This window comes from Calonectris borealis, chromosome 18 (genome assembly GCF_964195595.1).
Source record: "Calonectris borealis chromosome 18, bCalBor7.hap1.2, whole genome shotgun sequence".
Classification (NCBI taxonomy): Eukaryota; Metazoa; Chordata; class Aves; order Procellariiformes; family Procellariidae; genus Calonectris; species Calonectris borealis.
This window is the reverse complement of record NC_134329.1, coordinates 15,354,688-15,629,080: the sequence shown is the minus strand read 5'-3', so window position 1 is coordinate 15,629,080 and position 274,393 is coordinate 15,354,688. Positions and strand designations below refer to the sequence as shown.

General features: G+C 38.3%; 3 protein-coding genes across 10 annotated transcripts; 2 read left to right on the top strand and 1 right to left on the bottom strand.

The window, feature by feature from the left end:
• Window positions 1–59,012: 59,012 nt before the first annotated feature.
• Window positions 59,013–77,980, bottom strand: STX2 (syntaxin 2). 5 transcript variants are annotated; one of them, XM_075168121.1, is made up of 11 exons: window positions 77,765–77,980; window positions 71,202–71,273; window positions 70,603–70,702; window positions 69,015–69,089; window positions 67,939–68,012; window positions 67,627–67,735; window positions 65,833–65,906; window positions 65,584–65,721; window positions 64,054–64,164; window positions 62,629–62,677; window positions 59,013–61,113 (listed from the first exon to the last, which is right to left on the bottom strand). In XM_075168121.1, exons 1-11 carry the CDS (start codon window positions 77,792–77,794, stop codon window positions 60,980–60,982), a joined length of 966 nt encoding a protein of 321 aa, XP_075024222.1. In that variant the 5' UTR covers window positions 77,795–77,980; the 3' UTR covers window positions 59,013–60,979. The 5 variants fall into 5 exon arrangements, with proteins under 5 accessions (XP_075024222.1, XP_075024218.1, XP_075024219.1 ...); XM_075168117.1 differs by having other exon boundaries at window positions 62,550–62,677; window positions 77,759–77,979; XM_075168118.1 differs by having other exon boundaries at window positions 62,550–62,677; window positions 77,765–77,978.
• A 136-nt stretch (window positions 77,981–78,116) lies between these two features.
• Window positions 78,117–87,437, top strand: RAN (RAN, member RAS oncogene family). 4 transcript variants are annotated; one of them, XM_075168130.1, is made up of 9 exons: window positions 78,117–78,843; window positions 79,436–79,536; window positions 81,298–81,816; window positions 82,778–82,820; window positions 83,736–83,820; window positions 83,914–84,039; window positions 85,072–85,259; window positions 85,844–86,014; window positions 86,123–87,437. In XM_075168130.1, the coding sequence occupies exons 4-9, from the start codon at window positions 82,785–82,787 to the stop codon at window positions 86,165–86,167; spliced, it is 651 nt and encodes a 216-aa protein (XP_075024231.1). In that variant the 5' UTR covers window positions 78,117–78,843; window positions 79,436–79,536; window positions 81,298–81,816; window positions 82,778–82,784; the 3' UTR covers window positions 86,168–87,437. The 4 variants fall into 4 exon arrangements, with proteins under 4 accessions (XP_075024231.1, XP_075024234.1, XP_075024235.1 ...); XM_075168133.1 differs by having other exon boundaries at window positions 78,128–78,278; XM_075168134.1 differs by having other exon boundaries at window positions 78,150–78,278; window positions 81,294–81,816.
• Window positions 87,438–101,744: 14,307 nt separating this feature from the next.
• ADGRD1 (adhesion G protein-coupled receptor D1) lies at window positions 101,745–262,033 on the top strand. The gene is made up of 27 exons (XM_075168135.1): window positions 101,745–102,995; window positions 103,780–104,504; window positions 104,601–104,637; window positions 108,253–108,336; window positions 111,692–111,787; window positions 114,679–114,801; window positions 119,444–119,623; window positions 120,820–121,074; window positions 124,576–124,640; window positions 125,425–125,580; window positions 128,429–128,488; window positions 129,030–129,147; window positions 130,067–130,177; window positions 131,917–131,992; window positions 135,485–135,626; window positions 188,294–188,367; window positions 190,305–190,428; window positions 205,873–205,976; window positions 208,757–208,868; window positions 215,347–215,500; window positions 222,560–222,626; window positions 223,645–223,711; window positions 231,511–231,602; window positions 253,436–253,562; window positions 254,874–254,915; window positions 257,650–257,742; window positions 258,435–262,033. Exons 2-27 carry the CDS (start codon window positions 104,436–104,438, stop codon window positions 258,528–258,530), a joined length of 2,724 nt encoding a protein of 907 aa, XP_075024236.1. The 5' UTR covers window positions 101,745–102,995; window positions 103,780–104,435; the 3' UTR covers window positions 258,531–262,033.
• The last annotated feature ends 12,360 nt before the right edge of the window (window positions 262,034–274,393 follow it).

The window sequence follows — 274,393 nt, the reverse complement described above, 5'->3', positions numbered from 1 at the left end:
AGTAATGAATAGGTGGCTGTTTCCATCACATAAGGATCAGATGTAGGTCTGTCAAAAAAACCTATGATTTTTAAGACTTCATTTACAAGGCTATAGTACAAGTTATAGAATGAATTGACTGGACGGACAGATGCAAATATGTGCAAGAAAGAAAATTCTACTGGCATGGTTAAATTCCCTCTAAAACTCCAATTCAAAACTTCTGAAGGATGCACAACGTCAAGCATTTGAGCAGTGCGTAGGGCCAGTAGATTTATATGCCTATTCTTAAGCCATCCCTTGAATTAAAACATGTACAGCGCATTACTCATCACATACATATATTGGAAAGGCTGAGTATTCAACAGTATTAGGTGCATTGATTAAAAGAATAGAAGAAATACAAAATAAAGATTTTTTTTTTCCCCAGAATTGCTCACTTTTAAGACTAAATACAAAAGATAAAGTATACTGAGGTGCTCAGTTGCTCATCTGCGCTTTTCTATTGTATCTTGTCAGTAAGCCAGAATTCTAATCTGTTCAGTGAGTACCTGATTTTTGAATGAGATTTCTAGGCAGGACTATAGCACAAAAAACTTGAATAAATAAATAAATAATTTGTATAGCTACACACACCCGTAAGTATTTAATAATACAGAGTATTCTGTTTATGATTATTCCTTTTCTCACATAAACATTACTCTCAACAGAAAACTTTCTAACTTCCTCTGAAAGGAGTCATGTATTTAAATCATGTGTTTCATGGAGATCATTTTCTCTAATACGTTAGATTTTTTTCTGTCCACAAATGAAAAGATCTACCAATCTGAGGTCCTCAACACCTTTGCTGACGTTTCCATAACTATCTTTTTAATAAATTTTACCATGGCACATCGGATAGGAAGTAATTTAATCTTTCTCTAGTATTTTTCTAGTTGGAAGACTCCATAAGCTGAAACCAGTATCTGACATACTCCTGCAGAAAACAGAGGGTGTTCTGCAGTTAATTTCTGTAAGAACTTTCGCTGCATCCTCGCTTTTGCACAAAGTCTTCACAACTCTGAACCACATGCTCTATCTTCACATCCCTCTTTTTGCAATATTCAGGTCAAAATAGCTGTGTGCAAAGATGCTGGCGCTCTTGAAAGAACAGTTTTAGAAATAAATGGTGTTGCAACCACAGCTGTGAAGCAATAAGGCACCTTTCCATAATATTTGATTTGGGTTGCATTTCAAAAAGTAGAAAATAAAAAAAATTGAGTAGAAAGATTTGCTGATTAAGTTCAGCAAATTAAATTCAGATGAGCCCCCATCTTTGCAGAGATGGCTTCGCTTCAGCTATACTGCGAGAGGGTAAGAAAGAATTTCAGAAACGCTCAGGATCCGGCACACTACGCTGTGCAGTCAGCAGGGGAAACATGACAATAGCTTCCTTCTAACAGCACTTAGATCTCGTCCTGTCTACATCCTGTTAAAAACTATCAAGGTATCAGTTCCCACCTCTGTTCAGCCAGTTCCACCTTTCATCCCTCAATAGCTGCATTTTCACGTAAGTATCTCTGTGCTTCTTCCTTATGCCCAAGAAAAGCTTCCCTATGAGCGTTTGTCAAAGGTATCCAACTGTCCTCCTTAAAATTATCAGTTGCTTCAGTAACTATGAAAACTAAGTAATACTCAGCCAGGTGACACACCAAGGTTACTCTCAACCCCACCAGTGTTGTTCCATGACTTCCTCCCACTCCCTTTTTATGTCTTATTAATCTTATAACACCTGCTAAACTGTGAACTTCTCAGAGAAATCACTCTTGTTGTAATATGTATGTAGCACAACACTCCCTTGAGTCTGAATTTGTGCTAAAAACCATAATGTAACAACAGAGAAGAGCTGACGTATTTATTGGCCTCAGTGGATGATAAACATGAATAAGTTCTTCCAAAGACTTTAAAACTCACATTTTTCACCTAAACGGAATTCTAAAAATAACTTTAGATAGTGCCCCTCCATACACAAAATGGCAAGGCATATGAATTGCATCCTATATGCACAAGCTAAGTATCAGAGGTTATTGTCTAACAGATTGTTCAGAGTTAATGATAGATACTTCCACTCATACCCCCACATTTCCATCTATTTTTAAATGTCTTTACTTACATAATGTTTGATGTCTTCATCAGCACCAATCTAATTCTGATGGCAATATCAAGGCTGTACTTGTAGGACATGGGAAATCACACTGAAAAGCATGCATCCTTACATTTCTGTTAGGCTTGGGCCTGGAAGCACAGGATCTTTTATTTATTCATGAGTTTCCTGAGAAGAACTAGTGGTTGCTTTGTGTCAGCTGAATAGGATCGTAATTCAATCTTCACTGGAACCTGTTTATCTGAATGACTCATTAAGGTGCAAGCCGAGTGCTAAAGAACTCTGTTTCATAATAACCAAACCTTTTGTTAGGGGCAGGTATGTTTTGAGAAGTTACTTTATGCAGTATGAGTTTATCAAAGTTCGTTTTGAGAGATAGCATTATTTCTTAAAAACATAAACAAATTAAGTGAAGCACATTCACACCTGTACCAGTAACATTTTGCTGCAAGGATTGCGTCAATGGGCAGTAGGATGTTTTATGGGCACAGGCCTTGAAAATGCAAGCTCACAGCTGCAGGAACACTGGAACGGGATAGTTTCTGAAGTGCTCAAGGCTTGGTATTCAAGCACAGGATTTGCAATCAGCTTTTCAAACAGAGCTTTTAGCATTCCTCTGAAATTCTAGTCTTTCCAAGGGGCTATCTGAATATAAACGACAAAGAGTCAACTCGAATTTCACAAGTCTACAGCTCTAGTATCTACAGTATTACTATAAATGCAGGTAAGAAATGACCTCTTAGAGCATATGCTTATGATAATACTCATTATAGAGTTTTCGCTCAGGAAAGTTTCAGGTAACAGAAACAGCAAGCATAGTTGACCCTTTACAAACAGATCTTTTCCAGAGATCACTGCTATAACATACACATGATACGAAAGTCAGCTCAAGAACTGAAAGAGTCGCTCTAGGAAAATCACCTAGGAGGCAGAGCACATGAGGTCAGGTGATAGTTTACAATAGTTTACAAAGGAAGCAGAATACAGAGGGGTTAGGCTCATAATGGCAAATAAGTCTGGTTTTACACTCTTTCACATCACCTCCATTATAAATAAGGAACAAATATCAAAAAATAGGTGCTGGGTTGGGTTGTGTGCATTCCCCCAAGGTTTTTTGAACCCTGGAGAATGGCTGCTTTTAAGTTTCATCCTCTGATTTGGGGCTTTGATATTTTGGTATCTTCATTCTCATTTAAAACTAAGACTTATCTCTGTCATATGAAGGAGGAGAAAAGACATCCTCTGTCCCACCCGCGTGAAGCCCTGCACTTTATAACATGATCCTCAACTGGATATGCAGTTTTCTATTTTACTGTTCTGTTTACACTTGACAGCAGTTTGAAACAGGAATTATTTCACAAATAATGATTCCAGTTTCCCTCTAGGCCCACGGGAGGTATCAATTTTTGAGTGATAGGCATCATTTCAGTTCACAAGAAAAGTGTGCTAGGCATGGTCTGGCACACTATATTACAGCTACAACACCAGGAAATTCCCATTAAATGAACAGGGAACTTCTGAAGACCATTGGAACGGACAATATGAAAACAGATGGTTATAAAAGATGAGTGAGGAGATGAAAATACATTTACTCTACTTAAATAAACCTAAATAGACTCTCTCCCTGTGTTCAGCTGACTGGCCATGGACATTTTCCTGACAAACATTTTCTTAGGGATTTTGCCTTCCAACATTTCCTGTCCTTTATTATATTTATTTAAAAATCTTTCTTGGTGTTGCTTTTATAGCTGATCTTTCTGCAAGTATTCCAGCGATCTTAACTGATTTTATCTTCTTCCTCACCCCATCCCTATGCAAAACCTTTTGCTTTTACTTGTTCATGATATAATCTAAAAGGGATTAAATACATGTGGTTCATTATTAACTAAAAGCAGATGTTATCATAAGCAACGTTCTGAAGCCATAATATTTTAGGGTGACTAACCTCCAGAAAAAAGTAAGAGGCAAAAGCAATGTGCGCGTCCCAAAAACTGCATTGGGATATCTTAAACTTTAACATTACTTAGTTATTATGCTATTTCATAATACAGTGATACAAAGTATCAATACATAAAGGTGCAGCATAATGAGACTTTTTATCATGGTCCATTGGAGATGTAAGTCTTTATCAGTCTACGTATTTCTTTTCAAGCTGAAATCAGCAAGATGCAAATGTCAGCAAAAGGTAGAGGTCTAAATCTGAATACTGACATTCTAAGGAGCATCTATAAAATCACACCTTCATTAAAGTTTCCTTAAAACTTTAAGTCATATTGGAGTCTAAAACAGTATTTCATGCAGATTACAACATTCTTCTGATTGGTGAGGTATAAATACTTTACCAACTTCGAAGATAAAACAATACAGCCTCAAAACCAAATTACATTACTATTCCTTACTTGACAGGGTTGTGAAACAGTGTTTTGGAAATTAATTTGAAAGATGCTGTCATCGTGTCATATATTTTACAATCTCTAACTATACATTAAAAATAATTTGACTTTGATCTTACATTGCAAATGGCAAATGCATTGTGATTGAAGAATCAGTGGCCAAGTTACATGAAAGACAACAGCATTCAACACGGAAGGCAAAATGTCAACAATTATAAAGTTATCAGTCTGCTGCAGCAGTTCTTAAATGTTGTGTTTGTAATGTAAGACACTTCAATAAATCCTTCACAAAACACATTTCAATCTTTCCTTTTGAATTGAAAGGATTACCCTTACCTGCCTCTGCTTTCAATACATGCGCTGCTTCTTCTACCTCTATCAGACAAATATTCAGTATTAGTGAAATCATCTGTAGTATTAGAATGCATAATAATTAGGCAGCTCTACACTCTGTGTGGGTGTGTGCATGTGTGCAGAGAAAGATGTATTTAATACACGTTAAGCAAGACAATATATTTTATTTACTGTCTATAATTAATTTATTACAATTTATTACTGTCCTATTAAGTCTAAGTAGGTAACAATAAGGCAAACCCTGGACTAACAGCACTGTGGAAATGCCTCTTAGTTTTTTAAATTAAAAATACCACAGAGAACAAATTCATTATCTGTATTGTATCAATACAATATTGCAGAGTGTCAGTCAAGGGACATCGCACACTGTACTACCCATAGCACAGAAAAATATTGCATGCCTCAACAAGCTTACAATCTTTATTCTTCCTTAGCAGTTCACATATGGGATCTTTTTTAAAAAATGAAAAATTATTAAATTTTACATCTGCCTGCATATTTTTACCAATAAGAAAAACTGAAACCATTGGGACATTGAAATAGCACTACATTACGTGCAAAAACTAATGTGATATTTATGACCATAAAAAAAAAAAGACGTGGTACTGCATCTTACCTAAAAGACAGCATCATCACTACTTCCAGAACCCCCCCTCAGTTCCTCCTAAACCTAGAACAAAGAACTGATCCAAAGATCAAACCCCAAGGAAACATAAAATGCTGTATTTTTTTTCAGCACAACTGCCTGCAGCTTTCAGGGATGATTCCTTAGTTTCCTACCATGTCACTGGCCAATGCCTGACCTTGTGCAGTTTACAACATCTGACAGGGTCACAGTGCAGTGATTTGGCTGCAGGCAACCACCTTTACAAATGATACACATAAACACACACTTTACTCTTCATACAGCCTTGCCAATAGAAAGACCACTTCATATGCTTTGCAATATTACTTCATGTATTACTTTTTCACTGGGAAAAAAAAAAAATTATTACAATTCTGCATTGCCACCAAATCTTATCCGAATCAGCTGATCTACACAGCCACTGACACAGCAACATGGCTGAGGTTAACTGTAAATTACATATACAGGAACAGGGGAGAGATTGGAGAAGCAGTAACAAGCTTTCTACAACACCAAAAAGCTTTTAAAATAGCAGTACCTCCTAAGAAGCAAGCCTTGAGGAATTACGAAAATTACTGCTTGAGGAAGAAAAAACCTTTTAATCACTTGCAAAATTATTACTACCCTACACTTGCTGTTAATAGGAGGACTCAATAAATAAAACAATATGGCATTGAATGATTCTTAAACTATCATTTCTGAACTCGTTAACCACAACACTGCAGACCTAATTACTCTGAATGTATTTTGCCCTTTCCCCTGATCTTGCACTCTAAGACCCGAATTTGACTGCAAGAAAAGAGGGGATATTTTCTGTCATATTAGAATATAGGGGGGGAAACATGACACAGGTGCTCCAATAGTTGTTGCGAAGGTGAGAAGCGTCAGTATAAAGTTCACTGAAAACGTGGAGCTGTCTTGGAGAAATCTGAGAAGGGGGAAAGAAATATGAAGTGTCTTGCCTGAGAAAGCAATGACTTAAAGTAAGAGAACCTCTGCATCACTGTGATAGTAACAACTGATGTTTCTTTAAGAAGGAATGAAAATAATTTTATTTCCTCACTCTTGCATTTCTTTCTTTTTTTTTTTTTTTTTTTTTTTAGGTCAAAGGTAATGCTCAACTAACAGGCAAGGGCTTAATTAATATGAAAATACGTTTTGAAAGGTGCTACACTAATGTTCTTAGAAATGGTCCCCACACCAGGTTTGGTGCCAGTAATGGTTAGTATAAAGTCCTCACAAAACATCTCAAATGCCATCTGGAGAATCCATCTCCTGATATCTCTCCATCAGTAAGGCTAAACCATGCAATATATGTTTGTTTAAATTTTCTAGTATTAAGTCAAATATTATCCTCCACCCTTATTACAACTGAGAATATGGAAATACTTTGATGATATTTGTCCTATGATTTGAGAGTTTTCTGGTGTATTAAACAATCCCCAGTTTTGTACTATTACTTCATATTTCAAAGGCACAAAACAAATTAATTAGCAAGATCGTGCCACCTCGTCCTTAATCTTATTAGAAAAGACTAATGGCTACAGAATCAATTATTTCATAGAGATTACTGCCTTAACACCATTAGCCTTTACATCACATAGGCTCATTTTGAATTTTCAATTCCATTGTCATTTCCTCCACTAGTTTAATTACAAGCCTTAATTAAGTCCCTTCTTTAATCAACTTTATAGCTATGGCCATTCATTTATGGCTGCATATAAAATAAGAAACAAAGAGCAACTTGCAAAACTATAAGGCCAGCACAAGAGCTTTCACACTATTTCGCTGGCCTTAACCTAAACCAAGGAATTGCAAGCATTCCTTCCTTTTAAATATCCATAATAAACTCATAACAAATACACCAAAGAAAACCAACATTTTAGCTAGATTTTACAAAACCATGACTGATTAATTTTTGATTTTGCAGTTCCTGAAAATCCAGCGAACTAGGGATCGTACTTACATGCTTCATTGTTTGGTTTTCTGTCAATTTTAATAATCTGTAGCTTGGTCACAGTTTTCTAGTTACTCTAAAAGCTAAGTTTACATGGCAGGTCTTTTATCTATACACTGTGAGGATACACTGGAATTTTTACATCACACTTTTATTATACACTTAGACATCCTGCCCTGACACGGAAAACACGGATCAATATTGAGACAAGGAGTGTCAATTGCAGAATAGATAATGTATTATAGGAAGCTTAGCTGCTTAATGTAAACTGATCAGAGAGGTGCAGCTAGGTTGGCAAAACTATTTTCAGGATGTCTCCAAGTTCAAATTCACTCATATAAATCTACCACACCTGTAGGGGTGTAGTAGGGGCTGTTGTAAACGGTTCAGATATATTAAGTCTCCCTTTACTGCTATATAAAAAAGATTTACATAAGCCTCTCTGTTTCTCACTGAAAGAGCTGTATCTATATACACGAGTACCTGTGTGAATTTTCACCGATTTGTTTCAATGGGTGCAGAAAGTCCATCCTGTACTTCTGCACACATTTTCTATTTTATAATTGAAACATTAACTTTTCAGGGTATGCATGTGCTATGTTTTTCAGAATAGATAATTTCATTTCCAAAGCAATAATGGAGTTTTCCAACTTCATGCTTTACTATTATCAGAAATAGTTTGTGGTTCTTCCAGAGCAAAGTGCTTTGCAATTTATGGCACATTAGCCATAAAATTAAAATGCAGCTTTCTTTGAAAGCTGCCCTTTTTAACCATTCTGTACTGGGAAGATGTAGAAGTTGTTCAGATTCATTCACCCCACTTATTAACATATTCTATACAGATACACGTACATATTTGTATTGGCAATTTTTTTTTCTGTTAATATTATTAAATCATTAAAGTGCTGATATATATCTCTCTCTAAGTGCTTTTCATTAATGAATGAAAAGATGTACTTTCCCTTTACACAGTTTGCAGTAAAATCCAATTCCATTTTTTACAAGAAGTTAATGTTTGAGCCACTGACTGATCCCGTCAGGTTGAAAAGATCCCAACATATATCTTACATGAACTTCTGTTGAAGTTCAGACTGATTTGGCATTGTATATGCCTTTGTCTGCATCAGGTGTGAAGACGTAAACACCTAAAGTTTCCAGAAAACATATTGGCTTAAAGAATATTTGCTTTCCTAATGTTTTTGGCATTTCAAACTTATTACAGATGCACTCTGTATGATGCTGCTGCATATAAATCCTGACCTCAATCCTCTGACCAGGAAAGCCCAAATTTAATCTCATTTTTTGCAGACCCTCATATCTCTACATCTACACAAGGAGATGTATTCGTTTTTAACAAATTTCTGTTTCAAATAAAAAGGACAGTATTCTGATTCAGACAAAACCATTGTTCATACTTCTCAAATCGGATATAATTTTTTTAAAAACAGCTCTCTGCTAATGCTTGCAAACTCACTTCCCTTGAAGGTACATATGCAGCAAATATCAGCCTTCTTTTCAAGAAAAAGTATTATCTCTGAATGAGTATCAGTGGAGCTGCTAGCTAAATATTCACTCCATAAATATACTAACACATAAGCATTCTTATGGTGAGAAATACTTATTGGATCTAAAGAAAAGCGTGTTAATACAGAATTGCTCAATTTCAACATCTAATACCATAATTAACAATCACAGAATATTATTTTTTACTGTTTGGTATTTTAATAGAAAAGATTAATAATCCTTCTGCAACAATAGTACTATTTCAAGAAAAAATTAAAATATTCTCCATTTACCTGCAGAATCTTTCTTACTTGGTGGGCATATGATCAGACACATGACTGACTCTGTCTCCTAAGAAGTTTCTAAGATGAACTTTTAAGTATTTGACACACTTAAACTGGGCATAAGGGAAAGGTGCTGGTCTTCAGTGACCTTCAGTGAAAGAGGAGATTGGAATGATTAGGAATAGCTTCTGCCCCTCCGTTATCTTTAGCTCTACTGAAAGAAGAGAGCTAAAAGCTAATTTATGTTCCTTCCTTATTGCAGTGTTGCAGATACCACAGCCATATCCTCCCGATCATTAGATCCTACAACTTGGGAGCTATTTTTGCCATTTCTTTCTACTTTACATCAGACACACTGAGTCATTTTTTTAACCTGCCTCCTGTCCCGCCAAATCTCTGTGATTACCAGAACTTCTTGTCAGGCTCTCATCAGACTGTTTCTTGATAAGGGCAAAATCCTTGCCATCCCAAACACACTATTTGCCCTTTTCCATCTGCGAAGTAAGCACCTATGGTTACTGTACTCGTGGCTTGTAAATTACTTTTGAGTTTTCTGATGGGCTAAGCAGGAGTTGATCTCTCAGGAAGGGCTATGAAACACCAAATAGCACTATGCAAAGAGCTATGAACACCAAATAAATTGGAATAGCAAATTTTCCTATTGGTCTAGACGCATGTCCACTTTTCCTTTGGTTGCGGAAATTTTTTTCCATCATGGTATAAACAGAAATGTCTTGTCATTTCTTGATAAAGAATCTAAATATTATTTTACTTAAATTCTATCTTTCATATTCTCATGCATAACGGATAAAACTTTCTGTGATCTAGAAGCTTTTTTCTTTAAGATCTAATAGAATAAGTGTACCAAAAGTAAATTAGCCACAAAAATGAGAAATGCCAACACCTGCTCTGCATGCAATTTTCTTCTCTTAAATACAAAAAATTAGACCAAGGGAATTCTATTACACTGAGCAAATTAACAAAAGGTCAGAAAGCTTGACCTTTGTCACTGGTGTGCTCTGTCTGAAAGCCGAACTGCCATTTAAATATTTATAAGGGAGAGCTGTAATTGCAGGTTGAGAGCTGTGAGACAGCTCTGCATGTACAATACAGGAAACTCTGAAAATATTCATGACATGGGAGATATTCCACCAGAGGAAAATTTGGGTGAAGAAAAGGAGTACTAACATGGCATTTTAAACATTTCTGAATCAGGATACATAAGGTGACCTGAAAACTGTTACTTTTGGGATCTGTAATGGGACACAGACACAAAAGAGAAGTTCAGACTCTTAGCCACTGAAAACCGGTGAAAAAAATAGTTTCAAATGATCACAGCATAACCAGCAATAGATGGAACCATGTTTCATTTTTGAGAATATTTTTAAATGAAATAAAGAAAAAAAAAAAAGGGAAGGAGAAACAGCTGCATACACGACAAAGTTGAGAGAGCAAACAAAAATGTTGCAGGCCCTGCTACATCTATTAGCTGGGCTTGCTACTAGCAACAGAGCTATCTCCCAGCAGATTAAGGGTTCTTGCGAGATAACCTCCCTTCCTGCTTGATTTTAGTCCTTTAATTAAACTAAATTTATACTTGTCTCTCTAGTTTGAAATACAGTTTATTGAAAATTCTTTTCAAGCAATTTATTCTATTTGGCACCATAAGAAAAACAAGAAAGCTCAGAGAATTCTTCCTACACAAAAACACAGATAATATCAATCAAGGTGACCAGCCTACAACATACCAACAAGATGCACTATGCCTGTGGTCCACTCTGCCATCTTTTATCTGTTGCTCCCTTCCCTTTCAAAACCCAAATATGGTCTAAACACACGATCAAGAATATTTTCATTTTGATCATTTAGTAAATTACCTTCCAGTCACATGAAGCTCAGCCCCAGAATTACTCCAAAAAGAGGCTCTGCAGACCACAGCAACCAAAAGACAATCAAATGCTTATACAGGTGAGATCCTATTCTGAGATAAAGATGCTTAAAGAACTATCTTGCAATAAACTGGATGTTTGAAATGGATGTAATTGCAAGATAAAGTATATATAAACTGTTTCTATCAAAAATATGTACAGTGAGCTTGATAGGATTACTTCTCAAACACCTGAAGAGAATGAGTATTTAGCTTAGACCTAAAAAATGAAGAGTCTCATGAGCTCCAGGCTGAGATCAAATGTTTTCTGTTGTTGGTCCTGCTCATTCCACCACGTTTTAGAAAGGATCACTACCTGCATAGTCTCTAACTAATTATCTCCATGATATTGGAAATTTTGAAACCAAGCTGTCTTTGAAAGTCATATAATGGATTTCAAAAGAAAGAATCACAGCTTCTTCTTAAATAACTTTTTTGGAGCATATGTTCATTGGTTCAACAAGCCAACATCCCAAAATATTCCACTGATGACACCTGGTGGAGTTGCACAGTGATTTCTATGAGCTTTCTGAAAACATTTCAGACTACAGGCAATCAGGGTATCAATCTTTAAGACAACAGGTCATGTGAGGACCCACATTACACGTTGAATTCAGTATGAAATCTTGAATTCCATTTTGCATTCATGGCCTTTCAAAGGAAAATGTTTGTGTGCCATAGGATTCAGACATGCAAATGTCACTTCTTGGTATAGTGGCTAAAAAGAATAAATTAAATTATAGAACGTGGTTAGGAAGATCACTACCAAGCAAAGTCCTTGATCCAGAGTAAATAATCTTAAACATCTGATTCATGAGCAAGTTCATCAAAAAGTGTTAAGATCTCACACTTCACTAATATTTGGAGTGTCAGCCAGGACGAAAATTGAGGTAAATATTTATAGCAGCCCAATTAATGAGTTCATATCTGTTTATATAAGCAATTTTTTTTTGTGAAGAGACTGCTGAAGAAAAAGATTGCTGGGCAAAGTTACTTAGCACATGCTATGTGAAATATCAGTGCCTGAAGGGCTATTATGGACACCACCTCTTGTTTAGAAAGTCTCCTCAGCAGCAAATTGTTGGAGATTGGAAGAATATGCACACAAAATGTAACTATGCATTTGCCTTGCTCTTACTTTTGCCCAAGCAGACTGTTGATCACAGCTGAAGAAAGTATACTGAACTAAGTGGACCTTTGCTCTGAAGTAATTTTATGTTCCTAGAATTACGTTATATCGTGTTCCTTATATTCCTACACCTGTCATTACCACTCATACCATTTGTTAGCTTTAAAACCCATGATTACTTGAACATTCATTGTTCTATTCAGTGTTTCTGTTTCCAGCCTGGGGTTTGTGAAGCATGGGAGTATTTCAAGATTGCCATTTCAGTGTTCCTAGCTGGAACATCCATTCAAAGCATATTAATGTAAAGACATATAAAACCTTCCTTTTATACCAGCATTTCTTTCAATAAAACATTGATCTATGTCATTAGTCATTCAAAGCAAACAAAAAGGAGTTTGGTATATTACTGAAGTAAAGCACTGATTATCTAAATTAATTTTTGTGAATAATATTTTTGCAGTGACAATGGGATAATAATGAGATTGAAGGAAAAAAGCAGTATTTTACCTAGGCATAATTAGACGATATCAATAGTGAACTCTTTTTCTACTCGGCCAGATGCTAGTGCCAGAGAAGTTTTAATGTCAGGTTCCATAGAGTAGGATCTGCATTTCATATAAATTACTGGGCTCCTGATTGGCTCAGATTTTGGTGGCAATACACCTACTCCACCTCCTATCAATACACTTTAACTCAGTTATAAAATCCATCTCAGTACTCGATATTTTAGACAGGTCTTCTACAAGGTCTACCATCTTGAAGGAAACCCTCATGCACTTTTTGTAAGAGTAATATGAAATGACTGGTGTATTGCCACTGCCCTCTTCTGGATGAGATAAGAACGGGACAGATATCTGTAGTCCCTACTGTTCTGGGTTATCAGGAAACTGGCAACTACTCTACAGCTCTTGATTTTTATTTTCAAGGTAGTGTTCTTGAATTTTATTTTTATGCTTGCCGTGCAATAAAGATGTGCAGAACAGTAACAACCACAAAATGGCAGAGTGACAACAAACTGGTGGCAATAAGGTAACCTGAATTTTTCAAGAAGTTGACAACATGAAGACCCTGTTGATTTCAGCTAAAAACCCGCACACTTCTTGCTTTTGAAAATGAGGCCTGGTGACCTGCAAAAAATCTAGCTTGAAATGCGATCACAGACTCATTTTCTGGCCTACCTGTGACAAGGTTCTGACCTTTAATAATATTGCTTCCTCCTTTGCTAGTTTGGGCTGCTAATGAAAAGTACTTTGGTGACTCTCTATCACCTCTTTCATAGGATCAAGAATAAATCAGTAAGAAATGTTTGTCATCAGAGCACAAGAATGGGATTCAGTGGATGCTGATCTACTACCTGGCTCCAAAGACTCAGCCTCTGACCTTGGATAATTCATTCAGCCTCTTTGTAAAGAGGAAAAAAATTGTTCAAGCCAAGCAGTTTGGGAATAAACTGTATTATTGACATGGAACTAAAGAAGGACCATAGCGATGATGCTAGAAGTATCTCGGTAGGTAAAAGAACCCTAGCATGATACATAAATTGGAAAAGTGATTCCTAATTGTCCATATCAGTAAAACCACTCCCTGATGGTACTTGATTCCTTATATCTCTGTTAAAGTATCATTCCAATCTTAGCCAGATTGAACAATTTCCATATGGCAGGAAATAGGAAACACTTCTGAAAATGCTAAGTTTAGCTTGAGGGTAATTATACAGATCTAGTTTTGGATGAATGGGGATCTTGATTGTGAATGGGAAGATTGTTGTTTAGAGTTCTTAATAAATAAATTTAAAAATTAGAGCTCACTTGTCACTTGCAACTCAAAGTAAGAAAGAACAATAGGCTGTACTGGAGGCTATCCAGGCATGCAATCACAGCACAGGAACAGAAACAACCCATAGTCTACATCATCAGAATGATAAAATAAAAACAGACAGTTGACACAAGAAAAAGACTTGATAAGCAATAGAATGCACACCCAACCAACGGGAAAAATTGTAGAAAAAAATTATTATTTATTTTGATTTGATAACTGAACTACCTGGCAAAGTGAACTAGTTCCTTCCAAACGAACATAACAAAAATTAGCTAAAGCTTCGGCTTTTTTTTTTTTAAATAAGAATAAGAATAATAAATATTAAAAAACCACAACCCTACAGCTACCACACAACTTTAACAGAGAGGTAGTATAGTTTAGGACACCAAGTATGGCATTAGAGGAGCCCTAGGATCTATTCCTACCTTACTTACCCTTCCTATAACACGGGTAAGTGACATCTCTTTTCTATTCAACTGTTTCAAAAAGTTGAATCCCAGCCCCAAAGCTGTATTTTTACAGTCAATAAACATAGGATCTATAACAATGGGGTTACTCTTGTCCCATTTATCTGGTACATGGTGGTCAAGTAACAGTAATCTACATAATCACACATCGGTCGTGTTTGTGACAAACCTAGCTTGACTGTCCTCTCCTAAATAGGACATTTGGCAGCTAAGACAGTATGTATGCTTTCCAGCACACACAGCTGTTATAACAAAAGGTGTGTGGGAGATACAATGATACGGAATTGGTCTGCATTTCCACCCAGTTAGTTCACCTCCCACTTAGAGCCCTGACAGTGCATTCAGCGTATAACATTATCCTCACTGAAGGGTTCCAGCTTTGTATTACTCTGGGGAAAATACTAGCATCTTACAGTCTCAGCCAACAAGCAACGACTAAAAAGGTTGGACCAGATGATCTTTCGAGGTTCCCTCCAATTGGGGCTGTTCTACGATTCTATGACTTGCATTTGATTGGGATGATTATATGTACTTGTAAGGGCTGAAATATTCCCCCTGTGTAACATTCCCTTCCAGAGTGTAACTCCGCAATTATTTGTGGCCCTATTTTCTAAAAGCCCAGTACACTGAAGTCATGATACCTGCTCAGTGCTTTTGAAAAAAATCTAGCTTTCATTTATGTTCCTGAACAGGAAAGCAATGCCAAACTGTAGATATTTAGCCACTTGAAACACATATCATTCAAGACCTTTGAAGATCTGAGTTTGCGTGTTCCCTGAAAAACTCCTCCTAGAACATGGTGCATCCCAACTTTCAGAACCAGGATCATTGGATGCAAAAAGTCTTTGCACACTTCCACTTTGACCAGGACTATTTCCTGGTCCACTGCGCATCTCAAGTCCAACAACATGCAGGCTGCCTTTCCAATAGTTTATATTGCAATGACCATTTTAAACAAGCCAACTGTTTCCCTAAGAAGTTGACAAATTACATGAAGTCACTGCTCCATGAGCAAAGTCTTCAATAACTATATTAATGCAATTTCCAGACCACTCTTCCATGCTTTTTTCTATCAGTGATCACCATCACTTTGTTCTCCCTCTTCACTTTTTGAAGCAGATATTCTGTAACCTTCTTAGAACACAAACACTTCCTCCATCAAACTGATAACTCTTCACAAAAACCAGCACTGGTGGGAGATGCACTGAGCAAACTCGTATTTACAAAAGCCTCTTATCACTTCTCATATCCTTGCCTTAATTTTACTCTTCTTTATGCATTCAATATTACATTGGTTTGCCCTTTCAGCTTAAAACATTCTCAATCACTCTAATTTTCTTAATAGCTCTTGCTTTAGCTGACATCAGTTCTCCAAAGCACTGCAGTCTTGAGGGTTCTGCAGTGCTACTGTGCCAAATTGCTCCGAATTTAATTAGTTAAACATCTAGCTGCAGAAATCTATCCTAAATTCAGTGTGAGAGTCTGCTGTCAAAGTATTTATGACAAATTCAAAGCATTTTACTTTGGTCCCTTCTGGACACAAGGTCATGACGCAAAAATTCGTGTGTTAGTGTCTGTCTTCTATCTAAAACGCACTCCTAACTGCATATCTCAAAAACCAGAGTATCACAGAACATGTCAGTAAATACTGTGGCAAGAGTAAGAAATGTGATTCTTGGGAAAAATACCAATCTGGCTATCTAGATGAAATTTTTGCTGGTTTTTTTTTTTTAACACTCTGAGATAAAAAATACAAGTATAAACTAAGATAAAGACGCAAGTGACATCTCTATACTCCCAAGTATTTCTTTAATGCAGTACGAATATCAAATAATTTACATAATTTACAAATTAGAAAAAGCTTATTGAGCATAAGGCTGGATGATTTCTCCATTTTATTCATGCTGCAAATGTGTATTGGAAAACTGGTATAAGAAATCACTCTTGTGATAAATGTGCCCATAACTATTTTTCACAGACTATAAGGAAGCTCTGCATTAGCTATCAACTCAAACCTGTGTATCTCCTGACTAACTAAGAAGGAAAAAAAAAGTCTTTATGAAAACTGGATATCCATCAATGTTAAATCTTCTAAAATATTTGTTTTGATATGAAAATTCACAACATCACGTATTAATACATACTTCACGTTCAGGTTTTACAAAAGTACAAAGGGTTCCATGGTCCACACGTCAAGAGATGAACAACAGAACAGAGCTGTCACAGCTATATCCCCATTCAGCAAAGCATTTAAACCTCAATTTTTAGCAACATGTATGAACAAGCTACTGTATCATTCTGCAGAAACCACACACTAGCAAAATTAATACCTATCTTTTCCATGGGGGCTGTTGGTTTTTATTTAAATCAGTTATGTATCAGCCAGACCAATTTTTCTTTTATTTGCACACATGTAACTAATATCTTTCTTACTGGCATTATCCCTGGGTGATACTACCAGAAGTCTAAGGAGAATCAGGCCTTTAAGCCCTAAGTATTATCAACATAAAATGTAAATCCTTTAAAAAGGATTTGAGGTGGCTTTTTATGAGAAAATGACAGTCAGGAAAACGTCTAACTCCCTTTGACACAAACAACAGGACAAGAACTAAAGATTCATCTCTGTAAAGAATTCTGAAACCCAAAAAAAAGCCAGAAGGCATCTGATAACAGCTGGTATCTTTCAATAGCCAAACCATTTGACATCCCTATTTTGGCAATAGCAAATGTATCATTTTGGCAAAACCAGAAAGTCCCATCACTAGACAAACAGCGTCTTGAACCTGTATTGTAAAGTCCACGATTCTTCTATTCCCTCCTATGTAGTACTTTCAACGACTTATGTGGTAAACAGCACTACCACTGTTAATTCTCTGATCACCTGGTATCAGGGCTCTGTTGATAATTATAAATGATTTCATGACCAAGTTTAAATGTATCTGCCAAACCAGAAATTGAACCTGCAGAGAAAAAGCATTTTTTTTCCAATGCAAGTCTTTGACATAAGCCTTGCTGGATCTGTGCCTACATATGCAGCCAAAAACATTAGCAAACAGACCAGCCCTACAGCACAGCCACCTGAGCACTGCGGGCTTCCCCCTGCGTTCCAAAAACACTGCAGTCCACAGCTTTAGCTCTACAGGTGAATAATCTGTCATTCTGGCCATGCACTAATGGGCTAATCAAAAGAGATTTTCAGCCTGTGGAGTATGAAATGGGACTGCTTCACTCTAAAATCAGAGAGAGATGCGTCAACATCAGACTCAAGCCTTCAAGTCCTAGCCACCACTTAGTAGAAGAAACACAACTGTTTTTTCAGATAGTAAGAATTTTGGATCGTCTACATGGAAATTATAAATCATGCATCAACATTTATCAGAACTAAACATTTTTCAAAATTCATTCCAATTATAGAGACTAAAGGTGTTTAATATTAAAAACTAATCATATTTTTATACAAAATTGAACATGTAAATCTCCATGGGATTATTTTATTTCTCATTAGAGGTATATAAACACCTACACTTGATCTAGTTGCCTGGGCCCTCTTACAGTCAATGGAAAAATGGGCACTTCTAAGATGTAATTTATCTCCACTCTAAGACAGATACTAAAAATAGAAAGCTTTCTTTCTCCATCTAATTTTAATAACTTATTACTAAAGTACTGCCCGAGCACTAGTGATTCATCATGGTCTTCCTGTGATGTGCTATAACTGGTCCTTTCTCTGCCTAGACTTACAGCAAATTTACCCTGACCTCCCACTTGCTTTTCTTAGGAGTCATTTAACAGATCGCCTGAACCCCCATATACTCCGAGCTTACACCTTCATTTCACATGAAACTGTGTCTATAATAGCTGCTGACACTTGCCCTTTTTCAGGGGAGCTCTTTGAATAAAGGCAAGTCAAATAACTAAATTATCACAGGTCCAGAATTAAGCCCAGGAAGTGAGAATCAATTTACTTTGACTTTCCTATTAAGTTATATGAAGATTAGTTAAAGGACTTTCTTTTTCTCCAGCCTCCATCTGCATCCTGTAAAAATGAAAGGACAGAATTGATGATATGCAGGTCACATCTATCTTCCTCTTTGATCCGGTTAATGAAATTGAGATTCATTGCAATTTTCTGCTTTCCATCGTTTAAGGAATGCAGTTACTTTGAAGATTCCTTGAAGCTTACAATATTTTTCCTTATAACCAGATTCTATTTCTCCTGGATATCTTATTTCTTTATCACTGCCAGTATAAGTTGTTAATATAAATCTTCTGTCCAAAGCAATCTAGACTGACTGAGCTCCACAAACTTAAATTCCATCTTGAATTTATACAGAAACTTCTCTGGAAAAATTTTTTTGCTTTCTCTCTCTCTTACATAAGCATCTTGTATTTCTAACTACTGGTGCAAGTACTGGGGTACCAATTAAACTATGACCTCACACATGCTAAAATGGCTGAACAGGAGTCTTCATCAAGTTAATGGTTCAGCTGGTAGGTCAGTACTGAAGCAGTTCAGGACACTACCCTTCCTCTACCAGAATATGGAATCCACCATCATGTTGTGACTGTACACATGTACTTCTTCTCTCAAGACTTAGTGACAAAAGCAAGATAACCAGGCCACATAACAGGAAAGGCCAAAGTCCAAGGCTTCTGCTGGCTGATGTACAATCTGTGCAATTCCTCTGAAAAAGGCCTTCCTAGGTAGCACATTCCCAGTTGTCTTTTTGCCCATGGACCCTCCTCTGGTTCATAAGTGTCTTATGAATGCAGGAAGTAAGAAGCAGGTCAGGCTGACAAGATGCACTTAGCATATGACATCAATGAAACACACCATGTCATGCTGTAAGCAACAGAGAAACAGCTATAGGCGACAGAAAAGAATGAGGTTGGGTTAGCTTGTGAAAGTCTCACTTCCATTGTGACAGGTTTGAGAGGTCTGTAAATAGGTTGTGAAGCCCTTGTTTGGACAGAGTTCTGGTATGTTAAAGGGAGCACCACACTATCTCTAAGTGATTTGCTGCTGAGCCTTGTACTGCCATTTCCTTCCTGGAGTAAGAGAACAATACAACCAGAGGAATCAGAATACAATCTTCACACGGACCTTCCACCTCTTTACTTTCCGCAAAGCAGATTAGTGCACATTCTATTTTAATACTGCATGAAAGCCATTAGTGCAAAGATTGGAATACATTAATAAAAATAAACAAACAAAAAACCCACACCACGTCTCCTTTAAGTCTTTACCTTGCATGTTCCGTTGGCAAGCTTAGATAAGCACACTAGAGGGAAACTAAGAATACTCCAGACAGTAAAGGTTAATATTGCTGTGGTATGGCTTGGTTTTGCAGAGTGATTAGGCTCGCTGCCAGCCTGATTCCTTCAATGTTTTAACTATCTGCAGCTTGAGTGATTACATTAATAAACTTCCAGTGCAGACAGCATACTAAACTCTAGCCACTGTTCATGTAGGAAGAGAATGGAAGTCTTTAAATACACTTTCTCCTCTAAATTCTAAATAAAAAGGCAAACGTTGGCCTGATTTTCTCAGGAAGAACCATTCCTTTGCAACCTCCAGCAATCTCTTGATTCTCAGCAGGATTTTTAGGACCAGGAGAATTCCCCATCAGCCAAAGAAGTAAATTTTTCTTTATTTTTAAGGTTGTAGCAGCAGATCTAACATTCCTATCCATCACAGATCTGCATAATTCAGATCCCAGTCATAGTATCCCTACAAATTACAGTTTGAAGACTTTAAGGCCAAAAGCATACACCCGTACTATTCAAGCTAAGAAAATAAGTCATTAGCAATGGTTTATAATCAGAGATGAATTTAGCTCATCATCGGTCAGTCCAGAAATCTTCAGGTCAACTCCAAAATAAACAGAACCCTAAGTGATTAAATTGAGTTGCACACAACCCCAAGTATATCTTACAAACTAGTACACTGCCAAATAAAGATGGGGAGCAATTGAATCCTGTTATGTAACAAACAAATAAGAATATCTTCACGTTTGGATAACAGACAAAAATGTTTGCTAGCAACACAAAGGGAGAATTTCAAGCAATGTATTACAAGCCACATTGCTTCACCAATCTCTCTGAACCAACAACAATGAATACCTCTTTCAGCAACTGTAATAAATGCAGTTTACTTTTCTGCAACAGGAACAACTCCCTGCTAGCCCTAAGACTTCTGTCTCTATTGTATCCAGAAAGGAGAGAAAAGAATATTTGCAGAGCGAGTCAGACATAGTTATTATCTTCCTGTAGGGAACTACAAGCACCTCTTAAGCAGTCAATAAAGGTATCTGTGTCTTTTTCACAAAATGTTGTTTCATCACTTCACCCTCCACGACTACTAGCTGTATACAGCAGTATACAACTGCAGTATTTTTTTGGTTGGTTGGTTGGTTTGTTTTGTTTTAATTTCTGCATCAGGAAATGACTGAAAACTGAAAAAGCTTCATATATATTGTACAGAAATCTACACATTTACTGGTAAGTTTACTCAGTGGAGCAGGACTACAGTGTGGGAGGAACATCCAAGGTTTCATTCTCAGCTCTGCCACCGACTCATTGCAGAAACTTGGAGAAATCATGTGCCCTTCTGAACAAAATGGGGATAATAACCATTCTTACCAAACAGATGTGCAGTAAGACTTTGTTAATTAATGTCTGTAAGGACTTTGGAATCCCAAGATGAAAGACAAAGCTCATCATATGAATCCATAAAACATACAACAATGTATCTGTGAAATAATGCATTTAACACTTCCTAACCATTAACCCTGTGCTTGTAAAAGGCAAACTACTGCCATCCCTTTCTAAACAGACTTGCATACACAGAGCCAGAAGCCAGTAAAAGCTAGGGACTCTGTGCCTCCCAACCTTCTTTCACCACACTGAGGTGGCATTATTTAAACACTACCAGTATCAAAATGGCCTGGAGACAAACATGCAGGTTACAAAAACAACCCTACAACTAAGAAAACAAATAAGCCTGTTTTCTGTATGCTTAATCATTTGCGACCTGGTCTTCAGGTTGGGCTCCAGGAGAACTGCTCTGCAATCCTTCTGAAGACAGAAAAGATGGAAAAGACAGCAATAATCCATGATGACCAGTCCAGTTAACAAACATAAATCTAAAAGAATACAAAGTAATCGCAAAAAGTAGACCACCTTTAACACGGAAAGCTTACGATAAAGTAGCCATTTATGAGCATGACCTTATGTTCCATCTTTATGGAGAAAAATTGAGTATCTATTAATAACTCATTCCACTTGAAGCAGATGCATGAGAGGTTGTCATTCTAAATTGTCTTCAACTTTGTGCCTGCTCTCCCTCCTCCCTTCATGTGACTATGGCATGTTTATTTTGAGAGACATGTTATTTGTTCGTTATTTTAACTAAGTTTTGCTGCTAAGTTTAGAGATGTAACTTCAATTTTCTCTTCATAGTTGAATCAAAGAAAGTTGGCATGACATGCTACTCAGTTTAAAGAGCATTTTGTGCTGGAGGTTTCTTCAATCCCTTTTTTCCAGAATCAGGCCCAGATCCCTTCTAAAAAGGAGAATTCACATGTATCAACTGACTCAAAGAAGGTCCCTTAACTCTTCCTTACTTGAATCAAAGGATCAAAACCACTATTGCCATTAACATCCAGCTAACCACCTCTCCAGCTGATCACTTTCCTGAAAGCATCCTTGGAATATCCTGAAGTTTTTTCAAGGAAGTGGAAATCAAGCCACATGTTATTACGAGAAGCTGGCAAGTATGTATGCACGCAGGGGTTTTCTCTTTTGGAACGCATGCACTGAGTGCTGGCAGCAGGGCTGCAGGGGCCTCTGTGAGGAGAGGCTGGGACTGCCCCATGCTGGACACAACCCAGCATAATGATGAACAAGCAAAGGCAAAAAAACTTCATGCACCAACTCATCAAGAATTCTGCTTATGTGGGCCTCCAGGAACTGGCCTGAATTTAAGACGCAGCCTACGGGTAAGCCATACAGGTCAGAGCACAACCTCTGCTACCCTTGGTGCTAGCCTTCCAGAAAAAGCAACTGTGTGAGCTTAAGGTATGTGGAGAGATGCACTAATCAGTTTTTCATTGCCTTTTGTGCAAAGACTGCTGATACCTTGCATTTGACTGGCATGAAGACACATCATGTTTTAAATTACCCTTACATGGCTATTAGTGAGTTTTATCAACTGTTATGTTCTTTAAATCACTTCCCCATCTCTTCAATTTAGTAACAGATGTTCCCCTCTGGGTTTGCTATTAAGGTGTTAAATTTCCCTGGATACTTTCCCCTCCCCATCTTCATGATTGGCTTTCATTTGGCATAAACCCTGAGCAGGTGTTCTTGAGACAGTATCAATAATAACCCAATATATCTGACCCCACAGAAATAACAATTTGAAATAAGAATTGCTTTTCTCAGGAACACCTTTGGGAAAACCCTAAAAATGAACAGCAGAACCATTCACAGTACAGCAAATATTATGGCAGCGAGAGATTAGGAGGAACCTAGGGCTTCCAGAGCAGAGATATCTTTTAGTTAGGAACTTTGCATTTTAAAATATTCAGTCACTTACACTGAGAAAAATACCACAGGCACCATGTGAAGATTGCAAAAGTAAAAGGGTTTTTCTTATATAAATAGCATTCATGTAGCACTTAGAAGAAAGGGTTCATTGAGAATTACTAAAGAATTACTAAATTCAGACAGCGAACAAGTCCATGAAGCACTTAGATAAGGTAAAAACAGAAGCTGTTAAACCTTAGACAGACAGATGCTACTTGACAAATTACACTAAAAAAGAACAGCTTTATAACATTTTTGAACACTTCTATCATCTTGACAATCTTTCAGCGTTGAATTGGAGCAATAAGCACTTAACTTTATGCTTAACTTTAAAAATTGTAAGAGGCAGAATTAGTGATGAAATCAGACTATTACCTAGTTGTTTTGTCACTATTAGACTACAAAGAATAAGCTCTTTTAATGTTCTTTCATAACATAAGCTGTCCAAATTCCTGGTTTATTCACATGGCCCTTTCTTTTTGCTTGTTCCAGTTCCAGTTCATCTTTCTCGAACATAAACCCTGCACTGACACAAAAAGATAGAGCTTTAAAATGTATTTTAAGTATTTCACAGTATACGTAAATTGTTTCAATTATTCATGATGGAAATAATATGGCTCGTTTCTTACATTTCTCTCCTTCCCTTTTAAATGTGTATGGTAATTTTAAGAGACATGCAACACAGAGTAGGATGTTGTGGTAATTCCCCTGAAGTATTTACTTGATGTTTGTATTATTTATGTAATAGTAGCCTATTATCAATCCAATAATGATGGATAGTGATAGTTAAATGTTCCTGCGGGACTTCACGTGCCTTCTTCCATAAAGTAGGTTTGATGGGACTATAAAAATCCAATGTATTTCTTACCATGCACACTTGTACTGGATTACAACAGTGGGATTCATGTGCATGAGAAAAGATTTACCACTTATCTGTAAAAGATATACTGCACCAACACATAATGAAAGAAAACCTTTTCAACCCTGAAGTTATTCCTATCAATTAAGAAATTCTGATAATAGGAACAACATGGACCTTTAAAAGCACTGCAGCTCATGGGCATGCATTATTCTTCCTAGTTAATGCCAGCAATTATACTTTTAACGAATGTTGCAGATAACAGAAACAAATTACATAGTGCTACATGCCTCAAATCTGTATTTTTCTAAGAGTCATGATTGCTATGAAAATTCTGTCCTCTTGGCAATTATTACACACCACAAACAAAGATCATTTTTATCCTCAAGGTAGATTTGATGTCAAGGACAGTCCCATTTTGCTTACTTGTGAATTTTAGTTTTGAAGGGGCAGTAGTCCACAAATGATAAGTTTACAAAAAGCTAAATTGTAGTGTATTACTGAGGACAAAGACAGGACCAATGACAAGAAATACATTCATTCATTCATCAGTATTTAATAAAGAGCATTTCTGAACTCAGTCTTAAATTGACCAAGCTATCACATATATGAAACGATTGTAATATGCAAGTCTGGACAGACACCAGGAGAATCTCTTCATACAAACGGAAAATAAATGGATGTTACCTTTTAATTCTGTAGGTTTATCATCAAGATTTCTTATTTACCTTACTTCCTTCATTTTCCACTCTACCTTCTCTCTGTGTTTTTTTGTTTTGTGGTTTTTTTGTTGTTTTGGTTTTGTTTTTAAAGCCTCTCCACTTCCTCCTTCCTCATTCAATTGCCTGGGAAATCCTACAGCATCTGATCTAACTTCTACAAAGAACTAGTACACACAGGTACAAAGCAGGCAAACAAAGCTGGTTCAAACCCAAAAAGAACACCAGTGCAAGTGAATGCTTTGCTCCAGACACCCTTCCTTGTGTACAAAAGACCTCTCTCCTTTGCACAATAAAATGCATATAATATTAGTAATTTTTTCTAAGGGGTTGAATGACATTTTATCTTTCAAACAGTAATTTCTTGTAGGTGAGGAGACTAAAAACTAACCATGGCATTATAACCTCTCCAGAAAATCCATTACCTCCAGCTCCTGAAAGAAAGTAAATTGAAAAATTAATCTCTGATTTTGGTTTTCCCTTATTGTGGCTAAATAATTTCTCCCATTTTTAAAAAAAATCCACAAACTCTGTTCAAACAGTAATGTACATCCAGATTCTTTTCTAAAAGTCATTCTTTGGGATTGTAAGGAAAAGGCATAGACACAGCCATACTAGATCAGATTCCAGACCATGCAGTCCAGGCAAAATTCGATATCAGATGCTTCAGAATAAGGCACAAGAAAACCACAGTAAATTCCTGCAGTATAATCTCTAGTCTCCTACAGGGCCTGGAATAATATATGATAAATACTAACAAAACGCCAAAGCACACAGGGCTTAACATCCCCTCCAATTCAACTACAGTCCAGTTCCATCCACTGAGTATATAACTCAGTCATGTTAGGGAAAATTTCCTGTTACTTAGTTACAGGAAATCATAGCTGAGAAAATATCCTTCTCAATACCAGCACAGTCTCTTAAATGCTAATAAATAAAACGATATTAAAGATCAACAACATTGTTTGTCTAAATGTGCTGGTAACTTTCTACCTAACAGACTAAATCTTAGTTACACAAACCAGAATATGGGGAGAGAGGGGAAAGAAGACACATCAGAAAGCGGCTAAAAAGTGGGGTAAGGGGAAGGAGAAGGAGGCTTCTCCTTTGTGCTCCCTCAAATGCTGCATCACACTGGTGTGTCCAACTGTATATTTGGACTGACAGTTCTTTGAGAAGTGTTCACTGCCTCATTCAATGAGGCTGATACTCAGGACCTGGCCGGCAGCTCTTCCTGCAGATCAGAAGCAGGAAATGCTTCAGTTGTTCAGTGTCACTTTTAGTGTCACACATTTGTTGCATCAACGTTGACAGTTATGTTTAATGAAACGTAGGTATTTGTTTATTTACAGTACACAAATATTGTGTTTACAGTACTGTTTACTGCTCTGTGCTCAGAGCAGCTTTTCACAAAGAATCAATAAAACCACTTGAGCCCTGTAGACACTGCTGTTACACCATTGGTGTCAGCAGTACAATGACCTCATTCACTATTTGATTCTTTTAGCTCTTATCATCATAGGCAGCTTCTCTTCCTGTCCTGTTCTGTTTTCTAAATTGTTCTGTCTTATTTTAAGACAATTTCCATGATCCACGTATCAAGAAAAAATGATGTATTTACAAAACTTCTATCATTAGATCATAGAAATATCAGCAACTTGGAGCTCTTTATACTTCCTTTTAACAGTATTTACTGAAATTAAGTAGAAATTTTCCAAAAGGAAAGTTAGAAAGGTTGCAAGCTAAGCATATAGTTTACGGTTCATGATAATCAGTACCTATTAATATCAAAATGGCAAAACTCTCATTTGCATCTAACAGCTGGGATCAATATCTACAAAGAAGTCAATGAGCAGGGTTGCTTTACTCTGGCTGCATGAGATAATTCACCTCCTGGAACTATAAAAAAAAAAGGCATGAGCTACCATCATTGTAGGAAATTAGCTTAAATCCATTTGAGCCATCACAGCTATGACAGTTGGTATGACATGAAGCATCTAAACCTCCTTCCAAATCCCCTCTCCCTCATCAACAGTGTTTATACAGGACGTTACTCTGAAGTTTATAAAATCCATGCTTGTATTTCCTCCCTGGTAGGAATCCTCAAGAAAAGACTGTCACAGCAGCTGCTCCCTAGCACTCATCACTGGCAAGGTACCACAGAGCACAGACAGTTCAGATAAGACAGACATTGGATTATTGCTGACAGTGCAAGAAAAAATCTTTTTCTGTTATAAGTCTTCATGTTTCACACCTTCATTTGTTCAGGTCAGCCACTTGTTGCATCCTGAAACAATTCAGGATGGAGCTTGCCAGGGTGACAGCTCTCTTCTCATTCTATGACTGTAAAGCATATTAACTGGAAAAGGTCCAGACCTGAAGAGCTCATCTATGCATGATATTAAGAGAAACAAATACCTTAATGACAAGTTTCCTTTAAAACACAAAAGCATTAGCTGCACCCATCTGCCCTACCACACAACACAAAACTGCTTTACAGTTGCTTCTCTGTTCTCATCCTAATTCATACAGCAGCCAACAACCATGATAACCCAGCAGTGTTAACTGTACCCACTTAATCTTAAAATAAGCCAAAGCTACCGAATCACAGGGAATGTATGGTACATACATTTGTATAGATGATTTAAGACTGTTGAGCAACAGAGACCCCTTCCAGCAATGAAACATTTGTAGTTTCAGTACACCCAGTAGGTAAGCAGGCAGCCATTAGGAGAACAGACAAACTGACTACAGCCACCATGATTTATGACAGTAGTAATTTTTTAAAAAAATTAATACACTCACAAACTCTTCACTGTGAGTAGCACATAGGCAAACAGTCAATTAATTTAAAGTGAAACAAAAGAAAGCCTGTTTTTAGAAGATCAATACTTCCCCCTCCTCTCTTCTAAAACATTTAATTAGGAGAAGCAATACAATGGATAACATGTTGGACAGGACTCTGCAAACAATATCCATAGATTTGCATTGACCCTGCTGAATGATCTTGGGCAAATAAACCTGAAGCACGTCGAAAATTTCTCCTCTACAAAATGGACAGAATGATATCAACCATCATTCTTAAGCACTTTGTAAAGAGCTTTTCCTGAAAATTGCTATTACAAACTAAGAGCTACTCTAGAACAAAATGCAGGTTCACACAATCACAGATTTCAATAAGAAATTATAAACTTGAAAATCTGACTTCATTTAAAAAAAAAAAAAAAACAAAACCCAACAAACGCCCAAAATTTCATCTAGTTGTTCCTAGTTTCTAACTGCAACTATTGTTGCAAGGCTACAGCAGCTCATTGCTGCTGAGCCTTCCCAGCCGATAAAGAAACTGAGGCAGAAAGATCTCCTGTGATTTCCTTGAGAACACACAGCATGTCAAATGTCGGAGCCAAACAAGACCCAGCCTCCAAGGCCCATATTCTAGCCAGGAAACCAAAATGAAACTGACTTTCTCAGGGCACAGAGCTGGTCCATCAACAATGGAGTGCTTAAGCTGCATTGGATAGCATATAAATATGTTTTAGGCAACAAAAATGTGAAACTGTATGTGAAGGAGGACAAAAAGATGGTGCTGGTTCAGAAAAAGCGAGAGGAGCTATTGTTCCATGAGTGGATACATTGCTGTCACTTATAAAAGTGCTCCTTCTGCAAAACAGCAACCTAATGAATTACCATGCATTAAAAATTGATCATCCCTACCTAGCATTTTTTAAAACTTCTGTATTGATTTATGTTTTCGTTTTGCATAACGCACCAGAGCCCAATTATGATTCGTAGGAGGTGAAGGGGTGGGGGGACAGACTGAGAAGTTTTCTACATTTGTTCTGTACTCTGGTCACTTGAAAACTCAAATGAACAAACCTATTAGGAAAACAGAGGGGATCCTAGCATACTGCATTTAATATTAATTTGATCATTACCTGGCATGTCAGACTGTTTAAATCTAACCCCTCCCCTCTTCCAGCCTGCATGAAAGGCAGACAGTGCAGACTGCAAAGCATTTCAGGGAAGTAAGACAACTGGCCTGACAACTGAGGGCACAAATCTTGTGCCAGAACAAACCATCCACAAGATTTCTACAGTCATTGTACATAAAAAACTGATCAGACTGTTGGCTTCAGACAGAGCCTTATGTCAGGCCCAGTATGACACAAGCACATTTTCCCAAACTACTTAAAGGTTATGTAATAGAGATCTGCAGAGCATTAGCAGTCACATGACACGTCCCACTAAGATTTCAAACTGCCACCTACAAAATTTAATTAGCAAGCAGTAAACAAGAGAGAAAGGAAGACATACACTCCTGGAATTGACAGAGAATATTCTTAATGTTCTAAACTGTATGCAGAACTGGGGGCAGGGAAGTGGGGAGAACAGAAATGAGGATTTAACAAATAGGTAAAACTGTGACTATCACAGAAGAGGGAAAATGTAGTAAACGGGACAGATTCAACCTTGTGTTGCTTGTTACAGTGACAACTGTGAGCTTCATCCAGCTGAATTCTAAGCACCATCAGCTCTATCCATCTTCAGTAAGAGTTTAGCCCATTAGCACACTCCCTCCGAGAGATACTGTGCTGAGCTATCCCTCCTGGTGTAAACTAGCACAGATCTATGAAAGTCCCTGCTGACTAACATCAGAGAATATTTTTAAGTGAGTTGGACAATGTACTTACTAAAGATGCACTTTACATGTCGGTGAAAAGGCACCATGATATTCCATATAGAAGTAACAAATAATATTTTTCAACTGTATAAAAAGGAGGTACAGAAATATTCAGCAGGACCTGAAATGGTGAAGCCACAAAATAAATTCCTGATTCTGGAGGAATTTAGTCTCTTTTCTAAGGATTTTTCTAAGCCAAACCTAAACAAATTAACCTGGCTCAAAAAGGGCTTATCTTCCTTCCAAAATTGGCAAGAGGGGATATTATTGTCATTTTTTTCCCCACACATGCAGTGTAAAACTTAATTGAAGTGGTCTATAAAAATAACTTATGCTCCTCAGGGGCGGGGGGAAAAAAAAAAGTCAGTCTAGTCCCAGTGGAGGTGGAGCGTGGAAGGAAAGGGGTGCATATGCTGACTGCCCATCAGCCCACTGTGCTCAGATCAGGCCTGAAGGAAGGTATCACACTGAAGAGCTTGCTACAGGATGATCTTTAACGAAAAAATGGAGGATAGTTTTTAATTGTCATTAGATGAGAACAGAGAAGGGAGACTGTGCCATACTACTACATTTGCCATGCCTCCCCCTTGATTCTTCACGGTAATATCGTGCACCGCTGCTGCTTGCTAATCAACATAGCATAGTAATACTTATTGCCTTATAAACCAAGCATTATACTGTTTGTAACACAGAAAATATAAAACTTTATGACAATTTAAAAAAAAAAAAATTGGATCTACAGTTCCACTTCCTCTGTCCTGACTTTCGCACTGTAAATATTTCTACCAAACCAGTGCCACCATCAGGGAAACCAGGCTCTCCACTCCAAACTGAACATACCCATGAGCACAACAGAAAGTTTAGCAAATCAAATGTTATTCCAAAAAGCTCGGAATCAATTCAGATTCTTCTGACACTTGGAAATATTTTTCTATAGTTCAACAACATACAATGCAGACTGTCAAGTGATTTATAAGCAGCATCTAGAACCCTCCATTGGGATTTAGCATCCTGATGGAGAAAACAGTCTTTGGTCTGAAGATCTCATTTTCTAAGGAGATAAAATAAGTAGAATGTAGTGGAAATGGTTCATTATTATTCCCATTTACAGAAAGAGAACAGAGCCCAAGAGATACTAAGTGCTTTGCCCAGGGCCATTCACAGAATCTGTGGCAGAGCTGGAAGTCGCGCTCTGATTTCCTTATCAAGTGCCACGTCACAAGCACAAGCCAAAGTGTTGAGCCACAAGCCTATAAGCCCCTCCAATTTCCTCACCAAAACACCAACCACAGGTGGCTTTACAGTCATACTTTACAGAATGAACATGGCTCCAACATGTTATTTAACAGGACGGTTACAGTTAGCAAAGAAACCCTCAATGACCACATTCAAACTTCAGTGTCAACCAGCTGCTCCAGAAGATCATTAGCTGTTCTCCCAGGGTAATGTTATCACTGCCATTTCCCAAAGGCCCACTCTGTGCAAATAAGCCTGACAAAAGCCCTCTTTTTCACTGGTGAACAGAAACTGGTTTCACGACACGTTGCTTTGAAGAAGTTGCATTTTTCCAGCACTGTGGCTATTTTTAATCATGATATTGGTATATATTTTTCAGTTCTAATGGCAATGAGTAAATGCTACTGTCAGCAATGCTTCATGACAACTCTCATCGGTGGTGGACAGTCAGCTTAGAACATCAACAGTCAGCTACTCTGACATATTTTGTAGTAGCGACAAGGGCCTATAACAATTTCAATTAAATGAAAAACAGCCTTGACTCTCAAACCATACTTCATTCAACATAAATTTTGAAAGGACAGGACAGTGATGCATGACCAACTAGTTTCTTATTTCAGAGTAAAGTCAGCGTGATTTTGGACATTTAATTTTGATATGTGGTGGGGCATTTGACACACATAAAGGAAAACCCCTTATACCAGAGGATACTAATTATCCAGTGATCGCAGGCATCTTATTTCTACTCTGGCAATCTACACTTGGAGTTTTGGCTATTACCAGAATGAACACTGTTATGCTTATACATTCATTTCATACTCAATATCACACACCTATACAAACTACAATGAGTATGCACATATCTAAAATAGAATGAGCTGACAATCAAAAAGATACATATTTTGTATATATGCAAAACTACATACCTAGCTTGTATCAGTATGAGATTGGCCACATATAGAGATGCTTAAGATTTCTGAGCTTGTAATTGTCAGTTAACTAAATTAGCATGTATCAGCTATTCAGATCATTTTCATGCAGAAATCTGTGGCACTGCACTGTCCCATATTTTGTTCCATCTCACTTTTCCTACCCCTAAAAACCATGTGCCATTTTAAAGCTGTAATTGGTTATAATTCTAGAAAATTCAACATATTAAATTTCTCAAAAAGGTACTCCAGGTACATGCAAATATAAAAAGTTGTATGTAATAGCATTGAACCTCTGTTCACTGCCTCTAGTATACAGTCATGCTGTATGTGAGCAGGCTGGAACCCATTCAGATATATAGCTACGAAAAATCAGGGTTGCTCTCGTCTGCAGGCAGCATGACCAGTTCACTAGTTTCATTTAGAGTAGGTCTTTTTCCTATTAAAAAGAAAGTAGTATGCACAAAGCCACTGTTGAGGACCACCAGATCATTTTAACAAAAATATCAGTCACCTAAAAAAGATCCAACACCCTCCTTTAAGGTACTAGAAGTAATGCATATGTATTTCAAAGGATGCCTACAGTGGTGAATCGTGGCTGACATCTGTAAGATTTGATCTGAATTGCCTTCCTCATTTGTCAGCTGGGTAGACTTGAAAGCCCTCCTCTAATAAAAAAATGTAACACCTGATCAAAAAAGCTGAAATATAAAGTGACTACAGTAACTTTCATATTTCACGTATACTGCTATTTTTTATTGTATTGAATTTATGGAGATGCTTTAATTTCCACTGTACCACTTGGTCTGTGTCTTAATATTTCATGCTGTTTTCTTAAGGCAGCTCTTCTATCTTGCTAAGCAATAGTCCTTATTTGTATTTTGATGATGGCAATCATAGTATTCTTTCCCTGTCCCAGCATACTTGGTGCAATTCGTAACGTTAAGATCAATAGCTTTGATTTTAGGTACTTCTTCAAAATATATCCAATCACTTAAGGAGCAGACTCTGTATTTACTAGGTACAGTGACAAGACTCATTACTAAGTTATTCTGCTGAGTTATTTTATATATAAACTCCCCATCACTACCTGCACTGGACGAAAAAGCCCAGTCAGTGCTTTACCACTAAAATAACAGACAGCAGTAGCTTAAAAAGAAAAACCAAAGCCTTCATATGCACTTACATTTTCCTCAATTAAAACTGTACTAAGACCATGTACAACTGTAATGTCGACCATCACATCACTTTTAGAAAGGCATACCTTCTCTGCCCAACGCTATAGGCAATAGCCAATTTTGAAAAGAGGTTAATAAAAAAACCTGCAGTATCCCCTATAACACTGAGCACAGCATATGTACGTGCTAACTATTTAACTGGTATTTATATGCATTTATAATAAAATGTTACTATTGTGTTCTACATACTTGTATACATAACATACTTCCCACAAATACTGTTATGTATAGTGTGAACATATATATATATAGCTGCAGAAGATCTCTCCCTTCTATCAAAAAAGGCTGAGATATTTACTTGCAATTGGTCTAATTTAGCATTAGATGCCAGACAAATACCACATATAATTTCATTAACAATATCTGTATGGAAGAGTAGTCACATTGATGACTTTGCCATGACATGACAATACACATCTGCAAAGCAAACAGATCTGTGAATATGCACCATGCTTGGGGGCTTGGGGAGGGGGGGGGGGAGGGCAGGGGGAAGCTGCTAGCCGGTATAATTAGTAACTTTGCCCACATACACTAATACAGAAAAGAAACATGGCACCGTTAAACCAGTCCATATAGTATTTATTTTACTGGAAACCTTAAAAGTGACCACAAAATGACATCAGATTAAACATCAATAGGAGGGAGGATGGAATAATCTAGCAAGAGTTTAATCCCTTTACCTAGTGCTCATGCACGACACTAACACGTTTTATTATTCTAAGCAACACCTAGAAGAAAAGATCCAGTGAAGGGCATCATCAAATTACAGCAGAATAATAAAGTTTGTCTGCCTCCAATAAGAGTTACTGCTGCATTACTGCTAACTAAAAACAGGATTCTCCCCCCCACACACCTACAAATCTTCAGCCCTCCCACCCTGATTTGGCCCAAAAAGCATTTAGCAGAAATAGCTGTTTTTAGAAAGGGTGAAATCTCAGCATACCTTCAAATCAAGTGCTTCCGATGTTCAGCAAGATCATTGCCGAGAGAGAACTGCAGTCTACTGTGTCAAATTACAACCTTGTAGAGAAAGGCGGCAGCGTCGGCAGCAGCAGCATTGGTGTGTTTGCACTGCTAGTATTCAGGCTAGAAATGATTCATTAGTTGTCTGCAGGGAGGCAGGGTGAAAAAGAGAGAGCAAGCATCATCGGCCATGCAGCAGCTGCCAGAGCCTATGAAACAGCAGTGCTCGCACACACATACGCACGCAAAGATGGCTTTCCCTATTTGCCAGTTTCTCTTTCACATAGTATTAACCCCGACACAGCAGCAGGGAGCACGGACAGGAGCTGACAAGCAGCAAGTGGGATCGCAGCAAGGGTGTGTGTCAGTGGTGGGGGGGCAGCGGGGGAGGCGGGTGTTGGGAGATTTTATTTTACCTCCAAGTAATGCTATCACAGGATCTTCTCAGTAGGTCATCTGTGGCCTACTGGCACGAACCAATGAACTGTAAATGTGAGCTGCAATTTTTTTTTCACTCCCAAGCCTGCCCAATGGAAGGCTTAGAAACTCAAATGCAGAAGGGTATTAAGACAGATTACCTGGAGCATCCTAACCATTCTGTCTCTCCTCTTCTCAAGAAAACTGTATACAATATAGTCACACAAAACTAAGTATGCAACAACCACCTCCCCAGCAACTAGAAGGAGACGCTGTAAGGGGACATAGAGGAAGATTTTAAATAAATAATTTTTTAAAAATCTAGCTTTAATCTTTTTTCCTCCCCTTTTTGTCTTTTGTCTTTTTTTACCCCCAGCAGAAATGATCTGACTCACAGAATCTGACCACTTTGGGAGTGCATTCACTATAACGTAACTGAATTCTCAAGGCGGATGAAGGTTAAATTGTCAAGAAAACATATGAAGTTATGGTGAGGGGAACTCCTGTATTTTCCTTTCAGTATTAAACAGGGGAAGGAACTATTGAACTCTCAAGGCCCTATTTTATTGATTTCTGTTAAAGTATCTGCAGAAAGACATCTCTCCATTTAATAATGTCTCCCTTTTATCCCCAAAATCAAGTGTCCATGCAACTGAAACAGGCTATATTAATTTGAAGTTCCTTTTCAAATATCAGTCTTCCCCCCACAGTTTTACTAACAGGCATAATGAGGAAGAGGAGGAGAATATTCAGAAAAGTTTGGCATTAACAAAAGGATCCAGATTTCCCCAAAGGCCTAATATTTGTTTATGAAGTTGAAATGCATGGAGAGTACCTTGATCTCCAGGAACTGTCAGCATCAGACGCTTCACTGGAAAGTATTAATAGCCATGAAAGAGGGACTCATCAGCTGATCTCTTTATCACGTTTTGTCTTATGTGGATTTCCAGTCCATGATAAATTTGAACCTTGAACCATGATATTTACTAACCAGCTAAGGAATTCTTCCAAAATGGCATTGCCTATACTTCTGGATATTCCAGTTCCCAAGCATCCATCTATTTGAGCGTCTTATTAGGATCATTACCCCCAAAGCTTCTAGCAACACTGAGTACCACCACTCTCACTTGGATGAAAAGCATTTCCCTTCAGAGATTTAGAATTAAAGTATGGTGCAGAGTATCACAGTGTGATCTTCAAAGTGATTGCTTCTGAAAAATCTGTCCCTCATTATATGAATGAAACAGCTAAAAATCTGATCCTTGGTTCTGTGATATTGGAAGAGAAGAAAAAAAAAGAAAAAAAAAAGAGGAAAAGGGTTATAGACAACGTGTGCTTTCTTTGCTGAAGGTCTACCTTGGCACATTCTAGAAAGACTACAGTTTTCTAAATGGAAAGTGCACCATCTAAAAATAAGGTATCCAATACCAACTCTTCTGTGCAAATCTCAGCCCCAAGTGACCTTCCCTGAGATTACTCACGACTGTAGCGGGAACAACAAAACTCTGGTATTTTCAGAGAGAAAAACTGTTCCTACTCAGGATCATATGTTCCTTCCCAGATTAGATTATGGCTTTGATCATCAGGCAAGTACACTCTTACTTTTATAACCAGTTTGTGGCATAAATTGTTCTCATTTTTTTGTAAAAAAAAGTCTGATTTTGGCAAGTTGGATTTTTTTTCCCCTCAGTTGAGCTACATACAAGTTTCAAATCCAAACGTTCCTTCTGACTATGACTATATCAGCACGTACCATACTGTGCTTCAGCAACAAATACAGATCTGCAGCATGTGACACAAAGTGATACCAGAAGATTCCAGGCGACACATTTTGGAAATCTGTCTTGTCTAGGCTGGAGACTGGATGAACATATCTATCGCTTTATGTGCATTTGTACAAACAAAACAAAAATTTGCTAAGCTAACTTGATACTTGAAAATAAGTCAGATCACTATAAAATGGCAGCATTAGTGCGTTACACTGAACCAACCCAACTCTTCTCATTCCTTTTCATAGGTGCATTTAAAATGCGTATCTGTACATGGGTGTGTGTGGATATGTATAAGATATGTAAATTATAATCAATTTTGTGGAAATCTTGTTTTAAAAATACAAAAAATTATATTGATAAATTAAATTAAGTCGCTCTGAAAATAAAATAGCAACTAATTTTTTAAACTATCAGCACAGATTTACTGCTATGAAGATTTTAAAACATATTCTTTATCTCAAGCAAATATTTAGAAACTCAAGTCATCAAAACTTGACATATTCAACTTGTTATGCCACAGCAGATGAGAACTCACATTTTACTGGAACTGTAAGAAGTTAGTACGTTGTTAACATAAACAGTTTTCTATTAATTCGGTAGTTTATATGGCCAAATATCAGCATCAGGTATGATATGGCTTGATAGTAATTTTTGCCTGTTCAGGGCTGGATGCAGCTATGCTCTTATATGCATATATTAACAGTGCTGCTGAGAGAAGAAAGAGAATTACAATTCTGTATGCCAAGCCAAGAAATCCCCCCAGAATAACAATGACAATATAACGATCCTACCTTCTGATAGACAGTTTTCTTTAGAAAAAGAGAGAAAACATAAGACAGCTTTCTGTATACGACAGGGCTTTGTGAAATGCCATTTTAACTATGTAAACTTTCACAGGCCATAATAAATTTCACGTTCTTTCCGGTCTTTCTGAATTACATGAAACTATTATTTAAAATACATCCTGAAAGATAAATCTTCCTCTTAGTACCTTTAGTATGAAAAATAAATCTTGCAGTGCGTTGTTTCAATAAAACAAGCCAAAATGATAAACCCTTCTCTTCCTAATTCCACTTTTCACACTGAGGTAGACTAAAAAAAATAATAAAGGACCTCACCTTGCTAGCTGCCAAAACACACACAGGGCCTCCTGTGGAGATAAAGGACAGCTGTCTCTGAAGCCACAACAGCTCTTTCTGAGATTGTTTCAGTAACTCCTCCATGTCGCCTGGCTTCTGCCCCATCAGCCCTTCCTGCATGACAGGAAATTTTCAATTTCTGTTTTCTCAAATATACGGTGATAGTAACATATGATTTGTCATAGCTAAACAAGAACATCTGCTATAGCCATGAATCTATATTTATGCATGTGACTTTTTGTGCTTAATTTAATAATCCTCTGCCACCTTAAAAGCAAGATGTCTCTTCATAGCATCAGCAGCACAACATCCTACGCTTCAAGTACCTTAATACTTCATGCTTAGTAAAGTTCCTCTGGCTATTAATCAAGCCAGGTTAGGTTGAGGTAGAAAACAACATGGGCAATTCCAATCTTTGGAAACTGGAAGAAGTTCCTCTTACATGATACGTTGCTGTAACAAAGGGCTCAGAGATGCTGCTGGTAGGGCACAAAATTAATAGAAGACAATGCTGAGAAGAGTTTGATGCTAGTAATTAAAAAGTATAGGAATGCCACTCAGTAATCCAAAGTACAAGTTTATATCCTTAGTGAAACACTTAACTTGAAGCTAAACCAGAAACTTTGTGAATTCAGACCCAGCTCTCTTCTAGACATGATAATTTACAAAATATTTAATATCAATAAGCTATCTGTTTGGATGAAAACTGAGTAGAAAAACTTTTTTTCTTCTACTTGGTTTTAACGCCTCTATGAGTAAACTATTTTTAATGTAAATGTTTACCAGCACAGTTAGGTATTAAGAACAGAACTGGATTTTTACCTACCCTCAGGCATCCTAGCTGAGTTTTGAGTTCTTCGCACTCCACTTGCAGCAATTGGATCTCCAGATCTTTTATACTTTTGGATTGTTTGTTGATATTTTGCAGATGCTGGGCCTTAACATTGACAAAGTGCATTTTCTGCTTAAGAGGAAGTGTTCTGGTAATTGTTTTTGTGATGACAGCAGTGTTACTGGATGACAATGTCAATGAAGTTGAACGGCTGACATCCTGGTAAAGAGAAAATACATTTTTCATGTCATTTTGCTGTGTCTGAGGGAAAAAGTATAATTCAAGTTCTTTCAAAAATCATACCATAAGTGCATTATTTGAAAATTTTCTTCTTCAGATCTTTCATTCAAACAGTAAGTGAGCAACAGACAATCTCACTTGATCAATCACCAGTAAGAGATAGGTATAAAACAAAGAAATGAAACGCAGACAATTTCTTTTCATATTTTTTTTTTCTTCATTCGCTGGATACCAGCCAGCCATGATCACTCTGACTATATAGATATCAACGTATTTACCACTTGATGGCAACATAGTGCTGCTGCTCAGCCACTGCTTCTGGTCCTTCACTCAGCATTGTATCACACAGCTAATTAAGAAGTTATCCTTGCTGCTGAACATGCACCTCACTTGGAAGCTGTGCTCCCACTACATCTGAGATGCTGTATTCCAAAGGCATGTTTGACAACGCTGCAAACCCTTCACTGAGAATCAGCTGTTATGCAGTCAAACGTACTGTATGAGAGTGGTGGAAGAAACTGAAGCTCCCTTCTGAGACGAGGCAGTTCACAACTCTACGTCCCAAGTCTTCTTGCTTTACACCCAAGTAATTACCCTACTCCTCGACTTGTCCCAATGGCTCTCTTGTGCAGTAAGATAGTATACCACTTCAGCAATAGTATGAGAACCTAGCCCAGTGACACAGGTTGGTTTCGTAAGATAACACTCAGCATCATGTAACAAATTTAGTTTTGATTAGGAGGGTCCATCTGTACTGTTACAACAAACAGATACTAGGTGCCTCAGTGTAAGAGCCTCACAGTCCTCCAGACATTCACAGAAGTTCTGCTGTTGAATACACAGACATTTTGCTAAAACAAAAGGCATTCCTAGAAGATTGCAACAGAAATTTCCCTTCACTGAATCTATTTCTTCTGGCTTTTTTAAATCAAAATAGTCTAGATATCTCTATATATGGAAAATGCACAAAAAGTATTATTCTGTGCAGGAAATTAAGCTGATGGTACCCCCATCAGCTACCCAGATCCCATTTTTTGTAGCATTTAGCCACCTTTCTCAAAACCCATTATCACTGAGTAAAATCTTTCAAAAAACATAGTGTCCTCTATGTTAATTGTATGCACTCAACAATTAATATACAAAGGCAGACCCATTTAAAGCTCTTTCATTTTATAATTAAGCTCAAACTAAGTCAGGAGACAAAAAAGCTAACTTCTTATGACATGCTTGCAAGAATACCACTTCCAGCCTGGTATTGCCACTTACAACCAGTACATCATTTGAACAAGTTACTAATTTTTCAACACGGTCTACATGTAAGACCGGCTTGGTGTAGCTTTAAGACAGAAATAATAACTTGCCCCAACTTGTGTCATATTCAGTTAAGAATATTAATGTGGTTGAAAACTGACATTATAATTTAAGATGGTGTAGGATTTTACTTATAGCAGAGTTAAACATTCTTTTGGTTATCACTTTGCTTAAATTTCGTTCTTGTAATTCACACTTAATTTTAGAGAGGACAACTGAATTCTCAGTTTATTATTCTGTGATTTGCAATCCCCAAAGTCTGTAAATATGTCTTCTTATTTTCCTTATGCAAGTTTTGCCTGTTCTCTTTTTTGTTTGTTTGTTTTTTGTTTTTCCCTGTTTCGGCTAGAGAAAGAAACACACCAAATTTCTCAAACCCACATTTTGATAAAGGCCCAGACACTGATCACAGGTGAAAAAATAAAATGAAACTTTCAATTGATCTGAGCTACAGTTTCACAGTGAGGAACTCCCTTTCCCTCAGTGTTTGCTCAGCCAGCCCATGACATGGCTCCTCCTCAGTGTTGAACCTCAGTGAAGCTCACCCAAAAACCCAGCCCTGCCCACTCCCTCAAGGGGACCAGGAGAGACCCTCCAAGGGCATAGCTGGGACATCACTGCATGTTGGTGTGATAAAGAGATTTAGAAGCCTGAGTACTCAAAGTCATTAAACTACAGTAAACATCACAAACCATATTTTACATGTAAAATGGCAAACACTAATATCCAAATAATTTTAAAAAAAAAGGATTCTCTTAATTTTGAAGTAGCAACCATTGGAAACCTCTAAGATGAGATCTGTCTGAGGTAGTATTACCAAAGAACAGCTGTATCTACTAATATTATTGTATCTTTCTTGGCTTTTTTTTTTTTTTTTTGAAGTGTGAAAAATAAGAGAGAGGTGAGAAGTCCAGATTTCAGGTCACTTAATGTGAACCTTGTAAACATAACTTTGCCAGACATAAATCACTAATACAAACATAGCCAAACTTAGTGAATACTCAAGATAAAACTGAATATTAATTTTTAGTATTTTTTACATTTGTAATATACTGAACAAAAATCCATGAACTTTGGATTAGTTCAGCAGGATCAAAATTTGATCAGAGATACCCCAATTTTAAAGTATCTCCCAACAGCTCTTGTACTTCAGGAAATGGAAGACTAATGTTTACAGAAGCAGTGGGACACCATATTTAAGAAAAAGAAAAAAAAAGAAAAGATAATTTCTCAAATATTAAACAACCTGAAAGATATATGTATTTCATAAAAATGTAAGTATGTCCCCAAGCGAGTCATACCAGCAGTTACTCATATTTTAACAGCAACCTGAAATACTGCTATAGTTGTCAAAGTATATATTTCAAATTGGACTGTTCAAACATTTATATTAATTCTTTCTACTGCAGTGGGATGTGTTTACCTTGGCTGGCTGCCAGAGCCCACCCAGTCACTCTCCCTTCTCAACAGGTTGGGGGGAGAAAATAAGATGAGAAGCTCATGGTTGAGATAAGACAGGGAAATCACTTACCACTTACCATCACAGGCAGAACAGACTCGAATTGGGGAAAATTAATTTAATTTATTGCCAATTAAAATAGATTTGGGTAGTGAGAAACAAAGACAAAAACTAAAACACCACCTTCTCCCCCTGCCTTTCCCAGGCTCCACTTCAAACCTTCATTCCCAACTGCTCTACCTTCCCCTTCAGGAAAAATCTGCTCTGGCCTGGGCCGCAGCGTGGAGATCTGCTTTCCCGCGGCCTCCCCGTCATGGCTGCAGGGGACTCTCTGCCCCGGCGCCGGCAGCACCTCCTCCCCCTCCCCCTGCTCTCACCTGGGTGCTGGCAGGGCTGTTTCTCACACTTTTCTCCTCACGCCGTGCAGCGTTTTGCCCTTTCTTAAATGTGCTTTCCCAGAGGCGCCACCAGCCTCGCTGAGGGGCTCAGCTCTGCCCTGAGGTGGGGCCGCTAGAACCGGCTGGAACCGGCTGTGTCCGGCCCCGGCCTCTCCTCACAGAGGCCCCTGCAGGCCCCCGCCACCAGCACCTGGGCACAGACACCCGGTACGTGCATTTAAAATAACTCCAACAGTCTAATCATCAGAGGATGACCTCTGCTGAAGCAGTAGCATTCTTCATCTCCTATATCGAAGCGGATCCCCGGCACAGCAACCAGGCTCTCAAGGTGAGGGAGGCAGTTCGTAACATAAACGCGATACAGCTGTGTAAACTGGGTCAGCTTGAACTGACTGTTCATTTTTAAAGCCAAAAAGGCTCCAAATTTTGAATGATGAAAACTTTACTGCCCCAAACTGGAATACTGGCAGATTCTTACAAATAGATCCTGACACTGACCTCAAACGAGTAAATCAGGTGTTACTCTCCAGCAAATGCAGTTTCCATGCTCTGAAACAATTAATTTTCTCATGAATGAAAAGAGCTAGAACAAATGAATCAAACTGTGGTGTGTTATATCTACTAAATCTGCACATGAATATTTAACAGGTAAGTTTCTTCTATTAAGCATTAAACTGTTGAGTAAATGACACAGTAAAAAGTCAGAGTTGCCAAACACTTAAGTGTTTATTGATTTTTTTAAAGCAATTTTTATCGTGTTTGTATCTGCTGAAGGGAGAAGCATTGAAAGCTCTGGAGAGCGAATCCATTAGTGAACAGAAAAGATGAATCACAGTAAACATCAGATAAAGTTCCCTATCACTAATGCACCCCAATGTCATTGGAAAAGCAGTTTCTCTGTAGATAAACAGGGTGCTCTCTCTCGCTCACAAGGGCATCCTCAGGTTATCCTCACCGCTTCCTTTTTCTATGCCAATCTCAGACTCGGTGCTTTTTGGAAAGGCGTTGATCCCCCTCTTTCACAAGCCTCGGGTGCAAACTAATACGCTGGAATCATGACAAAAGGAATTTAACATCAGCGTGTAATTTTTTTATTGGGGGATTACTTCAAATTCACCAATATTTTAAATTGGGTATCTTACAATGAAAGCAGTAAATAACTGCAATTAGAAGAGTAAAAAAAAATTAAAAAAAACATCATAGTGGTGTAGTCCTGTAACTGGTTAACATTGATAGCATAACTCCTAAAACTGCAAAGAGTTAAGTAATTTGTGCTGAACCATAAAACCAAAACATACATATGGCCTCAAGTTGCGCCAGGGGAGGTTTACATTGGATATTAGGTAATTTCTTCACCAAAATGGTTGTCAAGCACTGGAACAGGCTGCCCAGGGAAATGGTTGAGTCACCATACCTGGAAGTATTTAAAAGACGTGTAGACGTGATGCTTAGGGACATGGTTTAGCGGTGGACTTGGCAGTGCTAGATTAAGGGTTGGACTTGATGGTCTTAGAGGTCTTTTCCAACCTAAATGATTCTATGATTCTGTATCAGGGAAGTAAAATGTGAGATAAACCTCAGTGCATCAGGTGCTAGGGAGGGTGCAGATGGTCGTTTCACCCGACATGCAGTCATTTCTGATTCGTGTCAATGCCGTGGCAGCTGTTTCAGCAATTGGCAGTAAAGCCAGTGGAAGATTTTAGAGTCTGTAACACTCACCTTGCTCTTCTTAACAGTTATTGAGCTACTTTTCTGTTTGCTTCTGCCCTCAGATCTGCAGCGTGGAGGCTTTTCAGATGTTTGTTTTGCTTTCTTGTTGCCCTTTTTGGACTGTGGAACAAAATTCATTAAAATATCTCATTAAAATATATTACAACACGTCTAAAACATCTCAGTGATTCTGTTGGTCTTAAATCAGTTTGTTCTTGCATGGTAAAGCACAAGTTTCAAAGTATAGACTTGAAGCTCACGAGGGCTAACGGAACAAATTAGATGTGGCATTCAGTCAACACCAGAGGACACAACATCTCTCTGGCAGAGCCCAGTTACCAGTCCCGTGTCTGTGCAGTGCTTAGCATGGTGTAAATTGTGCTAATGCTACAGAATGGGAGACTAGATACCACTGCAATCCAAGTAATATTATTAGGAGCAATTTGCTTATTGCATGGCATTTTATCTCTCTATCAGTCTCAGGAAGAATCTCATATTGGGTTTATGTGGAAGATGAGTAAAACAGCAGGGATGTAAGTAGCATGTAGTTAAATGGTAAATGGCACTGCTTCATCAGATTAGTCAAAAGAGGGCACTTTCTGCTACATCCCTGGAATTAAGTGGGATAAAGAAGTGCACAAAGAGGGACCTTTGTTCCTTCTGCTGTTACCCAATACAGCATGACAAGGTACAGAATAAATATGCAGTATTATTTTAAGTGTGCTAGAGATTTTAGCATCGATTCCTTTTTTAAATTTCAAGGTATTGCTGAAATCACGTCAACTTTACAGTATGCTACATTCAGTGTAAGACAGTCTTGTCTCCTAGAACTTACAAATGTAAATAAACAACATAAGCAGCTAGGGAATTGGCCTCATACCATATTGCTCAGTTCAAGGTAGTTCAGTACTCTCTCTTTTAGGAAGGTTGATGCCTCTTTTCTCTTTTTATGGATGTTTAAGGGAAATTTCATAGTGGAGTTTCCTGTTGTCCCTCACTCTATGTGCTGTCTATAAGCATCGGCAAAGCAGCTGTTTTTTTTACTTTACATAACATTTAATCTTGGATAACCAAGACCGCTCCCAGAAGGTAAACAAAGTGACTGAGATCTCTATTTTTCCAAACACCACTACCCTTGTTTTCATCCTTTCTCTGCTGATGGTGAGTCAGGCTGTCTCTATTTGGCCAGCATGACTTGGCATTTTGTACCATTTGAGATGTGGATTTCATATTTGAGAAAAGTTGAACCTTGCAATACCAAGCAAGAAGATGTATTCGGAAAAGGAGGTTTATTCTTTTCTCTAACCAGCCCTCAAAATTATCTAATTACCCACCAGCAGAAGATGGTAGGAGGAAAAGCAACAAAACAAACCAAATAAAAAGAAAAAGTGAATTGGTTCTATTAAAGCAGATAGCTGCTTGGAGTTGAAAAGAAACCTTTTATGTAGCTGTTCTGCAGTCACTGTCTGTGAACCAAAGGTGGTCATTAGAACTGCTCGTACTACAAACACCAACCATCTGTCACTGTTTTAGCTGTGATGATTTCTGCTATGGGCCAGGATGCTTGGGAGGAATCCAGAAGTCTTTTCTGAAAAATGAAAACAACATCTCCTCCCCCATATTCTCTGAATTTTTCCTGTTTTCATCTGATGTTCCACTGGTGGGAACCCACCACATCTAAGACGACACTGAAACTGGAGGGATAGCAAATATACACAACAAATGCAAACATACTCGAGAGGGAAGAGCACAGGGGACTATATGCAAAGAAACTTACTACATGTGAAATAATCATCCAAAGTGTTTTGATGAATTAGAATTTAAAGAACAACAAAAAAAAAAGGTCCTTGCTGGACCCTGCATAAAATCATCTATATAATCCCGGTTGGTACAGCAGATAAGTATGAATACTTTTTCTTTAGTTCACCCCTGTACCTGCATAATAAAACCAGATTAAAATAGAAATAAAACTAAATGAGCTTTTGGCTGGAACCTGAGCTGGCCCCAGGTGCAGATAAAGTCGGCACAGCTCATTGCGACTGATGGTGGTGAGGGCAGAAGGGAGATAGTGCTAATGCTAACAGGAGCAATCTTCACAGCAGCCACAGTTGGCACTGACACCATAGACTACCACCCCTAGGAAAGACAAAAGTGAAGGTTTGCTGAAAGGGACCTTCTATTTCCTGAGCTTCCTCACACCTTCTTTTTCCCTTTCTGTTCCTATAGCCTATCTCATCTCCCAAGAGTAGAGGAAGAAATAGGAAAACCATTTTCCCTTCTGAGCTCTCATTTCCAAACCAGTAAGGTCTGTGAAACCTCACCGCCTCCTCCTAAAGCTATCAGCTTTTTCTCAAACTGCAATAAAATAATTCATATTAATAAGAACATTACATATGTATTCATTTTTTTCTTTAAAGAACCACTATTTTACAGCAATTCAGTTCAGTTTATTTTTCTTCTGTAAGTTACTATATTGTGTTGTGGTGCTACGTATATCAGTATGTAAGCACAGAACTTTTAAGGTTATAACAGATGGTAATGAAACAGTTCCCTTTAATCACAGAAAACATATTTTAATGTAATTAAGATAATTTCAGATTTACTTTCCTAGTACTAAATGATAGGGAAGTCAACGAGTGCACTTGTTTATATCTGTGTAGGATAAAAAGAATGCTCAATAGAAAAACAAGAAAAGCATCCTGGCCTGCCAGTGTATGAGTCATTCTGCACAGCACATGCTTGCCTATAGCTTAGCAACGAACCAACTTAGATGAGAAAAAACGTAGAGAGCAAATATATCGTCTAAAAACGACTCTTGTACATGGATATGTGAATCCAGTTGGATAAGAGGGAAACATAGAGACTTTGCCTTTATTTTCTTCAAACTCACTTGAAGTTTACAGTAATTTCTGTTATTTCTAGGGATTAAAAAAATAAATATATCAGCTGTAATTAAAAATACATTTCAACACTTGTTGAATTTTATCATCCTGTGATTTTATCTGTTTTCTTTCTAAGACTGATTTGTTCCATGGTTTCCATTGGAAGGAAAAATCAGACCCAAAAATACACTAGGGGAAACTGTATAAATGGGAACTCTGACAAAAGTCTTATAAATAGCTTCAAAGTCAAGTGAGCACAAGTGTGCCCAGCTGTCATGATTTGGGTCTGAGCAGAACATCAGAGCTTTTCTCCCAGCTTGTCCTGGCAGATAGAGTGGGTGACTCTCCAGGGTGGATCAAGTCTTCAGGCACAGGGCAAGATTACTGTAACCTAAAATTAGCCTCCTAAATCCATACATAGGCTGTCAACTATCCAACTTCATTTCAGAAATGCTGATCACACACTATTCAGCTAAGCACTTTGAAAGCCTTTTGTAGAAACTTGCTATAGTTCTCATAATGGTTCTGAACCTAATGTTAGGTGAATTTTTTTTTAAATCTTGCCATCAGTAACTATTGAGGAGCTGTGTAAATGCGTGGTGAGAAATAGCTTTAAATTGTAGGAGTGTAAATGTACTAAATGTACTCTTTTACACATGCAAATTAATTTATTTAAAAATAAATGTACCACTTGGTAGCCTAGGAAGCAGAGACTTTTTAATGTGGTGAACATGAAAAGGAGCTACAATTATTTAAACAACGAATGCCTAAAAATGTATGTATTGGGGACAATAACATCAGTTCACCACGAATGGTGGTATCACATGTGGGTAACATAGTTGAAGACAGACCAGGCAATAATTTTGTATAAACCATTATTATGATGCCTTGTGGCAAATCCAGGAGACTACTGGGTTTAGACATAGTTTAGACTGGGTTTAGACTAGATGACAAGTTTAGACATACTAAACTACAACTCTTAATGTGAATTACTTGTTGCGGGGATAAAAAAATATTTCCTCAACAGAAGTGCAAGAAATAGGCACAGATTGAAAAAGCAGCCATGGCCTTCTGGGACTATGAGCTTGGTTTTCAAAAACTGGATCTACAACTCACTTCAGACTTACCAGGGCACCAAAATTTACCTGCTATCAAAAGTTTCACAAGCTCTTCTTTGATAGAATTGGCATAATGATGACAGCCACAGCATAACCAAAATAGCCCATCTTGGTAGCCAAAGGAGGTGTATAAATGTTATGACCTTATAGCTCACAAGGAAGCTGCATTCTGGTTGTGCTTATCGTCCATGTACTTTCTGCTTAAAAAAACACCTCTGCTTTCTAAGCTGTCTACCAAATAGTAGGATTTTTCTTTTTTAATTAATTATTTTGCATACTAGGTGCATATCCTACAATATAAGTCTTTTTATCAACAAGGCTTTACATAGTTCCTCTATAACTATTAATGACAAGATTTAAAAATAGGCTTATTTTAAACAATTGCTTATAACCCCACCCCTCCAAGGGTGGGGGGGAGTTTTCAGACAAAAACAGGCAAGTTTTCAGACAAATTCTGGCATGTCCTGGATTGGAAATGGTTACTCACCACTTTGTCTTCCTCTTGTTCTTTAGTCAAGGGCTTATCCACTTTTGAAAATGATTGATTTGCCTTGGAGGAATCCAGTACAGAATAGCCATGATCCAGAATGCGACTGATAGCCTTCTTCTGTAATAGAGGGAAAAGTGGCTTGAGAGCATTTAAACTCTCTAGAGAGAAGCCTAAATTGGCTTACAGGATTTCTGACTTTATTAAAAGTCAGCCAGCACCATTTCATTAGTTACAGCTTCAAGGTAATAGACATATTACTTAGATATTTCTTCTTTCCTTTCTATATGCCTTTGTTTCCTCCTTCCCTTCCAAAACATTCTTGGCCTGTCTTGCATCTTTAATTCAAGCTTTGGAGATGCTGGGTGGGTATTCTGACATGCCTGTAAAGGAAACTGTCTTTCCCTTTCTCCTCCCAGGGCTTTTCAATGGACAACCAAGACATTTAGTCACAGGAGAAATAGGCATGGCTCAGTTTCTGTTTTCCTCTAAGGAGTTTTATTGCAGATGAGCAGCCAAAGTGCTTTTGAACCTTGGAAGTAGTACTTTTAGTAAGACAGCTTCCCAAATGTTTGGTAGGTATTGGGAGACAACAGGTCAAACTCCTTAGAAGCAGCAGCACCACGACATTCCTTTTGGAGAGCAAGTAGCTTACTATCAGCACTCAGAGATTCTCCACCCACTGGGAACAGTGTTTTATATCCAGTAATAGTATATTGTTCTTACTTTGCTATTTGTAACAGCTGAGTATAATGTCCATACAGCAAGGCAGTGTGTGCCAGCTAAAGGCATAGTCATAGGTACTCTGAGTGAATATTACAGTTTCAGTAGAGTTTTAGAAAGGGAGTAATTTTCCTCCGATCCAGAATTGGGACAGAGGTAAATAACATTTTCTTATGCCAGCAATCTAGAAGATTCATATCAGGCAAAACAAAATGCCGTGCATCAACACCTAGCAACATATTCTGGGGTTTTCTTTAATCATTTTTAAAAATTAAAGGTAATTTTCTACTGATAACATACACTTGATATTTCAAACAGTTTCAGAACAGGGTAGTCTGATGGCTGCAAGTTTTACCCTCAAAAGAAGAGGGTGCTTTCCACCTACTTTTCTGATTTGTTCTGAACTGCAGGCATAGTGACCCAATTTGAGATGAAAAAGCCTAGAACATATTTCAGGAAAAATCTCTGTACAGACAGAGCATCACATTTCTCCTCGATTAAGAAAGAGCTCAAGAGTGAAAAGAGTACAATATGCAGCTCCCAAACAGTTGAGATGCATTTATATGCTAGGAAGCTAGCTTTCACTGCAGTGAATTCATAGACTGCTTAGTTTCGACAGCATTTTGCAAAAGACTATTTAAAAAAATCCATCAAAAAGCGATTAAAAGGAAACTAAATCTGCAAACTACATGCAAAACATATAAAACCAATTGAGTTTTGAAATTCAGTGTTCTTCTATTGTGAAAACTTATCCAAAAAAAAAATTGTAAGTGCATTGGGAAAATTGAAAGTTGAAAAAGAAGAAAGAAACAAGGTCTCTTTCCTGGGGGAAAAAATGGCTATACATTCCAGCAATTCAGCACAGAATCAATGATTCAGTTCCAAAAGAAAAATCACTTTTCTTCTCTAAAATCCTGGGTCAGGCCCCAAGCCACTGAGCCATGTATGTCCAATTATGACCCTTATATTTAAGTAACAGGTAAACCCCACATTTAGAGAAGTTATTCTTGCAACATCTGTACAGAGTAATTCAATCTAAGCTTCCTGCCTCAGTTGAAGAGAGAAAGCAATCAGAAGCGTGACTGCTCCTACCGAGCGCCACACAGAGCTTTCTATCTAATGTATTCTGGGTTGTCCAGCTGGGACTGAAAAGCTGGTGTCTACTGGATACAAATTAAAAGATTCATACTGAAGATGCAAGTTCACTAAACCCTGCTTGTTTAATGATGGTGTGAATACCGTTACTGGCATCCATCTGCAGTCTGTGCTTGTTGTATTACACACTTCAGAAGGGCAAAAGATGTGCTTTCTGTGGTTACCAGAAGGAAAAGGTTTGGGGGGAGTTAGCAGATTTAAATTAGAATTGTGCTTACTGGCACAATAGATTAATGCACAAATTATTCATCTCAGGAATCACAGGTTTAAGTGTACTTCGCACGTCGCCCTGAACCAAACACCTTTGAAGCTAACATGAGTATTGCTGTGAATTTCAGTAAGAGAGGCTGTAGAAGTCTTTCCTTCAGCAGACAAAAAGTCCAGCAGAGAAACTAGATTGAAGCAGTTCATTTGTACATGTACAGGTATTTCAGAAGCTCACTTAGCTGTCTCTTTATTCGTAATTACTTGTAGTCTTCCCCCCTGTTTAAATGCATTGGGTTTAGATTTCATGCAACCATGTGAAACCCAATACTGTATTGCTTAATAAGCCTTTTGAACTGTTAACTTCCACCATGTTCTAGAATGGTCCTGTGTTATATATTTTAAATATACTCTAGTAAAATTAAAATATACTCCTCCTCATGCTGTCTACGTGCCTCAAAGGAACAGAAGGTAGGTAGGAGATCAACCGCCCTTTGCAGCATCTCTTGAAGTCAGTGGAAAGATTCCTGCAGGAGTTGATTTGATTCTAAATAAACAGCCAGCCATACTGGAACAAAACTCTGAGCCTTCAGACCCTCTCTGAGATTAAGGTTTTTCTTCTCCATTTCTAATCGTCAAGGACTACATCATCAGCCATTGTAACCTGGAGTAGCATCACTGCAGTCAGTGAAGCAATGCTTCATTGGTATACCAAATGAAGATCTAGAAAAAAGATGCATCTCCTCAGGGACTATATACTATTTAGGCATTGCTAATGATGTGCATAAGTAGAATTGTCTATTTTAACAGCAAATTCACAGATGCGTACAAAAATACTGGTGAAATTTTTATTAGCTACAAAAAAGCTAATGATGCTCTGAATTTCTTACACACAAATGAGTAAGGCTCTTAAAAAAACCTTACATTTGAAACAAAATTATCATGACTCCCCAAACGAAAATAAACTGCGAGACAAACTTCACCTCCAATAAGATAAATGCTAATAGAAACATTACTAGACTAATGCATGCATGTTAATACTCTAGTAGTGCTCCTATATAGCCGTAACAGCCTTTACAGCCTTTAATAGGCTCAGCTTTATTTCACCCATAATTTATTTTGTTCCCCATCACATTGAAGAAGCTTGAACCTAAAAGCCTCCTACTCCAACCGAAGTGAGCAGGTGATTCTCATGCGACAAATGATATCCAGAATGAGGGCCCATATTTGTGCATTACAGACAGCTGTGACATTTTTCTGAACAACTATGTGCAAAGTGAATATAGAGGAAATTGTACGGCAATACCCTGAATTATTGAAAGGCTAGCTATGCAGAACAAACATAATTAAAGGGTCTCATTATCTTCTAAATAATCATTGTAAATAATGCTTTAGATAATTACTTCATTAGTTCTCAAAACACTAGCTTTTATTCTCCTCTGAGACTCCATCCACTAACTCTACTCTGAATAAATTGCCAAAAGGGAAAATCAAAAGCAGAGCAAGCAAGTGAGCTGGAAATACAATGTGTACTTCTTGTATGAACTGATTTAAACCCAGGATGTTTTGAAATGTTTTTTGCATTCAGAAGGTTAAAAGCGGTTTGGTTTTTTTAATGTATGTATTTTTTTCTTCCGATTGGTTTCTAATGCAGTTAGATTCATTTGCTAGCAGCTCTATTTATCCATTTAAAGATGGTTGACAGCAGTGTGGATAGAACTGTCCTTCTTAACATACATATTGCCATTTTTCTTCACTACAAATACAATGAGGTGGATTCAATAATAGAAGAGACTATGCCTCTAAAAGCAACAGCCTAAACAAAAGGAAAGCCAAAGATCAAGAGAAGAAATGGGCAGAAAATCCAAGACCTGCAGTTAGGTGGCTCAATAGCTAAGAAAGTCTGCATTTGGAAAAGTCTGTATCTTTTTTTTCCCAACAGCATTCTGCGAGTACTGTCAGTAATTAAAGCAATGACATGAAAAAGCAGCAAATATTTTCCTGGTCAGGTCCCATGACAATCTGTAGCACTGCAGAAGGCTGATACTTACAAGTCATGGTATTTTAAAAAGCCTTTGCCAAAAGTCCATTGAAGAAATTAAGTAGCAAGAGGAAAATGGTAAGTCAGCAGAGCAAGTTAGCAATCATCTAATCCTTTAGATAGAAAAGGCACAGTAGACAAATCAGCAACATTTGAAACTGAGAAAAGAAAATTCATTTTCACAAAGGTGATTACCGAAATTTTGAAAAGGGAGATCAGCAGCAACCACAAAGCCCAGAGAGAATTGACACACGTTTTGCAGAGATGCATACTTTTTTTTTTTTTTTTAAATCGACTCTCATGCTGGTGTTAGAAGAAAGAAGCAAGTTTTAGGGCACTTAAGTTCCTCTTCAATGAGGCAGCCTGGAGATACTGAAGTTATTTAAGTTAATGGACATTATATAGACATTATTTGAGGCTAGAAAGCTAACATCAGGTAAATACGCATGACTAAACTAATGATACGTGGCCTGAAACAATGCTGTGGTGTATAAAGATTGAAGTAATAAGCATTAAATAGATTGTATTACTGCAAGATTCAGAAGGCTATCCTAAAGATGTTGCTAGGCATAAATCAATCACCACCAAAAAGACTCGAAAAAATGCATCCCAGAAATTAGTTTCCAAACCCTAGAGTAATTGGTAATTTTGTTTCAGGGGAAAAAAAAGTGAATAGTATAGGGGAAAGGGATCTTACTACTTTCTCCAGTCTTTCAAACACTGTCAGAAGCTCAGTACTGCTAGTTAGGCAACATGAAAAAAAAAAAACCTCAAATCCAATGAAGCATTCTTCTACACTACCCACTTTTTCTGCGAAGTCAGCGTTTACAAGCAGTTTCCACATGGTGGTGAATGCGGACTGAACAGCAATCCTGCAAGAGTCCATCACCATGGGAAGCTGGTGATCGTCGACTTGTTTTCCTGCAATTTCCAGTTCTCTTCCTCTCCCGCTTTATTACGCTATCGACCACCTAGTAAGAGACTATGGTACTCCTGTAGTGAATGCATGAAACATCAATGTTGTGAACTTCATAGTCCTTGTTAAACCATATTCTAATGATTATGGTTTAAAACTAAACATACAATGCTGTTTCAGTTAGAACAAGAGGTTTTGACTGTTAACTCCCCATTGGCTTCCTTGTTTGTTGAAGTAAAACTACGTCAACCAAAGTTGTCTACCTGCAGATGCATCTTCATGTGGTACCTTCAGCTGTCAGTACTTCACAGCTTGAAATGTAATACACCGGGACAACTAACCTCTTTTTCCCCCTTGTGTTTAGCTAATCACAAAACTTGAATGCTTCAATCCGAGAGCTTGAGCTTCGCTTGGATTTACAGCAACAATCAATTTCTAAGCAAGTCAGACTACCACTCTAATAAAGATGCATGTATAACAAACCAATACTGAATTCAAATTGGTTTGAATTTTTACTCACCTGCATGCAAATTGGTCCTTTCTTTTAAACATACACAACCCATTTCATTTCCATGCCAATAGGAGGCGTTAGCCCATTACAAAATGAGCTAAGCAGAACTAACCTTACCCAGTATATAAGGGTTTAAACCTTGAAAATATTTCCTTGCATCCCACACTTACATAGACAACCTAATTTGCTTATTTGCTCAGATCTAACCTAGGTAGTTTAGTAAACTTAACTAAAAAAAACCATCATCAATGCTGACTAATACTGCCTTCACTGGTTTGTTTCTGTTCCTTGTTGATCTCTCCCATGTATTTTTCAGTGACTAAACTTTTCATTCAGAATTAATAAAAAAAACCACCCTTGTACAAAGTTTTTTTGTGTTTGTGTTTTTTTTTTTAATAAAATGACTATAGTAGTAAGATCATGTCTTGCTTCAGCAGATTTCAAAGGTTCTACAATATTTGCTGTAAATGTATAAGATACAGGGTTTTCTCCTTAGGTTTAAACTCCTCTCCCTCAAAACTTCCAATTCTTTTCACCGACGCAGATCTGCAAGATCTGTCAACTGACCATTCCCACACATGGGTGCAGCAGAGATGTTTCAGTGATGTTCCTGTGCCGCTGCCTGTGATACTTTAGAAGAAAAGGTAGTTAGACAAATATGATGCACAGTAGGCATCAACCCAAGTAGGCCTGCTGTAGTACCCAACATGGTTTCAAGAGTACCATTCTCCAGACTACTCCCCTACTCATCCAAAGTTTATCCTTTAACATAAAACTCACAGATAAGTCAGAGCAATGAGGCAAGAGACCTGCTTCTGTCAAGGCAGCTGTTGGGAACGAGGTTTTTTGTTTTGAGCTTCAAGTTGATTTTGCAGAGGGTACTGTAGCTTAATTGCTCACACTAAATACCGTCCAGGTATGAGATCTTTTCCCTAGACTTGGGTCCAGATTGCTAGCAGTGCTCAAGTCAGAAATCCCAGGGAACAGCCTGGAAGAATAAAATTGGAATTGTGTTTTCTGAGATCATTTCTATCCAGCTGAAATTTACAGCATTAAATATACAAGGTTGTGAGGGAGCTCTAACTGAAATGGTTTTGTCTACCCCACTGCCAGCATTCAAAGGATTTGCTTTCCACTTTCCCAATATAAAACCTAGTGATAAATTAAAAACAAAACAGGGGTTAGTCATACTTTCAAAGGATAGCACCTTTCATGACCAGCAGCCTGCTGTTTTGGAACAGTGGCAGAATGCAAGTCAACCTGCCAAGTCAGTCGACATGCTAGCCGATGCACAGGATCTACATTGTGGCCAAATTCCTGGAGGTGTGTGTGAAGAGTACTACTGGAAAACCCTCATGAAAATCTCCGCAGAGAGAAATGCTGATTAAGATGATTAAACCAATAGCATAAAATTATTCAGATGATGAAATATGAAGCGAAATAGCATTCTTCCAGACCACTGAATGAATGGGACTAATAGTAAAGGGTTTTGTCACTTTTGAATGCATCATTGATGGAGGATTACAACTAATGAGAGAAAACTCCCTCCCGCATCCCTATGTTCCCACAGCACAGGGCATCTCTTACTCCCAGATGCTGGAGTGCAAGGTTGCAATGGCAATTTCTCTTCTTCTGTGGGAATCCTTTGTCACTTTTAATGAGGAACCAAATTTAGACCTCATTTACAGCAGTGGATGTAACTCATGACGGCAAAGGGGTATACGTGGTCCAAAGTTTTAATATTGAAAAAACAAAATGTGCAGAAAATTGAAGTGTCAATACTAGTTCTTTCAGTTCAACTTTTTTCCCTGAAATCATTTCCCACATCTATAAAGTGCAAGCAATGTTTTCCACAATAGTGTTGTGAATTTCTGTAAGGCACTTTGAAACCTGAGATTTTAAAGCTGTCTTCACCAATTTGGACATCCACTCCTTAACCATGCTTTAGATAAGAACTAGGCAATCCAACACTGCCAAGTAGCTCTGGAAAAAAAAAAATATCACAGCTGTGGCAGAGTTACTCACAGATCTTACAAAATCTTACAGGTAATTTTCCTTCCTCTGGCTAAAATAATCTCAAAATACAGATGCCTCTTACAAATAAAAAGCTTATGAAGTTTTACTGTCTAGGAAGATGGCAAAACATAAACCTCATTTAAAATTGTTGACAATAACAGTAAACACATAGCATGAACTTTTAAAAGTTTCCTAGGAGTATTTCTGTTAACATTCTTTCCTGCACACACCAAAGGCAAAGACAGTCTTGTAAGCTGAAATGGGCACCCGAGTACAAACACCGTGCTCTGCCACACAGATCCTGTGTGATCCTGGACAAGTCATTTCAGTGACTTGGACGAACTAGGACTTAATCTTCCAATTCTACAAGTAAGCAGAATAGCTCTGTAACAGCTCTGCCGAGTGTTTGATTCTACAGTGACCTACAAATGTGAGCCAAGTAAAGCCTTGAACAGGCTTTCAAATAGTTGCAATTCCTTCACTTCTACTTAGCAATATCTGACTGGACAAGGATGTATTTCAGGTAGCATGAAACTACTCACAGTGAAGAAACCACCATCTGGTTATCTTTGTTGTGAAATAGCACAGCCAGTCACCCCCCGCCCCTTGCCTAAAGCTCGTATGTTTTACATTTAGTCTAGAATATGCCCTTCAAAATAACCGTTTATATCCTTCAGTTAACAGAAATTTGTTCCACAAACAGGCCAAGGAAAGAATTCTTCCCAAGGCCAGATCTTCTTCTTATGAATTTTTAGACTAGCAAAATGTTACTTTGTTTGATGGACTTCCTATAGAAAAACAATTCCATTAATCCATAGAATATTAAGAGATATTGTTCCAGTATACGAACAGTCATGACAGAAAAAGTTTGTTTTTTTTTTTTTTTTTAAATAAATTCATGCTTATATTTAAAAGATTCAGTTCATCAAAATCAAAGGTGTTTCTGTGATGTAGAACAGCATGAGAATCTGGTCTGATCTCACCAATGACACTGCTTTGAGCAGGAGGCTGCACTAGATGACCTGCAGAGATCGCTTCCAACTCGAGTAACTCTCTGATTCTATGATACATTGATGTTCACCATTGGCTCATGTCACAATTCAGGAAAGGAGGAAGCTTAAAAAAGATTTCTTTACAACAAGCTGTCAACATTATTATACACACATTAATTCTTGTATGCCTTCTCATCTACAAGCCTCCATATCTCATTTCAGAAATTTTAGATATAATTCCCTTAACAGACTTACCCAATGTCAGAAACATTGAAGATTATATAATAACAGAGTAAAAAAGTAAAAACCTTGTAACTACAGAAAGTTAACAGTTCTGTGCAATGCTACCAAATAACCTTGTCAAATATGTATTGAAGTTGCCTCTCCATTTTCTATAAGATTACATAAAATGACTATAAAGTGAGCTGTTACATAAACAGCACCTCTGTCGAGTCCGTATTCATTCTGACATATTCTCTAAACTGAGCTGCACTCTGTGTTAGTTTAATGTTGTCCAGCTCAATTTACTTTCAACTGACAGTAACTGGCATGGGCTGACCCAATAGTCTCATGTCCATACTCTAAAGTATGGATATAGGAAATACAATTTTGTATGCAAAATAATCCTTGTTTTCTTCCCAACCCACAGTCTGCTATATATTGTTAGCTATTTGTATCAGAACTTAGCTGTTTTCTAAGAACTATTTTCTCTTGAACATCAAAATCCTTCTTTGCCCCTATTTGCAGTAAAATGAATTCAAATGCAGCCAATAAAAGCAATCATTCTTTACAATACATAAATACAATATTTTGTAATTACTTACCATTTCTATAGATTTCCCTTTGTGAAAACCTTTACTCCAGAAGTACTTTTGTTCTTCAGAACCTAGTTACAAGTGCTTATAAAATGCTCTTTTTATTCCAAAATGCTCATTTGTAAGTGCTTTGCTACTGGCAGAAGGACTTAGCATGTTTGACAAGAGGTAGCGAAAAGAGGCTGCAAACGGCACTACACAACTGAGCAGCCAGTTACTGTACAGGACAGAAAAGGCTGAGCTGATGCACAGGTGCAAAGGCTGACCCACTGTCTGCAGTATGAGAAGAATGCCATGGTTATTTTCAGAAGTTGCATACAAGCCACATGAACGTATCAAATCAAATTTAACATTAGGTAATCTAAGTCTTTAAATCCCCATTCACCCTGCTCACCCCCCAAAAAAAACCAAACTCACATCCCAACTGTTCTCTCAAAACTACATTAAGCACAACTGTCTGAAAGTGTGTTTGGTTTTTTTAAATAATATCATTTTTATACAGAAAATGATCCTTCCTCATAGGCAGCAGTTCCCTCATTTCCCTTTGTCTTCCAAATTTTATTTATCAGGCTTGTATTCATCAAAACTCACGTAGTGCTATGCTAAACAAATCCTGTGTTGCCTAGAAATGTCTGTTCTGTATTTTACACTACAGAGCAAAGAGAAGCAGAATAAAGACAGATTAATTTTTGAAACAGCTTTAGTTCATTCCATTGAATTCATTTATGTTCAGATTTGGTGCTTTTCCCACAGGTGGTACGGCACCACTGTGAGAAGCAGCAGAGATACCCGCACTTATAAATAATCTGAGCGTCTTGGTTGTACAGATCTTTGTAAGAACAGCTATTTAACATTTTCCCTATGCTAAGACTTTACTTTCTGGGTTTGCCTTTATGGACAAGCTTGCCTTATTAATTCAACATTTCCACTCCTATCCAATTTTCCCAATACCACAAAGAAATATCGAACTATGCTTAATTATTTTGCAGTTAGTCATATGTTGGCCAACTCCCAACTTCTAGGTCTGCATGCCTATCCTCATTGGTGTTAGACTGTTAAAAAAGTTATCACGACAATTCATTTCTGTACCAAGATAGCACTGACTCAAATGAAAGCAAATGAAACCTTGGGCATTCTTTCCTCAAAATTTCTCCGAAAAAGCCCCTACACAACAAGAGCAGCACAACCAACCTTTCCGCTTATACAGTACCACACAGACACTTGTATTGCATTTGCTAGAGCACTGACCACATGAAAGGCTCGTGTGCCTCAATACCTGATATACGGGGGGGCGGAGAAGATGAGGGAAAAGAGGCACCAGACAGAAAGGAGCACCAGTCCCCGTGCTGCCCAGTGCCGGTGGCAGCTGTTCCTCTGCACCTCCCATCCCTTGCAGCCGCCACGGCTGTCAGCGCCGAGCAGGCTGCTTGCTCCTCTTCACCTCTGCTGCTGGAGACCAGCGCGCAGGTGAGAGGCAGCGGTGCTGCAGGCGGCTGGCTGCAGCTGCACGGAGCGAAGGTACCAAGAGGAGACAGGTACAGCATCGCCACTTGCATTACAGCACTCAATGCCGTGCCAGCAAAAAGCTGTCGCAGTGGCAATCTAAACTAAGTTTAAACATCAGCACAGGGGGAATGACTCCAGTTACCTCCTGTACGTTAGAACCCTGGATCTATTCCAGAATTTCCAGTTCTGGGGCAGGCAGGTAAGGGGAAGTTATTTTAATTCTATACTGTGAAAGATGCACTTTTATGAGGAATTTTTGAGAATACATCAATAGCTGTATTTAAATAAATCATTCCCATATTTTTCAAGTTTAATGTTAAAGCAAAATTCCGTGGGCACAGCTGAAATGAATAAATCCCATTAATGTCTTCATAATTATCTCTACACCCACTTTGATAATCTCTACACCTTTTTTGGTAAAAAGATTCAGGAAATACACGACCTTTACTCTAAGACCTAGGTATTGGTTGTTTGACATACGTCATTGCAAAAACATACCAGCCTTATTCAAACACTTACTGGAAATATTCACAAAGGTCGCAATAACATCATGAATATAAAAATAGCCAACAAGATACTTGCTTAGATAAATTTATTAGTGCATAGGTTAGAGATTTACTCCCCTCCAATATTAACAGAACAAAGAGGGTCATGTGGAAAACAAGTTTTGTTTTGTTTTAAAACAAACTCATTGAGGCAGCATGTAACAACAAGTAAAAAGTATGGAGTGGCCTATTCAAACTTCTGGTCTTGATGGGCAAATTATTGCATTATAAATAAAAAAATTCAACATGATGGGATTTTTGGAGGTCATTTTACCAGCTGTTAAACAGCAGAACTGATTTTTTCCCCCCAATCTAATTTGCGTATCTGTATAAATAATATTTACTGATAAAAATCTAGAAAACTATAGAATAAAAATATATTTTACCTAGAACAAGTACTAAGGCAACCAATCTTTCCTTACTTTGCATGTAAACTTCCTCACAAACATCAGTGAGTGTTCTGGACTTAGAGGTAAAGAAATTTGTTCATTAATGAAGCCGAAATTTTTCAAGCGACTTCTTTATGGCTAACTTACAAAAAGACCAATAGTAATGTTTTTTTCTTTTTTTTTTTTTTAAACATGTTTGACATCTGAATAGCTCCAGCACATTCACAGTATATTTGGAAAGCAAAGCAGGAATATTCATACATACAATAGAAGTTGTAAACGTTGCTAAATTTCATTAAGTCAACAGACTGAATTATAGTTTACTGAGTAACTTTGATGTCCGACACTTTCAACAAAACAGAAGTTTAAGAAGTCTAACCTTTTAGGACCGAGTTATTGCAGTTAACATTATAGTTGAGTATTTGGAAACATTGACAAGTGTAGTTTTAGACGGTGTTTAAAATGGCACACATTATACCTTCCTCTAATTGTCTTACAGTGTAAATGTATCTACATATCTACATGGATATCCTTAAACAATGACAAGTCAAAAATTCAAGTTACAAATATTTTACACACAAAATACAAAAATAACCTGTAACGTTAAATGCAGTTATTTGGTTACATTTGAAGTCTTTCAAGCTTTCAAGTCTTGCAAGCTAGCATTACAACAAGTATGTATATACTAAAACACTTCATATATGTTATATAACACATAAATTTCATAACAAATCAGTGTCTTAGTTTGTATTATGTTTCAGACTTTTCTGAGGGAGTTTATCCCTATGTGCTATATTCACACATTAGCAAGCTTCTGAATAAGAAATCTTGACTTGGCTTTATAGAAAGTAAGTGTGATTTTTGTCATACTCACATGAACAATATGGCTAAACTGATCCATCAGTTTCTTTTGCACAAGGATTATTTGGAAAATTATCTGCTCAAGTTCAAATTCGGTATGCTTCATTACTGCATTCTTGTAGCAGAAATGTTGCAACTAACTTTTTATTATAAAGGCAAGGAAGTATTTAAAGCAATTAACCTTAGTCACATTGAAAGAAAAAAAAAAACCTGGGAAGTATAAAAAAGCCTTTTTTTTTTTCTCTCAAGTGTAATGCAATAGGCAGGCAAATAAGTAGCCTTTTCAGGATAAAATATTTTAGTACTTGTTGGAGAAAAAATTTTTTATGTATAAAGCTTAGGTAGATTAAAATGAGTAAATAATTAATATACTTAAAGACAAGGCTACATCACATAAGAACGTTCACAAGAGTGCTAACAAAAGCAGCACTGGTAAGGTACTAAAATCCGTGATTAGAATTATATTAGCAATAGGAAAAAAAGCCAAACAGTCAAAACTCAATAGCCTCTGTTTGTAACACTGAGATATGAAAAAAATCCCAAGTTACTTTAGTTCAAAACAATTAAGAGCAAGTTTCAGTCTTACAAATGTATAGTTTATGATGAAAATCCATACACATCCTAATACATCCTGATCTTCATTTATAAGTAAACGTTAAAAGTGATTTTGTTTTCATTTTTAACCATTAGTGGTAGGTCATCATCATGCAACAGTGTAAGGCATCATTTATTAAAAAAGGTTTGGTTTTACTGAAGATGTATTTTGGAGTTTCTGAAGGTTCGTAACTCTTGGAATGTGCTTGCTATGATAGTGTTGTTGCTAGGATAATTCCAAGTATCAGAAGCAATACAGTTACACATATAATTATGAACATCAATTTCTGCAAAAAAGAGAGAAAAGTTGAGACTGAAATACCTTCTGAGATACAGAGCTGTTTAAATACATGCATAGCCACAGAAAATTAATAATACTGATACCTAATCTGAGTGTTTGGATTTCCTGTCTAAAGAATACTTACTGCTATGATTTCCTATTGTTAGTCTTTCTTTTCTAACATACACGTAACCATAGTTACAAGATAGAGCTATCTGTGTAACATTTCTGTATTTTGCTTCACAAAATAATTGTTATTACTCATACCCAACTTCTGTAAATATCATTACGTATAGAAACAGATGCAATAGTGAACATTTACTTATCAAGGTCAAGTCTAAGTACAGCAACATTGCTTACTGCCAACCTCCTTGGATAAATATTTGTAGCCTGCTCAAACCTTTACAATTGCACACTTAGTGGAATTCAATAAAACGTCAGTAAAAACATTGTGTAGGTAATAGCTCAGAAGAGCCGCAAGGGAGGAAAAGAAAAAAAAAAAAAGAGATGGGTTCTATGTAAATGCAAAGTCTGACATTAGGTCAGGTAGTTCTGACTATAAGCAATGATACAGTAAATCCTTCCTGTTATCTGCCCATAAACCAAAGCTGATAAGAAACTATAACATCAAAACTAAAAACTTACGACATTAGAAGAGTGTTAGTACAGAAAACTGAATTCCTGATTAGCTGTCTGAAATGACATCCCGCTCATAGTGCTTCATATATAGTTTGAAGATACTACATGTAAACAGTTGAGTTTCTATTGGACTCGGAAGAGTTATCTGCTATTTTCTACTTAGTCTGGCTAGGTGTTATCTTGACAAGAAGTGGTAGATTAGTACAGCAAAAATCTGAAGATTGAAAGAATTCTCAAATTTATGTCCTAAAATTCCAGTTGGAATCTATGCAGACTTCCTTTTACAAATACATTGTTATTTCCCACTGTTTCATTCAGTGTTAATAAACAGCTTTGTAAGAAATTTTAGGATGTTCTGCAAGCATAATAGCCAACTTCATGGTTGTAGATATCTACTTTTATGAAAATTCTACTTAAAACCATAGAAAACCCCATTTGATAAAGTTCCAAGTGTAACTAGTATTCCATATCTTAGTGCAGATTGTTTGCCGATGTGAACTTTCAGTATAAAAAAAAAAATCCAAAGGACTGCGAGACAATAATTGGATTTTTTGGTCTCATTTCCTTCTGTGTTTATGAGTCTTATGTAGTAACTGCATTCTGTAAATTTAGCAGCTTACCACTAGATGTCAGTTTTCAATATTCACATGCACAGCACTTTTATAGTATGCAGAGATAGAGGAGATCCACCAATGCATCTCAAGCCTAACCCCCCGATACTAACTGTACAGATATTAAGGGTTAGTAGAACAACACAAGTTACCAGAGCAAAACAAGAGCAAAATTAGTTGATTAGTTACTTACTGCCACACTGGCAGGAAGTCATGCATGCTGAGGTTATCCAAGCATCACCGAACACCAACAGACAAACCAATAATTAGACCAATTACGGCAATCAACACCAATGAGACAATGATAATTATCCATATTTTCTGTCAAAAAACAAGGTATTATTATTTTAATATCAAGCACATTGAGACTTGCATTTCTTTTCATTTTTTAAAATAGTCAGTTTTTAGATGCACACTCATTTTTATTAAAGCCTGCAGTATTCTCAAATTGAGATAAATTTATCTGTACACTCTTGCATGCATAAGAATAAACATTTTTAAACAGCGTTTACAGATAAACTAGTGTGATTAATACCTATACAGTTATCAAAGATGGAAAACCACCATTTACAAATACATTAAGTGGGCTCTTTTGACACTTAAATAATTTTTTTTAAAATGTAACAGATGTGTTATCTATATGTAGATATCTGTCTACCTATATAAAGATATATTATTCCCTCAAATCCAACTTGCCATTAAAAAGCCTCACAAAATTGCACAGCATCTCAAAAGGGGAAATTACAATGTTAGAGGAACGCTTCATTCACTCTGCAATCATGCAGTTACAAAATATAAAAATAAATTACTTAGTAGTTTGATTTCAGAATACATTATTTGGCTTTCTGATGGGAAGAAAGTTATTGAAACACAGAAGTTTCCATGCCAATGGAAAATGCCTGAATGTTACTTTGAACTCAATTCCTCCACAAAATTGAGTGTCATGGTTTAACATCACGCCCTTTCCAGAAGGAAGATCCCCCTAATCTAGTACTTTTACAAGAGTACAAAAGTAGTTATCTGTAAAAAGAATAATTACAGATGGAATTCTAAAAAAGTAAACCTGCTTCAGCAAAACCAGTAATTTTATTTTTCCTGCTAACATGGTGATTTTATAGCTATAAATCCAGGTAAGTTTACCAGTGATAAAGATCCAAAAACCTTCAAGCCTATTTAGAGTCTGAATAATTTAAGGTATCATAGTAGTTGATAAGAAGAACCTGTGAATTTATCTGCTAGCATAATATATAAATTCTTTTTTTGGGGTTTTTACAGTCTGTAACGACAGCTTTTTAAGTGGGAAATTGTGAACATAGCCTTAGCTGTGCATGAATTGCTTATCCATTTTTGTAGTACAAGAAGTTTCTGTCCTCTACTGTTAATATCATTTTTTAATATTAACTATAACAAAGTAATTCACATTGGAAATGTTCCGATTTCTTCTGGATTTTGGGGTTTTTTTTGTTTGTTTGTTTGTAAAATCCTTTGGTAAATCTTCCTCTCTCATACACTAATTTATAACAATGTTTTCTAATCTAATTTTAAATATCACAACTACCGAAAAGTAAAATGCATATATTAATTCTACCTTGAAGGACTGTTTACAATTAAAAAAAAAAATCAACTAAAATTGAAGGTCGCTTCATACTGTGCTAAGTTAATATACCAACTAGCACAATTACAGAAAGATAGCATACCCTTCGTGCTTTACTTTGATATTTAACTGCCTTTTTTGTCTCCTCTTTTGCATGTTCCACGTAATCTGATGCATTCATCACGTTCTTTTCTATGTTGTTGATCATTTCACCCTTAAAATGAAATTTTAAAGAAAAAAATTTTATTATTGGAATCCACAGCTCCTTGTTTAATGAACCTAAGAGAAGAAAGGCTACAGAACATCAACGATTATTTTCAACAAGTGAATAATGTACATATTAGTGGCTGACATTTTTTCTGCTTTGATGTGTAAAGGAAAAAAGGAATGAGAAGCAAGGGCTCAAAGTTCTAACTAAACAAGGAATATTCATGGGCAGGGCAGGCGTATTTCTCCCTTTTGCAGGAACAAATACTGAACACCTGAAAACATACCTTTGAATGTGAGGTATGTTTTAACAGCCAAAACTAAAACTGACATACTAAAGAGGTCAGAAATCCCTGTCATGCCTGGAAGCGGGAAAGGATATTGACTATTTTGACACAAGGTTCAACAGTTATCTAAGAAAATACACAGATATCATAGCAACTTCAAAAGTTCCTCAGAATTGGGGGTTTAGAATGTCAGTACATAACAAATTCAAATTAATTGTGATGAATGAAATTTGGTAATGAAATGGGAGGATTGGTGAAAAATTACAGTAAGTCTATTACCTGTGTTTCTGTCCATCAGAAGAAATAATCAGCAGCAGTAAACAGCAAAGCATTAAAGAATGATGCACAAGTAACTTTTGTTCACTTCTAATTCAAAAGAAAACTGCTACCAATTTGTCTTGGCTATCTATTTAATAATCAAAGCAACACAGGACTTCTAGAACAAAACCCAATAAAAAAAAATAATAGTCCTTTTCAGGAAAGTTTCTCTCCTGAACATTATTCTTTTCACTTTCCTGCATAAGTCAAAGAATTTTAAGAACAGAAGTTAAAAATATTTTTGTTAGATAATTGGTATGTAAAGACTACAAATAGAATGAATTTACGTACATGTGAAGACAAAGCTTCTAAGAGGCGACTTGAATAACTTGTCAATCCCTTTACATTCGTGTTAGTTATAACAGTAATTATACGTTTGTATTATGTGCAAGTTGATACATCCTTGCTAACGCACACTTTATTCTGCCACAGTAGTCCTTTACCATGTCTGTGAGAATCCTAAATTCTCAAGATGTTAGCCAGCATTCCAGGAGAGAGTTGTTCTTACTTAAACATGCACAAAATGTTCAGACATACTGCAATATAAGCATGTTGAAGAAAATATTAAGTATACCAACTGAAAAGAAAGTCTATGCTTAGTTATTTATAGCGTATACTACGAGTACATCTAGATTGTACGTTTGTCTAAAACAAAACAAAAACCTTTAGTGATTAACTTTCATATATTCTAATCACAGTCAAAAACCACTGCAAGTCTGTATTATCTGAACATAAGCAATTGTTTCTGCATATTTCAAAGAGGAAGACTGGGGAAAAAAAAAATCCCACTTACGTAAATGTGTTTGAATTGGTTCATTTACCTGAGTCTCAACAAACATTGCCATATCCATAAACATTTCATGTAGTTCCCGTATGCTAGACTCCAGTTTCATAATATCCTTGTGACGTGACTCAATTTCATTCAGAGCTTGCCTAGTTATTTGAGAGTCTGATATAATCTTTGGGAGAAAGAAAAAAGATATGGACATATGTAAGTATATGCTGACACACTTCTAAATAGCAGAAGCAGCAGAATAGAAGAGAGACATAACTGGACCAGAAATACATACATCAGAAGTGAAAATTGAAGGATTACCACTCTCTAACATTTCTTCCAGTTCCTCATCAGTAGTGGTCTTTCCAGCTAGGATAAAAACAACAGTAATTCATATAACATTACTTATTCATTATTGAACATAAAATTTTACATATCAGGATGACAATTCAAAAAAAATTATTGTATAAAGCATTTTTCAGGATAAAATAATGTAGTGTTTAGCCATTACCAACTGCCATTTTGTATATGAAAAAAAACCCAGAAAATATCAAGTAATAGTCAGAAAACAAATGTAAATTCAAAGCTACGATGAAGAATTCCTGGTTGGTGTGTTTGTGGTTTGTTTGGGACTTTTTTTGGTCAAATTGAAGAGTTTGATCAGAAACTTTTACAAGGTACATATGAACCTTGTTAAGTGGAGTGTTTTTCAGAAGAAAGAACTTGAGATACAGAATATTTATATAACATTCCATCATGTCACACTGGTACCTAATTTATTCGCTCCCCACCACTGTGTGGGCAATAAAATCTTTATGCAAGTTTGATTTTACCAACACAGGATTACATTAATATTCCACGTAGAGAAAATGATCACCCATAGCATACCATCACTTCTACTTTCCATAATACATCTAACAATCGATGCAGTTTATTATTGCATGTTTAAGCAAACTGAATCCTATTGATCACACTGGTATGACAAATGCCAAGTGTTACGAGTTACACAACACATTCAAATGATTTGTATTGTACAGTTTTAAAAATTATATATCAAATCTCTGTTCTTCCCATGTAAAATACGTTGAATATCTGTAATAACTTATATAATTCTGTCCTATCAGATGAAAGTTACACTTTGAATATTACTTTCTGATGTTAATACTCAAGAATGCTGTAAAACCTGCTTTAAAATTTTTAGTGCTGAGGAAAAGCTGAAGGCTCTAATTGGCTTATAACAACATTAACTTAAAAGAACCATGTCCTGAAATATTAAGGTCCCTCCCCTCAAATGTAGAGGTAAAGAAGAATTTAACTTGCCCAATAAACTTTACTGAAATGCTGAATTGAACCATTAGCATGAGAGGCTAATGACAAATTTGAGAAGCCCATGAAAGGCAGAGTCTTCTTATAATTTGCCAACTTCTCTGTTTGCATTTCCTATTTCAGCATTATATGTATTAGCTTTTACAGGAGATATTCAGAAAGGCTAATTTTAGGTACAAGACTGTTATGGATTTTTTTTAGACACCTTCTGAGGTAGATGCTGCAGTTCAGAGTAGAGTCAGGTACCTTTCTGAATAGTCCTCGTAATAATCAATGATGAAATAAGTCAAACGTGAGTCAGTCAACAAATGATTAGACTACATATAACGGCAGCACTGACTTTATGTCAGCTGAATTTAACAAATTTTCTTATTGACAAAAATAGCATAGCATAAAAAGAGATGCTGTCCTGTTTAGCATGTTAATTTTGGAATGGCTTTTAGTAACACCTGCAATCTTCAGAACGCAGCTTTTCTTAATGTTTTGTTTAAAGTTGCAACATTGGAAATTAATGAAACAAAGAAACAAGATATTGTCTTTCATAATTTTCAACATAAAAGAAATTATTTATTGAATATTCTCTATTTTCTTTACAGCTGTTCTGAAGAGTAGTATCAAAGGTTTATGTCATTCTTTTCCCTCACACGCTTCAAGAAGATGTCCAAGACGTATGATGCTTTGTACCATCTTTAAGTAACAAGAAACAAGGGAGGTACTAACAACACAATTAATCTTTTTTAAAAAGCATATTCAGGTCACTTACTTATCTCTAATTGTCTCTGTATCCGACCTTTGCTGCGTTCTCGAAAAAGAGTTTGGGTCTCGTTGTATTCCGTCATGACCTCCACAAACTTGTGAGCTAATACAGAGTGCTGTTTTTTGAGGATTTAAAAATGTGGAACAAACATGTTTATTTTTCTTGATACAGCAAATACTACTGCACAACAAGTGAAAGTGGTATTTACATTCCAACAAAACAGAACATGAAGTTCTGAAACTATTTCAGAAAAGTGAAACTCACTCTCCGATTTACTAGAATCTTTTTATTTTTTTTAAACTTATTAAGTGATCATACCTGTGTTTTTCTTATCCTGAGGTCCACTGATGTCCGATTAGCATTTTCGCCCTGATCAAAACTTTGTTCAATAGCTAAGAACAATACAAGAATATTATGAGTCAATGTTCAGTATAATTATTTAATAGTGTAGCTCAGTTACTTTGTAAATACTATTAATTATTACTTTTTTCATGTATAAGCTCCCCACAGACATGTTTAACAGTTCAGGGGGAAGAGAGGAGGTGGCAGTGATACATATATATATATATAAAAAAATATAAATATATAAAATAAAAATTTTAAATAATTTCGATAATTCGTACAGATCTTAAAACACAGTCACTACTTCAGTAGTCTTAACAGAATCACACTACTGCCTATTACTCTGGAAAAATTTCACAAGCTGTAACAAAATGGGCTGCTCTTACAGTTTAAACAATAAAAATCACACCCTAGTGTTTATGGAAGGACAAAAGCATATAGTAATTATAATATAGTAACATTAAAACACTCAATATATTTCAAAACCTATGCTAAACAATCAAGGCATACTCATAGGGGGATGCCACAGCAAAATTAGCTAGTCTGAATTTAAAATACAATAGGTACTCTAGAGCAATTCCCCATGTGGACATTTATGCCATGGAGACTGTCATTTGGCAGTTAAAGTTAATCTTCTTCCAAAACATCATGACCAAAAAACAGCATTTCAGTGGCAGAATACACTTCTCACAGAGGAATTACTTTGCACTGTAATTTTCTAGGTTATTTCTGAAAGCAAGCAAGCTCTTTGTCCTGTTCCACAAACTAGGCTGTGCTGAGACCTGGTATTTATCAGCAGTGAAGCTTGCCAAGGAGGAATAAAGTAGAGGATGATACTGTTACTGACATGGGCTCTACCTTAGTTGGCAGGGAGGTGGTTCTCTCTCTCTCTCTCTTTTTTTTTTTTAAAAAGAGCTGTACAATACAATTTATGCATACATAATGCAGCTTTTGAAGTTCAGAAGTTCAGCTGCAATGCATTAAGTTTGTAACACTGCTACCATCCTGAATCATTACAAGCAACGGTAGTTTTATTTCTCCTCACAACTTACCCTTTAACCTGGCTCGGATTTTATTAGCAATCTTCTTTATTTCCTCATTTAATTCTTCAAGTTCTTCCTTTGTTCCTTTAAAAAAAAACATGAAATTTTTTTTTAGAACCATTAATAATTGGTAATAGTAAGCCAGCAACCGTCTATAACTCTGCCTTGCAATCTCATAATCGTATTCAGCACAACCATGCGGAGTAGTAGTTTATTATATTCCTAAGTACTTTAAATACAATTTTTGTAACAGCATACTATCAGATGCCTGCTTCTTATGACAGGCTCTTACACTTGGGAAATGTTATTACCAAATCACCAACTAAACCACGTGATAAAATATTCCATGTTTTTTCTTAATGTAACGCTTTCAGAGTAATATTCGTTTGCTAGTCAAAATGAAAGTTCACTGAAGTCTATCAAGTGAAAATACAGATTTATCTCACTTTATTTTAGTTCTGTTGTTTATCACAGACTCATTTCTTTTACCCTTATTAGCATAACTATACCATGCACTACCTATATATTTTCTGAAGAATACTATACAGAGTATTCATGAAGAACTTAGCTAGATGTGTTATTTGGTTTACTGAAGACACTAGATTCACAAGAGCATATACTACTTACAAGCAATGTCATGTTCCTACACAGTGCAGCTGCATTAATGAGCACAATTTTTAGCACAAACACAAGATGATAAATGAGCTGAGACCACAGATTTTAAACATTCAGATGAACCCTTATTAAACCTGAGATTCATTGACTGTATATGATCAAGACAAAAAGCAGTCTGCAAAATTATTCGTAAGAATACAAACATATGCCCATCCATAAACAAAGAAAATAGGGGGAAAATAAAAACTAACATCCAAAGTTCAGTTTTCATCAACAAGAAGATAAATGTTAAGCTAACGTCGCAACATTCCACAAAAATATCTCAGCATCTTTTCTTCCCTCTTCTTTAAGGGCTGCCCATGAACCCAAGGAAGTCTTGAATTAAGAAGTGTTGAGGACAGAGAAGGTTCCATGTTTCTGGGTAAGTTCCCTAAACTTTTGAGTTCTCTGTTCAGAAAGCATATCTTGACTTTCAGCTTTGGGGTTACAGCCTCTAAAAATAGGGCTCCAGCATGGAATTCTTACTACCACTGAAGCAGCTGGCTGTAGCGTTAGTGTTAGACAGGATCTTGCCCCTACTGAAGCATAAAGAGAAGATGATGGCTCTACCGTATGAGCTTCAGTTGACAACTTCAACTTTTTCACAAATTAAAAGAAATGCAAGTAGCCTCTAAGTTTCTCAAGACACAATCAATTTCAAGATACCATATTAAAATGAGTTTTGGTCTAGCAAAGGTTTGGATGATGCAACAAATATTCTTAAAATGTATTTATTCGAATGAGACTCAAAAAAGGTAAAACTAAGCAAATGAAAATGTTAATTCAATATTAAATATGGACATATTTAAATAAATAAATAGTGTTACATTTTGCATTCTGAACACCTGAAGTTCTATTCCTATAGATAGCTAAAACAAACAAAAAAATTTATTTCAGAATATCTAGCCACACATATCTGAAATCTAAAAAAAGTGATACTCACTTCCTTCAGGATTTGGTGCTGACAGGATAATGCTGTGCTGCTTTTTCACTTCTTCCACATTTTGTGCTATTTTTGCTATATTATTTCTAAGTTCCTCAACCTAGAGGAAGAGAAATATGGCAATGGAAACATTAGAATAATTCAGGGCAAAGATTTTTTTTTTTTTTTAAACTTTGGTAATAAAAATGGTAAAGTATTTCATTGCAACATTTGTAAGTATCTGACAGAAATCCCAGCAGAAATGTTGACATTTAGACAGCTTTCACTTTTTTTTTCTGAGAAAAAATGGTATTCTTAATAGCAAATATATTCTGTATGGCCAGAAACTTAAGTGCTACTATTCTTAATGAAAAGATTTTAAAATTCTATAAGCAAATTCCTTGTCAACAGGGAGTTAAAAATACTTCTGTGCAGTAAAGACAGAAAATACCCTTAAATAAACAAGCAAAAGCGTTACCAACATTTGATTTGGCATACCATTACAAAGCATATTGGGGGGGTGGGGGGTGTAGATGAATTGTTAAACCTAATTATAGAAATTAAAAGGCACAGAAAGAAAACTGTAAGTCTTTAATGCATGGTGAAAACTATAACTTTACCTGTTGGAAAAAGTCATCCATAAAATGGTCTTTTTCAACAACAACTGTCTCCCCATCTTCATTTCCTTTACACTGTAAAAGACAACAAAACAAATCTATGAAATAAAACTCAGGATACTGTTCTGAAACAACTATGACTTCTTCCACATTGCTACTGCATACACATTTTTATCAATAGTCTGCAAAGTCCTCTCCTGAGGACTGTAATCTAAAAACAAATAAGCAGAGAGGTCAAAGAAAGTCACCTGACTACCACCAAGTTGTGAATGCTAAGGCATGTACTCCTCCGTAAACAACATCAGGACAGAACCAGTCTGTCAGTGATGCCACAGTTTTTATTACCTGTCTTAAAAATTATTAAAATACAATTTGGCATATAAATGTTCTCTCACAGCATAAAGATAATTTCACAGTGAGTCCCACATGAACTGAAAATAATATTCGGTTTACTGAGACAGCAAATAGAACCGTCTCAAAGAAATACTAAGAGGGGTGGTGATGACTGACTTGTCAAACATTTAATGAAAGCTAGCACAAAAAGCTATCAACATCTGCTTACTAGTTTTGCCCTTGGGTGTTCCAAGGCTGCCATTCCACACCAATTTAGACATAATTATGCTACACTAAACTATACATGCATTACATAATTGAGAAACCCTTAGAACAGCAACCAAGGAGGCAGAAGCTCAAGTTGACAGGCTGTCACAGATCTCCAGGGTAACAGCCCAACACGTTCCGAGTCACACCTCCCTAACCCTTAAGCTAGCCCAGCAGAATATATGGATCTTGACAGTAACTGAGATTCAAATTTGCTCAAAGGACGAGAGAATTAACATGCATCATATACAGGCAAAGACTTCCAGCTTCCGTGTTCTCTAGTACCCTCTGTAGAACACACTGTTTGAACTGCATTGAATCAAAATTAGAACAAGGTATTATTCTACCATAAAGTCAGTGAGTTATCTGTTAGAAAAAAACTACAAGATAGGTAACATTAAGGGATTTTCATGTTCAAAACTCCTTTTTTCTTACAAGCCCCTCTGCTTTTGACCTTCTAACACCCACTTTATGCTCCTGAACCTTGATCCTATTACCCAATAAGGCCCTTTGTTTCTGGTTTTATTAAATTAGGTGACGTGTATTATTTGCATGACAATTCTGTAATTTAATCCAATGTCAAACACTGCTATTATCTAATAAAGAAGGTTATACTCAGTGATGATCTACGCATCAAAATCTACTAAGACTGACCCAAATCTTCAAGGAAAGTTATTACTTATACTTTGTGACAGTTCCTTTGCTGCAAATTCAGGGAGTGCATAAAGCCCTATGACAAAATGTTTGTCAGAAATCACCTGGTTTTTATGCGCAGGGGGAACCATAATGCCTCAACTGGAATAAAGGAATTTCGATGTTACTGCTCTCCTGGACCACCCTTGAATCATTCATAATGCTGTGTCTCGTTGAAGACTTTTTGTAGTTACTCATTTTGGGAAGACGATTGCTAGAATTCAGTATTAAAGAATCTGTCCTTAGGGATTGTAATCAATTAACAGTCTTGCTTAATACAAATATGCAAGGAAGTCTGTGCCCAAATGAACTTACTCAACTTTTACCCATACCAGAGACTGCAGTGCTACAAAGCTATCAGTTATAAGTTAATATTTAAGAATGAGCTACTTTAAAGATGTTTAATTTCATTATCTATGTAAAAGAACACCTCCTGCTTACATGTACTGAGTAAAGAATAATCTTTCTAACTGTTTATAACCACATCCTGTATTTAGTTAATTGAACTAAGAATAATGAAAATAGTATCAGCTAAAAGATTCAGCCTGTCAGCTTTTAGTTTGGTCAGAAGATCTTAGTAAAACATTAAACACCTGAGTGAATCTTGAACAAATGAAAAATACAAAAATCTTACTCAGAAGTCTTGCTTGTGGATGCTAGCCTGGAAGGAAGCAATCAAGATTACCCACCCTGCAGTCAGTTCCACATTCATTTCACTTTCACATTTGGTTGCAACACCACCAATGACAGATCAATTTGCTGCCTACAAATTGTTGAAGGATTTATGGACAGCCTACCTTGAACACCAGCACTTGAAAGACATCTAATGACTTGTCAACCTCTATTCTCTACGTTCTTAAAACACCACTTACCTAAAATACAGCTTATTTGCTAACTCTCTTCAACTTAAGTGATGCACCTTCTTTTGACAAGCATACAATTCAACCAAGGACTCACTTTTGTCATCAAGTTTAGTAGAAAAATATCGCTTCTCCTAGACCTTACCTCCTCAGTATAAACAGTATCACAAAAGGCTGATAAAAAGTTTCACGTCAACGCCAAGAGCAATCTAATGAAATCTGTTTGCAGCTCATACCTTGACCTTGGGACTGAAAGTCTGGGCCATACAGCTCCATAAACATTCATAGACTTATAAAATATATCAAGTTCCCTCAAAAGTTGGTTTACATGACAGAATCCAGATATTCAGACATTATCATTTCTCAGCTTCAAGTAGGGGCCATCCTGATGGTTCATGAAACTTCTGACATTTCCCATACCTTACAGAATTGCAGAAATAAGGCTAGCTTGAGATGTCTTACCAAATTAATTACTGAACTTTGAAATTGAAAACAGCTTTTGACCTAAAAATGACTATTACTTGCCCTTGAAATTCCAATCAAGGTTAGTTTTTTCTCAGTCCAGATCACCTGTATTCCTCTGGCAGGCTGCAAGGATAATAACTGACCACCATCATCCCAACGAATCAGATCCAAAGAGTGGGTTATAGAGTGTTAGAGTTTCTCCTTACAGCATCAGTGTTTCAAGAAATTCTTTTATATCAGAGTAGCCAAGGAGGGCTTACAGAGGGCCAAGGAGATCTGTCAGGCAGCTTTGGCAGGTCAATCATTAATATGCATTAATAGCATTACTGTACAACCAGAAAAACATCATATGGTAACCGTCTACAAGAAATTACTTTATGCTGCTATGACATGGAAAATATACAGCTCATCTTCAGAAAATTCCATGTTTGAACAGAGACTAATATAAGAGGTTAACTCGGGGAAAAAAAAGAACTCCGTAATGTTTTCCTCCTTCTGAAAAGTATCCTTTTACATTTTTTTTCCATACCACCCAATTCTACCAATTTTAACTTTTATGACTTTGTGGTTCTTCACTCATTCCTAAACAGTTTTGGGGGCATTAAGTGAATGCCCAAGAAATAGTTTACAAAAAATCAATGCAGTTCTGTTCAAGCTACAGGTCCTTGTTTTTTTTTTTTTTAAAAAAAAAAAAAAGGCTACAATCAGATATAAATGTATTTTTCAAAGGTTATGTCTCAGATATCCTCAGTAACACTCAAAGAGTAAAGAAATATAAAAAGGATGTATTTAAAATGATTCACCGATCAAGCAAGAAAAATGGATTTCAATAGATAGCTCTGCATCCCTTTCAGCATATAACAAGATGGTAATTTTTAAGCCATATTAACAATGCACTCCAAACTTCAGATCTAAAACATCACAGGTAAGCAAAGACTGTTTACATCCTACCTCTTTCTTAAATGATTTAACAACAATAACAAAAAAGTTTGCATGAGTTCTATTAACAGACCTTTAAAAGGACATATGTTTTTAATATCTGACACTGGCTGAATGTGCTGAACTGAGTGTCTAAACACAGATCCCACAGCTCTTTTTAAGTCATTTTAAGATGGACTTGTATCCCTGAACAGTAAACCATTGAAAGCTGGGAGAATATTTTACACAATCATGCTATGTACTTGCCCTGTTTTTTTTTCTTCCCTAAATATCCACTATCAACCACTGCTGAAAACAGCGTATTAGATCAGAGAGAACCTTTTATTCTTCTTTTAATCTTACACTCATTTGCACTCAAAATAACTAAAGCCAGTATGGGATTTGATCAATTGTCCAATTAATTGTATTAAAGGTCAATTCAAACAGCTGAAAGAAGTTCATTTTGGTCTTTAAAATAATCCCCTAGAAGTGGACGAATACAATTATGGTTGCTATCTTCTGAAAGTGCATGTACTTTACAAGACTCTTTCCAGTTAGAAAATAAGAAGCAACATTATCTGAAGGCTATATAATCTGCATGTCTTCAACAATTTCTCCAGCAACTATTTTAGCACTGTTTAACTGCCTTAATACAATGTATTAACAAAAGTATCAAAAAGTTATGATAATTTTATGTTAATGGACTGCAAACATTGATAAGTAACATTTCTCCCTCTTCTTTATAAAAAGAAAGGGAAATATAGGAAAATGTTACAACTTTTAATGACAAAATAGTTTGCTCGCTATCAAATAAAATCCAGGAACACACAAATGAGGACATGTAAACTTAAATTTACATTTCTGCTAAAGGGAATACTGTATTTAGTTAAAACGGGTCAGTGAAGACTGGCTAAAGTACTAGGATCTTGAACTACTTATGTATCACATTGGGTCTTTGGGGGAAACGAGGTGGATAGAACTTACATGTAAGGTACAACCAAAGTAACACACAATGACATTCTTATATTAAGGGAAAGAGACAAGGCATAGTTATTCCTGAAGATTCTGCAGGCCCAGGCCTGTTTAAAAACCACAATGTATATGCTCTACCCTTCACTTAATGATTTAGCCAAATAAAATACAATGGAACTACAATAATCAAACTGAAACAGTTCAGAAAGTAGGCAAATAAATGTTAATACATTACTTCTTTAGATTATTTATTCCTTTTCAAAGCAATCTTATCTATGTGTGATCAAGGATCACTGTTCAAAGCATTTACACTACTAAGGGAAAATCACAAAAACATGATCTTTTTTGGTCTTTCAGATAAAGATGCAAGATGGAAGTTGCTACTTCCATGAGTTCCCTGCGGAAATCAAGTTTTACAAAAGCCATCTCCCTTGGGTATGCAACTTTTCAAAACTTCATGTCAACTACACATTTTTAAGTGATAAAATGTAGACTGGATCTTCAATAACTTCCACCTTCATTTGATGTTTTATTTTCTTCTAGTTAGAAGAAAACTTCAATCTTAAGTCTCTAAGCTATTTGTTAATTCTACAGGCAGTGAAAATTATGTTGATGAACATATGAAGCACTTCAGCAATACTGACCATTGTGTTTAAAGTAGTAGCTTGCTGCAGTAATGTTTCAGTTAAAGTAGTAGCTTGCTGCAGTACAGTAATGTTTTCAGATGTCAAATACTAAAAACCCCTATGTGCAGTTCCTTTAAAAACTGTTAACAAGTTAACAAGTATCTAAGGGTGGGGGGGCTAGGTTTTTTTTTTTTGTAATTAAAAACCCCATACAACAGACCACTGCTGCTTCCCCTCAGTCAGAATGAAGTCTATGTGTTTACAAGTATAAATTAAAAAGCAAATTCAGATGGCCATTTGCTGCTTCCTCTTTCTGGGAACCGTGCACCATCACTGAAATCTGGCACATATTCCTACAACCTGGACATGTTTAGAAATAGGAAAAGCAAGTATACTCAAAAGAAATTATACATTTCTCTGGCATGACTCCGAAACATCCTTCCTGGTAAAGATACTGTAATGTAATCATGCGAAAACTTTTCAGATGCCAATTCATCCTTTTGGAGAAGAAGACAAGACAACTGGTAATTCCATCACTTAAAAATGGACCTTCCAAAATGTGTTTTGTGGTCCAGAAGATATGAACTTAGTTTTAAGATGAACAAGCCCCAAACCTGCATGCAGCTCAAAACACAGGCCAACTTCTACATATATGTGGAGTCCTAGAACTATCACACGAACTCCTGTCTGTTCTCCATTTCCATTTCTTTTCAGGAAAAAAAAAGTCAAATATCCGTTAATTTTAACCAAGCCATATCCTGTTGAAGACAGACATGATGGTCTGTCCATCTCCCTCCAACTCTCCCTTCTTTTTTAGGATACTGTTTTCAAAGCACAAATAAGGAAAAGGAAAAGAGCATGCAAACATAACCAGCTACCATTTTGTAAACACACGGAAAATAAAATCTGCAAATAGCGTTATTGACGCATTACTGGTTAAACAGTTCCCAGGCAGATAAATCTACCTCGCTACACCACGGACAGTTCGAAAACTGAAACGCGCTAGAGGTCAGGAGGAAGCGGGGAAGGTGATCTATAAAAATCGGAGAAGCAAGAACTTCGCAGCGAGCTCCCCAGGCTCCGACGCGCCTCGCCGGCTCTCGGGAGGAAGCCGCCCCCTCCCCGAGCAGGGAGCTGGAAAACAGCGGGCGGCAGCCGGAGCCCTCCCTGCCCCCAGGGACGCGGCCGAGGCGTTGGCCCCGCGGATCCCGCAGCGGAACACCAACCTTCCCGCCGCTGACCGTTACCTCAGGCGGCGATAGCGGCCCGCGGGGCCCTCGGCGCCTCGCACTCCGCCTTTGTCCCCTCCCTCCCGCCTCGCTCCTCGCCTCAGCCCGCCGCCCCCCTTCCCCGGGAGCCTCCCCGCTCTCCGCGCTCGCCCCGCCGGCCGCGCCGCTCCCGACCTGCCCCGAGCCCTCACCCTCACCCTCACCTCTGCCAGGTCGGCCAGCCGGTCCTTCATCCCCGCAGCGGCTCAGCGCCTCCCCGAGACTTCCCCGGCCGCTCCTCGCTCGCTGCTGAGGGCCGCCCGCGCCCGGCCCGCTGCTGCCGGGGCCGCCTCCCCCTCCTCCCCGCTCGGCCGGGCGCTGCGGACGGGCCGCGCCACCTCCCCACTCTCCTTCCGCGGTGCGAGGGGCAGCGGCCACGCCCCCCCCCCCGCCCAATGTCACAGCAACCGCTGGCCGCGCCGCGCATGCGGGGAAAGGGCGGGGACGAGTGTGCGTCCCCGCGCGGAGCGGGCGGGCGCGGCAACCATCCCCTTGGGGAACCCGCCTCGCGCTGCTGACGTCACGGCGAGGCCGGCTGTCGGGCGGGAGCAGCCGCGCCGCGGCCCTGAGGCGATGGCGCCGCCGCGCCGGGAGCTTCCCCGCGTACCGGCGGCGAGGCCGTGAAGGAGCAGCAGCCGCGCCAGTATTTGCGAAGCAGCATGCGAGAGCGGTCAGGAGGTACGACTGAGCAGAGCATCGCCACGTAACTGTTTGAGAGGGGCGCCTCTCCCGTGCTGGGGAACCGCGGTGTCTGAGCGGCACCACGTTCCCGTCCCCAGGAAGCTGTGCTGTCCCAGCAACAAATTACCGTACACGCAATTTTGAGAGAAAGAGTTGTAAAAAGTTGTGATATGATTATTTTTTAGTTGAATTTTGTTTAATTCTTTTCTGCGATCGACTTCACCGTCATTCACGTTGAGTCCAGAACGCGTACAGTCCGCGTCCTCTCTTCGCAGACACCTCTGCTCATCACAGGCCGCAGACGGGCCCCCTTGTCGTTTCATAATACTAAGCTATGGCTTGCAGTCTGCTCTTCACCCACAGAACAGCTAAGAGTGATCCATGTCGTGACTGGAAATCAAAAGAAAGCTGCACGCTCCCGTTCCATGGAGCAGAAGACGACCCGTCGATTTAATTTAACTCTTCAGCTAAAACGTGTTGACGCACGTTACCTGTTAGTGATGTTTAGGGCTCTAGGAGAACACCGAAACTTTGCCAAAGTCCTAAATCTGTACAGCAACAGGTACATCTTAAAGGCCTGGGAGTTTCTAGGAAATAGAGCATGCCCATACTACAGAAGGCAGAAAATCCTCAGTGGTATGGTGTTCTTAGGTGCTTGCTAAAAAGTACTACTTCAGAATATAGTCCATTACCTGTAATTATTAGTATCTCAGTTCTATAATATATAGACTTTATCTTCTAGACTACATGTTCAGCAACTGTAAATTCCAAAAATACTACTTTTGGATACTGACTGTAATAATCCAATGCATAATTTTCCTCACGTATTTAAAGAATTTTATTCCAGTGCTGGATCAGGAATTTAAAGATCCTGAATTAGAAATGAATTAGCTGCTTTAATGACAGTAAATTGCTGAATTTTTGTTTTCTGAAAAAATTGAGAGCTACATCTGCCCTTCATCATTGACCTAGTAAATGCTTATCTTCCAAGAGTGTAGTCCCTTAACAAAACCTAGAGTCAGACACGTTTTACTTGGTGAAAAAATGAATAAAGTTTGTCTTTTGAATACGTATTTTGGTTGAGTTTTGCTACAGTATGATCCATTTTACCTATCCATGCTGAAAGTGACTAATTTCCTCTTCAAACCTTTTAGTGTAATTTCCTGCGTCGCCTTGAACACCAGCGTGCAGACTTCCATTCCTGCCTGAGCTCATGTTCCAGAGACGTTTCCGCAATCACTGCTTCAACTGGGAAGTACAATTACGTTCCTTTTCATTGTCTGCCTGCATACATTGTTGCCTTCTTTTACAGTTTACAAAATGATTTTGCTTCCTACTAATATAGCAGTTTTATTCAAATATGCAGTTCAGCTCTGTGACTCTCTTTATCTCCAGTATTACCTTTTGTACCACTCCTCGTTTGCATCTTCAGACACTTACTTAGCGAGGGCTGCCTTTTACTTTGTGCATTTATCTGCGTCAGTGAGTTGCTAAGTTTGTTCACAGTTGACCTGAGTCAAGATACCGGAAATGTAAAAATCTTTCAAAAGTCATTATTCTGCTGAGTACCTAGTGATATCTTATGGACTCTAATCTTTTAGATAGTGATCTAACACTGCTGATGAGTGCTTGGAAGTGTTCTGTTGCCTTTGCTGAATGGGGTTATCTGGAGCAAATGTTTTGTGGATCCTCTGAACTGAACACTTACTTATACATGATGATAAAACAGAGGATAAAAACTAGATTCCACATAGTAATTTATCTTGGTAACAACGAAATAAATATTTGCCAGGAGCTCAAGTGCTATGATAGGGGACTTTTTAATTAGAAATCTGTTTCAATTGTTCCACATTAAAGTATCAAATAGTATGACCATTTTGTCTGCAGGAAAAGAAGTAGTTTAGTAACAAATTTGTAACAATATTGAGAAGTTTCTAAAGTACACTGAGTGTTCTATAAACAGTTACAGATTGCTTTTTTTCCCCTGGAAGTGTTTATATTCTTAAAAACTGCCAAACTCCACTAATGTGGCTTTATGGGCTCCTATTTATAAACGCATGCCTATTTGTCAAGAAGAGAGGTGGAATTCACAAGGGTTTTATAAAGATAGCATTGTGCTGAGAAAAATTTAACATGAGTTACATATTCTGAAAAAATCCTTCCTGACACCTAGAGGCGATCAGCAAAAATAAAAAAAACACAAACCCAACTCCAAAAAAAGGGAAAGCAAGTTCAACAAGCCAGTGATTTTTCCAACAAAGAACATCTTATGCAACATTTGGATTGGCATTACATTATCAAGTATGCAAAAATTGCAGCAGAGTGCAGCCACTCTTCTAAAACTTTCTGTATACATTGCCTCTATGTCTGTAGAAAATGAAAAAGAAATAAGCTATGTTTGTATGTATCACCTGCCCGCCGTGAAATATTTTCTATGTTAATTCAATCCGGAGATACTTAAAAAAATAGTTTATTTATTCTAGATCATGGGGTGCACCAACAAACTTTATGCAGTCCACATAAAAGTTGTTTACGTATACTGGAGTAAAAAAAATCAGAGACCTTAAAAATCAGTGTGAGCCCATGAACTTGGTATTTATAGACCTATGCAAAACACACACGTTCTTTGAAAGTCAGTTTTTGAACAATTTTGTTCCACTTAAGTTTGGACTTGAGAGCTTAGAGAACTAGTCTAAATCCAGGGCTTGCAAAACAACTTTTATTTTCGTTAATGCACTCTCTAGTGAATGCAGATTAGTTTGTATGAAGAACTGAAAATAATGGTCATAAGGTACATTTAAGGAAGTCCTTTTGAACACGTTTTTACTTGAAAGCTGTTCAATTAAATTCTCCTGCTGCTTTTAAAGACTTTATTAAACCGTGCTGGAAGCTGTTTAATAGGTTTTTCTCAGTAACTACATGCAATTTTTAAGCTCAGGAAGAGTACCGTGAGCCGAGTAGTTGGTCCCACACACCAGAACGCTTTCTGATGCGATTTTAATGATTGCACAGGGAGACCGCCGGCTTTTCGAGCAGCTCAGCCTGGCACAGAGACCCTGCCTCAGCCCTCACCAGCACCCCTCGGGCTGTACAGCAGGAGGTGCTACTCAGAAGCAGGGGGTCAGGCTCTCTCTAACAGCCGCAGGGTGCGTAGGGCTGGCGCCGGGCTGGAACCTGCTGCGGCCGGCAACGGTGCGTGCGCGCCCACAAAGGAACCGCTCCCCCGCTTCCTTTTATCCAACGGGAGAAATCTCGCCAGGCCGCCGCCTCCCGTGGAGGGGCAGGGCAGGGCCGAGCCGCCCGCCCCGCTCGGAGGACAGGCCCCGAGGGCCCGTGGCGGCCGCCGGCGCCCGCACAACGTCCGAGCAGTCGCGCGCCTGGATCCCTCCCGCCCGCCGCTTACCACGTGACGGCCGACCCCTCCCCCTCCCTGTGGCCGCGCGGCGTCGCTCTCCGGGTATTTGAACCGCGCTTCCGCCATCTTCCCAGCGCCCAGTCACTGAAGGGAGCGACGCGGAGAGAAGCCTCGGGAAAGGTAACGGGGTCGGGACGGCCTCCTCTTCCTTCTGCGAGCGGGTGGGAGGAATGTGGTCGCTTTAAGAAGCGTGAGCGGTGGGGATGGCGGTCACCGTTAGCTGCCGCCTCGGAGCGGGGGTAGGGGATGGGCTGGGTTGCAGCGAGGCGAGGTTGGGCCTGAGTGAGCGTTGCAGCTGACTTGTGTGGCGTCCCTTCTCCCCCCACCCCTCGGAACGGGAGAGGCGGAAGGGTAGGAGCCGTGCTCTGCTCCATCCCGAGTAAAAGGGCGGGAGGAATCCAGGAGGAGAAACAGAGCGGGGCCTCCAAACGGCCCGAGTCTGGGGGGGGGGGGAGGGGAGGTGGCGCGCGCTGCTCAGTCATGGTGGCTCATGGCGGGGAGAGCGCGTTAGGCCCGAGGGGGTTGGGGGGAGGCTGAGGCCTGGCTCAGGGAAGACTTGGCTCGGGAGCCCCAGGGGACTCGCTCGGGGCTCTCCCGGACCGAAAGTAGATTCTCGTGAGGGATGGGATACTGATTCTGGGCGGGTTGGGAAGGACTTTCTGTGGAGCGAGGCAGGGGTCGGCTTTCGCTGAGGTGTCCTTCGGCGGCCGCGGCTCGGTCTCTCATTTTCGAGCCCGAAAGCCAAAGGGGTGCGGCAGCAGCCTACCGTTACGGGGCTTCAGGGGTGGGCGGGGAGGCGCCGCCGCCATTACCGCGCGGCCTCCCGCCGCATGTGGGGAGACGTGGAGGCGCTTCCTGCCCCATGAATGGGCCCGGGACCACGCGCGCCGTAACGCCGGAGAGGAGGGGGGGAGCGGCGGCGTGGGCTGAGCTCAGCCTCTTCGCCGGCGGTGCTGACTGGCGCGCAGAGCACGCGCCTTGGGAGGCGATTTGGGAACCGAAAACGGCGCCCAGCCCCTTCCGGCTGGGCCTTGAATCAGCTCGCCTGTTGTGAGCTCACATGCTTCCATTTCCCCTACAGACCCAGCATGGCCGCCCAAGGAGAGCCCCAAGTGCAGTTTAAGGTAAGGGAGTGGTTTGTTGGTTTTTGGTGTTCCCCCCCGCCCCTTCAGTAGAAAAGTAGCACGAGCGACTTGCCAACGCCAACGTGGATGGTAGGTCTGGTTTTGAAGTGCTGGTCTTTCCTTAACGGTGCAGTTAGTTTATTGTAGTGATGCATATAACAATACAAAATATTGTACAGTACAAAAATATTCTGTTGTACTGTGTCGATCTGATGCTATTTGTAGTTTATTGTAAGAAATTTTAGTGATGCTTTGCCTATAGAATGATTTTTAAATTTCAGAAGTGAACTTCATAGCAACAACCAAAAAGTGCTTAGAGTGAATTAGAATAGTCTGTTTTCTGTTGTGTATTAATTGTTTAGGGAAAAACCCTTAAAATATTTTAGAACAGAGTTTTCTGGTGTTTGAGGGGGTTGTTATCTTAACAGCCAGAAGTCCTTAAGACTGCTTCATGAAAGGTTGTTACTTGTTTCTTACAATACTTGGCTAGAGCATTCCAATTGTTAGTAGTGCAGTTGTTTGGGTTTTTTTTGTTGTTTTTTTTTTAATTGTAAGATTACACTGGGTTTCTCCAGTTTGGGTGCTTAAATGAGTTCCTCTCTAAATATGGTCACATTCAGGTTGAAAACCCCAAATATTCTTAATTCAGTCACTTGTAGTTTAGTAGAACCACATTCACAGTGCATTGTAGTTTTCATCTATAGGAACTAGGTAAGTCTTACTAGATGTATAGCATGATAGGCTTAATAAATTGGGTTCCAATACAGTGAGTCACTTCATGGGGAATTCAGTCTTTTGCTTACAGCATCTTGTAGGACTGAGGTCTTTGTAATAATAATTAATACTCTAAAATGACCAATAAATGTCTCTAGAAGTGTATTGCTCTGACTTTTTTTTGCCTTTATCTGTCAACAGCTTGTCCTGGTTGGTGATGGTGGCACTGGTAAAACAACATTTGTAAAACGTCATTTGACTGGTGAATTTGAAAAGAAGTATGTAGGTATGTCTGAAGAAACATTTGAGATCTAATATGTTACAATTAGAAGTGCAATTCATGACTTGCTAAGTGCACTGCTTTTTCTTATTACTATAGCAACGCTGGGTGTTGAAGTTCATCCTCTGGTGTTCCATACTAACAGAGGCCCTATTAAATTTAACGTATGGGACACAGCTGGCCAAGAGAAATTTGGTGGCCTGCGAGATGGCTATTACATTCAAGGTAAGGTGTGTGTATATGTGGGAATATTCTGTACCTCTTGTAGTTCAATCTTTCATCTTATTCATGTTGGCCACTCAAAAGTTGTCAGTGTGGCTTGCATTGATGAGCTGGTTTCTGGGTCTTCAAACTCTTCATGTAAATACGATAACTCCCTTTGCTAGGCAACTTGCGCTGATGTAGGAATATTCTAAGATGATGGTTCAGTGTGCTATTGCAGGCTTTAGTGTTAATGAAGAGCAATGGTGCACCTTAAATGACAAGATACTGCTGATGAAATTCAGTGGTGAAGAGGTGAAAGTATGTGCTTCAGTTAGTACAGATTTATATCTGTATTAATGTATTGTGCTGAGGCAAGGACTTGGAACAAGCAAACTGTAAAATTTTAGATATGATGATGAAGTTGTACATCTCCATGCCAGAGTCTAGCTGTCTTTCTAAAGAAGTGCTGATAGTGTCCCTTAACTTCTGCTTGGCCAAGCTCTGTTCTGTGTGTACTTCAGCGACGTGCATATCTTTAAAATTTTGCAAGGGATTATTACAGTTTGACATTGTTGCTTTTCCTTTAGAAGTATCAGGATTGAGTCTAGCCCCTGTGTTCTTTGAAAAACTGTTCTGGACAAGAGCATCCTGAGAACGTGGACTACAATCTGTCGATCTACCCGAAAGCCTCAATAGGATATCTGAGATTAGTTAAATAGGTGTTAACTAATTTCTGTCAATATTTGTGTGAATCAAAGTTGACTTTTGTGATCCTTGTATATTCTCATACCATGCAGCACCATGTTACTTGGCGAGACAGTTGCATTGCAAACTAACTGGTGTTTAAGATGGGGCATTGAAGATGTGAGATGATATGGGCATGGGCCACTTGTTAAGAGAACATGGGCTCTCAGAACTGTGAAGCTGAGAGGGAAAAGTTAATGCAGACACTTAACCCTAATGTGGGAATTCTATGGGTACCTGTTCGTTCTCCCATCTCATAAGCAAGTGCTTACTCTCCTGGTATAACTCTTGACTATTCTTTTCTTGCAGCTCAGTGTGCCATCATAATGTTTGATGTAACATCAAGAGTTACTTACAAGAATGTACCTAATTGGCACAGAGATCTGGTACGAGTATGTGAAAACATCCCTATAGTGTTGTGTGGCAACAAAGTGGATATTAAGGACAGAAAAGTCAAGGCAAAATCCATTGTCTTCCACAGGAAGAAGAATCTTCAGGTATGTTGGCATGAGTTTGTAGGAATCAAATTTGTTGGGTCTGTTGACTGTGGTTGGCTTCTATGTAGTAATTGAGTGTTCTGCCTTTGTCACTACAGGCTATAATATTTCAGCTTTACATCCTGTTGGCTGCTTGAACCTAACTTCAGGGAAAGGGGAAGTGATGATGTTAAAGATGATCATCACTGGTCTTGAGCAGAAGCTATGATAAGCTCTTTTAAAGAGCTTGTGTGCATTTGGCTTTCACTGCTCAGAATCTCATCAGATGACACAGAAGTGAGACTAAAGTAGATTAATTCACAGGAAAAAGATAGATGCACTATTGCCTTCTGAAAGTTCCATCTTTGGATTGGATACCTTACTTTTCAATTATCAATTTCTTCCTATTTGCCTGAAACTATATGTTTCCAGACACTTAGGTCATAACTGTTTCTGAGAGCATAAGCAGAAGTCATGCAGTCAAAAAGAATACTAAGGTAAAAGTAGAGCTGATTCTGTGCATGTTAATCTCAGTATGCCCTACATATCAGTTAGAGGTGTCTTTTCTATTTTTTAATAATATACAATATGTACTTTTTTTGCAGTATTATGACATTTCAGCTAAGAGTAACTACAACTTTGAGAAGCCTTTCCTCTGGCTTGCTAGAAAGCTAATTGGAGATCCTAACTTGGAGTTTGTTGCCATGCCTGCTCTTGCACCGCCTGAAGTCGTTATGGACCCAGCACTGGCAGCACAATATGAGCAAGACTTACAGGTAAGTGAGAAAGGGCACAAAGGTCAAATGATCACCTGTTAACTAGTGTTTGGACTCCTGGGGCAAGTAACTGAAGAACACGTCTTAAGTGTAACTTCTCTGTTTCAGATTGCTCAAACCACTGCACTGCCAGATGAAGATGATGACCTGTGAAGGGATGAAGCTGGAGCCCAGCGTCAGAAGTCTAGTTTTATAGGCAACTGTCCTGTGATGTCAGTGGTGCAGCGTGTTTGCCACTTTATTATCTAGCTGAGCAGAACATGTGCTTAATCTTTGGGATGCTGAAAGAGATGAATGGGCTTCGGAGTGAATGTGGCAGTTCAAAAAAAAAAAAAACCACAAACAAAACAAAATGAAAAAAAAAAACCAAAACAAAAAAACTTCATATTTTGGACCTGCATATTTAGCTGTTTTTTGGACTGCAATTACTTCCCCTTTTGAGTTTCAAATATAAGACTGCTGCAGTCACATCAGAGTGTTAAGTGGTAAATCTTGTTTCTGTCATTCCCATTCTTTTTTGTTTAGATAATAAAGTTGTATTTCAAGTATCTCTAAGCAAGTGAACTTTCATGCATTGTTAGGAGAACTCTTCAAAGTGTCTTCTGTTCTTCAGTTGAGGCCAATACTTGGTTGTTTACTGCATTTCTCATTCTCTGTTCTCCTTTTCCTTCCTGCTTGTCATGTTATGCTCCTCTTGCTAAATCAGAGCTAACAGTTAACCTTCCCTTGATTTCCTGAAGCATATAGTTAAAGCATCTGAGGAAAGCTGAACTAACTGCCAGGTAGAACTAAAGCAGTGAACACTTGACTGGTAAGTGTGACTGGATCAACATTCCTGTGCAAATGGGAATGTTTGTGGTCTGCAGGGTGTCTTGAGAGAAAAGTGTGTAGTTCAGCTTGCATATGCTACCATTAGATACAGTCTCTGGACTCTGGCTTTTAATAAGTTCTACAACATGCCTTCACAGAGCTCTAGTGTTTTTTTTTTTTTAGAAGCCAGAAACTAATGGCATCTAGGTCTGTTAGGTGACTTAAGCTGTATCTTTGCATGGAACATCATTTAGTAGAGCTATAGCTGATTAAACAAACTCTCTAAGCATCTTAAAATTCACTAACTAGAAAACAGCTGTAGTTGAGCTAAAAAGCTCTTGGCTACAAAACAGTATATTAACTAAAACCACATTTATATAAATATCTAGACTTTACTGTAACTGCACCGAGTTCTTAATTTGAAACTCTAGCTTATTACAGCACAAATGGTGGAAAACATCAACTTTTAACACTATCTTGGTCAATATTAGTACTGCTAGTAAACAAAACTATAAGTTTAAGATAACATTTTTCAGTAGTGTTTGAGTACATGAAGCCTTGAACTCTTCAGTTTTGTATTTTGGTTTCTTAATAAAGTGGAGCATTTCATTTATTCCTTTTAACTTGCATGTTTGTGTACATAACTCCTACTTGACTATTTATTCAACTATTCTGATACATGGTAGTAAAAAGCGTGGACTGTGATAATTACTTATGCAATACTGTTGTAAAGGAATTGTGTTTAAGTTAGTGCAAGTTGGAGTTTTGTGGTTTGCTTTTAGTGTTTTGTGTTTGGGTTTTTTTTTTTAGCTAGTCAATGAGAAGCTGAGTTGTATTTAGGACCTGAAACTCACTAATGAAAATAAGGAATGTCATACGCTTGGTTTGTAAAAAGACAAACTCCAACTTAACATTCCATTCAATCATCTTGCTTTAACTTCATATTGTAAGTTCTTGCCTGTAGTGTTTACTAATTTACCTTATCTTGGTTAATACTGCTACCTTGACTATCTGCTGCTGCTTTACTAGGTGTGGTAGCTTTTTTGTCTTCAAGCTGTCTCCCTTCTGAAAATGCACTGCTTAAAAAACACAAATTGATTTAGAAAACGTCAGTAGTTCTGCAGTATTGATATGCCTTAAGAAGAAAAAACAGCAGCACTGAAGTTTATATTTGTATTGTTTCATACTGTGTGTATGGTGTCGTCTTTACAACTCGCCTGCTGCACACAGGTACTAGCCTTAGTATGAATTCCTACAGAACAGCTGAAAAGATTTATGAAATGTGAAATAGCAGTTATACTAGTCTTTAAACAGCTATGAGCTTTGCTATGTAATCTTCAGTGTTACTTCCAAACCTCATCTCTGAAATAGGCAGTAATACTAGTCTTGCTGTGAAGTAATCTCTTAAACTTGAAATGTTTTGGGAGTGGAATTAAGTCCACTTGTTGCAGCATTATACTTGGTTTGTCACATTTAGTCCCTGTTAATTGTTGATTATGAATAATGCAGGTAGCCTTAATAAGCATGTGCAGATTCCTCAGTTGAAGTTCCTTAACTATAACACTTCTAAGAAGTTTTTCACTAATTGGGTTTAGGCAAAATAAAATTTTATCTATTTAGTCAAGTAATAAGGAAAATAAAACTTGCATTCTAAGAACCTCTGTACTAAATAGTCACATCAGTCTGTATTAGAGCTCTACCATTATTGGGACTGAATTGATGAGACTGAAATCCTTTGTTGCAGTATCTACTTTGTTCTACTTGCTTGGCAGCTGTATGGTTAGATCAGATTAATTGCAGGAGTTCTTGTGTTCCCTGCACGCCATTTGGTGGCTTCAGAGATTTTCTGTAACGTGTCATTACAGACCATGCTGAGCTTCAACTTTAAAGAGCAGGACGAGGTGCTGGGATGTTTACTGTTCCTAGTTCCATGACAAAGCTGTGAGTTTTTAAGTGTCCAAGCCCAGGGGGTTCTATTAGAAGAGTAGTTGGAGAACTAGTGCATGTGCAAAATGGGTAAGGCAAAAGCATTAGTTCAAGAAACCGGCAGAGGAGGTGTTCTGCTACTTCTCACTGAACCTTTAAATGAAGGTGTGTGAAAGGCCTCTGTAGGAAAGCTAGAGTTGCCCTTGGATTTCTCAGGATTTCAACAGAGAATCTTTTTTGGAAACATTGGAGACCACTGCTCTGCAACAACTGGAAATCTGTATGCAAAGAAGGTTGAAGTCTGCCTCTCTTACGCCTGCAAGTTACAGTACAACAAAACTTGTCTTTTCCTTTAAAGATCATTCTGTTGTGTTGCTAACACAGTGTGAGTCTAAACTAGTGCAGAAAACAATGCTGAGACAAATTGTTCTTCTGCCTTCGCCTTCCTAAAACAAATAACATGGTTTGGTTGAAACTGGTTGTTTCCCTGAGCTGGATTGGTAGTACTGATGTGTTTCTTTCACCTGAGTTTTGGCAACAGTTGATTGGGCTTTAAACCAAGGTTGGTAGCAATGTCTTACAAGTAACTTGAAAGCTAAATTTTCTGCTGCTTTGATCAGTTTATTTTCACATAGGTGCATTAATTTAGTCTGGTTTTGTGTATGTTTTTTTTGTGCTGAGCGGAAAAGTTCGCCTTTAAGAAGAATCTTTTTCCTAGTACAAGCTGCTATATGAGCATCCCATAAAGGAATTCTTCCTTGCATGTGTCCTGTAACACTTCCAATCATCTCTGCGAGTGGCCAAAATCGGGAAACACTTTAAGCTGGGGACTTGCGCTGGGAGAATATGAATGACTTTTTCAGTAGTGTTTTCAGACAACACCCAGGTCATAACACTCTGGAAACAGCTGTAGTGACTTTTAGCCTTCATTGCCCTCTGGCCTGTTTGTAACTGTCCTTGTGGTGCCAATACTGCCTTTCCAGCAAAGAGGGCAACAAAACAAAAGACTGGTACCTCTTTCTGATTTAGAGCTCAGTCGGCTGCCTGACAAATAATGTGAAGTTAAACTTGGAAGAATTTTATGCTTGAAAGGAAGGCTTAATATGATAACCTGTTTAACAGACTTAGTGGGACTTAATGATGAGCCAAACTATAGCCACTTTATATAGCTAGTTATTGAATAATTGTAGGAATGCTGAAACATAAGGCATGTTAGTTACACCAAGGCTCTAGCACTGACCCTAAATCTTCCTAGGTTACAGATTTGAGTGTACCAGGCAAATACTTTCAGTTGGGTTGTGTGGGTAGTTCTCTTCTAGTTCACAAAGTGAACAGATTGTTTAATGAGTGAATGACAATTCCCCAAAATTCTAGTGTTCTACAACCTGCATCACTGAAATGGGCCAATGTTCGTAGGAGGGCACTAGTTCAGTATAGGAATAGGTTGTTTGATTTTTATTTTATTTTGTGTAGTCGTAGTTGATAATCTGTTTTGCTGTGACCCTGGAATTCTGTGATTAAAAGAATCAGATTCCTATATTTCTACTGCTTGCTTGAGGGGGAAAAATGAGAATATGAGGACAAATTTCCCCAAAAAATGTTATAAACAGAACTTCATACTTTATAGAACGTTAACAAAAGTTTTAATGTTTGATCCACTATCTCTGAAGTCATGGTTTTAATATATTTAATGCAAGCGTTCAATGAATTTCATCAATATAGTTCCAGGTTACTAGGAGGCAGTGAGTTTGGTTTACTCTCAGTTGCCTATTTCCATGTTGGCACTTTATTAATAAAGGACTGCCAAGGGCAGCTAAAACAAAAACTCTTTGAGTGTAAAGTAGACTACCATAAACAAGAAGCTCCTAAGGTTGTGATCAATAACATGTAAGAAGAAAACTTTAACCAGTGTCCTTCCTGTTATGATTGTCTAAGCGGCAAAATCACTGATCATACTCTGAAGCATCAGGATCTTTCTTGATACAGCTGTTTAAGTCTTCTGTACAAAGTGTTAAGCTGAAGATAGCAGATTGAGTGGCTAATATAAATTGTTCTTGTTTGCTTTGAACTTCTTTTTCAGGTAAGAGTGAGCTTGCATGAGCCAGTACCACAGTTTGATTTTCTAGTCATAATACTAATTCCTATTGCTGCTACTTTATAAACTTTTCACTACACAAAACCAGTGATAACTCGCTGATGACTTTTTCGCATCTTGGTGACTTTTGAAAATAGTGCTGGAGGGAAGCAATGTGTGCTTTGCTTATGCTGAGAATATAAAAGAATGTTAACTTTCTTGTCAGGCTTTTTCAATGGATTAAGTCATAAAAAAATTTTTAAATTTCCAGATCTCAGGTTGGGTTTGCAGGGCGAGTATTTAGGGAAAGAGCTCAAGCCAAAGAGGTTGGTTCCATTTATAAATAAAAAGGTGGGTCATACTGAAAACAAGAAATCTCTACTTGCATTTTTTTGGTATTATTTATTTGCCTTTGATTCTGGATCTAGGTTTAGGTCTGGATGTTTTATTTTACTTGAATACCTAAACTGATGTCTAGTTATAAAACTCATTTCAAACTATAACAGATGAGTACAGTAATTCTTCAAAGATTACGTGTAAAAGAGCTGTTTGGGACGATCAGCTGCCAGTCAGAAGTGCAGAAGTTGTTGCCAGGTTTGTGAGGCTTAAACCAGATGGAAGAGAGCAGTTCTTAGCTCGCTAGCTGAACAAGTCTGATATAGCTTAAAAAAAATCTTTGTTATGGAGATCGAGTGGTTACTGCATGATTCTTTTCTTTCGGTTGCGAGTAGGCTGCGTAGCATCTGAGAAAACAGGGTAGTTCCAGGCTTGAATGAAACCCCGATGGGAGAGAGAACGATGAGGATTGCTCTTGTGGTACCAGTTTCAGCCACACGGTGGGGCACACCGTCTACTTAGCTGCTGGGCTCGGTGAGACTCTGTTAAGTTGAAATACACCTGTTGGGGCTGCACGAGTGTCGTGTATTCAAGAGGGAAGCAATGTGGATGCTTTTAGGCTTATTAACAGTAGCAAATGGCTATAATGCATGTGCAGTAGCAGATGCTAGTTGATAAAAACTTAGAGCAGATAAGAGTTGGGTTTTTTGTACAGTATTTCTATTTGTTGCAAAATAAGATAAATATAATTGGACTTTTCTAGGGTTATTTTTTTATTTAAGTTAAATCCACTAAGTGTGAAATAGAGCAAGACAGTGAATTGCAGGAGGATTTTTGTCATCCTAGTGCTGTTAGCACAGCAAAGCTTAGGCATTGCCATCAGGTACTTTCTCATTTTTTCCTACTATTCAGCAAATTTAGGTTAAAAAAAAAAAAAGTCGGAGGTTTCTACATGGAACCAGTCAACATCTTGATGATTGACATTGAATTAAAGTATAACCTTACCTGGAAAAAAAAAAAACAAACCTTGCATTAAGTGCTGATCATCTAACCTTGATGCAAGACAAAAATCTGGTGAGGAATATGCCATAGTCAAATCTAGCACAGTACTGTGTCATGTAATTCATGGTTTGATCTTGTAGTCAAGCTACAGTATGAATAGCGAGATGAACAGAAAGCTTGAAGAATCAGTGTCCTGAGTATTATAGTTCCTCTTTTCCTGTAAAGAGACTAAATAAGGGAGAAAGATGTTCCTCCACTTAGACTTTCAGATTTGAAATTAGGATGGCTGGAAGAACTGCTCTATGACAGTTTTCTCTAGTTATGCTGGAGAATGTAATCTTTAAAAAGTTCCTCAAATGCACTCTGCATATTTTGTAGGTGATAAACTGCATCTGTGCTGTCCAGCTGAGGTCCCTGGTTCAGAGTGTGGAATAAGCAATTGACTGACTCTCTACTCTCTACAGGCAAATTCCTAGCTGACGTAGTACTTGTGGAACTGATGGCAGCTATTGCACAGGAGAAGCCTGGGCAGTGTGGCACAAAACCAAAGTGGCATCTTCAGAAGCATAGCCTAGATTGTCGATAAGATAAAGCAACAGGCAAAATGTTGCTTGTGAGACGGCACATCTGTTGTAAAGGGCTGAACCTGTGAGAACGAATATGAGGGAGCTGAAAAGCAGGAAGAAGAAAGCATGCACACAAGTTGGGCCACCAGAAAAGGTATGGAGAATAGATGAAGACAGAAATAAATTATGATTAGAGAACAAAATGCTTATATGCTAATAATGTGATAATGATTAATGCAACATTCCAAAGCATAAGTAACTAGTAGCAATTATACTTAATGGAAGTCTGCTATTAGATATCAAACCAAATAGAAGAAAGCAGTAGGGGGAAAGAAAGATGCAGATTGGAGAGGGAAGGGAAATGCCAAAACTCTCCTGGCAACTGAGAACTTCATGGGATGGTTCTCCACCTCAGAGAATTTAAGACCAGCTTGGTATCCAACAAATTGCAAGAACTCCTATACTACCCATACTTGAGAGACGCTGATCATGCACCCATGCTTTGCTGGAAAGCATTTTAGGTAGTGCTGACAGGATACCATAGCAAAAAGCTTTAAAGAGAAGAAATGGACCTAACAAAATAATTGAGTTTGTTCCGTCACTAATCTTCGTTGTGCACAGGTCAGTTGACTTTGCTAGAACTTCTGTGATTTAGATGGAAGCTGCCTGAGAAAATCTACCTTAATACCTTGCAACTTGTCAGGTAGAGTGTTTTGCCACTTTCTTGTAGGTGAATAACTTGGATTTTTCCAGATCAGGTGTTACTTCAGTAAGCAGCAGGGACCTTTAGTAGGATGTAAAGGATAAACATGATTTAGGCATGTAACATATTCTGTGTTGCAGTTTGAAAGACTTATACCCTGGGGCAAGCGTTTTTCTATTACCTGTTTTATTACTCCTTTCAGTTATTTCAGCTGACTACTTCTGCAAGTGCTCTGGTTATAGGCTTTTAAACAGGTAGGTGCTGTCTTTTTGATATGTGTGTATACAGTGCCTTGTATGACTAAGACTATTTCCTGACCTGGAAGCTTCAGTACAACACATGTGAAACAATACTTTTATTTTTCATGTAAATATTATATATCAGCCTTGTGGAATAAATGCAAATGAAAACCTATAGGTATAAAACCTTCTCTTCTGCCTTTGTAAAATTGATAGAAGCAAATAGTGCTATCTGCTTGGGTTAATTATGCTTTCAAAATTTGTTTGTGTTTCAGTTGCTGTTGACCTCTGAGTGGATGCTTACTACTAGTGGTTTACCCCTAGCAGAGGACTAATGCTTTTATCCCCTCTGAGCAATGGATAAATCCTACTTTTAAATACATGGCAGATATCCCTGGCTATTTAAAACCTGATATGTTAAGTTTTGTAATGCCATTTTCACAGGTACTGGCTTGACTACAGAACTGTTTCTTACTTATTTAATTCTCCAGATGTGAATCTTGATGTGGTAGGGATTCCCTGATGATTCTATCTCCTACTCTTTACCCCAGCTGACTTCGCATGTGCTAAAAAAGGCTTAGAGCCCAAGAGAAAGAAGGGAAACACTTAATCTCTTGAAAAATCAGTATTTCTAACGAATTAAAAAGGATCTGAAGAAGGTCATATCAGTTGTCTCTAGCTACAAGTGGCATCTGAAAATGACAGTTATTTAAGGAGCCTATGAAAACCACTAAGAGATTGACAAATCCTCTAGAAAAAGAAAAGGGATTTTTTGATCTCCATATCATATCCGTTTTCATAGTCAAAATCACATTTTGAATGGTTGATTTTATTTTAGTTTGCTTTTCTGCAGTATGTGTTAAGAACAGTGGCAGATACAAATGGGATTTTTTTCTTTTGTTTATTGTTTTGAAAAATATTTTTTTAGCCAGTTCCATGATTCCAGGGTGTGTCTTGTGATTTTAGGATCTTTGGGATGGCTGTTGCAGCCAACAGATGTGGTTTCTCCAGTCAGATTATTAAGCATTACAGCAGGGTGAGGAACAAACCAAGAGGAGTCACAGTGGTCAAGAGAGTGCATGGAAGAGAATTTATGCCAGCGTTTGGTTTATGTACTGACCCTCTTCTATCAATGGAGAGCTAAAACTCCAAGACTCAGTACCTGAAATTGTGGGGCTTAGTCTGGATCTTAGTTCTGGAAGTCAGTTCTCATGCTTTTTAATTAATTAATGGATTGCATTTCAGATTTGATGACTCTTCAGATCTAAATAAGACCGTGGATTTGGAAGTTACTGCCAACATCTTAGCCAGCTCTCTGATTTCTGTCCCCACCCTCTCATTGCTTTTGCCACTTAGATCTAAAGTAAGAAACTATAAAAGACAAGAACTGTGTTATTCCCCATAGAATGGAAAGTCTTTAATATGTACATCTGTAATAGGCTCAGATGTTCTTACTGAGAAGTAATTTGCAGATTGGCTTCTGGGTATATTTTCCATTTGTGCTAGTAAACTTGTTTCACAAAGCAGTTGAATGAAACTTTCATGGAGTTGCTTTTACCCAGAAGAGCAAGAGAGAATTAAGTAAGACTATAAGTGAAAAATTGGCACAAATTCCAAAGGCAAAACTTTATCATGGTGAAATACTTCTGTAATTAAGAAAATCTGACTACCTGAACGATACCAAAAAATGCAGTTATAGGCAGTAGCTTTTTGGCAAATAAGATTTGGCTTAATCACATATAAAAGGATTTGTATAATGTTTTATTTATACAATTATCCAATTTTATGTAAGCTTGACATTAAGGCTCAGATAATCAGATTTAATTAAATTAAATCTTTGGGATTTGCACAAACTATTTTGCAAAAATCAAATGTTTTCTTCAGTGGATGGAGCAAGATGTTCAAGGCACTACCACGATACAAAAATAGTCTAAGAACAGGATGATACAGTAAATAAACAATAAAAAGAGTAATCCAATAACTATTAGTTAGTAAGTGGGACCTGATCCAAAGAAAACTTAAATGTATAATTTATTGTCTGATGTTACTCACCTGCTTACTTGTTCTTTGAGTCATCAGGCTCTTAAAGTTTTCAGAAAGAATATATAAATTAAATCAGCTTAACATTACATATATAGCATGATAAAAGTATTTTCATCTGATTAGACCTAAATCTTATTGCCAAAAAGCTGTATTTGTTTTCTGGCATCAACCAGCAACTTCTCATTTTCTTAATTAGAAAAATATTTTTCCATGATAGCATTAGCCTTGTTTGAATTAGCTCCAGGATTTTTGTTTGTTTGCTTTTTCTTCAATCTGAACTGTTCAGTTTGTCCTTTTCAGTATAATCAACTCAAAGAAAATTTCATGCAATATTTTCATGAGTGTGGTCTACTTTCTGACTAATTGCGCCAAAATATCTTTTACTACTTGATGTGTCCTTGGGACCAGAGTCATGCAATGGCCACTGCCACCCTTTGATTGTCTTTTATTAGATGACATTGTGCAAATAAGAACTGTAATGCCTGAAATTCTTCTACCTATGAAGCTTCTTTCGTAGCTTTTGTGGTTCTTTGCTGATGTGAGCAGCATTGAGTCGCTCATCAGCAGCTGTCTTTGTGCAGGTGGATTCCTACTGGAGTGGGGGGCCCAGTTAAGAGCTGGTGAAGTAGCTTGTTGCATTACATCTGATAGCTGCTCATTCAGCATTGTGTTTGTGCTATTGAAGGTCACAATTCTGAGAAGCGGCACTTTATCAAGAATCAACCTACTGTTAATCACAGTAATGCAGATACTAGTAAAACCTGTATGTATTTATAACTGTTTCTCATGCTAGTAAAACTTCTATGTCCCTCCCATACCATGCATTCTTTTAAAGGCAGTACTAGCTTGTATAGCCCGTGCAAAATCATTATGCATAATCCTTTCCCATAAGGTCTAGAAAGTCTTGCTTTTATTCTTTTTTTTATTAAAATTGTTCTTTATAATGCCTCAAGGGTTTTTGTTTGGATTTTTTTTTGCTATGTATTGGAAATTCAAATTTATTGTGTTTCAGGATTTGCACTAAGAATCTTAGTATTGATACTAGCCAAAGTATTGTTTGACTATGAGGAAAAAATGAAAAAGGAGAGTATACAAATACATCAATGATCTCAGAAGTCACAGAATCGTGGCAAAATACAGTTGGAATGAACCAAAAGAACTAATTTGCTTATCCTCATGCTGCAAGGTAAGACCGACTGTTTTCATAGTATTTCTGTCAAGTGTTTGTCCAGCCTGTCCTTCAAGACATCCAATAATGGAGATTGCACAGTGCTTTCTGTCCTTCATTCCTGCAGTGTTCTACACTAATACCAAGCTACTTACTACTTCTTACTCCTCTGCAATGAGTCTGAAAACCAAATTTGATTCTTTTCACATGACCAAATCCCTTTGTACTTCCTGGCTTGTCACTCTTGACTCCTGTTCTGCTGGTGATCCCCCCCCAAGCACACCGAATTTTAATTTTTTTTTTTTTCCTCAAGAATGACCTGCTTAGCCATCTGTTTCTTAACCTGCATTTATGTAGTGAGTTATTTGTGTGTAAATACAGAACACACATCCATTCATGTTTATTATTTTGACAGTTGTTGTACCCAAGTTTGAGACCCAGAAGAGACTGTTATTGGTCTAGGTAGTGTATGAACCTTAGAAATGGCTGGCTTTTTCCAGGGAACTTCAGGCCTGTGAGTTAATTTCTGATTTTAAAAAAACCCCACAAAATAACAAAAAAAACCCCAACCCAACATCTTTCTAATAGATGACTTAAAAAAGGTAGATATGAAATCAAATTGAATTTTGTTTTAGTTGTAAACGCAAAAATAAATATTTGAGTTTTGTAGCTCAATAATATATTGAGTATTGCACAAAGAGCAATAGAAACGAAGCTGTAGCAAGCTTTGGCATAATGTAGCAACCAAAACTGATTGGATCCTTGGCCTGTGCCACCCACAGGATTTTTGTTTCTGCTACTTTAAGGGCTACAGCCACACTTTTGTTGTTATGAAAACATATCCTTAATGTCAACTGTACAACACACTTTTCTTTTTCTAATAAAAATGCCATTTCACACATGATTTATTCATTTCAAAGTTTCAATGTAAAGAGAAGCAAGTAATGCTGCTGGCCAAATTTTGCAGTCCTAAAGAAAACTCACAAACAGAAAAAAACCCTTCTGTTAAATTGGCTAGCTGGTTGGTTGAGAAAGTACTAAAAGAAAAGGGAACAAATATTTCAATGTGGGGTTTTTCTTATGTTCTGAGAAAATGGGTACAATGTACTTCAAACTGCACTCATAAGCATCCACAGTTCAGTGGATGTTTACCATTGAAAAGAATGTTACAGGGACTGTAGCAAATGCTATCTATGGAGAGCTTAGTACAGTAACATGCGATGATGTCGCATCCTCAAGAATAAACATTAACAAACAGTTTTCAAAATAAGAACAGAAAAACCCTCAGTTGTGTATTTCGGTTTTGCTCAGAATTGCAGAGTCGCTATGAAAGCATAGGAGGCTGTGCATGTTTTCAGTTTAAATAAAACTTATAGACTAGATTTTCACTGGTAGTTAAGTATAGCCCTGATGTGCATTATGTAAGGGATAACAACGAAAAGGGGGGTGTCGTTGTTAAATGCCTGAGAACAGACGCCGGGTAATTCTTCCAGCACACAAGAAGGGTGCTGTAGTATGTTACCACAGCTGTACGTGCACTCCATCCCATGAGGAAAAGAGAGAATTTGTGTGCTGGAAACCTTAAGAAAGCAGAACTCCAGCCTTTTCTGCCTCATCCCCATCCAATACATCAATACAGATTAATACAATGATAATACTATTTAAAATAATCAATTGTTGCTTTTTTTAAGCAACAGCTGGCAATTTAAGCAACGATCTTCTGTCTTTGAGTGAGATTTATATTTTCCTGCTTTTCTCCAGAACCATGGGGGCCACAGTGTTATATTTTTTAAAGTGAATCTTCCATAGTTACTTTGCCAATTAGTATTGCCTATCATGATTTTATTGTAATAGCCCAAGGAAGAACACATTGTAATACACCAAGGGAAGGAAACATATTATTCAATCTCTTTGAAGGTGTTTAGCTGGCAAATGATCCCTCGCTGCCCTGGTATGAAGATGTTACTAAGAATTTGTTTTGGGCAGCTTGGAACAATGGCTATCTCTTAGATGGTGTAAACGGAGAAAATTGTCCTTTTGAGAAAGAAGAGGAGTTAGGTGCTGAAATTGAAAGAAGCTGCTTCAATAGCAGTAGTTGTTTTAAATAAACAAAACGTGTGAGAATACAACAAATCTGCTGGAACTACTAATCAAAATATTAATCAATATGCAGTATTTTATTCAGGATAACCGGTTCACCTAGATGAACAGTTCTCTTCAAATCATGTAATTTTTGCCTCTGTTTTAAACTTTCGTTTACAATAGAGAGATAAATCACCTACACTACAAAAATGAGAGCTAGTTAACTAAGTGCTAAAAGGCATTACCTACATACAAAATACTTTGAGAAAATATTTTCAGCCAATTCACTCTATTGATCCTTTTAAGTTCCCTTGCTCAAAGAAGAAATGAGAGGTTGGAAAAGGAAGGAAAAAAAAAAAACAAACCCAAAACAACCCTTCAAACTACAGTGCTTTTAAGTGCTGCCAAATGCAAGATGGACCTGTCTGTCATGATACGGTGATAGCTTTTTGTAAAAATCAAAGAAGTCATAGTCTCAGCAAATTGGATAGAGCTGGTGTAGACTGAGCCATGGCTCCTTTCAAAGGCTGAAATGGAAGAGACAGCTTTGAGTCTGCATTGCAGATACTGATATCCACAGCCTCTGATACATGAGATGTAGCTGGTAGAAAGAAATAAGAGTTTTGAACTCCCTTTCTTGCCTATAATCTGTACTGTCAATTTAACTCTTGGTCCTGGGTGTTTGTTTTAACTATGGTAAAGTGACTTTGGTTGCAGCCAGTTAAGCATTAGAATGGGGGGGAAAAAGGCTAATGGAGCAGCTGAGGGTACAGTCCCTGGTTTAGGAAGGTGACTGCAGAATCCAGGCAGAGGTTGTGGGACAGGGATGCACAAGTCAAAGAAGGACCAGGTGAATGACAGAGACTGCTTCTCCATCAAATGTTGGGAGTGCAGTTATCAGCAGGGACAGCTTCTTCACCCTGTCCCTCATTGTATTTCATCCTTGTACAGAACTGGAGGGAGAGGACTTTGTTCACCAAGTCTTTGACCTTCCTGTTGAGTGTGAGCACTGCAAAAGTTTCTAAGTACAGCAACAACGTGCTGCTTTGGTAGTGAATGTATCAAATTTGGTCTGAGAGCTAGTGCAAGACCTTCCCCATTGCTTCCCCATTCCCAGTCCTGTGCAAGGCCAACTTCATAGGTTTAGGAATGACTTTTTCATCACAAGAGTGATGATTAAATAAAAAACCCAAAACTCTTATTTGGTATGGGCTTACAATTCTACGTTGGAATAAGATGGTGTAAAGAAAAGGTAACAAACTCTGTTAGAGGTGACCTCTTTATCTGTGAAGCTGCTTCTGCTTTAAAGTTCTATGAGTAAATAGTTCATACTCATTACAAAAAACTGTGCTGGTACAAAAGTGTGTATTGAGAAGGTGGTAAGTTTTGCAGAAGATCTTGGTCTGGTTCCTTGCAGATGTGCAAATCTAATCAAATTGCACTTATGTACATCTGAATAGTCCCAAGAGAGCTGGTAGAGTTGCCCTGGATGTTCCCCTAGCAAAGGACAGCTGAATTAGTTTACAAAACTCTGTGTGTGTGTGTGTGTGTGTGTGTAAGTGAAGTTAAATAAAATCAGTTTTACAACTACTTACCTTGGATGTCCATGACAGGCCAGAAAAGTTAGCACTAAAATTACAAATTTAAGCAGATGGGTGGTGATATATCAGCTGTAACCACCTTGTAAATAATTTCTATTACTGGCAGAGAAATAGTTTGACCAGGGAGTAATTTTAATCCAGAATATTTACTGGTGTATTAGTAGAGACTGCGGTATTAGAGAAGTTTTACAAAATCTAGTGGTTAGATTTATTCTTAAAATACTCCTTTCTAAGATGTTTGTTAAAACATTTCAATTCCAATTAGGCACCAGCTCTCTTGTGGGAAGTTAATGATTCCAATGAAAACAAAGGAAGAAAACTGTATTACAAATTGTTTTTTCTTCTGCAGTGTAAAACATTCTTTAAAGGATTCTTTTCTCTGCTTATGTTTACATGGTTAGCAATAAAGATTTTTAACTTCAGGTTATTTTTCATTTCCTGTTAAATGTCAGCTACAGCATTTGCTAGTATTCTATTTCAATAATATAATCATCCTGAATGAACACAAGGTGAACAAAGAAAGCTGAAACTGAAAGTTAAGTTTAATTATCGCATGATAGGTCACACTCGCATTGCTGTGAAAGTGTTGCAACCGACATCACCAACATACATCATAACGATTCATCTTTCTTTTTTGTTAAACCTTTGTCTTCGAAAATCGAACGCATCCCCCCCCCCCCCCCCCCCCCCCAAAAAAAAAAAAAGAGGTGGGGGGGGAAGAGAAAAGAAGGAGGGGGGAGAGAAACCTGGGACATGTAATTTCCCAGTGCTGTTTGCAAGCCTCTGACGGTTGCTACAGATCATCAGGCTTTCTGTTCTGTTCTGGGAACTCATTCTACCTGTCAGCAAATGTCTGAGCTGCAGAGCAGCTCCTCCCTGGCCTTTTCACTGCTCTCTGCTTAAGCGGGACAGAAAATCTAGAGGCCTTTCACGGACCCTTCCCGTACTGTAATACGGGGGTCACAGCTTTCTCCTTCCTTACTCCCTTAGCAGGGCCCCAGAGCAGCAGGGTGGGAGAGCTGCGCTGGGGAGAAACCTCTCCAGCGGGCTTAGTACGGGCTGCCCAGTTACCCAGCGTTTGCAGACCTTTGTGCTTTTATTGACATGCATGTACTTTAAATGAACGTTATTTCATCCGCAGGCTCTTCAAGAGCAATCCACTGTGATTGTTTGTCTTCCAAGCGTTGGATCGGTTACTCTGGTTTGCACGCAGGATGCCCAGTGCTGCCTCTGGTCTGCGGTGGGAGCGGTGTGACTTTTCAGGTCAGGTTTCTAGAGGATCACAGGAATAAATTCAGAATTTGTTTCTGCAAATAATCTCCGATGTCTGCTTGCAATTTGCTGTTTCCACAAAAATTTTTGGCAGTGAACATGTTTGCTTGGATTCTCACAATTGTTTTGGTAAGCATATTCTTTCCCTTGACAGGCCCCTCTTGGCAAATATTTCAAATTCCTGTCTTTCTCTTCTTACATTTTAGTTTTTTTCAGGATTTTTAGCTGCAGCTCTCTATTATTTCTAAGGGTGGCTCTACTTGTTAATGTGATGCAGAATTCCCGGGGTTTACACAGAATTCCTCTTCTTCCTTCAGGATATAAAGGAGTTTGTGGCTAACAGTAATGAGGGAAGGGGTCTAAAAAAAACCTAGAGGGAAATAAGCAAAAGTCAGACTTGTTATAAGTAAATGGGAAGCTAAATTTTTGTAGGAACTGAAATTCAAAATTTTCAAAATTATTTTGTTGTAGGTGCTAAAGCAGGGTTACAAACAAAATACACATTTTAACACTGAAATTTTGTAATATTAAACTTCGGTAACATTGAAGCATTCATGCAGCATGAATGTCTTAAGGTTTCAAAAATCAATTTTTATCTCTTCAGTCCTTGGACCCTGGAGTCCCATCTACTCACCAGTCATCTACCACCAGAAGCTTTGAAGTTCAGTATACGTCTGGGGAGCCAGCTGGGTAAATCAGGGCCACAGCTACTACCAAACATGCTGGGCTTCCTGCTGTATAATTTCTATATAAAGTGTCAGCGGAAAACTGTTTCATCCTAAAAGTTATAATCATTTCTAGCTAAGGGTTTGGTGCAGAAGTTATGATTAAGAAGTAGGCAAGTAAGAGGGCTAATATACTGGAAGGAATAGAACTAAGAAAAGGAACCAGGCAAATATAGGCTGATACAGGCACCTGAAAAGATGGAGCTAACAGTCACAAAATGGATGGGGGGGGAGGGAAGGATAACTAAAGGTCAGAAAATAAGTCATAGATGGGCAGTGGCATGCAAGGAAACAGGAGTGCGTGATCACTTTTCTATAGATCAGTATCTTGTGTGTGCATTGATTTTAGGCAGAGAACGTTTTGCTGCACGAGTAAGTATCTGGGGCTGAAAATAAGATCTAATCTGTTGACATAACTTTTAGCAAAAGAAAAGGTAAATAAAATAATTTGAATTTTGCTAAGATGTTAACATGGTCTGATTCAGATTTTTAGTTTCTGATCTTGGTTACGTCACCTTTAAATGGCATGTGTGAGGATAATGGAAATGCAGGAGAGAGATGAACAGGGATGGAAAGCTTATCAAATTTTGTTTAAAATATTACTCTTTCAGTTTATTTCACTGAAAATAAAAAAGAACTTGGAGGGAACTGAAAACAAGATTTTACCATAGAGGAGCAGAGGAAATGAAGAATATCAACTAGTTCTAGCTGCTATTTTTCTTTTACATAGAAAATGATGGCTAATATTTGTGACATAGTTCAGAGTGTAATTGGGAGGCTCTTATAAAAATACTTAAATGTAATTATTTTTTATTGAAAAGAAATTGAAGTGGCAACTGTAGAAGTATTTTCCTAGTTCTTTTACTAGGTTCTTTTTGTTGTGCAGCTTTGAGCAAATCAGTGACATGACTAATGCCTCAGTTTCCCCTTCTTGATAGAGACAGTCAAATTAATCCCTCAGAGTGCCATGTGATTTAAATCAGTATTTTTTTAAAGGTCATGCTTCATTAGGCAGAAATACAATCTGTTATTTTAGTAAATAGAGCTTAGCTTTCCTTCCAAAACTTCTGTCCAAAACCTGTTTTATTTTTCTTAAACATTTGAATTATGAACACTTGTTCTGGCTTTGATTCTTCTTTAAGTGTGCAGATTGCTAAGAGCAGTAATCTCTTTTATCTGTCCGCTGAAGCACATTGACTTGTTTCCACTTGTTCCTAGCTGGCTGGTGTTAGGACCCAGAAAAGAGACAGCAGCAATGTGATATAAATAGAGTACCAGAATGGGACAAAGTTTGAGAAGAAAGCATGACATCACTCAGACTTGCTCTCCACCCAAAAAGATCTGGGATGGAGGTGCAAACGTGAGCTGGACAAACGAGGAGTAGCAACTTTTTTCAGCGCAGTTTCTGAGGAAATAGTGAGAGTTATATGCCCTATGTGCTATAAGGAAGTACATTTTCTTGCTAGCAAAACTAAAACTGGCTTCGGCTCTCTGACAACGTGAAAGTAATTGAAAGGAAAAGACAACCATAGGAAGAAAGTTGAAAACAAGATCTTTTCTTTTTGGCACAGATTGTAACAGAAATATTTGACTTCTTTCCATGGAACAGTACAACTTTCGGATCTGATGCACATTTCTTTTAATTTTCCTCCAGTCACGGTAATTTATTTATAGTTAAATGAAGAGATCAAAGTGTGAAGCAAGCAAATACTACTCAAAGGGTCTGGAAGGATATTTTGCCATCACTGAAGGAACGGACTTTTTGAACCTGCATGGAAAATGTCCCTTTTAATACAAAAAGTAGCAAAAGAAAACTTATGATTGAAATCTTACAGGAATTTGATTTCAGTTGTACTTTTAACCTTAAATAGACCATGGAGAATTTATTATCTCTGCTCTGTTGTCATTATTCTTTGCTGATTTTATTTCAGTACAAATATCAGGTAATGTTCTGAATATGGTCAGTATTGAGATATATTTGGAATCCTTTTAGCAAGTTTTGCCTCACTATATCTCATTATGTAATATTTTCTGTGCAGGTGTATGGAAACTATTCCCAGCTACCCAAACACCCAGGTAAGGAATGTTCTGTTTACATTTTATGACAATGTGCTTAAATATTTATTTGCTTTTTTGGTTTGTATTTTTCATTTTCTTAGTAGCTCCAAAGAAACTGTGATCCTACGCTTGAATGTCAGCTCTGTATTAAAAATGTAATAAAGTCTAAAGTATCAGACTGCCCCAGTCATTTTAAATTCGGTAACCTACTTACTAAATATTCTGCATAGAAATGTACTTGGAGAAAAATGGATTGTATTTGATATGTAGAGAAATCCTATATAGAGCGTTTGTTTATTATTACTTTTTTGAGCATGAATTTCTGAATCAGACCTCTTCACAGACTATTTTCTTTTTTTTCTCACTGTCTCAGTGTTCAGCATTTTCAATTCATTGATTTACAGTTAGATATGCCCGCTTGTGTACTTTGTAGTACTTTGGCATGGCTTCAAGTCATCTACCCTCCTCCCAGCCTTCATGCTTAAGTTTAAATCAGTTATAAGGATCTCTCATCTGTTTTCAATGTAGAAGAAACTTACTCAAAGCTTATTTGGGGTCTGTGTGTGTAACTGCAGAATTGTTCTGTTTATATAAATAGTTTAACCTCAAGCCTCATGGTGGTGTACAAGTACAATTTTACTGCTTTACGAATTCATGTATTGCTTTGTGCTTTTAAGTTTTAACCATATGTAATTATTTTCAAAATAAAATACAGAGCGATGCGGAAAAGCCCTGTTGTCTGCTATTGCAGTAGCTTCAGCCCGATTAGTTTCTTTTGTTCTACCTTCACTCAAAAACAAAGAAATAGTCTCATTTCCTAGAGATAAGGATCACTGGCTTCTGGCTGATGGAACAATGGGGGAAAAAAAGCCTCCCGCAATAAGGGGGCAAGTTACACAACATTTATTTGTGTGTGTGGGGAAGCATAACTGCAAGCTATGCTTTCTCGATTTGAACTAGGCTGTAAACAAGTCCTGTGATTTTCTTCTAAACAGAGAGTATTTACCTATTGAAAGGATATTGCAAGTATAAGTTGAATTCAAGGCAACAGGTATTTCTTTTCAGAGGTCTTCTCAGGGCTGATTGGCTGGAAGTGGGGTAACAGCATGGCTTTATATAGTTCAGAACTGGGAGCTGGGAAAGCCACCAACATGCAGTGCGGCTCTAGGCAATTCACTTTGCTGTATATCTATTTCTCTTCCCATTTTTTTCCTGCTTTTAAATGTAAGCTCCTTAGAATATAGCTTCTCCTTATGAGTTTGTTTGATGCCAACGCCTTTGTTGTGATGCTGCTGCTGCTACTACTGCTACTACCATACTTGTGCCCCGTTGTGACACAGTTTTTTTGGCATCAAATAATTTTCTCCTGGGATTTCTTTCCTGTTTTTCTCTTTTTTTTTTTTTTTTTCCCCCCCTACCACCTCTTTTAACTTTAATCCTTTTTTTTCCCTGATAGAAAAGGGACATGTTAATGGGAGCAAGAGATATTTGCATATAAGCACACTGTGAAACAGCAGGCATGTTCTGTGCTCTGCAAAATGGAACTGGTAGTTTGATGAAAGTCAGATGGAGGTACGTTAGCACAGGTTGCATATACGGATGCTCTTAATACCATAGAAATTAATAACTTTCATTTTTTTTGCAGCAGCTAGAATATGTTCTTTGAAGGTAGAACTAAGCATGTACCCAGATTTAGTTTATGTAAATGTAAAAACCTTGTTCCTATATCCCGTTTCCTCAGTGTGCTTTGCCACACTCAGCTTAGTTGAGTTTGGGTTGCCTGGAATTTTCGGATTGGGTTTTGTACATGCTTATTCTGTCATTATTCTCTTATGCTGACAATAGCTTTCTCCTTTTGTTAGCAATTGTGCCTTTCTTTGTATCTTCCAAATATTCAAAGGAAACATACAGCGATAGAATCTCATCCATTTCTCTAAAGACATCCCCATCTTATCTATTTATACTCATATTTATACTCTCTGTGGGAAAACCTCTGACAACTGCAAACGTTTCTAGTTAGGTAGGCCAATAATAGATTCTCATCCAATTATGAATCATTTGTTAGATATCTTTGGTATAGTTGAAGCAAGTTTGGAAGTATAGTTTGGAAGCAAGTCTGAGTAGTTCGTGTATCCTCACAAGATGCAGAGCTGCTTTTAGTTCTGTGCTCTCAGATCTACAGTTACTTGTGGTGATGTTTTGCAATTTTATCAGCTTTGCACTCTTATTAAAAAAATCTTAGGATCCTCTCTGTGTCACAGCTCTGAAACTATACCATGAGGATGGAGGACATCAAACTGATCTCTGCTGTGTGGGCTAGGCAGCTTAAAGAAGCAAATAAAGTTTTTGCACCTTCATATCCATGATAAAGAAATCCTGTTTGTATCCAGGGTGTTAAAATGATAGAATAATTATCAAACAGGCAAGCTGTTTTGATCTCAAGAGTGAAGAATGGTATGGGATAGACTGTAAATGTCAAAAGACACTGCTTGTGATTTGTTTTAATTTGAACGCTAGCTGTGGGGAGCTTTTGTGTGGTGTATGACAGCTGCAGTGGTTTTTAAGAAACTTATCTCCATCAGCTTCACACCTCAGGTTCTTGAAAGATTGCTTGGGAATGAAAAATGATTGTAGGGCAAAGAACTCCAGATACGGTGTAATATAAATACTTGCTCTCTCTGTCCCTGTTGTCCATTGTATCCATCCCCCTTTGCCCCCCCGCACCCCCAAAGAAAAGATTAACTCAAACTAATAGGATGATATGCTATGACAGTGAACAAAGCATATTCTCATTTGCATTCACAGTAAAACTTCTGTATATCTGTATCAATTTTCTAAAACTTTCTTAGATATAGGAGATTATAAATTTATTTCAGCACAGCTGGGTAAATTAATTATTTTGAGAATAAAGGGTTTCTTGCAGCTAACAAGATAATAAGAAATTACAATTCATGTTTTCCTATATTATTAATGCTCTACCCTTAAAACAGAATCGTTAACACAAAATTTGATTGTTTTGGGCAGCCTGTTTCTGGTCAGGTTTGAGTAGTCACGTCTTCTAAAATCTGTTTAAACTCATCAGTTAGACTGTGCAGATAAATCTGCCAATGGAAGCCAACAGATGTTTTGCTTTTGTCAGCTTGTCCACCTGTTGCTGAGGAGGACATTTAGGAAAACAAAATGTTTTCCTAACATTTCCTAACATCATAACTCCTTGTGGAAAATCAGCCATAAGGAGTTGTTCTGGTTTTGGTGTAGCGGAGAAGGTTCTGAAGGAATAGCTAATGGGGAGGAGTGAACTCCTGAATGACTTCTCGACTGCTACTTCAACGAATGGTGCCTGATACACAAGCAGAGATTTAGTTAGGGATTCTTACACATTTTAAGTGCAATTAGAATAAAAATCAGTTGAGTTTTAAAAACAGGTTTTCTTCAGTGGTCAATCAGATATACGGCTTTAATCTTCTCTGCCGTTTTGATTTATGGTCTCGCTTATGTATAGTACTTGATTTACATAAAATATCTTGTTTTACTTAACCTATTGAACTCCTTTATTGTTCTCTTATGTGGAGATTTGTTAGACTCCTTGTTGGGCCTTGCTTTAATAACCTTTTCATCTGTGTTTCTTGAAAGGGTTCAAAGTTCTTGCATCGGCTTCCCATTACTGGCCATTGGAAGATGTGGATGGAATTCATGAGTTTCGGGATACGAATGGAGGTAGACAAAGGATTCGTTGACAATGGCAATAACATAAGTATTTGTGGCAGTCTGTAAGTAGAAAGGGAGCAGGAGAAATGAAAGGGGTTAGCTTTTGTACCAGAGCAGTTGAGATTTTTTTTTCAGTTAATATTTTTGCAGTGCTCTAATGTCCAAATTATATTGTATTTGTGAACTGATTTTTATAGAGTATTCTCAGACACTTTATGGGCTGTCTACGCATTGTTAAGGTTATAAAGAGAAAAGGTTTATGATCCAAAGAGTAATTGAAATCACATTGTTATTAGCTGGTTTGGTACCTGCATAACATGAACTAATACATTCAGTGACTGAGATCTTTGGCTATGCCAGCAGTAAAGATGCCTCCTTCTTTTTGCTTTTTGGAAGGAGTTAAATGCCCAAATTCTTCAAGCGCTTTTCAAAATTGCACATAGTATCCATAGAAAGAGAAGCGTAAGCTCTTATCTGATTACTTCTTACTCATGTTTATCTGCTTTTGGGTATTTCCTTAAAAGCAGTTTTGGAGCATTAGTTCTAACATTTTTTCCAATTGGGCAAAACCAAGAGAGGTTTGGTAAGGCAAAACTCACTGATTTGAAAGAGTCAGTTGTCAGGACTGCAGGGTCCCAGAGAGAATAATATTAAAAGGCAGTCTGGTTGGATTCAGCAGTTTTCTGGTTCTGATGTTTTGCATCGGGAACAAAAAGGGTGATGGGGGCTTCCCGGGGATGTACGGGTGATGTAATTAATGGAGCTTTGACCAAAGCACTGTATCCCATCTCAGCATCATAGGCTTGCAGGGCCATTCCCTTCAGATGAAATTTTCAGCTATGCTCTGCCTCCTTCTGAGACTCAAAGGTCCCTTAGTAATTTTCACATGAACTGTTTTTTTCTTTTCTGACATTTTAGCCAATTCCAGGTTGGGCTATGTATATTCCCCAGTATTTCTCACACTATGGCTGACCACCTCAGCAGTTGAGCTTAACAGTTTTGTACTAGTGCAAGACGTAGCTGCTGTGTTACTACTGGTGACTGTAACATCTTTACCCAGAAAGATCACTGCAGAAGGTTAAATCAGGAGTTAGAGACCTTTACAACCTTATATGAAAAATGTTACAAAAGTGCAAAGTTATTGCTATTTATTACACAAAAATGGCAGCATCAGTCTGTGTTCCTAAGTGGGCAAAAGATCCATAAATATCTAAAACCTTTTATTCCAGAGGTGTTCAAGTATTTTAAGCTTAAACTTTGACCCGTCTTTCCACAAAGTTTCTTAAAGGAATGAAATCGACTGACCAGAAATAAATCTGGGCAATAGTCTGCTCCCATTAGAGGCTGATGGCAGCATTCCCATTGACTTCAATAGAATCATAATTTGGCTTACAAGAAATGACCATGAGTTCTCTAACACTGTGTTAAAGTAATTTTCTGACACTGCACTTCATGTAGTTTCAAGAGTAAAGCACTCCATATCTAGCACTGTTTTGGCACTCATGTTACAGAGATGTTGTTTTGAAAGTTCTTGAAAGCAATATATAAAATACAGCTTTTGGAAAATGACAATTGATGTTAGATTGTTTTTCAAATTATGTTAAGTTACATTATTTCAGCAAAATTCAGAAATCTTTTCAGTAGTATCTTGGAAGAGATAAAGCAGAATATATAAAGTTCCTGATCCTACAAACCTTCACTTACAGGAATGAGACTGGCTCACATGAGCAATCTCCTTTGAATCCTATTATGACATTGTGTTAAATAACTTTATAGATGAGCCAGCTGCATGACTTTGCTGAAAAAAGTTTGGAGGACTTTGTCTCGCTTTTATTTGCCGAGGATGCCGGTAGCCAAAAGTCGTTTTCTCTGCAGTGCAATTCTGACAATGTTGAATTCTTTCCTTAATGTTGTAGTGGATAGTTCAAATTCTTCTCAGTTGCTTATATTGTGTGTTATAATACACAGATATTATTTCAACTGCCTCCAGCAGAAGTTTTATGTATCTATCTGGTATTTGACTTTGATATACAAGAAAAGATTTTTTTTTTATTGTTTTAATCTAATGCAGGTGACAATTTGCTTGTTTTTGATACCATTCTGATTACACAACTCTTCTGTTTATTGCTAGAGTCTTTCTTGTTTTTCCACTCATCATATCATGCAATTATTTTCATTCCATGTTTCTCCTCTTAAATCCTTGAAGCATCATAATCTGTCCGTCATGTTAATCCATTTTATTTGTTGAAGTCATTGTGTGTGAAGCCAGATTTATATCTCTCAATGCGTTTGTGTTGTAAGAGAGAGTGTCAGCAAATTAATTTTTTTGTTATCTCAGCAGTAGAAGCAATTGAAGGGAGACAATCAACTTAAAATATAACAAGTAAAAAAAGATGGGGCCAAGTTCAGGTTTTTCATCTGACCTCTTGTTTTCCATGCATTTTTCTCTTGAGGTTTTTGTGTGTGTGCTTTTTTTTTTTTAAAAAGCATTTACCGTTCCCTCCTGTGAGCTCAGTTGGTCTAAATCCCAAATCAATGTCTCTCTATTTACTTTCACGGGCTTTCCATCAAGCTCTATTTGCCTGCCCAGGGTAAATAATTACAGTGCATGAGATACTGTTAAATTATCAAAACAAGAAAAAAAAATACTGGAGAATAAAATTTTATTGTCAGATATAAAAAAGTTGGGTTTTTTCTTATGTTTAGATGGGATTTCTTGTGTTTTAATTTGTGCCCATTGCCTCTTATCTGTCCACTGGATATAACTGAGGAGAGTCTGGCACTATCTTTACACCTTGTGTCGGGTGTTTATACACATTGATCAGATCACAGAGCCTTCTCTTCTCCAGGCTGAGCGGTCCCAGCATTCTCAGCCTCTCCTCGTGTGTCAGATGTTCCAGTCCCTTAATCATCTTTGTAGCGCTTCTCTGGACTTGTTCCAGTACGTCCACGTCTCTCTTGTACTGGCGAGCCCAGAGCTGGATGTGGGACTTGAATTGCCCATAGGTTTTTCACCAGTATAATGATTTTTGTTACAATTGCAGAGTTCCTTACCAGCACGATTATATTTCAGAGCCTGTCATCTGCAGTTGTATTTTTCATAGTTTTTTCTCCTACGTTAGAGTGTAAATTAAAAAAAAAATTGTTTTAGTGATACTGTATTTACTTAACTTGAGTAGTTAAAGAATGCAACATTCACATGCATACAAGTCTTTGGGAGAAGTGGTTGTATGATAATTTTAAAGGCCACTGACTAACATCTGTGATTTGTGCTATGTTGAGAGATATGAACTGGTCAATTCATTACTGATTGTTTATTCATTGTTTTGCTTATTTGCTTATTTTCTTTTGTTGTTCCACCCAGCTCTAAGAATCCACAACTTCACTGTGCTTCCTTCCCATAACTCTACCTTTGTATATACCAATGACTCTGCCTACTCTAACTTCTCTGCAACTGTAGGTGAGGATTTACATATTTTTTGTTCTGCATTTGTCAAGCTTGGATGGTTCTTGTAACATTGGATTCAAAGTTAACACTGAGTTTTGGTTCAAGTGGTCATGTGGTAAAGGTCTATTTATACTTACATTGGCATACATTGTTGAAAAAGCACTCCTGCAGTGTTACCTGAATTACTCCGAACTACTGGGAGAAGCATCCCCATGCTAAGCAGCCCATGGGTGTATGGGCCCCAGCGGTCCTTCAAAAGTGAAAATATTTGTATTAAGCTTAAAAGAAACAGAGATGACATTTCAGAGGAACATATAAGAACAAATAGGTTGAGTTTTTTCTTTTCTTTCAAGGTTAAAAGGAAAGAGAAGCCATCTGTTCTTCACCATTTCATAGTAATTTTTAAAGGACATATTAAGAAAGACAAATGCAAGCAAAGCCTGGAAGTAAGAACTTGTCAATTATGACATCTTTAATTAACATGTTTAAAAAAAAAAAAAAGCAAGCAAAAATCTGCGGAGATATGTCCTTTTAATGATTTTTTTTTTTTTTTTTAATATCAACACACCAGGAGATAAAAGGAAGAACAGAATATGACAACTCTCCAGGCAGAAAGCTGACAGATTGGAAACTAGTTACATCTACACCAGAATAAGCTTAAAGTCATTAAATTGAAGTCACTAGGATTTATACCTGTGAAGGTGCAATTGAAATATGACCTCTTGTCCACTTTACAATTAGGTATTAACTCGCATCTAGTTGGTGGAAAATCTGACCCAAGGAGGAGGATGAAAATGGTAGAACTGTCATTTGGGTTGCGCAGACACTAGGAGGTTTATATTAAATACTAAACCCACTATTTTTCTACTCCAACAATAAAAGTATGCTGGCAAATGTGAACTCTATTAATAATGAACTTCAAATAACCCTAATTCCTTTCAGTCCTCACTTATCTGCTTTATAGACCATTTGCATAGTTCTCACATAATAAGATACATTCAATATGAACATTAAAAAGAGTGACATAAATGGCAAAGGAAATGCTATGGAAACAGAAATGCATTACCTTATAGGATTTATTCTGGCTAGATTAATTTAGAATTCAAGTGACTCAAGAAGAACTTAGAAATGTTTGCTTCATTTCATAATACACACTCAGATTTTTAAAAGAAACTAAATTTTATCTCTCAATTAGAGACAGAACTTGATGACTTCTTCCTCAAAGGGAGGGGAAGATACCTGAAAACTGTGATATTTGTGTTGAGATTTGGCGTGAACTAAGAAAATATTTGGACATACATTCACTGAGGGCTACACCATGCTGTTGCTGTTTCCTTGAGTGGTGTTATCCTACAGATGGGCCAGCACTATAAATGCTGTCCTCATGCCTCATGAATATATACCATTTCAAAATGAGATGTCCTTTTGCCCGTGTCCCCATTGCATAAAAGAATGCACCATCTTGAAGCAGTGACAACAGTATTTGTGATTATCACTCTAGATAGATGGTCTGTCCCTAGCACTGACTCTGCATCCTTGGTGTGATTTGCGCTGTGCTCTGCTGTGCAAAAGGCTTCTGTTAAGTCAGGTAGATATACGGTGATAAATACAGAGAGAAGTCCCTTACTTCCCACTCTTCATGTGTTTTAGACCATTTATATGCCTTATTTCCCTTATGATTTAGTTAATTTTCAAATATCAAGTAGCACCTAGCTGGCAATTTCTGCACCTCGGAGCAGAAAAAGACTGTGTTCTCATTGCTGGTGTTTCCCTTGCAGCAACTCTTCTCCTAACATTGTCTTTTTCAGAAGAAATTATAGAGAAGGGTCTTAAAACCAAGGTCCTGAATCTTCATAACCCTTGCAGAAATGCCATCACAAACAATAGTGTTAACACAAAATTCCAAACTGAACAATTACATTCTATCTGCTCGGAAATAGATGATAGAATATTCTGTGTTCTGTGGAATACAGGCCTTTTAACACAGTGGAATTTTTTGATTGTGATTTCCTATTGTCTTCATTGCTAAAATTAGTCCCTCTTTTTGTCTTGGGACAAATGAGATGAACTTCACATCATTATCTATCAGCTGGACTCTCAGACCTTAATGAGATTTCCTGTAGTAAACAAGTGTCATGTTTTTTTAGTATTAAGAAGGCTCATGTGCTTTAGCTAGTAGGAGATGGATCAACAGTGCTTTTCTTTAGGAGGAAACACAAGAAAATAACAATCAAATCACAAGACAATTAGTCATTTTCCATGTTAGAAAAAGAAATAGCCTTTCCAAATGACAATGATGCCATACCAAAGGATGTCTGAAAAGGATATATATTTCTGCCTTTTAAATATAGCTTGTCTAGTATATTTCATTGAAATTTTTTTTAATGAAAAGTGGCTTTTAATCACAAAATTTCCCTTGCAAAAAATGAAAAAAACCCTATTCTGTTACATTTTTGATCGATTAAAGAATTTCTTCGCTAACTCAGCCTAACAGTAGGACAGAAGTACCTCTATGATGTGTCTCGTATCCAGAACTCTGGAAAGCATAAGGTTTATTCAGATTACTTTGAAATAATAATTTTTGGGTGTATGGGTTCTGTCAAGCAGTCTTAGTTAATCAAGAATCTGAGTGAAAGATATGAGTATAATTTTTACAAACTTGAAATGAAAGACTTATCTGTATGGATCTTTAAAACCAAATCAAAACCAAAAACCAAACCACCAACAAACCCCCACCAAACTGAAAAAAAAAAAAAAAAAGAAAAACAACAACAGAAAAACCCAACAAAAGCAAACCTACAGTTGGGACAGGATAAACATATGAGGTGTATGAGTCTGTTAAAATCATGTTTCTAGGAAGTTTTAATTTATATAAATATTAAACTATTTTGCTTTTCCTTTAGATATTGTAGAAGGAATGGTGAACAAAGGAATTTACGTCACTGAAAAGAAAGGAGTTACCTTTCTCTTCTTTGGAAGCTATCAAAATTCTTGCATTAGTAATCCAGAAGTTTGTGGACCTGAAGGTTAGTAAATTCAATAATTACTATTTGCTTTTCTGTTGCTGTAAAATGATGTAATTCAATAATCATTTTTTCTTTCCTCATTGGAATGAACTCTCTAAAATTCTAGCTTCACACTATTCTTTATTGACTTTTAAAACGAGTGTTGATTGCTGAAAATTTAGTCTTTTCTAACGGCAATTTAAATTAGAACTAATCACCAACTACTCAAATCAATGATTTCCAGTATAATTAATTCAAACAAAAACAGAAATAAGCTTACAGTGCCCAAAATCTTTCCCAAGATTAATTCCTACAAGAACTGCAGTATGACAAACAGAAGCTGTCCTACAGGTTTCAAATTTAGGAGACTGTTTTTTAGTGTGGCCTCTTAGCAGGAATGGTTTTTTTTAGATTCATCTTTGGAGATAACAAAATTTTTAAGTCTCCAGTGTCTTGGAATCCATTTGTCCTCATAGGTGCTCTTCATTCTATTTCTCTTCCCTTTCTTCTTCTTGGGCTAGGGTCACAAAGTGAGAGGTGTAATAGGGGGGCACAGATTTGGCAATGTGTTGATTACAGAAGATGATTAAAACTGTATGTAACTGCCAAACTAAACATGCAACTAGTCACTAGCATAAAACATTCACTAGAGATTTAAAATTCAGTAGAAATGGAAGAATCAATGGAAAATGGTGGCTTTCTATACATAAACGCCAGCAGTCCCTAAGCTTAAGCAGTATTATTAACATTGAATTTTCCTGCTTTTATTGATTTAGGCCATCCTTCGAACTAGTAACATTACTTGAAATAGGAATTTTTTTTTTAGCTGCTATAGCAAGAGCTGTGTATTAACTTTTTAAGAAAGTAGGAGAAACTCAGAGAGCAGATGGTACACGGCTATTACCTGAGAGTATTAGAAAAAGTAATACAGTATCCTACTGTAGGCACATTTTCTGATATGTGCGGTATCTTTTAATATTTTTTTCATACCACTGGGAAATAAAAATCATCAGTAAGTCATATTATTTCTACATCTATAGTATAACATAATAATCAGAATAAATTATTTTTATAGTACCAGAGCACTCCCAGTATCTCACAAACAAGAACATTAAAACCATAAAACACTGAAATGTTCAGCAGATAATATGTGAAGAGAAGAAATCATATAAACAATAAATACTAAATCACTGTAGCAGGTAAAAAAAAAACAAAAAAACAAAAAACAAAAAAAACCCACAAAACAAAAAACAGAAAAGCCAACACCCCTTTATCTAAAGACAGTTTCTTTGTTTTTCTCTGAATCAAATGAAACCTGTGGCAATGATAAGATGTAATTTTATTCAAGCCTACTATTGCTTAAACATCCCTTGATGTTAGTTTGTTGCATTTATGTGAAACTGGTGTTAAGTACACTTAAGCAGGGAATGCTTTCTGAAATGATCTTGGGATCCTTTCAGCTGAAATAGTACAACCTATGAAACAAAAATCCCAATATTTTTTCCTAGCTTAAATTTAATAACATTTCAGAACTGTTATTTTGACTTGAGAAAACAAATTCTTTTTGTTTTTAAAATGTTGAAACATTATTCCCCCACCTTCTTTCTTTCTCAAGTAATTTTTAATAATGGTTTTCTGTGAGCAGTTTTGGGCTCATTAAAGTGGCATTTGCAGTCAAAAGAAGCATTTGTGAAAGATGCAAGAGAACGTTCTTGTAATCGTTAGTTTGGACACAGTAGGAGAAGTTAGATTTAGTCAACATATGTGAAGTTGAAATAAAAAGAAATTTAAAAAAGCAGCCCTATGCGCAACATAGCATTTCATAAAGCTGTGTGTTTATTGTGTGCATTACTTTAATTTTTATTTTTAGTTTCTGCATTTCATGAACCAAAGTGCACATAAGGAGGATTTAGATTCACAGTTTTCTTGTGGCTACAGGACGATCAGTAGCTACAGGGTAGTCCAGTGGGACAGACAGTCAAAAATGGGGGAAACCGGCTCCACCGCAGACATGCTGTATAACTTAGTCTCTCTGTTTACATCATTTAAACTTCAGCTCTCAGCCTTTAAAGAAGGAGTAACAGCACTTCCATACCTTTTGGAAGTGTGGTGAAGCGCTGGAAAAAGATTGTGAGACACTTTGACAGAGGAATCGCATTAATAGCAGTAATAGATAACATGGTCAGCCTTGGTGGCCCATTCACCAAGGATGGTGTGCAGATACAAGGGAAATGCACGGCTTTTGGGAAAGAGGGTTGGATCAGTGTTTCAACGCGTTACTGCTGTGGTAAAGAAGCTGAAATACGAACTCAGGCTTATCTGCTTATGAAGGTATTGCAACTTGCTTACAACAGACCTCAAGTTCTTCAGTTGGGAGTTCACAGCATTTGTAGCTTTAAACCCGTATCCATCAAGATCTAGCAACTGAGACTGATGATGTTCATATACTGATTGATTTCTAGGAGGCCAATGATAATTGATTAGCATTTCCATGGTGGTTATTTTATCATGTATAAAGCCTTTAGGGAATGGTGTGTAGATCACGTAAATTGATGGGTGCTGTCATGAGGATAAACAGAAAGATCAGTTAGACAGGAAGATACTACATAGTTAAATTATTTATTCTGCAATAATATAATTTTTAACTCTTCTGCTAAGTTAATGTGACAAATAAGAATATGTGAAATGTAAAAAAACTATGTTCCAGAGAGTAGTGGTGGGGAATATTTCTGATGACTGCAGTCTGAGGCTTTTCCATCTTTAATCATAAAATTATGAAACATATATAAAAAAAAATCTATGGTTTTAACAAGAAACGTACATAATAGTTTGAGGGCTTCATTAACTTGTGCTGGGCTATCTGGTAGCAAATTGGCAAAGTTCATACTGCCTGTGCGGCCTGCAGAATTGCTAACTATAAAATCATCCAGACAGATATTTTGACTACGTGTCAAAAGAGCATAGTCAGCAGGTTAAGGGAAGTGATTATTCCTCTCTTTTCAGTGCTCATGAGAGCGTATCTGAAGTAGTGTGTCCCATTTTTGTCCCCTGATACAAAAGAGATGCTAACAAGCCAGAGTGAGTCTAGCAGATGACTTAGGGGGCTGGGTAATATGACATGGGAGCGGAGGCTGAGGCTTTTCCTTACACCATGAAGAAAAGGGAATGCTAAGGGCTGTCTTCAACTACCTGATGAGTGGTTATAGAAGCAGATGGGGCTAAACAATCGTGGAGATGCACAATGAAAATGTGACAGGCAACACAGGCACATTGTAGCACAGGAAATGCTGATTACATCTAAGGAAAAAAGTTTCTTTGCAATGTGGGTGGCCAAGCATCAGGGTGGTTTGCACAGAGAGGCTGTGCAATCTGCATCCGTGGTGACATTAAAATCTCAGCTGAGCTCTGAGCAACCAGAGCTAGCTCCAAAATTGTTGCTGCTTTGAGCACGCAGTTTAGACTAGGTGATCTTCAGGGTCGCTGCCAACTTACTTAATTATGATTCTTTGTGGCAAAATCTCTTCCACTTCTGTACTTCATAAACTTTTTCTCAACCTGCTCTGAACTCAGATTTTATTGTTAGCACTTTGTACTATAAATTCTGAGATGAACATTTTTAGGAGCTGTTTAGTCGAGCCATTTTCTTTGTAATTGCATTTGACTGCAGAACCTCTGCAGCAGAGCCACTATGAACTTCTGAAGTGTGAGGGAGGTTTGATTTGCTACTTGTGTTTCAGTCAAGACTTCTGAGGTAATCTTTATTAAAGAAACAAGCCATCTCACAGAAATCGTATTTCTTCACTAATGTGCAATCTGAAGAGCTCTTCAATTTTACAGTATAATAGTAAAATTTACTGTGAATTGAACAGGATTATTTGTGGACCAAGTTAATCGCACTTGCAGGATTGCACTTGCATTTTGGGAAGAATTATTTGATTTTTATGTAGGGGGGACCTCAGAGTTTTGACTGTGGCTCTGCATATGTTGCTATGCCTTTCTTTTACATTGGTTCTTTGCTTTCAGCAATTGTTGGAGCACTGAAGTGCAAAAACACAGGTAATAACATGCTTAGAAGAATTAAAGTGTAATTAGCAGTGGATGCTACTCAATAAGCGTGGACGTGCTGGCAGCCAGGTAGCATCAGTAGCTTGGAAGCTATCAATGTACTATTTCTGGCTCTGCTGGCATTTGTTGAACACCAAAAAAAGATGTAGATACTGGTTGAGGATATAGAGATATGAAAGCAACTTGTGTTTTGAAGTAAGAGAAGATCACAGGAGGAAAATGGGATCATCGCAGGAAGGTGAGAAGGGTAAGGACACTGGAGAGATAAGGCAAAGGGAATGGAAGCATAAATCTGTAAGAAAAAAAACTTCATTACTTTTGGTGTTCAAAGAACTTTAGTTTTAACTGATAGAAGCTACTCAGGGAACAATGATTACTATTATGTACTGGGTATATGCATGTGATGCGAAACCAAGGAAGAGGTGTTTATTTGGTTTAAACTGTTAGAGCATTGTTGATTTTAAAAATGCTGTCCTTATTTATTCTAGCAGATGGTCTGTCCTCAAAAACATTCCCACTCTCTGTATTCTACAGTGTTGGAAATTTTTAATTGCACTTGTTTTTTTCATTAAAATCTCCTCTCACTTACTTTCATCAGGAGTAACATTTTCCTTTTTCTGGAAGACTCAAGACCAGCAGGCTAAGTTTCTCCCTGCCTCTGGTGGACAAGTAATTTCCAGTGGTTTCAAAATCTGTTCAAATGAAGGTGAAGGCTCAGTAGAATTTTACACCCGTGGGAATGCAATGATGAAGTGGAAAGCAAGCTTTAGTCCGCCAGGTAAAGTTTATAATTTTTTTATTATTCATTTCTTTATTATCTTTTACTTTATTCTTGCAGGGACATGTAGTGGTAAGAGAACAACTTCAGGAAAGAGAAGTGGATATATAAAAATAGCTACAGAGCTCTGTGCTCAAGATTTCTCTTTATGGGGGGAGAGAGAGATAAAGTACGAACTGAAAAAGCAGTGATATTTTATTATAGAACATTTGCCATTCAGTAACAGTCCTCTGACCCAATTTCCGGTTGTTTCTGAAGTGGAATTCTTATTGACATCTTTAGATTAATGAGTGCTTAGATGGAAACATGAGTGAAGAATGCAGGTTAATCCCTGACAGTTCTCAGTATATTCTAAAACTGGATATGTGTGCTGTCCCCTACTGCCTCCTAAATTAAGACTTTATTTGGTAACTATCTAACTGGGTGTTTAGTGCTTTGGTCATTTTGTTATCTGTTGAGTGTCAAGTTTTGTATGCCATGGCATTGTATTAATAAACATTTTGGTATATCACATATCTTACTGCTTCTATCTAAACTGTGTATTGTTGAGGAGCGGTATTACCTAGTGACTGGAACAAATTCTGGTCTTCTAGTAATGCCAATGATAGTCACTAAATCTTTTCTTGCCTTGATTTGACTACCTTACATTGGTAAAATAGGACTTTCTCACCTTGTAGTAGCAGAGTTTTATAAAGCTTAATAAATCTTATTTTAAGAGAAAAGCTGTTAAATGGTAAGAATAATTCACACATTTGTGGATTATCCAATCAAAGTGAAAATTAATATTATGTTTTCAGCTTCTCAAGTATAACAAAGAAACTGTGGCAACTTTTAATTAGTCTATTTGTTTGTTCTCCAGTTCTTGCAGTCTTTATGCAGTTCTTGCTGAACTGAGTTTTGAGATAGTATTGAAGAGACTTCAAATCTTGGCCAATAATACTTAGCAAGTGTAATTTATGAAACTGCAGTGAGCCCAAGTAAGAGTTCAGACAAAAGCTAACAGGCATTACTCCAAAGTATGGGCTTCCCCATGGGTATAAAGATCAATATACATGACATCAGCATTCCATAATTCACTCTTAGCACTTCCTATACAGCTCTATAGCATTGCACAAGCCAGCAAAAACTTACTGAACAGGAAAGGCTCTAAATGGAATTGATTCATGGATCTTGCTGTGACTTTTAATGTTTTGCAGGTCCTTATTGGACTCATATTCTCTTTACTTGGAAGTCAAGAGAAGGACTGAAAGTCTACGTCAATGGAACTCTAAACACAACTGATCCAGATGGGAAAGTTTTCTATGATTATGGGGACCCCAGTGCAAATCTACTGACTGGGACAGAGGGGGATCAAACTAAGCGCTATGTGAATGGGGCATTTGATGAATTCATTATATGGGAAAGGGCACTCACTCCCAATGAAATTGAGCAGTACTTTACAGCTGCTGTTGGTGAGTATATGCACTGTTGTCATAATTCATCTTCTGTAAAGGTGCTGACTTAAAAATGTTTAGTGTGTAGGTTTTGTGTTCATTTTACATCTTTCAGCTATTGAACATAATTTTTAGAGGCAGAGAAAGTCAGGTATGAACGTCACTGAAACGCTCAGCTGTCTTTGGATGTGCAGTCTTTTTATCCTGGGTTCTAGCTCCTTAAAAAGGTCATTAAAAAATTACCAAGACATGAAGTATCCAGCAATTGTTAGATCCCCTAGGATCAAGAGAAGAGCAGCAATAATTAGACTTGAGGCAGAACAGTATGAGGAAAGACTGACTCCAGATTTCTAACTTGCGCTCTGGTTGTTGTGTAACTTAGAGCCAAGTCACTCAGTGTATTCCAGCAGATGTGAGTAATAATGGTTATCTCTCCAGTTCCTGGAATGATAAAGACTTATTAACTCATGTATGCTTGTGAACTAAAAAGAAAGATATCAGCTGAAATTTAATTTAAAAGGCAAAGAATCAGGATTAGAGCAAAGATTTAGAAGACTGGCCAGTAAACCCTGTCAGTTGTTCTATGGATCTTTGCAATAAACTTTGCACTACAAGAAAGGTTGTTGCTATTAAGTGCTTGTGTGTGAGTAGCAATTAGGAAACATCCATCTTGGGAATAAAGCTATGGGGCATCTGGAACATTTGGCTTCACTGGCGGTTTCCCTGCTTTCATTTATTTTTACTAGGTTACTGAGAGCTAAAGCAGTTACACCGATAACTCTTGTGCTTTTAAACCCACGGGAACCGTTTTCACAATGGAAACTCTTTGAATAACGCAACTTCTGATGCGTGCCTGGAAATGAGAATGTATGTGTTTGTGACTTCCAGGTTTGATTGTAGCAATCAAATATATACAAAATATATTTTATCAAGAAAGAAAATATAAACTAGTTTATGTAGAATTGAAGTAACTGAAAAAGAAAACGAAGCAATCTATTTGCTTTGCCACACAAATAATAGCAATTGCGCTCAAGTTTTTTATTTTAAAACCTTTTTATTTTAAAAAGTGATTCCTATGAAAGTCTTCAAAAATTCTGATTGGGAGAGTATTCATTTGATACAGGAAATAGTTTTAAAATCTTAAAAAAAAAAGTTTTAGTAACTTTATAATGTTCTGGTCATGTTGGAAAAAATGCTTTTGTATTTGACTGTTGTGTCTTTCACAAAAATCTAGGGTTACTATAACACTATCCAACTCAAAGCTACCATAAATCACATTCTTTGATTTACTGTAACTCAAGAAGAATGTTATGTTGCTAAACTCGAGAGCAGTAGATTTTCAAATTGACCTGATCCATCTATATGTGTGCCCAGTTTCACTGTCAGAGAAGTATGACTTATATAAATACAAAGAGAACTCTTTTTTAACCCCTTAAGTTCTTGTGAACTCACAGCAACCGTCCTTTGAAGCCCTCCACCCTCCCATCTTCACTCTAACAAATTATCCAGGCATCATGGAAAGCTCCTTCCACGAATGCAAGGACTTAAGTTTCTACTTCTGTCCTCTATACTTCGGTTTGGAAAGAGTCTTACTGGGGCTCGAAATATCTGGTTGCTATACATTAATGCTTGTAGCTAGCTTTTGAAACACTGCAGAAAGGGTTGGGCCCTCAGATTCTGCTAAAGTCTAAATTTTTAAAGAGTTGGACAGAATTTTGCCTATATCCTACCTTTCAATCTTTGGTGATTTTTGGCTGTATAGCAAACTCCCTGCTTTATACATTGAGATGTTCATGCTGTGAGCTTTTGTGAGTTTACTGCAATTTGCGTGACATTAGGTGTTCGCAGGATTTCAGGGTCATCTGGAACTATCAATTTTCTGCCAAAAATAAATTTCAAGACTTTAATTGAAAGTGAAGCTTGATGTGTATTTTCTAAGGGCTTAGGAATTAAAATGTAAAGCGTGAAGAGTTTTGTAAGTGTGAAGAGTTTCAAGCCAATTTTATTTTAAAGTGCTCAGGTTATTTGGAGCACTTGAGAAATGTGGAGTATTGAATTTTTTGCTTTTTCCTTCAAAATAGTGCACCAATCGGATTTTATAAAATTTCCAATTTCATGGATGAAGCTAAACATTCTCAGAGGAAGCAATGGATATTACAATACTAATCAACATAGTAAACAAAATTTATTCTTGGTATCTATTTATTGACTTTGGAGAACTTAAAGCCAGGTTGAACCTAGACTAACGTGGTTTGACATAAGAAACTTAATAGGACAGCCTGTTTTTTAATAGAATGGTCATGTTCCTTTTGGATCCTTGAGAAAAATATGTCCTATATATACAACTACTGTTTGATTGTGCTGGAATACCACACTCCTGGCAAATATAAATTCTTAGTAGGGCATAGATTAGAAGAAAATGTTATTTCTCTATCACGAATGACTAATAAATCCCTTTGCACAGAAAAGAATCAATATTTTTAAAATGGAGCAACTGGAAACCATCCAAAATCGAGTTTATTCTTTCTGTCTCGACAAATCACTTATTACATGCTCATATGGTAATTTTCAGTGGATATAGTACTAGTGGGTGACATTTATTAAGAAAGCCTATCTGATTAATAGCAACCTCACTGTTGCATGAGATAAACTTAAAACACCTAATAGAGACATTATCTATAATATGCTCAAACTACTAATGAAGGTTGTTTTTTGACTCCTTGACCTCTGTTATTTGTTTTATGCAAAGCTAGCATGCCCCAAAAGCTTTAGTATACCACCATTTCTACCAATGTTCTTTTATTTGAGGGTGTCTTAGTTTTGCTGCAAGCAATGAAAGTATTTCCATTGGCTTTGAGTATTTCTTACAGATTTTTTTAATGTGGAAAAGTCTTTCTGAACTTGCCTTCATGGGTGTGATTTTATTTGGCACTCAAGCAATTTAGACTCAAGATATAAGTAAACATTAGCATTTGGAGATCATAGCTGAGACTTGAGTCTCGTTTTTTCCAGTGTCTGTATGTTCTCAGTGCCAGTTTATCACATATACAGAAATACAGCAAGGTCGTATATGAAATTGTCAGAAGTGCCTACAGATTATTATTTATTTCTGATAAGACATAGGGTTTTGTTTTTATTTTTAATTTTCCCTAAATACTTTGCATAAATATTGGGGGAAGAGTTAGAGAAGGAGGATGGATGCCAATGTTTTAATTGTACAGTTGTCCTTTTTTTATTGAGATGTAACACTTGAAATTTCCTGTTTGCAAACAAAGGTTTAATTTTAAGTGTTTAAGACTTAGACTAAATTGCAAGTCTTATCTATGTAAAGATGATGAAATAAAATTGATGAGAGAATCAGTAAATGAAATGATTTTAAAAAGCCTGTGTAGCTACAGTACTGCAAATAAGTAAAATGCACAGAACAGCAAATATGTTACTTTCAGTTAGAACTGATTCAACCTGCAGTGGGAATATCATATTTTTTAACAGTCTCATTCATTTATGTATTTTCCCCAGGTGTGCAAGTTTTGCTTTCTTCAACGCTTCCGTGGTCTGTGATAACAACCACTACAAACCCTATGGTAGGACAGTCCTCATAACTCTTTTCTATAATGTCAGAATGTCTATATTACAGAGTTACTGACCCTCCTCACTTTACAATTTTCATTAGTGGCACTTAGTACTCCAATTATAAACGTTTTCAGATATGCATAGGGAAAATTTTTAGCCACAGGGAAGATGGGAGTACTACAGAACTCTTAATGCAGGACAGATAAAGGAATTAGTTGTTAAATAAAAATATTTTCTATATTGAAAAAAGGAAAAAAATTTAGAAACTTCTGAAATATTTCAATGAACTTTGAAGATACAGGACATTCAAAAACATTTTCGAATTTTTCCTCTTATTTCCTTTAAAGTTAGAAAAAATTTCCCACCACAATAACAAAACTAGTTTTCATCTGTTTAGTAGGTGCTTAATGAAAAAGATTCAAATAAAATTAATTTTTCATATGCTGAAAACATACAATTAGCTGTAATCAGCCTACATACAATTAGCTGTTGCAGTGTATTTTCATTTTCTTGCTATCTGCAGTGTCAAAGTTGTATTAGTTCTCTTGTTCACAGAGGCTTTCAGGAAACCATGGTAGATAGGACCTGAATTGCTAATGAAAAAACGAAGCCGTGCTTGTGTATTCTGTTTATCCTATCTATCTATCTCTGTGCTTTCCTTTTCCCTTGGCTTATGTAGCCTCCTGTGGGTAACCGCAGGAGTCTGCTATGCCTCAAACTCCCTTTTGGGCTAAAATAATAAATAATGACTGCCATATGAAATAATTTCTGATGAGTTGTATCTCTCTCCTGTAGCTCTCTACAAACGCCTATCGTCCCATCATAACTAATCTGACCGAGGAGAGAGGGAACTTCCGCTCCTCCGACACCATGCTGGGCTACCTGGAGAACGTGTCCTTCAGCTTGCCCAACAAATCCTTGTCAGAAAATACTGCTCTAAGCCTGACAGAGGTAAGCGTCTTTCACATCTGTGTGTGGAGCCAGATGACCCTGAAATTTCTGCAGAAGCTGGAATATCGAATGCAGCTTTGAAGGTTTTTGCTAATTGCAGAAAATACATATGAAAAAAGCAGTAGCTGTTCCAGGCAGTAGCAGAAGGTGAGCTTCAACCAGAGAAAATAGTTTATAGATCTCATTAGTTCTTGGGGATATTATTTAATGCATAAATTGTAAATACCTGGAACCATGACCACACATAAAAAATAATTATTTAGTTGAGCAGGAAACAGAGGAGGAAAAAATAATTTGTTAATTTTTTTTCAGCTGCAAGTGTATCCAATGAAGAATATATAGTTCTGGAAAAAAATTCAGCATTTCTCTGCATGGTCCAGCTGATCCAAAATGCAGCAGAGTTTGACAGTTGTCTGTCAGGTGCAGGACATAAAGACACTGTAATCAGAGTAGTGACAGGAGCAAAATGGAGGCATGCATGAGCTGACAGCAAACTGACTAAATTGGATTCAGGAAGCACTCTAGTTGTGGCTGTATCAGTCTGGCCGCGGGTAACTGCCCAAGTGTAAACTTGTAACTTATTATCTTTGAGATTCACATCTGCACTAGTTATCAATTACTGCTGTCTGCCCAACCTTTTGTTAGCATTTATTGCTCCTGTAGTAAGCAGAGGGCAAGTTGTGCCTCTTCTCTGGCTTCTCTTTTGGAAAGTCATGCATTATTCTTATTATTCCTGGACTCTGCAATGGCAGAGACACACACCCTGCTCTGCCAGCTCTGCGTTGGAGATGGAAAGCTGTGGGAGAGGGCCTGTTTGTGATGGTGGTGTCCTTAGCTTTTGTGAATTAATAGCTTTATCTTGCATCGGGTTCCAAATCACAGCCAGGACCCCTGTGTAGACATATCACAAATCTCCACTGAAACTGGTTCATGGAAAAATCAGGTCCAAAGCTTAACTGAGTAATTTGTTTTTGTTTAAGCTAACCCACGAAGGAGGGGAGTAAAAAAAAAAAAAAAAAGGCAGCGTTTTCTGCAGTCTGAGCTGAGGACAAGGGGTCACGTTCTGCTAACATAAAGTTAGCCTTCTGTAAAACGATGGGCATCTAATTCCCTGATTTCAGCAGGCTAGAAAGCTATTATTACAGTAATCAGCTCTGGCCTCACTAGTGATTGTTCCTTTAGGCCTGCAGGTAATACCAGGGTGACAAGGATTATTTACTCAGACAAACAATATAAATAAATGCTTCTGAAAACTACATGGACAGCAATTGATAGTTTGTGTTAAAGGCTTAGCATTTGTGAATTGTAAAGCTTGGATTTCATGGATCACAGTTTAATATGTAGCAAAAACCCTTCTAAAAAGCTCTAATACATTGTTTCCTTTGTTTTGCTGAAAATTTTGTGTGGGCTCTAAATTGAAAATGGAACATCATCCTGTCAGATATGGTACCTGTTTCCCACATCACTTCAGTTGCCATTTGGTTGCTCATTCGTGCTATCTGATGCTGCTTTGTGTGCCATGAAAGTGATTTGCAGACAGAAATGTGGGACATGATTATCTTTAGTAAAGCTATTTTGGGAAGTAAACACAAGAGAGTTCTGATCATACATACAGACTCTGTCATTTGTCTGACTGGTGGTTAGGCTTTGCATTGTCTGCAGCTAATTCCCTGAAAAATTCCCCAAAAGACAGGCACTGAGCATGCATGCTATATTCTGTAAAGTTATCTCTGTCCTCATTGTCATATGCCTCACAGCACAAGAAAATTTGATTTAAGTTATATGCAATAAACTTTCTGATTACTGACACACATTTATAATGCATTGCTTCTGACAAATCTGACTTGTGTTTTCTGTTATAATTCTGCTCTGCTCAGTAGCTCCAGCACTCCTGCTTTCCCTCCCTTTCCAGTGATCTAACACATCCTTTCTGGACTAATTCCGGAGTGATGCTGTGACCTGAAAAGGGATACTCACTGAATGCTCTGGGCAATTTGGGCTGGGTCCTGGGTTTAGGATAACTTCTGTGCATGCTAGGTAGAATTCCACACTGAATGTTTGAGAGGGGCTGCAAGGTTTGTGCTGCCCAAACCTAAGCTCACACTGCAAAGCTCTGGTACTGTCCTATGTGTTATGGCTTGTAAAATTAGGCTCAGAAAAGTCTTGCAGCTTTCTGCCATGTTTCTCAGTGGAACTTTTCTATATTCAGTTGATGCTTTTAAGACATTTCAACAGAGAAGTTTGAGCAGGAGATGTGTTTTTTTTTCTTTTAATTTTCTGTGTAGTTTTCTGTGTTCCCTTTTCTCCTCCTTCTATTTGTCTTCATCAGCAAGACTGCTTAGGATAGGGACTGCATCATGCTGAGCACTTGAACAGTGCTCACCATGACAGATCTTGATCTCAAAACCAACCTTTAAGTGCAAAAGTTAAGCAGATAATAAATTGTACAAGTGATGGGACCCAGATATTTATCTAGTGCTGTTGAAATATCTAGTCATCTAAGACTAAAAGGGGTATTAATGTCAGATGAGTTTAGATAAAATGGGAGAATAAGTTCACTTCGGTCTTAGTTTCAGTGTTGTCACCTCAGCTGTAGTATAATGATTGCACTTTGGGAGTTTCATAGTGGTGTTACTTTTAATAAATAAACTATTACTTTAAAATGTCACCATACAGAACATGATGAGAGCGCTGGCAGGTAGAGATGAATCTGTGACTTGAATGAAAATGGGCTTGTCATCTTAAAACAAACCTAAGAAAATGCTGGCAGAGATCTGCTCTGGATCCTTACCAGGAGATGTAGCTGATTAATAAATAATCAAATAATATAGTTTTATTTATCTTTTAGGCATTTTTAAAAGCCATTGAAGACTTTCTGTTATTGCCCAACTGGATTGATGTACCAGAGGTAAGACAAATGGGCTTAGATTTGTAGGTTACTTCGGTTGCATAATTTCACATGGATAGTAATGAAACTGGTTGCCTCTATTATTCTTCTTGTTAGGACTTTTTGGCAGTATAAACACTTTGAAAGTACCTTTATACTGGGGACCATTTTAATAAAGATGAAAGAAAGGCCAAACTGTAGTGTCTCAGCTCATGTTCCAATAAAGATCTGACACCAGTCTTTCTTTATATGTAGTCAAAATAATCTGCTCAGTTCTTGGCCTCATTCTGCTGAATCCTGAGTATAATTGACTGTCAAATGCTGGTGGGAACAGAGAGTCATTTGGAGACATTCTATAAAACATAGCATTTTATAAGGTCAGGCTCTGGGTGGCATCAATTTGGGTAACATTTTATCCACTATATGTGGAAAAGGTTGTGGAGAAAGTCACATTTGACTTTGGATGATGAGTCACACAGGAATTTAACATGGCACCTTGGCATTTTGTGCTATGAAGTGCAATTTCTTTTGTTGTAGAGCCTTCTCTTTCTTCTTCCCCCAGACAGCTCACATATTTGGAAGTTTAATTCAAACTATTGACAGCGTGATGGCTCATATGACGCGCAATTTGGACGAAAACTCGTTACCTTTAACTGTTGAGGGCACGTCACCTGTGGCAGGTAGGATTTAACAGAAATGTTCTGTCTGGACTGTCTGGGTGTCCTAAATACTTCTGTGCTTGCAGCCCCTCCTTTGCCAACATGAAGGAGGAAATCAAACCCGATAATTTTCTCTTTTGAATACAAAACAGTGATTCAGTTGTAGAAAGGTGACTGCAGTTAGTCCAGAGGGAATCAGCTCTGACTGTACTTGAACTTCCTTGAGGTTATTTGGGGAGGGGCTTAGGATATGAATTCTGTGAAATGAATCTAGGAAAACTATGCTATACTAATAGGCAGTTAAAGGGCCTAAGCACTTCAAAGTTGCAGATGTCTGGATGCTACAAAACCTTAATTTTGCAAGGTTTTTAAAAGAGATTGCAAATAATAGGAATAGTTTTGGCCTTTTAGGAAAATTTTATTTTACTGCTGTTTAGCATCCTAGCACCCTAATTTCAGCTGTGTCTTTGGATGCTACAGGTAGCAAAGGTAATTTGCCTGCTCTGGCATTCTGCTCTGCCTTGTTGAGACCTCTGTGAGTGGGCAAATAACCTGAGCAGCCACCAGTACCATTAATCACTGCACGTACTCTCTTGGACACTGGCATTCTCAAATGGAGCAGTGGAGGTCTGAAATAATGCCTTCAGATGTCAGTGGAAGAATGTGTAATCAATCTGTTTTCTTGCCTTGGTAAGCTCAGAGTTTGAGCATGGGTGAAGTGATCCATGGTATATTAACAGTGCGCGTACCACCTTCTCTGTCATAAAGGAGTCAGATATAAAAGGCAATTTTGTACTTGGGGAATGTACTGTATTTTCTGCAAACATCTGGGGTTTTAAATTCAAGACTTGCAATAGCTATTAGGGAAGTCTAGTTAAATAGTCAAGTAGGTTGCAGAGGCTATTGATTTTATCATATTTTTGTTTGGGTTATCACACAGATTACACCTTGGTCAAAATGCATCCTCAGGCTCTGAATTTGTCCCACTATCGATTTCCATCTCGAGGACAGAGTTATATTTCCATCCCCAGTGAAGCTTTTCATGAAAAAGGTAAGGAAAAATTTAAAGGGAGGGGCAGAGTCCTGAAAACAGGGTATCCAAAAATGATTTTGCTTGAAATCAGGTTTTGGTTTGCTTTATTTTTCCAAGTAACCAGATTGATCACTGTTGATCATACTGGCTCTAATGAAGCAGCAGTTGTCTTGTCATACTAATGAACAATTAATGTAGTATAATTTTCATATTACTTGACTTAATCTTGAATAATACAGCTGGGCCACGGAGACGGAGGGCATTTAATTTTGACATCTTTTTACATCAGAGAAGTCATAATTTCATAAATTATTTTTAATCATCTGAACTGGTTATTTTTAAGAAATTCCAGGATGTCAGATCAGGTATTACTTATCCCTTCATGCAAAATTGCTCTTAAAATGTTGTATGAAATTAAACTATAAAATGACAGGTTTAAGCAACAGCAGCTACAGAAACAGAATGAAGATGTAGACTACAGTCAAGGCAAAAAGGCAGAACTCAGAAATTCATACCTAGGCTAAAATTTTAATAATCTCAAAAGCAAGGTATGGCAAAAATCTGAAGCTTTAGTCAAGACTCTAAAATAACAATGTTTGAAGTTAATTACCTATGTTTTAATCAGGGATTGAAGGAACCTATTTACAAAAACATCTACTTGCATCCTCAAATCTTTGAAAATCTGACTTAGGTGCCCTAAATTGCAACCCATGGAATTTACACACCCAGAGACCTTTCTGCAGTCACTTGTGTTGACGGAAGGTTGGTCCCTATTCATAAAGTGCAAAGTTAGCTGCAGATAACCTGCAGTGAGAAATTAGTGAACTGTCTACCTGATTTGTGATGGCAGCTTTGTTTCGTTGCACTGGCAGGGGACTCTGGCTGGAGACTTCACTGCAAGTGCCCCGAGGCTTGAATAACTATAATTGCAAACCAACTTGTAATGCCAAGAATAGCATGTGAGAGGACTTTTTTCCTTTCCCACTTATTAAGTCTCTCACCACGCAGATTTTTTTTGTTCTTCAGAACATTATCATGGTTGGTATCCTGAAATGATCCAGCCCATTAAATGTTTAACTCTTTTTCCAGCTAAAGCTCACTTCTGAGTAATTTCGGCCTTCAGGTCATGCTTCTGCACTGTCCAAATGAGCTAACCCAAAAATTTATTATTCCACCTTAGACAGTTGATGCTATAAATACTTGGAACCCAGCAAAAAGGATAGTGAAAGACATCTGTGTGGCTGACACTTAGAAAATACGCATCTGTCTCTTTACTCAGATGCTGGAGAACCCATAAATACTTGGAATGCAGGCAGCAAACAGACAACCCAAGTGGAAACTGGTTGACCATGTTTGAGTTTATAAACTGCCAGTTAATGTAGGTGGTGGTGAAGTAGCCTGGAGATTACTGTAGCTACCGTTGAGACATTGACTCTGGTATGTCATGCGACCCTTTCTAATGCTATGTGGGGGATTTATAATTGACAACTGATTACTTTGACAACTTATTTTGGAAGTACAGTTGCGCAGGGCAGGCATCCTTCTTTTTACTTTTGATATCTGTCTCCTGTGCTGCAATGCAAGATGTTCATACTTTTTCACTTACTTAAAAGAATAATCAGAGATCTGCTAAAGCAAAGATATGAAAGTCTACAGAAGTCAAGGCTCTTAATTACATGGAGTTTCAGGTCTAGGAGAGAAGTGTCGCTTGCTTACAACTGTTGCTCTGAGGAATAACCCCTGTTCCCTTTTCACAGCTTGGATTACCATTGTCGGCCTGCTTTACCATAACATGCACTATTTCTTTCATAATATCAACCCTATGGATACCAAGTAAGTATCTCAGACCTCTCATGCTGTAACAGCTTGTTTATTATCTTAGTGATACACCTTTATAACAGTCATTATCAACTGTAAATAAATTATGAGCCATAATCCTGATTCTGCAATATTGAGGACATGTAGTCATTAACTAGAGAGAGATTAAAGCTTACATTAGATGTTTTACTTTATGTTGTAGTAAAATGGATCCCTGTAGCAACATGTTTGTCTTTCTTTGTCTTCTCCTTCCATTCATCGTATCTGGTATTAGAATTTCATAATTTTAATCTGTCTCATAAAAGGAAATTACATCTCTTCTCCTGATAAAGATAAAGCTTGCACTAAAATGAAACAAGTAAGAAAACATAACATCCCTCTTTAGATAAAATCTGAATCCTAATCCTAGAAACCCGTAAGGTAATTTTACAACAGGAGACGAGGCAACGCTTAAAAGACCTTCTGTTTTATATGCTGCATCAATGAAATCATTAGCAGATAAGATAAAGTAAATACAGAGCTGTATACCTCTCGGCAATACAGTTCCCAGGGAATTTTGCAAGGCCATTCATGTAAATCATTACACGTATGACTTTATGTTTTTATTTGGTCTACACTGGGGTATGTAGATTAGATTACTCTTTCTGTCAGTCTTCTCCAATCTGTGACTTTTCAGTGTGTTGTTTATGACAGCAGAAGGAGAGATGCAGCATCTCAGCTGTCATGAATGTCAGGGATTGCCTCCCTTTCTTTACATACAGTTACATGGAAGGTCATGATCACAGGAACTCATTTGTGAACTTCAGGGTAAAAAAATCCTGGCTTATGACCAGATTGATCACCCTGAGATAATCACACAGCTATTACTAAATAGCATTTTAAAATTAAGTAGCAAGTTGTACTGTTGTTTTCCCTGCCCTCTCTCAAAAAAAGGGCACTTAGCAGGTGATCTCTCTCAAAAAAGGAACCATGTCATTAATGTGCAGTATTTCTTACTGACACAAAGAAATAAAGGCAATAATTTATGGCAGTTTATGTTTTTCAAACAGGAGGATCAGTGCAATTTATTAAGATAATAAGCTATAATCTCAGCTTCTCAAAGAGAGAAAGAGAATTAATACGGCCTTGACTTAGGCCAAAGCTTAGCAAACACAATATGATTAAAGATGCTGCATGTCAAAACACTGTATTCTAATGCATTGTCATAGAGTCTACAGCTCCTGGGGCCCTGATACAGCAAAATAAAACAGTTACGTCATCTTTGCATACATTCTCTGAATTTTGTGGAATAGGACAACCTGGAGACCCATTCCTGTTCCACTGAGTTGTATGTAAATGTTAAAGAGAAACACAAAGACACTGGAAAAGAAACATCTCCTAGATTTCTTATAACTAATCCAAATTACTTGAACTGTTTGCAGTATATAATGCATTACAGAATCACGTCTATAAAATTCTAGATGCAGATCTGTCCAAAACAGCATCTAAAAACCTAATAATTCAGGGAATGCTAGCTTAGTGATTTTCCTCTGTGGAATCAAACCCCAGGTATTCAAAAAATGTTTTAAAAATAAGCATGCAATTCTCTCCTGCTTGGTTTTCTTTTTTGTGCTGTACTATTATAACCTTTTTGCTTACATTTCACTAGAATAACGTTTTACCAGAGTAGTTTGTTTTAAAGACTTTCTTTTAAGTTCCTTCTAGCACTGGGCTACTTGAACACCTGTAATTTGAAGCCTGTCCATTTTCTTCTTAAGGGCATTTTTTTTTAATTTTGTGGTGGAAAGCTAAAACCAAAACTCTTGGAGCTTTTGTGCTGTACAGACAGATGACTTCTATTTTTAGACTACATAAATAGCAGTTTCTAAGGGGAGTCAGTTTTGATTCTTTACAAAAAAAAAAATCAAAACAAAATGAGGTTTTGAGCCCAGTTCTCCTCCCGCTCATATACAGTTTGTGTAAATCTGTAGTAATCCCAGTGAAGGTGATCGGATGACAGACTCGCTGCCATCTAACATCCAGGGTCATAGTGAAGAAAGGCTTGTGTATGCAAGCAGGAAACACAGAAACACTGTTTCTTGCTTGTGAAGTTTTTTCATGCTTCAAAATTCATCTAGCTCTCTAAAGTTTAAATCGGCAGATAATGGGTGTGGAAAAAATATCCATCCTGTTAATCTGTGTAGGAGAAATCTCGAAGTGTCAGATAGTGGTCTTAACATTACAAGTCCTTCTCTAAACTTTTCATATCAGAGTAGCAAACTCTGCCCTGAGATTAACAAATTCAATTCACATGCTGGTTACTGGGAGCAGAAGTAATCTCTGATACTGATGTTTTTTTGTAGTCAGAACTAAGGACTGGTGCTTGGGGTTGTGCAAAATGAGTTCTGTTTTGTTTGATCTTGCTGAGGAACTGAATGAAGTTATTTTAATGTCTGATGACTCTTCCCCCCCCCTCGCCCCCCAAAAAAAAAGAACAACAAGAAGACGTTGCAAACAGGCTGTTGTGGTTTAACCCCAGCCAGCAAAATAAACGCCACGCAGCCGCTCGATCACGCCCCCCCCCCCCCCCGGTGGGATGGCGGAGAGAATCGGGAGGGCACAAGGCAGATGTAAATAAGATGTTTTTTAACGTGCTTTGTAAACTGGCTCTTTCCAGTGGTGTGCTATGTTTGGAAACCCACACTGATGGTTAATTCGCCATGGCTCATATTTCTCATAGTAAATACCATTCATTCACATACTGAAGAGGTGGGTGACAGGGACCATTTTACTCCTGCTTGTTTGTTACTGATAGTGTAAAAAATTGCACCCTACAGCCAAATGGATCTTATTTACTCCTAAATGTGTGAAAATGCCAAAGTCCTAAGTTTTAGCTGAAAGCAGAAATAAAAGGGTTCTTATGTACTGCAAAATTAGTTCAGCCTAGGAAAAAAGTATTACCTGGACTAATCAGCTGTTTAGTCAGGTTCAGCTGTTTGTATTGTGACCTGAGTTACTCTCTAACAAACCTAACTGGACATAATCAATTTTTCAAACTAAAGCTACAAATTACTTCTAAATATATTCCTATGTATATGTTTATATGCATTATATATAATATATGTGTTTTACACACTAATATATATGTTTAATTAGACAGCCTGAAACCCCCACAAGTTTTCTCCTCACTTAGATTGCTTTGCTTAGGTTATTTTTAGACCCCTTACTTCACAGGATTCTAATTATCTAAAGCATTTTCAGCAAGGCTTGTAAACTTTTGCAAAAGAGGAGCAGAATGAAGGAATCCTTATTATATTAAGTCTCCTAATGTCTAAAGCTGTTCCCTATACTTTGTAGCTGTTGCTTCTAGTCCTGTAGGATCTTTTGGGGCCAGATCTTGTCCCCCTACAGAAATTTATTGACTTGAATGGAAAAAGGAGGTCCTGTGTTCCTGGTGTTGTGGATGCTGTGGATGAACTAAAAAAATTTTGTTGTTCTACTTCCTTAATATATTTGTTTCTTTCCAAGGATTGCTGAAGCTGCTGCCTACAAAGGTTATATGATCTCAGCAACCAGTTATCTTATCTCTATCAAAGTGGAACCTCTACCCAAGTTGTCCCGCAATCTGTCAGGATCTCCTCTCATTACCATCCAGCTCACCCACAAACTGGTAAGTGAAATCGAAACTACCAGTTTAGGCTATCGTCAGGATTGTTCAAAACTTCGGTGTCTGTGATGACTTTGTATTTCTCTTGTAATTTTTGTGGACATTTTTAGTAGCAATTCAGATGGCATTTGTGACTACAATATTATGTTTTTCCAACTATTATGCTTCAATGACTTCTGTTTCCATCACTGCAAGAGGCTGATTAGTGCACATGTTGAAAAAGAAGGTGAAGTGACAAGTATAGCTTTAGGCCTTTCTGTATGTGTTGTTCTATGGATGTGTTTGTGCAATCTGCAATAGCATGGTATGAATTACTGCTTTCCCATTAGAGCTGTCAAAAACAAGAATTCACTTACGGTTTTTGCTTTTTGTCTTAATCCACACTGAGATAACTGAAGTGTTTTGAATGTTCTCATGAATAAACCCAGAGAAGGAACTCCTCCAAGGGCAAATACAAGTATGATGGGCAGAGCATCTCCTGGGATAGGAGTGGAGCAGGTTCAAATCCCTGTTCTAGTGTGAACTGCCCTTTCTAGAGAGTAGAGCATTCTGAATCTGAGAAACAAGAGACAAGAAATACGATAATCTGAGAGAACTTGGAGACAAGTTTTATTCAAACTGATCAATTTCAGTAAGACATTTCAATTTCACCAAATTAGCATATTCCAGCAAGAAACTGGAAAAATAGCCGGTTTTGTTTGCTCTTAGAGAAAAAGCCATTTCTTTTTGTCTTGTCTGTGGAATGGAGAATAGTTGAGTTCAAACTCTGAGGTGCTGGCATGAGGCATGCAGCATCTATGACCTACTTACAGGGTTGAATGGAAGTGGAAAAGAAAGATTTCAATTCTTAAATGTTTCCTAGAAAACATCTCTTAGATGTTCTGCCGAATATTTTATCATATTTTTCTTTCAACGGCTGTTTTCAAGGCGGTTTATCTTCTTCCTGTTGGGCTTCTGATAAAGATGGTGTAGGCTACAGAAGACAAATATATGGAAAAAACCCTAAGGCATAGAAATGAAAAGTGTTGTTTTGCTGACAGTTTTTCAAACTAAGGACTCTCCTGAACGTCCCTAGTGGCCTCTTAGAGGCGGGCACTTGCAAAGTGAAGACTCTGTATTTTGTGTAGATCATTTATAAAACGTACTTTGCCTTATTTATTCAGGTACCTCCTCATGCTTTAGTATGATGATTTACTGTTTAACAGCAGGCTGTTAAACAAACCTGTGGCTTTTTTTCTTTATGCCTGTTGACTTTCACTGTGAAGATCACTGGGATCTTGGTATATGGATAGAAATTTTACATCATCTGTCTCTTTCTCTGTTTTAGTCAGCAGAATACATGAGAATGTGGTATGAACATGTCTGTCTAACATATCCTGTGTATAGCAGGTACAGGTTGATTGGGAGTTTCAGGCTCTACCTAGAGCAGTGTGTGCTTTATATTGTGCAATAGCGGAGTGGCTGTTTTCTCCTCCAGACCTCTTACTGCTAATTGGCAATGCATTCACAGGCAGCCATCTATTATCTACCATAATATTTCTACAGTTACTTCCATTTTGGGGAATGTTCAGGTCTTACTAATCCTGCTAACACCTGTTCAGGTGTGACTTGGTTTTGGTGTTTGGTGAGGATTTTTGTGTGTCTGTGTTGGTTTTTGTTTTCTTAAATATTTTTTTTTTTTTAAATCCGCGTGGGAAATGGGAAAACTTATTCCATTGCGTTAACGGCATTGAAAAAGTAGCTCAGTGCTGTCTGAAATCAGTCCATGAATACATGTCAATCCATTTGTATTTAAAGTTCTGAGAATTTTAATTATAAGGGGGGGAATATTTCTGAATATGTAGTGAGCATGATCTTAAACTTTGTTCAATAAACTGTACTGGGATAATAAATGTGATAGATTTTGCTCTTAGGCATACAACCCTGAAAGGAGATGGATAAAGCACAGAAAGCAGACCCCTCTGAAAGACAGGGAACTTTTCACCTGCTTACTTACTCCCTCCAGTAATAATCTGTGTCTGGTTTTTACATCTTGTTAACTGGTACCATCCTGCTACTTTGACAAGAAGTTTCAGAGATGCAATGAAGTTTTGCTGCACATAATGAAAATTCATAATCTCATTGTGTTTTTTACCCCTGAACAATTTGTGGACTTGAATTAGAAACTGGTCCCATGCTGGACTAAATATCCATTTCTCCAGTGTTTTTTCGATACAAAACTAAATGCAACTGTGTGAGATATTTTCTGTGCTTGTTCCAGAACCTAATTTCAGTATTATCTGATGGTGAAGCACTTTGTATATCTACTAGCTTGGTTTCTAGAATTCCTTCTAAAATTCCAAACCAGATGTAAAAAATCCAAATGCTAAAAACTTTCAAATACCAAAACATTCTGAAATCATCAAATGTGTTGAAACAGAAAATCTGTTTTGACATCATAACATAGTTTATTTAAATTTTTGTTTGCCATATTTCATTTATATTGTTTTGCTAGTGGAAGAACAGATGTTTAAAAGGAGAACTAGGTGTAAAAGTTTGTAAAGAAAATTAATAAAGCAATAGTTTGAGATCTGGGCAATGGGAATATACCTGCTCTGCCTTTCTTGTATTTATTTTCTGTTGGTGTGAATTTGCTAAAAAAACCCTATTAATCAGTGAGCAACAGAACCAACACAAATGCCTCTGGGTATCTTATACATGGATTCCAAATTCTCTGAGTAATCTTTAGAAACAAAGATATAGCGTAGGTAGAAATACACTGAATATTTGTCTGTGGGGAAGATGCGGAGTAAGGAGTTGTGAGTAGAATATGTGCAGCTCTGCTGAGGTGGAATATACATTGAATTTGATAGGAAGACTGCTTGCCTCTGACACCTATGGCTTTGGGAATACAGTTTCTCTTCTGGCTTTTAATTAACGGTTATGTTTAATATTAAGGAAAGGATGGATAGATCATACCTTCCAGTTATGCATAAGTAAGGCAACAGTGGGCCAAATCTCTTTTACACTGCTGTAGATTTTAAAAAGCTCCAATGAATTCCATGGAATAATTTTAAACAATATAAATTTAGACAATTTACTTGTGAATTTACTTAAATAAATTACTTAAGCAAATTTACACCAGTAAATTCAAGTGAATTTACTTAAGCAGATCGCAAAATGACTGCATGTCTGAAACCTATGATAGCAGCACAGGTCTTTCTATCATACTACATATTATTTCACTCTCTGTCATTCAGTTGAGTATGATCATTCACAAAATAAAAGTAGAATTAAAATGTTAAAGAAATTCTGGCTGCAAGATCACTGTGTTAAAGTAGGTACTTTAAAATAAAGAGTAACAGTCAAGCTATTTATGTAAGTTTATGATTGAATGTAATGATTAAACCAAGAGCATAAAATCTGGCTTAGAAACCTGTTTCATCCATTAAAATACTGCTTGCTTGCTTATAATAATGGGAGAAACATTTGAAGTGGATACCAATCTCATTCTTATAGTTGCCTGTTTCTTCCACATAATGTTCTCAGTTTAACAGAGAGGAAAGTGTAATAAGAAAAACAAAGTAAAAAAAAAAAACAAATCCAAACAAATAGTTTTTCTCTATTAAAATTTAAGTTTGAGTCTGACTTTTTTCAGTTGATCTGATTTAGTTATAATTACTCCAACGGAGTCCCCTGGATTGCACAAGTAGAAGAATGAGGAGTGAAAGGACAATATGGTTTCTTGTACTGATTTTAGTGATGCTTGGCACAGCTTAATAAAACTTTAATTCTTTTTCTTCTAGTGTGTATAGGAAAAATGCCAATCATTGAGCAACAGAAAACAAAAGGGAGTAAAATAAAACATGTCTATTTTAGGAAATAGTTACAAAGAGAATGTCTGTGAACTGAATATCACCTCTTGAATCAAAACTTCTCAGAGCATTTATCATTCCACAGCCTAACTCACTGTTAGTTAAATCTTCTCTTAGGCAAGGATTCTCTGGGTTCCTCTGAAATTGTCTGCATTTTTTTACGTAGCTTTTAGGAGCTTGTGAGATGGTTAAATTTCTCTTTCTTTCTGAAACATGAGGCAATACAAACTGATGCTAATATTTAATCAATTAGGTAAGAATGCAGGGAATATTTATAAATGACATGTTAATGCTTCCTTTTCTAGAGAGCACCATGGGGCAGTGGGCACTGGGTGCACAGAAGAGATGGGTGCCCAGCCTGGGGGACAGGCTGGAGGCTAAACTGGCGCTGTGGAGCACAGGAGCTGAGAAGTCGCCTCATAGTTAATACATACGCTGTTAAGTTCATGGGTGCAAGGACTAGGGAGACTAGACTACAGAGTCACCTCCATCAGAGAGGACATAAGAAGAGGACATCAATAGGCTTTGATGTTCAGGCTTGCAGCTGGATTCTCATGGGACAAATATTGCTGGTCGGCATTCTTTCTACCAACAGAACAGGCAGAAAACTTTCTGGTCAAGCTTCCATTAGTGGAAAATGGTTTTCTGACTTAAAATAGAAATTCTCATGAATCAGGATGAATAAGTCATCCCAATTATCCCATTTTTTTCATAAAGTAAAAATATTACTTGTTTAATTCTTCTTCAGAAGTAAAGACTCCCTGTGGATAGGACAGCCATGTACATTTTACTACTTATATTATTATTTTTGTTTTAATTGTCTAATAACAGTTTATTTTGTTGCACAATGCCTGAAACTGGTTTTTCTGTTACACTTTTTCTTTTATCTTATGAAAATATTAACAGCGTTAGAAAGATTGTTTTGCAAGAAGACTTCATCAAGGATTTAAAATTAACTTCTTTGCATAAGAACATAAAGAGATTAAGTTTTTTTTTTCTTTCTGCCATAAGAGGAATGCTTATCCGCTCCGTCTATCCACAGTGTCCACTTTTATAACACAATGACATAGCTAGGGGTGAAAAGCAATTTTCATTTTCCTTCTCCATAGATAGAAGATGACTTTTCCTGAGATATTTGGGGATCACTGAGGGCCTTTTTGCCTGACACTTTTTACATATTTAAGAATTACATTCATGGATCTTTTTAATGACTATCCCTTCCTTCCCAGTGCTTAGGGTACAAGATGAAGATGAGAGAGAACCAGTAGTACTTTGTGACACTGTAGACTCAGATCTATTGTTGTCACTCTGTTAAGCTGTTTTATTAATGGTGGGATTTTAAATTTCATTAAATATTTTATACTGTTGATTCAATGTTTGCCATAATACAGTCTTGCCAGTCAACATACACCTGCGCAAAGAATGAGAAGAGCTTGCTTTATGAATGCATACTGTTTTCTTTCTATAGCTCACCTGAAAAACTATCAAAGGCTGTAATGCAAGCAAATTATGTTCATTGACAGCTAGTATTGCCTATAATTGCAACATAAATTCAGTGTGAACACATGTTTTCCTCTAACCTTACCAGCTCCCTTCGTATACCTGCTAACTGGGTCAAGTTGTAGCATGTGGTAACCTGTGTTGTTCTGGAGACTGGAGCACTTCCAGCCCATCAAGGAGGGAGTGAGAATAAGGGAAATAGTAAGAGGATCAACAGTGGTAACCGTTGCTCATCTCTAGCCAATGTGTATTATGGCTGAAAACGTGACTGCATGGTACTTATGGGAGCCCTTGATGAACTTGAACCAAAAGAATAGGCTATGTTCCTACTGGATAGCTACTCACATCAAACTCACTGTTGTAACTTGGCGCGTGCATTGGTAATTTTAATAGCAAGTCCAGAGACCAAAACAGTAAAGATACAGTTAAGCTAGATCCATGCTCCTTGGTGGAACTACCCTGAGGCATATCATTTTGGCTTTACTATTGAATGGATATAAAGAATTTGAATATGGGCTTGTATTAAGGTGTTAAACTTTGCAAAACGTCTAGGATTTCTTTGGAAAAGCTTTAGATTACATTCCCAACATCTTGGTCAAAGAAGGTTGAAAAAACTTCAGATGTTGGACATACAATGTCTTCAGACAGACATTGTTCTTCATAACTGTAAAGATGTATATTAAAGATGCATTTTAAAAATTATTTCTTTAGAATAGGTTGCAGTATTTATTCTAATATAAACATTTCTCTTTATCAGCAAAATTTTGTCTAAACTAAGCCCTCTAAGAGACAAAAGTTGATACACTAAGTTACAATAGTCAGTTGTTATTCAGGAACATTTCAGTGAAAGACAGACACTTTTTGACTAATTTTAAAGACGATGATGCTCTGCTCTTCAGCAACTTGGATGAACTACTGTCTCTAGCAAAAAAGATAACAGAAATCAACTAACACCTTCAGTGTGTGTGGGATGATATGAAGACTGATGGTAGTTTGCAGCTGAAGAAGGCTTAATCTTGACCTGTCCAGGTGTTTTGTAATGAAGCAACAGTACATTCTGTAAAATTACTATCCTCAAAAAAATTTCTGTTTCTGGCAAGGTGTTTTTCATAGCAGGAGTAACTAGAGAAGAACTAACATTTCATTTATGATCCAAGAAATTACAGCACAGGGTAGAAATTTAGAAGAGATGAATGTCAAGGTTGAAATGCATACACAACATGCTCTGGCAAGTGTCAGAAGAGGCAACAGAGGGAGAAATGGTGTAAAACTGCACCAATATTTTCTAAAAACCATATGGCAATGTAGCATAGACCTTGATCTTTGACCACACTGAAGTCACTTTCTGACACTGTCTTGGGGACAAAGTAGCTATAAATTCTTGTCTTTCCTGACAAGGCAGCTGACCATCTTTCAGCACATAGAAATAGCAGCTTGGTGTAAATCCAGGCATATTTGGTGCAGAGAGGGTAAAGGACTGACTAAGGTGATGAGATAAAGGGGGAGCATTCATACCCTGGATGATGCAGCACAGCACACTGTGCTCACTGATCTGTTGATCCCTTACTGTTGACTGGCACCATAGAGAAAACTGCCTTACAGCTAGAAGAAAACTTTTTGTACACTAGTTTCAACCACTTCGAGACTTCTGTAGTTTTCTCCAGGGCTTTATTTTCCCTTTCCTTTTTGCAGAAGGGGAACATGTGTAGCTGCAGTTTTGGAGAATTATAAACTCCTGACTGTTACACCCTCTGTGAGAGGGCCTCACGTGAAGATTAGATGCAAATTGGGAATTCTTAATGTAGCTGGTTTTCCCCCAAATATATTTAATGCAAATGCCATTTTAAAGATTTGTTTGATTCTGGGAAAAAAAAATGTGCTTTTCTAAGATACTACCAAGTTAGGACTAATTTAGCATTGTTCCATCTCATTCCTTTGTTCCATGTGCTTCATTTTAACAAACGTAGCGCTTGGGGAGTTGTCTGCCTCACCATGAAGTGTTAATCTTTCCTACCATTTTATTACACTGAATCATTCAAACAGCTGTTTCTCTCCTCATTTTTGAGCAACTCCTCTCTCGATCGTTTCTCTGCTTCTGCTCTTTTTCCTTCTGCGATGAATGCTTCCCATCAGAACTCCACAGTGACCTGCTTCCTCTAAGCTCCTCGCTAGAGTGCTTCGTCAATTAAGCTTTATCAGCTTTTCCTGTTAATCCTATCTCATATTCTGTTATGTGACTTTCTTAAATCTCCAGAACCAGGAGTCATATGAGAGCATCAGCATTCATTATTGTAAGTGGGAAGTGCTGTCTTGGGGTACTCCTTTGGAGATGGTCAAGTGCAGGGAAAAGATGGACCTCCTTTTGTCTTAACTGTGCTCCCATGTTGTGATTTAACCCCAGCCAGCAACTGAGCCGCTCGCTCACTCACTCCTCCTCCCCCTCCTGCCCCGGTGGCATGGAGGAGAGAAGGAGAGAATCGGAAGAATAAAAGTGAAAAAACTCATGGGTTGTGATAAGAACAGTTTAATAATTGAAATAAAATAGTAGTAATAGTAAAAATACACAACACAAGTGATGCACGATGCGGTTGCTCACCAGCCTCTGACCGATGCCCAACCACTCCCTGAGCAGTGGCCCCCCGGCGAGCTTTCCCCTAGTTTATATACTGAGCGTGACATCATATGGTATGGAATATCCCTTTGGCCAGTTTGGGTCAGCTGTCCCGGCTGTGCCCCCTCACAGCTTCTTGTGCATCTCCAGCCTCCTCAGGCGGCAGAGCGTGGGAAGCTGAAAAGTCCTTGACTAGTGGAAGCACTACTTAGCAACAACTAAAACGTCAGTGTGTTATCAACATTATCCTCATACGAAATCCAAAACACAGCACTGTACCAACTACTAGGAAGAAAATTAACTCTATCCCAGCCGAAGCCAGGACATCCCATTATAAAAAAGTGCTGGTAGTCATCTTGCAGTTCAGGGAGATAGAGATAAGGTTAAGGAACATTTTCATTGAGCTTTTAATGAGGCAATGGGACTTTTGACTCTAAAAGGTACCCGAACATCATCCTTCTCTCAGTTGTCTTTTGCCTGGCCAGCAGTGTGCCATATCCCAAGGTTTGTTTAACATCATTACTGATAGGAAAATAAAATGAAAGAAGAACCAATTCCCATTTGTACACAAATATTAGTGGTACCATGAGAGAGACAAATCAATGTGGAGCCAATTTATTTTTATGGCAAGTTAAGAGTTGACTGATTTATATATTGATCAAGGAAAAACAATGACTTTTGCCCAGATCTGCAGAACAAAGGTATAATTTTTCACTGGATGGACTTTGCCAGAAAAACTTGAATAAAACTGTGACTCTTACAGAGTGTACGACAAATTAAGCAAAAAGAAAAAAAAAATAATAAAGCTTGTAATTTAAAAATCAATGTAAAGTTCGGCACTTTGTTACGCAAGTTAAATCCTTGCTATAAAGAATACAGAAAATCCATTGAGTTCAAATGAGAAATGAACATAGTTGCAGCTAATTTTCTTGCTCCTCGGCAACCTTAAAATACCAATAGTCATTATGATGATATACGGCATCTCTTAAAAATACAGCAATAGTTCTGTATTGTTAATGTTATTAACAGAAACATCCCAAGACTTATTTTCTCATAGGAATCCATTCTAAAAGCCGAAAAAGGTGCAGTAAGAAAAAATATAGATTTTCATTAAGCATGTTGAAGATTGCCTGTTGTAAGAATCAGGATTGCATTGTAATAAGCTGTAATTCATAGAAGGTTTCATTTCCATGTCAGAACAGACTTAAGCCTTTGGAGGCACAATACTTTCCCTGTGTTATCACTCATTTGTCATGAAACAAGTCCTCAATATTTCTTTGTAAATGAGTCCCTTGCCTTTGAGGTGGATATTGGAACAGGACCGAGGGTATCATGAAGTGGTTGAGTGTTTTTTGGGAGTGCATAAGTAAAGTTTGCTTTCAATTTTAAGTTTAGTTGCTGACTTTTATTCTTTGGGTATGTGGGTAATTTTATATGCCAGCTTCCACTTAGTATCTATAAAATTACCTCTTGCCTAAAGAAAATAACCACTGGTGACTGGAACCAAGTGTTATCAATCTGCAGCAAAAAGCATCTGCTTTTTCTCTTTCAAATTTCTGCTTGCAAGTGCATCAGCAGTTGGAGGTCAGTCAATACCAAGCAATAAACTTTGAAAAATCTTGCTGACTTACAAACCCAGAACTGAATTCCACAGTTATCCTATTTTACAGAACTCTGGCATCTTGTGCTACTTCACACTCTGCCTTTGACTGAACATTTGTCACAGGAGTAGAAGGGAAAATTATGGGGTTTATATTTGACATGATCAAATCTGGTCCAGTGATGTAGAGTTCTGTCCCAGCTGCGAACACAATTTTTAAATTCAATTTAGTTTCTCTTGTTTAAGTTCCTCATCAGTGACTACATCCTCAAAACATCCTTGCATGTGATGATGGCTTATTGCAGGAGTTCCAGCTAGTTGTACTACTTTTAATGAACTGTCAGGGTTTCTGCTATAAAACATTGTATTTCTTTGCATGATGTTTATACAGATATATACATATTTAAATGTTATGGAAAAAAGCTACTGCAGAGGTGAAGTAGCCAACATTCAGATGTTAATAACTTTGATGTTTAAAATTATTAACAGAAAAGTAAGAATAACATACCACCAGTCCCTAATCCCCACTCTAAGCATGGATCCTGTAAATTCTCTCTTGATGGGGTCAATCTGTTTTGAAGTGGCAGAAGTAAACTGTGGCATTTGAAATCACAAAAAGCTGGATTTAGATTCAAAATGCCCAATTTTTTTTTTTTTTTTTTTTAAAGTCAGAAATAGTTTTGCTGATTGAGAATTCAAAATTCACTGGAACCAGACACTTGGAGAGAGTATGGTTTCAAAACTGTTTTGTAAAGAAATATGTTAAATATAAAGAGTAAAATTCTGATTTAATTACAATCCATAGTAGAACTGCTGACTCCCATGGGGCCAAGCTTTCAGTTCTCGCTCTAATGGTGATCTAATGTTGCTTTCAGACTGGTACAACTCCATTCTTCCTTATTCATTAAAATTTGAAGAGAAAACAGAATCAAGTCCAAAGACAAAAAACAGAGATTTGTTTCAGATAGTTTGTCTGTTGATTGTACTGGCAGCCAGTGTTTTTCAGTGAGTAGCAATGTAATGTAATGCTAAAGCATTGCTATCTCTCCATTAGTTACATTTTGAATAATCCATGTAGAAGCAAAAAGAGGAAGGACTTTCTGGATCCTCTGGACCCACTGACTTAACTCTATAGGCAGGTTCAACTCAGTTTGTCTTGCAGATCAATGTCATTAGGTTGCAGATAAGTTACTGTGGTGGAGGGAAGTTTAAGAAGACGCTCTTGTCTGTTTTCCTTGGTTTGTTACAGTTTGACCCTTCATATTTCAACTGCGTCACATTGTACATTGTCTGGGTTCATACTGGAAGTCTTATGCACACTGGCAAGCTTTTAAAATCTAGATTTTCCTAAGCTACTTATCATCGTATTATTTCTTACTATATTTTCACATGTGGCGGGAATTAAATCGGAGTAGACCATGTACTTAAGTGCTGAGAATTGCTCTTAAGCCAGTTTTCTGTCTCTATCATCTTATGTGTATCTGTGAGAGGCAGAATTGCCACACCACTTGTTGCACAGGATGAGTCCTAACAGTTAAATGGGTCTGTATTTGTGAGGAATACAGCAAAAGCCCTCTGTACAAATAACTTCTGAAAATGCAAAGTTCTGTCAGCACGTATATGAAGTAAATAATAAGTAGAAAGTTCACTAGAAAATTTCACCCTAGTTATCTAAACTGAAGTGCCATTTGCAACTCTATTTATTTAATCTAATTTATTTTTTTATTGCTTTCAGTAGTATGGAATCTGAATAACCTGTGGTGCATTCTCCTTGAGATACTTTGCTGTAAGAGTTGCTAGGTTTTTTGCACTGGTGGAGACTTCAAAACATTAGCACTGAGTATTGAAGGAGTTAGGCTACTTTTATTAATTGCGTGTAGTTTGAACTCTTTGCTCATGCTCTTTTGCCTATTAGTGGGTTTACATTTCTCACTTGCCGATCCAAGTCATTATCACATGCTTGTATTCAAGATCTTAGACTTCTGGCATGTCTGCCCATGTCTCTGTGAAACCTCTTAAGCTTGCGGGAATGATTTATATGGCATGAATGACTGATATTTAAATGCATATAAACAAATAATAGTCCAGAAAATGGTAAATATGCTAAATCTATTTTTGTCTTCCTGATTTACATTCTGCTGCCTTGGAAACGTATGCAAAAATGTACTGAAAATGATAAGGTATTGAAAGGCTAACTGTTGTGAAGATGGAATATGTTTTGAAAAGAATAAGGTCGTCTGCACATACTCTGGTTTAGAATATTGTTGTGGAAAGGCCATAGGTTATTTTTCTTTAATCCCTTGAATCCCTTTGTGTGTGTGTGTCCAAAAGGGCACAGGGTCTAGAAGGATATGGTAATAGGAAATTTATTCATATGGATGTACTTCTAAGTCATAGAATATTTAAGGCTTTTGAACATGAAGCTCCTCTATGTTGGCTTGCAGTTAAGAGGGATCTGACTAAGAATTTTTGTAAGTTGCATATTGACACGTTCCACACATCAGACATTACCGATGCGAGGGAGTTCAGTAGGGTTTTGTGGAACTGAAAAAGTTCAGTTTGTGATAATGAGGGTTTAAAAGTGGTCTTCAACTTTGCTGTTCTGGTGATAAAGAAGTAGTGGGCAGTTTCCAAATTGAATGAATTTATAGTTAGTAAGAAGAGGAACTGCAAAACTCTGCAAGTCCTCAATGCAAATTTATTTTTTTTTTCCCTTTAAATATTCACAATTTCTGCAGGAAAATGCTGTGAATATTGCCTTGGACGACTGAATGGGAAAACTACAATATGATCCACATCCACAATGGAGTCCTCACAACCATAATAGAAAAGTGGGGAAGGTTGAGGGAGGGATACCAGTTATACAACCTAACTGAGGCAAAGATTATTGCTTTGCTGCTGGTGATTGGTGGCATTAGTACAGAAATAATTGCACAGAATTTAGAAGGAAGTCTACGCTTTTTATTATGCTCCTAAGTTACTGCATTTAACCAGCAATGGAAAAATAAGGCACCTGCTCAGCAGTGGTGAGTGGGATCTGCCTTTGCCAGTGGCATTTCTTCTAAAGCAAAACCAAAGTCGCCTGATGTTGCATTGTGGCTGTGAGCGTGCTTATTACAAGGCAGCAGTGTGGCTAAGTATAGGCTCTCTTACAGTAACATCACCAATCTAAACCAATGCTTGTATTTAGTTCACACAATATAAATAAAAAGTTTGGCTTAGAAAACAGTGTTAATTTTAGCTCAGAAATGGCAGAGGAGTCATACTTCAGAGAAATCTGTGGATGGTAAATTTCTGGTTTTGCTTATTTCCCTCCCCAGTGCTTGTTACACCAGGCTTTTCAACTTGCCTCCCTCTGCTTTGCAACAGAGCTGGTAGATAATGATATTAACAGCTAGTAATAGAAATCTGGAGTTGTTTTTCTAGCAGGAAATGTGCAGCTGCTAAGGAGGGATTTTCCCTTTTTTTTTTTTGTTAAAAAAAATTAGAGTCCTTCCCAATTTAAGAGGCTAACACAAGCTGGGTCAGCAACAAGATTCCTATCGGGACAGGGCCAGCCAAGAGGAACTGCGTTTCAGTGACTCACCCTGAAGCTAGCTCTGCATACCTTCCTCCTCTGCAGTGACTCGCAATAAATTTCAGTAATCTTGATCTGCTCAAGCTATCATGTAATGACTAACATATGCTTTGAAGGGGGAAGGGCACCACTCTAGCCGAAGGCAGGGCTTATATGATAACACTTTCAGTATGACAACCAGAGCATCACAGTTTAGGAGGGAGAGCAAAGAATGTAGCAACGTGTTTTACAGGGTTTACTCATGTGATCTGAATCAAGCAAATTGCTAAGTGCTTTGCTGAAGTTGGGTGTTAGATAGTGCTAAACAAGGAGAGGGAGGAGATGTGAAAATCATAAATGGACAAATCTCATGAACAAATAAAATAGAAAGAAATTTAATTAATTTGCAGTAAATGAAAGTTGGATAAGTTTAAAGTTCTAATTCAGAACATTAACCTGTTCTTTAAAAAAAAAAATTCCTTACATTCTCCTTTTTAATTTCATTCTTTTTCCTGGGTTTTTAATTTTCTAAGTGCTTTTTCTTTGAGAATTATTTTCCTTGGATTATTGGATTTTAATGTTTTGCTTTTATTTGTTCTTCTAGGGTTGAGCTCGGAGATGTTTCATGCATGTAACTAATGCAGGGGGCTATAGAATATGCTTTATATAAAGATCAGTTTGGAAATCCTTATGATGATAAGTGTAGAAAGTAATGTCTCAGAGGCACAGATACTTTTAGTAAAAAAGCAATTTGTTGATTTCAGAGAAAGATATAGATAAGTATTTTCAATATTGGTTAAAATAAATTCTCAGGTTTAGTTAGAACAAGTCTAATCTGGTCAACTGGTAAAATTTTTTTTTTTGGCTTGCTATATCTGTACCTATATATCTATATTTATCCTAATTTAGTTATCTTATAGCCTGCTATTTATGTATTTATATGTATGCTTAATGTTAATATTAAACTCCATATTGCTGAAAAATAGGCAAGAGCTGGAGTGCTGTGCCAGGTAATGAGGGGCTTTAACTAAGCCTGAGTACTTTGATAGAAGGAAGATATAATGCTTCCCTCCTAGAATTAAACCACTCCTTGTATTTATATTATATATGGTGCACTGTAGGAAGAACTTACGGGGTTAGGCTGATGAAATGTACTTTGACAGATCATGTAAGGATTTAGGGTGGAATTAATCCCCAGATGCACAGTTTATCATCTAGTGAAAAATGTTTAGTCACTAGCTTTTAGTCCAATGTAAGTCATTAACTTCATTATTTTGGATTCATGCTAATCAAAGAGCTGTGAAGTAAATTAATCCTGTATAGTATGACTAAATCTCTTTGTAATGATGTAATAACTGGTGATATTACCAAAAATTTGGAGATTCTACTGTGAGCTACCTCAGGACTCCCACTCTGTACAAATAGGAGGAAGGAGAAAGGTTGTGTGAAACATCACAGCGCCTTTTCTCCATGCATTGGAGAGATTATTATGACATGCATTATAGGTCGGTACGAAAAGCCTCTGTGAGATCTAACATTTTTTGCAACGCACCCATGCACAGTGGACACTTTCCTTTCGTATTCCTTTCATAGTCTCTGTGGCTACTTTGCTCTTGGGAACAGTTGCCAGTGTGAGACAAATAGGCATACATTCAGCATCCTCTGCAGGACTGAGTTCTCTTGCAAGATGGCTGAGTGCTGTCAACTCACTCACCTCAGAGCTCAGCATCTGATAAGGTTAGGTTAACTTTTCATCTTTCGGGTCAAAGCTTTACTAAGTGAGGTTCAGTTAGATGCTCAAGGCCCATTTATTACTGAAATCAGAGCCAGAGTGGCAGGAGCAATGAGGGTGCGTACCCATACAGGCTGCATTGGAACACAGCTGAGAGGATGGTTTTCAATGCAGCCATCCGCTTGGCACGTGCATGTTTCTGCTTGGAGTCGTCAGAGCAAGCGTGCACAGCTGCAGAACCAAGCACAGGTCTGTGTCTGACAATGAAATTCACGCCCTTAAATCCTAACTAGAGGTATGTAATTGGTCTAACAGGGAATTTTCTGCCTTATTTTCTTTTCTAGATTTCTCTTTACCATTAAAATGTACAGGAATGAAAAAGTTGCATGGGAATGACCAGTTGGGAGGGATGAAATGGAATGCTGTGCAAATCATTCAGTATAAAAGTCCCGCACAATCCCTTGAAGGCAGCATGGAGGGAACAAGCTCCTTATAAATGTGTTATTAAGCCTGATTATTTTAAGAAACATGTAACCTCACACTTCTCTAACCACCTTGGAGTACGTGATGTCACTTTAAATCATGTATTTCTCAGCTAACCACACAAACATCAAACCTAAGTATAGCCTGTGAACATCAGACCTGATGAAATGATAGAAATATTTCCAGTAAAATTTATAAAAAGAATTGCAGAGACTTAGTGCTTTATTGTGGTAAAGTCTGTACCCAAGGGAAGAAAAGTACAACTTCAGCATATGGTGTATTTTTTAATTGTATCTTTCCATTCTTCTGGCATAGTCTGCAGACTGTTGATTAGCTTTTTACTTCCCTCAACTTGAATATTTTCTATATCCCAGTACTAGATTTACATATTTTAACTCATTCTTTGGCTTTCTCTTGAGGAAAGTTAGAGCTCAGTAAATATTATTAAAAAAAAAAGCCATAAATATTCTTCCACTTAAGGAAAAAAAAAATTTAAAGTTTGCTTCTTGCAACTATCAACTAGCCAGCAGAAAATAAATGTACTGGCAAGAATATTTAGCAGAGCAGCAAATTTTAGGTGGTTACTGAAGACTGTTCCTGGAAGGCAGACTCCAAAAAGCCAAATTTTTAACTGTGGCTCTTGACTTAAAATTGTGCTGCTTCAGTGAAGAAAGAAAGAATAATCCATGACTTTGGGGATCATCAAAGGTACTGGTGTCTTGAATTTTACATGTTGTTGAAATGCTCAGAACAGATGTATATTCTGAAAACCCATACAGTAAAAAACCCCAGAAAACTAAGCCAAATCCTGAATATAAAAAGAAAGAGTTACTGGGTAACTTGCTCATTGCTTCTTTGAAAGTCTATGAAACATCCCAAAATGGTTCTCTTATTATGCCTTAAGATCAAAGGTGGTGGCTAACCAAGCCACAGTTCTCTTACGCTGTTTAGACCTTACACTGCCAGCCTGCAATCGCCTATCTTAGTGGGAACAGAGTCCATGGAGACTCCTTATTCTATCTGAGAAGACCTAACAAGATTTTCTCCTTTGGTGTTAGAAAGATATTATTTATATAATAATGATCTTAGCCAGTGCATAAGTATTTTTTAAAGCAGGGTACAATGTATTACAGAAAGGCAACTTTTCTGGTAGCCGCATTTATCTAAACTAGATGTAACATCTTCAAGTTACAGCATAAGCAGAAATGCTGAATTTTGCATTTCTTGCAAACTGTGACATTTTTTCCTAAATATCTACTATTTCTTAATGTTTTATACATATTTGCCTAACTCTCTGTCTTCACTAATGACATGTCAAAACCCCCAGAGATTTACTGGATTAAATGTAGTGAATAGTTGTATAAAGGCAACTAATCAATATAACGACTCTGTACCATGGCTACTTCTAAAAGAGCTGCTTTTCGCTTATGCTTTCTTGCTGCACGCATTTCATCCCTATCTTTGCTGGTGTGCAAGTCTTATAGAACATAATTTTATTACCTGATATCTAGGCTTCTATGTCTTTCTCATCATAGTTTCTTTCAGATCATCAGGGAATTTTACTTTCATGTCACAGCTTTTTGGGACTGACTTTTGCAGCGTGCATCTTAATGCTAGCAAAGAGTTAGTTAGGTTCTGAATTTAGAATATTAAGCCAAAACATTAGAGGTGTATTTGCTGCCCTTCACACTAGATGAAGAGCAGACAAAACTCTTGTTGGACCTTCCAAGTGTCAAGAGATAGGAAGAACAATCCAATGACTGTTCACTGACTGCTATTCTAGTGGGTCCCTATAGCAATTTAGAAAATGCATAGGGCTAGATCCGTAAATGTATTTGGATATCCAGTTACCCTCTATTTAAATGAAGCTTGCACCCTATTTGCATTTGAAGACCTGGGTCAGGGTGTGTTTGAGTAAGACTTCTGTATTTTAACGTCCTATATAATTGACATCTCCATGTTTGCTCACCAGCACAGACTATCTGTGCAGTCAAGAAGAGATGTTAGCTCTTCCAAGATATGATCCATCTCATGCCAAAGTATTTGTTTAAAATGTGTTGGCTGAATTACTCCTATTTGTCTCCACTGATATGAAGGGAACCTGCAGTGATAAACATCTAGATTTGCTCAGCTAAAACCCACCCTATGTGTCTTACTTCACTGCAAAGTTAAGCAGATCAGCACTCACAGGGAAGTTCCTGCCGTGGGCAATATGGTGAGGGGGGCAACAGAGACACATTAAGGAATTAGAGGTACCATTTGTGCTTAGTAAAGACTGTACAGATGAGATATGGAGATTTATATTTGTAATGATTGAAATTTGGATTACTTGTTGAGAAAAACTTGCCCCATTTTGGATTTTCTGTAGTGTGCAATATTTAAGTCTAATGAATGCATTTGGAAAGTTAGAGAAAAAAATTTTAAAAGGGAAAGGTACTGAGACTATAAAAGTCCTTTATTTTTCCTCATATTCTTTCTGGCATGACTGAACCAGATTTTATATGTTTTGATGACACCATAAATGTGACATTTCAGCCCAGAGCTATAGAGCCCTGAAAATAATGTGTCTTGGAACCACTGATGGATCACTGACAAGGCTGGAGCTTCCAAACTAATGGGAAATGATGACAACCCCTGCATACAGATTAATTGTTTCAGTCTGAGCTGCAGTCTTTCTCATTTGTCTGACAGTATTCTTTATACGACATTGTCTCGTAGCACTGGGTTTCTGAACAGGAGATAAAGACGCATCATCTAGCTGTAGTTTGTGCTAACTTACAGGATCCAAAATTTAATATTACTTCAGTTACATAATTCCTGATGAATGGATCAGGGCTTGGCTGCTGGTTTTTTCCCCCAAAAAAAGGACCAGGTAAAAACCAGACTGTGCCTACACTCTCAGCTGGATTCCCCTTTTGCCCTGGGCGAGCGTGGGTTGGCACAGATTGCATTTGCGTTAGCTTATCCGTGCACTGTATGTGCCTGCCCGCACCCCTCGGCTCCCTGCAAAGGGGGAAGGAACTGCCCCGTGCAAGATGCCACCTCCCCGCGTGGCTACTGCTGGTGTGTGACAGCTTGCCTCGGAGATGGCTCAAGCACGTTCAGTTTAGGAATATGAGGGACAGGCTAGATATCTATGTCTTGCGTTTTGTACACAATGTCTCCTTTTGTCACAGAACATCTGGCAACTTCGGGGAAACATCAGCTAAAAATAAAGGTAAATTTCAGAGCACTTGAAAAAACAGGAATTGTGCAGCTGAAATACACAGCCTGATGAGAATCTAAGTATCTTACATTTTTAAGAACTAAATATACTTAAGTATACTCAAGTATACTCTATTTAATTTACTCCAAGCTTGAGTGTAAGGCAAAACTAACTGCGGCTTGGTATCTATTGATGAAAAATGGCGTTACGTTTTTGCTCTTATTGGCAGCAAGACAAATGTGATCAAAACATTGTCTGCTGCTGCAGTTGTATTATGATCAATATGTGATGCAAGAGCTTTCTGCTCTGCCCCTCTCTGCCTTGTGGTTTGGGTCCATCCCTCCTCAGGAGGAAAACACCAGGTGACACTGAAGATGAAGGCTGCAAAGGGAGGCAGTTGCCCATGCAGCTCTTTCAGAGCAGAGAGATGGTTGTGGCTGCCATCCTAGCTGGCCTGTAGCTGAAATACAGATCAGTAATTTATACCACAGTGATAATACGTTGTAGTGCCAGTAACTTTTTATAACACTCATAAAATTCCTTATTCCTGTGGGGAAACATTCCTCCAGTGTGGGCAGTAAAATGATCACTTTCAGATGTCAGTGTGGACTTTTACATTGATGTGTTGCCAACTATATATTAAGGTGACCAGATTTTCTAGGCACCAAGTCAAGGAGAAGTAGTTTGGAGAGATGGAAGGAGGAGGAATGTAGACCCCACCTGGGATATCATACAAACCTTCAGCCAAGCCAGGAGTCCCCTCCTCTTTCTCACATCTACTACCTACTCCTCTGTCCTATCTTGAAAGTCAGGTACTAAATGGCCATATCAAATGGTCATCACAACCTGCTATGTTATTTCATTTAAAGTCACTTTGGTTTATAATTTAATCCTTGCCCTACATTCCTTTGGTATAATCTGTGTAAGTATTTTCCAGGGTTCATTCTCTCCTGCTCATGCCAGCTACAAAACTCCAGACTTTAAGAAAATGTTAGCAATGAGGCAGCGCCTTCCAACACCGCTGTGCCTGGTGGTGCCAGGCCAGGCTGGGGAAGGAATGCGCTTGATGGAGAGCACTGGGCAACGGAGATGATTTTTCTCCTGAAAATGTTATCACTGGAGATGTGCATCGAATAAACCAAACACAGCTCAGATATCACATCTGCTTAACTGTTCCAGTTCTGGGTGGATCAACTAGTAATAATTGCCTTCAGGAAAAGATACTGGCACGGCTAACCCTTTAGTACCCTGGGTTTTTTCTGTTTTCTTTATGAACAGAAAGTCTCTTCTGAAATCCTTTTGCAACAGAAATCCTATTGCAACAGAGTAAAACCTATTTGTGAGAACGCTAGGTTTACTGCATGGTTATAGAGGCACAGGAGTCTGCCCGCTCTTAAGATTCCGCGGTCAGTCACTGCTTTGAAATTTGCTCTTATGCTCTTATTTTTATGATATTTCTAAGATGTTTGTAAGCTTTTTTCTAACATTCTGCTAAGCGATCTCCTGTCTTTTTCTACCTGAAAAAGAAACAATTACGATAGTATTACAATAACAGATGTGCTTATTCCTGCAATTAAAAATTGCAAAATAAGAAGCAGTCTTAGACTGAAAGCTTACAACTACCTATATTTAATTTCTCCTATATAACTAGTACCTTGAAGGGTTATGGTCTTGATTCCAAGATCCAAACAATAACTTCATTCCTTCTACTGGGTTTGATCAAAGATGGTGGGTGGGCTGAGATTGACTTCAGAAGATTTGATTTAAGCTGTTATTGATACAGAGTTTTTGAAAGTAATGGAAATAAGATCTATGAAAGAGAATTGTCTTCTATACATAAAATATATTAAGGATTATGGAATTAAGAAAGGGCTTTTGCAGTGTCATTTGAGTAGACCAGTACTCAAATAATGCAGCTAGTATGCCTGTTTTGTTACTAAACGTATCAATTCCTCACAGTTAATGTAATTACAGATTGCACAGATCATCTTAATAGTATAATGGCTCCTCTCTGTTAATGGCATTTGAAAAAGCAGTGTCCTTGTGAAAAATCTTCTAACATACTGTGCTTTGGTTTTAATTAAATTTTGAGTAACCTTTATCTTCTAAAAATCATTAATAAGTTTAATTTGAAATAGAAATAGCGTAATTTTAACATAATCCGTTTAAAGATATGTGTACATAATTCTTTATGGGATCAAGATCTAAGTCGGTAGATTGTTGGATTTTTTTCAGACAAAATGTCTACATAACAAAACTACTATCAGACACCAGTCAGCATGATTACTTAATTCAAGTTAAGGACAGAAATAGATTGAGGAGTACAGCTCTGGACTGGCTTTGTTTTCATTCATAGATATAATATTCCTAGCAAGCCATTATGTCGGAATCTCTAAGCAATGAAAAACTTGACAAAGCAGACAAAAACTTGATTTGTGAGTAAGTCTTCATATTCCACTACCACTGGCATTAAATTTCTTTTAGACAATAAAAGCAAATTAAAAAAACTTAATGTATTTTTCTGCAGATGCTATAGAATGGAACTAATCTCAGGAAACGGCACATCATAAGATTGTTAAGTTTATTGGACATGTTCATCATGAATGGCCGTTGTGCAGTGGCAGTCACTCAAATGTAAATTAAAACCAGATCTTCTGAAAGAAGTGCCTTGCCTAAAATACAGCGTGAACAGAAACATGATGCTTTTTTAAAAGCAATGAATATCCCAAAAGGAAAAACATAAGAATATACTTAAACATATCAAAGTTTTCCTGAAGTTGGGGGTACTGTATATAACACTTGTGGATGGAAAATACAGCAGAGGTGGAAATTGGACTGAAAATTTGGATGGGACAATATTTTTAGCCCAACTGTAGAACAACCATGTAAAGAGACCATTTCACTGTGAACCATGTTCCACGTTAACAGCAGAACTGCATAAGGACCCAATGGATATTAATCATGTAAATTCTTGTGTAAGGTAGAGGAAGATTTTCTCTGGTTGCGTGTGGCCGAAACACTGGCCTAAGGGCTTTGTTCTGTAGCCATGTTCTGTAAAATGCAGAGCCTCTTCTCATCGAACCTGACAGCTGTTGCTTGTGAAGGAACAAGAGCTTTGTAAAGTCTGTCTTAGAAAACAAATGAAATGCAGATGCTGAAACAGAAAAATACCTTTAAAGTTATATCAGCTGCAAAAGAAAGAGAGAAACTCCCTTCCAGGAATGTTCTGTCTTTGTGGCGGGTGGTAGCATACACTGCGTGCTGTCAAAATACGTTCTTGGAGCAGGAGGTGTAAACACGGACTGGTGAGTCAGCCCTGAATCTGGTGGTCTGAATCCGCGCTCCCTCCAGCTAGAGGTGGAGGCAGGCAGCCATGCCATGGTCCCACTTAGGAAATACCTCAGCTATTTGTCATTTGCCACTTTTGCTACGGTATAGTAGGAGACCGAGGTCAGCTCCAACTCTTCTCTTTTAGCTGCTCTAAAAATAGGAGTATTTACCCAGTTTAGAAAAAAGATCAGTTCAGACATTTTTTTCTGAAGGGATACCCATTAATAGTTGTGCTTCACCTTACATGGACATATTACAATTCTAATGTGAATATGTATTTCCCCAAATTTATTGTGACCTAAAGCAGGTTGGTAAAAGCTTTTCGTTTCTTTTGTCTCCTCTTGGCATGACCTGATATGGACTTTGGCAGTGGAGGGGTTGCATGAGAATTAAGTCTTTCCAATTAGTTCTGCAAAGAGACCTAGGTTGCTTGGGATGAATTTATAAAACAAAGCACTTTTCACTGTGATGTAATCCTGCCTTTTTTACAGGTTTCTCAGACCACCCACTGTGGCCAGAGAGTTAGATTCTTAGATGGTGTATTGGAACTGCAGATTGGGCTAAAACATCTGGAAAAAAGAAAAGGCCCCTGGATAATTATTGACTTTTAAATAATTACCCATTCCATATTGTTCTTTGTTTTTCCACCCATTTGAACTGTAACGAGAGATCATCTCAAAAGTACAAAGGATTTTAAGATTTCAAGTTCAGACATTGCAGGATGTTTCCAGGATGCTCGGTCTCAGGAGGCTCTCGGTTGAATGTGGGATGGCAACAAAAATTGTAAATTTTTTTTTTATTGGTTTAGGAAGGACAGGGGAGGCGAGTACTTAAATACAAAGCTGGGAAAATAAGAGAGAGCATGCAGCCTGGATTATGGTGTGGAAGCATTAGTCACAAGTACTGCAGTTCTTATTTAATCTCTTAGGGTATATGAATCTCTTGACTTTCCAAATGGGCACTAAAACATCTGTTGCTTCCTTGTTTATCATCTGTATTGTTCATCCTTCAGGTCAGAAAGAAAAACAATGAGGGCAACTTTTCTCAGCCTATTTTCAGTCTGGCCAAGTTCTGCCTTTTCTAGCCCTTGCAACGAGAGAGACGTCTCAACTTTCTTTGAGAAGGAAACCCTAAGAACTATGACTCTGGGATGTCACAAAAAGACACCCTAACTGGCAGTAACATTAATGTCTAACACTCAGACATGCACTTCACCTTTTTGTAAAATTGTCACTGACCCTGCTCCGAGCTCGTCTTTTATTGCTTGGATTTTTTTATTCAGGTGCCAGAGAACTAGCAGTTTTGTGTAATATATGGATATATCCGCACCACTCTGGTTCACCTGCAGATGGGAGGACATCCATCATCTTTCCTCTTACTTCAGGCCAAAACCCTTAAATCTAACTAGCTGGTGCAGAAATTCACAAAATACCAGTCCCAATTTCCACTTAGGTAAGAAGAGATGGTTAAGCGAGGAGGGCCTGTTGCATCTCCCGAAAAGTGCCGTCATGGAGGCTGTGGGACCGAACTCCAGGAACTGGAGAAACCAGTTTTGTAATGAAGGTGTTAGGGGCCCGGTGCAAGGAAAGAATTGGAAATACTTGCAATCTAAGATGTCAGTTGTTCACTCAGTCATCTATTTGCTTGTGGCAGAACAGAATGCAATCTGTTTCGTACATTAAAGTGCCTGTTCCCAAGGCACCTCACTCATTTGTTTATAAGGCAGAGCACATCTGCGGAGCTATGCTGGCCCCCGGATAGCATGATTTCATCAGGAGTGGTGGAGGAAGGCCAAATGGGCGCTCTTGTTTAGCAGTCAGCCTGCGACTTTCCTCTTGCAGATCAGTGAATTCAGCTCTCCCAAGTAGGGTATAGGTTAGCTCTTTAAGGTTTCTCATGAAATCTTTCTCGTTTGACACAACTAACCACTTTCAATTACATCTGCACCTGCTGTTTAGAGCACACTAGCAAATACACTTCAAACAAAAAGACAAGAAATTACTCAGAAGCGTAATAGCCTGTCATGTACAAAGTATATTTGCTTCTTTACATGTCTCCATGCACTAAAACATTTTGCGGGGGGGTGGTTTCTCTCATTACATATTATAAATAATTTCAGGATATTTCTTAGGAACACTTCTTTAGGCAAATGGGTTGTTTGCTCATGCTAAGTAATTTGCTGTGTCTGGAGTGCATATATGCTATTGAAAGTGTTTCCACAAAAATCTTTGCATCACAATTTTGAAGGAGATTGATGATATGTTTTTTCTTTCCTGAGTTTTACCTCAGTGTACTAACAACTTAGCTATTTGTAACTTCTATTTTCCATGTTGTCGTATGCAGACATAGTGATAAACAAGAACAAAAAAATCCGTAATACCCAATTCACTACTGCCTGCAGGAGTCATTTGCATTTGTGAAGAAGGGATGTAAAACATAGTACCCAGATTTGCGCAAATGCTCCGTCTTTTTTTTACAGGCGTAAACAATGGCATGTAGAGTAAGATTTTCAGTATTCGGCTTGTGCTGACAAATATAGAAAATCTCTCTTTTTGGTGCAAGGTAGAGAATTTGGACCGTCTCTCTGCCCCAGACTATGTGAAATTTCTTCTTCCATTCCTTCCTTTGGAAAAAGTAAGCTGGAGAAATATCTGAGAATGGTCACTTGGGAATGGCATGATCCAGGTAACCAGTTCTTCTGTCTCTGTGCCGCCTTACCCTCATGAAAGTTAACGTAGTGTTAGCATGCAGGATTATTATAGGGGAGAGAGGTGCGTTCCCTTTATGCTTACTTGCCTCTGAGTCCACGATTTGTAGTACAAGCTGTATAGCAAGTCAGCAAAATGAATGTGTGGCATTAATTCACATGGACTGATTCTTTTCGAAGAAATTGGATTGCGCTTTAATGCTTCCTTAACAATTATCCAAAAATGTTAGTGATCCTGGTCAAAGTCCATCTCTGACTAAAGTGTGAAATTAGCTGAATCACAGACCATTTCCAATCAATTCTAGAGCACAGGAAAAGATATCCTTGGTTCTCAGAAATGTTTGGGCCAGCACCACACTACCACGGTTTGCTCTTTACCCCAAACGATAATGTTTGTGCAGGCAAGCCCGTGTCAATGCAAAAACAGTCCATGTCATCCAGGGACCAGGGTTCGCTTGACTGACGATGTTTTTTGCTGGCATAAATGACATCCCTATCTTCTTAGGAAGTTTTTCTGGTGTCAGTGTGTTGGCAAAACCTTTTCAGTGTGAATGAATTTTTCATCCCAAAATTTGTTTTACTGCACTGCTCTCTATGCCCTGAAGCCCAGGGTGTGAAGTACTTCACAAAACAATTTACGAAATCTCCCAGAATGATGTTTCTCTGTTTCTGTTGGGGCTGAACTAAGATCGCTTAGTTGCTCAGCTTAAAAGAAAGATTATACTGAAAGGAGTTGCTTTTTTTTTCCCCCCTACTTCTGAAAAGAGGACCAGTGGACTTGCAGCTGTGCTGTTTTAACAGGTTCCAAAGATCTTTGTTACTTTACTCTCTTTTTAATAACAGTAGTGTATTCACGAGCTGAGGAGGAGAGTTTTGGAGCCAGCTGGTGCTGCATTGTCCTGTGCTACCTTGCGCAGGAGGGGAGGGAGCGCGCTCTGCCCCAGTCAGAGCAGCAGGACCAGGGCTGGTGAAGCAGCGCAGAGCTCGCTGGTGTCAGTGTGCTTAGGACAAAATGCCCAGGGTTCCTGAGACAGTCAAAGGGTGATGCATAATTAACTGTGCTATGTGCTTAGGAAACATTTTCCTTAACAACTCTTTTATTCACTAAAACTCTAACTTCAGGCGGACTGAATTATGTGTCCTTTGTGCTGAAAGTATTGAATAGTTCTGGCTAAGTATTTATAAACCCGTGTATTCTTTTAAAAATGGAAACATTTTATTTCAGTATTTAAACATGAAATATATATTTATGTTTTAACGTGACATATCGAATCTGAATGTTTTCAGAATGTTTTCTGTTTCAAAAATGAAACAAGATTAAATGTTTTGTTGCATGTATGCAGGGGGTCTTTGTATCAAAGAAGAAAATCGGGGTTTTTTTGATAAGCCAAAATGTCTCACTACAACTCCCTGCCCTGTTTGCCACTTTGGTCACTATAACCAGACTCCTCAGCTCTTCGCTACACTCTGCTCATTGCCTGAGCTACCTTCTACTGGTCTTCGGGAGTTTCTGCTGCTTTTCTGTTTCTTGTTCCATGAGCAGCAACCAGATAGTGCTTGCTGCCTTTAGAAACCAAATGCAGACAAACCTCCCTGAAGGGCAAAGTTGTCAGGGTATGTTTTGTATTGTGATATCCAACCTTATAAAGATGAAATTCAGTATGCATCTTTTCAGATTACCTTTGAGTATTCTTTGTGGGTCTCTGACATTTTGGATCTGTTTTTTCTTCCATTTTCTGGGAATTACGATGGATAACTGAAAGCTATACTGAAACAAACAGTTTAGTAAAGTGTTTCCATAGCATTTTTATTCACCTCTAATTCTTCTTGTCAACCCTGAGACAGCATGTTCATGAAATTTGGTATATATGTTTGAAAAGACAAAATTAGTGTATTTGTATTCTCTTTCTTGTTGCTCTATATATAAAACCAGTGACTTCTGATTTTCTTAATAGGTCTCTGAAAATCAAACTTCAGTTTCTGTACTGCATACCAGGATCTAGTCTGTATCAACAATGGCAAATGTATAACATAACTTGATTCTTGAATTAGAAGGCAGAACATAGAAACAGTATCTATATAGGTAAATAGTGAGAAGATAGATACTGCAAGTCTGTTCATAACTCTGTGTAGGATATACACCAAATCTACAGTTTGAGTTGTTTATCTTACTCGAATGTTTGCCCAGAACAGTATTAACCCTCTTCTGTCCGACATGTACATTTGACGCCTGATTTCATACTAACAAGAAGAGATTCCACACTTGGAATGCAAACTAAATGAACTGAGCAGTTATTGTCTTATAGTCCTCGTTGGACATAGCAGACTGTTGCACAGTCAGAGGGATAAAGGGGCAATTCCGTTGTGGGAGAATTCTTTGGGAACGTTTAAGTAAGCAAGATCATTCAGGAGAAATGGGGGGTATTGTAATCAATCTCTGCTGTCAAGAAAGGACTAGGTTGATTAACTACGAGACGGATCAACCTATTCAATACCATCTGTATAAAATCACAAGATGGATAGGACTGAAGAAATAATAGAATGGAAAATAAAACCCAGTAAGGTGCAGCAACTGTAGAAGGCCAAAACTTTGTGAGAAGATACATAATAAAGAGAAATGTATGTGGAGGCCAGCACTTGAATATATTTCCACTGATCAGTGCTCATCTTTCTGTCTGGAGTTTGCAGGTGTCAGCAACTTCAAATGTATTCACCTTTCTGTACCCTCTTAAACAGGCTGAAACCTGTATGTATGCCTTCCTTTAGAGGCAAATAGGATATTTAATATGTCATCCCAGAACTGACAAGCAGGTCTAAGGTGTTCTAAAGCACCAAAATGGAAGCTTAAAAATTTGCTGTTTACCAAATGCATAAAGAAAAGGGTGAAGATTAAGTAGTTATTTGAGGAGTAAAATAATTTAGGACTTCATGAAAAGAACTGGCTGTCAGAGCTGGCAAATGGGATAAACCAGGCAGGCTGAAATCTGGGAAGAAACTAGTCACTATATAAGGTGTACAGAATAGCAGGCTATTGTAGAAGGTGACCCACTAGTTCAGGTAAAGTTGTGTGGAGCATTCCCTTGGAAGGCTATTTTAAAAAGGAAGAGCTGGTGAGAAATCTTGTGTAAAAGATATAGTGGGCCTGTTTCTTCCTAGGTATAAATCCAGTTTCTTTTAAAGTATTTTCCTGGGGTTGGTTTTGTCTGATCTTCTGTAGCTTATTGGAGATGGATTCATAAACCGCTTTGAAACGTGATTTAAAAGAAGAGCAAAGGATAGTTACTGAGAATATTCTGGGTCCCATCACCCTTTTCTTTTTCTGTCTGCATCATCCATCCCTGAGGTGCCCTGCTGTTCCTCCAGCAGAACTGCTTTGTGTCTCCTCTTATGAATACTTCAATTAATAGCCAACTTTGCTTCAATGGCATAGCGTAGTATTATTTTTAAACAGCATTTCCTTATTTTCATCAATGCTTGTTTCATCAGAAATTAGTCATGTCAACTGTTATTTTGGAGGCAATTATCAAGAGTTTTTAGCTTTGATTCATTTCCCTCTTTGAGACTTTAATTCATATCTAGGAGGACTAAGTGTCTGACCTGGGGGTTGTTAACAGAGCACCACCTATCACTACTATCCCCTAACAATTTTAGTTGTTAATAGTTGTTCATTTAATTGAGGTGGTGGTGTCTCTGTCTGGATGATCATCAGCCTTATCTATCCACATAAAGGAGATAACTGAACTAACCTTTTAAATTATCATTCTCTTTAATTACCGTTACTCCTTTCCACCTTGTCCAAAACTGCAGCACAAATTGTGCATGGGCAGTTGTATAGGGAGACAAGGGAATTGAGCCTTGTGTTATGCTGACTCCTGCCTCCGCTGAGCAAGTTCGATAAGAACTAGGCAGTGGCCTTTGTTGGGGTGTTTTGAAAACCCTGCACAACATGATTCTGAAATGTTCCGACCTCAAAGAAGAACACAAACAGTGCTCCAAGGATCAGTGAAGAGCTTTGAGAATCAAGAATAAAAGGCTTTTCTGCTCTCAGCATTTCAGATTAGGCAAGTCTTTCTTTTGTCTCTATCTCAAATACACATGCTCTAAGTGTGCCTTCATTTCTGGTGCAGTGGCTTACTCCTTGGAGACAGTATTCTCCCTGATGAAAGAACTCAGTTGGACATCAGTGAGTTTTATATAAAATTTTATGTAGGACAAGTCTTCTGGGATTCAGTCAGGCAAAACTATGCAATTTATTGATATGAGGAAGTAGTGCAGGAATTAACTGTAACAGCGTCGAGATTTTGTATCACCTTATTCTCTTTTTATTTAATATAATACCTTATGATGGAGACTGGGTTTGGCTTCAGTCATGTTTGTTGTGCAGCAGAGATGGATGAATCTTGATTCCAAAGAAGAAATGGAGTGGATTATACTCAGGTAGGGGGGTCCTGGTTAGTGCACAGCTTCTCAGTACCTGCTCTTTGGAAGGCAGATGCAGTATCCATCTTTATAGCCTTCTTCCTTCCTTGGCCTCTGTTGGGCAGCTCCCTGCAGAGGACCATCAGGAAAGGGCAGGAATTCTGTTGTCTAGACATGTGGCAGCTGTTTCCAGCACCAGCAGTATCAGAGGAAAATAACTTTTTTCCTGAATTGTGGTATTTTGTGACTTAAATCTGTTTGAGTGCATAATTTATCATATATTGTTACTGTATTTTTTCTTTTCTTTAAGACTTTCCAAGACCCTCTAAGCCTTAGCTTGCCCAGTTGTTCCCCTGTTGCTGCTTATTTTAAGAACGTGGATGACCCATCCTAAGAATACATTTGGGAGACTGAACTTCAGTCCTTTGCACATCCGTCTCCTCTCAGGCACAGCTGCTAATTTAGTCTTAGTCTGCCTGCTTAAGCTCCTCCTCCCTAGCATGAGTATAACTAGATGAGATTCCTGGTTTATGTTATAGGGATTAAATGAAATAGCAGTTCTGAAATGAAGAGGATATTTTAAATAGCTAGGTGAGGTCTTTCCTAATAAGATGGCATAATTCAATAGCAACTAGAATGTTGAATTCACATTGCACAATATTAGAAAATAAAGATCATGAGGGAGACTAAATCCCCCACACCCTGGTCTTAATTTATTTTAAACAGCAAAACAAATGAAACCCAATTAAGCTCATAAGTCATAGTGTGAACAGAGTCCAGAAAAATGTCAGTTCCAATAAATATGACAAATAAAAGTATTGGCATAAACTCCAAGGATTTATATCGTTGGAACCACAATAAGGCCTTCTTTAGTTGATCTTGAGACATGACTCAAAATGTGAAGAATGAGAAGATAAATACAAATAAAGTTGTTTTTTTTTTTTTCCTAAATGCTGAAAGGGTTATTTTTAACACAGTAAATATTTTCATTTTAAGTTAATGCTAGCCAGTGCGATTGAAAGGACTTCTCAGTGGGTTAGCACAACCAGCTGAAGTACTGAACTGTCATGGAGCTGGATAAAATAAATTATTATACTAATCAGATTATAATAACCCAGAGCATGGTTCACAGTCTTCATAATTAGCTCTTGGTAATGAGTTCTGCATTATTGTTCCTTAGATATAACATTTCTGGAGAGAGAGAATTTATTGTTGAGAATATAAGCTCTACGTTCCTTTTTTTTTTTTATTGCAATCTAGGCTATAATAGCCGAGCGATTGAGGCACCAAGCAGTGGGGGCCAACTCAGAAAGTTTGTGACTAAATCTTTTCTGAGAGCCATTTAGTATGACTGAAATACAACCCATGCAGATGAGTGCATTGAGGAATTACTTGTGCTCTGCTGAATTGCTTCAACCTGCAGACCCCATGGTTGCTCTTTCCAGAGGATATCACCTTTCTGTGTAGCTGTGGGCTTGCTGTTACAAGCTGCTGCACTGGCATCCTGACATCAGTGAAAGAAAATCAGCCATGGGCTTGGCTCTGTGCTTTTCCCTGTGTGTAGCTCCATGAACATCAGCAAAACTATTTTTGAGGCCTGGGACTCGGACCTCAAAGGCTGAAAGACCCATTCCAGAAAAGTACAACAGAATATGTATAGAACTACACTCATTTCAATGAGTTTTTGACCTGAAGTACCCGAGATATTTTTTATCCTTTAATTAAATAACATCAGTGTTCAAATAACAAATACCGTCCGTGAAAGAATACATTTATAGTCATTCAAATGATCTCCACCAGAATAATTGGCCTACAATCAAGCTGTAATTTGCTCTTTCAAGTAGATTGAATGATCTAGATTGATTTAAAAAATGGAGCTCCTTTTGTTTTAGAAAATAATAGATGTTCATTTCACATTCCATATTTTTAAAAATAATTAATCATGAAATGTCATTCGACTGATCTGAAATAGTTCTGACAAAAATGAAAGGATTTGGCACATAGCTTTAAGCTTATACTAGTGGGTGTTAGAAGTGCATATGTTTAAGTTAATCATAGTCTCTGTGGCCTTATTTACAATGAGATTTGTCTTGTCTTTGACTGTTTCAAAGTATATTGAATTATTGTATCCAGAAACCTAGCCACAAGGTAAATTGCTCAAAGTGTCCACACCAGGCTGCCTTCTTCATTTTCTGGTAGCAATAAATTCCCTTATCCAAATCCCCTTATTCCTACTCTGATGACTGGGAATTGATAGAAGCATCTGGGGAAAATCCCCAAGCAAGAAGAGTCTGCAGTATTTTACAAGATGAATTGCCCTGGGGTCAAGGTTCTCAATGAGTGTAAACTGCTATAAAATATGCCGAATTCAGAAGAACTCGGCTTTCTTACACTGAGCTGAGAACATGGACCGTATTTTCCACTGCCTTGCACTTTGTGTAGCTACGTACAGTGAGCACTGATGCAATTCTGTTCCTGTTCGGTAGCATTTGAGGCTGGCCTTGCACGTGTTAAAATGACTAGACAAAGCTCTGGGTATTTGTGCCTTTGCAAGATTTGGTTCATTTTTAGTCCTGTAGGTATCCTAATTTTTTTTTTAATCTGCCCTTTAAACTTCTGTTTAATGCTGATTTTTATTAAATCTTAATGCTGCACAAGACCTCTCTTCAATAGATATCTGTTTAAATCAAAGTATTTAATTTGAGAAAATCATCATATTGTAGTGATCCAGAACATTGAGAGCAGGAAAAAAGCTGACATAAAACTGGCTGTCTTATAAAAAGCTAGGAAAGGTACAAAAAAAGATATGTAGAGAAAAACCTAAAGCAAACAAAAGATTTGACCAGCAAGTTAAATTATAAGGGTGAAGTTTAAACCCAGCTGTTCCAGAAAACCTTGAAGGTTTTGTGGAATAAGGCAACTTCTTCAGTCTTGAAGGACTGACTTTAAGAACATAGGAAACTTGAATAAAATTAATAAAAATGAAAACTATGTAAACCTTTGCTCAAACTCGGAACCAAACAATACCTAAGTTTTAATGAGGTTCAAAAAGATATTGTTAACTTAAAAATACAGCATAAGACTATGCACTTCTTGATCTGTGTTTGAACTGGACGTAAATGCTATGAAAATAGCTTTTCATGTGGCATTTCTGGTTCGTGGCTAACCACGCACTACGGGGAATCTCATGCAACTGTCATTCCCATGAAACTGAAAAAGATGCAGTTTGTGGGCCAAGTTTCAGATATGCTATAAGTAAACCATTCAGTTTTGGAGCAGTGTCGCAGATTTCTGAGCTTTCTAAAGTTAAAATAAGAAAAAAGACTGGAAATGATCTGGTTTTGGTAGAGTTCATTTTTCTGCCAATGCACCACTGTTCGTTATTATCCCTTTCCTAAGATATGCCCACTCCAATTTTAAATAGTCCTTGTGATATAGTTGGATCAAGCTGAGCCATCAGAAAATCTGTCTTCATCCTAAGCAGGCATTAGGGGTCTACCTGTGGTACAAAACCCGACACCTGGAAGTTCTGGTTTTGGCGAGGAAATTCAGAAGCTTGGTATCTTTCTATCTAAGCAGTTTTTAGACTTTTCACAATCTCTCTGGTTTTTTTCTAACTCTTAGAAACAAAAGCATGGATGATTTTCTGTCAAGCTTATTCAGTATTCACTTGTTTTTATTCATTTTACCTGCAGTTTTCTAGAGTGTTGCTGAATTGATGTATAACTTGCTTTCATTTATAAGTGCAGTCCTGAATATGTAAATCTGCTTTCTGTAAGGATAAATATTAAGATGAATCTATTTGCATAAGAAGCTTATTTTCATATATTTACTCCATCCTTTTACTGCCTTTAAAATTCTTATACGTGGTCCCTCGATTAGGGCTGCTGTGATACCTTAGATCATTACGCTAGTGAACTGCAGTTGTATAAAGTAAATGATTGTAATTACAAAAGGAGAGTGAAAAGATAGTTTTACACTGACCAAGCATTTGATACCTAAAATAAATTTCTGGATCTGGCATAATCTGCTTCTGTAACTTTGAGCAAACTATTCAAATGTAGTTGGTTCACTCAGATGAAATAAGAGGAAGTATGATGAATTATCTCAAGAAGGGAAATAGTCCATAATAAATACGTGCCTCTATTTTCTCATCTGTGAAATGGACACAACGATCTTTCAACTTTTTTTGTTCTTAACCATTCTTTTCTATTTAGATATTTGGCTTTTCAGAGCTGAAACTGTGTGTGTAACTGTGCACATAACACAAATAAAGACTTGGAACAGAGATTTTAGGATATATTGCTGCTGCATCACTGGTAGAAATTAATTAGAAGATAATGTATGATATTGTTTTTGAGAAGTCTTCCTGTTCCAATACACATATTTAACAAGACCCGAACAACTTCACACCCCCACCTTCCAAACAAGATCCAAGGAAGCCACGTTCTGGTCCTGCTAAAGTCAATGGTGAAGTTCCCCCTGACTTCAAAGAGACCAGGAGTTGGCTGTTTATGTATAGATATTATTTTTTCAATAAAAGCAAGCGAAGCTAACTGAAAACAACTTGGGCAGCTCACACAGTTGCTGGTTCCCATATGCCACAAATATTTTACTATTTGGTTTGTGTCCATTTCTCATCATAAATTTGAATCAGACATTTATTATTCAGCTTGCTAGTAGGATCTTTGGAGAAGAAACTGTTATGCAAAAAAAATCACTAAGTTCTGTCTAAAATTATTTTCTTAATTATTTCATGTTTTTAGCTAGACCTCTTGTATACCATGTAATGTGATAGGAAATAGCATACATCAAAGAAGCAGCCTCAATTTTCCTGAAGTGGCTATCTGCTTAGTTTCTGTGATTCATATAGGATCCACATATGTTTTACTTTATTATTATTATTTATTGTAACTTTGGTCTCTTGGAGAAACTTCAGGCGAAAAACTATGCTTCTGTTGAAGTCACTATCTCAACAGAAAGATTTAACTGAAACTGGAAAAGCCATAGCACTTCTATTAGTTTCTGGAAAATTTATCTTCTTTTTCTCTTTCCCAACTATTATTTACCCAGATAAAGAGCCTGTATATTTTTATAGTGGTGACTTGTTCCTTCCTGAGCTCTCTGGAGGGAAATCTCAAGGGATGGCGTTTCAGAGTTATCAGCCGTGGGCTGTGGTCTGTGACTCTCGGGCTGCTCGGATCTTGAAGCTCTACAGGAAATCTTTTTTCTTCACCACGTGAATCTCTGGACACCTGCTCTCACTGCGTGCCCGCTCTCGTTCTTGACACTCAGAACAGTTCACAGGGAAGACATTAGTGACCAGGTGAGCTGCCCAAATTAATTTATTTAATTTAAGTCAATGGAAATAAAGTCCTGGCCAGCAGCTGAACCAGGGGTGGAACCTTTCTCCAATCCAGAAGTTTACAAGACTTGTTATTTTAGTCCTTTTTACTGCCACAGATGAGATTGTTTGACTTATAGTTTAAGAGATGTTTTGGGAGAAAAAGCACTATATAAAAATGAAAGTTATTATTATTACTATTACAGGGTTCTCCATAACTTTTATAGTTCATAGGCTGTCAGCATTTTCTTTAGAAACCCTGTATTTTAGGTGACGATAGTTTGGCCTTGAAATTGTCCTCAGCGTTAAAAGTTGAAATGCTAGAAACAAGCTCAAAGCAAAGTTGTTCCCCTTCTCTCCCCTTTTCTCATCAAATGAAAACAAGCTTTTTAGAAACCTTTACATCACAAAGACTCAGATAAATAAATGACACTGTTGGCTTCAGGCTTTGTCATCCTCTAAAAACTAAAAAAAAACCCTGAAAACAAAAAAAACACCCCACAACTAACCAACAAACCAACCCCCAAAACATTGTTTCTCTTTTATTTTAATGAAATTCTCTGGAAGTCATCACCCCAGTGGGACTGATCTTGTAGTTTACATGAATTTGGTGGGTCTGATCCTCTTGCCACCAAAATCCGTGAATGAACTCCCTATACTGGAAAAGAAAAAAAACTTGGGTAAAGCACTAGGAAAACAGTTGGGGAAATGTGCAAAAAGAAAAATGACATGTACGTCCTTAGAAATGTAGCTGATAAAAATGCCTGCAGGCTTTTTTGCTTATATGCTGTGGGGAAACATGTTGAGCAGTTATGTTGTCAAACTTCGGACTGCGATAATGTATACCTCTAAGATACCTGGATATGTGTTCTGGGCAAAGATTTAGTATGATTGAATTTAATAATTTGCTGTATTACATATAGGCTGAAAAACAAGAGAATGTGACTCAGAAGAGAAATACCAAAATGTTTTGAAAATGTCATAGTATTTTTTATCACTCAGTGATTTCTTGGAGGAAATGGTATGGAAAATTAGGACTTTTCAATATTTTAATTTTTAGAATTACATGACATTATTATTTTTCCAGTCCCGCATTACACCAAAAATGGAAAAGCTGAACAAAATGAAAACAACTCCCCCCCACAACCAAACAAAATGTAGAGAGGAATATTTGTTTCATGTAAAATTTCAGGAAAAATAAGAAACAATTGTTCATGAATCTTTGATGAGTTTTCTGTCCGATGGATGAACTCTGAAATGGGTAATTTCACACCACAAAACAATTTCATGGACAGGCATACATGTGATTTTCTTCTTTTGCTGTCTGTGTATGAGAAAGCTATCCAAATCTCCCCAATAGGTAATTTTATATTTCATCAGGCTTCTGACTAGGCTGAGCACAGACTGTTTGTGCACTCAACATTTGTAGCTGTGGATCTTTTTTGGATGTGTTCCTTTTTACTATCAGATAAACTGGAGTCTAATTTAATCTAATCAGAGAGAGTTTGTTCCATGAACAGAACGTATTTTCTGAGACTGACTCTCTCTCCTGTGTTCATCCACGTGTTTGCGTAATTTCCAACCACAGTCAAAATACTGCTGGCATTGTCCAGAGAATGTATTTTAGTTTGCAGATGTCTGCTGTGCCCAAACACATTATGTGTTTCAGCTTGAGAACAGAGTAAAAAGAAACACTATAGATATATGAAGTTAGAATTAGATGCCAATAGTTCTGTTTGAATAATATCCACCCTGTTTCAGCCTAACATGGATGTATTCTCTCAAATTTTTGTGACCTCGAGGAGTGTGGGGAAACAATAATTTTGTTTGGTTTTCATCCAATGGCCTTCTAAGAAAAGTAGGTTTAAAAGCTACAACCAACCAACAAGATAAAATACGCTTCTTTTAAAAGGAAGGAAAATTGTAAATGTAACAATCAAAATGAATAGAAAAAAACATTGCTTTTAATTGTGGGAAATCTGCACATGTTAGTTTTCTGAGGATATTTTAAACCTTGCCTCAGCCCTCAGCATGCCAGCAAACTGCTTTATATAGCTTGTGTCAGAGGAGCTGTGTTAGTAATTGATGTTGGGGAACTGGAGACTGCCATGTCAGAATCTCATGATTGCTACGTTTGTTGGCCTGTGTGCATTATTAACGGTTGGATAGCAGTCCCCTGGTGTAACATACATTAAAGGCTGCTTGTGTTAATTACTAGGAAGAAGTAGGCGAAAGTAGGTATTTGGAATGTCATTTTTTGTCAGCTGAAGTCGACGAATCCAAGTCTAGCGAGTGCTGTAACCTATAATATCCATGTACCACACAGCTGTATGCTGCAATTTGCACAACATCTATAGCCATGTACAGTAATTCTATTACAGGGGGTATGTTACTATGTATGCTTTAATTTATGTTTAGATTTTTCAATATTTTACCATGTTCCCACTGAGGCTGCGGGATTGTTAGGCACCCAGTGAAAAGAACAGAGAGGAACCCCGCGTTCCAGTTCTTCAGCGTGTGGTTGATAAAAAGATGCAATCTAGCTGCAATCTCATTTATATAAAATACGTCAAAGATGAGAGTAGATTACTGCTGTCTGGACTGCCCAAGGCTGGAATTAGTTTCACTGTTCTTTCTATTAAATTATAAAATAATGTGATTGTTGTTATGATTTCAGTCCTTGAGGGCAGGGAAGAAAGAGGAGCTAAAAGCAGTACAAGTGGCATGTGGATTTAGGGAGAAACAGTATTTTAATAGCCTTGATTCTTCAAGCATAAGACATGCGTCTGCAATACAGATTACATCTAATAGCCCTTAGTATTGCGTCAAATAGCTACTCGGTACACCTGTATGTTTACATTTTGCCTTCAGGTGTCTTCACGTGTATTTCATCTTTTTGTCTTCTCATGCAAGTTCTTGTGATAGTTATGTTGCATCCCCTAAATATCTCTGCTAACAGCAAACAAGAACATCCTTACAGTGGTGCATATCAAAGGACATGCATAATTTTGATGCCTGAGTAGCCTCTTCCTTACTTTGGGAGGCTCAAGCGGGAATGATACTCATGTCTTTATGTGATGCAGGATCAGTCCCCAGGTTTCTCTTCTGTGGTGTGCAATGCCTAAGCTCAGTGCAGATGGTTGAAATGTTCTCCAGCAAGACTGCAAATTCCTCTTCACAGAAAAGTAGATTGTACTTTTGGGAAGAGGATACAGCTGGAACCCACGGAAGGAGTGAGAATGGCCATTGCATACAGCAATCGCTTTTCTGTCCTGAACATTCCCTTACACAAATTGCTCCTTTGAATACAGCAGCTCACATTCGTAAGCATTAGGCCAACCTGTATCTGAGTCAATCAAAACCAAAACACTAGAAAATAGTGCGACCTGGAAAAACAAGAAGTAAAATGTATCCTTGAAGCGAGCCCCACCTTTGTGCTATAAAGGGCTCTGCTGCTGGAAAGCTTTTGTTGGGTTGGCAGCACTTTCCAGTGATGAAATCTGGCGGAATCTGAAGTCTCTGAGGGTGTTAATGAGGAATTTTGCTGGCTCTATAATGGAGACGATAATCCAAAACTCCTTTAAATCCAAAGAAAGACTGTAACTGGCTTAAATGGGTTTGAGATCAAGCCATGAATGCTCACTAACATAACGATGCTCACTTCGTAGGCAGATTGGGTTGGGCATACAGACATTTGTTGATTTATGTTACAACTCAATCTCAGTTACAGCTGCACTCACCCTGAAGGTCCTTATAGGTCCAGCGCAACATAAAGAGACTAAGCATGATGATGACAGGTCCGTTTGTAAAATTGCATTAAAACTTCTTGCATTAAAAACTCATACTGAACATCCCTAATGACCGGATTGCTAAAAGCTGCTTTTACAGGTAGCAGACATTAAAGGTTAGATATTCCTGGACCATACTGACTCACCTGAGACATTGGATGTGGCCTTTTGATTTTGTTGGTCTTCCTGCTCTCCTGAGGTTGAATGTGGAAAGAACTAGGAGAGTTTGCCAAGGCAAACAATGAGAAGAGAAGTAGGAACAAAACTCCAAAAGAAGTCTGGTTGGATCAATATTTTGCTGGTGGGAAATAAGCAGAAATGAATTACTACTGTGTAAAAAAGAAATAAGTGGCCTGGCTGTGTTACTGAACTCCTCTGCAAGTGCTTAGAAGATTCCCTGAGCTACTCTTCGCCCTCCACTGTGTGCACTGGGTGCCTCTTACTTAAGACGTACCTAACGTACTGGGTAGCACCAGAGGTAGCTGACTGTTGTGCAGTACAGTTTGAAGAGGCATCAGTGATAATCCTGTTGGTAAATGATGTTTCAGATGGGATTTTGCTCCTTTTGAAAGTGGTATTTTCTTTCATTCCTTTGATGTGAAGTACTCTTAGATTACAAACTCATTGTACACATGGCTGAGTCCAAAAGGAAGAAAGAGGTGTGTTTTCCCTTCCCTGTTCCCACCTTTCCATCCCCTTCCCCAGGCTCTTCTGCTTTTTGATTCTGTGTAGCATGAGGAGACTATAATGAAAGGCTGGCCATAAACGAGAAGATTGCATTTAAACTATATTCTTTTTCTTTGTGTTGAGGCTTAAGGCTGTTAAAGCACTCTGGTGCTTTAAACTTCTGATTTATTAGCGGGCACAACCTGGGCGATCCCCTACCGTGACCATGGTCCCCACTAGGTAAATTACAGCCTTACGGTGCAGTTTTATGAGAGTGCTTGTGTGATGTTCCCATTAACTGCAGCAAAGCCTTTTGTGTGCAGGGCAGTTCAAGAATTCCAGCGATAGCATTGATGCCCCTGATAACTTACTGTGCTGAAGAGAATCTAAGTACATCCACAGGGAAGGTTGTTTTTCCTCTTTCTCCTATTCTCCATTTTTAGAAATACTTGATTTTGAATTACTTACCACAAGAGTTTGTGAAAGAGCCTCTCATCTCTGTAAGAAATGACTTTGCATTTTTTTTAAAGAACGACTTTTTAAGTATTCCTAAATAAGTAGTAGATGATATGGACATGGGATAGATATGCATAGCATGTGTCATTTTTGGTTATGAGGATACCAAAAGTTCTTAAGTTATAAGTAATGATTGGAAGGAATCTCTTAATTTATTTGGACTGTGTATCACTCTATGACAGGTTAACCATCATCTGTTTATTAAAAAACACATTTAGTTTTAAGGCTGTCAGCCACTTACTAAAGTATTTATAAACTATAAAAAGGAGGTCTTAATTGGAAGTGTTGCCCCATTGGAAATATTCCCATGAACACTAGCAAGAATGTTTCCAAAAATAATGTGTTTAGCAGAAGAAAGAAATCTCCATGCTCCATGGCATAAAGCATCCCGAACTAGCACTCAGATGACACTGAAATAGTTGCTGTAATATTCTGAGACACTATGTTCCTAAAAATGGACCTGGTCTTTCTTTTTAATAGCTCTTAATCACAGCGGAACAGGAATATTGCGCCTTGTACCTCCTGAAGTCACTGGGAGTTTCCCTACTAAGTTCAGTGGGAACAGGACGGGTGCCTCTGAGCCCTATAAAGCTACTGTCATGCAGCAGTTTGCTGAAGGCTTTTGCTTTTTGGTTTGTAATTTTTCTGAAGTTCTATAGAATTATCCTAGTAAATTAAATTGTGCAGTCAGCCATTTCTGTTTGCCTATGATTAGAGCTTTATTAGATCTAAAAGCATTTCCCGTATTTATATAATATATTTTACTTAAAGAAAAAACAAGAAAAGAAAAGATGCCAATTGATTTACAGGGCACCTGTGTCACAGGAGCTTACTGGAATGTGACACTTTGGTATGTTGTTTAATTACTGGCCACTGGGTCTTCTCAAGATGCTTAAAAATCCAGGTTACCACACAGTGACATTTCACTGGAGTGCAAGAAAGAGAAAGCAGAGGGGTGTAGCAGCATTTCCATTGGAGGGAGAACATAAGATTTCTCATTCTTTGCCCATTTTAAATTGTTGTACTAAGTAATTGACAAGCGAGTTTGGAGATTTTGCAAAGCTCTAATGACCATAGCTGCATTCCTCAAACCATTAGATCAGTTTCCAGAGGGACCCATTGCTGATTTCAGGAGTCACATGGAAAAAGTGAGCTCCAGACAAACAGCGCAAACTGGGAGCTGAGTAATTAAGGAGGTATTCAAATTTATGGCAGAAGATGCCTTTATGTGGCACTTTATGATATGCCCAGATGAATCAGCTGGCAGGCAGTAATACCTTATCGAGCTGCTTGTTTCTCTTCCTGAGCTTGCTGCAGTGTGCTTTGGGTTTGCTTTGCCCCCTCCTTTGTACAGCTGCACACAACTATTTTGGTGGAGTGTTTGTGTAAACTTTAGGAAAAAGAGGAAAAGCTGGTGTTATTTGCAAAGCAGTGAAAGACTGAAAGGTTAAATGTACCCCTACTTTAAAACTTCCATCCTGGTTATCCTGAAAATAAAACATGTAGTGAAAATTCAGAGCTCCAGCTACTTATCACGCTTCTGAAAACGCAGCCTTGAAGTTGCCTTTGTGTGGTTTCTGCAGTCCCAAGGGTCCCTGGCCGGCTGGCGAAGCCGAGCTCCCCGGGCTCTCCAGCCCCTCGGCCACCCGGGCTGCCCAGTGCCCCGTGAAGTGCTGGAGGAGGGCGGCAGGCTGTGCCGGCGCTCAGCCACTTGACGCTGTCCTTGCGCGGCACGATAGTCACAGCAGAGCCAGGGGCCCTGGCTTACGTTGCAGTTGGCTATTCTTCTGTCGCCGCTGTATTAGCAACAGTATCTCTATCTGCGTTATGTCTAGAGACATACACAAGGCTCCACTAACTTCCATTTTCTCATCTGAAAAACGAACTCAATGGCTTAGTCTCATATTACTCAACTTTGTAGCTGGAGTTAATGGACCAGGCCTAATTCCAGAGTGGTTCTCAATTTGTTGGATGTGGCTGATGCACAAATCAAATAGTTCTGGCATCCTGACGCTTCCTGTGAATGAAAAATGACACTAAATTAAATAGTTGTGTGAATTTCATCCCCATTCATGCAGACTACAAGACAACTCATATTTGGCAAAGGTACAGGAATGGGAGAAAAGATTCAAATCAGAAGAAGAAAAATGTAAATGTTCTTGAGAGGAGGAAAAAAAAAAGGCAATGGAAACCCATGAGCTTAATCCTAGAAAGATCAAGTCAGGAGAGTATAATATCTTAATGGAATGTTAAGGTCTAAGAAATACAGAGTCTTACATCACTCTGCCGCTCAAGAAGTGTTACAGAAGAGTATTTTTGTCTCAAGATGAGGATTAACGTTAGACCCAATCTGGTGCAGATCTGGGATGTATCTGAACAGACCAATCCTGCTCCTGTCCTGGTCTCCCTTGCCATGGGTTCCTTGTCTTATTTACTGATTGTACTGCTTAAGACAGCAGCTGTAGCTTATTAATGTGATAGAAGACTTGCATTTTTTGTTGGGGTTAACTTCCTTTTTTTCAGATCATTTTCACTCTGTGGCTGTATGTTTGCTAGAACTGGAATAAGTGAAGCAGTGGACATGTATCTTTCTACCTGCAGTTTGGGGAGAGAAAAGTCAGAGGAAGAAAGCCCCCGGGTTCACCGGTACTTAAGGAGGTATTCAGATGACCCAAGGCTGCTTATCAGAAAATACCGCAGTATTAGGCTGTATGTGAACACAGGTTTCTATGCTGGTCTCTGCAGACGTTAGCTGGATTCCCACTGTGCAAAGCATAACAAGATACAGGAGTCGTATTTTAGTCTGAGACATTGTAGACTAAATAGGTAGGATAATGAAGGTGAAATGAAACACGTAGTGACAGGAAAGAACCTGTGAAAAATCACATGGTGAAAGTGAATTTGGGAATAAAACCAAGTGTCCAAGTGATTTTTTGATTACACAAAATAAACATTCCCTATCTCACCTAGTGGGCCTGAATGTCTTAGCCTTAAGCAAGCATAAGTTTTTTGTAATGTTTTCCAGTCTGGTTACAACAGTCTTATCGTAGAAGGACTGTGCACTGTATCTTTCTGAAAGTCTTTGTCATGAGATGTGGCAGTGCAACTGGAATGTTTATTGTACTCTGTCATTATTTATACTCCATCGCTTCCATTGACGGCCTGTCCCACCCGCTCCCTGGAGATTACCAGAGTCAGGGAAAGGATAAAGATGATTAGCAGCTAGTCAAGGGATGTAAGAGCTGAAAGGGTCAATATAAAACAAAGGCTGCCTCATATAATTCACAAAGAATGTGAGGCATTGCTTTTCAGAGGCAACATTCGCATAGCCGGGATTTTAATGAGAATGGAAAATGCTAACATATAAATCCAGTCCTAGAAAAAAAAATATTAGCACCAAACGTACTGAGTGGTAAATATTTTTACCATTAAGCCTGGTACTCTGTTTCTGACATGAACTATTAAAACTCCTCCTAAAGCTTTCATTAAATCATGTCTTCAAAACACCCTTTAAAACATGGTCCTTTGTTGGAAAGCAATGTTAGCAAAGATGACTCTAAAAATGTATAATGACGAACCAACTGAATATCTTACAAAATCTTTTTTTTTTCAAAGCGTGCAATGCAGACCTGATCAAACTCTCACTGAAGTTGACAAAGGGGCTTCTGACTTCTGAAGAAGCTGGTATTTTCTTTCAGGAGTACAGTTTTATTCATATTAGCATAAACTAGAGTCCCATTAAGTTATGTGCTGTGCACACACAAAACAAAAGGATTTTTGTGCCTGTGTCTTCAAGACCTTGCCCCCTGGATGCTCACTTAGCTCTTGCTGCTTTGCTGTCACCTCTATTCCTCCTCACCAAGGGTTGCTAAGCCCTTGCTTATGCAGACGTGTACATGGGAGACAGGGCTGTGCTTCAGCTGGAGCCCTGGGCAAAGCCTCACTGGCTTAACTGGGCTCCCAAAGGAGCTCAGGGAACCTTCCCCAGGACCAGCAGCCCTGGCCCCCTTGCCACATTCCTATTCCCATGGTGCCCTCTTTCTTTATCCTGCTTCATGGGTGGTTTTTGGCTGTATCAGACTTTTTGCATTCCCAGACTCCCAAAGTTACCTATTCCCAGAAGCTAATTTTGTCCTTGGAGGTGAAGTGCAGGGCACTGAAGTCTTTACAAAGAAGATAAATGCATTATTCCCAGTTATTCCATAAACAGTCCATTATTCATGTTATTATCATGCAGAGTTCATGAAATTTTAATGTTTAACTGCTCCAGGTTATCCAAGTTCTTGTGCTCTTCAAAAATAAGGACGCAGACTTTGTTTGGTCTTTGTGCAGGAGAATTAGGACATCTTTGTGCTTTTTCTTTTTGTCTACTTAGAAAAGGCAATACATATTGATTCTTCACTTGGAAATCTATCTTGGGCTAACTACTATGAGCCCTTTGTGGGACAGATTGCCTAAATAGTCTCTAAAGCCTCTTCCATAATAAATATGAGTGAATATTGATTGATTCTTCTTATAATTATGACTGTCAGTGTTGTAGGAAACAGAGGTGTTTGCTAATTGAGACTTCATTTGCGTATTGGTAAAGAAGTATGTAAAACTGAAACCAAAAAGTGCCAGTGAGACTTGCCATTGCTGTTGGGTTTTGTAGCTTTGTGTTGTTTTTGAATTGGGTGCAACTTCTTGCTCTTGCTGGTGCTTTTTAGTTGTTGGGACTGAACCTCTGTTTTAAGGGTTTTCAGTTTCAGCTGAGCTTTGTGAAATCTGGTTATCAAAAATCCAGGCATGTCTTGTTTGGAATATGGGTGACTGTACTGTGGAAATCGGAGCAAACACTCGCAGGCAGTGACTGGACCAACTCCTATCCAGCTAGTGCTGAGTTGTCCCAATTTCTTGTTTCTAATTTAAACATGGGGATTGCAAATCACAACTGCAGTTTATATGTTAAATCTGAGTGTCTTCGAATGGTTTGCATCTGACGCAAATGTTTCTCTTCTAAAAAAAAAAAAAAAAAAAAAAAAGCCATCATGAGGAAAAGTCCAAGCACTGTTTTGGAAACTTAAGAATTGTGGAAATATTACCTAATAGGAAAAGTATTCTTAAAACTGATTCTACTCTGTGCATCCCTTTAAGGGATTATGCTTTATGCCTGCCTTCTGATCCCTGTCACAGCTCTTGTCATTGCATAGACATTGTTTCCTGTTACAGAGCTCTGCATTGGTCCTGGACAGTTGTATGGCAAAGGGAAATACTTCTGCCTATGTCCAAATACTACAGGTGAATGGTGGAAAAAAAGAGATTTGTTTACCTCTTTCATGATGGTTCTGCTGGATTAGAAAATGTGTCCATTTTTAAATAGCCTTTTCAATATCGATCAGACCAGTTGTTTTCCTTTAGCAGTACTTTCACATGAGTTAAGAAAAATAGAGGAGATTAAGAAAGGGTGTATAGAGGAACATCTGCTTCTCGTTTTAGAAAAGCAATACATTTTTAATATAATAATGCAGAGTAGCAGAAAAAAGCACAGCAAAAGGAAACAAAAAACTTTAACAAAAGACACTGTCATCTGTTTCACTAAGCAGTTTTGGAAAGTTATCATTGAACTTGTATCGGCATGACCACAAAATCTGCTTTATTATACTGATTATAAGGAGGGTGGGGAAAAGCTGAAATGATATTTCATTCATCTATCCAAAAAGGCCCGTAAGCTTCTAGCAGCATATGTGATTAGAATTTTGCAAGGCTGGTGGATGGTTTGCACAGACAACTTTATAAGTATTTGACTTTATTTGCATTAAAAATAGTGTTTTCAAGGAGCCTACGAGTGCAGAAGCAGCATAAAGCAACACAGTCTTGGACCAGAGGAATGAACACGACAACCAGTTGCGTTAATAGCCAGCCTTGGCAAGTAGTATCTCACAAAATTACTTCCTGGAAGAAGCAGGCCAAACGCCCAAGTTTGGGGTAGTTTTGTATTTTTAGCTTTGCTTCATCCATGCTCAAAGATTGCTTTCATCCTGGCCCATCTAACTCAGATGTGTTAAAACAGGTAGAGCATAAAAGACATAAATGAGACCTTGGTTAGGGGAGAATGGCCCCATGGGATTGGGTGTTTACGGCCTCTCCGCAATCTCCGCTTCAGGTAGGTCTACCAATGAAAACAACGATAGATTTCCTTTTGTTTATTTATTTGCTACTCCCGACGAACTCTTCTTAAGTTTGTCTGACAACCCTGACGATGAAGCTGGGTTTCTTCTGTCCGGTGTGAAGTTCTGGTAGCTCTGAGTGTGTGCCGGATGGGAGGGGAGATGGGAAGAGCAGAAAAGCTGCTCTGCAGGGCTTTGCATTACATTAAAACAAAATAAGGTCTTTTAAGCAATGAGTAACTGCTTCAACATGGGCACCTTGAGTGAAATAACTTGCATTTTAAATTACCTGGTTTAAATTAGATCTCTTTGGAGCCAGTCTGCCTTCATTAATTTTGGAGGGGTAATATCTAGTTGGAGGTTATGCCCTTAGTCAGTTGGAGGCAATGCCAAGTGTCCCGACAAGTTTGATGACACTGGCTCTGCATAAACAATTCTATCAATAACAGGCAGGAAAGAAACTAGCTCGCGCTTGCTCTCTCATTTGAATTGACTTGCTAAAACTCAAAGTGAGAAAACATGTCCCCCATGTTTCAGTATCAGTGACTTAATTTTGCACTCCTTAGTCCATCCTTAGATGTCTAAATCACGTGCAGGTTTAGAGGGCTGTGTACGTATAAATTTTTTTCTTACATACGAATATATCTGTTTAACTGTAAGGACATATCAAAACCATCTGACTGCTATATTGCTAATTACTTAAATGAGTCTATTTCTAGAGAGAGAATGTTAATATTTTCACTTTGTTATTCTTCGGAACAGAACTGTGCTTTAAGGGACATGAGAAATCATTTTTTCACTTAAGCATTAAGGCAGCTTTTCATATAGATCATCGGTTCAGTCCTGTGCTTATTGGTGCTCACATAAGGAAATGCTGCCATGCTGAGCCCTGTTTCTCACTGACTGGCATTTAATATTTTTAAACATCAAATATTTACTGATGTAACATGGTAGCTGCCCAAACTGAATTTCAAAGGTCCTTATCCTGCAGTTTCTATTTGCGCATGCCTTCCATTGAAGTCAGCTCATGCATCTCTAATGAAAATGAACCACCTTCTCTTTGTGGCTATTTTTCAGCCTTTCTGTGCTTTCCATTTATTACCACGATTTACAACAATATTGTGAGTATTATTAATCCAGATTGCAGTCAGTGGGAGTTTGGCATGGTTTTACACTGCCGTACTGCATCCTAAATAGTTTTGGCTTCCAAGCTGAAAGAATTTGGCATGCAACTACTTGTCACTGCCCAGAGTTAACAAATACATACAAAACACTCATCATGCCATATGCACCCAGGCCAAAGAGAAAGAAAAAGGGAAGAAATATATTGTTACATATTTGAGATCTTTGAAATTGAGGAATGTATGAAAGCATGGTCCATAGAGGATACGTGGCTCAGTGAGGCTGAGCAAGGTACTTTGTGCTCAGGAGTTCCCGAGTCCAGGCCTCGCCGCTGACCCACTGATGCTGTGCTGTGTTAACTGCCTGAGGGAGCTACGTGAATGTAACTTCTGTGTTAGGGTGGGAATTTTTTAGCTGTAAAATTAAAGAAAAGCCATTTGGGAGCTGTGCATGTGTGTTTAGGGAGATTATAATTTTAACTCAAAGGTTGCAGTCAGTTTCCGTTGCCAGAATTGCAGCTTTCCTCGACCAGTTTGGAAAAAAATGACTTTTATGCTATTTAGCACCCAAAACCAGAGAGAAGAGCTATTACTTTTTAAACACTGTCATGATATTGCACCTAGAATACATTAGCAATCACTGCCCCAGCTTTTCTAGGTGCCATGAAGCCTACCTGTGCTATAAGCAGGTAACTTGAAGTGGATGAAAGAGACAAGCTGAAGAAAGATGAGCACCAAGTAACAGTTCCAGTTTCTGTAGATGATAAGCAACTGTTTTACAGATGCACAGTGCCTGACAGCCCACACTGAGATCTGCAGTGGTCAGATGTTGTCTTGGCAGCTGTTGGATGAAGCCCCTTGTTCAGTGCCGTGAGAAAGACGGGATCCTGCTAAGAGGGTGGCATTTTTATTTAAAGGGATGTGGACTTGCTAGTCTAAGAAAAATAGCAAGATCTTCTGACGCTGTACATGTTCAGAAGAAATCAAGTTTTTTTGCTATGTACAATAATTAAAAAAAAAAGTACCGGGACAATTTCCTCATCTATTCCCTCCTCCTTTTCTTTCTCTCTTTGTAAAAATGCTATCTAGTAGAGCAGCCAAGATATTTTTCAGTCTGTTGCTCATGGGTTTTTTCATTACTTTTTTTGTTCTCACACTGCTTGCCCAATACAGCAGCTGTTAAATGGAGAACTCTGAGAACTGGGGAAGGCTATTGGTGCAGCATTTGATTAACAATATTTTTGCAGAAAATTGATATGTCGACTATTTTTAACCTCAGACAAAGGAAGGATCAAACCCAATCCATATTCAATTACATAAGGCAACCTTTTCTAATTTCAGATGCCTTTATAGCCTCTGATGTGTCACTGTTTTTTTCCTTTATATTATTGTCTGCCACAGTCTTCCACCCTTTGTGATATTGTGGGTTTTTTTTTTTTTAACTGTATGATTATATCATACAGAAATACATTCAGCGAGCTTTCATGTGGACCCTGGGAGCCTACAGTATTTTGCTTGTTGCTTCGGTAATTGTGTCTTGGCATAGCTCTATTGACAACAATGGAACAACTAAAGGTCTGGCTTTTATGCCTAACACTTTATAATTCCCTATTGATAAGCTAAATTCATTTTTGTACAATTTATAACATTTTTTTCATTACATAAGTTACATCTTAGGATGAATCAGGCAAACAGACTCTAACTTAGAATAGTTGGGTGATCTAAGCCCAAGGTCTGTTGCAATGCAGTTTTCTCACAGCTTGGAAGGTAACAGCCAATATAGCCACTATAGAAATAGGTAATTATTCTTCCTTTCTCTTTCTTTCTGTCTGTCTTTTTCCAGGGAACTGAGTAGATGAATGTACCTTAAAGTTTTAATTTTCTAGGTAATTAGAAGTAGATTGTAAAAGGTGGAAAGGAAAGTTAATAAACCATGTGGTCCTGGATAGGTCATGCAAACAGTCAGGATGTCGTAGTGAGGACAGGAAATTCTTGTATTAGAAGCATCATTTTAGTCTCTAATTTAATCCATAAACCAGAATCAAAAGTGCTTTTGATTCATACTCCTGTAAGAATATTTCAGTGGGGCTGTGAACTGCACAAAAGACACAAGCATACTGACAAGAGACTTGTTTGTCTTAGTGCCTTTTCTTGCCACCTTCAAAGTAATCCATGGTATTCTTGGAGGTTGAGAAGACAAGGCTTCAAAATCTCTGAATTAGACAAAATGCTGTATTTTGTAAACAGAGACAAATGAACTCCAAACCGAACTTAATAGGGTAAATTATCATCTGCTTTGGATGAGAGGAAGTCCAACACCCAATATGTTGGGCTTGGAGCTACTGAGTTTAGATCAATGGCAGATCTGACCCACAGATTTGTCCTTCTTCACACTGGAGAGTGTTCAGTACATATTGAATTAGAAGGTGCACACCCTCCTCCCTTGGTGGCCACTAAATATTTGCTTTTTAAATTCAGGGGAGGAGAAAGAAGTTAATCTCATAAAGGTTCACCCCACCCTCTGCTTGGCTTCTCTTCCTTGGCAAGCCTTCCCAGCAGCAGCTGGCTGACTGTTTTTCTTCTGCAATTGTGTTCATGACATTTCCTGCAACTAGGTTTTCCTGAAGGTTTCCAGCAGTCCTTTCAGCCCCCTACCCCCCTTTTTTGGCCTCTTCACCCACTAACTGTGGCCTTGTGCCTAGTTCCCAGCAGTGTAAGTACCGTATCCCCATCACACATCCATGCGTATCCTCTATAAGCTCTCAACACATACAATGAGTTTCTGTGGTTTGCTTGTAAGTCTGATTTACTGAGAGTCAGTGGTTAGTGTAAGGGAAGCTGAACAGCCATGGTATAAACACAGACAGACCTTCCTCAAGATACCTGCTCCATCAGACAGACATAGAGTTTGCACTGTTTCTCAGTGACAAGAGGTTACTTTCCTCTTTTAATGTAACTCTTCTTTGAAGAAGCTGCGTGTACCCCTCTCCATGCAGAAGGACTGATATAAAGAACCTAGATTAGGGAGAACTGATGCACAGATCCTGGATTACTTGGCGTGCTGGTACTTTCCCTCTCCACATTACTGAAAGCTGCATAAACCGTCCTTTCACAGGCTTTTATAAACATTCAAGTGACTTAATCTTTTAGTGTAAAAGCCTAGTTATATATTAAGCTTTCAGTTATCAATGTCATTAAATCAATATCCTCAGTGCTACAGGATCCAAGTCACGTATAAGCTGTCACAGACAGTTTAACTTAAGAAATGAGGTATTAAGGTACAGTCAGTTCGTTTTTCATAGATTAGAGAGTACTTTGACGTAGAGCTGTTGAAGATCAGAGAGGGTTTATTCCTCATCGTGGCCAGTTTCTTATATGTTGGGGGGCTTTCTGTTCTAATGACAGTTTTGTTGCAGAGCTTCAATGAAGTCTGAGAAGATGAGTGTTTTATGCAGTTATCATAAATGGCACTGAAAAGCCTTGTGATAAACATGGGACATATTTTGTAAGAGAAGTAAATAGGCAAATTTGTATGGACCCTTCTTGTATACACATTATTTATTTGTTCTTTTTCCATGTGGGTACACATACAATTCTGGACAGCTCAGAGACTGTATAGCCTCACTTGGTGTAGTTCTTTGTCTAGTGAGTGACATCTGTGTTTAGAGTTACAGATGGAGAAAAACAATAATTTGTTTCCTGCCAGAGATACTTAATTGAGGGTAAAACATACATCTGGGATTTATTTGTGTAAAAAGATACACAACTGAAGTACTATGTCTTCTTCCAACCTGACCCTGCAGTGCCCTTTCCATTTAGTGCATTAAGAATCAAGATTTATCTAGAGTTATCTTACAAATCATAAATGACAGTTACTGTATGATCCTAGCTGTTATTACAGCAGATCTGACTCTCTCTCTCTCTTTTTTTTTTTTTTTAGCCACTGTTTGTCTGTCGTACAAGTGAAGTAATTTGTAATACAAACTGACTATGGATTCTTTCAGTTGCTTACTTCAGGAAAGCTATAGACATGATGGACATAACATTATACAGTGTAATGGGCAAACATTATGCTACATGCCCTTGCTGCTGGTAAAACAGAAAGAACTCTGCCAACAAAACTTTAAATTAACCGAAGTTGCAGAAGGCAGTTTTCCAGCCGTGGGTTATGGATCATTAGTCTTCTGCAGTTTCTGAACTAGGGCTCTTCAAGAATACTCTGAGCAGCAAGAGGTGGGATTAAGTGAAGGAAGCGGTTTTGGAAAGACACTCCATATTTCATAGATGGTTTGTGATTTGGAAGGTGTGCAGGACCCCTGCCATTGCTAAAGGTGAGGCTTATGGTGGGGCACTTTCTGAAAGGAATGGGAAGTTCAGAATTGATGGATCTTGCAGGGAACATACCCGTTTGATCCTGAAGCCTTGCACGGGGCCTTCACAGGGCAGCTGGCAATGGGGAAGGTTTTTCACAGATAAGGAAGGACTCCTCTGTATTAATTAACATCATATACTTGGTTTTACTACATCTCTCTGACCACACCTGGAAAGAAAGTGGCATGAGTAGGTTGGGGTTGTATCAGTGAGGTATTTCCTGGTGATGGGGGACGTGACTCTTGTCCATTATCACTTCCCAGTGTGGCACACTTGTGAGAGTGTGAGGTTTTACCGTTTGCTTTGCTCCCCTCGTGGAAAAAGGCTACAGGATGTCACCAGAGTCGAAGGTGAAACTGGAGACCCTTGGCAGATAAGTGGCAGTCTTTCCTCTGCACAAAGCTCTGCTTCTGTGAGTACCTGACCTGCAATCTCAGCTGTTTCTATGATGAAGGCTTAGGGAAAACAGAGCGAGTCAAGGAACTAGAAATTTTGTCCAGGGACGTTGCTCAAGCAGATAAGAAAATTCCGTTTATGTTATCCAGATATGTGAGTTAAGAAGAAGTAAATGGCCTTATCTACAGCATAGCTACTTGAAGTGTGTAGAAAATCCAGTATGAATGTGTGAATGTCCTGGGTTAGGCAGAAATGCTTTATTATCTCTAGTAAGGAGGGAACTGTGCTACCTTGTGCCTCATTGTTGGACTTGTGGGAGAGGAGAAGGAAAATTGCATCAGGGACTTCTTGTACTTGGTTGAGTTTCAGCATGATGAGGCAGTGGGGTGTTGTTTTTTTTTCTTCTTTCTCTAAAACAAGGAAAGCAATACTTGTTATCTTTTGGCTTGACAGCAGAATTGTGTTGCAATAATCCGAGGGCTTTATTTATGATTTATTTATGTTGAAGACTCTTGTAATTAAAAAATTGCCTTAAGGTAGGGTCTAACACAATGTGGACTTTGGGGATTTATGTATTAGAAAGGGTTGAACAGATCCTGGAAATCCTCTAGTTTGCATATTTTATCTATAACAAACTATTACTTCACTCCAATATAATTTGAATTATTTTGTCATGAAACTGATGTAACAGAGTGGAGAATGGTCTCAAAGCTTCCTGAATGGAGGAGATTGAGTTAGTGGCTAAATCTGTTTATGGAAGATAGAAATTATGTCATCATAATGCTAAGGTGTGTTAAAATAAAATCTTGAATTATTGCATTGCTCTTTCAGTTTGATTGTATGTTTTAAAATAATCACTATTGTGGAAAGAAAATGTCTGCGAGTTGGTCATTGTAATGCACATATTTCAGTGTTATTAAACCTAAAATGTGAGATTCTTATTACCCAATGAGAACAAAACCCAATGAAGCCAAATATATGCTGAAGAATAATGCCCCAATCCTGCAAAAATTAACATACCTATTTGTGCTTATATACAATAAATAATCCTGGTTTGCTATTTACTTAAATAGGACACAGCTTTCTCGCTCAAAGTGACGTGAGTTTAATCCCAGTGTGTAAAATTAAGATTGAATACCAGCCTTTGCTTGTTTGGAGTTTGTGTTAAAGCCACGAAGACTGACAAAATTTGCTTTCAGTTATGGTGTGTTAATCTAGAATAAGTCTATTGAAGTTGTTATAACAATGAGAATTTAAAGTAGCTGAATAGCGGAATTTAGTCCTTTTTAAACATTCCTTCAGGGTTTATATTTTCTTTCTTGCAGACTCCCAGACAGTACAGCCAAGCACTAAATAAGAGTAACAGAGTTCATCTTTACTGTGCATTTCTGGACTATAGGTATGTTATGTAATTTCAAATTCTTTAACTTGGTTTAATTGAATTACACTTAGTTTGTGATGCTATATATTACCTATATTCTTCTTGTTCTCTTTCATTCATGGAAATAGTTAAAGAAATGGAGCCACTGGTTTACGAAAAACACAGTCTCATGGTGGCTTCTTACCGTAAACAGGAGACTTGTTATTCACAGACCCTGTGTTAGGTAGGTAATTGAGAAACTGAAGAATTTTGGAATCAAAACTGCAGACTGATACAAATCGTGCTTATCTTGGTTTATGAGTATCTCCAGGGCAGATGCTTGGATGTTTTAAAATGGCAAACCTCCAGCAGAGCCATTGTTTTCACTGGATCTGTGCCTGTGTCACAACACCATGTGAGATCAGTATTGCAGAGCTGTAAATTTTGGCCAATGCATGGAATGGAGAAATATTATGCCCCTGAATGAAAATTGGAATAAAAGGGTCATCAATATCACCTTAAATTTCACTCAGAAAATAGGAACTATGGAAAAGCAGTAGCTATTTTTTTTTTTTAGCTCTGAATATATTTCATCTGTTTTTGATTTCCAAACATGTTGCTCTTACTGAATCAATTGAGAAAGAATACAAATAGTGAAATTTGAATTTCATGGGGATTAACAGTTTTTGAGCCGTAACGGTATAAGCCTAATTGATGTAGCAATGGCCTGCAATGCTGTGATCCCTCCTATCCGGCATGCACATGGGAAGGTCACTGTAATTGTTCTATTGAAGTTTTGTTTCAAGTATGTTGAACTGTCCCAGCTGTTGGCAGTTACTCATTGTTATGGTTACTCGCAAATTACGATAAATTAGAAACAGATTTTACTGAAGCAAATTAATATGGTTGGGACATTGTTCCTGTACTGTTTTCCATTGGGGCTTGGGCCCTTGAGGCTTTGCCTCAGGATAGAAACTGAAGTATGAAATCTGTCCTTCCAAATGAGTTTTATTGTGTCAAGATGGTCTTATTCCCTCGTGCATGGCAGTTAAAGAATAAGCAATTGGTTTCTGACATACTCTCTTGGAGAACTCAAGGAGGTCCCAAAGGAGAGAGGAAGGGTGAGGTAACACCTATCTTTAAAATAAGCACCAAGAAAGATACAGATCACTCAGTCTAGCTTCAGGACCCAGAATAATATCAAAAGTAATAAATGGTTAAGAAGCAGGTAGTTTGGGTGGGTGACCTACGGTGCCTGAGCCCGAGGAGCCCCCCCAGATGTGTGGCTGTGGCTTCTATGTCCCCACTCCACTGCAGGGCTGTGATAGCTCAGGGCTTTCTGGGTTTCCCTGGCTCCAGGGAGAAGCAAAGTCATGAGGATCGCTTTCCTGCGCAGCCCTGGCAGCAGGCCACGCGGCCAGCCCGGCCATATCCTCAGTGGAGCAGGAGCCGCTCTTGCTACCCCTGAGGATGCAGTGCCGAAAAACAATTGTCACGGGTGGGTCACTAGAAATCATGCTCAGTCAGTCTGAATTACTTACTTTGACAGGATGAGTGGGACAGTGGATAAGGGAGAGGCAGCAGATATGATACGCTGACTTTGTTTGACTTTTGCAAGATTATCCACTTGTCTGACATTACAGTTCTCAGAATGTAGAAATTCAGGTCTAGGTGAAATGCTATAAATGGGTTGCGCAATGTAAAGAAAAAATGTAGTTATCGTTTATTGGTCGTGAAACTGAGAAGAAATCTCTGGAGACATTCATGTAGGGGTCTGATCTGGGCCCTGTTCTGGTCAATATTTTCCTTAACTATTTTCATGATGGAACTGAGAAGACAGTAGCAGTGTTTGTGGATGCTCCAGCCTGAGATGGCTTTCAAACCTTTTTATCTCCTGTATAGTACAATGCATGTCAAATTAACCTGATAAGATGCATTTTGATAGAGATTATATTCCATTTTTGTGTTCTTTGCAGCAATGGAACTGGTGTTTGGTCTAATGAAGGTTGTGTGCGTGAGAGTGGGGACCTCAACTACTCAGTGTGTCTTTGTAACCACCTGACTAACTTCGCCATTCTGATGCAAGTGGTGCCTCTGAAGGTGAGATTAAGCAAAGGAGTAAATCTGTCTGTTAAAAATGAAGCATAAATACATCAGTTGCATCCTCACACCACATCAGTAAGTGATTGGAACTGGGCTCATTTTTGCCCAACTCAGATTTATTCCACATCTTGCTTTCTGGGATGATGTTTTAATATTTCTTGACTATATTTATTTTTTAAAACTTTTGGGAACTGAAATGGAGCATGAAATGAAACACATCTGTGGTAGGTGGGAATTCTCTTTACTCTACTTTATTCTCACCCTTTTGGCATGATTTCTTAAAGTACTAGTCAGGAAAAGCATTAGAGGGCATTGTACAGATGACCCTGGCTTTTATGATTCGTTTTCAAGACAGAGGCAGCTGAGATGTGGCTGTTCAAGGGTTTTGGTAACTAGGCTTGTGGAATATGAACAGCCAAGCTTGAACTCCACGTGAAGCAAGCTCTGCTGCCAGCTGGCCCCTACTGTTGTCTCTGCCAGCTTTCCAAGTGCCGCTCTGCTGCTGTTTCTTCACCTCGTTCCCAAGCAGGGGCTTGTGTAGAAGGAGCATGAGAAAGAAAATGATGCTTTATAGTTGAGAGTGAACCCCTTATGTATAGTTTTCTCTATGCTCAGTTCCTTTGTCCAAAGAGTTATGAAGCAAGCCTCTTTTCAGCTGGAGTATGACACTTTCCCTGTTTACCCAGGACCTTATGCTTGCTATTCATGCTCATCACAGGTTTCAGATAAAGCTTTGATGGCAAATGTGTTGCTCTCCTCACTAGACATGTTCTTCTCATCGTGATACCTTACGATGCCGTGAGATTTCCTCAGAGATGGAGCAGAGTGTCTGCTCCTTGCAGGTGAAGTGCTGGTTTGTGCTGAAGGATTCCCTCTACAAAACTCAGCACCAGGCAAGGTCAGCCCTATCCTGAATCTTAGCAGACAAACAGACAGCACTGCCATGAGCATGAGAAATATGTTTCTACTGCTTTACTTGGGTGTGCTACTGTCAGGGAGGATCCAATGAACGTAGTGATGAAGCCCTGCTCGGACAACAGTAATAAATAATGAATGTATAATAGGAATAATTTACAAACCATACATTTAAAGAAATGTATACGGATTCTCTGTCAAATTTATACTCTCTGGCACATTCTTAGCTTTCTACAGATACCATCCTAATAATATAAATTAGCAGACTGAAGAAGAGCTTCAGTAGGACAGTAGGAGTCCTACTGTCACATTTATCACTGTGTGCCGCTAACAAGTGTCGTGTCCTCTGTGGTACAGCTAGAGGGGTTTTGTCAGCTCTGTTGGCGTGGATGCATTGACTATATGGCCATGTCTCAGGCTCCCGTTAATTGGTTTGAATGATGGGTTGGCTCGTCTTTTAGACAGTAGCTTTGCCGAGACAGCTACTGCTGCGGGATGGGCTGCATGTGCTCGTGAGGGCGGCACAGAGGTTCATGCAGATAGGTACAAAAGTGAGCTTGCAGCGTAAGGGAACTCTAATCAGGGTTATACCACTGAGCAGCTCCGAAGTCTTTTCAAGGAATGAATCATCCCAGACTGCTCTTAGGAGTTACTGATTCAGTAACACTGTCAGCACAACTGCCTACATGGTAATCCTGGTTAGACGGTGTAATGCCATTGAAGTCAGGGTCACAGTTTAGAACAAGATGGTCTGCTATCCAAAGTGCTTAATTAATACCTACAGCCCCTTGTATTAGTCTAATCATTTGAAGATGGGGATATCTTGTTCAGGTCATCCAGTTTTTATCTAACATTATTATCTTTATTAGTTGTAAAGCACCTAATGATCCCAGCTGGTTTCCAAGTATTATTTTTCTAGGAACTCTTCGTACTCATAATAAAATGCAGCTTTGCCTGAAGAGCTTCCCATCTTGTGAGACTAAAGTAGAATGGAAGAAATGCGCTATTATTAACCCTGTTTTAAAAAGCAGTATACAGGGATTTAGCAAGGATTAAACAGGGTGTCCACCAATTACATGCCAGTGAAAGATTAGTTGATTTTCCACTGAGAAATGGTTCTGAAAGGTCTAACTTTGAAATAAATAGATTTGAGATTGTCGTGATTAATGGGATGCTGCAATAAGTTCTAGTATTATGCAATATTAGTAATTGGAGATCAAAGATATTTTATATCAAAGTCTTTGGAATCAAGCTTTCCTAAAGGATCTGTAAAGCCTAACTAGGAAAGGCTGGACATGAATGGACTGTCCAGTTCCTCACAGTCATTTAATGGTTCTATTTTCAATATTTTCTCCCTTCTTAAATTTTTGCATCTGTCAAAGTTTGTGTGGAATGTTTTTGCATTGCTTTTTTTTAATGATAATTTAGAAAACAAAATGAAAGTGCTGCTGAGATGTTATGTGGATGTGTGAGACACACAGACCTAGTCACTCTAATGCTTAAAAACATTCCCTATGTGACATAGTACTGTAAAAGTCTGTATAAAATAGTTTTTCTTTTATATGAAACTTAATTCCCATAATTTTCTGTTGTATTTTGACCCCTTCCACCTAAAATCCCATTTCTGAACAGAAAAAAGAACGGAATTTATAAATTTGCGGCAGGAAAAGTGAAATGCTGAAAGGTGATAGGAGTATTTCCAGTATAGAGTCCGAATGTTCCTAGTGCAAATCCATAAGAATTCAAATGCTTGCTGCAGCTTTCAACGGAAGATTGTGCAGGCTACGTACAAAATATGCATTAATTTCTAACCTCTTAAAGTTCACTTAAAACCAATTTTTGCATGCATCTCAATTGGCAGAATTTGTAAACGCATTGTAGCATGGAGAAATTTGGGTTCACTGGTCTGCAGAGCAATGAACCTGAACTATGCCTCGACACGGCTGCTTTGCTCTGCCCTCCCTTCACCTGTACAAGCTTGATGTTACAGCGAGGTGGCAATGAGAGTGGGCCCATGCGGGGTCTCGGGTAATATTGCCACTAACAAGCCAATGAAGGATGTCATCCGTTCAATGTGCTTTAATTCCAGTTCCTCTCGTTTGGCTATTATGTAGTCCCTCTCTCACAGTTCATCAGAAGATCTCATCCCAAATCTTTGACCAAGATATACTCTTTAAATTGACTGTTTAGGGTTATCTCGGGGTAGTAATTTTTTTAACCAGTGAAAAAAATTGGTATCTTCATTGTGTGGTTGGCATGAAGTTAAGATTCAAGCAAAGACAAGCTGCTGGCTTTTGAGCTATACAAGCAGACTGTGCTCAGTTACAAATTCCTAAAACATTTGCTAAGTATTTGCTTCACATGTCTAAGCAGTAGAGCCTACTGAATCAACTAGACAGTTGGAAACTTCTCCCAGGAGTCCTTGGAACCCTGTTAAGTAAATGTTAAAAAGCTGTGGATTTTAAACACATATACATGTTTATTCACCATGTTCTGAAATTCATGAGCCTAGGTTCACAGGGCCCATATCAATCACCCGTTGGAATACTAGATTGTCAGTGCTCTAAGAAATTGTTGCAGTGATGTTATATTTGATCTTGAACTTTTTTATATTTTATTTTTCTTTTCATAAATGGAGTTCACAGATAATATAAGACAAGAAAAAGAGAGGGTGGGAATACGCAATTGCCCACATTTGAACAGTTCTATTTATATAGCTATTATATATCTGTGACCATATAAATAGAACTAGATGAAATTTTTCCACATGAACACTATTTTTGACAGAACGTTTATTTTTTGTCTTTGTTTCTTACAAAAAGGGGTCTGCTTTTCATGAAAAATGTAAATAAATTATTGGAGATGGATTGCCTGAAAACTGGAGAGGTTTTCATCAAAAGCTGTATTTTGGTACAAAAAAATGACTTCATTCTTCATGAGAATTCTACTTTGGGTGCTTTATACTTCCATTCTCCTATGGAAAGTATCATTTATCTTTCTCTCCGTTGTATGGATACATGCAGCTCTCAGGATAGCACAAACAGGCAGACATCCTCTCCAAGGGCACCGTAACAGCCTTTAACCCAATGCAACCAGTCAGCAGAACAGTAAAACCAGGTATGAAGAGTTCTAACACCCACTGCAGAGAAAGGCAGGCAGATGCACAGAACACAATAAAAAAAAAAAGGGGGGGGGATATCGACAATTCCAAAGAGAGATAATACAGACCAGTATGTACGCAGCAGCCTCAGACCTGGGAGAACGTCCCTAGGGAGAACACTGTTGATGTGGAAATCCATGAACCCGTGAGACCAGTTCAGCGCGGTAAGTGTTCTGACTCTCTCAGCTCCTCTTCACGAGATTGATTTTCTTTTTGCTTAAAAAAGACCCCAAAACCTTAAGCTTTCCATTAATGAGACATTGCAGTTTTTAAAAGAGTTTGCTGTTCACAACTGGAGAGTACGGCATACTCTCTGAGTTCAGAAAAAGCCAAGGTGTCTCTAAGCAACAAAGACTGAAAATAAGTGACCTTCCTCAGAAGTTACTTGCCACATAAATACCTGTGGTGAGCATTTCTAATGACTAGAGAGCTGAGCTTGTATGATAACTCTTTGTCAAGGATGGTGTCGTCTTCTTCTGAGTTATGCTAAATTCAAGCAAGAATCTCCTCGCTTAACTCCCTCTTTTTGTTCCTTCACATAGTTAAGTCTAGCTTTTTCCACTTACAGAACAATAGCATGATCCAGACCTTGGACGCGCTGTGAACCTGCCCCAGTGCCTCCCTTCCAGCTAGTACTGGTCCAGCTCATTTTCACACCTTCACCAATATCCAGCAGATCTTTATATATATTTACACAGTTTGTGCATTTCTTGTGGGCATAAATGCCTTTATGTATTCTCAAGGTTATCATTGCAATTTTATTATAAGGTACAGAACTATGTTAATAATTCATGCACCTGGCTTGGGGAGGAATTACAATGTCTCACATGGATTTCATTTTGTTTCAGTGAGACATTCATAGGATATCGTAGGATATCTTGCATCTGACGGTGCTTTCTCTTGAATACTTGAAGTATTGTGAGATGAGGAATGCTGACAAATTTTTAGATGTTTATGGAGCAGACTGTCAGGTGGGTCTAATTTCCCAGGGAGCATAGAAATGCAAGAAAGTTCTTAGGAACAAGCTGCAAGTTCTTGGTGTTTCTTCTTGATCTTTACTCAAAACAGGTTAGATTAATTCAGTCACTATTCTACTGTATGCCAGCTGGAAGTAATCTCCAGAGACTGAAATCTGCTGAGATGAAAAAGCATTTTTATTCCAATATTTCAGAGAAAGAAACTGAAAGGGAGAGGTCACAAAGAAAAATTTTAAGTTCTGGAATTTTAACTTAAATATGACAAAATGAACCTCCACTCTGATATCTGTGTGCTATACAGCAGTGCGTGAAGAAAAAGAACTTTGAATGCTGTGAATTAGCTAAAACCAAGCTCAGATTACAAGTGTAGTTGAACACTACTCCAGATTTTATATTAGTTTCAGCAAGAGCTTGAATGCACTGAAGTTGCAGTGATCATGAAAGAACGGTACGAACAATACTGCTGATTAGCTTGAGATCCATGTATGCAGTTTAGTGCTTTCAGTGATGCAGGCGATCAGCAGTTGTAACAAGTTTATTTCAGGAATGAAATAACCATCTTGGAAAAACTTACGGCCATGTGGTGCTCAGATGTCAGCCTGGCACTGACCTGTTAGCCTGCTGATGAATTGGCCCACGTGGAACGCCGAAATTATTTGTGTTTTTATCACTCTGCTGTTATGTCTGTATCACGGCTGGCCCAAGTTCATGCTTGCTTGCTGAGATTAATTTATCATGTTGGTTTTAACTTGAGAAATGATAGCATTTATTTGGAGTTTTGGAGATTAGTGATGATGAACTGGTTTAAATGAATAAGTAAGTTAATTGAAGGTAAAATGTGACCCAAGATGAGCAGAATGTTCCTGAAGGGACATGTTCAGCCCTCGATTGCCTTTGCGAGGTTGCATGGATGTAATTAAGGTCAGCACGCGATCAGAATTTGGAAACTCGGTTGAGATGTCTTTTCACAACTCTGATCAAGTTAGTAAGACTGAGAATTCTACAATTGCATCTCCCCAACAAAATGTGTCAGTGGGATGTTCAGACTAGTTGTGCAGATATTAACCGATTCGTGTACCCCTCCTCTGGGACACCCATTGCTCTGATCAAGCTTCTCTTTCTGATGGGGGAAACGGAGGTAGAATAAAAAAGTCCCTCATAGCAAATCGTTGCTGAAGCTGCACTCTCAGAGGTTCATGTCTGTCTTTCTCCTTCCTTGATCCACAGAACGGTGCTCCAGGTTTGCCTCACCCGGTGCTCGCTGCAGTCAGAACAAACCCGTACTGCCAGCAGTTAACACTGCAATGTTATAGTTAGGGAGACAACGGTGCATTAATATAGCTGCCATAGGAAAAATGAATAATCCATTTAGTTTGACGTGTTTGCACTGGTTTATGTTTGCTTCTTCTGGAGAAAGTCCAAGTAGAGGGCACCCAGGGTGATAAGCTCCCTGTGGTGGTTTTCTCGTAGCACTGTAGTACGACAGTCCTCCACTATGCCGCAGGCTTGAACCTGGAGAGGAACAGCAGAGGATGGGAGGTGAGGTGTTTCCTCAAGTAGCCATCCTCCACTGGCACAGAGCCCGGGGACATCTCAACCTGCAACGCCACCTCCCGCACCCAGCACCCAGCAGTACCTCCCGCTGGGGGGAATTGGCTGGTGGAGAGGTCCCGTCCCTGGGGTGGGAGGGACAGATGAAATCGGGAGGAGAGACGTGAGCAATGCTCCTCTGCAGTCAGACGGAGGGATGTCACAAGGTGCTTCCTAGACAGCAGGAATCAAACCCAACACGGAATGAGCCACGATGCAAAAGCACTCCAAAGAAAATTCAGACGCTATTATTTTATTTTGGGCAGCTTTACTTCCTCTCATCAGTCAGTGGGGCCCTATGCTCCTGCCAGGAAACATGCCAGCCATCTGGCAGTTTTTATTTTTACAGTGATCCAACAACTACAAAGCATGCCAGGCTATTTGTACCATCTGCCACATAAACGTCATTTCAGCAAAAGGATGGTGGACACCTGGGGACCCAGAGTTCAAAAATCCTTTTAAAGGGGAAATCATTGTCTCCCACAGCAGAATAGAGTTTGAGGTTTGGGTCCCCCTCCCTCAAGTGACCAATGCAGGACACAACTGCAATATTTATGGCTCCTAGACCATTCTCTTAAATTGTTTTTTTTTCCCTATTTTTTCCTCTTTCTGTCTTTTCCAACTGTGAGGATATAAAAATGACTACTATAAAGTTCACATGTGGATGGACATTTCCAGCAAAGTAATAGTCGTACAATCTGTGATAGAAATTGTTCAGGTTTTTAAACACATTTTCTGCATTTCTAAAGCTAGAAATTACTTTGTTTTTCATCCCTTTTGTAGCTTTTGTTCCATAATTCAGAAGGGAGGATCAATCAATACAGGTCAAGCTGCCCACCAATGGGCTTGAATCTAAAGGGGAAAATATTAAAAAACTTCTGGTCTTGCAGCTGGAGCTACAGAGACAACTCATAGCATCTTTAGGGAGCCCATGATTTTGAAAAGGCTTGAGGATTTGGCTGTGGGGTTCTATTTACAAAAGGAAAGACACCCCAGATTTCTTCTTTGGGGCAATACGTGTGTGTTTATTTTATTTTTCTCTGTTATAGCTGAGTTTGACAGCAAGTTTTGACAACAAATGGCTGACTGAGAACAAAGAGCATCTATTCGTGTTTATAAAGGTTGTTTTGAAAATGTCCTAATATTGTCAAATGCTTTAAAAATATGGGGCATAGGTGTGTAATTTGTAAGTTTGGAGAATTGTTTTCCTAAATCTAATATTGCAGTTATTAATCAAACATTGCACTCGGGGGGCATTAAAATAGCAGTCTGAAATGATAACCTTTTTTCTTAAATTTTTCAGCCAGCTGAGGTTCAGATTATATACTCTAATAGGACAGTGAAATGGAAATAATGTGGCATTCTCTGATTTCTGCTGTTTTGTAATTTTAGTATAATTACTGTTCTCAGCATGCTTTTCATTGCTGGGAACATAAAAAGAATAATGCCTTAGTCCAGGAATTTTTCTTTTGTGTTGCATATTTAAAAATTGGATAGGCATTGTAATATTTTTGGTCCTTGTTTATTACCATTGACAGTTTATTTAACTGAAGAGATCTCTGCAGACAGTTTAGACAGCCCTTACCCACCAGATGAACAAAGATAAATCAGCCTGTGTGTTTATTCTAGCATTGCTTTGTAAACTTTCTTTGCTCTTTCTCACTTTCTCCACTTCCCCCTCCATTTTATCGCAGTGAATGTTGCCCCCGTGGAGGAACACCTCTCGCTGCTGTGTTCACAGTATGATTGTGCGTCATATTTCTTTTGTTCTTACTTTGCTCATGCTCATCTTTCCTGAAAATTGAGCACTGGTCTTGATTTTTAACTCAGAGCCATTGTTCATTCTTTTGCTGTTCCATTCCTATGCCAATGCAGCTCTGTTGATTTTGATGGGAGGAAATAGAAGATTCTGGTTCTGTCCTTAATCCTTTAGAATTACATGGAAAAAGTTGGACTAATGCTGCAGGATACTAAACCCTTCAAATTCCTTGGAGAATTATTTGGCATTTACTGAATTTCACTCAGCAGAGGAGAACAGAAAATGACTTTTTATTTTGAAAAAGCACAAATATTTAAGAGTGCTATAATGGTCAAAAGAGCTCTTTTGTTTGAGGAGCATGAAAGAGGACTCTCTTTTAATCAGAATACTTAACAAAATAACATAGACTTCCTTTCTATGGTGAAAATGAAAGCACGGAGCCACTTGGCAGCTAGGTCTTCTTGCTGACTAAAGGATTTCCCCATGCAGTATAAAAACATTATGATACTGCACCTTTATCAATCACTGTTCTCTGTTGAATATCTTTAAATTTAGTCATTCTGTACTCTTGAGTTCAGTCTGTCTCCTGTATTGGCCTTTTTATGCCCTTTCTCCCCAAAACGTGGTGTAGGGGAGATTCAGGACTGGGCACCTGGAGACTCTTGGCTGTGGTGCAAGCCTGAATCGGAATGGATGTTTCTGAATCAAAGCCCCAGCCTGGATAAGGATTTCACTGAATTTTACTGGGAGCTGCGTATTTAGTTATCCTCAACTGCTCTGAAAAATCTCAGAGTCTGGCAAGAGACCATCGTTTCTCTGCCTGCAAGAGCCTGCTGGACCCACGCTGGGTTTTATTCTCCTCTTAGCCCTCTCTGATGGACTTCGGTTTGGCTGTTAATTGGAGAACAGGACGAGTCAGAACAGAAAGTAGAAGTAGAGAACAGATGTGCAAGTCTTAGGCGTGTGGGCAAAAGGAGCTGCTTCAGTTTCACAGAGGATAATCTGCTGTAAATACAGCATTTAACATTTCTTGAGAAACACTGCAAGTCTTAGGCTTGAAATGAAGGCAGAAAAAACCACACTGCTTTGTGTTGCACAAACAGAGATATGAGGAGGAACTTGCAAATATCTGCTTTTCTGCTTCCCAAACTTTATTATAATTTGGTACCACTTCACAACTTGAGTCCTTCCTCCCTGCCATGCTTCCTTCAGGCTTCATTTGAACTAAAAACTTGCTGTGTGCGACTTGTAATGAGCAGATTACCTACTGTTTGATGACATCTTGCCCAGAACTTCTTTAAAAGATGACATGGGCTTTTAAAAATACTAATTAATACCTTGGCAGAGATATTTGGAAAATTCTAAGTTTTTCACGTCACAGTGAAAAATTTTAAATAAGCAGCCACCAGGCTGGGCTGGCTGTAGGAAAATGTTCCTTTAATCCTGAAAAGCCCCCTTCGTAGTACTTTGTCGCTGATCACTAGGAGTTGTGCAGTTAATAGAGAATGGGAATTCAAAAGCAGTTCTGCTGGAAATGGCTGATAAAGATGATTGCGCTGCAAAGCGTGATTCTCAGAGGCTTTTTTTTTCCCTCTAAACTTGTGGTATCTGATACGTTGCGGCTCGATAAAAGACATCTCTGATTCAAGGTAGACTTTTCTTTCTGTGAGTAGCGATTGTACAGTGCCATTAGGCATGGCCCCACCAAAATGGTTCTTGTGGTCTCAGTGAGTAGACTGAACGAAACACAGATGTTAATTTGAAAAAAACATAATGTTATGGACCTAACGAAGTGCTTGGCAAGCTGAAGGAAAACAGAGATTTGTATTGTTATTATTATTTAATATATAAATAAAGGCCTCACTGGACTGAAATTGAATTTCAGCATCCTTTCTGGAGGCAATTAAAACCATTAGCTTCATCAGCCAAGGCCAGCGTTTTAATGTCTCTGAAACACTCAGGCTGCCAAAGCTAATTATTCATCCTTTTCTTAATTGGATTCAGATTGCATTTTAAAGGTGCAGCTTCAATAGTGTTGGCTGAGCCTTAATTTTTCACCCCTACCTGTCTTCCCTTCCTTCTCCCCAAGAAATGTCTCATAAGTTATTGTTTCAAGCCTTTGCAGAAGGGTTTGAGAGTGGATTTCAGCCCAGGCCAGCAGCTGATCATCTCATGGCAGACCTCAGTCGGTTCGATAAACAGGGTAAAAACCATACGTCATTGTAAGTAACTCCATGGTAGAAATGCGTCTTTGAGATGGAAAGCTGACCAAAAGGGAAACTAAAATAGAACTTGCTCTTACGTTTGGTCTTAGGGCAAAATACAATTGCCATGTCTTACATTTCCACCAGTAAACAAATAACTGTGGTTTCATAAAATGTATACACTATATGAGCACATGCAAAAATACCATATTCTGTGTTCTACCGGAAAGTAACACTAAAATACAAATGATAGGTATGATATAGTCCTTAGATTTCAGGGCTCATTTTTTAAGGCTGTAAAACTTTTTTTGGTTCAAGAAGTTGTCTTTCTTTGGAAGAAGATGAACTGTTTTTCAGAAAGGAAATTTCAAAAGTAGTTTAGACAATGAAATTACTGCTTTTGGTGTCTAAATTGTGAAGTTGTAATTTGGTATATGTACAAACCCTTTCAGGATCAGCTATGACAAACCTTATTTTAAGTATTTGAACTGACTGCCTTTGTCTGACGTGTTGCCTCTAAAGGCAGACACAGAGGGATGTTTTAGAAAATTTTAGATTAGTACTTCCCCAAAATGTCCCTTCCTCTGGAGAAAGTCAAAAGTACCCCCTTTGCAAAGCAGAAAAAGTGCAGTCAACTGCCTGAGAGATGAATAATGAGAAAAAGGGACAGGAGTGCAAATTTCACACAAAAGAAGGGGACACGTGGAAGGGGACACTGAGCAGAGCGAGCCCTGTGTTGCCCAGACAGATGCTCTGATCTGACCAGTTGCTGTTTTGTGTTTCTGTAGCCCATTTAGCTTTTTGATGGGTTGTTGTGCTGCGTTGTATATACCATTGCTCATTAATGTTACATAAATAAGTAGGTTTACTGTTCTAGATACAGATCAAACAATTTTTCATTTATAGCCTACTGAACAAGTCTTTCAGCTTCAACTGACCTTTTCCAGATACTCCAGAGATGAAAAGTACCATCCCATTATAATAATATATTTTCGTCTTCCTGTGCAGTTATTTTTAAACAGAGGTGTTAGATGTCACTCATTTTCTTGTTATTAAAAACATCATAAAGGAAAAATATATATTTGGAGTCTGAACTGGTATCTTTCCAGGATCATTTCTCAGGCCATCCGGTTCCCTGTGAGTTTCCAAAATAAAAACGTTGAGCAATGTACTAACTTCTTTTATGAGTGAGAACAAGGGTAAGACAATAGACTACAATATTGCAGATGGGTGTAACTACTGAAACCATCAGATCTTTGTCCATGCTATTAGCGACACTTGTAAGGTAAAGGGTGTTACAGCCTAAACTAAAAGGATGGGAGTTTTATATGGAATATGAATTTTTGATTTGACTGTTTGTCAGAGCTGAAACTAAGAAACATCTGTCTTTTAGTGTTCATGATTACTTATACTCATGACTGCATGAGCTCGTTTCCTAGCTTTTCAGCTTGCTGCAGAGTAAGAGAATGACCTTATAAACTCAAAGAAGCAAAAACTTTTAGAAGAAAAGAATAATTTAATGTAAATTGGGGTAAGTTGAGAATCAGGCTCATGGGACTACTTCACAGATTGCTCAATGTTTTATTTGGTACTTTTTAATGCTATTTTCTTTAGTAATAGCATTACAGCCTGATTAGCATTTTTGTGCTGACTACAAGATCATCCCAAATTACTGTCTTAGATTCCACATCATGCACAAAGTCTGAAAATTTTCAAAAAGACAAGCTGAGGTAAGATGAAATCAGCTCGTATCAGAGCATTGGAATTTATAGGGAATTGTTTCTTAATTGATGATGCATAATGCTTTGACAATCCAGGTATTTCTAAAACAACTGCGTGCTTGTTATCCATTACAATGTGAACACAGACACACAACATCCAGCTGTGCTCTAACAGCTGGGTTGTGAGAAGTCAGCAGAGACCTGATATTTTAAATACAGTTTCTCTTCTCTCCTGCACCATATACCTGTATTTAGAAATGAGGCTCCGCACCCTGGAAATCATTCCAGGCCTCCTTTCCATGCTGTATCCTACCCCCTGCAATTCATATCACCCACAGAAAGGAGCTGGTTTCACCAACTGGAGCTGCTGTGAACTGGGGACCGCTCTCTTGCACCCTTCCAACCCGATAGTGCAGTCTGAAAACAGCTATTGCAGGCACCACCTTTTCCTTAATAAACAAAAAATGGTTCAAAACTACCTACAGGCTTTCTGTCCCTCACAGTAGGCAAGATGAGAATGTGAACTACAGCAATGTTGCTTTTGAAATAGCTGTTACCAGACTGATGTGGGTATTGATTTAAGAGCGTCATTCTTAAATTATTATCAGATTTTGGTTGCGTTTACCAGAGCAAGAGCAATTTCCAGTTCATAGATGTGGGGACTTATGTAGGTTATTTTAGGTTTGAATGAATCTTCTATATTCTGTTGATAAGAGATTTTTTTTTTTCCTTTTTTGTTTCTAAGTAATACAGGCTCCACTTGGGAGAACTTGATTCATGTCTTGTCTTGCCCTGCAAAGGTTTCTAGAGGAAGACTGAGCTAAAACCCAGAGGAAGACTTTCTTAGAGGCATGTTAGTTATGATAGAAATTAGTTAGAAAAAGATGTTTGTGTGATCCTTATCTTCTCTTGGATGTATTATGGAAAAAAAGAAAGGCTTTGATTTTTGCGCATTTCCACTAGATGGATCCCCTGTATCTTCTGTACTTGTATGTGATAGTAAGACATTACCTTTCCTTTGCAGATCTTATCCGCCTTTGCCAATGCAAACACTGATAGACCACTGTAAATCGAAATGAGCACTGAGCAGCTTTGACCTCTGTAGGGAACATTTTCTGGCTGCAGGTGTTGGGAGTGAAAAGAGTGAAAGCAAGCCTTGAACTGCTGAGAAATACTGATTTCAGAGTGATTTGAAGCTGGAAATGCTTCCTCTGCTCCCCTCCTCCCTCTGCAGAACTGCAAGCCACCTGTAGCAAGAGAAAGGGATGTGTATTGGAGCAATCAGGAAATAAGGTCCATGCATTTTGGACATGAATATCCCTGATGAGGAAATCACTTCTAAACTGCTCAATTTACCACAGAAGTTATTCCTATTTCAGGAATAGTCTGTGAAGAATGGCTATACATGGCTTCTCTGGGGGATGAGGGATGATAGGAGCTCTTTTGTAGAAATTATATGGACCTTTTAAGCTGGTCCAGCACACAGAACCCTTTTGTTTCTCTAATTGATGCTATCCAAGTCAGGGAAAAGAAATGTGTCTTTGGCTGAAAGAGAAAAACATGCTAAAGAGCTGCATCATATTTCCTAGGAACTGTAACACCATAGCAACAGTTGTCTTTCAATGCTGCTGCTGCATCGCTTAATAGTTCTCAGAATGCTGAGCGAGCCACAATCTATTCTGCTGTAAAACTTACTGCACGTGAGCTGATACTGTTGGCAGATAATGACAGGAAAAATGTACATATACGACACATAGGTTTTGTCTGTATTTAGTTTTTTTTTCTCATAGCCACATGGCATGTTATTTCTCTGCTTTAAAAGGAATTTTAATGGGAAGTTTATTGGTAGAAATGGTTGGGTTTGATAATCTCTGATGAAATACTTTGTTTGGGGGGGCATTTTTATTGTCTGTGGGGAAAATAATAGAAAATTCCAAACTGTGAGAAAGGATTATTTTTTATTAGATAGAGTTACTGTAAAAAAAGTGGAAAATATATTGGTCCTTTCAGTGTTTTTCAGAATAAATAAATATTTTGAATGAGTTTTCAGCTAGGAATTTAATTTATAGTGATTAGACGCTGAAATAAAAACATAGTATTCCAAGCATCAAAATTAAAACTTTTTGATTCATCACATTTTTTTTTCCAAATGTTCAGTTTATGAAAATGTCAACTCTATCCAAATTCAAGTCAGGAAAAATGTTTGAAAATTCTTCTGAGATGAGAAAACTTTTTCCTGCCCTGCTCTGTTCTACTTATTATATATTAATACTGCCTGGCTCCCTTTATTGGGTGTGGCTTTTTTGTCATTCTTTTATGAGAACTTGCATGGAAAATTAAAGCACACTTTCTGATTAATATAGGATGAATGGTCAAAACACACTGTCCCTCCCCCATTAAATCTATCCAGGTTTTAACATAGATCCTAGTGGCAGGCACTATGGAGTTACAGATTAAACGTTCATGAAAATTGAATTACTTCTACAAAAGGTGCCTGTAGATAAAAACAGAGGCTGAGAGGAGAGGCTTACACTCTGCCTGCTCATGCTGGGTCTTTTCTGTGGTTTTCCATTTTGTAGATGTCAGTCCAGCTCCTTCAACAGGCACTGAAAACATGATACATTAGACAAAACAAGTGGGCTATAAATGGCCCGTGATTTATGGGTTATCTTGGTTTGTCAGTTCTCACTGCTGTGAAGCACTTCTGGTATTTGCACAATGATGTAAATTATTGCAGCGTGAGAGCATTAGCGAAGTGCCCTGCGAGTTGTGGAAGATCCCATTGCTGACATTGTGCAGCCCAATAAACTGCTCTAATCTCAGGCTTGATGATATCGCAGCAGCAGAGAAACGAACTTATTCTGAGGAAATACTGATTTATGAAATGAAAGAGGGAACCAAAATGCCATGGGCATGTGGATGCCCTGGCTGTGTGACTGAGTTTGGAGGTGGCTCTTCAGTTCCCGTGTTAGAAACAGCAGCGAATGATTGTGAAGATCAGCTTATATATGCACGGATGGAGGAGGAAACGCTATGTGCAGGGGGGCTGACCTGTGGTTCTGTAGTGTAATAAATCAATTAATAGTTTTTATTTCTTTTTTTTCTTTGTGTACAGCTAACAAGAGAACACCAGGTGGCCCTCTCCTCCATCACTTACATTGGCTGTGCTCTGTCCATCTTCTGCTTGACGATCACGCTGGTCACATTTGCTATATTGTCGTGAGTAATTTTAACTTAATACCTGCTGAGCAAGTATCGTGCAGAAAGCCAGGCAGTGCATTTCAGGCCACTGGTTAGGATCCCTTCAGGTGCTCGGGATAAAACAAAGGCTATTAATTCTACAATCTTCCTTAATTAGATTCTGCACATGTATTTGTAACAGTTGGTTGGTTATTTCTAAATTACTTTCATTTCCTGAAATGGGGTGGTCTTTATATAGCAAGCTATTTCCATCCTATGAGGGATTTTTGGATTTTTTTTAAACTCTCCGTGTGTTGCTATAGTTCAGGAATCTTGCAAGGAGGCTGTAGGAGGGCTTGGTCTGGAGCTCAAAGCAAGTACAATATGAGCAAGGACTGCAGGGTCACCCCCTCTTCCCCCCCCCCCATACTCTTCGGATTGCTTGGAGCGTACAATCAGTACTTCTTTCTGCCTTTCAACTCTCTTGTCTGTAAGGCAGTGTGTTTACAAAGGTATGCCCAGAAAGGGAGGCTCGCTCAACATTAGCTGCCTCACTTTTGTTTCATACAGCTTGTACACAATTACATCATATAACACATTTATTTTCATGTATCTTGCTGTTCTCTGTTAGCCTAGTTTTCTAATGTGTTGCTTTAGTAGGATGAAGGACGCTGTAGGCAGCGTGAAATTCACTCCATGGCTTATGTTTAAATCCTCTGGATCTCTGCAGCCTCCTGCCTGTAATCCAGCAGCCTCTTTGAGGGCTCTCTGCACTGGGAAGGTTTCTGCCACAGGGCGCTTCGGGTCTTTATGCATTTTTATATTCCAGTAGTGACAACTGAGTTTGAGGCCCAACTAGGCTTGATACAAACATTTCTGAAAAAGCTTTCATGGAGGCTTCTGTCTAAATAAAAAATAGAAAACCTGAGCAAATTGGGAGCACAGCAAGGAATGGGATTCTTGTCTCCTTTCACACACTAAACCATGTTCTTCCTACTCAAGAGTTCAATTTTTGATTTCTGTGCCTAAGCATGTCTTTTGGACATCCTGTTAAGAGGCCAGTTTCTAGGAAAAAGGACTTGCTGAAACTCAGTAAACTGTTTGCAATGTTTGTTTGTTCCAAACCCCGTATTATTTCCAAGTCTCAAGATCTGTGTTGGTCATACTTGGATTAAGTGCGTAACGTGTGGCAAAATCCACTCTAAGTAAGTCCAACGTCTGCCTATCTGGCATTGCGCTGTAGGCTAAGGGGAATGGTCTGTTCCATTTTCGTCTGAGTGCAAAACTGGATGTTACAGTGTTTAGAAAGGAAAAAGGAGCAAAAGAAGATGGTATTGCTGCATCGGGGCTGAAAACTCCTCAAGAAACTGGAGGCAAACAGAAGACTTGGAAAGAGAGCTTGGACCCAGCTGACTGTCACAGGGCTGAGCACCCCACCTACATACAGGATCATTCAAACTGCCAATTAAAAATAATTTAATTAGGTTTTCACTGGAGAGCAGGGCCTCATTAAACAGCTGAAGTGAAATTTTGCAATGTAGTGTTAGATGACCATGAGGTAAGTGGAGAGGAATCTGGCAAGTTCTTTGCTACTCCGCGTACTGGCAATGACGGCCGCTTCCCAGGAGGGCAGTCCTAATTGCCTTCTGGGTAACGATGTTGCAGTTTGCGACTGCGTGAAGTTCCTTATTAGAAAGCCATTGGCACCAGGCAGTGCAACCTGTCTCTTTGAATTACTTTTAGGACATCGATCCTTCTTGTCGTCTCCCTCTTCACTCCCTTCTAATGGAGCACTGGCTAACGTGGAAGCACTGGCCCCAGCTGGAAGAGCCGGGCTGACAGCAAGCCATCGTCTGCATTGTCCACTCTGTGTCACTCGGCTGCAGGGGGCACACACGATGTGTCACCAGCGGTTGCAAAAGTCATCACCATCCAGCGTGGTACAAAAAAAAGCTGGGAGCGTGTACTGCTGTGTGGAGGAAGCTCTGCCATTCTCATACCAAATGGTCCAGGTCTCTTGAAATGATTAACACTGCCGGTAGGGGCTGGCAGGCAGTATGGGTTGAAATAGAAAATCTGTTATCACTAGTACTGTTCTTTTTTTAAAGAGAAGAATAAAATTATGCAAAAGGCCTGAAATGTTCAGATAAATATTTTTGTTTGTTTTCTACTTCCTATTTCTGGATGAGAACAGAAACACGAGGTCAGAAGACTTCCAGGAAAGCATGTTCTTGTCAGATTTCCAGCCGGTTTTTGCAAAGCCAAGAAAGATAGGTTCAAATGATGTTGTAATCAAGGTCAGGCCTCTGTCAAGATAGGTACTGTCCATCCGTATAAGTAGCTATACTTCCTGTGCTCAAAAGCTGGTCAGAGTAAAGTCAAAATTGTAACCAGAGTCTTTTCACATTCACTTATTTCTAATACAGGCAAATACCAATAAAATAAAACCAGAAATTCTATGGCACGGTGTGGACTAGACAGTGCAAGGTGCAGTGCGCTTTCTGTGAGGTGCAGATCTGACTTCCTTGACAGCTCAGCACCATTCAGGATCAAGTCCTTTGTTAATATTCTATCACAAGTCATTAGCAGAGCTAGTTAATGTGCAAATCAGTCTTTCTGCTGCCTTCAGGACAGCAGCAGAATATGCAAGAAACCAGTTAGGTACAACTCCATCCTGGAAGGAGTGCTCAAAAGACATCATGATAACCCCACCAAAACAAGCAACCAAAAGCCAATCAAAACGCTTGCTGGTAAATCATAAACAGGTTCGTGCTTCTTGGAATACTGTTTTATTCATGTGTCTTTCTATCTTCTGCCAGGTCTGTCAGCACCATCCGCAACCAGCGCTATCACATCCATGCCAATCTGTCCTTTGCTGTCTTGGTGGCTCAGATCCTGCTTCTCACCAGCTTTCAGTTCAGCCCTGGAACGGTAAGAAAGAAACGCTAGAAAGACTGATTGTGTTTTTTTGCGAGGCACCTCCATGGAATGAAAGCCACGTGCCACATGCAAGAAAGTGTCTTGCATGTGAGATCTCCTATTTTTAACCTGCCTTAGCCAAAAATGACATCCTACAACACTAGATAAAGCCTTCTGTGCATCCAAATAGTGTTATCATAGTAACCGGCCACGTCTGGATGTCTGCAAAACTGAAAGAGATATGCACCCATCAAATGTAAAAATCACCATAGTAATGGAGTACCTTTCAGTTGTGTGTTCAAATGGCACGGCTGACTTCTGCCTGATGTGGCTTATGCTTTCTGTCATCCATTCTCTGTATTGAAAACTGTAGGAATTCTGTATTGGAGAAAATCGTATGAATTTTGTATTTAGGTAAGGTATTTGTATTTCTGTTAGGGTTTTGGGTTAGTTGTTTGGTTTGTGTTTGGTTTTTTTTTTTTTGCTTTTTTTTTTTTAATTGTGTAGTCTCTGCTATGGTACAGTTTGCCTTTTTTTCCCCACATTAAAAAGTCATCTTATTCTTGTTGAAAGGTAATGAGCTTCCTGATGGAGCTGTGGCAATTTTTTGTGCTTTCTTGGAGAGCAAAACAGGTGATCTTCGGTTTTGCTCATAAAGTTTTATTTGTGTGGTAGAATACACTGTTTTTCTGAACAGCAGATTTATTGATCATGATCTCTACTCTGGAAATTTAGATGATTTTTAAGTATCATTCATGTTTATTTGACCTGAGTAATAATCAATAAGAAAGGTATAGCAACTATTGCTTAATTAGCCAGAGGTGGCAGAAAGCATTACCTCTAAGTATCGCTGGGTAAGAGTTTAATACAAGATCCTCAGTATCATAAAAAGTGTATATACTTCTCTGGGCATCTAAGGCAACCACTTAAGCAAATGACAAACACCATATTGCTTCTGTGGTACTTAAGCTCTACGCACGTGTAGGCTTTTTCTGCCTGATCACATAGATTGGAACTTGAAATTACAGATTGATTTTATGGATCTGCTACTACAGGTGGGAATTCCTTATGCAGAGTACCAGGATCTAAACCATTAAAACTGGCATCTAAAACAGCTGGGTTAGATTAAGACGAATATACCAAGTTAACAGTATTACATACCAGTAAAACCAATTTGTTTCCACTGTTGTGTTTAAAAAATGCTATTTAAAGTAACATAAGGTCTGTTGATGGAAAGTCCCACCTGCAAAAAGGAGAAAGAAAACCTGATTTAAAAATAATCTTCCAGTGTGCTCTGTTTTTGTAATGGTCAAAACTTGGCTACTTTGGTGACCAGCTGTTTCTCCATATTACTTTTGACAAGCAGCGAGCAGTTTCTATTAATCTTTTATTCTTTTTATTCTCAAGTACAAGTAAATATGAGGTTTGTGCTCTCTTCATTTTGCCAATACAACAGCTACTTAAATTGGTATTCAGCTCAAATGGGATCCCTTGAATATCTGTTAAGTTTATAAATAACAATAATGTCTGGTTTTACATACGCTATCATTACCTGAGGATCTAAAAGCACTTTGTAAAACAAAGTTCATACTCTTTTGCTGTTTAACATTCAGGTAGGTCCTGAATGAGTAAGATAGTGTGCAAGGGAGAAAATGGTAGGGAATGGTTTAGAAGGAAAATGAAATGGAGACAGTGGAGAGCAGCAAAAGGTATAACCTGAAACTGAAGACAGTGGAAACCAGGCATTAAAATAATCCTCTCTGAGAAAGTATAGAGCTAAAACTCTGCTGAAAGGACATAGGCTTGAGGGCAATAAAACATTCACTCAGCATAACAGGGTGTCTTATTCTCACAGTTTTTCCTTTTTCATCCATTCCAGATTTTCAGACAATACAACTGAGTCACTTCAGATAATGTATAAAAGCCTCTTTGCACCTTACGAAGGCCAGCATCACCTCCAGGCTTTTAAAATACTATGCAATACTAGTTGCTTTTCCTGTTTTTAGTTGGATGTAGGTGGTCCCCGTGTTCTCCAGAGACCTGTCCCAGTGTCCACCTACATTTATAATGTGCCCTGTCCACACACAGACATCTTGCTTGTTTAGTTAAGCAGATGTAGCTAAGCTTGTGAAACGCTCACATAGACTTGAGTTGCAGTTTAATAGGTGCATATTTTCATTTCTCTGAAACTTACTCAAAACTTACTTTAGACAAATTGAAACAGCACACAGAAAGCAAGACCTGTTTTTATGCCACAGGCTTTCTGAAGTGAAACACTTCACAGAATCCATGGATATCTCAGCCCTATCTCCTCTGTAACAGCAGTAATTGTAGGGCACAATACTGTAAAGACCTTAAAATTGAAAAACATGATATAGCTGCTACACTTTTATTTGTATTGTTTTAACCTCTTGGGGTGTTGAGATTCATCCTTTTATTAGTCTCCTGTCCTTACCTTCTGCATGCCCTGTTTTCACTAGCTTTGACATCAGTTTTAATACCTTTAATTGCTGCTTTAATTGGACTGCTAAATGGTAGTTTACAAAAAAGAGGGAGGCAATATTTACACTAGAAGGTGTAAATTTCTTAATCTTCTGCTTCTGCCAAAGATGGGTGTATCTAGTGCTCAACAGTTTATAAGTGCCCTTGCTTGAAAGGACAAGTGCCAGTTTGCTTGAGGAAATACAGTGCAGTGGGGAATGGAGTCACAGAAACAGGCCACGAGCTGGCATCACTGTCTTGCGTGACTGCCTTTAGAGTCTCCATCCTTTTCCCATCTCCGTCTCTAGGGATATTTAGTTTTTGATTCCAGATGTAGTGTACAGTATTCCCCTGGTAATTCCAGATGTATTATTTAATCATTTACAATTTATACTACAGCAATTTTCCTTTTGTAGAGTAGGAGTAATTTTTAACCACAAAACTCTACTTCCACAAATACGACTTTGATCTTTCTGATACATTCAAGAACATATTTTTTTTTTTTTTAAAAGCTGGTCCTTGATACCCAACGTCAGTAGTGCTAAAACAGTAGTCCTAAATGATGACGACATATTCCAGGAAGGCAATTATTCCTGAAACCAGGATATCTTTCTTCTAGAGAAAGCAAATATCTTCGCACACAGCATTTTCTTTCTGTACTGCCAAGTCCTTAAGATATCTTTGCTATCCGCATGCCAGTCTAATGACTTCCCTTAGACTTTCAGCAGTAGATGGATTTGTTTCTTCAGAGACGTTTGCTGTCTTAGTTACTTGCTCTCTGCTATAGACTAGAGAGCAACGTTGTTTTTACCAGAATCCCAAACAGCAGTGTGCATTTAAAAATAATTAACCATCTTTAGGCTACTAAAGTCTTTCAAAGACCTGAGCATGTTTGTGGGAGAAAGTGAAGTATTATGCAGACATAGGAAAATGAAAATTGAAGGACAGTGTGTTAGGCAGCACTGTGTTTTTCCAGCACAACTGGAAAATTTAATGTGTCTACTATCTGCGGTTCTGCATCAGTGTATTGAGCCGTTTCTCACTCAGTACTCCTGCATGGCGTTGCTTAAAACACTTTCAAATACAGAGATGAAATGAGCTACTTTTTTTTTTATGATATATGTATCTGCAGAAATTCCAGACTGTGTATCAAAGCAGCATATAGATTGCAGGAAGGACATTTTCAGAGGGTTCTGTATAATGCAGTAAGATTGCCACTTAAATTGAAAACACTATTATAAGCTGAATTTAGAAAATGTATGCAAATTTACCTATCTGTTTTAAGACTGTCCTCAGTAAACAAATGACTTATTTTCTGAGAGGCCTTTCTGAGAGTCTGCTTTACTTTCTCAACAGCTGTAACATGGTAGGCCTTGCTGCTGGCTGAACTGACTTTTCTATTTCCACAGACTCACAAGTAGTCAACTGTAAGAGTAACAGTAATGAGATCTATCTTTTTACAGGTATTCTACCAAAAGTAGAGTGCATCATATGATACAGCAAGGGACACCTGCTTGTTTTTAATATATAGTCTCAGCTTTTCAATGGCTTTTCCAAGAAAGCAATTCTGTCATTTAAGAGTATCTTCAAAGTAATAATTAAGACACAAGTACAGAACGAGTACTTTGCTATGGATTTTATGTAAAAATCTGCAACTCAGTATTATATAAAATTATATACAGACCAGCCTCCTGCTACTTCACTATGTTTTATTCTTCTGCTGTTTTGTGATTCATATTGTTTGGCTACTCAAAAATTGGAAAGTATCCATTTGACAGAACTAGCTTGTAAGTGAGCTTTGTGTTGCATTTTTATTTTAGTGGACTAATCTGGTAGAAATCAAAAAGCATTAAAATGGATTTCATAGCCTTATGATAAAATCAACTGGAAAGGTTTTTACAGTCTTTGTCAATAAGCAAATCTGGTTTAGTTATATGTCAGTATGTTACATTGCGAAATACTAAAACACTTACAGATCTCACTTACATGAATTAAAACCAAAGTTACTGCTTTTTAATACATGTAGTCACAGTAGATTGCATTAGAATATCCTTGCACTAGCACAGAACCAGCTGAGTATAAGTGATAAGGTTCGGGAAAGCTTCAATTTTCATTATGCTATCAAGTCCCGACATTTTAATTTTCATTAGTGTACAAAATCATGAACCATCAACAAAAAGAATAAAATGCCATCCCAGGGCAGCTAAGCTAATGCAACAAAGGGAACTAATTATTAACATCTGAAGACCACTGTGGCAACAAACTGGTTCCTACTAGTAATGCTTCCTCAGTACACAGACTCCACCTGCTTGGATACCTTACTGTGACTTGTCCAGGTGAGGAAAGGAAACCTTGAGGAAAAAAAAAGTCTTCCCATTTACATGGACTGCATGCAAGCAACCCCTCTGAGATTCTGTGGGTGTCACAGAAGGGATGTTACAGCTAGAGCAGAATGACCATCATCAGTATGCTACAAAATGCAAAACTGAGATACAGCTGGGACTCGTTCCAAAAGTGTGTTTAAAATGTGCCTTAACTGAAAGCAAACCAAAGAAGGTTATCTTGTGGTAAGATCATTGGCAGTCACATCTGTTCAATTACTGTATGATGGGCGAAACCACTCGTGGTGAGACATCCTCGAAAAGCAATTAGTGGGGAAAGGAGAACGTGCTGTGCAAATACGTGAGGAGTGGGGAAGAAGAAAGGATTAGGTTTTCCTGTTTTCATAAGGTAGGCTGATAGGAGACTTAGAGAAAAATTTAAAGATCTCTTTGAGGAGCAACTGAAGGAAAAGCCAGGTCTTGAGCCCAGACTGCATCTTCTGCAGCCCACAGTGGGCCATAGCACTGAGGTGGGTGTAAACAGGACTCAAGAGGATGTTTTTACTTCTTGCTGCATTGCCATCCTCTCTTGTGGGGCAGCATTTGTTTCACTTCAAAACATGTTATAGTTTAAATTGAAACAGATAGTCCAGTTTACAGCAGGTAGGCTCACTTTCTAGATGGTATTCTGCTCTTGCTTAAACTTTCGTATTAGCTGCTATTTCCAGAATCTTGATAGCACGTAGCGAATAAAGGACTATCAAGGAGTGTTTGAATTGTCTGTAAACACCCTACAGAGAAGACTTTCGGTTCTTTGCCTTAATCACTAGATGTGTTCTTGTCAAATATGACTTCATATACAGCTGGTACATACTTCAAACTATGGGAAATTGAGAATTCAAACAGGCGGGTAAACTAGATGCCCACCATAGAGCAATTAGGACTCAAGAGCCAATGATGGCTTGCTATAATTTTTTGAAATGTCTGTATTAGTATTGCTGATGGAGGAGCATATGAGACTTTTACAGAGTTTCTAACCAGGACAGACAGACACTGGAATACAATGTGATTTAATTTGTGTGTTGTCCTATTTTTAATATGAAGAACAGCAAAGTAGGAAAGCCACGTGGCGAAGTGTAACTAAAGAGGAGGTTCAACATGCCACCTTATTTTAAAATTCCCATGTTTCGCTCAAGCTTAACTGATCCACTGACTTTCTACCAGTTCTTCGTAGAAAATGAGGCATGAACTATGCTGGTTTTTCTACCGTCACAGGGAGGAGGGTACAGGACAATGCCTGTACCCGTACTTCTTTGACTCTTCTGTATTTACTACAGGTTCAGCAACAGGATGTCGACCCTTCAGTTTTGAATTCTTAAATATTTTATAGACTTTAATAGGTGTATTGCTTCTACTACTATAAATAAATATCAGTTTGGATTTCCACATCACATTTGGCAATGTTTTTGTTTTTTATTAAAAGGTAAGAGGATTTGTTACTCTGAAGTTATCTGAAAATGCTGTAGAAAAATTAAATTCTCTAGTGCTTAGTTTTTAAGACTCTTTTACTCCAGTGATTTAGCATTTAGCGTGTAAATTAGCGTGTATACAGAAATTTAAAAAACATTGGAAAACCAATGTGACTGCATCACGAAGTAGTAATGTATTAATTTTTGTTCTTGATTTAGGTGCCTTGCAAGATCTTGGCCATTCTCCTTCATTTTTTCTTCCTGAGTGCTTTTGCATGGATGCTGGTGGAAGGATTTCATCTTTACAGTATGGTGATCAAAGTATTTGGGTCAGAAGAGAGCAAGCACTTATATTACTACGGAATTGGATGGGGTAAGCATTTAGTAGCTGCTTGCTTTAAGTCTCCTCACCGTAGGACAAGATTATATTCTGAAGCATATGTAAAATTGTCATCTTATGATCATAGTTTGCCTTACTGAGAGTAGGTCTGTTGGATAAGAAAATGCATAATTTTTCTGACTGTAATCAGACTTTAAAATGTATAGTCCCTAAACCTAATTCCATTGCATTGAACTCCAGATCCTTAATTACCAAATCAATAGCAGGAGGGTGGGAGGGAGGTCTCACTGCACTGGTATGTTCTTTTTTTGGTTCTAACTCACAATACTGGCTTATTCTATCTGTATTCTGCAATCCATACATAAAAAATTGGCGCAGTAGCACAGGAGTATCACAAGACTTCATTAGTTGATGTTTTGTGCCTTGAAATCCTTAGATTGAAAAGGCTGTACAGAACCTCAATATTATTATTAAGAATAAAAAAGTAATCCTATGACACAGGAGTCTCACAGATAACAATTCACAGCTTTTTGTATGCAGTAACGAAAGCATAATCTGTGTGCCTATTGAGGAATCGAAACGGAATATTTTGTTCTGGGCTCTCCACAGCAGATGAAAGCTGGCTTGCTTTCTCTGTCCTGGAAGTACAGCAATGATGCTTGACAAACCTCCACATTTAGAAGAAGAAGAAAACCTCATACATTGAGTCAAAAGGAGAGATGTAAAAAGATAGCAAAGGAATATCTATGTAATTACAGATAAATTCAAAATATGTTAAAACACGCATTATCTTTCCCTCCACAAATTCATTTGGAAGCTGAATGAAAACCAATTATATCAATAATACAGACCTACTGCAGTCATAATTGGAATATTTAATACCTATTGGCACCATGCAGATCTGGGTGATAGTAATGCGGTTCACTTTTATATATATATATATATATATATATATATATATATATATTTCAAGAGCTGCCTACTTGTCCTTTTTTTAATATGGCATTTTTATTCTGTACATCATTTCTCTTTCATTTTAAAATCTCCTTCTTAGCAGTTCTGTCTAAGGGCCATTTGATACAGTCCTCTGGTGAACATGATATCTGCTAGATTGAGGGGACAAACTGCAGTTTGATTAGTTAGAAGTTTTTTCTTTGCCCACATTGTTTCTCTGTGAAAGGTTCAAAAGTATCACATACAAGTGTCCTTATCCTGGTTGCTTTAAGACAGTTTTTTTTCTCTTAAGGAATGGCCAACATGCCAACAAGTATGGACCTTAAAGCTTTGGTTGCTAAAAAGATTTAAAAGCTGTTTTGCTGAGTTTTTAGTAGAGTTGTGTAAAATATTTCCTTTTTTTTTTTTTTTCCAAAACCACTACTCAAAACCGGCTAAGTGGAGTAATTAATCTTTTTTAATCTTTTTCATGCACATAGACCCAAAAGTAAGAGAATCTAGAGCGGCTGAGGGTTGAAGACATTGGAGATTTGTAGATTCTTCTAGATTCAGTGCTAAATGTAGAGAAACATGCTGATGTTAAGAGAAGTTTCTTGTTGATTTTTTTAATACAAATCCAAGCGGATCAAACCAAAGAGAATGTTCTTATAAGCCCTTGAGAACTCTTTCTCCTTCAGAAATATTATGTTAAAAGTCACAACAGTTAATAAAATAATAAGAACTGGCATTTAATTCACTGGGGTATTTGCTTATAGCAGATGCTTTGATTAAGTCAATTTACAATCAATCATTAATTACCTTATGAAAATAAATTAATGATTTATATGTGCTGCAATCCACTTTCACCCTTTTTTTTCTGGCATTTTGTGTAAGGTTTATTTATTGTAAAATGGCAGTGATCTACAAAGTGATTTAGAAGACACAAGGATAAACACAGCGTCTGACTGCAATATGACTAGTACTAAATGTTGCATTTTGCCTCATTTCATTGCAATATGATTGCTACCACTCAATTAGTAGTAATTAGCACAATGAGTACATAGCCTATTAGTACGTGACCCAATGGGATGTTAAATGTGGTTACTAAAAAGTCTCTTCAGTGGTATTTTGAGCAATGCTTTGGACAATAATCCCTCAGGCCCAACAGTAGGTATTTGTCATCAAAATAGATGTATGTAGCAAAATACAGGAAGCACTAGCAGTAGACGTTTCTATATCAATTCTTCTAGCAATGATCTTCTTGGCAAGGATTGTGTAAGAAACCTGGTGGCAAGCTCTGTTTCTTAAATGTAGCAAAAGTACTTTTGGAGGCAGATAGTGGAAGACATCATCCATATAACAGTAATACATTTCTTTGTGTAAACCTTTCAAAACCTCTTGTTTGACAAGATTTTAATTTTGGAAAGCACGTTCCAATTATTATTCCTACAATGACTTGGAAAAAAATATGTCTTCTGAAATTCAGTAAATCTACTGTGTTGCTGGGAAAGTAGTTTGTATTGCTTTATTTTTTCTGTATAGCCCAGAGTATTTACATTTGAATTAAATGTTAAATTTCCTTACTCATATCTGACATTACGTCATTGCTGCAAGTGTGTCTAAACATGCCTGAAGTAATTTAACTAGGCAACCGCATTCCAAATTATTTATCTCTTGGTAAGTATCAGGAAAACCTTCATTCAGTCAACAGCATCGCAACTCACTGCCTGGTATGTAACTCTAATGCTCATTCAGTTGGTAATAGCTGTTGCTGAATAATGATGTTTTTAGAGAGAAAATCCACACTGCAGTGTTTGCTACTTAAATGCTTAAAAGGACACCCAGGTTTGTCAGTTCCCAACTTTCTCTTTTGTTAGCATATGGGCACTGAATAAGAATAGAAATGTTTAGTTAGAGATCAAGCATCAGGACTGCCTTTAGCAGCAGTGTGTGCTCATGTTCAACGGGATAGAGTTTGGGTTGCTCCTTCATGAACTTGATGAAAGTACAAGAGAAAGAAGTTATATATATTCCATAAAATTCCCACATCTAAGTAGAAGTCTTGCAAGGCTGGGGAAAGAGGCTAAAAAGGTTTTGTCCTAAAATTATTTTGTTTGGCTCTTAAAATGCGGGTAAGTTTGCACTGAATGCAACTGTCAAAAGGAAGTCAAGCATTCTTGTGCCTTCCTGGAGACCATAATAGATATACGTTCTCCAGTATCTAATAAAAATGGCCATTTTTTTACACTTTGGCTTAGCTTATTATTATACTGACCAAAGATGGTTGAAAGAAGTTGAAGACAAGGATGTCTCATCTCATGTTAGTCAAAACAGATAGTTCATTTCTTTGTTCTTTGCTTTTAATTGAAGTGTGAATGCATTTGACTTTTACAAACTCATAGTTGCTAGAATAACGACAAACCCCAGTCCTCAATTTAAAAACCCAGACCCATCACTCTTATTTAAGCAGGAAAAACTGGGCTAGGTACATGTGTAAAAGTTTGCAAAGTCTATATTAATGACAAATTGAAACTTGAGGCAATGAGAGGAGATAGGGACAAGGAACTCTACATTGAGTATCACTGACCTCGTAACATTTATTGAGATTTCTGAGAGATATTACTCCTGTAAAATGAATTCAGCAGTAATCAGAGAGACAGGATACCAAATGTGCAGGGTTGATTGAGGTTCCTGTGTATCCCCTTTAGTCCCACGGGTGCTAAAATTACCTCAAAGACGGCAGTTATCAGGAATTCAAAAGAAGAACAATTTGAGGAAGGTGAAAATATCCTACCTTTAAAGCAACCTTGAGATTGATTGGGGGAAAAAAATACTTTGTTGCCTTGGTGATTCAGCATAACACACACAGATTATTGTAGCAAAACTTTTCCCACCCACCCATTTGTGGGACGCTGATGATACAGTTTGTGATACTGGAGATTTTGCTGTGGTACCTTGGCCTTAACATGTTTTCCTATATCAGGCAATTTCCTTTCCTTTAGAGACTGCCTTAGAATGAAGATTTTGTTCTGAGCTGCCAAAAGACCTAAATTGTTTATTTGCTGTTGCTTGGTGTAGTCCCAGACTTCCGCGTAGATACGGTGTAACACAACAGAAGAAAAAGAAAATCATAGAAAATTAACTTCTACAAAACAAATGGGAGATCTTTTCAGTATTGGAAGGAAATATACTTTCATTTCTGTCTAATGCTTCATCTTTCTCAATAAATGACATATTTAGCCTTTTGAGAATTAATATCCTAAAATTGCTTTGAATTGTCTGCCACAGAGTTTCTATAGCCTGTATGTGTTTTTGCTATGTATAGAAGACACAGAAGCTTTCAACATATAGCATACAGGTTTACAGGCATTTTCCATTTCATTTATCATTAGTGCCTCAGAAACACAAAGCAAATAGATTAGATGTGAAGTTTAATGCTGAGGAAAAGGACCTAGCTGACATTCATTTTAGTCTTCACCCTAGTGACTGTATTTGGGAGAATTTTGTCTGAGCAAGGACTGTGTTATTGGGCTTCCTGTGCCAGGTATTAGCAGTTTATGCCTGCTCTGCAGGCTGTATTTTGATGCCAAGTTTGGGAGGTAGCTTTAAATTAGCTGGCTTGGGGACCCGACGAACTTGAGCTGCAGCAGCACACGGCTCCATGTGGGTTCATTTACCCCAGTTGAATGGGATGCTGTATTGCTCTAGGACTACAGAGACACAGATGCCACCAATGCCATAGATCAGCTGCCAGAAAGGTGTGCTAGAACATTTTCATCTGATACTGTGCTCTGGAAAGCATGGTCTGTTGCATCATAAATTTGGCGATTTGGAGCAGGGTTGGTGAGCATATTTGTAGCATCTGCTAACTGAGAAAACATTCAGATACAGTAGAAAGCCATAACCATAATTCTTTCATAGATGATAACCACTGCCAGCACAACATTAACATTACCTATTATGGGTGTAGACTAAACTTCACAGCTCTTATCTAATTATTACTGACAAAAGATTAAGCAAACACACTTACTTTTGTGTACAATATATAATCCATATGTCAATTCTTCAGTCCAGATCACATCTTATGATCCCCTTAGGCTAAATATATTTTTTCCAACCTTTATGGAATTTATTGAATGGTTGTTTCTTAAAGGAAAAATACTCTAATTTCACTATAACAAAGCCTTGATTCTGCCCCCATTGCCATTATCTATTTAATATCTTGTTAATGCAAAGAAAAGGCAAACACTGCACTATTGGCTGCAGACCAGTTTATTCTCACTGACTTAACAGCTTTTTATGCAGATGACTGCTCTATGTTTCATCTGCGTTTTATTATCTTCCAATGGAACTCTGTATTTAATTTTCTTCTTCGCTGCCATTTAAAATTGATAAAGAGTCATGCTAAATCCTTTGAATATCCCGCATTTGACTTGGGAAAAAAAAAAAGGCAGACTAAAAGTATAAAGAAGAGTTAGTTGGGCACAGGTATTTTTGCTTCTGTGACAAAGTCCCTGCCATGGGAAGATAACTTGCATCAGAAGACACACAGTGCCAATCAACAACGTCTAGTCAGCAACTGAAGATGAGATTGGGAATGTGTAGACATACCTGTGGGACCTTTAGTCCAGGTAGCTCACGTATCCATGGCAGACCGAGTTTCAGCAGATAGGCTCATGTCTGTGCTTAATTGCTCTGTTGAATATAATTATTCTTGATTTTGTTCAAATGTGTGTAGGAATTTCCTTTCTTAAATAGACAAATGTGGTAGTAAACTAAAATTTTGCCTTTGCTTAGATCTTACACAAATATTGCTTCTAAGGGGTTATTCCTGATTTGGACAAGTATGGGACAGCAGAATCAAGTTCATGGGATATTAAACTCCATCCTGCGGAATGGATTTCAAAGTCTAAGACTAAACAATGCCTGTAGATGCTGCTTCTTAATTACTGAGTATCTTTCTTATTTTATAAATACAAGGTGCTTCTAGCCACAATCATTAAAGAACGAAAATACTTCGTCCAAAAACAGTAGTTCTGCCAGTACAGGAAAACTTTACAGAATTTTGTGAGGATGATATTGGTAAGATTAAGCAGAAATTGCTTGTCAGAGAATTTTGTAAAAGCCTCATGCAGAAAACCTGAAGAATTAAAAAGAAAATTGAAACTTCAGTCTATCATGTATAATACTCTGTCTGGGATCTGGTTATTAAATTCTATACGATGATAAAAGCCTAAACCTTCACATTTTATTAAATCATACAGGAATTAACAGACAATCATTTAATATTTAAAGGGATGAGGTTTTACTATATTTAGAGCTGTTGGTAAGAAAAACCTCGCTTCCTCTCCAGCTCCTGGCCTGGAAAGCTGTGCTAAAGTGGCACAACAGGGTATCGCAGTGTTGAGGGCCAGAGACACGCCGCTCCCCCTGACAGCAGGACCATAATTGTCTGCTGTCGTATAATTCCTGCCTAATCCCGTAAGGCATTCCTCCACCTCCCAGGATGCAGCACACTGGAGCTGTCAAAACCCATCTGGAAACATAGTCTACTTGAAACATAGAAATCTTGTGGAGCTGTTACATATTTATGTTAAAATAAGTCTTGGTTGGGCATCTGAGTGGGATCTTAATTTGCTTCTGTCTCTTCATAACTGTCTCTCGCTGCCGTGCGTGATGCTCTAGGGAACTAAGTGTCGCCATTTGTGTCCTCTCGCCTGCTAGTCATGCACCCCTGTGAGAAACTCTACTTTGTTTTCCAGATTGTTTTGGACTCTTGAACAAGGTGCACTTACCTGGGGGAAAGTGGTTAAAATAAGCCTGATATTGCTCTACAGGGTATCACTGCTTGAACAGCAAGAGACAGAAATTAGATAAACAAAAACCAGGCTGAAAAAGGTCTATGAATGTCAATGAAATTAGCACTAATTCAGTTTAACTGTTAAACTAGTACTTTATTGAAAAGACATTTTGTTTGTCTGACATTAATTGATTAAAACACGTTGTATTACACAGCTGCAGGAGCATGTCAAGTTAGACTTAATTCTAAAATTACTCTGAGCTGTTCTGTTGCCCATATGAAATTTAGCTGAACTTGCAGGGTTTACTGGAAGATGTAATTTTCTTACTGATATTGGCACCGACTTTGCCTTTTTGCAGGCTGCCCACTGGTGATTTGTGTAATTTCTACAACATCATCCCTAGACAGCTATGGAGAAAGTGGCAAGTGAGTATGAAAATGTCTTCACTGCAGGTGCAATAAGGATGAAAAGTCTGATGGGGAGAAAACCTCATAGATCTGTTAACAGGGACGTAGTTCTGCAGGATCCTGCTGAGGAGTAGGGGAGAGAGCCTGCAAAAGCATGACTGTTGTATAGGCATATTCTTAGACCTAGAAGCCTCAGCTTTTCACTGCTGAGATGATGCACAAAAAGCTCCTGAGATGTTTTGCCTATTTTTCCCTTTTGCTGCAGAGGCATAAGGCCTCCTACAGTGAGCTCCGGGCTTACCACATGCAGAGAGTAAAGCGCGGGATGAAACATTTCTAACAAGATGAGAAGAATCTTTGATTAAAGGTATTTAATCTTTTGAAGAAAACTGCAGCTAAACATTGAAGATCTATGGATATTGTTAAAATATTTGAAAATTAAGTTCCTTTCTAATTTGGGAAAAAAAAAAAGCAAATTTATCTGAAAAAAACGCATAGGATTCAATCCTACCATAATGTAAGCAAAAGATTTGGAGCAAGGGTTATTTTTTCTGTGTGGTAAACTAGCTTATATCGTCACTGCCGCGGGAAAGACATGTAAAGCGGACAGCCTGTTTCCCAGCCTCTTCCTCACCACCAGCCAGGCAAGGCAGGGAGAGCTTCAATTTGTCTCCTGCTACAATGACAGTGCTCACAGCACTGAAATGAGTGCCTGTGATACAGGTAACATGAACAACAAATAGTGAATAAAACCTTTCCTTTCTTCCCATCTTTCCGCCCCTAATGCTATTTGAAGGCGTGCTGGGGCAGATAGCTGTCACTGACTCTCTGCAAGATACAAATCAAAATGAGATCCTGCCTCAGATTCCCCAAGTGCGAGGGGAGAAGGAGCTTCTTATTGATGCTCTATCATGTCTCTTGCTTTTAAAATTCATCAGTCTTTTTGCACTCTCTTTTAGCCTCTTTTTTAATTAAGAACATTATTAATTAAATGACCGTGTGTTTCATCTAAAATCATTCTGATTTTTCTCCGCAGCTGCTGGCTTTCACTAGAGAATGGAGCAATCTGGGCTTTTGTGGCACCGGCGTTGTTTGTAATTCTGGTAGGTAAACCCACGGCTGCCGCCGTTTCCCTGGCACGTCTGTGTCAGCCACACAGCAGGAGTAGCTGAAGGTCTGATGTCAGTCCCTGGGCCAGGCCAGTGACACTGATCGAACGACAGAGATGAATGATCCAGACTTATTTTTTCCCTCCTCCAAGTTTTGTGTTTTACACGGTTGTGTATTAGTTTATGCATATTAATTCTCACACTGTTAATTTCACTCTTCCAGAGAAAAATGTGACCTAAAATACTGGGACAGCCCTCTTCTGAAACAGCCCTGTTGGGGCCATTAATAACTCTGTAGAACCGAGTAATCTTGGGAGTTTTAATAATCCTCAGAAAGATCCCCCAAAAGAACAAGCTCTGTGGTTTGTGTTTCATACACACCAGTACAAGTTGAAAGGCTGATTCCACCCCACTGGTATTTGAAGCTTTGGCTTGCAGAGAGCTCACTTTTCCCAGTAAAGCCGAGTGCCCTCCGTGAGGATGATCATCGGCAGAGTTTGCAAGCAGTCAGCAGCTAGCAGGAGTGGGTTAAAACAACGGCATGAACTGTCACCCCTTGGGTGCGTTCTGGGGAAGGTAACAAGCTGCACCTGCCTTCTCATAGTGATAAGGAATTTGTGCTATTCCTCTGGTTTTGGAATTCGATGTCAGGTACGGCAGTTTGTCTGGCTGATCAAGGCAGGGCTGTTAAGGCGAGTTTGCCGGGGTTCGGGTGGCTGCCGCAGACACCTCTGCCAGCTACAATGAACATCATCTTTCCAGGGGAGAGTGCGGGTTCATGGCTCTGATGCTGATACATGAATGCTCTGCAGCAGTTTAATTATGCCCACACATTAAATTACAGTGAGTTGTAGCTTAATCATTGTGATTACTTAAAGAGTCAGGGGCGTTTGCAGGGATGAAGTGGGAGGTTATTCCTCTTCAGCACTGTTTCCAATACTTTAATTGGTCAGGTTATCTACGATTTTTGCTGCAGGTTATAACGTCAGAGTGACAGTATGAACATGGAATAGACTCACTGATTAGTGAAATCAAGTTGTCTTTAAAGCTTTACTTAGATTTTAAAGACATGAGCCCAAATCTCGACCAGAGTCTGCGTGCTATGGTGTTTAAGGAGGGTCAGGTAAAATAAGATCCTGACTACTTGCATGGCGGAGCATCAAAAGGAACCACTGACTGTACCTTGTACTTCCCTAAGAAAGCTAAGATTTCCATGGAAAGCACAAAGAAACTTCCCCAAATTTCATCACACAGAAAAAACCCACAAATCCTGCTCACAAGCCAAAGGGAGGAAAGAGAGCTATACATATAGAACTAGTGCTTACCATTGCATATCTCTATAACTATCACATCTCTATAACTATTTGGCAAGCAGAAGGTGGCTCCTTGGCTGACCTTTTCCATCACAGGCAATTTTACACCGCAGCTGAGTGGACATCCTCACATTTGCCTGGGAGACAGTGAAATCAGCACCTCTTTTAGGCAGCTCAGCCCAGCCTAATCCAGCACCTTCCATCCAAGGTACAGCCTCTGAAAAAATAGGCTATATAAACATATATTAAGAAAACAATGAAAATAGTTGCTCTATTGATGTGGCAGAAACTGCCTCATGTTAGCATTTTAATCAAATTATTAATGACAACACTGGAAAGTCCCTGTGCAGGAAAGGCAGAATTTCTTTTACTGAAGTGAAAGCATATACATGTAAATAAGAAGTGTCGATCACTGGATTAGAGCTGACTAAACAGCTCTAGACTTTGTTCCAAGAATCTTAATTTCTTTTTGGCCTGTACCTCAGGCCTTCTGTATGTGAGTTTATATTCAAAGATATGTAGATATTGATGATTGGAGAGCAATTAAAATAATCTAATATTTAAACGTCTCCTTCGCACATTAGCGCTTGCTTTCTGGCCATTGTTCAGCAGCAAAGGAGGAAATGAGGTGCAACCAGTAAAATCAAATCTTTCCCAGCTGCTGTCCAAAGATGATATTAATCAAAACATGCCAGATAGTGAAGTGCTTACTCACCTGAGTGAGCACAGCCTTCAACAATGCATGCGTAGCTGCTTGCCAATGAAAGGAAGGGTTTAAGTGTCTGGCTCTCACTTATGATACATAATACTCATGCAGCTCAAGTTATATTCCTGTAGGGATACAAATATTTTGAGAAAGACTAAAAATGAGCTCACAAGGTTGATCCACGTAGAGCAATTTGTTAAATAGCCTAAACCCAGCTCTGCCCAAAATAGCAGCAAGCTAGCTGACAAATTATTCTCTCTGGGCATTGAATATGCTAGCTGAAAAATGTGTTAGTGCCTATAGGGAAATAACAAGGCTAAACACTATTTTGTGTGTGCATGTGTGCCTGTGCTCTGTAAATAACGAATTAGCCACTAGTTGCATGAATTAGTGTTTAGCTCTGAAAATACATCTCAAAAAGCAGTTTTTGACTACTTCCATCCAGTTTCTCTCTGCCAAGAAAAAGGATTATGCTGTGAAGAAAACAGGGAGACTGCTCTTTTCAACTCCCACTCTCTAGAGAGTAGGCAGACACAGTCTACTTTTGTCCTGCCACAGCCTCACAGGCAATATAGACATCACGGAGCCTTAAAACAGAATGATGTGGTGGGAGTGTGACTGGGAAAAAATACTCACACATACTTTTCTGGGGAGTAATTCACAGAACCTCCCAGCAGTATATGGATTCCCATACCCAAAGTGCTCTTTCCTTGGGGTTTGAGTCAAGGGATGTGATGAAAGAAATAGTTCCTTCTATGTGTAGGTCTTTTGGCTTCTACATGCATCTTAAGGTTTAAAGATCACTCTCCCTCACCCCCAAACCACAACACTCAAGCCTCTATTGCATCCTCTTAAGGCAGCTTCACAAAAAAATTGTTGCAATTAATTTGAAAACCAAACTAATCTCAGCCAAAGTGGGCCTGGGACATGTTTTCAAAGGAAAAAAAACTTGACAAAGCACCTGAATTTTTGGAACAAGACATTAAAACTTCTGGCAGAAGGCTTTGTTTGTTATCAACCATCTGCTGCCTTGGTGTGTTTCCATAGATATGGCAGAATTAAGGAAATTCTGTGGAAAGCATCTGTGTACACAGAGCAGTGGGCGTGCTGCAGACTGAACAATCCATTGGGGGGAGATACTGGGCTGCAGTGGCAAGTCCTTTCTATTGTTTTTCCTCTAAGTTGTTATCTTCCTGGTGGTTTTTTACAAGTCTTTCTGATAAACAGCACTTTTATGGAGCTAAATGATTTTCATTAGCATATTTCTAACAGTTTCGTGCTGTGGGGACATCAGCTTTGTAACTACTGTCTTCAGATGGGACTCCGTGGAACTCGGGTGCCAGGCTGAGATTGCCCTCACTGTCTTCAGTTGGTACTTGCTTATGAGTGTTCTATATATAAAAAAATATTCCCTCCCTTATACCTGCTGATCATACACGATTTATTTCTGTTGCCTCATCGTATTTATTCATACCTTTATGTACCAGTGCAGAATTAGGATCATTTTCGTATGTTGAATAGCATCTCACTCTGCAGGTAGGCCCACTGATTGAGAAGTGACAATTTGTGTCCCTTATTAGACATAATTTGTCATGGGAAAAGGTGACAGAATTGGACCCATAGTGTTTAAAGGCCCTGAAACGGTAGGATTCCTCAGAGTCATTGAAATCAAGCACAAACTTAAGTGCTGTGGTGGATTAGAGCACAAATGAACAGACCACAGCTGCGAAGCTTCTCATTTTTTCTTATTAGCACTCAGTTATGAGCATTTTTACTATTTCAAAATGAAATTCCTTCATTATTTTAAAATTAAATTTCTTCTTAGTTAACCAACAGGAAAGCATGCAACATTTTTTCGAACAAGGGGACAGATTGTAAGAAATTAAAAATTAGGATTAATATTAGGAAAGCGTAGAAGTCAGGGATCTGTTACACCTTTTATTTATTATTTCTTTTCCAACCTCAAAGTTTTGCTCTGATATTCAGCTCTGACTGGCATGATACTACATGCATTAATATGAAGTCATGTACACAGAAGTCTAAAATAACTCAATTTAGTCTATTCCATCTGTAGCTGCTCTGGGATAGCTAAGAATGGAATCAGGCTTTCCAAAATCATTCTCCCAGATTTCAACATCGATCTAATTTAATCGACTAGCTATGTTTGGAAATGCATAATACCCAGTAATGATTTCTGATGTGACCTAGCAATGGGCTGCAACTGCAACAACTTGCAGCGTTGGTGTGCTACTAATGATGTCATGATAAGGATCAAATTAACTCGCACCGTGAGAGAGTATGTTAAACCTCAGATTGGAAGAGTCAGTTATAACTCCCTGTACCATTGCCCGAAACTGAAGTGGAGCCTAAAATAGTTTGTGGTTTTAGAGGAAAGCTGGTCAATGGATTTAATTAAGGCAATATGTTTTATCCATTTTTTTTTTTTTTTTAGTTCCTCTGTGCTGCCAAGCCTCTTCTTGGCTAGGATGCAACACACCACATCAGAGGGTTTTACACATGGGATTTCCGCGCTGCACTAAAGAAGAAACAAAAATCTCATGAGGCTTGGAGGAAATCTAGGTGAAAGCCGTGCAAAAAAAACTAAGTGAGGGAAAGAATTTGTCTCACTGTATCTGGTCTGATGAATTTTTGATGAGAAAAGACATTGAAAGAGGTCCTTTTTACTCATTTAACTCTCTTCCTGATCCGACAATTTTTAGTCAGATGAAGTTGTCACTAGAGTGAGCCAGAGCTCCCTGATGTCATTGGGATCTTTCCACGGGCTCTGGTGGGCTTTGGATCAAGCCTACAATAATGGGAACTGGCAGCTCCTGCGGATTTCGCAGAGACTTGCAAGTGCCTGGGGTTGGACAAGCTGCCTTGAAAGGAGTCCTGTGAGCTAGGAAACAAGCGCTAATGTTACTAGCTGTATTTTTTTGAAAAGTAGAGTGTGGCTAGTACCTGCAAGCAAAAATATTCTAAGTTCCTTTGTAATTTTAAGGCAAAATAACTGCAACTATCAGGTAATCTGGCCTTTCAGAAAAGTGAAAAATAGGAATTATATACAGTTCCCTTATCTAAATGTTTATTCTCCTAGTTTGAACATTCTGATATAGGTTAAAGCATAATGAGTGTTTCATCAACTAAGCATTCTGCTATTCAAATCATTGGCAAAGTATTTACATCAGATGCCAAAAAAATCACTGGAGGAACAATTCAGTGGCTGTATTTTGGTTTCCCATTATAAGGGCAGTGGAGATACCTCCATGCTTTACTTACTGAAATATTGGCAATCTGTTTAGCAATATTAGCAATTGTAGCTAATCTGTTTATTTAGGCTGGATGAGATTACCCTAATTTCTCAAAATACCTAAACAAAAATTTTCAAGTGGTTCAGGAAATTTAAATATAGAACTTTGGGACTTGAGTGTAATGGTTCGTTGCTAATTTTACAAGTACCTTGGTTTTTATCAGCAGTGAGATTACAGTGTTTCCTTCTCATCTTTTAAACATATTACTAATGAACCCTGCAAAGGGTATAGTCACACTGACTGCACAAGAGAAGAAGTTTAAGGCCTTTTTAAATTTCCACTTGAGATCATCCAAAATACTTAGGAAATTAATTTCCAATTTAATTTCTTTTATATAAAGAAATTAAAATTCAGCTAGAAATGCTGAACAGTTTGTGCTTTAGAAAACCAACTAATTTTTCTTCTTTGAGACTATCTTGCTTGTCCTGTTTTCATGACCAGATCTTAGGGCTCATGTCCAGTTTGAGTGAGAGTTTGCAAGATTCGAATGTTCATTTGTTGGTGCTTATCGTTCATAACTTTCATTGACTTTTGTAAGATGTAGGAAATTCAGAATTTGAAGAATGAGGTTTCATCCTTTTTTTTTTTTTACTTCATTGGATTTTTTGCGGGAGTGTTTGAATATGCATTGTTTAGGCATAATCTGCATATTTTTAAAAATGCTATGCAGAGAGCAAAATCTAGGAGTATCTAAAAAGAATTAGGAATGGAAGAAAGCATTAAGGTTAAGCGCTTGTGAGGCTGGCAGGAGTGTGCTGTTGTCTGCAGTCATCAGAGAAAGGGATCATGGAGCAACTGTGCCAGGGTGAACTTGAGCTGTCAGTGAGACATCCACAATGAATTGTCAAAAGGGGAGACTGATATTTTGGATAAAAGACTTAAAAAGGCAGCTGGAAGATAATGTGTCAGGAAAGAAGATAAGAGTACAGAGAGGAATTTTCTATGCAATTCCCGTGAAAAGCTGGAGTAATAACGATGATCATTTGGTGGACATGCAGCAGAAAATTGGAGCGTTTGGAGGAGAACGAGAAGAGAGAAAGAGAAGAGAAAGTGTAACTTGTTCATGTTCATCGTTTGCTGCTTCAGTCAACATGCATATTTAGCATATAAGTGGGTTTCTCAAAAATGCTCATTATCACCTCAAACAATTTATAAAGATATTTACAAAATATGATTTGGTAGGAATAGGGAAAATGATCCCACGACCATCGAGTTTCACCTCTTATTCATCTCTGCAAAGCTGACTAAACAAGTACACTTGTAATTGAAAAGCTGTCAGGTTCCACAGGGTATTCTTTGGATGGGTTAAAAAGCCGTGGCAGAGCTATGCTCCTACTTTACACAGGTGATGATCTGCCCTTAGAAATCTAAAATTAAAAGAATGGTCAGAAGATTTGAAAAATACCAAGGAAATCATTATCATCAAACTTAAACATTTTTTAATTCATCCTCTCATCCTCAGAATTTGGGTATTTATCTCAAAATAGAGTATGATTATTGAGTTTTAACTGAGCAACAGCAGTATTTTGAAGTCTTTCCTTTCTTTTTGTCCTGCAGTTCAGGATATTTTTGTTGTACCCTTGTTCTTAACTTGATGCTAAATATCAGCTTCGTAGCTGATGTGTAACTTTGGACAGGAAGGGGGAAATACGTCTTTCACATTCTCTCCTCTCTTTTTTTTTTTCTTTAAACCCAAGGTCTTTGCACAGCAAGACAGTCTTTGCCACATTTCCTTTGAGTGATAAAGATTTCCTTCTTTCTTCACCTGTGACTCCAGAGCAAACTCTCTTTTGTTAGAGATTTTCAGTGTTAGTCTTTTCAAGATTTCCTACTTTTCTGGTGGGAGTTTTCATTTTATTGATGTTTCTGCTGGGCCTGACATCAAAAAGAGCAGGGCTTTTGAAGAACAGAGTTCAGGCTTAACATATTTTCCTCGTTGCTGTTTTAAAATAATCTTGTGCTTAAATTGCAAGGAGACTTTGGTAAGAAACAGGAATTGTTTCTGTGAAGTCTAGCGAGAAAGGTGCTTTCTGAAGTCTGTGCACGTGCAAACACAAAACCAAAGAGCATGCAGACTCATGCCCCTGTTCACTGAAGTTCTTGTCTAATTTGTCAGCTGGTAGTAGATTATTAGGGTATCTATTTGTACAGCAGGGATTCTGAGCACTTCTTTAGCTGAGAAGCAATGTATCAATCCAGCCTTACCCTAAACAGACAAGGACTGACTGTTCCTGAAGGAAAGAAAGCACAAGCAAGAGCTGCCCACTGTGGGGAAAGGGAAATCCATTGTCAAGGGTCAAACTATACCAGTCCAAAATTGGAAACCTCTTTTGCCAAATAAATACAACATGCAAAGTTCTTATTTTCTGTTGTATTTGTACAATACACTCCTAGGGTGGTGTCGCCTACGACTCAGCCAGTACTTACTTTCCTGACCAAGTCTTGTTCCTTCTTCTTCTTCAGGTCAATATTGGTATTCTCATTGCTGTCACAAGAGTTATCTCAAGAATCAGTGCAGACAACTATAAGGTCCACGGAGATGCCAATGCCTTCAAGTAAGTTTTTCTCATTGAAATTATATTATAACAAGTTAATAATCTCACACTAGCAATGTTATATCATACAGACATGTATCATGGACTTCTCCCAGAATTCTGATATCATTCCTCTTTAGTAAAAAGCAAATCATGTTAAAGGTAGCATATCATTCTCTTGAATGCAGCCAGTTAACCTATGATTTATGAAAGCCGAATGCTGCACAGGATGAAACCTGTGGTTCAGCATGAGTTAAAGTGTTTTCCTGCTTATTACAGTCTCCAGCATTTGCTAATTCATGATTTTCCCTTTTACTAATGGAGACCTTCCTCTTCCTGCTATATTCAAAGGTGACTCTCACAGAGCATTGTCAATCTGTACTGGGGTATTGCAATATTCTGCTCCTTCAGAGGATAAACCTTGTTTCTAGCCCCAGTTCAGCATAATATTTAGGCATATGCTTATCTTTAAAACTCTCTTGTTAGTGCGAAGCACATGGACTTACGCTGGATTTAAATGTGTGCTTAAATTCAAGCGTGTCTTTATATCAAGGTGCCTTGACCTCTTGGGATGGTGAGGTCTCTGAGAGTGTATCGTCTTTAAAATACTGCGCTAGCAAGGCTAGAGGGGAAACGTAAGGTAGACACATTGCTACATGTGAATACACAAGGACAAATTCTGATTTCTAAAATCTATAGAATTACATATGGGTAGCTAAGAAGATAATACACTGAATTTAAATTAAGATGCTGAATATTCTATTTTGCATCTCCTGAAGATGCTTTAATCTGAATATAAAAAGGACACTGTATATAACTCAAGGAATATGTGACTCAGGTAGAAGAAAAATGTGATGATGGTTTGTGTTTAATGTTTCTGAGTCACGGGCTATTGTATGATAAGGCTTTGATGCCACTGCTTTGAAATAGTATCATAAAGAATAATTTTTATGCTTGGATTACTTATGCAATTTTTAAAATGCCATTAAGTTTTAAATACTGGTGACAGTTACCTAATTGAAGTTAGTTTAGTTATTGTATACTTATCCAACAGGAAAAGAAAAAGAGTAAATAAGTCTACAAAAAAATCTATAAGACAATTACATTGCAGTGAAATGAAGAGACTGGGAATTAAAATGACTGTTTCAGGTTTGGCTGAGTCCCTGTGACCTTCAGAAATAGAAAGGAAATATAGAACTTTAGGAAGCAAATAACTGTATATTGCCAATGCCAATTTGTATAAACTATTAGAATTATGAAGACAAAGGAACAACCTCCATAAATAGAAAAGGAGCTACACAGATTGCTCTATGTACTTAGATATTTCCTTAATTGTATTACAAAGAATTGATTCAATACACACTGTACCCTGCACACTAATGTATATTAATTTTTAAAAGAAAACTATGTGTGTGTACATAAGTAAAACAATTATGAATGGTTGGTCTAGGAAAAAGATGAAATCCATTTAATCAGGAGTATATGTTCTGCTGTAAATTTGGAATGGTGGAGCTCTGTACTGAAAATGTGACTTCTCCAGACACCCTGGCTAAGAGATGCTCCTTGTGCCAAGTAATTTTTAAAATACAGTTTTAGGATTTGACCTAACAAAAGCGATGGTGGTGGAGAAAAATGATAATCAATGGGAAGATATATCTGGAAGCATTCAATTAAATTATTGGTTAAGCAGCAATATGCTCTGATAGAACAGCTTTCCTCATAGATTAAATTAATTCAATAAAATATAATTGAAGGTAAACAGAACATACAGAATAGCTCTTTTTCTGTAGATATCCTTACAGAAATGGGTCCTCAGAAGAAATTTGAAATGAGAAGGGCATAAATAGCTGTCCAAATCAGATCTTAATATTTACACCCTGATTCAATGTGGCGGTGAGGCATGATGAATTAGTTTCATGTACAGAGGATGGCATGGAGAAAGCAATGGGTCTGTTGGAAAAAAGAGAAATATTAAGGCTTTTGTAACACTGGATTTCATTTTCTTGTCATCAGTATTGCTTATACAGGTGAGAAGTTTACATGTCTAGTGTGAAATCATTCTGTCTATGGTACCATTTTCCAAAAAAGAAGAGAACAAAACAAAAGGGGGTTCTGTTCTGACAGCTGCACGGGAAATGTTTTTCATAGTGAAAAAAAACATGCCTCCAACCACTAAGGGATCCTAGATGTTGATTAGAGGTTGTTAACATGTGCGAGTGGATAAGCACAGCAAAACGAATCAGTGACAGAGAGCACAGAAAAATCAGAAAAACGCAATAAGCGCTGTAGTTTCTGTCAAGTCGCTGTCAGCAAGGAATACAAGGTAGTTTCTGAATTAACAAGTTCGTTTGGCTTAGGGAGGAATCACTGAAGACTGTAAAATGCTTTATGTAATATGAGCCTTAAACAAAGGGCCTGTCAGGCATCCATCTGAATAGTGCAGTTCATTTGATATTAGCTATGGGGGAAACTGCAATATGTTGAAAGAATTTATCAAGCACTTAGAAACACAGCTGAATTAAAATGGCACAGCGTGATTTTGGTGAGACAAGAAAGCACTTTGTCCCCATGTTGCAGTTGTTTGCTGCAGTGAAGTGGTACGTAAAGCAGAAGTGGTTTTTTTTAGGCCTGTGTTCATGGTTTCAGAAAGCCAAAGACAGAAGAAAATGAGAACTGTGGTGCAAGGAGCCGTGGAGAGGAAGCCTGCTCAATCCAATAAACTTGAGAGGGAAAAAACCAGGGATTTCAGTGCTGTCTGTTCAAGCTGGAATGAAATTTAAGTGGAAAGCACAATGAGAAACAGTAAGTTGCTGTCTGCAACGATTTGGATGATAGCACTTAAACAGCAGGATTTCGAAGCTTACAAGTGATAACGAACTGAAAGGCACAGCCAAACTGGCTGGAGAAGGACAGACGTGCCTGTGGCAGCAGCGTGAGGGAGGTGCCAGTGCCAGCTCGCCTTTCCCCGGTAACTCAGGACAATATTCGTATCTGCATCCAAGCACCTGAATGAGAGGCCTCCCACTCCCAGCTGCTGTTGAGTTCAGACATGAGCAGCCGTTGTAGCCTGAAAATCCCAGCCTACAGGTTTTACAGAACAGGCTCATCATCAGGCTCGCCCCTTGCCAGGCTTTGCTGCCAAAGGAGAAGTTTAATCAGGCTGACAAGGGCTGGCTTCCAGTTCCGCTGGCAGCCCGGGTGGAGAGCGCCTGACCTGGATTCATCCCCCCTGACTTTAGAGCTCAGTAAAGCCGACACCTCCACCTGGACTCCTGATCAATGGAGAAATGGGTGCTTCTGCCAGGCAGTTGATCTCGCCTGTTAAGTGTTCATCTCACTTGCCTCACAAGTCCTGATTTCTCCCCAGCGACTGAGGGAAGCCTAGACTGCCCAGCTCGTACTCAGATACCATCCCTGCACGTCTCAAACCAGGTGTGATAACTCACACCTCTGAGGCCATCAACCCGTAACTGAGCAGAGATTACCTTAGGAAATTGTCAGAACAAAGATGCAGTTATGAGCCATGATGGTATCAGTTAGAAAGGATATTTATTGTTAGAGAAGTGCTAGTACTGCAGCGTATTTAGTTTCCCTAAAGATTAAGTTACTTGGCAACGCAAGTGGATATTACCAACAAGACTTGTTTCTCTTGGCAACAGACAGCAATAAACTGATGTAATTATTTAGAGTAATTGTTCCTGATTTTCCATATGGCAACAGGTCCTCTCAAATGCTGACTCAAATGCGAGTACAGAATATGCATCAGGGTGAGCCAGTGCTCTGCTCTGAAGGCAGCGTCCATTGAACGTGTTTAAAAGCCGAAATAGAAAAGGAAGTTGTGAACAAAATTCTTTTTTATCATAAAATTAATTTAGTATTCATCATCCTCATTGACATTTTGCTCAGAATAAAGTGCAGTACATTATGGGCTGATTGACTTCTTCAGGTTCAGATGTTACTTGTCACAGTGGAGATACCAGACAGCATCTCGCTGAACTTTTTATTCTAGTTTCAGGGATACTGGTGTGGACATGTCTGTTTGTTTGTTTGTTTAAAGTAAATAATAATAGCATCCCCAAAATAAAACGTAGGATAAACTGAAGAAGCAGCATAAAAGGGTAAGTTTATATGGTACGTAAACTGCAAAATACCCAATAATTCAAGGCAAAATGAATATAATTAATTAAACGGTATATGATCAGAGATGCTAATTAATGCATAATAGACTCCTGTAACAGTCTGAACAGTAAGTATTTGGTCGTTGTAGGAATTTTTGTGTGTGTGTGAAAATGCTCACTTTTTTAGCGTCTGAAACTTTAATTCTGCAGGAGCAGTTTACTGGTAAGAGCTGAGCAAAGAATTATTATCAGTTCCTATTTACTACTTGAATTTACTTATGAACATGCTTTTTGTATTGTTTTCTGAAGCATATTGAACACGTATACAATATGAGCTGTTTCACTTAGTTGTGATTGATTATATTTGAATCTTTTATTTGACAATTAGTTATTGACTCTCAGCAAAATAATTGTGTGTCATAATTCAGATGCCGCTTTCTGAGAATATTTTGCATCCAGGGAACAGATTTTCAACCAAAAAGCTAATCTGAATGTTTTAGTTTATAGAATGCTGAATCAAATATCTTGAAACATTTAAATGCATACATTTGTTTGCATTATCCATTCTTCTTGACTGGGCCCTCTTTTAGGGAAATAATTAATCATATGTTTGAGTTTAAGCATATGAGTAGTCTCTCTGAGCTTAATGCAATTACAGCAGATTAGTTTAATGGAATTGCTCATGTGCTTGAAAAGGCACATGATTACATTTCTGAGTTATGGACCATTTGAACTCTTTTTCTTACTTATTTCTGCTGCATGTAAAGTCTTAATTCCACTCAGTGCATTCATTAACTCTTATTAGGACCTAAATAGCTTTTTTTCTTGCTGCTGTACCCCTTCAAAGCCTCATTGCTGTGTTTACTTGGAAAGTTACTTCTCTGTTACAGTGAGAAAAGGTATCTAATGTGACAGTGTTTTAGAAATGTGCTCATTTCATTACCCATGGGGAGAAATCTTCCCCGATTAAGTCTACCACAGGTAGTCATTTGATTACATGAGTCACCTGGCTCCTGGATTAGAAGAGTTAAAGTTTAATAAAATTTTCAAAGACCTTAGTTTTGCACTAAGACTAATATTAATCGTAATAGAGGAAGAAATGCAAAGCACATCTCTGTTGCACGAATAGTAGTTTTAGTCTAGAAACAAAGATACCATGCTCAGCCATACGCTGCACTTTCCCAGCTAGTTCACTTTTGCATTGTACTGTCCAGAAGAGACAGTTTCATTAACTTTTCTTGAATAAATTGCCAAGTTCAACTCTTATTGAATACTTTCTCACTGCTTGCTCTGAAATGGTCCAATGAGTTGGAAAAATCTCTATCTTTTTTATAAAGTGTACACTTCAGAAGCTGGTGAACCAGAAGTGATAGCTATCATAATCATCCATGGAGAAAGCAATTATGACAAAATTAGAAATATTTCTTAGCTTTTTACCCCATTCTTTCTCTCATTTTACTCATTTCCTTCGTCCCTCAAAGCTCGATCCTCACTCAGTAAAATAATAAAACAGCCTCTTAGCTCTCTATTGAGTGAAGGAAAAACATTTTTCCTGTTTAGTTAAATTAATGACTAAAAATTGGAATAAATGGCAGTATCTGCAGCGCATGGGATCAAAACAGGGCTTCAAGGAAAGCTCAGCAGGGCAAGCAAGTCATTTAAGCTGTTGTGTTAGTTCCGCATTTTTTAATATAGCATAAACCACTTTGGATGAAACTGAAAACAGAGCATGTAGGTTTAATGCAAATCCATCTCTTACTTTGGTTATTTGAAAAAAAAAAAAGCCGTACAGCAAGATTTTCCCTTTGGCAGATACAAATACAGGAGAGTTGTCCTCCAACAGCTCATGATGCTGCAGACATCTGTATGGTTTAACAGTGTAATTGACCATTCCAAAGCACTTTGCAAAGCCATCTATTATATCCCTGCAGCACACCGAATGCACTGTGGCAAATTGCTCATCTGTTTAATCAATGATCCATTCCATGCCGTGACTCTGCATCAGTATTTTACTTTGTTTGTAAACATACCACCTGCCTTTCAGCCCAGTCACCTTTTGTCTCGGACACCAATCCTCTGAGTTAGCGCTGAGAGCTTTGGTGCTTTTAACATCAGGCATTATTCTGCAAGATACTGTGTACTTGTTGCATTTTGTTCCTGTAATTCCATTCCTGTTTCATGTCATTTGATGTCCAAAGACTTCTCTTTCTAAGCATTATTTGCAGCTGTTCATTTTCACAGAATGTACTTGTCAATCATGGCACTTGCTTGAAGCTTTCGTGAGAGCTCTCCTGCCAAAGGAGATACTGTGATCTCCCTCCATAACTGAATTCCACCCCTTTGTGATACCATTAGAGAATTTCTTTTTCCTCCCCCTGGCCCCGCTTCCGAGAGGGTGAGGAGCAAGTTACAATCTGCAAAGTCCTCTGAAACTCTGCAGGGATTCAAAAATCCATGGCACTAGAAAATCTTTTCTGTGCCTTTCTGGGTGGCAGATGCTGCAGTGCAACCCTCGGGGAAACGGAGCCCCTGCTTTTGTGTGCTCTGAAAAAGAAAAGAGCTTTTCCCATTTGCTGAAGGAGAGCCATCAGTGAGGAAAAGCAGTGTGGCAGGCCAAATCTGCTTTCAGCAATTACTTTTCTTGACAATTTCTAATTGTGTGTAAGGAATCATGTTCATTGAACATTGCTTCAAACTGCATGAGTGATGTACTTCACAGAAACTCTTGGAAGGAGGAGAGTTGACTGGCAATAAAAGAAATAATTAAAATAAAAGTATTAAGCAATGACAATTAGTGAGCTGAAGTGCTGCTGCCAATGATAATGTTTTCAACCTAATTAAATTTTTGGCTCATTGAATATGACAAATACAACTGCAGTTTGGGTATCTCCTTATTAGACTCAAGTTTTAAAAATACATGGGTTTGAATGTTTCCAATGAGAGTAATAATGAGGAAGTGCTAATCTTTTAGGAACCATAATGACAGTAATGGTAGTGCTTCCTTTACCGCAGATGCTAAGAGGCATAACACTGGAGAAAGGCTCCGGGCCACGTTGTGATAGTTCAGGCGCATTTCAGGCACATTTTGGGAGGAGTAATAAAAGCTGAAAAGTATGTAAAGCATAGCTGCAGAGAGGTGGCTACTCTGCGAAACCACAGAAAAAGGGACAAATAGTAATAGGCTTAAACTGATGAAAAAATCAAATATCTTTAAGCTTCCAATAGCGGGAGGGGAGTTGCAAAGCAATGGGGTTGATCACCTGGAGAGCTGCTGAGCTTCTGTGTTTGAACGGCTTGCAGAAGTGGTTGCACAAATGTCTGCCAGGGCTAATTTGGTGCCAGGAGCGACAACTAATCCTGTCTCGTGGCTGAGCTGGACAAGATGACCTCGTGAGTTCTTCCACAGCTTATTTTTTTCTTGGTTGTCTTCTTCTGGGCCAAAATCGTCCTTTGTGGGAATTGTTTTCCATCTGTCATTTCTCCTTAAACAGGATTTACTGCTCCAGGGTGATCAGGGCCTGTTGATTGTGGGCTCCAAAGGAACAAGCAGCTCTGATACTCGTGTGCCTGTTTCTTTCTTGTATTAGGAAGGGCAGTATTCTGGTATTGGGAAGGCAGTAAGACTTCTAGTTGAAGATGTCGCTGCTCATTGCAGGGGGAGTTGGACTAGATGACCTTTAAAGGTCCCTTCCAACCCAAACTATTCTATGTTTCTATGGTATAGGTACAAAATACACTAGGAAAACTTGATATTTAAGAGGTGCTGGATTTTCTGAGTATAAGGATATAATACTTTTTGTTAGAGATGCTTAAGCATGTTGTTTTCATATCTGAATATCAGGATAGAATGAGGTTTATTAAAACTTGGTTATTAAATCCCTGTGATGAAACCTTGCTCTGAGCCCAACAGGATCAGTAATGGAAGGGAAAGGTATGAGACAAGGGGCCATACAAAGCCACCCTCCAGCTATTTCTCATCTTCAGTGTCTAGAAACCTAGGTTGTGCTTATTGATCTATGGTTGAATCAATTTCTTGATTCCACCCTATCAGTCCCTGATAGACACTAAGAGCAGTCACTGCAGGCGAAAGCTGTTCTCTGCAGGAGCTTGAGGGTGTACTGTGTTGAGACGGGGTCTCCTTAAGTCAATTCAGGATTTATACAGCATTTAATGAGAACAAAACTCTCTGCTGGCCACATGCCCAAGGTTGGATCATTCCTGATGAGTCTTTCGCGGTATACAAGGTGCCAGCATACACAGGAGTCGGGTCAAAGATGTTGTTAGCGATGTGATACTGTGACACATGGGAACAATTCAGGTGTGGTCCTGCTCCCCCCCCCCCAATTGTCTAAAGAATAACATATCGTCTTTACTTTAGAATTATAGCAGAAAGTTTCAGCTTTTGAAAATCTACAGTGAAAAAGAGCTTCAAAGTTCACATTCTTTTGTTTTAAAAATTTCCTAATTGTTTTTAGGTTTCAATCTTTTAATATCTGATTTTAAGCCATAAAAATACCAGTAGGAGGACAGTGTTATGAGTCATAGCTTTATGTCTGGTACCAGAGTAATAATTAAATGCTGGTCATTCATCATGAAATGGTACGATTCACTGTGAACAGCAATAACTTCAAGAGTTTGCTTGAACTGCTGCATTTACATCCTTGGTCCAATTTATAAAGCTAGAACTCTATGTCAGCTTTATGCAGAATAATAAGACAAATACTATAGTTATGCCATCACATAAAGTAAATGCTTATTTAAACATGCACCTTGTGCAGAGCTCTAGGCAACCTTGTAAATCACTACCCAGTCTGACACAGCTCTTAGCTAAGTGTGATTTACATATTTTCCCGACAATGCTGTCTCAAAATAAAATTAAATAAATGAAAAATATGGGTAATTACAATAAAGAAAATGTCCTATTTTAGAATCAAAAGTCCTTTTAAACTTTTAGATACTATCTCCAGGTAAGTAATAAAATGCCATTAACTATAAATGTGTTACAGGTGTTTCAGAAATAGAAATTGGAAATTATGCCCAATTCTTTTCAGTTGAAAAAGATGTGAGACAGAAACATATATTTTAGTGAAAGAAACTGAATAAAAAGCAGCTTTCTTTTGGAACAATATTAGAAATAATCAAAAAGGCAGTTAAGTTGGATGTCAGGAATAGTGAGATTTTTGAAGAGAGGTGCTGTAATCACCCCATGAAGAGCCATGTTCTTTATCTCTGCTGTGTTTATTATCCCCGGTGAGTCTCACGTAGCTTCTCCAGCCACCCTCCCAGGCTATTTGCCTTATTTTAATAAAGGTATTAAAAAACTAGGGAACATCCGAATACAGTAACAGAACAAAGAACCCTTGGATGTTCTCATGTGATTAGAGATAGTAATGATTCCGATTACTTGTTCAAAAAAATAAGCAGCAATAAGACACACATAAATATGTATACCTCCGCGGCCAGCCCGCACCCACCAGACAGCTGCCTGGCAGCCTGCGAGCCTCCTGCTCCTGGAGACCTCACGGATATTGCAAAGGGGTGAGGGAGAAAAGAGGAGGGGACCGGAGCCTGGCACGACAGAGCCTGGATGCTGTAAGGAGGTTAGTAGGGAAGTACGCAGATTTTTCCATATTTTCCATTTCCTTGGGAGAAGGCGGGAATCAAACCAGTTAGTAAAACATTTTGATTTTGACAAATTAGAAAATTTTTTTTTGGAATTTTTCTGACTGGGCTTTTCTGCAAGTAATACAGCATCAGCCATGACATTAACTTTGATAAACATGATAAAAGCCGTATGTTGCCAGGCTTCTTTAATGCCAGCTTAATAAGAAATCAAGTTTCTCACATTACAGCATTGCATAGCTGAATGCTTTTCTGCAGTTTGTGTTATCCTCCGAAGCAGCAGTCACCAGCAGTTCTCAGAAACCAGACAGCAAGGCAGTGTGATTGTAGTTGTACTTCAGCAATTCTTTTTTTTCCCTTATGTACGTTTGAGACAGGTGATCAAGCAAGTATACAGCTATTTATTTGCCACTGCTGCAGTTAAAGCTCATATGAACCATTACACAGAAAATTACTTTTCTTTCTCAGTTTATATGCCTGACCTTGATAGTTTTGCTGTTCACCGGTACCGTTGCCATGGAAATGGGAGAACGATCTTTCTGTTGATATAATTGCATAATTAAGGGTCACTGAGACTGTTTAGGTCAAGAGATCATTTTGAGAGTTCAGCTCCTTGGGGGGGGTGAATGTTATTCCACAGAAATTTTGTGTATGGGCTGATGTGAGTGTTACTTTGTCATCCTAAATTAAACTATGAGCCCCACTGACTTCAAGCTAAGAGCCAGAAATATTTGCCAAACCTACAGATTTCCAACAAACCCCGTCTCTATGAGGCTGCTTTTTCTGGGTGTTCCCAGGTGTACAGAGCTACCAAGCTATGAAGTTCGTTGCCACTTGTCAGCTGAACAGTGGTAACTGGTTGTGTAATTGCTCCTGACCATTTTGAATTGTGTGTAAAACACAATCACTTATACAGGTAAAAGGCTCTGGTGATGGAAATTTGAGTCTCCCCAGGGTGTAGCTAGCTCACAAATTTTTTCCTAATGGCTTCTCTTAAAAAGCTTGACGCTTCTACAAGGGCAGCTTAAGAAAGGACAAATAGGAGCCTGTCCTTCTCCAGTGGACGTCTACAACAGCTTCTTTCTTTCTTTCTTTCCCTGCAAACTTTTATGTTGAAAAGCTGCCCCATTTTTGACAGGCCACGTTTTCTAGATTACCAATCATTTTTGTTGCTTGCCTCCGGAGTCTTTCCAGAGGACCACACTTTTCTTGAAATCTGATACTCAAACCCCAACAAGATGCTCCAGCGCCGGCATCACCAGCACTGAGCACAGAGGAGGGGCTACTTCATATTGTTAACGTATGGTGTTCCTGGTTTGACATCCCAGAGTAAGGGGGGGGGGGGGAAATGTAATGGGGTTACATCACTGACTGCAGTTTTATAAGTCTTAAAAAACCAGTTTCATAAACTGTATTTCATTATCATTAATTAAATGAAGCTAGCTCCATGTTAACACCTACTCCTGTGCTTTGGACAACTCTTGAGATGTTTAGGGAAAAAAAAAGGCCCCATCCACGTTAGCATCCTGGTTTGGCAAGCCAAAATAGACGTACGCTGCCATACTGTTCCCGTTTCCTCTGCCTTTATTTTTACACAGAGATTTTTGAAAGGTCTGTCTGCCTGTAGTTTCTGGCTCTCTGAGCAGGTCTACATTTTTGATATACCCTTTCTTTTTCCCTGTGTGCCCTTCTGAACAAGCTGTGCCCTTTCATATCAGTATTCCAGTCACGTGAATTCTTCCCTCAAATCTCCTGTTATGTAAGGAAAAGCGAACACTATGAGGTCCCTTTCATAACTTCTGTATTTGACAATCCCTCTTTATTAGCACTGGGTCTGTCATCTTGGTTTACTGCCGGGAAAACAAAGATTTTCACCGCATGATATAACAACTATAAAAAAGATTCAGATGGCTGTAGATAGCGCAATAAGACTAATTTTCAGTATATTGTTTCAAGATGACTTGCAGAGATTTAGCCAATTAAAAATAGTAAGTGTTGGGCTAATGTAGATTCATGCCTCTCATTGACAATATACCTAGGGATAGTCTATACAGAAAGCTGTCATAAGATGGAAGAAGTCCTGCATTGGGAGCTTTGAAAATGGATAAAACAATGGAGACTGTAGTGGAAGAAATAATTAGGTGCAAATGTTGGAGAAAAGAAGTAGATGACATCTAGCCTGGTCCATCTGGCACCCACAGGCAGGATCTAGCCCTTTGGGACATTTCCATTGCCTTGTCCTTGGAAGAGACAGGTAATGAGTTTTCTGGGAATAAGCTGTCGTAACAAATTCCTTCTCCTGGGCTGAGTCCAGCGCAGAGCTAGGCACTAGGTCCCTGTTAGAAGAAGGGGGGAGTCTGAGGGAACATCTGTTTTCACATATGCAGAGCGTCCAGAGCAGCCAAGGTTAGATTATCCTATTAATATGTTGCTCCTATAACTAACTTTATGGTCATATTTGGCAATTAATTATTTGATATCTTTGTCTCATCTAGAATCAGAAATAATACCGTAACCTTTTTCAACCCAGGACTATCTTATGGCTAACTGTATATGGATAAAACCAAATCGTCCTGCATAGTTCTTGTTTGGTTGTGAGGAAAAAATGCTGCTCTTTTCTTGGGTGCTTGCTCTGTAAGGTGCAAACTGAAAACTGCAAACTGTTTATTTCCACCTTTGGAAACAAACCAATGCTTAATAATAGCATGCTATATAAAAAAGACCTGACCCATTAGAACATTGCAATTTATTTTCTTTTTAAAAAAACAAATCAACCTCTCCAGAATTCCCCGTCAGTCTGCTTTTGTGAGACTATTAAAGAACCCCTGAAGTGGAAGTGGGTAATATTTTCTTGGCTTTTTTCCCGCTCTTACTTCCTTTAAAGTAACTCCAGAATCAGCTTTTAAGGAAGAACCGAACACTGTAAGAAATAGGGAAGTGAACGGTTTGTGTTCAAGAAATCCGTAAATCTTCGCTATTGTAACGATCAGGGCTTGTTCTTTTCCTTTTTCTTTTAAGTTGCTTTCATTTTCCACGTGGTTTTCTGAGAATGTGATTATTCTGGCTGTGGTCGTTGATACCAACTGCTGGGAAATTTGTTCTGTCACCCATTACCGGAGTCTCCCAAAAAACTTTTTCAGCAGCCACATTTTTTTGACTTGCAAAGAATTTAACATGTGACTGCAACAAACAGTAAATCCTTTAGTCTACTTGGATTTTAAAGAAATGCACCTTTGATTGTGAATTTATTATAAATGATTGTATGCAAAAGGATTGTATCATTGCTTGCCTATGATGGTACTCAGCAGATCTTAAGTGATCATCTAACTGGAAATATTTATACTGCGTGTTCTTTTAGAGGTTGCTATGGGAAAAGAGAAAACATACTCGTTGCACTGGGGCTGTTCCTGAGGTTCAAGTGATGCTTCAATAGAAGCAGTGTGTGAAAGCAAGCACAGAGAGACACGACGTTTTTTGTTGCACAAATGTGCAACAAGACTATTCACTAGCAAAAGGTCCCAGTCACCTTTTAAAAACGATGATTTCACTAAACAGAGAAGCTTTTGGGTGTCTCTTGGGAATGAATACACGTACAACTGGGTATCCTGTGGTACAAAGCCTCTCAGTTCAGATACTATATTTCCTCATCCAAACCCAATTATTAATACTCCTTTGTTGGATGCGGAACATTCTTCTACTGTGAGAATAAGCTCTTATTATTTTCTTTGATGACTCAATGGCAAAGTTCAGTGGAAAATTAGCTCTAACCTTGGGCTTGGGGATTGAGAAGCAGAGAATGCTGTCTCAGCAGCAGTGCGACGAGAGAATTAGCATCAAAAATGTTGGAGAAAGGAATTTTAGAAAGAGAATGGAAAAATCCCACTAAAAATTCAGTTCCTCTGGGAAGATTGTAATGACTGAAAATTCAGCTTGCAAGGACATTATGTTTTAATTCTTTATATTCTTTTAATAGCTTGCATTAAAGACAAGGAGAAGAACATGTTTTAGTTAAGTACTTATAACTTTCTTTGGGAAATATTTTTTTTTCTTTTGTAGTTTTAAGATCAGGAAGTCATGGAGGTGACATGGGACTTGATCTGTGTGAGGCCTTAGCAAGGCATGGATTCCTAAATCCCTGGTTAGGTGCTGAAGTCAAAAGTCAATCCTGCCTAGCCCCTGGAATTGCCTTCTCGGCATTAAAATTCTTAAGGTACCTCCATTTCTGGTCATGCCATTATTTTGTTAGGCTTGATGGGGCTTTGAAGGGAGACTTGGATTTCAGTCCCTGCTCCACTAAATATTTAATATAAAATAAGAAATATTAATAAAGCAAGGATTAGGTAGGACTCCTCTCTCTGGGAGGACTAATCTGTGGACTACACCTTCTCTCTCTGACCCAGTGAATATTTAATTATTTAATGTAAGTGGAACAGGTTCAATAGGTGAGAATCAGCATCAAGCAGGGAGTCAGAATGCTCTTCTGGAAAAAAGGGAACTGCAATCCCTTAGGCAGAAGAGTGATTTGAGCCCAGACCTCCTATATTCTGGGCAAATGCTGTATCTACTAAAGGCAGCTTTAGCTTTTGGGAAGAATTATGAGGCGTGGCACTGCTTTGGCAGCACTTGCCTTCTTCTGAGGGTTTGTGGTGAGAGGGCTGGGTATTGTACACTGAGCGTAACAGAAAAGGAGTAATGCCACCCCCCTTCCCACTCACATGATAAAAATCAATCTGAATTTAGTTGCTGTTGGAACCTAAATTTTTTTTTGCATAGCTACAATACTTTTGACTAGCAGTGTCTTCCCTGGATTATAAATGGCACCCACCAGAAAGCAATGATCTGAAGTGTCTGTAAATATATTTTATGCAGTTTCACAACATCACTTTGAAAGGGCAAATAACATTGGGGAAAATGGGAAATGGCATCTGCAGTTACCAGTGGTTTTGTCTTTTTTTTTTTTTTTATTTACTATAGTTGTGCCTAGAAATCACCCGAGATTAGTCTAGGAGCTCTGTATGTGCTAATTAAAAGACATTCCTTGTGCCATCAGCCTTATTGTCTCTGTAGCCAAGACGTAGTGTAGGAGGAGAAAAAGGTGTATGTATATTTGCAGGAGTTCATGAGATACTGCTCAGTGGCAGGAGCAGAATTAAAATCCATGTCTGATCCTCATTAGATCAAGATGTCTAGCAGAGTTCACAGATTAATTTCATTTTGGAAAAAACCCAAACAAAATCCACTCTCAATGTCACTTGCATGCAATGTATGGAGTAAATTGGTTGCTAAGTTAGATGGGGTCCTGAGGGATTTGACTCTCAAGCCAGTGCTTTGGCTACTCTGCTGAGCTGCTTGTACCACCCGCAGCGCGTTACTCTGTTGAGACTTGGTTGGTTTTTATTGAGGAGTGAAAGGGAGCTTGATCCTGTCGACTCCAAATGATATCAGTGGCTTTGGATCAGCCCCAAAGACTGTTGTGTATGTTTTCATTGCTGTTCACTTCCTAGTTCACTAAAAAAGATGAGTTGTATCAGTATTCTTCCATTTGTCTGTTTGATGTTGGTGGCAACTCGCTACCTAAATCGCTTAGTATTGGTTTTGCTCCTTGGAGAATCAGGTAACAAAGTGAGTGGCAACACGCAACGGTCCTGAATGCCGTTGTTGGAAAAACAGCCGTTCCTCAGACATCGGCAGGAATGAAAGCCTGAGTGCCGGTCAGACGGAGTAGACAGGGGGTGTGGGGGAAGCACTGCTGAACTCGAATGAAAAACATTTTTATTCGTAGTCAGAATTGCTGCATGTGGTTTCCCAGAAGCTTTCCAGCTTCCAGCTCTGAGGTTAGTGAACGCTACTTGTAACAAATAGGAAACTGAAGCCAAATTCAATTTTTCCCAGCATTAGTCTGAAATGTTAGTTACAAGTTTTTGGATTTATTTATTTTTATATAAAATACAAAGGATATTGCTGACAGTGGCTAGTGAAGAGTTTAAGAAACGAGAGAAATTTCAGTTAAAAGGTCTATTTGTCAGGGTAACAATTTTGGTGAATTGTTGTGAAGGATTTTTGCTTTTTTGAGGCAGTGTTTCCTCCAATTATTATATAATCTTGGCTTATGGGTCTGAATTTAGTTCTTACTTCAGCAGGCATCATGACTGAAAAGTGGATGTCAGAAGTTTTAGAAGGATTAGTGCTCCATTTATAACCAATAAAATTGATTTGTGAATTAGGGGTCCCCTTCACAGAAGTAATAAATTTTTTTTTCTGCAAGCAGTGAAATTTCTTTCTTGTAGCTGTCAGTGTAGTTGTTCTGCATCGGTGTAAGATATCGACAGTGTGCTCAGGGCAATAGCAGAAAAGGGCAGAGATTAAATAAGGGGAAGGGAGCAATCTCAATTGAGTAGAGCTGTTCCAAACCAACTGCAAATACAATAAAACTATAAGGCCCAACCCTGCTCTTGGAAAAATGATCCTAGTAACTTCAGTAACAGTGCAATGATTTTATATGATGTTGGTAATGACAATACACCTCAGAGGTGCTGAAACCTGTATTCTTGCACACCGGGACTTCAATACAGCTATGGTAATTATCCAACTCAGAAAAGTTCCCTTCCTCTGTTGATTGATTAGTGCACACTTCAGGATCTCAGCTGATGTGAAACACTGGCTAACAGTCTGTCTGACTGAGCAAGACATACAGAAAATATCAAAATCCTGCACTGAAGTGAATGCTAAAACAAAAGCAACCAAACAAAGCCAACTGAAGGAATTTGGAGTGGAAGATCTCTGGTGAGCAAGGTTTACTTCTCAGGAATTGGAATTAAACTGTAAGAACAGGAAAAGTGAAGAAAAATACTTTTTTTAACAGGAGATTTAAAGGGCGAATGCATGTTAAATGGACAGCTTGATTAACAATTAATGAATAAAGTTAACGCTGTTCTTGCAAGAAGTGTATCAGAAAAATTTTCTAAGGATTTTCAAAGGACTCCTCCTTCCCTGCCCTGACAACGGGATTCATACACGAGTGCTCAGGTGAGTGGGACTATATATGAACTTATAAGGACCAGCACTGTCTGCAGATCAGCTTCTGCAGATCTGATGGCAGGGATGTGGCACTGTGCAGTCCTAATTCATTGCTGCTTGCTTTTTGCAAAAAACAAGCATGCAAATCTGAATGAAATCAAGTCATGCCAAAGAGGTTCTTGGTGAGCGGTGCCTTCAGAAGTCTCTGCAGCCCAGCTGAAGAGATTGTCAATGTTGGGGCAGAGTGAGAAACAACCCTAACTGTAGACTGAATTGATAGATAGGCTATGTAAAGCTAGTAATATCCCAAAGGCTATTCCATATACACTGGATATAAAAATTTAATCAGATGTTTTTGTATTTTCCAGAAGTTGTTTATATTATGAAGTAATAACGGGTCCATACTTTCAAAAAATATATTGGCAAAAGGAAACAATAGAAAGGAGAAAAGAAGTCTTTTGTGCTGGTTTTGCTTTGTTCCTAATTAAGTAGATGGAGAGACTAGATGGAGAGAGACAAAAGCTCACCAAACTTAATGCTGTTAGACTGCAGAAGAGTAACAATATCTGAGCTTTTAAAATTGTATGTGAGAAACGGGCTGTGAGGTTGCTTCTAATTTCAAAGGCCAGAGCATGAGAAGGGGCACACAGGAGAAATTTAGAGGGTTCTTTATAAGGCAATGGCCCTTCTGTTTTCTGACACATTAGGGCACAAGGACAAAGAAAGATTTTAGCAAGGTCTATGAAGTCCTGGTGGGGCTGGACCTCAATATCTGCAAAGTAAGACCTGCCCCTGCCCCAAAGTATTGCTTTTTCATGTCACCAATTTCATAGACAATATAAAGCTCAAGCGATGGTAGTGACTTTTTTTTTAAAGTTGCACAGTTTAAGTCATGCAGTATTCCTTCTCCAAAACCAACATGTATTTGATTGCGCTTTATATCTTCGTGTACTAGAACTAATCTACTAAAATATTCATGTAGCAAAGAAAAATGGGAATTAAAAAAAAAAGGTATGTGCAGTGTGTCAGAATTAATGTGCCTAGTGAACATTAACTTTTGTATTTCTAAGATTTTTTAACCTTGCCACCTTAATGGTGTTCTGACACAGCATTTTACATTTAGTATTTTTCTTTTTTAAAGTTCAAAGACAAAATGAAATAAGGATGGGAAGGGGAGGGGTAAAAGAGGACCAGCAACAGTAGAGCTGAGTTCTTTGCTTGGTGAGTAAAGCTCATAAACACCTTGAACTAATAATTTCATACACAGGATGAAATTCAGAGCATGCAAGCATAGAAAGCTACGCAATAATTAGGCAAAAAAAAAGAGTAATGAAATTTAAGTGATACATATGCAGACCTGACCCTTAGATAGTCTTAAATGAGTTTCACCCTCACATGGCTGCTCTTCTAAATGATGTGCATGAAACCTTAATACATTTGCATGAAAAATCCCACGACTGTATTTTGTTTTCATTTTTAGTTATGTATTTCTGCTGCACATGTGCTGAACCCTTTGCTTAGTAGTGAGCAGTCTTTATTAATACCTTCTTTGAAAAAATGTATAAGGCATTTATGATGTTAAAGGTTCCTGAAAATCCAAACTGTAAGAATGGTTTTGAAAACATTGAAATCTAGTACCTAAGTCTAGTCTGCCCCCAACTACAAATTACAGATGAAGCTCTTTATGCTGTGACTCAAAAAGAAATAATGAAAACCTATTTTTGGCAACAAACCAGCTGGGGAAAATTGTATTCCAAACTGCAAATTTTATAAAAACTGAGATTGTGAGAACAAAAAAGAAAAAGGGTAGTTTGTAATGTAGCTGTGTTGGGCATACTAATCACCTGCTGTGTCAGGTTAGAGAGGACATCTAAACCATTGCGGAACCTGAATGTACCTAACCCGTCTTCCAGGTGTTCGCGTATCCTCTCCCGAGTCTGCCCCGAGTCCTGCACAGATGCATTTTGCTGAAGGCACAGGGGCTCTGTAAGATTATACAGGTCCTTCTGCACAAAGTTCATTGCAAGAGGTGGTCTGCTGGCAGCTCCCCAATGGAGCATGTCTTATATTAGAGTTGAGGTGATGAACTTCAATCTTAACAGCGAAAAATACCCAAAATGTCCTTGATTCATAAAAATAAACTTGTATCAGCTGTTTTAAAAGTATATCTTTTTAAAGGCATTTTTAAATTAAATAGGAGAGCTCAAGTTTTAAGGTACCCCTTCATTTTCTGGCTGAACAAACTTTTTGCAGAATTAAATTGAATTGTGCAGAAACATTCATGGCGAAGGACATAAAGATACGAATCAAAACAGAAAAAAAAAAAAAAAGATTCCAGATTCTTCCCTGTCCCATATTTCCCTATAAACCTAAAGCCTATGCAGTACTCCAACATACACTTTTAATCAAGGATATAACAAAGTGTGTGCTCAGGTCACTGAAATGAACAAGGTGTCTTGTCTCTAAGTTTAATTAAAAGATTTCTTCACTGAATTGTGTTGTACAAAGTTCTCATTTGTTTTATGTTTGTTGTAATTACAAGTGGTCTCTTGTCATGCAGCTCTATGCACTTCTCTCCTGAACCTGCACGAGGGGGCTAAGACGCACAAGTAGGACATTAATCTCCCTAAAACAACTTTCTCTCTTGCATAGGTTTCCAGCTAAATAGAAATCAGCTAATTTCTGAAAAATGTAGCTTTAGTGAGCATGGACTGACTTATAGTTTTTCACTACCCCTGTTGCCTTTACTGCCCTCTTGGCTTCTTTATCTATAATTGTACCATAGACTAAATTCACTGAAATATTTTAAATCCATATTTAATTGTAAGCATGTGCTTGAATCCCACAGGCTACCACAGGAGTTAAGGAAGTGTTTGTAAGTGCTGTGGTAGGTAAGGATTTGATCTATCTACCTTGTTGGTTCAGGATGTTTCAAATGAGGACAGTTCCCTTCTTTGTGCTTTCTGTCTTGTACCACAAAAATTGTACTCGGCTGCCCAGGAGGAAAAGTTTGTCCTTTGATAGGACACTAAAAATCACTGAAAACGTGATGCCTAGGTGTGCAAAGGTTTGCCATCTATTCATCCTTGACAGGCAAAATTGCACTGGGCTGTCTAGTTAGTAGTGTCTTGACAGCAAGAATGTTTTGCGCTGTGGGATTCATGGGGGGTTTTGAGTGATTACAGAGTGGACAAACGTCATGAATGGTTTTGGGTTGCCCAGTGCTGTGAACGAGATGTATAACACTTATTGGGAAAAAGTGAGTGATGACTTATTAACTCCATTATTGGTCACCTGGCCCTGCTCTATTTTACACCTGCCTTTACCAGGTCAAATTGATGTGAAAACAAACTGTGGAAGTGTTTATTGTTTTAATCAAAAAGCCAGATGGATTAGGCTAAGAACAGAAGGACTGCCATCTCGGATTAAACCAGATGGATTGGGGGTCCATCCAACCCTGTATCCCCAGGTCAAGCAGAGAGATTCTTCTTCAAGTCCATACTCCCACCTTTCAGCACACAAAAGATTAGGGACTTTCTGCACAAGCAGCTGCATCTGAGTTGTCACATTTAACAATCCACAACAGAACTATCTTCTGTGAATTTATAGGATCCTTTTTAGATGTCCATAGCATCCTGTGGCAAGGACTTCCATAGACTAATCTGGTTGTCTTCTTATTTTTAACGTGATTACACTAGAAACACTCGGTAGGGCTGTTACTATGACACCCCTGAAGTCAATATTACAGGGTATATGCAGGCACAAAAGTACAATTCTTTAGAGCAATTCATTAGCATGAATCAGAGATCATGCTCTGAGGGCTTCATAAGGAGAAGACAATTGTGTGGGATAAGCAATAATCTTTATGAGTTAAATTTCTTCAGTTGTGCCCGTCTTTCTTGGAAGTGGCTGAGCGGTACTCAGTTGCAGAGAGAGATATTAGCAATGTTTACGTCAAAGCAGAAAACGGATGCAAGGATTGCCAGTACCTCTTCTACAGGGTCCTGAGTGAGGTCCAGCTGTGTGAGGTTTGGCTGCCCTTAATTCCTGTGGCAGATGAAGGAAATGAGCTCCTTGTAGAAAGTGCATAGTTCTTTGGTCTTTAATGTAGAAGGCTATGAATACACTGAAGAGACATAACTGTGATCTTACAATTCTAAACGCAATGCCTTTGTTTTCTCTGTGGTTCCCTGTGTTTACTCTTTATATAAAATTTGGTCCACAGAATTCAGCTGCTGCAGAGAACTTTCCGTGATCATTTAATTCTCTGGTATACCACAATTTCTCTTCATCTGCCACTATAACAAACATACTGTACATAGCTCATTAAGGCAAAACCAAAAATCCCTCTTATTTTCTCAGTGCTATTAGCTTTTCAGCTGTCGTATCACCTTTTATTGAAATTCTGCCAAGTCCTCCAAGCTAAGCAGAGTGAACATATATCAATAGGGACCTCCAAGAAACACAAACTATTTCAATATTTGGCATACTTTTCTCTGGATCAACTCTGAACAAAGCAGGATGGTAGCAGAATAATACTGCGGTACTAGAGGATTTGCATTTTGCAGACGTACATCGTGTTTCTTCCCATTTGTGGTGATTAAAAATCGCAAGTCACTTTCTATAACAGAAATATTGTGTTGTCTTGACTCAGCTATAGTGCTGGGCAAATGTATTTTGGATATACTATACAGTAGTTTTAGTTTTTCCATGTGATGCTGCCTTTATTCTCAGTTTCTGCCCTCTGTCTTTGGCCCTTACACTTGACTCCTCACTGACAAAATGATGATACTTCACTGTAAACTGAAGATACGGCTGCTGTAGTTATAGGACCATCTCTCCATCTCTTCCACTGCACCCTCAGTTACTGACTCCCAATCTGTATTTGTCCCATGTGATACTGAAGTTCTGTTTTCCCCATTTTCATAGATGAGGAATGAGTAATTAAGAGACTTGCCCATTAAAAGAATTTTGTGGCGAAGAGAGTCATACACACACTGCCTTGCTGCCAGGACATAATTGATAAACTCCCTGGTGTGTGGGCTGAAATTTGTTTAACTGTCTCGTAACATTTCCTGTTTTCGTTTTCTCTTTCAGACTAACAGCTAAAGCCGTCGCTGTTCTCTTACCAATCTTGGGAAGCTCGTGGATCTTTGGGATTTTGGCTGTCAATGCCCACGCATTAGTATTTCAGTATATATTTGCCGTTTTCAATTCACTACAAGTAAGTACCTGGTGGGGGAGTTTATGGCTACTGAACTGCTGCTGAGATCCAATAAACGGATCATTAGTAATGTTTTCACATGCTTGTGTTTATTGCATTTTTTTCTATGTTCCTTCCTCTGTCTTTTAAGTCTGTGCTGACCATACAGTGCTGGCAGTTGTTTAATCTCTGTATGAACAGAACTTTTATCCCACTCCTTAGGGTTTCCAGTAGCAATAATTAAATAAATGAGACAGTGAGCTTGAAAAATGAAATTCATTCTTCCAGCACCATGTACCACAGGCAAGATTCTTTAGTAGAGATACCAGAACAATTTTTCAGTGTCAGTTCGAGGCATCATTACTGAGACTAAATGAAAGCAAACAGAAGTTTGGGGAATGGTGTGGCATAGGAGAAAAGTGCAGCTATTCTGCATGCTGCAGAAACCAGCACTTGACACTTGCATGCAGGCAATTAGACCCCCGTCGTCTTGAAACACCAATCCAGAAAAATAGCTCTGTCCAAGAAGGCATTTAAGCATCTGCTTAGCTTTAAGCGGATGTTTCAGTAGAGGCATAAACCTAGAGGTGTGTTATAATTCTTTCCCAAATAATGATTACAAAGGGCAAAAAAAATGAACTCTTGTAAACCCTTTTTTGTCTCAGGAACAAATACCACTATGATCACAAAAAGAGTGCAACTGAGTTCTCCCGATAAGCTGATAAGAAAAGTTACAACCTTCATCCAAAATAAAAAAACATAAGTTTGGCTGAATACTCCTCAAAAGTATTAAACAACTGTTTAATTAAACATTTAATTAACAATTGTTAAGTAAGAAAATAAAATTATTTTTTTGGGGGAAAGGGGATGGGACCTTTTCACTTTCCATTGGACAAAAAGCCCAAAGATAGCAAAATTCTGTTGTGAAAGTTTTCCTAATGCTAATACCTTGCTTTTCTAATGTGAAAAATATTGATTTGGTGTTTCCCAAAGAGCATTTCCCTCTGTCTTTATCTTTGCAAGCACAGACAAAAAGTTCTCTTATTCTCATGAAAATAGAATTCCTGCTTCTTTTCAGCCAGATTTTTCTCCTTCAACACCCCAAAGTTTGGGAGTTGCTGTTTTACAGGAAAAGGTCCAGACAAGCCTCATAGTAACCTAATGCTGCAGACATTTGGTCTGCACAACATGGGGCACAATTTGGTCTACTCTTCGATACTTATAGATCTCCAGCAGCTCGATACCTGCTTTATACAATACTGTGAGAAATACATTATTGTATTTCATTCTTCATAGTCAGTCTTCACCCTTCTCCCTTTTATCTGTTTTCAGGGATTTTTCATGTTCCTGTTCCACTGTCTTCTGAATTCAGAGGTATGTAACCAAATGGTGTTAACAACTTTGGTGTTACCAGATTCAACTAACATGAGTATAAAACAAGAAAATACTTTCTCCATTACCGTTGCCTGCTATGCCACTGATTTCTTTTTTTCTTTCAATTAATACATGACTGTTAGTGACTTTATGACTTGCAGCGTTTTGACCCATGCTTGACATTTATTTTATTTAACATAAGAAAGGTTTAAAAAAAAAAAAAAAAAAAGATAAGAGAAGGCAGCTCAAGACTAAGGGAAGAAGCACTCCTGAGGGCTGGAGGGGCTGAGCAGGGCATGGGCTGTGCTGCTAAGGGAGGATGCTCAAATAGTGGGAGAAGGACTCGCTCTGGCAGTCCCTGTTGGGGGGCCTCTGGCTTTGTTACATCTGCAGTTCCAGAGAGGAAAATAAATATTATTCTCAGCAAAGCATATTTTTGGAAGTTGCTCATGCAATCCTTAATGGGAAACCAAACAGAACAGAACATATTCCAGGTATTTTTCTTGGCAGGAAGTTCAGGTTTTCATAGCAGACCAAGAGGCATCTTTTTGCATTAAGGCTGTCTCAGAGCAACTGGGGTAAAGCCAAGGCAAGGCTGATGTGAATGGGGCTTGTGGAGACCATCTCTGCTGGGCCTGGAGCTTGCAGCATCCTCTCCTCCCACAGTGGATAGCAGAAAATGCTCAGCAACATATATTACCGATAACGAAAGTTTCTTATGAAAACCATTTCCCGCACATTGTCGGGGGGTACTGCTCCGTGCATACCCACAGAGCTTTGATTCTCCCACAGCTTGCTCTTCTGAATGCTGCTAAGTAGCTCTGCCCCATAGCCTGCTGCTTCTTCCTATGCAACAATAGCACTCCAGCTCTCCCAGGATGTTGTTATTTATTAATATTTGCCAACCTATTCATTGATATGATCTTTGCTACAATCAATTTGGAGAGTCAGGACTGACTGCCAAATTCTTGATCTTTATTGAAATCAACTAAAGTTAAGCAGGCAGGGTAAAGGGAAGGAGGAAAAGTATTTTTTTATTCTATTCTCCTCCAAGCTTAGAAAGCTTTCTTCCTGCTCTCAAGCTTCAAATGCCTTACATCAAATACAAATATTTGAATTGCTGCAATTTTTCCAGGAACCTCATGAGAAATTAAATTCAGAAACTTTTCAGAATTTGTAGCCTCAGAAAACAGTTCATATATAGCTAATGTGAACTGTCATTTTTGGAGAGCAGCTCTTACTGGCTCCATCGCATGCTGTGCATATCTAAAATACTTCTTCAGCTAAACTGCGAGAATTCTTCTTGAGAATTTTGTTCTTATCATAGAAGTAAAACTCAGATACTGTAAAGTGAAACCTGCAGATAATTCCAAGTAGTTGGGTAAAAAAGAAAGCTTTATTCCCAGTGCGCCTGGACTGGCAATGCACACACATTATACAGAAGCACAGGAGAATGGGTCTGATGGGGACCTGAGCAGCCTCTCCTGCAGCACACGTCCAACGCGCCAGGCACCCCTGACAGCTCAGTCGTCGAAGCCCCTCGACCTCCCTCAGCAATTTGGCTCCGTGCCTCACTACTGCCACTCCTAAATGGTAGTTTTCATCTTTCTTACTGCAGTTTGAGCTGCTTATTTCTTGTTTGAGCTACTGTGAAGAGTAGATAATTCCCTTCTCTGCAGGAAAGGGAAGACTGTAAGACTTACTCTCTCTTCCCCCAGTCTCCTCTTCTGATTAAACAACCTGAGCTTCTCGTAACCGTATTTGCTTGACCTGTGATCATCCTCACTGCTCTCTTCAGCGCTGCTTCCAGCTGGCCCCTATTTTTCCTGGGATGCTGGACACAGCATGTGTACCTGAGGCCATGCCAGTGTAGAACAGGGAGGAAGGATTACTTTGTGTGTTTTGCAGACTAAGCTCTTCCTGACAAGATGTTCTTTATCACATCGTAGCACTGGTCAATCACTTCCAGCCTTGATAAATCTCACCTCCTTGCCTAAAGAACAACTGCCTTACCGTCTTTTCTTTATGCAGCTGATTATTTTCACCTTGGTGCACAATCTTCCTACATCTATAGGGAATTTCATCCAGCATCTTTAAATAATTTCAGTTTCAAAAGGCTGGCAGCTGGCTTACATCCTCGTGGCATCTGGCTTACATCCTCGTGGCATCTGAGTACCATCAGGGCTGTGTGAGCTCCAGGGAGAGCCTACCCGAATGGGGGAGCTTGCGGTCCAGCCTGAGGCTGTATATTTAGTTAGAAAATATGAAAGTGTCCTAGTGAGCTGCTGAAAATCAATATAATGGCACCTTACGAAATCTTTCAAACCAGAACGGCAAATACTGGGGATGTATGCTTATATGTCCTGCAGTTTTGTTTGTTTTGCTTTTATTATTTTTTATTTTTAACAAGATGAATGGTAATCCAGTCATACCTTGGACATCTAGGAAGATGGGATAACCCAGATAACATGAAAATGTTGCCAATGAAATGAGAAATAAATGAGGTTATAAAATGCTTTGTATTTAAAGTATGGATACTTGAAAAATAAAGTTAAATTTTAAAATGAGACCATAAATATAAAGAAAAATGTAGGGGTGGATTGTTTACTGTTTTTTAATACAGTGACGTTAATGTGGAGGAAGGGTAATGGGGAAATGACTGTAAGCTACACCTGTGAAAATAAACACAACTTTTTCAAATGAAATCTATCTGGTTTCATTTTTTTCCCCAAAGGTTAGAGCTGCCTTTAAGCACAAAACCAAGGTCTGGTCCCTTACCAGTAGTTCGACTCGCAACATCAATGTGAAACCCTTCAATTCAGACATTGTAAGTATTCCTCCTTTTTTTTTCATATTGTACTTGAAAATGTTCCACATTAAATTCTGTTAGAAAGAACAGGACACAGAAAGAACAGAAGGCGGCACGTGGGTATTTTTAGAATCTAACCTACTGCATGGTGTAGACATGTAGAACCAGCAAGTATTAAGTTGCAGCTACAATATCTGTTTTGAAAGCAAAGGACAAAATTCTGCTTTCTGGTAAACTATCAAATAAAAGTAAACAAAGGTTTATGAGCTCTGGATTATGGTTCAATGACACTATTCCCACCAACTGTAACAGACTTCCTATTATGCATTCAAGCAGCATTTTGGCAATGTATTTGTCTGATGATGATGGCTTTTTGATAGGGCACTTTTACATTTAAGCCTGAGGAATAAACTCTTAAATAAGTCAACATGTGAATATGCTTTTCTAGCTCTCCTTAAATTGTCTTGAGGCAGAAGACATTTGTTTTTATAAAGAACCAGATTTCTGAAGTGATAGGTATTATTAAGTGATCGCTGCCAATCACCTTAGAACCTGGCAATAACTATTTAAAAATCCTTTATGGCATATGCTCTCAAGACTTTGTGACAACACTGTAATGTAAATAGATGCTTCCAAGCTTTTATTTCATCCAGACAAGAGTGGTTTAGCAAAATAAATAAATCTATTTTCAATATTATTTTGTTTTCCAGATGACTGGGAACAGGCCAGGCACAACCCCCACAAAGCTGAACACCTGGGATAAAAGCACCAATTCAGCCAACCGCATTGATTTATCAGCAGTCTGACAGTAATACCAGCTTCTCAGTGAAAACCAAGCCATACATTCAGGACCTCTGACACAGTGCCCACCAGTTTTTTCTCACTGTTAACACCAGTAGAAAACTGCTTTTTTAATCACTGCCTAATAAATTGGAAATTGCCATATTGTTGTGTTGAGTAGATAGCCCTCATCTGCTTGCCTTCGAAACTGTAACACATGCCACCACTTGGCTATTAGCAATATCTGTAAAAATAACTAGCACAAATATACACTGGATGGTTTTGTCAGCAATGATGAAAACACTAGGTACGCAAAAAAGGCTTTTTGCTATCTGAATCATTCCAGCTCCCAGAACGGAGAAAAGGCAACATACCTCTGGAAAGATGGATTTTTATGCTCTAAAATGAAATGCTTCCCATTGTGATGTTGTAATGGGGCTAATCTGGTCTTGCTGTGCACTCTGTTTGCATTTATTACCTTACAGAATCCAATTATCGCAGTGAAGCTTATTGAAAATACATAGTGTGGTGATTATTTTAAATGCCACAAGGAAGCCAGGACTTGAGGGAGAAGCAGGTTCCAGCTACTCAGCTCCCAGCACAGGTATGGAATTAGCAAAGCTAATATACACATGTCTCTATGCTCATAAACAGCATATGTAACATGTAATACTTCTATATGTGGTCTATTAGTATTTTAGATATTCCTGTTTACATTGTATCTATAAAAGGCAGAAATGGCTAAGGTTGTGCTATAGCAGTCCCCAGCATTTCTATCGCTGATTTGTGACTGCTGACATATCGCAATACGAAGTATTTGTATTGTTTGCCTGAAGCTTTTGGATGCAATCAACAACTGTCCATCAAGTGCATTTTGCAAGTGCACTGTAGCTTTTGGAAATCAAAAGCTGTGACTTATTTTTCTCCTTTTACTGGTCAAATCAAGACACTGAATTCCAGCCACGAAAATGTAACACAATGATATACTGTGAAAACAGCCAGACTACAAATAAGTCTATGTATTGTTACTTACAGACATCTTTTAAATAGGTCTCTGCAGAGTCTTCTGTGGTTTTAAAACTCTGCTCAGCTCTTAATAGCTTCTGCTTTAGTACTGCTATGAAGTATCTTTAAGGAGGAAAAAAACACTGTAATTTTTCTTTCAACCGGTGTTTTGTAGGTTCTCAGAAGTGATGTTTGGAGCACAAGGGGGTGCAATCTCAGCTACGCCAATGATGCACCTTTCCATCTGTGGCTAAAGCAGACTATAAGCCCTGGAGGTGCTCAGAGCCCCTAAATATGTGTCTTGCTCTAGGATTTACTAGGCAGCCAGGGTCTCCAGAGCCATATCCAAAGATGAGGCCCCCTTTGCAGAATGGCATTGCAGCCATGTCTTTGTATCCCCAGCTCTTCCTTGTTTGCGGTAGCTGTCTCCCTACACACCAGGTATACTGGTTTGCAGGAATACCAAGGTAATTAGCTTTCCTAATACACTGGGCTCTCAAAATACTACAAAAGGAGGGAAATATGCAAATCTTCAACCTCATTTTTTTGCTAAGAGGTTTTGTGTTGTTTGTTTGTTTTTTTCTTAATTAAAGGTTTGTATCTTCAGCAGCTCAGACCATTTCTGGTACCAGTGAATCTAGCAAGATATCTGCTATTGATTTCCACGAGAAAAGGTATTTGCACCCTACTGTGCAGGGTGGAAATTTTTTATTGGATAGTAAATTTGTGAAAAAGAAAATAAAAGTAAATTGAACTTTAGGAACAAGAAACATTCATCAATTAGGACTGAATTTAGTGAAGTGTTTCACCCAAAAGAAATGGAGTTGAAAGTTTAGAAAGCATCAATGCATTTCATTTTTGATTGATCCAAAACATGTTTTCTCCATGTTTCCTTCCTGCACTTAGAAAAAATTATCTGTTTCAATTTGGACCGATCTTTTCCACCTCCTGTGCCTTCTCCCCTTCCTGGCCAAGACTTGTTGGTATGGTCACCAAACTGAAACCCCACAGTCCACCCAAGTTTGTCTGTGCCTACGAGTTAAAACATTCTACAGAAATTACCTTAGTTTCACCAGATATACGCTGGATTTATGCAGCTGGAACAGAGGAGAATGTGACATACTGCATATCACACATATACACGCATGAAATATATAGGCTTCTAATCTTGTGTTTCCTATTGCTAAATATCTCAAGTTGTTGACAGCTAACTCTAAAAGGCAGGTCAGTAAAAGCTAAATATCTAAATGGCTATGTCTTTATTTTGGCTTTTGTGTATGGCTTTTTCCTAGACTTTTCTACATTGGACTGTCTTACAGCTGTGCAAATATATGGGCTTTTCTTGGCCTGAGAATGATTTTTTTTTTTTTCCCCCAAAAGACACAGTAGAAGGAGCCCTTGGAATGTATGGAGGAGATTGTAACAGAACAGTACTGTGATAACAGAGTTCAGTGTTTGTATTGTGTGCAGACAACATATTTAAGCATATTTTTTATACTGGAGCATGTGGTTTTTTGTTGTGGGTTTTTTTTGGGTTTTTTTTTTTTTTTACACTGTGACCATGGATATAGATTGAAACCCTCCTTGATTGTTTCTCTTCTAATCATTGTATTATAGCATAAACAGTTCTGTGAATGAACCAGAGGACATATAAAAGCTTTTTTTAAAAAAAAAAAATCTTAATTTTTAAGAATATTCCCCTCTAGACAATTTTCATTGCCTGCATTTCCTCCTGTGCTGATGTATATTGGTCACCTATGTCACTACCCAAGGTCCATTGGAGAAAAACGTGACATACAAATGACAGTACCAAATGACAGTAGTATAAAGGGCTAAATCTGTTTTTCATCCAGGTATACCATATTTTAAAATTGTTCACCAAAAATAAGAAAAGCGTGAAAATGTTTTTGGTTTTATACTTTAAAATGTGACATAGATGTATTATATATTAAGGGAACATTTATTATCCTGTATCTACTGAGATCCACTGTGGATAACCTGCATCCCATGCTTTAATTTTTGAACATTACTTGTGATGAAGCAGTTTATCTTGTTGTTTATGTCACGTGAGGTTAGGACTAGAACACTGTATTTATAATACTAGGTTGGGGATGGGGTTTCTTCTGGTTTTGGTAAACCAGTAAAAAAAAAAAAAAAGAAAAAATGAGTTCCATTGCCATCTAAGTCCATTCTTTTTGTTTGATTCAATGTATTTTTGTTGTTACTGAATGCAGCAAATGTACTGAATAAGAAATGCTCAAATGAATCTTTAAACAATCTCTTCCTGTCCTCAGTCTTTTGAAGCCTGAAAATCTTGCAGTTTATTTATGGGCTTGTATATAGCAGTTATTGCAATATTTTTTTCAGGATAGCATCATTTTGTCAACGGTATGAAAACTTAATTGAATGAGATGTGAGTTTTAAAATAGGTAATGTAGCAAGAATGACTTTGCCAGTAAGTAGTAAAATAATTTAGTTTTGTTGGTTTTTTTCCCCCAAATAAATAAGAAATCTTAATTTCCTAAGAGAACTTTGTATTTGTTCAAATTATTCTTTTGACATGGGTTATAAACAACAGCATAACAATTGTGGCTCCCTATGAGTACTGTTGTGATTGAACAAGCAGAGCTTTACTCATATGAGAAGTCCTACTATATGTGTGGGGTGTGCCTAGGTAATGTGCAGACAATATTTTTGTGTTAAAGTTTATACTCACAGAATATACTGAGGAAAGTAATCTCCTCCCCTTTAAGAAAGAAGTCTGTTTTATGGAGCATCTCCTGCAGATTATTTCTTCTAACCCAACTATTCCAGCAATCTGGTCAAGGTCAGTTCCTAGGTGACAAAAATGACATTTATGGATATGACAAACAGATCCTGTCTCAGACTTACAGGGGAAACTCATTCTACTAGATCTTTGAATATAGTATTGTGTGTGTGTGACATGCACACACTTATATTTAGATAGATACAGACACATTCTCTTTACATACACACACACAAAAAAATATATATACATGCAACAATTAACTTCCCATGGCAGTTTGCACTCTCCTGCAGCCAAGTAACTGTAGCAACTATCAACTGCCACCAACTATCCATGTTTTGGATGCCTGGGAGCACAGGCATGGTCAGAAAGGATGGTGTTTCGGAAACGCCAGGGGTTTTGCCATTGCTTTGCTGTTACCCTGCTGCGTGACCTTCAGGAAGTAACTTTTCCTGACTATGTGTTTATCCCATCAGTGAAATAAAATGTTGTCTTTGTTAAGTGCTTTGAAACTCATGATTGACAAACAGAGCATTTATTATCAAATACTAATGCTACACTGTAATTTTAGTTCTTTCACCTGTTGCTGGCTCCAGTGCTGAGGACAAAAACATTGTACAGCGTGGCCCCTAACCTTCGCCCTGATCCCCCCATATTTATGCTCCGCAGCGTCCTGTTACAATGGAAAGCATCTGTTAATTGCTAAAGCATTAGGACAGAGATTTCTCCACTTTTTTCTAACAGCTGCAGAGATGTCCTTCTTTTTGTGGCTGCAGAGTCCAACGTACACATGGGAGCATCCTTGTACGTGGAGTCGGGCTAGCAGGTCCACCTGCCACATACGCTGCATCAGAGCGAAAGGAGGGAATTGCTTTGATGATGCCCCAATGGGTGGGATTCCTCTGTCCCTTCAGGACAGCCGACTTGTGGCCTTTCTAGTAGAAAGAGACCTTCTGGGGTTTAATACAGCCAGTGCAGAAAACCAGCCCAAGGTTCAGGCCTCACTTCAGTGGCTCAGAGACTGAAACTTCGGCTTTAGGACTAGTTTCACTCTATAACAGGGCAATGGGTCATAATGAAATGCATTATAAAAATTGTGATTTTTTTTTTTTAACTAATGCATATTGTATTCAAATTATATTACTACTACACTTTCATCTGAAAATGATAATGTAAGTCCAGAAATGTTACATCTCGAAGAACAAACAGCTCCAAAATCTTATCATCATACGGGTGCAATCCTGTAGATGACATGTTTTCAAGGTTAAAGCTACTTCTATTGTGATTAATAGGCTGCCAACTGCCTCCTCTATGTTGCATAGCTGTGTAGATGTGGTGGGGTAATGATGGGAAGTTAAATAGGAGGGGAATTATATGACGAAAAATAACTAGAGCAATTATATCCTGAAAAATTAAAGATTGGAATTTAAATGACAAAGGTGTTTCATCATCTTTGAATACCCATTACAAAGAAACTTTCCTCCCTTTGTATCCCTCCAAATCACGTAGCAAGGCATACATAAAAGAATGCTTTCTTGCTATTCTGTGAAATGTAGAAGGTATTTTTAACATTTATCATTCATGATAAAATAATAAATGAGATAACTTTGGCACTGGTTTACATCATGTTTGCCTTTAAAAATATTTTCATTATATCTATGTTATGCTTGGATGACTCAGCGTAGTATGCCATGGATAGTTACGGCTATAATTGCCCTTGTTCACACAATTTTCTTTCTCAATAATCCCATATGTTCTTGGAATTCAGAGGCCATATTTCATCTTGTCAAGAGTGATTACAATACTAAATGTACCACTGACAGCATATTCACCAGGTACTGACACACGACAGAAATATTGAGTCATAAGGGTGGCTTTTAGGCATTGTTCAGTGCATCTTTACCAAACAGCTTCCTTGACCAGTTGGTAATTTGCTAAGGGTAATTCCCAATAGAGCAGTTTCAAACTGTCTAATTTACCTATACCAAAGGCAACTGAAGTTTTCTTTCCCCATTTATTTTCTGTGCTTACTGTACAAAAGCAGCCTTAATTGGACATTGCATGTGTTCCTTTAAACATGCTCCAAGCTAAGCATTTGCTTATGAACATGGAATAATGCATAAAACAGTTCAAGCCAAAAAAAAAAAAAAAAAAATTGAAGCACAGTGAACAACTCTGTCACTGCAAAAGCCTTAAGTTTTAGTTTGTGCTGATAATATTCTGGAGGAAAATGCACAACAAAACAAAATGAAATTTTTACCCTCCCAAAGTGTCTCAAGTTAAGCAGCAAAGATCAAATGCTCCTTGGAAAATCTGGGCCTTATATACTAGGATTTTGACAACTTAAAATTCATATTATGTTGACTATAGCGTGTTTCCTTCTGGCATTTTTGTTTCAGATTCTGCACAGGTCAACTAAATGTGAGCACATCTTCTCACTTAGCCATTCATGTATCACTAATTTGTCCTATTTTACAATCTCCAAAAGAAAAAAAAAAGGGGGGGGTGGGGTATATAGGCATGTGTTCATATAGGAAAAAGGGCAAAACTCAGACCTCATTCTGACCCATGGGACTTTCACACTCTCTGTTGATGAATGCCTTCAGGATCTGAGGCTTAACATCTGTGAATATTTGCACAGACAGCTTTCTGCAGCAGCAGCAAAGGACATAATTATATAATAAAAAAAAGTCTGTGGACTACATTTCACAATTGGTAAGCTGAATATTGTGCATTTAGATTGTATATTATATTATGCATTAAAATCTCATGTGTAGTCAATAGAATACACTGCAAGTTTACGTATCAACCCCATGATGTAGGGATTTTTTTCAGTCTTATGTTTTTATATGCCCAAAAGGCTGCTCAATATTGCCTGCTAATAACAGCAAGTCAACATACAGCATGCAAAAGGTCTCCCAGAATTAGTTCTTAAAAGCCAGACGATCCATTATTTGGTGGAATTATAAATAATTTCTTATACCTTCAAACTAAGGGATATCAAAACTAGGCTGATTATCACCTGGCAAAAAATTAGTTTACTGTTGGGAACTCTCTAAGCAGCAACCTAAGCCTTTACTGCCAATCAGCTGTTAGGAACAGAGTTCAATCACAGTCTGAAAAAGAAAAGATAATTAAAGATATCAAAACTTCTGTGTAGGGCAAACGGTACACAGAGAAGGATCACCCTGCAGATGATGTGCATGGTGTGGAGAAGAAAATAGTTTGAGTAAAATGCTGAGAACGCCAGCAACTAATAGACTAAATCATGCTGGTGTCAAAGAGCCGTATCTGAAGATCTCACATCCAGAATGAGTTGATCGGTGCTCTGGTAATACTGGACAGTCAAACCTCGGATTATTCACCTTTTGAGGATGGTGATTATGCACACACGAACCTCTGAACAGAATACAGATTGGAATAGATACACCCATTAGCTTCAGTGGGTCTTTGCAGCAAAGCCTGCTATAGAAAGCACTGCAGAAAGCATATTGCTGCTTTAACTTGCCCTGACCAGCCGGGGAGGCTCTGATGGTGGATGCAGTTCCCAGCAATACATTCCCACATCCACATTCATCGACCTCGCCCTGAGGCACTGACAGTCCACGCATCAGCAGCAGATCCCGTATAAGCGCAGACATTCCCACCGACCTACCACATGCCCTGAGCCAGCAAGCCTGTGGCACGGCACAGTACCACACAGCGTTTCTCACCGAGAGCCCCTGAGCATTACAGACTTCCCTGCTGCCAGTTCTGCGTGTGGTTCAGCAGCACCTGAAGCGGGTTTCTGCAGCACGCTGCATCGCCAGGCATGCACACGCAGAGACACAGGGCAAGACAGGCGGGGTCAGATGGTGACCCCCCACATTTGTATCAGTAAATGTTTCATCATTACCTCATTAAACGTGCACTCCTGCGTGGAGCTGTGGTTTTATTCACTGTATGTGCATGGTATGTATTATAGTTCCTGTATTGTCCTTTTTTCTGTCACTGCTTTTATCATCTTCAGGAGCAACCCTCCCCCCCAGAGACTGCCCCACAGTAGATGGGATTTTCATCAGTTAGTTACATTCTGCAGGGAAGAGCACAGCATTTCATTCTACAGCACTGCTGCAAAGCCAGGATATATTACATGCCTTGTACCTCCTCTCTGCCACAGCGTAGTTGCTGCATCTTTCCATAATACTGTCAAGGAACTTCCTCTCTCTTAAATCCATTAAGGAAAATGAATAATCACAGAAAAGGTTATGTCAATGCATTTGTCACAGGCAAAAAGCCACACCACTGAAGCAGTGCAGTCTTTTCTTTTTTTCCAGTAGGGGAGTAGGAATTACCCAGAGTGTCACAAATCTGGATTTCTGCATTCTGTTCTACAACGTGGCTGGAAAAAATGTGTGAAAGCTGTTCTCTGCTTGTCTGAAGGATCTCCAGTGTATAAGGCATTTCTGTCAAAATCAGTTATTATTTACACTTACTGAATTGCCTGCCTCAGACACTCAATACAGGATACATTTGTACTGCAAAATAAAATAACTCACGCTGTGCTCTGCCATCTTAAGAGCAGAACTTATTTGAAATCCACTTAGGAGGATTTCAGTGGACAGTAAAGGGTAAAATATTTACGCCATGACTTCAAGAAAGTCACTTCTATGAGTAATTTCTATTTGAATCCACAGCAGTTGAAATCAAAGGAACTTCTGAAATCAAACTTATTTTCTAGTCTATCAATCAACAGACTAGACCCATGAAAAGAGCAGGCACTACAAAGCCAGGCACTGAAGAGCCTGAAGTCAAGCACTCGCTGCCTTGTGCAATTACAGCTCTGCTCTGGGGCGCAGACTCAGGTGACAGCACGTTAGCTGTCTCACAGGAGTCCCCACAAATGCTGACACCAAGAGGGACTTGCCTAAGACAACTGGAAGAAAGCGTGAAGCAAGGAAAACATCCTGTCTCCTGCAAGCACAGCAGTCTTGCATTCAGGCTGAAGCAAGGCTCCTCACCTCGACCGGGCTCCCCAGCCCTGACGCAGCGTTCCTGCTCGCCTGCAGCGGTGCAAGTGGTGGCACATCACTGCTCACCCGCACCGCGCGTCCCGCTCTGCTGTCCTCTTCCTTCAGCCACCTAAGTCCTTCTGCAGAGCTCACGGGTGTGCGCAGAGCAAGCCGTGAAATAACAGTCTGTCTTTTCCCTGTAACTGTTACATTAGCCACAGCTCGTAATGACAAACAACAAAACATTTTGTAGAGCAACTTTTAATAACATCTTCCCGTTAAGAAAATGTTTGGTCCTATGAACACTTAACTGTTCTTTCTGCAAGAAAAATACAGTCCCTCCTGGATGTGCATCAGTACAATAATTTAACATGGGAAAAAATATCAGATAATTTTCTTCCTACATATCAAAGCTCTTCATTTAATAGAGCTATTTTTCAGATAATAGCCTCAGTAACGGCACTACAAGAAATGCTCATTGGGAAGCTCAAAACACCTAAACCCTAGTTTCCTTCTGTGTACTATAATTTGTGAAGCATTGTACTTTCCAAGGTGAGAAAGTAAGAACTTAGAGATGCAGTTTAAGGAGAAAAAACAAACAAACAAAAAAATCCCAGAAAACTGCCATGCAAAATGAGTAATATAAAGGCAGGCTGCAGCCTTATTCTTTGTTTGGGTCAAGGGCCATAGACAGCAACTCACTTTGTTCTACGGCAGTGATGTACAAGGTACACACTGCATATGCACATCTTCAACCTCTCCCTGGTTGCCAGCAGTAGGAGCCTGGCCCGAAATATCTGATTTCAGTCAAGAAACACCCCTGCAGAATTGGCGGGACATAGGGGATCTGCTGATGGGTCAGAGTGCACATTAATCCCCATCTTCAGAGGAACGGAGCTACCTGCCTGGGAGGGGCAGGGGTGACGGGGCGCGCCAAAAGGAGTAATATTTACTCTTCTGCTAAATAAGAAATTCCCATAAACCACAGTAGAGTTGGTCGCCTGCTGTCATGGCCAAAACCACTGTTACTCCTTCAAGTTATTCCTGCCAGAAAATAATAAAATTCTCATACATGATAACAGTGATACTAAAGCATAACAACACATCATCTGTATAAGCAGGACCTCTCTGCTTCTGTCTGAATAAGATGCCCGCACTCTATCATCCATGCTATAAGTGTTTCTAAAGCAATTCTGTTTCAGTCAAATAGAGAGCTCCTGCCCACTGTTGACTCTGTTAAACCAGCCTTCAAGCTGTGAGTGCTGTTAAAGACCTAGTTCCTTCATAGTTGTTTGAGAATGAGAAAACATTGTAGAAAGAAAAGCTGAAAGGTTTGGTGTCCCTCATAGCTACATTAATTACTGTGCTTAGGTCTATATGATTTCTCTGCAGAGCACAAGGGCTGGACCAGAGCTATGGCCCCTTGTTTTAATTGCAGAAATGGACAGCATCCTGGTTTTGAGCAATTTAAAACCTAAATTTCTAATCTGACCTTTACTTGCAAACATTTTTTTTAATCCTTATTGCATTTTCAGTTTGAATTGTATTTTTACTTCATGACATTTTAAAATAAACATATTTAAAACTCCCAAATTCCAGTTATCTCATCTATTTGGCAATTAACATTCTTTTTAAAGTGCATCATTACCATTAGGCACCTCCCGCAATGCTTTAAGAACAATTTTTTTTTAGTCACTTGTGTAGTCACTCCCCAAACTCTTCTGTTTTACTTATCTGACGTTATCTATTCAAGTGAAGCCAGAGCAGATGTCATAAACTATAGGCATTTATCTCCTACATGGTCTACAGGTACTGCTGCTTTTGCAGTATTAATTTGGGGACTGGCATAGGGAAGAAGTTATGCTACCTCCTCTTCTACCTTCTGCTTTTTCTTCCTACAGATGGTGGGTTTTATACAATGAAATTAATTACAAGTCAAACTGTATTTGTCTAGGATGTGTGAGGCAGCTGGTCTCTGTTTATGGTAATTAAATACGTTCACAGGTCTTGTTCCCTTCTTCATTCTTTCAAGCTGGTTACTTCCCTTCCCATAAATATCTCTTCAGTTTATTGAACTCCTCAGGCATTTCATACTTGGTCTTGCCAGCACTTACCTCAGATACTGTAAATGTTCATTTCTGCAATGCCTACATTTTACTTTTTCCCTTTAACATTTGCATCTGACATTGCTCTGCCTGGCTGGGTAGACTGAGGTTATGTGATAAAGAGAAATCTGCAGCTATCTATAAAGCCCAGGTGGTAAGTGGCTTATTTGTAAACACTCATTTACAGAAATCCACACTTGGCTAGAGCTTTCCGAAAACCTCCTATCCATGAGCCCAGATGGCTCTGTGAAGTAGATACTGAAGTGCTGTGAATTGGCGTCAATTAATTTAGGGTAACTCGTGCCACCTGAGGGCCTCTCTCCGGCTGACTTCTCTAATATCCGACTCTGCAGCCCTGCCGAGGGCTTTGGTTCAGGTCCTTACCTCCCCTCTCAGCTTTCTGGCTCAGGGTGGTTCTGGCCCCCCTGCTCCCTCCGGGGCTGACTTGGCGTTTTGATAGGCAGCTGCTGGCTGAACACCACCTCTCGGTGCCTCACTTGCTTTTATCTTTTGAATTTGGCATAGGATGGATGTTGGGGCTCTGAAGATACCAGTTTCTATAAAGAGTATTTTTCCCATACAGATAGAACAAGGGCACAAAGTTATAAGTAGCTGGTTTGAATTTATTAAACCTGGTTCTCTAACAATAATTAATATTGCAAAAATTATGCTTTGCCCCAGAAGTTTCTGAAGCCCTTCGTAAGCAGGAGCACAGAAAGGCCTATCACTGGGTCCAGTTCTCTGCTGTCCTCTGCGCCATGCAATGGGCACAGGCAAGGGAAGATGAATAGACTCCCACAATGAAGGTTATTTCCCCCTTTATCATTCAAAAACCAGCAGAGTACTATGGGAATGTGGCCTCAACCAGGCCCTGTTTTACATCCTTGACTCGAGGCAGGCTCTGCTTGGATGCTTCTTGCTACTGCTCTCCACCTTAATTTCTCTCTCTGCTATCTCATAGTCTGCAAGGGTGCAGCAAAAAAAGGATTTATCTGAAGCAGAAAACCATTGATTCTGAGATTCATGACATCTGGATTTACCCTGCCTCAGATACGCACACTTGTAATTTGCTGCATTTTCATCCAAGTTGCAGAACATGCTCAGACACCAGTAAGAACACAGGGGCTGCTCCCCAAGTCTGCCTTGCTCTAACGGCAGGTCAGCGGTCTCCAAGGCAACCCAAACTGGGAGCAGCACTTTAAATTGATGATCTTATTCATTATAAATTCATTGGCATTCAGGAGAAATAAAGAAACCCCTTACTGAAGATTATGTCAGGGCTCCTCTCACATAAGCTACCAGAAAAGCATCTTTTAATTAGCAGCTTGCCCCAGGCCAGCAATACTCCACCTCCTACCTCTGGTTGGACTTGATTGCCTCCAACTGCTACCAGAGACCACAACTTTCCTGGTCTCACCTTAGTCCCCCATGGGCCCCAGTCAAAAAGGAATTAAGTTTCACTGGTCTAGGACATGAGGTATCATAATAATAAGCATGACAGAAATGCCTGGATGGATCTACTGGCTGATGAATGCAGTAAAACCATCGCATCTCAATCAAAAATTCATTCACTTCTTGTTAGCAATTGAGGCAATATCAGGAGATTTAATGACAAACCAGTAAACTGTGCCCTAATCTGTGAAAAGTATTCTCTTGAGCAGTTTTGTGTGCAGTATTTACAGTGCTTACTTGCTACTCATTATTATTACAAATACAAATAAAACTGTTGATGACAGTAGTGTTTAGGGGCTAGCAAGAAACACGGCTGCATAAACATAAAGTAATAGCGGGTCTCCTCACTGGTAAGCAGGACGGATGTGGAAGGGCAGCACACAAACTCAGTGAACAATAAACAGTAAAATCTTTCTTTTGCAATATAGCTCCCCCTGACTTTACTTGTCGGTCCTTGTGCTGGCACTGTGATTAGTAAGAGGAGTTTCTGGAAGTGGCTCTATAACCTATTTTTATTAATCACAAATATTTATACAATGGAAGCGTCTAAAGGCCAGACTCAAAAGCAGACACCCATGGTATTGGTGGCTTTATGGACTCTTAAACTTTGGGGTCATTTTCCAAAAGAGTATATAGTCTAAAGGGATGTTCACACTGCCACAAGAGATGGAAGAGCTGACAGGAATCCAGAGCAACAGCAGAAAGACTTTTCTTCATCCAGCATGTTAACGATATTGTTTGAAAGAGAGAGATTTTTACGGACAGGGGAAGGGAAGAAATAATCATTTACTAAAACATAGTAAAGGAATTAAATAACTTACTACCTAGTAACCTCTTTTTAAAACATGACCAAGACAACTCACTCCACGTAATGTTTCAGTTTGTGTAATTATAAAGCAACTACGAAAACAATTAAAATATCTTAGTCTTATTTCTCTCCTAACAGGACTGAAAATATGGTATTAAACTTTTAAGTCAGGAATTACCAGGGAAATGATAACCTGTGAATGCCCATGACTGAAGTTAAATCATCTGGCCCTGGATTTAGTTCTATCCCCGAGTCTGGTTCCTTAACAGATACTGCTGGAGACAGTTGTAGAAGAGAGAACAGGGGAAGTGGAAAGCAAAGAAGAAACTGTTACTCTGGAGAGCAAAGTAGAGGTTCAGTTCTCCGAAAAGTAGAGGACAGATAGTTGATATATAGACACCCATCTTAAAGTCTGGTTCTCCTGCTTAATATTTGGGGCTCTCTTTTTTCCTGCCCCTTTTCTCAGCACCCTTTGCGCAGAGCAGCTCCCCGTGCGGTCCGTTTCAGAACCAGCTAATATCAGTCTTGAAGGAACATTTGAGCATCTTCTTTTAGAAGCCATTCTTAAGCAGAGCCTTAAGCCAGGAATCCTATCCAAGGACCCGAATCCCTCACTGTACAGTAAGATTCCCAGCTCTGTTCAGCACCAGCGGAAGATGACAGCAATTTTTGGTACTAACAGCAGTAAGCTTTGGATCAGGCCTTGACTCACACGATTATCACTGAAAAAAGCCCTCTCTAATTTTTTAGTAAAGGGAAAGACAACATGTTAGAACAACCAGGCATAGCAGTCAGAAATGAAGAGGATAAAAGGCTTTTTTTCCTGCTTTTTCTATAGAGTATGAATAGTTCCCAAATCTATTTTGAAACATCAAAAAATTCAGAACAAAAGAAAAAAAAAAAAGAAAAATATCCTCACAATTTACCAGCCATTATATTATTCAGAGTTCCTGGAAAAAGACAGTCCTGGTATTTGATCCAGATTACAGATAAGAGCTGGTAACAAAGCAAATAGAATAAGAAATGTTATTTTATATAAGGAAAGCGGGAGAAAAAGCACATGTTTGTTATCTTGCTCTGAGCAGCCCAGTTCTCTGTCAGAAAACGCAACATTTACCATCAGCCTTATGAGGAAAAGTAGATAAAAGAGAAAAATAATAGGCGAAAGGTGGTTGAGGGGAAAAAGAATATTTTTCCCTCTCTTCTATCTGGAAGACCAAACTGAGGGAAGCTGCTATTCTGCACCTAGCACATGTTTAACTTTATGTAAGCACCAGTTTACTAGAGGAGCTAAGGAGGCTGTAGCCCCTCTCTCTCTCTCTCAACTATCGCTCCCTGGCGAAACATGCATCCTTCGAATACTGTGATGCTGAAACAAATACGTGCAATCCAACTCCACCATCTGGACTAGAGTAGCATCCACCTCTATTTTCTAACACATGTTTAAATCTAAATGAAGTTAAGATGCTAACACAATGCAAATGAAGACCTGCCCATTCCAGAATAAGAAACTGTTCTGGTTCCCACTGCAAGAAGTTTCTCACACCCCTATCTGGTAGCACCTGAACTAAGCAAAGTGCTTAACGTTAGGTACATGCATAAATGCTATGCCAGTATTGAGGCTAGAATGTATGAATAGTATCCTTTGGATAAAATGAAAACTTACCTATACCTTTCACTGAAAGATTTGATGGTATCAAAAAGCTTGTGTAGCTATTGGTCTTTAACTCTTTCTACGTAAGTCACTCTACTCAGGCCAAAAGGTGCCTATTACTCATTTTCAAGTGGTCCACCTCACAGACCAAACTGTTTATAGACCCCAGTTATAGAAATACACCAAAGAGGCAAAAGTTGCCTTTTTGTTCTCCTCCAGATAAATAAATTCTATGTGATAAATGAACTGTAATAACTTCAATGTTTAGTATTATTACATTGGTTCCCTTTTTTCACTATTATATTTATTCCCGATAAACTTGCAACATTTTTTCTAATTTTCTAATTACTGCCAGCTATAACACGGTAGAAATTTCCCTTTTTAGAATTTACACCCTTAGGATATTTGTTGCTGATGATACCCTTTTCCTCACAGTTAAGAAGAAGAATTAAAGACTTACATCCAGCTGAACATAAATGAGTCATATACATCGCTGTCAGAGTCTGTCTAAGGAGTGATTTGTGACTACCCTTTCTCCGCTGCTCATTCAGGCAGAAATCATTAGAAAAGATTTAATCAAGAAAGAGTAATGAACTTGATAGAAGCTGGCCAGACAAATGAGAAAATCACTTGACTTCTGTTAAAAGATGCTGGATTTTTTGAGTTAGACCCTACATTTTTTATTAAGTTAATATAACCTCGGTTGTCTATTTCAGCTGAACTCCTGTTTCCCAACTATAAGTCAAATTGTAAGTCAGATGCAAGTCTGCTATTCTTAGAGAAGTCTGTATGCGCATAGGTATATATCAATATGTATACATACCTTTAAACTTGTAGATTTGAAAATCTGGGCTATTTTGGGCCTAATATCAGAATTTTTTATCTGCAACCTTGCTGTAAACTGCAAATCTAGATCAGTCCTGGCTTTGAAATGTCAGGATGCCTATGAAAGCTGCCAGTACTTAGACATTTGTGACTTTTTCAAAGATGAGGCTTTGGAGGATCAACAACCAAAGAGGAATAACATTAACCAGCATACCACAGCAGGGCAGCCTGGGCAGTATTTGTACCAGAATGAGCACCGATTGAGGCGATGCCAGAACTACC

Coding starts and splice junctions, on each gene's coding strand:
- ADGRD1 (XM_075168135.1), top strand. CDS start 104,436: ATGGAGAATTTATTATCTCTGCTCTGTTGTCATTATTCTTTGCTGATT. Junction 124,641..125,424: donor CAACCACTACAAACCCTATG/GTAGGACAGTCC, acceptor TCTCTCCTGTAG/CTCTCTACAAACGCCTATCG. Junction 257,743..258,434: donor AACCCTTCAATTCAGACATT/GTAAGTATTCCT, acceptor TTTGTTTTCCAG/ATGACTGGGAACAGGCCAGG.
- STX2 (XM_075168121.1), bottom strand. CDS start 77,794: ATGAAGGACCGGCTGGCCGACCTGGCAGAG. Junction 68,013..69,014: donor AATCCGAGCCAGGTTAAAGG/GTAAGTTGTGAG, acceptor TATTGTTCTTAG/CTATTGAACAAAGTTTTGAT. Junction 65,907..67,626: donor ACAGAGACAATTAGAGATAA/GTAAGTGACCTG, acceptor TTTTTATCCTAG/CTGGAAAGACCACTACTGAT.
- RAN (XM_075168130.1), top strand. CDS start 82,785: ATGGCCGCCCAAGGAGAGCCCCAAGTGCAGTTTAAG. Junction 82,821..83,735: donor AGCCCCAAGTGCAGTTTAAG/GTAAGGGAGTGG, acceptor ATCTGTCAACAG/CTTGTCCTGGTTGGTGATGG. Junction 86,015..86,122: donor AATATGAGCAAGACTTACAG/GTAAGTGAGAAA, acceptor TCTCTGTTTCAG/ATTGCTCAAACCACTGCACT.